The following is a 262,398-nucleotide window of genomic DNA, read 5'->3' as shown; positions in this document are numbered from 1 at the left end:
TATTCTGCATAGAAATGATGTGGGGATTTTTTGAGTAAAAAAATGACTTCCATTACTAGAAATAGAACATAAGAATCACAAAAAAGTTTTTCTCCAAAATTAGAGAAATTAGGTTAAGCAAAATTCTGATAGGGTAAAATTTGTTGAGCATGTTCATGTTAATCTGTTAAGCCATGTTGGAGTTGTTGCCCTTTTTTAGTATGACGTCTTCATATCGTTAAACAGTATATGTCGGTACAACCTCACCTCATTCAGAATTGTCAACTTTTCTTTCATCTGTGGCAACATCCCTTCGGCTCCTGCGTATGGAGTTTTCATATCACAACTCATACGTTATGCCAGATCTTACCGAAACTACGCAGACTTTTTGTATCGCGCTAGAACTCTAACAAATAGGCTTCTGGAACAGGGTTATGTTGCTACAAGATTGAAGTCATCACTACAGAAGTTTTATGGTCGTCATCATGAACTCGTGGATCGTTATGGTGTATCCATCAGCACCATGAAAACTGATTTATTCAACGGGTCATAGTTTTCCTTTCCTCGTTTGTCTACCCCGGACTTTTATGAGGAACTCAGCGGGTGTTTCTAGAAAAGCAGAGGACGCTTATCCTACCGATGCACCTGGTCCATGCTCCCAGTTTTTAGTGGAGTCCGAGTTGCTCATTTGCTTTTGTTACTTTGTATGTATGATTTTAGTTACTTTATGTTCTTTGTTGCATATGTCTGTTTTCCATGCCTGGTCTTTGTCCCTGGATTACATTCTTTTGATTACCTCTGTAACCTTGGTTCCCTTGATTACTCTTTCTTTCGCTGTCGCTTCGAGACAAAACACTCATTGAAAAACGTTTACGCGTTGATTTAACGGCTGAGAGGTTATCTAATTGAAATCTATCACATAAATACTCACATTTAACACATACGATGACATAAATATACAACTTTACTCCAACTTCCGTAAGGGGGAGTATAAACGGAACAGCCGTTATTTTGGCTACGCCTAGGGAATTTTTTTGACAAAAATTACCGTATTTGTCATATTAGAAAAGAAGTAATTCCTTCCGGGGGTAGATTTGTACTCATTTAAAACATGGGTTTGGCATTTATATTCTCATTTAACACTTCGCTGTCGCTCGGTGTTTAATAATCAAATATAAATGCCGTACCCATGTTAAAATGAGTACAAATCTACCCCTCCACGAATTATTTCTTAATTATAACGTCTTTCAAAAAAAAAATCTCATCAGAAACTAATGGACACAATTCAATGAAATTTGATATGTTTGTTTTTCAGGTATTAGCATTAGGCATTTTTTCCAATTGTTGTTGTCGCCTGTTAAGTTTTGTTTATTTCGGTAACGGGAGTAAACCTGATTTGATATTTTTTCTGAAATTTTAACACGCAGTCTCTAGGAACATGATGAAGTGCCCTATAGTTAATGCAGATTTTTGCTCACTTCTTTTGAAAATAAGAGTCTTATAGGAGGAATCTTGATATTATCATTAGAATGAATGGAGAAAGTTTATTGCTAATCCAATTTTGATGACTCGGATGTTAAGTTTTTTTACAAGGTAGACTAATCTTGAACCGTTTTGAAGTTAAAGCAGTAAATAATTTGACTACTACATTTTTTATGCCCGTCTTTTGAAACAGAACATAATATGGTATACTTTGTCCGTCTGTCAGTCACATTTTGCACAATAATTCAAAAATGCTGCCACCAATGATGCTTAAAAGGCCATGAGAGCTTTTGTTATCTCTGGCCTTCCATCGTCGTTGTCGTCCGTCTTTTACTTTTCATTAAAAGTCTTCTACTCTGAAAAACTATTGAATTATTATCAAACTTGGTCACCGAAATACTTAGATTATCTACTTAAATAAATGTTATATCAAAGGTATAAAACATGGCCGCCACTATTTATTAAAGACGAAAATCGACATAGTCGGAAAAAAAACGACAACCACTGAACTACAGGTTCCTGGCTTGGAACAGAAACATAATATGTGGCGGGGTTAAACATATTTGTTAAAAATCTGTCGAATTCGGATTTAACTCTTGAGATCGATACAGGTTATTAACACTTTAACGAATAGGACAGAATCCAAAAAGCTAAAGTACTCACAGTTTCTGTAAGCTAGTTCAAAACCCAAAAGCAACTGATAAGGTCACCTTCTTTTCTCAGAGAAATTTTATTACGTCATAACTTACGACTTATTTTACACTTACGATTTTTTGTGAAAAGGATTAAACACAAAAAAGCCCGCACCGAATGGCGAAGAACTTTCCTTTCGATTCTTTCTTGTTATATTTTTTTCATTTTTGAAGGAGGACCTTTCGGAACCTTTCGGAAGACATCAGAAAATATACAATACTGTCGTTAACTTGTATGGGGATATTAGTGGTTACCATTGAAGGGATACAATATACTATAGCCAAAGCCTTATGGGAAATGGAATAGGGAACCCCTCCACAATCCTATTATAGATTACAGTGCCACCCATGTGCGAAAAATAGTCGTGTCTGTACAATGAAATTAATCATTCTGGCTTATTTAACTTTCCCGCACTCATATGAGGTTGAATTTATAGTTGATCTTATCCAAAAAGAAAGAACATCGTTTCGCCAGATCTTTGTTCTCATTTCCCGCTATAAAGATGACATTTCTCTTTAATAAATTCTACATTCAACATTTTATACATCGTATCTGGCGTCGATTTCACAAAAAAATCGTAAGTATGAAATTAATCGTAAATTATGACGTCACAATGCTATTTTAGATTGTGATGTTATTACTTACAATCAACTTTTTACTTACGACGTTTTGTGAAATCGACGCCTCAGACCCTAAGAACTTGAGCTAATGGACCATATAGGTCACATAAAGTCAACCTCAAATCTTAACTTACACTTAATTACAGGTCGATGGAAAGAGAAAACTTATGACCAGACTATACAAGCGCGATGACCCTCTTATGGCCTACTTTCCTTTTATCTGAGGCAACATGCCTACTGTTCCTGCTTATATATGGAGTTTTCATACCACAATGCGTGCTTTATAGTAGTAGTAGTAGTAGAAGTAGTGATAAACAGCTCTGGTGACAATGGATAACCCCTGGCTCCTTTAGCGTTTCAGGGTCATCATTAAGTGCAAAAGCCTTCAAAAATACTAGAATTATTAATGATAGGAGGTGCTCGAGTGTACGGTTTGTGCACTGTATGTTGGAGCACTTATCTAGGTAGTGTTCCAGTGTAGGTTGGTGCACTTAAATATAACTAAATTGTGCTCCAGTAAAGGTTGGTGCACCTATCTAGATGGCTCACCAGTGTTTAGGTATAGTTGTTTGGTATAATTGATTTGCATTTGTTCAGGATAGAGTCCCATATGTCATTCTCATTCATTAATAAGACAGTGCAAAGATGAAGACCTCACACTTACATTATTTTATCTTGGGTACGAAGAAAAAGGGCGGTGCTCCAGCTACTGGAGGAAGATATACACAACATCAGATAATGACTTTTGTAAAAGGCTGACCCCTCTCAATATTTCTTTATCACTTTTATAATGGCGAACACCTAAATCATGTTTCAATATTTAGCATTGTTCATTATGAAAAACATGGATTTTACATGAGTGTAAAGCCAAGGCAGTGCTCCAGATTTTGGGGGAAGGCTTTCCTCAACTGGAAGCTATCAGGTTTAAGAGGACAGACACAAATTGTATGGATGATCGTCAATTGTTGAAAAACCCCAACCACTTCCAAGATGAAAAACATGAACAAGAAAAAACCTGTTATTTGGGAACTAATTAGTTTACCATGTTTTTTTTTTACAGAAGTGCTCTTGTCATATGTAAAGTTACTCTCTATGCCATTATTTTAAGTAAGAAACAACCTAACATTGATGTCTATTCCTAATAACACACATGCTTTCACCAATATAAATCAAATCAAGCGCAATTAATCTTAAAAAGTCAAGACTTTGTACTAGTATTTTTTCCTTATATATGTAACATCAAAATAACTTTTAACTTTTGAGGGTAAATGAAAAAGATTGGAAGAGTAATCAAAGGAATTAAGATTTTAACGAAAATCCAGGGATAAAGACAGATACATACAACAAAGAACATAAAATACAAAAAAAAAAACAAAACAAAACAAAACAAACAAACAAAAAAAACAAAACAAAACCTATAAAGAAACAAAAGTAAATGAGCAACTCGGACTCCACTAATACTGGGAGCATGGACCAGGTGCACCGGTAGGGTAAGCATCTTCTGTTTCGCTAAAGACACCGAATGAGTTGCTCATAAAGAGTCAAGTAGGGGGTGGACAGAAGAGGAAAAGAAAACTTGTCACTGTGAACAAATCGGTTCTCATGGTGCAGCGTAACGATCCACGAGTTCATGAAGAGTGAATATTATATCAAACATTGTAATTAATAACAATATACTTAAATGATGTACTGAGTGTAATGAGCATCAACCAATTAACTTAATAGATGTTTCAAATGCATGTAATTATGGAATGCGTAGAAAATCCATTGGTAACTATAATATCAAACAATATCATACATAACAATATACTAAAGAATAATGAATAACCCTTGAGTGAAACGAGCAACTATTCGACCTATTAACTTTATAAATGTTTCAAATGCCTATTATTATGTAGCACATAAAAAAAATCGTTGTACGTTCAACAATGGTGGTAATCTGCTAATATGATCAAATGTTTTTTTTATTTATTTTTGGAAATATTCAATAAAAATAATGTTTGTTTTATTTATTATTTGAAATATTTCATAAAAATAATGATTGCAAAGAATACAAATAAAGAAAAATGAAATATTCAGGCTTCAACTTTAATTTAAGTTAATCAAATGAAAATAAGATCTTGGTTGAATAAGTAGTTCCTGCTCAATGCAATTCAACTTTGAGTGTTACTAAAACCGACATACACAACAAAGAACATAAAGTACCTAAAATCACACATACAAAGTAACAAAAGCAAAAGTGCAACTCGTACTACACAAAAAACTGGGAGCATGGACCAGGTGCACCGGTAGTGTAAGCGCCCACTGCTTTTCTAGGAACACCCACCGAGTTCCTCAGAAAAAGTCAAGTCCGGGGTAGACGAAAGAGCAAATGAAAACTATCACACAATGAACAAATCAGTTTTCATGGCGCAGATGGATACACCACAACGATCCACGAATTCATGATGACGACCATAAAACTAGTGTAGTGATGACTTCAATTTTATAGCAAAATAACACGGCTCCAGAAGCCTATTTGTTAGAATTCTAGCGCGATACAAAAAGTCTGCGTAGTCTCGGCAAGCTCTGGCATAAAGTATGAATTCTGATATGAACACTCCATACGCAGGTGCTGAAGGGATGTCGCCACAAATGAAAGGAAAATTGACAATTTTTAATGAAAAGTCATCACGTTTGCTGCAAAGTTTGATCAGTAGTTTTCCTTTAACATCGATTTCTAAGTGTAGGTCAAGATATGAGGCTGTCCTAGCAGTGTCTGTAGTATCCTTTATCTCAAGTTCTTTGGGGTAGATGCGTTGTATCAAATCCCCAAAACTAGGAATGTTTAACGATAATACATCATCTATATAGCGGAAACTGAGATTAGAGGATCTAGATAAACGATATTCTTTCTTTCGGATCAGATCAGCTATAAAATCAGCCTCATAAGTGTAAAAGAATAGGACAGCAAGTAGAGGAGCACAATTTGTTCCCATTGGAATGCCTACCGTTTGCTGAAAAACGCGTCCACCACACTGGACGCATATGTTGTTGATTAAATTCCAGCATTTTGTAAACACCTTCTGTATATTTAGAAGATGATTTGGAATTATTTCTTACAAAATATGAGGAATCTCTACCAAGAACTATATATTTGTATGTAGGTATACCATCTTTTTCGGAAAAAAACAACGATGTACAATGTTTTGAAGTCGGGATTTTAACTGAGTACGTGGAATAGAAGTATATAGTGTTGAAAAATCATAGGTTTTAATGCTATTATATTCTGATAATAGTCTTGAACTGATTGTCTCCAAAAGTTCTTCTGAATTAATATCACTACCGGAGTAACAAGAGTTGTGGTAGGATTGCAAGCCCTCTTTGACAACTGTGAGTAACGAAGATAAAATTTTGAAAGAGGATTGGTGGTACATTTCGCAGATCCAGCTATGTAACGTTGTTTGTATGTATTCTTGTGTAGTTTAGGAATCCAGTACATAGACTGTAAATCATAGTCATCGTCCTTGGTAGAAAGAGGATAGCACAGATTTATGGTTTTCCACAATTTCTTCTTTGGAGAGTGCGGTAGCTGAATAGGTTTTATCACTGCTATTATTTTCTATGTCTACCTATGATAAAAAAACATTGGATGTGAAACGTTTTTCAGACAAAAACAAAGTTGTTTTGGGCTTTGTCTGCAGGTATGACAACATATTTGTCATGTATAGTATACGATATTTTGCTACATCGGGGTGTTTGAAAACTGATGTATCATTAATACTCACGGACCTACTTAAAACTATCATACCTTTCAAAATTAAAGACCTTAATATTAATAATGAAGACATCCTGGAAATGTTAAATTGTCATTATCTATAATAATATAAGAGAACCTGCGCCACAAACAGCTTGCATGTACATTGCCTAGTCATAAATAATAATTTACTCAAAATAATTTAATCTGTTTTAAGACTTAATTGAAGTAAACATTTGTTTCACTGTATCTCATAAATCAAGATTAATTAATTGATTGTTGGGGTTTAACGCCCGAGCAGCAATATTTCAGCTATATTGAGGCAATGAACATGAAAGGGATGATAAAATGAACATGAAATGATGAAATGAAAAAAAGGGTGGGACACAAGGATAATAGGGTCGACAAATTTTGATTGCCAAAAGATAAAAGGGAGGGGTGGGTAGGGTCGGGCAATTTAGCATCCTGTGGCGGAGCCCAAATGTTTCAGACCCTAAGAATACCACAGCAGGGTTCTTTAATGTCGAGGAACGTGGCAACTTTCCAAACACGGTGCACCGCTATGGTTTGGGTTAAGGTTTTACACAAATTTTGATTGCCACAAGATAAAAGGGAGATGTCGGTAGGGTCGGGCAATTTAGCCTCCTGTGGCGGAGCCCAAATGTTTCAGACCCTAAGAATACCACAGCAGGGTCTTTAATGTACGAGGAACGTGGCAAATTTCCAAACACGGTGCACCACTATGGTTTGGGTTAAGGTTTTACACAAATTTTGATTGCCACAAGATAAAAGGGAGGGGTCGGTAGGGTCGGGCAATTTAGCCTCCTGTGGCGGAGCCCAAATGTTTCAGACCATAAGAATACCACAGCAGGGTTCTTTAACGTACGAGGAACGTGACATCTTTCCCAGCACGGTGCACCACTATGGTTTGCGGTCAGGTTTTCCGTATTATAGGCTGACAACCCCAGCATGCAACACGCCAGGGGTACCCCATTCCACCACCTGGGGCACACATCCCAGTTGCTCTGTGGGTAGAGCGCCTAGCCCGTCGGCTAGGTTTCTGAGCACTATTTAGTCGCCTTTTACGATAATCTTAGCGCTGCTGCAGGCATATTCTAGTGCCACCCTGACCCGCACGGGTTCATGAATCAAGAGGTATTTCAATCTGTTTTATAACTTAAATGTTAATGTCGAGAAAAGAATCTATATAGTAGGTTAATGCTTAATTGAATAAAAAAATATATGCCACCATAAGAGAATGAGAACTCTTTCCTAAATACTATCTACTCACTCGAATAAGAGGATTAGATGTTACAAAGGAAAAAAAATATCCCCACTCCTGCCCTAAAATTTATCCATTTTAAATTTCATTATTTACCCTACCGGTGCACCTGGTCAATGCTCCCAGTTTTTAGTGGGGTCCGAGTTGCTCATTTGCTTTTGTTACTTTGTATGTGTGATTTAAGTTACTTTATGTTCTTTGTTGTGTATGTCTGTTTTCCATGTCTGGTCTTTGTCCCTGGATTCTTTTGATTACTGCTATAACCTTGGTTCCCCTGATTAATTTTTGAATTCTACAGTACATTCTATATAGTTTATATCTGTCATGAACATGGGTTCTATGAAAATTCAGAGGTGTTTTTTTTTTTCTATTTACTTAAGAATTTCCAACAAAATGTTAAAAAGAAAAATATGTAGCTTTCCAATCATGTATCACATTTTGCATGATTCGTAGCTGGAGTGCTACATAAATGCACAAGTAAAAACGGTATGATATTGCAATGAGTAACATCTCATCCGCAGCATTTCACTCAAGAACAAAGGAATCCGAAAAAAAAAATGACGGTGGCAATAAATGGTGATTTACACAGACGAAATAAAAATGATAACTGTGTAATAGTTGAAAAAACAGCTGCTAATTGCTTGGATCAGTTGAGATCTTAGAAATTACTCTTTTCTGTGAAATAATTTATTTTGAAATCTGACATTCAACTCACGTTCCCATGGAAAAAAGGATAATCATTAAGTTTTTTACTCGAAGTGCTTTTTTATTTACGTCATAAAATAAGACTGTCAAATTAACAATAATTATTGTTATTATTGAAAAGGATATGTTTAGTTTTATTATAATTTAAACATACAGTAGTCTGTACCCCCGGAGTAAAGTACACATTACCTAGATCTATGTATAATTCTGTATCCACTAATTGGATATTGTAATTATAGGTAACCGACAAAATGGTGATTTATATCTTGGAAACTATGCTATAAAATTATCAATAGTATATCATATTTTTTTTTAAGTGAGAATAATACGATTTTAGTGTTAATTCATAATTAAATGTTTGCAAAAATATACTCATCTGACGTCACTTCGCGGAATTAAAAATGGTATAGAATTAGGAAAGATATATATTTGACAAAAAAAAAAACAAGATCAAATGACACTAGGTAAAACAATCGTAGCTTTTTTCAATGTTTTTCTATACAAATCCACAGCAGCAAAGACCGGGTCCACTTATATAACTCAGCAGAAGCATTAAGACAATTACTTAACTCATCATCTGATATTTGAAACTATAATCAAGTTTATTTTTATGTAAAGTTAAAATGCATTCTTTGTTTATGTATATAATACTTTCTTGTCATACCTTATAGTATATGTTATTAAATGAAGTTACTTAATGAAATGTAAGTAACAATCAATATATAACTCGGATAATGCAAAAGGAACCGGTATTGCATGGTGCCGAAAAATAAACGATGAGTATTGTTACCGGTATTGCATGGTGCCGAAAAATAAACGATGAGTATTGTTTTTCATAACGATATTCTTTCTGTATTCAGATTTGCATTCTTAAAGAAAACCGTCTTCGATTCCTACATAAATAAATGAAACCAAGAACGATTTGACATAAACGTAATTAAAGAGAAAAGTTTTTGGTTAGCAGAAAATATAAAAAAGACTGATTACTATATATAAAGAGAAAAAACCTGATTCAAATCAATAAATGTTACTCATAAGCCTACATGACATTGGCACGAATGTAACTTGCTGCCAAATTTGCAGTTTTACAAATTTCAAAATACATAAAATACTGAGTCTTCATTTCTTGAATTGCACATTGTAGAACTCCTTGGTGATGGATTTGATTTTCCATGTCGATAGTTAAGGTTTTTAATACATTTAATCTTTCTATATTTTTTTTATTCTAATGCTACTGATAACTGGTAACTTACTGAAACAAGTGTACAGTATATCGAAATGTGTAATATATATAATTGGTGGTTTTTTTGTGCTCTTAAAGGTTATAATGTCTACATTATTTTCATTTTTTTTCGTGCACATTTTGGAGTGTTATCTGTTAAAATTCTCGATCAAATATCCTCTTTAAACAAAACCAATTTCAAAACGAAGTGCGAATAAGCTTTCCTACCTTTTGTTGGTAATTATTTGTTTTTGTTTTTGTTTTGTTGTTTGTTGTTTTTTTTTTTTTCATATATTTTTTTATTATTTAATTGCTTTTGTCTTGTGTTTTATGTTTTTGTTCTATTTGTATTAAAATTTGTTTGTATGTTTTTTTTTTACTTTTATGGTCGTCATCATGAACTTGTGTTGATCGTCAAGTTGTATTTATCAGTACCATGAGAACCGATTTGTTAAAAACGAATGTGACATTTTTGGAACAACTCAGCCGATGCTTCCGAAAAAACACAGGATGTATACTCTATCGGGATACCTGATCCATCGTTCCAGGTTTTTACGTCCCGGTTGATCTTTTACTTTTTTTGTTTTAAACGTGTTGTTTAGTTGTTTCGTGTTCTTTGTTGTGTCTATTTTCCCGTAGTCTTTATCTTTGGAATATGTACTTTTTGATTACCTCTCGAAGCTTGGTAACTTTTTTATTTTTTTATTCCAGTTTTCGTTTCCTTATCTTAATACGTATATCTTTTGATTTTTTTTGTTGAAGAATTTAGGGGTATACTTAATGATATTTGTATTAACATTTAAATACATAATAAGGGATCTGAACCAAAACCAAGACCGAGACACAATCAACAATCATATAGAAATCATAAAACAAACTAGCAAACCTCACAAATATCAAATTTTGTCTTTAGTAGAGCTATTTTTCCATAAGGATCTACATGGGTGTTTTGTCAAACGGAATTGTATACAATATGAAAAAAATTAAAATTTTCATATTTATTCACGTCTTATCAAAATTGTCCATATTCGTTGGTACAGTGCTTAAATACGTTATCAAGGGAACCAAGATTCTAGCGGAAATCAAAACAATGTAACCCAGGGACAAAGACCAGACAAACACAGTAAAGAACATAAAGTAACTAAAATACTACATACAAAGTAACAGAAGTAAAATGAGCAAATCGGACTTCACTAGAAACTGGAAGCATGTATTAGGTGCACCCGTAGGGTAAGCTTCCTATTCCTTTTAGAAACACCCGCCGAACTGCTCATAAATGTCAAGTCCGGGGTAGACGAAAGAGGAAAGGAAAACTATGACACGTTGAACAAATCCGTTTTCATTGTGAAGTGGATACACCGTAACAATTCACGAGGTCAAGATGACGACCATAAAACTTCTGTAGTGATGATTTCAATCTTGTAGCAACATAACCCTCTTCCAAAAGCCTAATTGTAAGAGGTATAGAACGATACAAAAAGTCTGCACATAACATATGAGTTGTGATATGACAACTCCATACGCAGGTGCTGAAGGGATGTTACCACAGATGAAAGGAAAGTTAACAATACTGAATGAAAAGTCATCACGTTTGACGTAATGTTTGGTCAAAAGTTTCCTTTACCATCGATCTCTAAGTGTAAGTCAAGACATGATGACTTTACAGTGCCTGCAATATCCTTTATTCCAAATTCTTTGGTGTAGATGCGATATATCAAATCCCCGAAACTAGGATTGTTTAACGACAAAAATCAAATATATATATATACAATTTTGTACCAGAACTGTTTGCCTATACATTTTCGTCTATAACCCTGGTAGAATAAAAATACTGTGATCAATTGAAACTCCAGCCTTTTTCTTAATTTTTTCCACTTATGGTTAGAATTGATGGTCTCATAACAAACCTATATTAAGTCAATTTGTGTAGCAGTTAGGCATAATAAAAAAATCCTTATACTATATCTATTTAAAGACATTTTATTAAATAGTCCATCATTAGATTTCCATTTTAAAATACTTTCTGAATAAATGTTTAGATTTTCAGATGTGTGTTATCAAAGCATGACATATAATCACATAAGGTCAAGACAGCACTTGTTATATAGAATAACCGAACACAGAAAGCAGGTAGTTTCAATAGATATGTCGTGACTTACAAAATCACGATCGAGTAAAAGCTCTTTACTACTTGCAAATGTAGTTCATTTTGGAAACGTGCTATATATTTTCGTTTTAGGGTTAAATGAATCATACAACTCTTATGAAAAACTCAAGAGGAAGCCTACATGAATAATATATGTCAGGTTGTAAATTTAGATGATTATCAGGTAAAATACGGCGGATGAAAATTTGTCCACTAAGAGTTCATATTTCTCGGTATTTATGGTGTTGGTTTTAGGTAGACACCAAAATATGCCACAATAAATAACCTCGACGATCAAGAGAGCTGTTATAGATATGATTTACGTTTTATGTTAGTTTTCTTTATAGAACTTTGGTTTGAATGGGAAAACATTAACATCTGTGTGTTCTGTTGAATAAATTGGTCTTTGATTTTCTTAATTATTTTAAGTATAAATCATTGGAAAAATCGAAACATTGTACAGAACTTGCAATCTGTATATATATATATATATATACTAGTGGTCGATTTATTTCATGAAAAAAAAAAAACAGAAAAAAAAACACTTGCACCTCTTTATTATTTCGTTATGTTCTTTTGGCAAGTTAGGCTTCTGGAAAAGATTGACATCATCACTATAATGTTTTACTAGGTCTATCTCCTTAAATGTATGCCTGGATAATACTCTTTTGATTGCTGCTCGAATCGTGGTCGCCTTGATTTCTCTTTCAAAATTAATTTTGCAGAATAAATTCTAATACATATTTAATTAGAAGACGTTTAAACAACTTATTCATTGAAATCTGCACAAACCAAACGCTTTAAAAACCGGAGACCTATGTAACCCAGGCATCGGACAAAAAATCCGAAATTGAAATCAGCTTCAATACTTCTGTATTTCAACGAACATCGGTCTTGTTTTCCATTAATTGCTACGAACCTTCTTTCCTTTATTCTACTTCCGGTTGGTCTGGTTCGTCGTTTGAGTAAGAACCAATGAAGGAACACAAGTATGTGGTCCAAGTGGGACGAACCGTATAATGGAAAGCGCCACTGCCTTAACCGAGGGAAACCTGTAGTCTTTAAAAAGCTTGGTTGCGAAAAGTTTAACTGTACTTTCATAACTTTTGTTCTTAGTATCATTGAATGTTTTACTGGTCAGAAATTCTATTTATCTCTTCCACAGAGAAAGTCACTGCTTGATACCGAGCATTACATGCGAAGCTTACGATATCCGTCCAGTCATCCGGAAAAAATATCAGAAATGTCCGCAAGTGAAAGTAGCTTTTAAATTTGATTAAAATTAAATTATGCACTTCATAAACAAAGAAAAATATAGTATCTTGATCTGGTACACTTGATTATTTTTTAATGGACAGCCATTTACCTAACATATCTCGCCCGTTTCAGCTTTTTAGTCATGAATTACATTTTGCATGATTCTTTGCTGGAGTGCTACTTTTTAGTTAAAAAAAGTTCAGTTACGAAATATTTCTCCGCATAACCACATACTTTATAAGTTTATACTTCCAATTTTAACATCCAGATTTATGAACGATACTGATATGACAAAATACGAAAATAACATCGGAAGTCATATTAACTTCTACATATATATATCTAGAAAGGTCTGAACAATTCCCCATGATGTTAGAACTGTCAAATTTGCGATGCAAATATTTGGTCGTTCCCTCCGCGGGACTCGAACTCGTACCGCTGTGACATGCATGGCAGCACCGCCTGCACTAAGTCCAGCGCCCTAGACCACTCGGCCAGCTAGGCTATATAAAAAATAGCTTTCGCTGGCCGGGTCATTCCTCCTCGTAGGATTTTAATTTCGACTTATTATTTCTAGAAATTAATGTAATCCAAGGACAAATACCAGACATGGAAAGCAGACTCCCACAACAAAGAACATAGAAAACAAATTAATACACACAAAGTAAGGAATGAGAAACTCGGAATTAAATAGCAATAATCATGAGAATATATCTAATATGATTAAGGCAATGGCAATAGGTGCGAGCGAAGTCCAAAGCAAAATTACCGTGTTCCTCTTTCAACAAATTAGACGTCATGCTATTTTTGTCCAGTTTTTTTTTTTTAGGAATTTTTATCAGTTATAAGTAAAAGACGGCAAAGGGCATTCCGAATATTCGTAAAATTATCGGAAGAATTTTTCCGGGTCGCGTAGATTTCAGGGTTTTATCAAGATACTTCCAGCCGGAGGTAGTTTTGAAGAAAAATAACATTAACGTCTCTTAAACGTTTTGTTTAGCCGGCATTTTTACTATTTCTGAAGCTTTAATGTACCCAGATGTAGTGTTTTTGCTTGGACGAAAGATTCTCAAGTGTAAGTATGATGTATTTTAGACGAATTTCGTTACATTAAACATCGAACTTTGCTGGCCTATTATAAAATATAATATTCAATTCGTTGTTGTGAATAACAAATATAATTATTAGTACCAAAAACGCTTGAAGTTTAAACTCGTGAAAGGAACAAATTCTGTACATTCGTTAAATTGTTGCGTTCTTCGGCACTCGTGATCAAATTGTGGTTATCCACTCTTTCTAATAATTATCCTGTTTTTCTCTCATAATAATTCTTTTAGCGAAAATACGGAAATGGATTTATCGAAAAAGAATAAATGAGATCCCTTAAATGCAGGAAAACATTGACTAAAAATAATCAAAGTTTCTAAAATCACGAAGGACGCCCAGACGGGCAGACAGCAATATACAATAATACGTCCGTCTTGTCAAATTCTCAGGAATAAGACTGATGAAAAAAGAACAAATGGCAACGGAGATTTAAAAAAAAATAATAATTTAAAGATTTATGAAAAAAAAAATGATATATAGTCTAAACATAAAAATGTTTTTCTTTCATAGCATTATTAATGCCGTACATGTAGTAGGAAGAAATATTCAAGATATCTACATGCTTGATATTGTTACTCCAGACATATAACAAGTTCAAAGTATGTATCAAGTACGACAAAACATTAAACTAGTAGGTTTAATATTCGAAAGAGTATATCAAATTAAAGACTAATCAAAATGGTTGTCACTACTTTTGTGTATAACAGTCAGTATATAGGAGGTGGATAAGACACAAAGAGTAATCACGGGAACCAAGATTCTAGAAAAAATCAAACGAATAATCAAGGGACAAATACTGGACATACACAACAAGAAAATAGAATAACCAAAATAATACATACAAAGTAACAGAATTAAATATGCAACTCGGACTCTAATAAAACTTAGACCATGGACAAGGTGCAATGGTAGGGTAAGCGTCCAAGCTAGGAACACTATGACACGTTGAACAAATCAGTTTTTATTGTGAAGATGGTTACATCGTAACGATCATAAAAATTCTGTAGTGATGATTTTAGTCTTGTCACAACATAACCTTGTTCCCGAAGCCAAGCGCGATACAAAAATTTTCGGAGTTATGGCAAGCTCTGGCATTACGTATGAGTTGAGATATGAAAACACCATACGCAGGTGCTGAAAGGATGTTGCCACAGGTGAAAGGAAAGTTGACATTACAGAATGAAAAGTCATTACGTTTGCCTTATAATTAGGTCAATAGTTTTCCTTTACGGTCAATCTCGATATGTAGGTCAATATATGAAGCTAATTTCACAGTGTCTGTCGTATACGTTATAAGTTGTTTTGGGTAGATACGATGTATCAAATCCCCGAAACTAGGATTTCTTAAAGGATAATAAGTCATCTATATAACGGAAAGTGAGATTATAATATCTAGCTAAACGTGTTCCTACTTTTGGATCAGATTAAAAGAATATGTCTGGGTGGGGAACATGTCTACCTACAAACTTATGCTTTTGGGAGTTACATGTAGCAGATAAAAGAGTAATCAAGGGAACCAAAGTTATAGCGGCAGTCAAAAGAATGTAATCCAGGGACAAAGACCAGACATGGAAACAGACATACACAACAAAGAACATAAAGTAACTAAAATAATACATACAAAGTAACAAAAGCAAATGAGCAACTCGGAATCCACTAAAACTGGAAGCATGGACCAGGTGCACCGGTAGGGTAAGCGTCCTCTGCTTTTCTAGAAACACCCGGCTCAGCATCTTGGATTACTACAAAATAATGTATATGCAATTGACTTTAATACAAGAAATACCTACACTAATTTTATCCTATTTTGGCTATATGGTGTATATTAAGGTGTTTCAGGACGAGTATTGGATGTATTATTCAGTGACTTTTTTTTGGTGTGTTTATTTGTTATTTAAGTACATATTTGATCATACAATAAACAGGGTGGTCTTTTAAAACTAATTTTAACCCTCGACAGTTTTTTTGTTTGTTTGTCTGCTTGTTTGTTTGTTTGTTGTTTTTTTTTTTGGGGGGGGGGAGGGCAATTTTGTACCCATTTCTGATAACACATTTCGTAACAGGAACACACTGGCATTTAATCATAAAAAAATTATTAAAATAAAATTTCACTTTTCGCCGCTTATTTGCAGTATGGATGGGGCAAACATCTAAAAACAATATGAGCCTTTACCATGTCTCCAGGAACAATATAGTAAAATTTCAAAAATATTAGAGAAGTTTTTATCAAGTTATTGTAATTAAACAAAAGTTAACGGACTCAAATTAAACGACAGCAGAGTGATATAATTATACAAAATCAATTGACATTCCATTTTTAACTTGAAGGGCACTACAAAAGTCTCTGCCTGGGGCTGAATGACGACTCCTTATAGGAGCTCTTGCCCTTGGTTTTGTTGGTAACAATAGTAACATGAATAGGCTAACTACTGGTATATGGTACTGTACTTTCATTTTAGAATGGTCATAACTACAATTTTAATTTATTAATTTCCGATGACATTTGTTTGTTTGTTTTTTTTTTTGTAGCAAAATGTACATGTACATGCATGACTCCTTCTACAAATCACATACAAAGTAATCTTTACATCATTTAAAATCAAATAATGTCTTTCTTTATTGTTCAAAAGCTTTATTTAACTTTCTAAAAATTCATGAAACCTTTGCACTCTGAAATTGCAGATCAAAATTAAAAAGGATTACAGTTATGAAAAATTAATAAATATTAAACGAAAAAAAAAACGTCATTTTTGTAGAGTTTTTCTACACCATGGATCACCTCTACAATAGGCAGTGTCGGAATATCATATTGACTGATACTTAAAGCATAAAAAGTATGTTTTTGTTGTTAAAATTAAAAACAAATAACGATGATTGTTTAAATGATTGTATAGAGTTTTATTTCAATTTCCTCATATGGCCGGCATTACACCAGTTTCTATTGACTTCAATATTTACATGTCATATTTGATTAGATATGCTAAACCTGCGATAATTATCTAGATTTTCAAAAGAATGACACCGTGATCTTGACATCCAGCTTATTATTAATCAAGAATGCATGAAAATGTGTTCTATCCACTATAATTAACTCCTCTTGCGATATCATTTTTTTTTCAATTAACAATTAATCTGTATCATCTGAATAAACAATACAGACGTGTACTTCCCCATACAAATCGTCAATCTAATCCTCAACTTTACTTACATATTTTGTATTTTGTCCGCACCACACAAATTTTACTGGACCTCCCATGACTACCATGGATTTTGAGGGGGTTGGCTAGCTATACAACCTGCTTCAAACCAAAATTTCAGTTTGAAATACTTGTATTATAAGTTCAGAACGTAGCCAATGTAGCTAATTTCATTTTCCAGTTTATCTTTTTTTGTCTTTTTTTTTAATTCATAAGAAAAGAAAATAAAAAGCGATGTTACGATAATTCATTAGTATAAAACTGTGGCTGATATTGTACAACATTTTACATAAATGAAAATTCTAATTTATTTTTATTTCTAATATCTTTAGAAATTGTTAATTGGAATTAAATGCAAAGAGCCGAGATTAATGCTTTATTAGTATTGGCGTAGCATACAAATAATAATAATAATAATAAAAATAACAATAATAATAATAATAATAATAATAATAATATCAATGAATCAGACTAATAAATATAATATTGAAATCGTTATTAAATGCACATATCAATGTAGTTACCTTCAATATGAATAAAATATGAGTCTTACCCACATACATGTATGCATGAGACAAGTATGATTTTTTAACATAAAAACATAAAAAAAACATATGAAGTACACGCCACAATTTTATTGAAATTTCAAACTAACCGATGTTAATGCTAATAATAGTTGAGCGATGTATTTCAGGGCAATGAACGGTAAGACGTGACTAAACTATCATCTTAAGTAGCACTCCAGCTAAGAATGATGCAATATGTGATTCATGGGTAAAAAGCCTACATATTTTTATTTTTGACATTTTATTTGAACTGCCATAGTAAACAGAAATTAACATTCAGTTTTTCATATAACCCGTGCTCTTAGGAGATAAAAATTGTATAGAATGCACTGTAGATTTCAAAATTAAGGGAGATAACTCTCAAATATGACGCTCAAATACAATAGAATCTACTGGATTTTCAATGTTGGTTATCTCCTAAGAGCAGGCAGATTTGAATGAATAATTACACATTCAATAGTATAGACCCATAAAACAACTTAGTTACAAAAATAAAAATATGTAGCCTTTTTTAGGGTGTATCACATTTTTTACAGATTTTGCATGATTCTTACAAAGACAGCTTCTTAACTGTTGGAAACCCCAATTTAAAAAAATACTTTGGTTTGTATAACCAAACATTTTTTTTAATATATGGCTCCATCGAAGGTCAATGAACAAGTTTGTAAAATCCAAGTTAATTTGCCAAATTTTATTTTTCCTGATTCTTAATTGGGGCTCTTATAGCTTTGTACTTCAATTAAATCGTGTTATATATAGACTTGGATAAATGGAAGCCGCGGCAGGATTTAAAATTGTAATTATTAAAAACAAAATACAAACACCATCCATTTGCTTTCACATCAAACTAATTATATTTATTTACACATGTTTATCATTGATTTCGTCTTCTTTGATACCGATTATAGAATTTTAGATTTAAGACCTTGACAAATAAAAACATTGTTCGTCGAATTTGTTGCGAGCGGTTAGAAGTGGAAGATAATATGTGTTTTCTCCCGTACTACCAATGAAGTGTAATTTAGAATTATGAGCTTAAAGTGGTTATTCGAGCTTTTAAAAATGGACTTATATACAGGGAAAATATTCTAGGAAAAACTACACCGGTCGGTCTAAACTATGGCACATTGAAGACAAAATGCGTTACCGTATTGAATGTTAAGATAAAATACGGCTATCATCGGTTTTACATTAAAAAAGTTTATTAACCCATATATTTACCGTGAAGATGATTGAAATGGAGCTTTTGTTGAAGTAAACCATGTTCATTTCTTTCAACGGACATGGAAAGATTAGTCTAAACGTATATATAAAGAATGGAAAAAACTGTTAACCCCAAAAAGGCATGGTGATGAGAAATATACAAAAGATTCAGACTAAAGACTTATCCATTGGTCTGCATGAAGGTAATTTTAAAGGAAATATTTATTCTCACATGATATATTTAGTGCATGGTATAATGGTGATGCCATTACCTATTTACTTTTTTTCGGTGTTAGTTGTTTAGTAATAAAGTATAAGTAGACTTAACATTTTTCTTTAATGTAGTCAAATATTTTCATTAATTTGCGTCTTTATATGTGTTATTTTGGTTGTTTCATGTTCACACGATGTGTGTCAATTTTCACTCTCTGGTTTTTATTCTTGAATAAATAATTTTGACATCTGCTAGAATCTTGGTTCCCGTTATTACCCTTTACTATCTTTTAAAGGTTAATTCATTTATTGTGTATGATAATTTTTTTTTGGTTTGAAGTAATAATTTCAACTGATTAGAACAAGCGTTTTATAAGATAAACACCTTTTATGTATTAATTGAGATTGCTTCTTACAACTTTTTTAAAAGAAACCTAACTTGTGACGGAAAAATATGTATATGAAACTCATAAGTATTAAGTTTGACAAGGCCAATGATCGAGTTTTCACTAATACTGTCGCAGATGAGTGCCATAACTCTGAATGAATCCATGTACAGTGATTGAAAAATATGTGCTTCAAATTACAATACTTACGATACACCGGCACACTAAAATTGACCCTTAGCGATTCACCATATACGATACACAATTTATAATAACATAATGAAAATGGAAATCTAAACCATATGAACACTGTACGTTTATTCACACATAACGTTTATTATACTTAAACAGAATAAAATATTGAGACAAAATCATCATGATCATATTTCACAGGTAGTTAACACATGTTTACTCTCTCTCTCTCTCTCTCTCTCTCTCTCTCTGACAGCAAATTGCCTTAATAGATGTGCATTATATAACTTTTTCAAAACTATCATGATTGTAGAAATATGTTTTCTACTATCAGAAGCACAACTAAATGTGTGTGTACTGACAATTGTTAAAAAAACATTTAAATGCAAATATCTCATGCTAAGTGGGGCTGAAGTTCACAGGAAGCAATTTTATTACATCAAAGCTTACTCTTAAAAAATGTGAATCAAAAATGTCAAAGCTCATTCACTTACCAAGCCATTGTGACGAGTTATTATATAAAGAAAGAAAAATAGCTTTGTCTGCGAAAGTGGTGTATTGTTAATCAGTTCACGTTCGGCAGTCTGTATTTTCTGTTATGATTGATCAATATATCACGCCATAAGAAATACTAAATAATAAAGTACCGCCCTAGATAAAAATCATGCAAAATGTAATTCATGGCTGGAAAGCCTACATATTTCTATTTTTGATATTTTGTTTAAAATGGTAAGCATATTCTGCTCTGCCAATTGCATATGTCAAATCGCAAGTGAGTATAATCAGATAGTAGTCTAGTAACAAACGTATGGCTCTCCGACACGAGTTTTAAGGGGTCCCATAAAACAACAGAGCGATTCGAATTTGACGAATATCATTTTATACATCAAAGTTGGAAATAATGGGGAAATTGCAGAACATTATCCCAAATAGACAAGTTAAATCAGGATAATAAGAAAAAATATCCATTGTAAAAAGCCCCAAAATAAATGATGTGAAAGAGTAATCAAGGGAACAGATTCTATCAAAAGAATGTAATCCAGGGACAAAGACCAGATATGGAATGCAGACAACCACAACAAAGAACATAAATCCGACAATACCAACTATATCGAATGTCTAAAAGGACATTTCCCATGCATAATGTGTTTGCATCCGATGAAGAATATCTAATAAAGCTCTCATCAAAAACATATGTTAAAAAGAAGGGTTAGGTCATAAGAGGGGTTGGACGTGACCAATCATGCATACAATCTTTTATACATGTAGCAACAATTTTTCTGTTATCATCGTTAAAGTTCTATATATATATATATATATATATTGTTTTACATGCCAACTATAACTGTGATGCTTGTTTAAGGTTTATGGTGATAAGGGGTATAATATTGTTACTTTGTGACAGCGATTTGAAGTAAAAGTTAACGGGATATAGGATATAGTTTATATACTCAATATTACATGTCAAAATCTGTATCACATGCTGTATCAACCCAAGGGCTACCACCCCACGGTGTGATATAGGTCGAGGGTTGATACAGAATGTGATACAGATTTTAACAATTATGTTAAATCATTATATCATATATTTTAGCCATACTTCAAGTATGGCATGAGGAGGGGTGCGATATAGGTCCATGATTGATTGATTGATTGATTGTTATGTTTTAATGCCGTTTCGGCGACTAGGGCCATATCACGGCAAGAACATTTAATGAAATGGAAATATTAAAAGCAAGATCAAAGTCTCTTCATTAAATAATGAAATTAAAACAAGCAGCTATTTACAAATAAAAAGGTACATAAAAGGTGAACCTAAGACATAAAATACATATAGAAACATAACTTCGATAAAACATTTAAAATATTGACAAACAAGGAAGGAATCCAATTTAGATTTTATTAAATAAACCGATGTCCCGCAAGAAATCGATAATGTTTTTAGATAAAACGGTCTCGAACAAATCAAACATATTGGCGCAGTCAAAATAACTTTGCCTGGTATTAGCAAAATCCACACAATCTAGAAGAACATGTTTGATAGAGAAAGGGCAATCACATGGGATATACTCAGGTCGAGAATCACCAACAAGCAAATGGCCATGTGTAAATCTAGAATGTCCAATGCGGCATCTAGTCATGTCCACTTGCTCTTTGCGATTGCTCGACCCGGATTGATGAACGCCTAGATCGGGTTTTATGGAATTGAGTTTGTTGTGTTCAAGACAGTCCCATCGGTCCTGCCACATCTTTAAAAGATATTTCCTTATTAAAGGTTTAAAATCGGTGTATGGCAAACTAACGTCCTTTATTATTTCATTTAATGCCTTCTTGGCGATATAGGTCCAAGGGTGTGATAAACAGCATGCGATATAGGATAGATAGATAAATCAAGGGAACCAAGGTTATAGCGGTAATCAAAAGAATGTAATCCAGGCACAAAGACCAGACATGGAAAACAGACATACACAACAAAGAACATAAAGTAACTAAAATCATACATACAAAGAAACAAAAGTAAATGAGCAACTCCGACTCCACTAAAAACTAGGAGCATGGACCAGGTGCACCGGTAAGGTAAGCGTCCTCTGCTTTTCTAGAAACACCCGCCAAGTTGCTCATAAAAAGTCAAGTCCGGGGTAGACAAACGAGGGAAGGAAAACTATGACCCGTTGAATAAATCAGTGCTCATGGTGCTGATGGATACACCATAACGATCCACGAGTTCATGATGACGACCATAAAACTTCTGTAGTGATGACTTCAATCTTGTAACAACATAACCCTGCACCAGAAGTCTATTTGTTAGAGTTCTAGCGCGATACAAAAAGTCTGCGTAGTTTCGGCAAGCTCTGGCATAACGTATGAGTTGTGATATGAACACTCTATACGCAGGAGCCGAAGGGATGTTGCCACAGATGAAAGGAAAGTTGACAATTCTGAATGAAAAGTCATCACGTTTATCGTAAAGTTTGGTCAATAGTTTTTCTTTACCATCGAATTCTAAGTTTAGGTCAAGATATAAGGCTGACTTCACAGTGTCTGTAGTATCCTTTATCTCAAGTTCTTTTGGGTAGATGCGATGTATCAAATCCCCGAAATTAGGATTGTTTAAAGACAATACGTCATCTATACAGCGGAAACTGAGATTGAAGGATCTAGCCAAACGATATTCTTTCTTTCTGATCAGATCAGCTATAAAGTCAGCCTCATAAGAGTGAAGGAATAGGTCAGCAAGTAGAGGAGCACAATTTATTCCCATTGGAATGCCGACCGTTTGTTGAAAGACACGTCCACCACACTGGACAAATATGTTGTCGATTAAAAATTCCAGCATTTTATAAATATCGTCCTCTATATATTTGGAAGATGATTTGGAATAATTTCTTACAAAGTATGAGGAATCTCTATCAAGAACTATATATTTGTATCTAGGTGTACCATCTTTTTTGGAAAAACAACGATGTATAATGTTTTTAAGTCGGGATTTTAACTGAGTATGGGGAATAGAAGTATACAGTGTTGAAAAATCATAGGTTTCAATGCTATTTTATTCAGACAATAGCCTTGAACTGATTGTCTCCAAAACATCTTTCGAATTTTTCAGGATCCACATTGAATTAATACCACTACGGGAGTAACAAGTATTGTGGTAGGACTGTAGACCCTCTTTGACAGTTGTGAGTATAGAAGCTTAAAGTTTTGAAAGAGGTTTGGTGGTTCATTTTGCAGATCCAGCTATGAAACGTTGTTTGTATGGATTCTTGTGAAGTTTAGGAATCCAGTACATAGACGGTAAATCACAATCATCGTCCTTGGTAGAGAGACCAAAAGAGGCTTGCACAGATTTATGGTTTTCCATAATCTCTTTTTCGGAGAGAGTGGTAGCAGTGTAGGTCTTATCACTGCTATTATTTTCTACGTATACCTCTGATAATAAAAATTGGATATAAAACGTTTTGCAGACAAAAACAATGTTGTTTTGGGCTTTGTCTGCTGATACGACAACATATTTGTCATGTATAGTAGACAATGTTTTTGCTACATCGGGGTCTTTGAAAACTGATGCAGTCTTGGCACTCATTGACCTACTTAAAACTTTCATTCGTTTCAAAATTAAAGACCTCACGGCCTTTAACCACTCTGACAAAAAATTAATGTCTTCTTGATCTCGTTTTATCCATTTTCTTGGATAGTCCTCAACGGCATCCATAAGAACTTTAAAGTTATAATTCCAATTTATGGAGCGTGGTTCACGGTACTTGGGACCTTAAGAAAGGATATTACGCAGAGATTCGTTTTCGATAATGGTTAAATCTCCCGTAACGACGTGACCAGAAGGACCATATTTGAATGGATAGATTTTGCAAGAACAGTCAGGTGGTTTAGCCTTGAAGTTCTCAATCTCGAGGTTCTGCAATAGCCTTTTATAATTGAAAATTTTGGATGCGATGGGTGAAGTATAGGAATATGAAATAATTGGTATGGATTTGTCTTTGAAATATGGGGGAATTTTGTTGGTAACATTTTTGTGATGGAGTATGTTAGCCAAATTAATTGCATCTATACCTTTGTTGACAAACAGTAGTGGAAGAAATGATCATTTTTCTTCATCTTGACTTTTCACATAAACTGGTTTAAAGAGTCTGTGGTAACCAACATCGAAAATGATGGCAACAAGTCTGTATAATAATGAGGTGGGGTCAGAAACAGGAGTGTCAAGACTTGTTTTGTAAAGGGAGTGTGGTAGAGTAAGAGGTATAGAATAATTCCAGTGATGCAGTCCAAGAGGTTTTTGTATGAAAGGAAGGAGACCATGTATGGAGACATCATGTAACTTAGGTGACGTATAGTGACGATGGCCATGACTCCTTTTCCGTCTTGGATTTTTGTCAAATAAATTCATCACATTTATGTTATTGTTATATTGGCTTGAAAGGTTTCCTATACTTTTGATGTTGTCATTGCATCCGTAAGGTATTACAGTACCTAGTCTGCGTATCCAGTACTCCTCTCTTTCCCTACGATAGTTTTCACTTAGAACGGGACTGTTCGTAGGATGGTAATTTTTTTTCTAAAATACGAACTTGCATGTTATAGGGTTTAATCAAACACTTATAATGCATATACAAACAATTATATTTCATTCTAAATGTATGATATATGAAACTGTTTAAAGGGTAAAGAAATTTGTGGTCAATTGCAAAAAAAAAACAACAAAAACTATAGAAAACAAAAACAAAAACAAAAAAAATAATCGTTATCATTAAGTTATGATGTCCCAATAGTTTGATCTTTATAAATTAATAGGAAATGTTTTATATTTGCCAATACGATACTCATCCACAAAATGCCAAGTAACAAAAACAACCTTCTATGAGTCACCAAACCTATACCATAAAGCAAACTGTAAAAAGCCCCAACCACAACAAAGAACATAAAGTAACTAAAATAATATATACAAAGTAGCAAAAGTAAATGAGCAACTTGGACACCACTAAAAACTGGGAGCATGGACCAAGTACATCGGTAGGGTAAGCGTACTATGCTTTTCTAGAAACACCCACCAAGATGCTTATAAAATGTCAAGTCCGGGATAGACGAAAGGAAAACTATGACACAAAATCAAAAATGAACAAATCAGTTTTCATGGTGCAGATGGATACACCGTAACGATCAAAGTTTAACACTATGGTCTGAGTTTGTCTTTATGTTGGGATTATTAAAGAAAATACATGTTTGTGTGTGAAAAGGTTGATTTTAGGATGATCAATGACTTTGCTATATGCATCCGATGGTAATCGATTATTAAAAAAATATTAATCGATTAATCACATCTGGGTGGTTTGAGACTTAAATCAATCATCGGCACACCACTATGTGGCGGACAAATACAACAGTAATACGAACAATAAAAATCTGTCAAATTCGGATTTAACTCTTGAGATCGATGCAATTATAAAGACTTTATTGAATAGGTCAGAAGACAATAAGCTGTAGTTTCTGTAAGCTAATTCTAAACCCAAAAGCAACTGATAAGCACATAAGATTATTTATGTCAAATGAAGTTTATTACAGTATTATACTTCCACATTTTAATTACTGTTGTACTGTATGGTGTAGCGCACGAAAAATAAATGTAATATTGACATAATTTTTAAGTAACAGAAGTGTTAATAATGATATTTACTCCAAGATCTTACACTGAATATTATAAACTTTCGCGAGCAGTATCTGGTACCAGTCCATGAAACAATTTACCTGAATACGCCAGGAGTTGTAATACGTTAGCGTCTTTTAAAACATCTTACTTTATAATTGAGTAAATATTTTCCTACATAATGTTATTGATGTCAATTTATATGTTTATATGAAAATCTGTGATATAATTGTTTTTACTGTATTTGTATGATATGTATATATATATATATATATATATATATATAACGTCTCAGAATGTGACGACTCTCTTCGCTACACTGCTCCATCGGATCAAATTGATACAAGGAAGATATGTAAACGTATAGAAAGGTCTCAAAAATTCCCAACGATGTTAGAACTGTCAAATTTGCGATGCAAATTTTTGGTCGTTCCCTCCGCGGGACTCGAACTCGTACCGATGTGACATCTATGGCAACACCGCCTGCACAAAATCCAGCGCCCTAGACCACTCGGCCAGCTAGGCTATAAAAATATGGTTTTCGCTGGCCGGGTCATTCCTCCTGGTAGGATTAACCTAGGGCTGTAACTTAGTACACGATGTATGGTAGTACGGGACAGTTCATTTAGGTGTTATTATGTAGGATAGAAGATCAAATTAATGATGCATGTCACAACAAATCAATATCATACAACGTCTCAGAATGTGACGACTCTATTCGCTACACTGCTCCATCGGATCAAATTGATACAGGGAAGATATGTAAACGTATAGAAAGGTCTGAAAAATTCCCAACCATGTTAGAACTGTCAAATTTACGATGCAAAGTTTTGGTTGTTCCCTCGGCGGGACTGACCCGGCCAGCGAAAGCTATATTTTTATGTAGCCTAGCTGGCCGAGTGGTCTAGGGCGCTGGACTGTGCAGGCGGTGTTGCCATAGATGTCACAGCGGAACGAGTTCGAGTTCCGCGGAGGGAACGACCAAAAAAAATTGCATCGCAAATTTGACAGTTCTAACATCGTTGGGAATTTTTCAGAACTTTATATATATATAAACTATGTAAACTAGTATAAGATATATATAATGATACAGGACCACTATGTAAGCTAGTATAAGATAATTATATGTATTTGTCCTGTCTAAATAAAGGCTATTAATAATAATAATATTTTTATTTTTTATTATTATTATTATTATTATTACATGTAGTTTTCATAGACAAACTTTTTGACGTCATAAAATACGACTATTTTTACACTTAAGTTTTTTTGAAAAGAATTTAACACACATAAAATTGCAATGAATGGCGAAGAACCTTCCTTCTGATTCTCTCTTTATATGTTTTTAATGTGAAAATGGCGGGGGTCCTTTTGGAAGACATCAGGGGACATATGAAGCTGTCGTAAATTTATATGGGATATTTGTATTCCATTTAAGAAATACAGTATACAATAGCCAAAGCCTGAGGGGAATGGGATAGTGGACCCCCTCCGCGGACCTCATATAAACTACAGTACCTCTCTAGTGCGTAAAATAGTCAAATCGGTAGAAATTAAAATTAATCATTCTGGCTTATTGAAGTTTTCCGCACTATTCTGAGGTTTACTTTATAGCTGACGCTTACCCTACCGGTGCACCTGGTCCATGCTCCCAGTTTTTAGTGGAGTCCGAGCTGCTCATTTACTTTTGTTACTTTGTATGTATGATTTTAGTTATTTTATGTTCTTTGTTGTGTCTGTTTTCCATGTCTGGTCTTTGTCCCTGGATTACATTCTTTTGATTACCGCTATAACCTTGGTTCCCTTGATTACTCTTATCCAAATAGAAAGAACAGCGTTTAAACGTAACATCAAAATAACTTTAACTTTTGAGGTAAATGTTGATTAGAAGAGTAACCAAGGAAATCAAGATTCTAACGAAAGTCCAGGGATAAAGACAGACACATACAACAAAGAACATAAAATAACAAAAAAATAACACGCTTAAAGAAACGAAAGGAAATGAGCAACTTGGACTCTACTAAAAGCTGAGAGCATGGACCAGATACACCGATAGGGTAAGCATATTCTGTTTTTCTAGACAGTTGCTCATAAAACGTCAAGTCGGGGTAGACGGAAGAGGAAAGGAAAACTTTGACACTGTAAACAAATCGGTTCTCATGGTGCACGATTCACGAGTTTATGAAAAGTGAATATTATATCAAGCATCATAATTAATAACAATATATACTACACAATAATACTACTATTATGTATTGAGTGTAATGAGCATCAGCCAATTAACTTAATAGATGTTTCAAATGCATATAATTATGGAGTGCGTAGAAAATCCGTTGGTGACTATTACTTCAAACAATATCATATATAACAATATACTCAAGAATAATGAATATCCCTTGAGTGAAACGAGCAACTATTCGACTAATTACCCTAATAAATGTTTCAAATGCCTATAATTATGTAGTATATAAAAATTCCTTGTACGTTCAACAATGGAGGTAATCTACTAATATGGTCAAATATTTTTTTTAATTTATTTTTGGAAATATTCAATAAAAATAATGATTGCACAATATAAAGAAAACTAAAATGTTCATGCTTCAACTTTGAGTGTGTCATAAAATACGTTATAATTTTCAATGATTTTATATGAAACACTAAACTTGCTCTGTATTACAGTGACTATCCTACAATCACGACACTTTTTTGTTACCAATCTGTTGAAAAATACAAAGGATTTACAAAACTATTGGGACATTTAAACTGACCAGTTGCTATTGAAAGAGTTGATGAATACTCACATATGAATCTTTTCATGGCGAGCTCCTAGTAATTTAAATCTAAGGCAGCTACCTGGGCTATTTTATTTTTCATTGGTGAGGGGGGAAGTTATAAATCATAATTTGTTTTGTATTTTGTTGACAAGGTTGGAAACCATGATTTAAAATAGTATATAAAAGTCTTTATTGTATCTTAATAGTTCTCTTAAATATTATCATAAAAATGACACCTCAATTAATATTTATTCCCTCCTTCATAGAACTGGAATATGCCTACCAATGTCCCCTTGAGTGGAAAGTATGTGATTCATACTATAGTTAAGGAACAACTGTTATACAAAATGCAAACAGTTTGAGGTACACCAGAATAACAACTTTTGAAATAGTGCTATGAGTTTGTTTTATTCAATTTTTAGTGTGAGTAAGCTTAAAAGTGAATGAAGTGTTTTACTAATTGTGAAGGATTTCCATTTGAATTATGATGTTCCTGATTTAATGCACTGGTCTTCATAGTAACATGTTAATAATAATTTTCATTTTCGTGTCTTGAGTTTGATAGAGATTATAAGTGCAATGATTTTCAATGAAATTTAAGATTTGGAATAAGTGTTATTTACATTGAAACTTCGTTGGATTAAGTGCATTTCATTGAATTTATAGCTTTGGATTTAAATGTTGTTTTCCTTGAAACTTTTGTGGATTATTAAAATGCAATGATTTTCATTCAAATAGTTTGGGATTTAGTGCATATTTTAAAGTGCAATGATTTTCAATACCGTAAAATGTAGTTTGGGATCTAGTGCAATGGCTATTTTTAAATTAAAGATTTGTATTATTGTTTTCATTGGAAGTACAGCTTTGGATTACGTGCAATGATATACACGTAACTGGAATTATATGGAGAATATTTCTTAGTTTTAATTTCATTATAATTGTTGTTCTGGATTAAGTGCTATGATTTACAGCTCTGATTTGCATGTTTTATGTGAAAAAAAACATTATTGGAATATACTTATGGCTGAAGTGCATTAAATTTCATCAGAACTATATATATTTATTGTACATGTATATTTTAAATAATATGAAAACGTGGGAGAAATTTATAAGAATCCGAACTTTTGTTAAAGTAGATACCTTGAAGGAGTATATTTCAATGCATATATTTAAAAAAAAGTATTTAATGGATTCAGCTTCGAGATGGGACAATTCAAATAAAGAGTGGCATAACTTCAGGTACGAGATCACAATTAATTTCCCTTGACTTTTCGTCATATATATATTTGACGAATATAGTTCCTTTTTTTAGTGTGTTTCTTCCTGATTTTTCTTCTTTGCTGTCAAAAACTTTATTGCTTAGTATTAACTGCAGAAATGTAGGGCAAGGATCAAATTTACACGGTTTCCTTTTTCATTCTGTAATTTTATGTGGAAGTTGTGATTTGGTCCTTTGAAAGAAGGTCAAAATTTAGGACATTTGGCAGTGGTCACTTTTCATGCCTACGGGGTCTCCGAAGCTAAGTTGCTAAAAATAAAATATGATGGTGAATTTTTCTGGTACTCTTATAGAAATCTGCTTTTATACATGTTTCCATATTGGTGAAGTTTGAATACGTTTGAAGAGGTGGATTTTTTTATATGTCAATATGGGTCTGTTGAAATTAATTGTGTCCTCGTACCTTCAAGTTATTGTTCATTCTATGAAAGTGTTACCATTTCACTTTAATTTGCCATTTCATATTTGCTATCCACTTGGGGACGTGTGGCCTTAAAGCTTTTTTTCTCTTGGAATTATATAAACAACCAATAGTTTTCCACATTAATACTTGTCCTGTGTTCGCAAGGACAAAAAAATACCAATTATGTAAAAAAAAAAAACAAAAACAAAAAAAACAAAAAAACAAAAAAAAAACACACACACACATTACATTCCGTCAAACCACGTTGTGAGTAATATTCACAAGCTGAGAAAATTCCATATAGCCGGTATTGGCTGCCTTTCACCTGACCAGGTAATTTTTCATGGGTGTGTGGCTACCTATTCATCAACTCTTACAATAGCAACTGATCCCAAAAGCTCTGTCAATCCTTTGCATTGTTCAGCAGATTGGTAACGAAAGCGTGTCATGGTTGTAGGAAAGTCACTGTAAAAAAATAAATAAGTGCTCAACTATTTTTGTGTGTTAATCAAATAAAAATAAGATCAATAATTAAATAATTAGTTCATGCTATATGCGTTTCAACTTTGAGTGTTACTAAAAATACTTAAAAAGTTTCAACGGTAATATATGAAATATTTATTATATGTCTTGTATAAACAAGATTAAGAGTATTTTTGTACATCAATCAAATACAGATGAGATCACTGATTGAATATAGATTGATTAGTTCATAATCCATACACATTTATGATAATAGATTTCAGAAATATGCTGAACAATAAAATGATTATTATAAACATATAATGCTTCATGCAACAAACTTTATCCATTTCACAATTATGAAAGCCGGAACTAAGCATTCAATCATTGATCTCATTGAAAATAGATATTGGTTCCTGAAACATAACTATAACATGAGAACACATTTTGATGATTTCATTGAGGACCTCTCATCATTGAAACAAGTAAAGGAATAAATGAACCAAACTATCACAGAACAGAAGAACAAAATCTATATCATATATCTAGATCAACAAAAAAATTGTTAGTGTTGGAGATATCATAGCAGTATTGGTTTTCAGTTCAGAGAGAAAAGAAAGAGCTATCAGAAGAGATGTTAAGTAAATATTATCGGATGTTAAAAACTTAACTTTATTTTCAGAGAGTTTTTTTTAAATATAAAATGGGACTTCATTATTACAAACTAATTAAAGTGTAAGTGTAATCCAGTGAACAAAAATTCCACTTGAAATAAAAAAAATGTAATCCAGGACCAGCCATGGAAAACAAACACACACAGCAAAGAACAGAAACTAACCAAAATAATACATACATAGTAACAAAAGTAAATAGGCAAATCGGACTCCACTAGAACCTGGGGGCATGGACCCTAGGGTAAACGTCCTGTTTAGTTGCTCATAAAAAGTCGAGTCCATGGTAGACGAAAGAGGAAAGAAAAACTATGACACGTTGCACAAATCACCGTTACAATCCAGCAGTTCATGATGACGACCTTAAATCTTCTATAGTAATGACTTCTTGTAGCAACACAACCCTGTTCCAAAAGCCTTATTGTAAGAAGTCTAGCGCGATACAAAAAGTCTGCGTATTTATGGCAAGCTTTGGCATAACGTTCGAGTTGTGATACGAAAACTCCATACGCAGGTGCTGAAGGGATGGTGCCACAGACAAAAGGAAAGTTGACTGTATGGAAAGAAAAGTCATCGCGTTTGTCCTATTGTAAGGTCAATAGTTTTTCCTTACCAACGATCTCTGAGTGTAGGTCAACATATGAGGCTGACTTACAGTGTCTGTAGTATCATTTATCTCAAATTTTTTGGATTTCATGCGATGTATCAAATCCCCAAAACTAGGATTATTTAACGATAATACGTCATATACATATTGGAAACTGACATTGGGTCTAGCTGAACGACGTTCCTCCTTTTGGATGATTAGATCAGCTGCAAAGTCAGCCTCAAAAGAGTGGAGGAATAGGTCAGCAAGTAAAGAAGCACAATAGGTTCCCATTGAAATGCCGACCGTTTTTTGAAAATCGCGTCCACCACACTAGACAAAAATTCTAGCATTTTGAAAGCAGTAGATATTTGTATCTGGGTGTACCGTCTTTGTTTGAGTAACAACGATGTATAATTTAGTGAGTCGAGATTTTAACTGAGAATGGGGAATAGAAATATAATGAGTTGAAAAATCATAGGTTTTAATGATATTGTATTCTGACAATAATCAGGAATTGAGGGTTTCTAGAAGATCTTTCGAATTTTTTAGGATCCCCAATGAAAATAATACCATCACGAATGTAACAAGTGTCGTGGTAGGACTGGAGACCCTCTTTGACAGCTGTGGGTATAGAAGTTAAAAGTGTAGAAAGAGGTTTGGTGGTATATTTTGCAGATCCAGCTATGTAGCGTTGTTTGTATGCATTTTTGTGGTGTTTAGGAATCCAGTACACAGACGGTGCTCAAAATCATCGTCTTTGGTATAGAGACGAAAAGAGGATGTCAAAGATTTATGGTTTTTGACTATCTTTTAATTGTAGAGTGTGGTAGCAGTATAAGTCTTATTAATGCTATTGTTTTCTACGTCCACCTCTGGATTGAAGACAAATACAATGATGTTTTGTGCTTCGTCAGCTGGTACGACAGCATATTTGTTATGTATAGTAGACAATCATTTTGCTACATCGGGTCTGTGAAAACTGGTGTAGCATTGACACTCATCGACCTACTTAAAACTTTCATACGTTTCAAAATTAAAGACTTTAAAATTAATAATGAAGACATCACGAAACACTGCGCCAAAACGGCTCGCATGTGCATTTACCAATCATAAGTAATACTTTACTCGAAATACTCTAATTTGTGTTAAGACTTAATTGAAGTAATCCTTGGTTTTAGTGTATCTCATAAATCAAGGGATATGTCCATCTGTTTTATAACTTAAATGTTTATCTCTAGAAAAGAGTCTATGGAGTAGGTTAATGCTTAATTAAGGGCATTGAATGTTACAAAAGAAAAAAATATCTCCACCCCTGCCCTAAAATTTATCCAATTTGTTTTGATGATTATAACAATCCAACCAAAGAATCACAAAACTTTCAGTTGTCTTTAACACCCTTTGGTTGTCGGGGATAATTACTCTCAGTTTTGCTTGATTTTGCTTTGTTCGATATAGATGTAAGTTTGGTTTTACTTGTATGAAAAGCAAATGGACCGGCAGGTGTAATTTTGTATCCGATAATCTGATAACATCATACTTAATTTTATATCGCGCCATAAACCACCGTTAACCAACTTCCTGTTTTCTGTCACTTCAATTTATTACTTAAAATATTGATGTCAGCAAATATTCATTATTAACGGTATGCTTTTAAGACCTTGATTATTATATGAATGAAATGGTAAAGCCATTCATAGTAGATAAAGGTCAAAAGGTCATTGAAACAAACTTTACATTCAAAATCTTTTATATTATATAATGGGGAACAACTACCTTATCAAGTAGTGACAAAAACACTTAGTCTATTGACTAAGCAGTAATAAGAACAAAACAAGTTAGCAGTATAAATTGGTTTTTTTTAAATAGTTATCCAAATCATCGATACAAAATTTGATAAAAAGGCTCTGAAATTCGTAATCAAAGTAATTTTCAAACGAAAAAAAAATTAAATGCATGCGTATTTGCGAGGAAAAGGGGTTATAATTTACGTTCACAATTTTATTACGTTTTGTATTCATTGTGTCTGTAGATTGCCTCTGTTACCTGTTTGTTTGTTTTGTTTTTGTTTATTTTTTGTTTTTGTTTTTGTTTGTTTTTGTTTTTTGTTGTTGTTTTGTTTAAGCCCTGTACCTTGATTATAATTTCTCTGAATTGTCCCATTTGTGCTTCGGAAAACAGAAAGGATATCTAAAAAGCGAACATAATTTGTCATACTCCAGTTAAGAATCATAAAGTCTATAATTTGTGATACACCTATTAAAGTGCTACACATTTTTATTTTTGTTAGTAAGTTGCTTTATAGGTCTACATTATAAAATGTATAATTATTCATTAAAATCTATCTGTTCATATTGAAAATCCAATGGATTGTACTGTACTGTATTGAAGTGTCATTTACAGGGTTATCTCCCTTTATTTTGAATTCTACAGTGCATTCTATGTAATTTATATCTCTCATGAACAAGAATCGATGAAAAATCGTTTTTTGTCTCTTTTTATTTCAATATTGAAATTTTGACATTTTGCACGATTCTTAGCTGGACTGCTACATAAACACTAAAGTACAAACGGTATAATATTGCAAATTTCGATATGCTGTACACGTATTTCAAAGTGTAACATTTCATCCGTAGATATTTTACTAAAAAAACCGAAGATCTTTAGGAGATAGACCTAGAAGTAACTCTTTAAATCTGTGAAATGTTTGTATCATATTCAATTTCTCCAAAGCTTCTCAATCTTTCATTTGAAATAGAATGATATCAGTCCAAGTAACTTTGATGCTTAAATGAAATTGATGGAAAAAAGTTGATAGCAACGTTCAAATGACTTTTAAGAGTTGTGTCATTTACACTAGTTCTACCTTCTTAATCCGAAAATATACACGACGATGGCAATAAATGATGATCTAGTTTTAGTGGCGTCCGAGTTGCTTACTTGCTTTTGTTACTTTGTGACTTTCGGAAAACACTTCCTTCAAAAAAGAAGCAACATAACACATTGTTTTTTTTTTTATTGTTTCTAAAATATCATATGAAAGCTATTACTTTGCAATGAGATAAATGGCGTTACTTCAATACCAACTTAGCGATACCTCACCACATTTCCGCTAACATATAGTTTTCAAATAGGGTATGTAAGTCTCGTCATGTGTCCCCGTTATTTCACGAGAATGGGTCCCAGTCTATCATTCAAAAGCCTAGAGATTTGTCCTTTAGAGAGCATTGAGTTCAGTGTTAAGGGTAAAAATCTTTCTGTGTAAAAAATACTGATAAAAATGACGAATAACTATTTCTACATCATAAATGTAGTAAAAAACATAACCTAGAAGAACTGCATTATTAGACAGCGTTTCGAGTATGCGGAAGTAAACAATAGCATACAGATCGGTCTGTGAAGAAAATGAAACTAGAACGAGAGTTACATACCCTATTAAAGACAAAAATATTTCACATTTCCGTTCAAAGTATATGTAATATGAGTTATCTCTACTTGTCTTTAGCAAACGAGTTTCTTTTTCTTTAAACCAGAGCATTTTCGTCCTGTTTACACATTTTTGAAATTAATTTTTTCATTTTTTATTTAAAAAGATGCAATTATTTTAGAATAATTGTATTTTGGTCTTTATTCAAAGTTAAAGATATGCAGAAAAAGTCCTTTGACGTCATATCGCCGCATTAAAACTGATACAGTATTCAGTGATTTAGCTAGCATTCACCATTTTCGCAATTGACGAATGATTTTCGAAAGTGGCGAATTTTTCTCGTGCACGATTCGTCACTTGATATTTCGCTCCCCCCCCCCAAAAAAAAAATATCGATAAAAAAGCCTTTGATGTTTCCATGACCCCATAATTGACAACTTTATTACCTTTCCCAAGCCAATTAGGGTTTTACAATAAACAATCATGACCAATGTTTTGATTGCATCACCTTTGATCACACCTTGCTTGATCACCTGGTTGAGGCTAATTATCCCGACAAACAAATTAATTAACGGTAATGATTTGTTTGTTCAACGCTGTGACACGTTCGCAAAGTACTCAATGTGTCATCGTATGTATTTAAAATGGAAAGATGTTTGGATTTTTCAATTACAGTTCGAATCGCAACTATGTTCGCCATTACGAACTATTTTAGTTCGTCGTCAAATGACAACGTACCTAAAGGTCAAAAGTCTAAAAATAAGTCAACTACTACTAATAGTCGCAGTGATCGACTGTTAAAGTCAAAATTTAAACCAGAGTGGTCACAGATATTTCCATGTATATACTACATAGATGGGCGATGTACTGCCGTGACTGCCAAGATGCTGGACTTCCCAATACATTTTCTATCGGAAGCAACGCATTCCTAACAGATAATATACAGAAGCACATCAACACTGCTGATCATAAACGGGCAGTTCAGTTCTGATATGGGTCCCTTTGATTTTAAGATAGCTTTCACTTTGTGGTGCATGACTAAGGACAGGAGGTTTATGCATTACTGATCAAGTAAACAGTGCTTTACATTCTTAGACACATGCCAACAATACTAGCTGATGTATATAATTTTTAGATTTTTACACAATGATATGTAAGACACAGTAACAAAGTATTTTTTTGCATTTTTTATTCATGAATAGTTGCTAATGTAGAAACTGTATGTTGTTATATATTTTTTATTAATATGAATTATCTTTATTTATATACCAGTGCTGACATAGAAATAGGGATAAATATATTTATTGTAACACTTTGAAACAAATGGAACCAAGCAACTGGAAGAGGATCGTGAGTAGTTTTTCAAAAGTCTTCACATACAAATCAACGACGGCAACGACCGGGTTAACGGGTATAGCTTAGCACAAAGAGTATCACATTTTATGAACAACTCTGCAGGTGTCAGGAGGACTGCTTGTCATATGATATATGTTGTTGTTTGACTTTATCAGAAACAACGACCTTAGCCTCGGCTGCAACCTCTAAGACTCAAAGAAGACCTACTTACCCTGGTTGCTGACGGTATTTCCGGTTGTCTTCACTTGATAAAAGCTATTGAAATGATAGTAAAGATAGACACTCACTCTATATCGGTTGAAATCCTTATGGTATTTAATGATTTTTTTGGTGTGATGAATACCTTGAAATATTATAATCATTTTCAAAAAGAGTTTGTAAGTAGGATTATTTCATTAAACGCTTAAATGACGTATTAGTTGCAAGCTAATAAAATTTCAGATGCGGCTTTAACCTTAAATAAAAACAAAATGCAATACAGCGGAAGGAAAAGTCATCACATATTAGTGTTATATAGTGTTTGTTTTTTTAGATATAAGTTGACAAGTGTTAAGTACTTAAAACAAAAGAAAACGTTTGTGGTGTAGTCCGAGTTGCTCATTTACTTATGTTATTTTGTATGTATATTTTTGGTTATTTTATGTTCTTTGTTGTGTGATCCTGTTTTTCATGTCTGTTGTTTGTCCCTTGATTAAATTCTATCGATTTCCGCTAAAATCTTGGTTCCTTTGGTTACACTTCCACGAAAGAAAATCACAGAAGGTCAAGGCATCACTAGTAATATAGAAGTTGTACTTTTACCTTTCTAAACGCAGGTAGTGTTAATCCATAAGTCGTGGCATACAAAATAAGGATCGAGTAAAAGTCAATAATTACTTGCAAATCCATTTTATTCTGCAACTGTGCCAAGTATCTATTGTTTTAGGCTAAATGATTTAAACAGCTCTTATGACTCACTGAAGGGGAAGCCGTCATATTTAATGTATGGCAGGTGGTCTTCAAGTTGGCGGCTGGTAATTTAGACGATTATGAGGTAAATTACAGTGGCATTTCATATTCTAGCGGATAAAAGTTTTTGCGCAAACGATTTAAACCAAAATATGTAGACTGCTAAAATATGCCCAATAAGCATAATTCGAAATTTATCATAGATATATGATTTGAGCTTTATTTTTTTAATGAAATTTTATGATTTATTACGATTGAATGGAGGAACAAAAATTTATATTTCAAACATGAATCAATTGATTTTTCAGTTTTCTAAGAATTAATTAAGGTGTAACACATTGAAACGATACCACTAAAGAAACACTGTAAAGAAAGGACAGTCAACCTGTTTTGTTTTTTTTTCTTTCAAAAACAGTAAGTGGTCGATTTATTTCAAAAACACATTTAAGCTTACTTCAAGTCAAAATATAAACTGTTAATTTCCCTGTCTCGTCGTTATTCTATGTATATATTTTTTTGATCAGCAAGGCTTCTGGAACAAGGTTATGTTTTTTTGGTCTTTATCGTGTACTCCTTGATCGTTACGGGGTAGCCATCTCCTCCATGAGAACCAATTTTGTTCACCGTTACATAGTTTTCCTTTCTTTATTGCCACGGAATTGTCATTTTATGAGCAATGCGGTGGGTGTTACTAGAAAAGCAGCTTCATACCGGTGTACCTGGTTCATACTTCTTGTCTGAGTTGCTTATTTACGTTCGTTTCTTTGTACGTGTTATTTTGTTTGTTTGTTTGTTTTTTTTTTTCATGTTCTTTATTGTGTGTGATGTTTTCCCTGTCTAGTCTTTAAATGTATCCATGACTTATATCAAATTCTCAGGAACAAATATCAGAATAATAAGACCTTTGAACACCTTATGCCGTGAAACGTGTACAAACCAAAACCTGTAATAACCGAAGGCCTATGTGAACTAGACATGAATAAAATACGTGAAATCAATTTCATTACTTATGTACCTGTATTTAAACAAACACCCGCCTTAACCGCACGAAACCTTACGTCTATAAATAGTTTGGTTGTGAAAAGTCTCACTGTATTTTTATTACAGAGTCAGTCAGTCACTGCCTGATGCCGATTATTGAATGAAAGGCTAATTACATACATCCAGCAAACCGGAATTGGTATCAGATACGTCCCCAGAAATGGATTAGGGAAACGAATTCAAAGTGAAAGTAGCCTTTAAATTGATTTAAAATTAAAATGTGTTGTTCATAAAAAAAATATTTACAGTATCTTGATCTGGTACGCTATATCATTTTTTAAAGGACAACCGTTTACCTATCCTATCTCGCCCATTTCAGCTATTGTCCTTTTTTCAGTGACTTAACAAGATTTAGAAAAATGTAAAAGTGCGATGCTCGGTTGTTGGCTGTGCCATATTTACTCGTGTGATACTTCGTCAATGTTTTTATTCTTCAAAAAAGTATACAATAAAACCTTTCGAAATCGTACTCTGAATAATAGTCAAGCCTCTGTAACCTGGACACTTTTTAGGTATCCGTTATATCAATTTAAATGTATTTTGTCCCTTGATATATGGAACATCTGCTTTAGCCGAAGTTAAGTAAATTGATACAGGGACGATATGTAAACGTATACAAAGGTCTGAAAATTCCTAACAATGTTAGAACTGTTAAATTTGCGATGCGAATTTTTGGTTGTTCCCTCCGCGGGACTCTAACTTGTACCGCTGTGACATCTATGGCAACACCGCCTGCACAAAGTCCAGCACCCTAGACCACTCGGCCAGCTAGGCTATATGAAAAATCAAATTCAAAATTCAAATCAAAATGGTATCAAATCCCCGAAAATAGGATTGTTTAAAGATATACTTTCTTTCGGATCTAATTAGCTATAAAGTCAGCCTCATAAGAGTGAAGGAAGAAATCAGTAAGTAGAGGAGCACAATTTGTATCTTATACCTGGTCAGTGCTCTCAGTATTTAATGGAGTCCGGGAGAATGGTACAATTTTTTTTTTGTTGTACGTGATATTTTGGTTATTTCATTTTTTATGTTGTATGTGTCTATTTACCCCGTCTTTTCGTTATCCTTTAATTATATTTTTTGGATTGCCGTTCACTTTTATTATGCGTGGGAGTGTAATCAAGGGAACCAAGATTCTAGCGAATGAATATGAAAAGAATGTAATCCAGGGACAAAGACCAGACATGGACAACAGACACACACAACAACAACAACAAAAAACAAAAACGAAAATGACCAAAATAATTCAAACAAAGTACCAAAGAAAAATGATTAACTCGGAGTCCATTATAAAACTGAGATCATGGACGAGGTTCACCGTTAAAGTCTAATTTTAACTGGAAGTGCATTTGTCGAACAAAGCTGATTTTTAAAATGGTGTAGAAAACTGTTTTGAGATTAAAAAATCCTTGGAACCGAAATAATCTTTAATTACAAAATCAGAAACTGTTTATGTAAAGAGAACATATCCTCAGGTCATGCTTAATATAAATATAAAAGACCTCCTTGAAAATTATGACACTATTCTCCTGTCCAAATAAATTTTTAGATAATAACGAATTGTTAAAATATTTGAATGCTGTATTTAAAAAGTAGGTCGATTCGAAAAAAAATGTATTGTTTAATATGGAAAACGAGTACCGTTTATTTCTTAAATCATATTTTTACAATACCGTGCTGGTTATTCATTATGAGAGATTAGATTCGTGGTGTAATTTTAAGAACTTCGTCTTCTAATGATCAGGTCAAATATGTGTAATGTGTAGCACATGAATTAAAAAAAGATTATATTGCATGTATACGTATGTACACATCACAACCTCCAGAAATAACCATCAAATGGTCTCTAATTTTAACAGTTTTAAGTTATTGAAATGTCAAATTTAGTTATAATCCACAATAGCAAAATGACGGCGAAAATTTCCTGCATACATCCCCATATAACTAGTTAACAAATAGTTACGTCACCGATGCTTCAGGGTGAATTCAAATAGTTTTTCGGTTGTTTTCCAGATGTGTTAAACAACTTATTTTAAGGAATGACAATAATATTATTCTCTGTTTGGTATAGACATTAAATACATATGAAAAAGAAAAGAGTTGTTTTAATAAAAAAATAAAGCTAAGCAATCAAAGCTTATTGTAAAAACTAATTAAAACAATGAAAAATAACAACGGAAATCACAAACCTAAGAACAAAAACAAAAAAAGTAAAATAAAAAACAAGAATATAAAAATAACAACAACAAAAAAACAAAAATAAATAAATAAATAAATAAATAAACTTAATACAGACGTTGCAGTGTAAAGGGAATAGAATACAATGGCCTTTGCTGAGATCAAATGCAAAGTGCATGTTAATCTATAACGAAGCAGACGTACATTTCAAGAGCATATAAGTCATGTCCAGTTTTATTTTAAATACGAAAGAAGAAAACTTTTGCAAAAATATTAACCGCATGCTTAGAAAACCTTTGAAGACCAAACTGATATTGTGTATTTCTCGGCATGTTTAATATGCTAAGGACACGATATACATGTATATTAAAAAAAACATTATATGGCGATTGTATGAAAGATCCACTGTCGATACAAATTTACATTGAAACATCCAATCACATTTATTGGCATGGAATGTTAATAAGGACGCAAATGGAGTTCATCTATCAGTTTAATAACAAACAAAGAACAAGTGTTTGGTTTTTTAACTTCATTTTTCATGCATACTGACCTTTGGGTAACAATCGATTTGTGGAGGGTACATCAAATGCTTGGCCATTCAGCAAAATACATGAGACATTTAGGATGGTCCCTGTTTAATTTCTATTGTGTCATAGAAAATTATTCATTTGTACACTCATAGATATATAACACGATGGAACATGCCATAAGGACTAAAAACAGACGATGCTAATTATTTAAGAATTGAATGTTTTAATTTTGATGTTTCATCGGCGTGTGAAAGCGTTGACTGTAGCACAGTTTCAATAAAGCGCGCTCAAGACACATTTTAATTTCAGAATTATATTTCATGTTTTTCTTATGTAATGTCTATCATATTTAAGATGGACATTGAAAATAGACAATATACAAAGTAATCAATAAAATTAGTTCACTTCAATGTGAGCGTGACCTAATTGAATAGCTCGAAGATGTGTATCATCGTCTCGATAAACATTATGCACGTGTAAAGTCGATTATCCAATGAGATAAACGTACATTAATTATATGTAAGAGTAATCAAGGGAGCCAAGCTTTTAGCGGAAATAAAAAGGGACAAAGATCAGACATGGAAAACAGACAAACACAACAAAGAACATAACCAAAAAAAAAAAGTACATAAAAAGTAACAAAAGTAAATGAGCAACTCGGACTCCACCATGGATCGTTGTAGCTATTACAAAATAAAAACAAAACACTAACAAAAAACATTATAAGACAGAAACAACACAAGCAAAGCATAACTGAATTCCTTGAAAAAGTAAAAATTTAATTAAATTGTTTTATTTAATCTAAAAGAAGTCACATTGTTTATAACTACGCAAACCAGACTGGGAAAACAGACACACATAACAAAAAACTTGCAATAAGTACAATGACGCCTGCAAAGGAACAAAAAGTAAATGAGCAAACCGGATTCTACTTAAAACTGGGAGCGTAGACCAGGTGCACCTTTGGCTTTCTAGAAACACCAGCCGAGTTGCTTATAAAATCTTACATCCGGGATGGCCGAAAGAGGAAAAAAAAACTATGTCGCGGTGGACAAATCGGTTCTCAATGTGCAGATGGGTGCATTATAACGATCTACGAATCCATGATGACAACCATAAAATTTCTGTAGTGACGACTTCAATAATTTCAGAGCACTCAAATTAGTCTATTTTCCATTTCCAGTATTAATTGTTGAACGATAGAAAGAAAGTTTGACAACGCTAAAAGCCTTAGACTAAGCAAAACGTTTAAGAAAGATTTATTACTGAGACGCAAGATTGTTGCTCTTCTTAATCAATCTATTCAAAGATATGTTTAAAGTACATCTAGATGAAGATAGTTAGAATAGCCGATATGCATTGTAAACATACAATACAGGAACAGATATACTTGTGTAAAAGTGTACCTCAACCTCAACGTTATTGTCCTGAAGTAGTAGTCTTCATAAAACTCATATAGGAGGTGATTTATACATGTCAAATCCACAAATACATTTATTTCTTCTCCAGTCTTAATTTTTTCATTTGGTTATTACGCTTATGAGATACAAATTATATAAATTGTGTATGAAATTGAAACTTCACAGGAGTTATCATTCTTGATTTGGTTTGATCTGGTTGATTTTAGTGGGAGATGAAGGTATGGTTTTCCTAAAAGGGCATATCAAAATAAAAGAAAGGATTATAGTTATATACAAATAGAGCATGTATAGACCAAAAAACATCATATGTGTTTAGAGTTTTTCTACACCTCTACTATAGGCAGTGTCGGAATATTATATGGACTGGTACTTAAAGCATGAAAAGTAGGTTGTTGCCGTTAAGATGAACAACAAACAACGTTGATTGTTGAAATGCTTGTATATATTTTTATTTCAACACTAGTAAATTTCCTCATATGTGCATTAATGCAACCGTTTATATTCAATACAGTGTTTGTAAGAATCAGACATCATGGTAGAAATCAGAAACATGCATGCCAATACCCCACCAATCTGAAAATATCACTCAAGAATACTTTATCTATTTAAAAAGACCATCATTTGATCCCTTCATCACTGGCTTTGCTCAGAAAATTTTCAATAGAATGTTAGAAAAATGAGGTTTTGACAGAGTTATCTACCCCAGAAATGTTTATTTTCAGTGAATTTCAATAAAATTATTACTCAATGGTACAGCATAATATGAAAATTTTTGTCTGTTTTCTTGAATTCTGATAGTGCAAATACTCCAATTACACTATCAAAATACCATGTTTCACCCACTGCCTGATTCTTACAGAGACTGGCGCTTAAATGTCATAGTTGATTAGATATGATAGAGCTTACAATAATTATGTAGATTTAAAAAAAAAAAAAAAGGAAAAAAAAAGGAAAAAAAAACGCCATCGTGATTTTCTTATCCGGTTGCATGAAAATGCGTCTTTTCCGCTCCTTATAGCTTTTCTGACAATAAGAAAATCTTTTTCACAACATCTGAATAAACAATTACGGACGAACGTGCTCTTCCCTACACGAGTCGTCGGAACTCACATGACCACTATGGATTCGGAGGGGTTGTCTAGCTATACAACCTGGTTCAACTTTGATATACATGCATTATAATTTAAGATCGTAGTGGCTAATTTGATTTTCCTGTTTATGTTTGGTATTTCTTGTTCATAAAAACAAAACATACAAGGACCATTCTGATATGCAAAAAAACTAATATGGAGTAGGCATTGCCTATAAAAGTGTGCACTGCGAGTTCACCATACTTGAAATTTGATTTTTCTCTCACGAGCAGCTTCAGAAATTAACTTTTGAAGTGTAATAATTAGTACATTTCCGCACCTGTATAATTTCCCGATCGAAGGCTAAGATATTTTACACATAACCTATGACGAAAACAAATGCAAATCAAAGTTTTTGCAGCGAACTGACCGTTAATTTCAAGAAATAATACGTGTTGTTTTTTTCTATCTTAGAGAAGATATATATATATATATATAACAAAGCTGTATTTTGTCTATCCTGGTTCCGGGACTACGTTCCAGATATTAGCTACTAGCCATACACTGTCACATGTATATGTGTAATATACTGAATTTTGCGATCGGGATCCAGTCTATATTTGTCCCATTTGGGTGAGGTTCTTGAACAGTCTTCCGAACTGAGCAGCAGAGAAATATACCAACGTCTATTTCCCGAACTTTTTTCAAATATCTTCATTTCTTTTGATTAGAAAAAATAGGAAAGATCTCAAGATTACTTTAAAAATATTTTTTAATTGAGACGTTATCCTTAATCAAACTTTCGAGTTTTCTCCGTAAGAACAGTCACTTTTTATTACTTTTAAGAAATTTTAGATGCATATGATATTAACCGTAGAGCTAGCAACGCTACGAGGTGCTCGCAAATGTATACAATATTCAATCTGACACGCCCCTGAAGAAGAAAAAAGTTTTAGAAACTGTTAGAGCTGTTCATAATACGGTAAGACTTTTTATGAGCAACTCGGCGGGTGTTTCTAGAAAAAAGAGGACGCTTACCCTACCGGTGTACCTGGTCCGAGTTGCTCATTTGCTTTTGTTACTTTGTGTGTATTATTTTAGTTACTCGAAGTTCTTTGTTGTGTATGTCTGTTTTCCATGTCTGATCTTTGTCCCTGGATTACATTCTTTTGATAACCGCTATAACATTGGATGCCTTGATTACTCTTTCAACTTTACAGTAATCCGTTCTATATTCAGATATGTTATTTTGCGAAAACTATACATTACATCTCGAAATGGTAACTGGTTATATAGTCATAACAGTTTCTCAATTCGACAAATGTGAATTCGGTGAGTCTTTATTATGCATGAGTCATCTTTGCTGATTTTTATTGATTACTCTTTGACAATCCAATAGTAAAATCAAATGTAAAGAAGTAAAATCCGCGAGATTGTTCATTTCGGAATAAATGTATAATACTGTAATTTGAGAAAAATATTGCGATTATTTATTAGTACAAAACTGCGACTGACCGACTGATATTGCACAAATTGCAAAAACTGAAATTACAATTTCGACTTTAAAGACAAAATTGCAACATTTAAAGCAAGCAATAATTTCTAAATTACAGTAGGCAATTCACAATTAAGACTTAAAGAAGTCTCTATGCAAAGTTTAATTATCAATTCACTTTTCAAACTAGTCTTTACTGTTTTCAAAATAGTTTCAAAATGATATAATAACATATATAAAAATTTTCTCTTAGTATTTCTGAAATTCGTTATAAAAAGGTTTGAAAGAATGTTACAGAAAAATATTATAATTACATTTTACTGAATGGTTGTTAAATACGTTATCATAACATTTTATTTAAGTTTTTTTTGTGCTAGCAGCAATCTGATATATAGGTAATTGAGATATTCGAGAACAAGAAGACATTGATTCTCTGTCAGAGTGGCTAAAGGCCGTGAGGTGTTTAATTTTGAAACGAATGAAAATTTTAAGTAGGACACTGAGTGCCAAATGCTACATCAGTTTCCAAAGACCCCGATGTGGCAAAACATTGTCTACTATACATGACAAATATGTTGTCGTACCAGCAGAGAAAGCCCAAAACAACGTTTTACATGCAATGTTTATTATCAGAGATAGACGTAGAAAATAATAGCAGTAATAAGACCTATACTGCTACCACACTCTCCAAAGAAGCAATTGTGGAAACCATAAATCTGTGCTATCCTCTTTTGGTCCCTCTACCAAGACGATGACTGTGATTTACCATCTATGTACTGGATTCCTAAACTCCATAGGTATCCATACAAACAACGTTCCATAGCTGGATCTAAAAAATGTAGCACCAAACCTCTTTCAAAACTTTTAACTTCCATACTCACAACTGTCAAAGAATGTTTGCAGTCATACCACAACACCTGTTACTCCCGTAGTGGTATTATTTCAATGTGGATCCTGAAAAATTCGAAAGATCATTTGGAGATAATCAGTTCAAGACTATTATCACAATTTAATAGCATTAAAACCTATGATTCACCACTGTATACTTCTATTCCACATACTCAGTTTAAATCCCGATTTAAAAACTTAATGGATCGTTTTTTTTTCCCAAGAAAGATGGTACACCTAGATACAAATATATAGTTCTTGGCATATATTCCTCATACTTTGTAAGAAATAATTCCAAATCATCTTCAAAATATACAGAACAAGATATTTACCAATGCTGGAATTTTTAATCGACAACAAATTTGTCTAGTGTAGTGGACGCGTTTTTCGACAAACGGTCGGCATTCCAATGAGAAAAAATTGTGTTCCTCCACTTGTTGACCTATTCCGTCACTCTTATGAGGCTGACTTTATAGCTGATCTGATCTGAAAGAAAGAATGTCGGTTAATTAGATCCTTTGATCTCAGTTTCTGCTATATAGATGACGTATTATCATTAATTATCCTAATTTTGTAGATTTGATACATCGCTTCTACCCCCAAAGAATGTGAGATAAAGGATACTACAGACACTGTGAAGTCAGCCTCATATCTTGACCTACACTTAGAAATCGATGGTAAAGGAAAATTATTGACCAACCTTTACGACAAACGTGATGACTTTTCATTCAAAATTGCCTTTCCTTTAATTTGTGGCAACATCCCTTCAGTACCTGCGTATGGAGTGTTCATATCACAACTCATACCTTATGCCAGAGCTTGCCGAAACTACGCTGACTTTTTGTATCGCGCGAGAATTTTAACAAATATGCTTCTGGAACAGGGTTATGTTGCTACAAGATTGAAGTCATCACTACAAACTTTTTATGGTCGTCATCATGAACTCATGGATCATTATGGTGTATCCATCTGCGTCACAAAAACTGATTTCTTCAACGGCTCCCAGTTTTAGAGGAGTCCGAGTTGCTCATTTGCTTTTGTTACTTTATATGTATGATTTTAGTTACTTTATGTTCTTGTTGTGTATGTCTTTTTTCCATATTTGGTCCTTGTCCCTGGATTACATTCTTTTGATTACCGCTGTAACCTTGATACTCTTCATTACTCTTACATAACGTTATCAAACAATGAACTGCTATATATATAATATTGATATATCATTTTAAACAGAACAAAGACATATTACAAAAGTGACCTTTCATGTCACAGGAGGAGTTATCATCAGTATAATTAAACTATCTTTTACCGTTCTATATCATATATAACGATAATTAGAATTCAACATATCTGTGGAAGGACGCATGTAAAAGCCTCTATCTTGTAAAAAAGAGCTTCTGGCGATAATTGTCGTTTTCACAATCTAATATAAAAAATGCAAAACCACAAATGATGTGTATGTCACATGTTTTGTTTTTCATCTTTTATTTAGAATATCATTTTTCTCTTATTTTAGGATTCGTATCTATCAAATGACATGACTAAAAGCATAGGTTTTACTTCAAATATGTAGGCTTTGTTCGGTATTATGACAAATAATGCCGTTCTGGTAAATGAAACAATATACAAAAGATGCATATTGCTATTTTAAAGTTTCAAGGGGTGCGGAATTTAAATTGTGGAATTCTTCATAAATAACAAGGTTGGATAATTGATTGAGTGATTAAACCTTTTTCATATTCTAGACTATGGCTTCAGTTTTTTTGTTAATTCTTAAAATAATGACTCGGTGTAATTCAGATCATTATAGAGTAAAACGGAATTGAAATATCATTTTCATAGGTGGTTACCCCCTATTATTAAAACCAATTTAGTTTGTGTAAGCAAACATCATTAATATATGGCTCGATCGTCTGTCAATGAACAATTTTGAAAGTACAAATTAATTTGCCAAACTTTCATGTTTTCCTGACTCTTAAGTGAAGCTCTAAATAGCTTTGTATTTCAAAGTCGTGTTATATATAGACATGGATAAACAGGAAGCCGCGGCAGGATTTTATTACTGTCATAACAAAAAGAATCCATTTGTTTTAACATTAACCGGTCCTCATTATATTTATTTAGATAGTATGTGCTATCAACTAAACCATTTATTCCATCATCTTTAATACGAATCATAGTGTTTTGATTAAAGACCTTGACCCACGAGCGGTGGGGAGTGGAAGATAATATGGTTTTTTTTCGCCGTTAAACCATTTTAGTCAATTTACCATTAAGAGCTTAAAGTGGTTATTTAAAAATGGTCAAAATATACGATGATAAACTATAGCGGTAGGCCTAAATTATAACACATTGAGACGAAATGTGTTACCGTATTGAATGTTCAGGTAGAATACGGCTATCCTCGGATTATTGACCCTTATATTTACCGTGAAGATGATTAAAGTGCTGAATTAAAAGATGTTTATTTCTTTCAACGGACATGGAATGATTAGTCTAAACATATATGTAAAGAATCGAGTTAAAAAAACTGTTTTACCCACAAAAGGCATGGTGATGAGAAATGTACCAAAGATTCAGACTAAAGACTTATCCATTGGTCTGCATGGAGGTATTTTTAAAGGAGACATTTATTCCCACTTAATAGATCTAGTGCTTGGAAGATTGGTGATGCATCATGACCTATTTGCTTTCTTTTTCGGTGTTCAAAGTTGTTTAGTAATAAAGTATAAGTACACTTAACATTGAATTTTCCGTTTTGTTTCCGTCATATATTCTTTAAATGTAGTAAAATATTTTCGTGATATATTTACCTTTATTTCGGGTTGGCACTTTTATCCGACTAATGCACTTAGTCCATGCAAGTCTTTTAGTGGTGTCCAAATTGCTAATATGCCTCTGCGTCTTCACACGTGTAATTTTGGTTGTTTCATTTTCTTGGTACTTTGTGTCTGTTTTCACTGTCTTGCCTTTATTCTTCAATTAAATTATTGTTCTATCTGCTCGAATCTTGGTTCCTTTATTACTTTTTACTATCTTCTATAGGTTTATTCATTAGTTGGTGTATAATGAAAAAAAAAACCCAAAAAATATTTGGTTGAAAGTATTAATTTCAATTAATTGCATTATACACGTTTGATGCTAAAAATTGTTAGAACTTTGTTAAAGGATAACTAACTTGTGATGGAAAAATATGTGTTGTAAAACTAACAAGCAGTAACTTTGACATTGCCAGGTATCGAGATTTCAATAGGGCTGTTGCAGCTGAGAGCCATAACTCTGAAGGTACTGCGATTGAAAGGTGTGCACTTATCATTACAATATTTACGATACACCGACACATTGTAACCAGTAGCGAACCACTACGATACACTATTTATAATAATATAACTAAAAAGGAAGACTCAACCATGTTAACACTTTTAACACTGTCCGTTTATTAACACATAACATTAATACACGTAAACAAATTTAAATTTGAGACAAAATCACCTAAGTATACGTTTGAAGTCATAGATAAGAACATTAACCCCCACTATTACATGATAAAAAGTTAATCAGTATAGGTATACAGGTAAACTCAGGTATGGATTTGAAACGGTGTGAAATTTGTGTTTTGTTTTTCTTGTCACATTCCACGGTCTGTTTTTTTGTTTTTGTTTTTGTTTTTTTTTTAATTATTGATCACCGCGAATTTTAAACTGTGCGAAAGTTAATTGATAGCAAAAACAACGACATAAGAAGACGCGAACTTTTTCCAGTTCAGAATACATCATCTTTAGGCAGTATTTCCCTTCCAGTTTCCCAATGCTTATAATCAATAATCTCCGTCTGTGTGAAAATGTTGCATAAGAACAAAAAAGTAACCTTTACCTGTAGAAAGAAAAAAATAATTCTACAGATAGAAGATAATCAGACAATTTATTGATCTCTAAAGGAGTGTCTTCAGGTTGAAATAAGGTTGTAAAGAAAAAAGCGTGTTTTAAGGTAAAACAAAGTAGGAAAACTGGGTAATTAATACAAGAGGATATGTTAAAATAAAAAAAAATTAAAAGTCGATAGAGTGAAAATTTAAAAGTTTCCCTTGTAAGAATGTGGTAAATATCTTTGTAAATTCAAAAAAAAAAAATATATGTGAAATCTGAAACAGGCAATTAACTGAATCCACCAATCTGACAATATACATTTTTTTGGAAATTTTTCATCTCTTTAATTGCCCACAAAACAAAAATAGAAATATATAAATAATAAAAAACAATATGAATTATATTTGTTTTGCCTGACTCGAACAATAATATATGGTTTTAAAATTTACATTGAATTCCAAAAAGAGCATTCTACCCGACAAAATTGATAAGACTAATAATAGATATGGCATCGAGTCTTTTTGAAACAAAGCTGGCTAACGAAAAAGTATTAATTTATGAAATCGATCCTCTACGAAGTTGAAGGTCATTACTGTAGATATATAGACTTATTGCGCAAATTTATCGATATGTAAAATAGAATCGGCTATATTAATTAATTTTCTTAAAAAAAAAAAAAAAAAAAAAAATGCATTTTATTTTCAGTGAACTAGTTCTTAATAAGATTGTTCAAACCTACAATGATTATACACTGGAATGTGTCTCAATCGAACTTTTTCCGGGTTAAATTTAAAATGTGTTAAAGTTAGACAAATGAACGGTTTACCAAGGTTCAGAATACATTTAAATTGAAAAATAGGTCTTTGAGTAACTGTCTTTGTAAGAATCATGCAAATTCTGTAATATGTAATACACCTAAAAAGGCTACACATTTTTATTTTTGTTTTTAAGTTCTTTTGTGGGTATATATGATGAAATGTATTATCATGCATTCCATTCTGTCTGCTCATGGGAGATTATCCAAAAAGTTTCTATTGTATTTTTTTAGAGTCATTTAGAGAGTTATCTCCATTAATTTTGAATTCTATCGTACATTCTATACATTTTTTTTATCTCCTATGAACATGGATTATATGAAAAAGTATGTTTTAATTTCTGTCTTTGACAATTCAAAACAAAATATCAAAAATAAAAATATGTAGCCTCTCCAACCATGAATCACATTTTACATGATTCTTACCTAGTGTGCAACTTAAAAAGTGTCTGATTAAGACAGTTTTTCGGATTATTCAGGGATAGGTTAAGACGACCATACACTTAGTTTTAATAATTGTTCTCAAGATATCGGCTTACCATGTTCACGTACTTACACATAGTTCATGGAAACAATTGAAGTCCTCTTCAAAATTCGTTTCATTACCAATCGTGAGCAAATTTTCAGTAATGTTACTACAGAGTATACCAAAGAGTAATCAAAGGAATCAAGATTCTAAGGGGAATCAGACGAATGTAATCCAAGGACAACGACCAGACATGGACAATATTCAAACATAACAAAGAACAAAAATTAACCAAAACAATACTTGCATAGTTACATAAGTAAACGAGCAACTCGGACTCCACTAAAAACTTGGAGCATGGACCAGATGTACCGGTAGAGTTGCTCATAAAAAATCAAGGCCTGGGTAGATGAAAAAGAAAAGGAAATCTATGACACGTTGAGCAAATCAGTATTCACGGTGCAGATGGATACACAGTAACGATCCATAATTATCTTATGTACTATTCATAGCACTGATGTTTGAATCGTCTCTGAGTGTCCCTCAATCGTAAGCGAGTTTTCCTTCAATCTAATTGAATTCGTATTGTCGTTGTTTGTAATAAGTCCGGAACTTTGTTCGTTAGAATCAGACAATGCGTTATTAGAGTTTCTAATAATCTGAAAACACGCCAATGATTGGAGGTATGCTTTCCTCATATTCCGGTTGAAAACGCCATACAAAAGACTGTTGATACAACTATTCAGAAAACACGTGTACATTGCAATGGCATGAAACTCATCTGCATAGTCGTCAATCGTGGCCCCAAATTGTGCAGACATTGCGGTTATCCCGAATGGGAGGTATAACACCATGTAGGCCACAAAAACTGCAAACTGTGCTCGAGTCTGTGAAAGCTCGTTCATTAGTCTTTTCCTGGCTAAGGGGTTAGTCCAATGTTGGTATAGCATCAATTTCGATTTTCGAACATGACAGTATATTTTCACATAACAGAAAGTTGTTATAGATATAGGTAGTACCAGACAGACTCCCATATATAAAAACGAATAAACTGCTTGACCATACCTATTAAATATACATAAATGCAGAGTCCGATCAAACTTTAACAGATTGTCGTAAGGGAGTATTGGAATTCCAAATAGCAAACCTATAACAAAGGACGATATAGCTAGAAGCAATATATGTCGAGTAGTAAATATTTGGTTAAATCTGCTACCATAGCATATCTTACAAAATCTTGTCAAGGCAATATACATGATGTACTGAACACTGCAAGCGAACAAAATGTGGCATATTAAAGCGTTGAATTTACATAAGAATGTGTTATAAATTCCGTCATTTACGAACATTACGTACATGTTAAACGGCAGAAGGTACCCAATGATAAGTAAATCCACAATAGATAAGAAAGCTACAAACATATTTTGACGAGTTCGTAAATGTTTGATTTTAATATACGTCCAAAGGATCAACGTATTTCCAGTAATTCCAGATATGTATAACAAAAAGCAAAACACCAGGGTCGTGACCCTGGTCACAGTGTTGTAAGTCTGAAAGTTCATTGTCGTCAAGTTCTGCATATTTGACCGGTCTGTGAATGATATATTGGCAATCAAAGTCATCATTTTTAGTTCCTCTAGCTTCCTGTTAAATTAATAGTATACTGCTCAGTATATTCGTTTTTTTTAATTTCCTCTTCGTCTTAAATAGCCAATTGAAATCAAACATGTCTTGTTGATACAGTAGTAAAAATATAATAGCCAGAGTTTCGCAATATTAACTATGAAAATCGATCCTATTTTGGATATTTTAATAATTAAAGCATTTGGTTAAATCTTAAAGAAAGTGGAATGAATCCTGCCTATTCGTCGATGTCCACATTGATTAAACATGATTCTCATTAGCAAGGTAGTAGTTTCATTAATATATCCATCAAACAAATATTCCAATATTTTATCTGTAGCAAAATATTTATAACATTGATGTAATAATACCTATTACGCCTATACAAACCGAGAATAAACAGTTTATATTAACTGTTGCTCATACAAATAAGCTCGAGTAAAAACATTATTGTAAGAAGTCTAACACGGTACAAAAAGGCCGCATAGTTTCAGTTAGCTCTGGCATGAGTTATGATATGAAAACTCCATACGCAGTTTTTTTTCTTTTCATGGATCATTAAGATATAAGGCTGTTAAAGCTTCTATATTGTTCTATATCTCAAGTTTATCGGGGTAGATGCGATGTATAAAATCCCAGAAACCAAGATTATTTAAAGACAATACACGATATATTTTGCGGAAACTGATATCGAAGCATCTGGCCAGAAAACGTTCCATTTTTGAGTCAGATAATCTTTGAAATCAGTTCAGCAAGTAGCAGGCCACAATTATTTCCTATGGAATGGCGACTGTCTGCTGGAAAACACGTCCACTACGATGGACGATTATGTTTTGAGATCAAGTATCAGCTTTTGACATTTCGGTTCATTCATGAATAGATGATTTTGAGTTGTTTATAACAAAATAATTGGAATATCTACCAAGTACTACGTCTTATTATCTGATTTATGTGGAGCTTATTTGTAATACATACGTATATTGAATGGGAGAAAACAAATTGTTTCATAACAAAAGATAAGGGCCTACAACTGTGAGTTGCAATCTGACCTGTGATATTAATGTTTCTCATTGCTCATTGAAGACCCATGGTTGACTTTGACCTGACGTAGTTCATCCCTGTGTGGTTATTGTCTCTTTTCCCTATTCACTACATTCATTACTATAAAAAAATAATTATTTTCTGTGTTTTCAAGTTACATATATTTTTTTCTTAACTTGTAATTGCATTTTGTCTGCAGAAAAACCAAGGAATTTGTTTGTAATTTTAAAACCCAAGATTAAGTTTTTATATTCTCATCATCTCTGTTACAAAAACACATTGTTGCGATCTGGTTCGAGCATAGTCAGACTTATAAAGTGCTGTGTTTGTTTACAAAATACTCTCCACTCTCCATCAACATATATTGTATTGTTGTTAGATGTGTGTTTTTACATATCTTTTTCATACATACATCCCCATATTCACATACTGTTCCCACAATTCTTTTTATAAACAGGAGACACAAAAATACTTGACCAAGTCTACTTATAGTATAGATGTTTTTTATCTTGTGCATGTGTACTCTCACATTTGCAACTTAAGTACCAGACCGCATAAGATTGTCTGGCAAGCTTTTTTTCTGACTTGGCTTGGGGTATGAAGGAACGGAATTCCAACCTCTTACATTGTTGGATTAGTCTATATATATATATATATATATATATATATATATATACAAAGATTCTAAAGAGAAGTTAGTGACAGTGTTGTGAAGTGTTGAATGTACATACACATTATGTTGGCTCTGAAACCAATTGACACTGGCGGTGCCTCTGGATATATTCTATACAGCTGCAAAACAAGTATACAGTTATATACCGGTATTGTATTTTTTTTCATTAGAATTTCGAAATTTTTTTTGAGTAAATGACTGTAAATGGGAAATTTCCATTATGCAGATTTATTTTCCTTTGCCAGAGAAGTGTTTAACTAGGACTAAAACAGAGACCTTACATATGTAAATTCTTAGCGAATCACACACTACTAATTTGGTCGTAAGCAAGAGTAAGACAGTCTTTTTAGCAATGTTATCGTCGGCAGCGTCCTGTATATTCATTCGGTTTTCGTGCAATGAGTTATGGTTATGGTTAATCAATTGTTATGAAATATTGATATGATTTTACAAACTACTAATTAAGGATTGCTCCTATTTGATTATGACTTTATGGTCCTTACCATTGAAAAATTAGGGCCATCTATGTAACTGACAGATACCACACTATTGGTTTCTCTTAATCTAAAAAAACTGAGAGTCCAGAATTTTACCAAGCTAACCTACATAATATGAAATGTTCAATCCTTATTGACATAGCAAGTACACTTTCAAGAACGAAACATTGTAATATGTATAAGTCATTGTGGATTTGTTACCCATTTATTGGTATCAGTAGATATTGAGTAACACATTATATTAGATATTTATCAACATGTGCAGAATTCAATTATTGATTTAAGTAAATGAGTTTTTTAGTCGATGCAAACACGTTCACCCTACCGGTGCACCTGGTCCATGCTCCAAGTTTTATGTAGAGTCCGAGTTTCTGATTTATTTTTGTTACTTTGTATGTATTATTTTAGTTACTTTATGTTCATTGCTGTGTTTCTCTGTTTTTCATGTTCGGTCTTTGTACCTGAATTACATTCCTTTGATTTCCTCTAGAATCTTGGATCCATTGGTTACTCTTTCAAGACAAAACGTATGTATGTTCAAATTTGCTCTTTGGGTCTGCCTCCATACTTGCCCCTCGGGCAATACCAGTCTGTGTCCACACTTGTACTTGGTATGAAAATTTAGATTCACATGATATATTACATGTCAGACATAATACATGAAGAAAAAATATTCAAGTATAGTTCAGACATAAAGCTTAGTAGACCCTCGCAGATTTGTAACCCGAGTGGTAGAAAATTTACATGCAGGGGCGTCAATATTGGCATAGAAACAAAAAAGAATCGGTTATTTTTTACTATTGGTCAAGAAAACTGACATCATACCTTGGATCAGAACTGGCAATTCTGCTGTTGTATTGAGTTTCTCTGTAATTTGGCATAACACGATGAGGTTATTGGGAGTTTAAAATTCTCAGCTACTGTATGAAAGTGATTATGTTACTTCAGTTAAAAAAGGTGCATATAAAAAAGTTTCCGATTAAATTAATGAGAATCTGAACAATTCTTATTTGAGTAAAAGCGGAAAAGTAGGAGTATCATGAATGAGTTATTTGCTGCAACTTTACATACACAATTTTTAATTATCAAATCCCAATTTAAAAGCAACTGAACATATTCCCTTTATAGTCACTCACATTAGCAAAAATTAACACAATCCAGGACATGTTGAGGTTATGCCGAGTTAGTGGGCAAGAAAGAGAACGTTTATGCTTGAAGGGTGAGGATTAATGGGATAATTAATTTGAAGGAGTGAATAACCCAGATCACGAGTGCCGAAGAACGCCAAGATTTAACGAGTATGCGAAACTTGCTCCGCGCAGAAGTTAAATCTTACTGCGTTCTTAACATGAGTGATCAGATTTTGGTTATTCACGATAACCGATTAATTATCCTATTTATTATACAGATTAACTTGATTATTCGTTGTTATTTTCAACATAATATTCAAATTTTGTGAACGGCGGATTGATTTCAAAGTTGTGACATTTTGGCTGGAGATAGTCCGAGAATGAAATTACCGAATTTATTTCACAGTGTGAATTATAGAAATTTATTACACTTGGAACATTTGGTAAAACACTGATAATAATAAATAATAAATAATAAAGAATTTTCTTCCACCTGAGATTCTCCCGAGTGAAAGATTCAATGATATTTATACAGGATGTTATGATTTCTCTCTTCTGCTTAATGTCTACTGACCACTTCTAACGTATTAATTATCTTACTTGCTAAAAGTAATTTTCAAATTTTCACTGTTGATTCAACTGACGTCTACGAGTTGCATACAATTGCGACACCGGGAAATAAGGCTTTATACACAAAAGATATAGGTAACTGCTACCGCTTAAGTACCTACCTTGTTTCTATTACAAAAGTGCATGTGTTACACGTTTGTTTTATTTTTTTATCATTGACAAACTTTTATGCATTAAGATTTATTTGACATAACAATCATCAACCTGGTGAAATAAGAGATAAATTATAACATTTGCGTATTCGCGAAATCGCAGTGCTGTATTTCATTTAGCATGTCCGTGAGTTAATTTATTTCTATCTATATGCATGAGTGGAGGGAAACGGTGCCACGCCGATGCTGAGGACCTAAATCATTGGTCAAAGGATATATTATCGAGAAAATTAAAGGATATGGGTATTGGGATTCACCACTGACGCATGGAAAGTAGAAACCCTTAGACTACTAAGACAACCATATATGGCTAACAAATCAATCGGGAACAGATTTCAAGCTGATAATACACTTCTGCCACGACACACAATGATGAATTGCATTGTTCGGCATCAATGGATACCGGCCTTAGGAGAGAATGCAAACTGTTACATTCATGTTGCAAATGTCTCAATAAAACTTACAGTTATAAGTAGCACTCCAGCTAAAGATCATGCAAAATGTGATTCATGGGTAACAAGCCTACATATTTTTATTTTTGATATTTTGTTTGAAATGCCATAGTAAACAGAAATAAACATTCGATTTTTCATATAACCTGTGCTCTTAGAAGATAAAAATTGTATAGAATGCACTGTAGATTTCAAAATTAAGGGAGAGAACTCAAATACAATAGAATTTATTGGATTTTCAATGTTGATTATCTCCTAGGAGCAGGCAGATTTCAATGAATAATTACACAATCAATAGTGTAGACCCATAAAACAACTTAGTTACAAAAATTAAAATATGTAGCCTTTTCCAGATTTTGCATGATTCTTACAAAGACAGCTACAAAAACCTGCAATATCAAACAGGGAAATGAACTCCCTCTAGACGCTCCTCCTACTTATTCAAAACCAGTAAATAATCAACCATAACAACATCAGAAAAAGTCACATTTATGACTCATTGATCAACCTTTGACAAATATTAATGTAGATGAATTAGAATAAGATATAGTCAATCATGTAGATAGATTGTTTTGTCGACAATGCGGTATTTTCCTTTTTCGTCTTATAGAGTGAGTCCAACATGAGTAGCGGAAAGGAAGTACTCCCGTTTGGAATCGTCTCATTGTAGACACGTCATCTCCTCATGATAATGATGACATTCGAGTGTGAATTATCTCAAAGAAAAAGGGTTATGCTCGCTGCCTTATGTTAAAATTGACGACGCTATAAATAAAATAAAACACTCCGAATGTGCTATACTGAACAATACAGATATTACAGGCACAGTCAAACGTACATACATTTCAAAAGATCAACGCCACTTGTTTTGTTTGAAATGACAAAATTCCTATAAACAATGATGTGAAGCTTTTTTTCGGTTCACGTAGTTCATCACGTATATTTGAATCGTTATCTTGAAGGATCAGTTGGAAAGCAAAGGAAAATTATGACATATCAATTATCATGCATCAATTTCCTAACCTGGAAATTCTTGTAGCTTTAGGGCAATGTCACTTTTATCATTAAATTTCAATAGATTAAACAGTCCTATCTCAAAGACACAAAACAGTAGAACACATGACTTCCCTTGAATTTCCCTGTATAGTTTTAGATATTGATCTCGCATTTTATTTTTATTTGAGGACGAATCAAAACTAGCTAGCCACATGAGCCTCAATACAGATGCAACGTCTACATACGGTGGATTTTCCGGATATTTCAACAGTTAACTGTATAGTAATGTCTGGTCAGAGGAGTTACCTCAATCATGTTTCCTTTCGATAGTCAAACAACAATTAATATTGTCAATTCAGGGAGATAAAAAATACCCGCCATGTTAAAATTGGTGGTTGTCTGTTCAAAATAACTTAACCACACAGTGTATACACATAATGGGTTGAAGATATATTACTACTGACTCGCTCTCTCGCATTAATTTTCAGAGGTCCCGCAAAGCAGCTTCTCTCGCTTCAAGCAGAGGCCCAGCAAACGCCGCGCTCACAGTTCAGGCAAAAAATGTGGAACTAACAAATTTTGTAAATGAACTACTTAATACATCATTAGCGGACAGTACAATCAGCCTCTACGAGCGAGGATACACTTCATACAAAAACTTCCTTTCGGTGGAATAATAGAGATTCTTGATCATTATGTTTTTTTTCTGTCACAAAACTTTTCAAATTACAGCAGTACAATCAAACTATACATATGGGTGAAATATATAAATTTCTTCCATCTGGAAAATCTATTAAATTCAATCACAGTTTATAGTCAATATTACTTATATCCCTATAAAATGATGTTATTGTGTCGCCATGTGGCAGTACAGAAAAGCGAGAAATCTGTGGTACTTACCGTCTTTTCTTCTGTCTCCAGTTCAAATCAACAACTCCGCTCAACTGCAGTGTGAAATATTATAAATCCTTCACACGGTCTCTATCTCATAATATCATACTGTACCTCATTGATACATTTTTTAAACGAAATCTTAACTAAAGTTTACCTTAAATAAGTTTAAATATATTATGCGAATAAGATTCCAATTTTTAGTTTAAATCAACTAATGTAATTTTTTTAATTCTAAACAAATAAAAACAATATTTAAAATCCTTGTTTTTTTAATTCCAACTGGATACTGACGTAAAAATATATTTGGAACATCAAAAGTGACTTTTCTGCACAAAGAAGTATTGCCACAGTTTTCTTCAAAACTTATCTATTGATCCATCCATTCATTATGTTTGTTTATAGATTGTTTTGCTTGCTTTTTTCAAGGGGTTCTATATTGGCTTGTGTTTTGACGTGTTTTATCATATCTAAAATGATAATCCTATTTTTACTGGTATCTATATCTTTGAAACTGAAAAAAAAACCAGGAATATTGTATTCCAGATATTTTGCTCTGTTTGAAGGGAAGGGAGAAGGCCGTGAATTCGAAATGCGCTGATAATATCTCAAATGTATCATTCTATAGAAATTACATACATGCAATTCAAACAAGAAAAAAAGATTTGTCATATTTTGTTTTGGTAAATTGCGTTGTGTTTTCATTGCAATGGACTGTCAATGTTTCAAGGGCAGACAATGATGTCAAAGACTTCATTTTTCTTGCATTCTTTAAAAAAAATCCAGTGATCAAATAATGGTATAGCATCATTGAGTGCAATTGAGTTTGACAGGAATGTTTCTGATTGTTCCCATTTTTCCTGATTGTTACAAAAACATACACTTAAAATATTAATATACTTTATTTATGTCTACATAGTAGTTAAAGGTGCCGATTTCGGTAGGGGGGGTTGCTCATTTAGAGTGTGTTATACATATATAATGAACCAGTCTGTTATATCATAACACAACATGTTACAATAAATGTCTTGTTTGACAGTATGAACCTGCACCTATATTTGAAATGCATATTGTCTCGCTAAAATCTGTCTTTTGTTCAACGTATTCCTAAATCTAAGTAAATGTGAATTGTTATCATTATTAAACCAAATTGTGGACTACATAGGCTTAAGGTTAAATTTCATAGCTCAAAGCATCCAAACCTTTGACTATTTGTAACACTAAAAGTTTTAATAATGTTGATATTAGCACTTAAGAGTAAATTTATGAGAACAATAATGAAAATATGTCACTTAATTTTAAGCGTGTCGACGACCAGTAATGCAATTAAATTCTGGGGTGAATGTACGAAATTGATACTTAAATATGAATCAAGAATGTAGGACCAATAGTAAAGGTGTGTTGAAAATTTATGTTCTTAATTGAGGCTTCATTCCTTGTATTCCACATGGTATAAATTCTTGGTGATTGATTTGGCGTCCTATTGTATACAATTAATTTTGTATTTATAACCTTTTTATATATTTAATTCTCATGCTGCTGATGAGAGTTACTGCTTGAAATACGTACATAGAATATCAAAATTTACAATGTATATGATTACTATTTTGGTATTGATACGTTTTCAGTTCATGAGATATCGGAAAATATGAATGGATACATGTTATATGCACTGCATGCATTTCAATTAGCAGTGTTTCTCTGCTTTATGGTGGGGTTATACTTCCGATTAAATAAAGTCTGTTAACAAGTCAACTTCCGGCTTGCTCAAGCAAGCAAACGACGTGAAAACCGACATGTTAGTTTCTGCCAACTATAACATTTTAAACAAATTATGAAAAATAAAAATAGGCAGGCTTTCAAACCATCCAATAAATTTTGCATGATTCTAAGCTAGAGTGTTTCTTAAATATTCAAACAATTAAAGCTGCTTTATGGTATATATTTTACCAAACCCATAGAGAACAATCTTGTAAACTTTGTCGCAACTTTTTTGCTAGGTTAAATACAAAAGGAGGACACAAGCTTTTCGAACTCATCGGTTTACCTTAGTCATATGCACGAAAAGCTTGTTTGCAATTGTTGTTGTATTGTAATGTTGCCTTATAACTCATAAAACACAATGTAGGATTAATATTCAGATTCATATAGTGTGCCTCTATATAATACATCAAGTTTCACTCAATATTTTGCTTGAAAAAAACTAAAATTAAAAGAGACCTTAAAAGAATCACAGCAGCTCAGTGTGTATAGATCTAAATGGTATTATCCATAAGGAAATGGTAATACATGTATTAGCGTACACCATAGCTATAACATTAAAAACATTAAATCATATATGTGATATACATTTATGTATATTTATGAGTGACTTCAATATTTACTCTTTTACGAAAACAATCCAAAACTCGACCAAAACAAAAAAAAAGGTTTAAGAGTTTATTCAGCGTTCGATTTTGACATGCTTCACTGTAATATACTCGTCGGGTTTATTGAACCTTAAAACAAACTTTGCCAACAATCCTAAATAGTTCTAATGTAGTATTGATAGAACGTTCTTTTTCTGGAGTAACAACTCTTGACTGACTCGACAACACGTGATTATTAATGATCCCACAAACAGTGTTCAGACATGCTTCACATCCATTTATCATAGTAATGCCCATGAACGTTTACTGATTACAGGTTAAGAATTCAATTCTTCCTTTTTGATGCAAACAAAACGTCAAAAACGGACTATTCTCAACTATCTGGTGAAATGGGGAGGGGGGTCCGTTTTATTGTTATTATCCTTTTGATCATTAATATTATAAGTGTGTGTGTATGTGTGTGGTTAACATCAGTCTGATTTTTATCCATGAAGAAACAAGCAAAACTTGAATGTAAATCAGTAATGGAAGCTTTATTGTCGCGTTATAAAAAGATATCAACGTTTAACTGAGACTGGCTTTATCAACTTCGGGTGGGAAATAGTCCTAAATGTAAAGTGCTCTGACCAAGAAAAATCGACTTAAGTATTAAAATTTGTATCACATAACACTTACATTCCATTAGTTGTTTTCTTTTAGTTTGTGAATTATAGCCTTTATTTTGAATACTAAAGCAGACAGGCAAGTCGGTAAAAAAATTGTGTCGTACGTTGACCTTTTTCGTCTCTGTATTAAAAATTAAAACAGTTAAGATAAATGTTTACTTAGTGTTTACTAAGTAAATACATAGAGCATTAAATATCAACCGATTCGCTTTTCACCAAACGCACCAAATGAACATTATAAGCACCAGAGCACTACTTACTTGAGCTCTGCTATATGATATAATTATTATTCATGATTTCAGGAGACGTATTGATATAAGACTTTATCTTGTTTCTGAATCCTGTGATTGATATGCTATTATTCGTTTCATTCTATTGTTTTGGTTTGATGTTAAAATATGCACATTACTTAAAAAATATGTTTGAACTAAATGTTTACTTAAATCTAATAAATATTTATGTTACATGTTTACAATGGGATACAGTAGCGGATCAAGGAATTCCAGACATGGTATTTCTGAAGATTACTCAAATGATTTCGGATATTTTCATGCAATTTGCCACTATTATCATCTAACAAATGTGGAGAGCCCAACCCCTTCCAGTATATTGGATCCGCCTTCGGGTGCCTGTAACATATAAATTTAAAACACTTGTATCTATACAAATTTGTTCTGTTCTAGGTCAATCAGATTGAAACAACAGCGATAAATGTATATGTGATTATCAAAATAATATTACTACAAATATTGTAATTGTTTAATTTCCCAGATATACCTTGCAAAATCTTCTGATTATATCAAAAATGGATTCAATGCAACGACGAAAAATAAAATGAATACAACAATGTTTAGAACGACATCGTGAGTAAACAGATCCAAAAAGAGTAGACTTTATATCATGATATGATATATACGCTAAATTGATGTCATCACTAGGTTAAAAAAAATACGTTAATTTTAGTTGTTGATACGATACTGTTATTGATAGTATTGAATTAGTATTGAATTACTATGACAACGAAAGAGAAAACATATAACTGAAATATAACCCAATTTCCCGAGAAAACAAATAGCATTTCCGCTAATCATGATGATTACATGATCTAATTGTTAATAAATTAATAACTGCTTTTATTGATATCCAGGATATGATGCATACTTAAATGCAAATGTCATGTCTACTCAATATTAATATGGTAAACACGTCTTTATGTCATTTCCATGTGTGTTCAAAATCAGTTTTAAACAAACGGTATACAATGCTATTGTTTTGTGGTTGTTGTGTTATAAGTGCATTAAAAATAAAAAGAGGCGGCAATAAGGCCTTTGGTGTAAAGTTCTCATTCTCTTTATAGTTAACCTTGATGCAATATAAATATTGTTAATCAAAATGATTTATAGGTTTTAGGTGAATGTGGTAGGTCATTTTTGAAATGATTTACCACCTCGCAAGCTTTTCGAAAGAACACAGCAACCCTAGTTGTTCTGCTTTAAGTGCGATTTAGACTACCCTTTTATATCTCAGCCTTAACCATATTTTCTAAATTTTAGCAAGAGTTATATCACGACGATACCTTAAAGGTGACTATCTGCCACTTTAAGTCAGCCTCATCCAAAATATCTGCCATTATGATTTAACGGTGACCGTATCGTAATTACCTGCGGACACGTTTTAAATTGCGATGAAATATATGCGCTGTCAGTTAAACTTACATTATACGTAACGTCGAGACATAACCACATTTGAATAACACGCCGGGATTAATAAATCTAAATTCATAGGGTCTATTTTTACTGTCTTTCATGTCCTAATTCGTACATTTATTTACCTCTAATGACCCCAAAAAACACTATTACTCATTCATTTTCTTTTCGATTAAATTATATGTTCTGCTTAAATATCTTACTCTTTACTATTTTCTATCATTAACTTGTAGGGTGTTTGAGAAGCTTTATAGAATTGAATTTGAAGAACGTTATGGGTTACCAAAGCAATGTTTTATATATTTTAGTACTTTTAGGATTACTGGTACAGAGTATACAAGGTAAATATTTTTTTTTCTATTTTCAATATTCATGATGGGATGATATGATAATTCAAAGTTCACTTCATTTTCTACAGACGTTTATTGTAATAAGCGCGATACGAAATTGCTTTTTCATATGTTCATGATTTTATTTTAATCATATATCATGACAATATCCTTACAATTTCATACTATACAAAACAAAGACCTTTTTTGTAAATCTGCACTTTAGTCTCAAGGGATTCATTTGCTATTGATAAAACATGTATTTGTCAAATATTGTCTATAAAATATTATCTTGTTCTATATTTATTGGAGGACATATTTTAAAATTTGTATAGATTATTTTGTGAAATTTAAGAACAAGAATTAATTGCTTTATTGAATTGGGTAATGTTAGAATAATATCAATGCTAACGAAACCGGGATAAGGTAACGGTACTTTATGCATGATTTGACTAACAAATGTACAGATTGCAAATAAAATATTATATCAATTTAAATATATATATATCGTCTCAGAATGTAACGACTCTATTCGCTACACTGCTACATCGGATCAAATTGATACAGGGAAGATAACGTAAACTTATAGAAGGGTCTGAAAAATTCCCAACGATGTTTGTTTGTTTGTTGGGGTTTAACGTCCGAGTAGCAATATTTCAGCTATATTCAGACAATGAACATGAAATGGATGATAAAATGAACATGAAATGAAACAAAAGGATGGGTCACAAGGATAATAGGGTCGACAAATGTTGATTGCCACTGGAAAAAGGGGGGATAGGTAAGGTCGGGCTATTTAGCCTCCTGTGGCGGAGCGCAAAGGTTCCTACTCCTATCGAATACCACAGCAGGGTTCTTTAACGTGCGAGGAACGTGGCATCTTTCCCAACACGGTGCACCACTATGGTTTGCGGTCAGGTTTTCCGTATCATAGCCTGACAACCCCAGCATGTAACACGCCAGGGGTACCCCATTCCACCACCTAGGCTATATAAAAATATAGCTTTCGGTAGGATAGAGGATCCTACATAATAACACCTAGATGAACTGTCCCGTACTACCATTCATCGTGTACTAAGTTACAGCCCTAGATTAATCCTACGAGGAGGAATGACCCGGCCAGCGAAAGCTATATTTTTATATAGCCTAGCTGGCCGAGTGGTCTAGGGCGCTGGATTTAGTGCAGGCGGTGTTGCCATAGATGTCACAGCGGTACGAGTTCGAGTCCCGCGGAGGGAACGACCAAAAATTTGCATCGCAAATTTGACAGTTCTAACATCGTTGGGAATTTTTCAGACCCTGCTATAAGTTTGCGTTATCTTCCCTGTATCAATTTGATCCGATGTAGCAGTGTAGCGAATAGAGTCGTTACATTCTGAGACGATATATATATATTTAAATTGATATAATATTTTATTTGCAATCTGTACATTTGTTAGTCAAAATATGCATAAAGTACCGTTACCTTATCCCGGTTTCGTTAGGCTAAATGGTATAGTTCATGTTGAAGTGTAGTCTAATTAGCATAGTTCATGTTGCAGTATAGGCTTAATGGTATAGTTCAAGTTACAGTGTAGTCTAAATAGTATAGTTTGTGTTGCAGTATAGTCTAAAGAGTATAGTTCATGTTGCAGTATAGGCTTAATGGTATAGTTCATGTTGAAGTGTAGTCTCATTAGTATAGTTTATTTTGCAGTTTAGGCAAACTGGTATAGTTCAAATTACAGTGTAGTCTAAATAGTATAGTTTGTGTTGCAGTATAATCTAAAGAGTATAGTTCATGTTGAAGTGTAGTCTCATTAGTATAGTTCATTTTGCAGTTTAGGCTAAATCGTAGAGTTCAAGTTACAGTGTAGACTAATTAGAAAAGTTCATGTTGCAGTGTAGTTTAAATAGTAATAGTTCATGTTACACTGTAAGCTAGATAGTGTAATTCATGTCGCAATGTAGGTTAATTCGTATAATTCATGTTGCAGTGTAGGTTAATTCGTATAGTTCATGTTGCAGTGCAAAACCTTACAAGTCCAATTCATATTACAGTATAGGCTAAGGAGAAGGCTCTCATTGGGCATACAATACAGCTGAAAATAAATCATTAAGTTTTGAAAGATTTAAATGTGAATAAGGAGACTTGAATTCTTAACATATCAAAAACACAAAGACTTCTAGTGTCAGTTTCACAAAAAGTCGTAAGTGTAAAATTGATCGTAAGTAATGAAGTCATAACCTAAAATAGCATTGTGACGTCATGATTTACAATCAAGATCACACTTACGACTTTCTGTGAAACCGACGCCTGATGACCATTGCATTAGGAGGACAAAACATTACTTGAAGTTTACCAAAAGTAAGATATTCTGCCACTAAGTACTATTTGCTGACTTTCTTGTCTTATTTCTGACAAGAAAATGGTGTCCACACCATAGAAACCAATTTATATTTAACGAATACATTCATTATTACATAGTATATTATATGTGAAAATATGAAAGTGTTTCTTGGGTGTAGATACGTCCGAAAAAAAAAATTATAATTTTCAGTATTTTTTGTTAAATCACGTTTACTTGTGGCACCATTTTGACGTTAAGACTATGAAGAAATGCCGCAAACCTTAATATGTGTTATGTTCAAATGTTTTACTACGTTATGAATAATTTTTAAATTTTGTAACAAAGCTAATATTTTAGGCAATATTTAAAGCTTAATTTCACTACACCTTTATTTGAAATGTCTAATTTATATCACATAACAGATAAATAGTCTAATTAAGGTTCAGACTGATATCTAACAGTTTTTAGTGAAGTCCGAGTTGCTCATTTGCTTTTGTTGCTTTGTGTGTATGGTTTAAGCTACTTTATGTTCTTTGTTGTGTATTTCTGTTTTCCATGCCTGGTCTTTGTCCCTGGATTACATTCCTTTGATTACCCTATAACCTTGGTTCCTTTGATTGCTCTTCCATGTCTGGTCTTTGTCTCTGGATTACATTCTTTTGATTACCGTTATAACCTTGGTTCCCTTGATTACTCATTCCAACCCAGACCAATTGTTATGCAGTGTAAACTGTTCTATACTTGTATTTAAGTCCTAGTTTTATTTAAATTGTGGCATATTTTTATTACCCTTAAGGTTTTTTGCGGTATAGATAAATTCGTCTTATCAATATTGCGATACAGACTTATTCTTTTCATCGAAATTTGTATATTATATAGATATTAATAAAGTAAAAAAATATTTGTAAGTCGAATCTAACAAATACCAAACAACAAAAGAAACGATGCAACATTTTTATGTAAAGCAATATTTTACCATTTTGTAGAAAACACTAACAAAGAAAATAATTATTAAGTTTGTAACAATTTATGTGGCATAGTAATGGTAATATCCCGAAATTACACCTCAGAAAGTTTCGACCGACTACGGATGAACTAAATCAAATATCCGAAACTTCTGTTTTTTTGGAATTGAATAGCGCAAATTTTGCATCTTTTATCAAATCCGAAATTCTTTTGTTATGACTATCCAGTTTGCCCAGATAAATATCCGTCCTGATATTGTTACATTTACCACACGAAAATTATTCTCGAGTTAGGTGTGCCTCATCAAATGCCGAACGATTTGTACTCCTGTTAACGCACTTTTTGCAGTAACAGTGCTTACAGGTGGCATCCAAGTCTAGTTTTTTTTTTCGACTATGGAATTGGAAATTGTTAACCTGATGATTTTTGATATTGTTACTAGATGTTTTGAAAACTTTATTGCTTCATGGCGATTTCGATGACTGGACGGAAAAGTACCAATCTGGATTTCATCATATCCGTTCCGGAATATATTTGAAAAAGAATTATCAGATTCATTATATGTTTTATTTGCAGAATAAAATGGTAATAGAAGTTAATGAAACATATGTATATAGATTGATAATTTTAAGTCAGTATCTTTTTTATGCCTAGTATATAATATAAATCTGATTGCAATCCATAATCTGTACTGCACTAAAGAGGTTACAAATTTAGCTTTCTACAACCACCTTTAAATGCATTTATGCATTATATATGTATAAACTAATTTTACTGCACTTTACTCTTATCCATACAGCAACATTTTTGCTTTTTATTTGTACATCTCACTCACTACATTGTCATTTTTGAACCAGGACGTTATGACGAATCGATAACATTAAGTTATTATGTCAGTTATGATGTTACGGGGACCGTGACATGCAGGTTCGGGATTATAAAAATGTTTTAAGTTGAAAGACATCACAACCTTGTTATTTATAAATGTACAAACCTTTAGGCACATCATGATATAACGTTTGTTTTTTACATAAACATGCGTCTGGAAATTTTGTATTAATTTGAAAGATATCATTAAATATATTAAGGTACAAGTTACAAAACAAATGTTACACTCTGAATGCCTGTTTTGCGACAATCTCTTAGAGAAAATGAAAATTGATGAGAACAGTTTAAATTTAGATAAGCACATTATTGACACAAACTGAAATAGAAGGTTTTATTTAACGGAGCTTCATCACTTTCCTATAAGTGTCATTGAATTGGAAAAAAAAATATCTGCTCAACTGAATATTATAAAAACCTTGCAGAGATTCTACTGAATCCAGTTGAATTTTTTTTCCCGTTTTGTCCGTAGGACTTAATGCCTTAATTTAATATTTTACCAAAATTCAGTGTTTTATTTAATTATGTATAGTCAGTTTCGTGTATTTTTCCTTCAGGCCAGGCTTTAACAACCCGATATCAACCGTATGGGATTGGAGGACAAGTAGCCAGTAAGAATCCAATTTGCAGATTTGGACCAAATATATTGTGCAAGTGTATGAGAGACTGTGATGATCTCATTCCAGTAGCAATATGTAAATTAGGTTTTGGATTTATGCAGAGAATTGGCATGAGATGTTGTCCGCCATTTTTTATTTTTATGTGCAATTTGATATGAGAAAGTTATATGTAGCAATAAAACTGTTTTAACTAAGACACTTTTCGAAAGAAAGTGTGCTGTTTCGTTGTACTGCAAAATGACTTTAGAGCCTGAATCAATTTATTCAATTGTTTCGACTACTAAGGATTTTTAAAAGGCGGATGAGATGTGTTACGTCATACTCTTTCAGTGGTGTACCCTTTGAAAATGATGATAACCGTTGAGGAACGTAATAATTAAATTTATGTTTCTATCTGTTTTGTGCACCTAAAGTCAATTTTAATTCTTCAGTATTTGTTCCATTTGTACTAATGTTGGTGGTTTTCTCGTTCTATGCACCTAGAATATGAAAAAGTACTTAACTAACTTGCTGCATTTATTAATATTCGAAAGAAGCATTTGGTTTATTTTATTTTCCTTAGAAGCTTATAAAGAGTAGAGTTTCAAGCACAGAACAAAAGGTGTGACCTCCGAATTAATCAAAATAATAGGATGTCGCGACACAATTGAATGAAAGGTATTTACAAAATTACCGTACTGAGCAATGTAGGCAATAGTAAATAATAATAATATCCGCATAAAAACTGACAACATCCAATAGGAAACCACCGCAGGATAGCTTCCCTTGAATTATTTCAAAACATGATTTAGTTAACCGATGGCAGTGTTACATTCGTCTAAGACCTATTAAGTTTTTGTTTATAGAATAACATTTACGTTATATAGAGCTTAATGTGCTTTATATTTTATGTTTGTGTTTGTTTTTCAAGTCTAGTCCTTGGATTTCCGTTAGAATCTTGATTTCATTGTTTACCCATTCAAAGAAACAACAATTAAAATAATGGCATATGCTACTAATTGAATGTCTAACTTGTACGTGATACCCAAGAGAACATGGATCTTTCTTTGTCAAAATTGTATGACCCATAATAAATAAATTCCCACATAAATCAACTTAATTATCAAGAGGTCATGAGACTTGTATTCCTTTTTTTTTGTAAATTATGTGATTCATTACATTCTCAACAATCACTAATATTGTTTAGGAAAACATAAGTAAATCATCTTACCGACTTCTTTAAAATATTTTGTTTTGGTCTTTAATGGACATGCTCTTAAAACGTTTGCGAGCTTAATTTCGAACATCGATAGATAAAGATTGAAACAGATTAAAATACTTGTAATTATAACATTGTAATTTTAGAAAAACAACTATGTTAATTTATAAATTTATTATTATGATAGTAGATCCTCCAGGTTAGCATTTATTTATCTATTTATGTAGTAGTCTTTATAAAAATTAGACAGAGGGTGATTCGAATTATTCTTTTTTTATTCCTTGTTCACAAGCTGCTACTGATAACATACCAATCGAAGTTTTTCATTTGGAGGTTGCGCTTTTTGGTATTATATAGATTGTACAAGAATATAGATTGTACATGACATTGTTTTCTGTTGTTGGTTGGATAATAGGATTAATCTAACCAACAATTGAAAACAATCTTTATACTTTGATTATAAATGAAAAAAAAAACAACGACAAAACACAAGAAATTGTCTTTTTTTATATGAAATCAACACTTTTAACATGGACTAACATTGTCAACGTCATAGCGCAAATGACTACAATACCAAGTTAGATGATACGGAATAGACAATGATGCTCGATAAAGCTGAACTATTCACAATTATGTAGAAATGAAAACTTTCATAGATACATTAGACCAAAACTATTGACCAAACTTTCCGACAAACGTGATGACTTTTCATTCAGAATTGTCAACTTTCCTTTCATCTGTGGCAACATTCCTTCGGCTCCTGCGTATGGAGTGTTCATATCACAACTCATACGTTATGCCAGAGCTTGCCGAAGCTACGCAGACGTTTTGTATCGCGCTAGAACTCTAACAAGTAGGCTTCTGGAACAGAATGATGTTGCTACAAGATTGAAGTCATCACTACAGAAGTTTTATGGCCGTTATCATGAACTCGTGGATCGTTATGGTGTATCCAACAGCACCATGAAAACTGATTTATTCAACGGGTCATAGTTTTCCTTCCCTCGTTTGTCTACCCCGGACTTGACTTTTTATGAGCAACTCGGTGGGTGTTTCTAGAAAAGCAGAGGACGCTTACCCTACCGGTGCACCTGGTCCATGCTCCCAGGTTTTAGTGGAGTCCTAGTTGCTCATTTACTTATGTTACTTTGTATTATGATTTTAGTTACTTTATGTTCTTTGTTGTATGTCTGTTTTCCATGTCTGATCTTTGTCCCTGGATTACATTTTTTTGATTACCGCTATATCCTTGGTTCCCTTGATTACTCGTAGATAAAGGCGTTTACGTAACAATGAAACATGCCAATATCGTGCGTTTTAAATTAACCTTTATGTTAATGCGTTTTCTGACAGTTCCGAACTCTCTCTATTGTTCGCAATCTTTTGTCATTTTATCACTTGTGATCTGAACATTATTCAAAATTAGAATCTACAAAATTGACATCTCATGTCCCGAAGTTCAGAAAACCGCAACAAGTTAACTGGAACGATAACTTTACAACCAAAAATGGACGCAGTTTAGGATTATGCAAGAGCATGAATATAAAGAGGGGGCAAAAAAAGGAGCCAGAACTAGATTCACTGTCAGATGGGTTAAATCAGTGATGTCTTTGGTGCAACGTCGCATTCGCAACATCAAACACTGCATTAATGATCGACCTAAATCTGTATTCAAAGACAAAGATGCTGTAAAATGTCTTACATAACTTGTTGAAAAATATGATAGTGTCCCTGCAGACAACACTTCTAACAACACTTTTTATGTGAGACGCATTACTACAAATAGTAAATAATGCTTAATAAAAACACTAAAAATCAACTATAATTCGAGTAATCCTATGTACAAGAACAGTGCGTAAGTTACAGTGTAAGACAAGAATAAAATCCTAACTTACAACACGTCATTGAAGGATTCGGTGAATATTTCTTGTAGCATTCATACTTATAATGTATCGGGTTAAAAAGCCCTCAGTATTATTTTAATAATTTATTCTACGTATAAGAAATCATATGAAATAAACTACAAATTTTGAGATTTGCATATCCTTTCGGGGACATTTATAGTGCAATATTACCGATGGTAGATTTTATACTGAAAACAGAGTATGCATATGCAAAAAAAAAAATAATAATAATTTCACATAACAAATAAAGCTATAGATTTTAGATAGCACCCCCATCAATTAACCCAACAGCAATCACTACATGGCATTTACAGATTTGTTCATCACAGCACCTCTTTACACATCTTTATATGAAGTAAAGTCGTTTATCAAAAGAGGTAACGCATGCTTCAAAAAAGCTCTTCAATACTTCGTTTTAATATTTAAATAAATAAATATGACCAAAGACAAAAACTTTATTCTCTCAGACAGTTTACACTGTAACAAGGGGCAGATAGCTAAAACATTAACATGATGAACGATAGTAGATGTTTAAGTTTAACGGAGTGTAATGCTTGAATAACATTTTTTTATTTGGCTGTCCATTGGGAATCGAGATTACTATATCAGCTTCTATATAATAAGCACATATCAACCAGTACACACGTGACGTAAATCAATCAAGGGAACCAAGCTTCGAACGTTAATCAAAAAGACCATGACCATGGAATGACAAAGAAAAACATCTACATAGAAACTTAAGTATATGACCAACCCGGGTCCACTAAAACACTGTGGTTATGGCACAGATGCGGCGTTAGTGTCAGCAAAACTTGCACAGCTGTCAAGTTTAAATGGGACTAGATAACCAATTCAGTTTTTAATAAATCTTGAAAAAATTGACCGATGGACAATGCACAAATTGCATGCATTAATTACATGTACATCAAAATATGTAAATGTAGTAATGTTAAAAATTAGAGTCTATCACATTAGATAGGGTTTTTTTTTATCTAAAGCTTGGTTGTATACTTTTATTTCAGAGGTGCAACGTCAGAGTTTTCACATTGGTGGATAAAGAAACAAGTTCTTACACAAGAACTCTATTTACAGAACTCATGAAAAATGTTTTCGATATAAGTTGAATGGTATATTTCAAATAATATATATATATATATATATATATATATAATTCCCAACGATGTTAGAACTGTCAAATTTGCGAAGCAAATTTTTGTCGTTCCCTCCGCGGGACTCGAACTCGTACCGCTTTGACATCTAAGGCAACACCGCCTGCACTACGTCCAGCGCCCTAGACCACTCGGCCAGCTAGGCTATAAAAATATAGCTTTCGCTGGCCGGGTGATTCCTCCTCGTATGATTAATCTAGGGCTGTAACTTAGTACACAATGTATGGTAGTACGGGACAGTTCATCTAGGTGTTATTATGTAGGATAGAGGATCAAATTAATAATGCATGTCACAACAAATCAATATTATACAACGTCTCAGAATGTGACGACTCTATTCCCTGCACTGCTCCATCGGATCAAATTGATACAGGGAAGATAACGATGGTACCATACATATATTTTTATAGCCTAGCTGGCCGAGTGGTCTAGGGCGCTGTACTTAGTGCAGGCGGTGTTGCCATAGATGTCACAGCGGTACGAGTTCGAGTCCCGCGGAGGGAACGACAAAAAATTGCTTCGCAAATTTGACAGTTCTAACATCGTTGGGAATTTTTAAGACCCTTCTATAAGTTTACGTTATCTTCCCTGTATCAATTTGATCCGATGGAGCAGTGTAGGGAATAGAGTCGTCACATTCTGAGACTTTGTATATATATATATATATATATATATATACATATATATATATATATATATATATATATATATATATATATATATATATATATATATATATATATATATATATATATATAAAGTCTAAAGGAATCTGCCAACCAGCAAACTTAATGGGTATCGGATCGTTCAGTCATGACGATGCAGCACAAACAAAAATAATTATATAAGTTTAAAGGATTGTACAACGATACCGATAAAGATGTTAACACACTATAATAAAGTATATAATGGGCAAAATTTTCAGTCAACAAATGACCTTCTTCAGTGCCTTAAATAAACTGAGTGTGTATGAAAGTAAATGGTCTGTAAACACAACTCACTACCTAATCAGGTGAAGACGTATACAATTTTTTTGCCGACAGTAACAAGGATCTTGAACATTGTGCTTTAGACACACGTTGTGTGTTGATCTTGAATACCAAACTATAAAAATAAAAATATTTACAAACACTGTTATAAGAAACTATGCAAAATAGGAAGAACTTAACGTTTTTTATTAATTCCGTGTGGGTGTAAAACACGGATTTCTTTTATCCAAAATCCCTCCCGCTTCACTCTCTGTAGATCGCTCCAGATCGTGTTTTGTTCCACGATGAAGATTTTCATTTTGTTGAAATCATCGAGGCAGTGGTTAGGTAATCTGAAGTGTTGACTGACTGGGAGTAAAGGCTTTTTTGTTAGGTCGCTTCCTTGTTCCGTTCAAGCGCTTGTGAAAAGGCTGTTTAGATTCACCAACAAATTGAAGGCCACAAATGGGACAGTGGAGCAAATATATTACATTAACACTCTTGCAGTGCACGTTGCAAAATAATTTGTAGCGTTTCCCCGTGACTGTGCTGGTGAATCATGACGAGTGGTGCATTTGGTTGCAACATTTACACCTTTTGTCACCACAGGAGCGACTCTCGCCTGGAGTCAAGTTGGGCTTAGATATTTCAGCCCTCACAAGTAGACTACGCAAACTGTCTGGCTGTCTGAAAGCAATCATAGGTGGTTCGGGAAAGACTTTGGATAATGTTGAGTTTTCTCGACAGAGGCCCAGTGCTCACGAATGGTGTTGTGGCTGTTTTTAAGGCAGGGGTGGTATATTAGAACACATGAGGTTCTTTTACATTTTTTCTTTGCCTTGTATTGTAACAGACTACTTCTTGTGATATTGTGAATTTTTTGGAACCCTTCTTTGATGGTCTTGTATCTATATCCCCTTCTTCTTAAATTGTTCTTCAGTTGACCTAGAGGTTTCTTTAAGGATTCGTCATTTGAACAAATGCGTCGTAGCCTAAGAGCTTGACTGAATGGTATACTCTTAGTCAGGTGAGATGGATGACAGCTCTTAGGCATAAGATATTGATGTGTGTCAGTTGGTTTTGAGTATAGGTCCGTGGAGAGCTCTCCCCCCCCCGATAAGGTGCTGGAGGTATCGAGGAACGAGATGCTAGTAGCAGATGTTTCGTGAGTGAACTTAATTGAAAGATGTTGATTGTTGGCACGAGCGATAAAATTGTTTAGTTCTTCTTCGTCATGTGTCCACTTCATATCCACGTCGTTAATAAACCTATACCAGGACAGAGGCTTTTCTATAGAGGATTCAAGTAGTTCTTTTTCAAATTTTCCCATGAAAACGTTGGCATAAGACGGAGCCATTTTGGTACCCATAGCTGTGCCATTTATTTGTAAGTAATGGTCTCCATTAAAAGTAAAATTGTTCTTCTTTAAAACCATTGTGAGCAAAGTGACTAGGCAGTCAGTAGGGGGAACTTTGACCTCCCGAGAGTCCCATACTTCTCTGCAAGCCTCGATACCATCAGAGTGAGGAATGTTGGTATAGAGAGATGTAACGTCCATAGTGACCAGAGTGGTGTTTGGTGGAAGGGGATTCAGAGCCTGCATCTTCTGTAAGTAATCAGTCGTATCTTTTATAAATGATGAAAGTTTTTCAACATGTGGACGTAGATGAAAGTCCACGAATTCCGAAATTTTCTCTGTTGGATGGCCGTTAGCAGAGACTATAGGTCTACCTGGGTTGTTAAGTTTGTGAATTTTGGGGAGTAGGTAGAATCGACCAGGTTTAGGATTTTCAGGTTTCAGATATTCAAGAGTTTTAATGTCAATGTGGTTATTGTCGTACATTTTGTTTAACTCAGTGTATAATATATATATAAGAGAGTTGTTTCGAAAAGTATCCAAGAATGAACATGAAATAATGGTCCATAAAAGATGCTGAGTAAGCTGTTTCTGTATTCTCCTTTATTTCGGGCTGATGTGGATATATTTTCTAAAACAAGGTTTGTTAATGAACAATATCTACATGAAATTAAACGATTTACCATCGTTTATAATAATACTTTACGATATTCTGAAGAAATTCATTCTCACATGAATGCAAGAACAAGTCGGCTAGGAGAGAAGCACAATCACTGCCAACTTGTTGCTGAAAAATAGCTCCTCCTAATGTGACAAATATGCTATCAAATAGGAAATCAAGCATGCTTCGCAAATCTACTTTTCTGTGTATCATATTTTAACCTCCTGAGATGATTGACAAAAATATGTGAACAACATAATTCTCAAATCAGCACAAAAAATAATTACGAATATGTCCTATGAAACGAGATTTCAATTTAAACCGTGGCAACACAGTGTAAGAAGTCAGAAGTTTAAAAAGAACTAATTTTCGTAAAAACTACGAGACGTAAGTTTTCAAGTCAATCTTTAAACTTCTAAAGTTTCCAATTTAATTAATGATACCGAGAGTGGGTGGTACTAGAACCAGCTGCCTGTCCATTTTTCACGGCGGAAATTTTTTCTTATTGTCCGATAAAAATTTTATCAAGAATCGCTGTGCTATATATATTTACGTTCTTTGCCCTGTACACATATAATCAAAAAAATCAAAGGAAGCCAAATATCAAACTAAGAGACAAATTATTTTTTTTCATAAGTTCGTACATGTTAGGGATCCTTTATTACTATAATAAATAAATTTATAATAGTGTTTGCATCCAATTGCAAACGAACATATTCTTTGATTTGTCCTTTGTTACCAGAACTAAAAAAGTAAATTGATAATTGGTTGATTTCAATTCATGGAAGGAACGAGCATGATTCTCCGCTTAATCCTTTTTTACTAAAATTACAAAGATAATTTATAACTGTTAGATTCCAAGAGATTCTGCTGGACACTATCAAGAACCTAATTACCTCGCTATTCACATTCCGGTTACATTATGAAAATGTAATGTTGTATAGACTATTGGCTATTCTAACAAAAAAGTTAAAACGAGTACAAAAAACATCAGCCTAGTTGATATCAATAATTAAGAACTAAACATATAAAGTTCTTATATGAACTCATGAAAAATGTTTTCGATATAAGTTGAATGGTATATTTCAAATAATATATATATATATATATATATATATATATAATTCCCAACGATGTTAGAACTGTCAAATTTGCGAAGCAAATTTTTGTCGTTCCCTCCGCGGGACTCGAACTCGTACCGCTTTGACATCTAAGGCAACACCGCCTGCACTACGTCCAGCGCCCTAGACCACTCGGCCAGCTAGGCTATAAAAATATAGCTTTCGCTGGCCGGGTGATTCCTCCTCGTATGATTAATCTAGGGCTGTAACTTAGTACACAATGTATGGTAGTACGGGACAGTTCATCTAGGTGTTATTATGTAGGATAGAGGATCAAATTAATAATGCATGTCACAACAAATCAATATTATACAACGTCTCAGAATGTGACGACTCTATTCCCTGCACTGCTCCATCGGATCAAATTGATACAGGGAAGATAACGATGGTACCATACATATATTTTTATAGCCTAGCTGGCCGAGTGGTCTAGGGCGCTGTACTTAGTGCAGGCGGTGTTGCCATAGATGTCACAGCGGTACGAGTTCGAGTCCCGCGGAGGGAACGACAAAAAATTGCTTCGCAAGTTCTAACATCGTTGGGAATTTTTAAGACCCTTCTATAAGTTTACGTTATCTTCCCTGTATCAATTTGATCCGATGGAGCAGTGTAGGGAATAGAGTCGTCACATTCTGAGACTTTGTATATATATATATATATATATATATATACATATATATATATATATATATATATATATATATATATATATATATATATATATATATATATATATATATATATATATATAAAGTCTAAAGGAATCTGCCAACCAGCAAACTTAATGGGTATCGGATCGTTCAGTCATGACGATGCAGCACAAACAAAAATAATTATATAAGTTTAAAGGATTGTACAACGATACCGATAAAGATGTTAACACACTATAATAAAGTATATAATGGGCAAAATTTTCAGTCAACAAATGACCTTCTTCAGTGCCTTAAATAAACTGAGTGTGTATGAAAGTAAATGGTCTGTAAACACAACTCACTACCTAATCAGGTGAAGACGTATACAATTTTTTTGCCGACAGTAACAAGGATCTTGAACATTGTGCTTTAGACACACGTTGTGTGTTGATCTTGAATACCAAACTATAAAAATAAAAATATTTACAAACACTGTTATAAGAAACTATGCAAAATAGGAAGAACTTAACGTTTTTTATTAATTCCGTGTGGGTGTAAAACACGGATTTCTTTTATCCAAAATCCCTCCCGCTTCACTCTCTGTAGATCGCTCCAGATCGTGTTTTGTTCCACGATGAAGATTTTCATTTTGTTGAAATCATCGAGGCAGTGGTTAGGTAATCTGAAGTGTTGACTGACTGGGAGTAAAGGCTTTTTTGTTAGGTCGCTTCCTTGTTCCGTTCAAGCGCTTGTGAAAAGGCTGTTTAGATTCACCAACAAATTGAAGGCCACAAATGGGACAGTGGAGCAAATATATTACATTAACACTCTTGCAGTGCACGTTGCAAAATAATTTGTAGCGTTTCCCCGTGACTGTGCTGGTGAATCATGACGAGTGGTGCATTTGGTTGCAACATTTACACCTTTTGTCACCACAGGAGCGACTCTCGCCTGGAGTCAAGTTGGGCTTAGATATTTCAGCCCTCACAAGTAGACTACGCAAACTGTCTGGCTGTCTGAAAGCAATCATAGGTGGTTCGGGAAAGACTTTGGATAATGTTGAGTTTTCTCGACAGAGGCCCAGTGCTCACGAATGGTGTTGTGGCTGTTTTTAAGGCAGGGGTGGTATATTAGAACACATGAGGTTCTTTTACATTTTTTCTTTGCCTTGTATTGTAACAGACTACTTCTTGTGATATTGTGAATTTTTTGGAACCCTTCTTTGATGGTCTTGTATCTATATCCCCTTCTTCTTAAATTGTTCTTCAGTTGACCTAGAGGTTTCTTTAAGGATTCGTCATTTGAACAAATGCGTCGTAGCCTAAGAGCTTGACTGAATGGTATACTCTTAGTCAGGTGAGATGGATGACAGCTCTTAGGCATAAGATATTGATGTGTGTCAGTTGGTTTTGAGTATAGGTCCGTGGAGAGCTCTCCCCCCCCCCGATAAGGTGCTGGAGGTATCGAGGAACGAGATGCTAGTAGCAGATGTTTCGTGAGTGAACTTAATTGAAAGATGTTGATTGTTGGCACGAGCGATAAAATTGTTTAGTTCTTCTTCGTCATGTGTCCACTTCATATCCACGTCGTTAATAAACCTATACCAGGACAGAGGCTTTTCTATAGAGGATTCAAGTAGTTCTTTTTCAAATTTTCCCATGAAAACGTTGGCATAAGACGGAGCCATTTTGGTACCCATAGCTGTGCCATTTATTTGTAAGTAATGGTCTCCATTAAAAGTAAAATTGTTCTTCTTTAAAACCATTGTGAGCAAAGTGACTAGGCAGTCAGTAGGGGGAACTTTGACCTCCCGAGAGTCCCATACTTCTCTGCAAGCCTCGATACCATCAGAGTGAGGAATGTTGGTATAGAGAGATGTAACGTCCATAGTGACCAGAGTGGTGTTTGGTGGAAGGGGATTCAGAGCCTGCATCTTCTGTAAGTAATCAGTCGTATCTTTTATAAATGATGAAAGTTTTTCAACATGTGGACGTAGATGAAAGTCCACGAATTCCGAAATTTTCTCTGTTGGATGGCCGTTAGCAGAGACTATAGGTCTACCTGGGTTGTTAAGTTTGTGAATTTTGGGGAGTAGGTAGAATCGACCAGGTTTAGGATTTTCAGGTTTCAGATATTCAAGAGTTTTAATGTCAATGTGGTTATTGTCGTACATTTTGTTTAACTCAGTGTATAATATATATATAAGAGAGTTGTTTCGAAAAGTATCCAAGAATGAACATGAAATAATGGTCCATAAAAGATGCTGAGTAAGCTGTTTCTGTATTCTCCTTTATTTCGGGCTGATGTGGATATATTTTCTAAAACAAGGTTTGTTAATGAACAATATCTACATGAAATTAAACGATTTACCATCGTTTATAATAATACTTTACGATATTCTGAAGAAATTCATTCTCACATGAATGCAAGAACAAGTCGGCTAGGAGAGAAGCACAATCACTGCCAACTTGTTGCTGAAAAATAGCTCCTCCTAATGTGACAAATATGCTATCAAATAGGAAATCAAGCATGCTTCGCAAATCTACTTTTCTGTGTATCATATTTTAACCTCCTGAGATGATTGACAAAAATATGTGAACAACATAATTCTCAAATCAGCACAAAAAATAATTACGAATATGTCCTATGAAACGAGATTTCAATTTAAACCGTGGCAACACAGTGTAAGAAGTCAGAAGTTTAAAAAGAACTAATTTTCGTAAAAACTACGAGACGTAAGTTTTCAAGTCAATCTTTAAACTTCTAAAGTTTCCAATTTAATTAATGATACCGAGAGTGGGTGGTACTAGAACCAGCTGCCTGTCCATTTTTCACGGCGGAAATTTTTTCTTATTGTCCGATAAAAATTTTATCAAGAATCGCTGTGCTATATATATTTACGTTCTTTGCCCTGTACACATATAATCAAAAAAATCAAAGGAAGCCAAATATCAAACTAAGAGACAAATTATTTTTTTTCATAAGTTCGTACATGTTAGGGATCCTTTATTACTATAATAAATAAATTTATAATAGTGTTTGCATCCAATTGCAAACGAACATATTCTTTGATTTGTCCTTTGTTACCAGAACTAAAAAAGTAAATTGATAATTGGTTGATTTCAATTCATGGAAGGAACGAGCATGATTCTCCGCTTAATCCTTTTTTACTAAAATTACAAAGATAATTTATAACTGTTAGATTCCAAGAGATTCTGCTGGACACTATCAAGAACCTAATTACCTCGCTATTCACATTCCGGTTACATTATGAAAATGTAATGTTGTATAGACTATTGGCTATTCTAACAAAAAAGTTAAAACGAGTACAAAAAACATCAGCCTAGTTGATATCAATAATTAAGAACTAAACATATAAAGTTCTTATATGAACTCATGAAAAATGTTTTCGATATAAGTTGAATGGTATATTTCAAATAATATATATATATATATATATATATATATATAATTCCCAACGATGTTAGAACTGTCAAATTTGCGAAGCAAATTTTTGTCGTTCCCTCCGCGGGACTCGAACTCGTACCGCTTTGACATCTAAGGCAACACCGCCTGCACTACGTCCAGCGCCCTAGACCACTCGGCCAGCTAGGCTATAAAAATATAGCTTTCGCTGGCCGGGTGATTCCTCCTCGTATGATTAATCTAGGGCTGTAACTTAGTACACAATGTATGGTAGTACGGGACAGTTCATCTAGGTGTTATTATGTAGGATAGAGGATCAAATTAATAATGCATGTCACAACAAATCAATATTATACAACGTCTCAGAATGTGACGACTCTATTCCCTGCACTGCTCCATCGGATCAAATTGATACAGGGAAGATAACGATGGTACCATACATATATTTTTATAGCCTAGCTGGCCGAGTGGTCTAGGGCGCTGTACTTAGTGCAGGCGGTGTTGCCATAGATGTCACAGCGGTACGAGTTCGAGTCCCGCGGAGGGAACGACAAAAAATTGCTTCGCAAATTTGACAGTTCTAACATCGTTGGGAATTTTTAAGACCCTTCTATAAGTTTACGTTATCTTCCCTGTATCAATTTGATCCGATGGAGCAGTGTAGGGAATAGAGTCGTCACATTCTGAGACTTTGTATATATATATATATATATATATATATACATATATATATATATATATATATATATATATATATATATATATATATATATATATATATATAAAGTCTAAAGGAATCTGCCAACCAGCAAACTTAATGGGTATCGGATCGTTCAGTCATGACGATGCAGCACAAACAAAAATAATTATATAAGTTTAAAGGATTGTACAACGATACCGATAAAGATGTTAACACACTATAATAAAGTATATAATGGGCAAAATTTTCAGTCAACAAATGACCTTCTTCAGTGCCTTAAATAAACTGAGTGTGTATGAAAGTAAATGGTCTGTAAACACAACTCACTACCTAATCAGGTGAAGACGTATACAATTTTTTTGCCGACAGTAACAAGGATCTTGAACATTGTGCTTTAGACACACGTTGTGTGTTGATCTTGAATACCAAACTATAAAAATAAAAATATTTACAAACACTGTTATAAGAAACTATGCAAAATAGGAAGAACTTAACGTTTTTTATTAATTCCGTGTGGGTGTAAAACACGGATTTCTTTTATCCAAAATCCCTCCCGCTTCACTCTCTGTAGATCGCTCCAGATCGTGTTTTGTTCCACGATGAAGATTTTCATTTTGTTGAAATCATCGAGGCAGTGGTTAGGTAATCTGAAGTGTTGACTGACTGGGAGTAAAGGCTTTTTTGTTAGGTCGCTTCCTTGTTCCGTTCAAGCGCTTGTGAAAAGGCTGTTTAGATTCACCAACAAATTGAAGGCCACAAATGGGACAGTGGAGCAAATATATTACATTAACACTCTTGCAGTGCACGTTGCAAAATAATTTGTAGCGTTTCCCCGTGACTGTGCTGGTGAATCATGACGAGTGGTGCATTTGGTTGCAACATTTACACCTTTTGTCACCACAGGAGCGACTCTCGCCTGGAGTCAAGTTGGGCTTAGATATTTCAGCCCTCACAAGTAGACTACGCAAACTGTCTGGCTGTCTGAAAGCAATCATAGGTGGTTCGGGAAAGACTTTGGATAATGTTGAGTTTTCTCGACAGAGGCCCAGTGCTCACGAATGGTGTTGTGGCTGTTTTTAAGGCAGGGGTGGTATATTAGAACACATGAGGTTCTTTTACATTTTTTCTTTGCCTTGTATTGTAACAGACTACTTCTTGTGATATTGTGAATTTTTTGGAACCCTTCTTTGATGGTCTTGTATCTATATCCCCTTCTTCTTAAATTGTTCTTCAGTTGACCTAGAGGTTTCTTTAAGGATTCGTCATTTGAACAAATGCGTCGTAGCCTAAGAGCTTGACTGAATGGTATACTCTTAGTCAGGTGAGATGGATGACAGCTCTTAGGCATAAGATATTGATGTGTGTCAGTTGGTTTTGAGTATAGGTCCGTGGAGAGCTCTCCCCCCCCCCGATAAGGTGCTGGAGGTATCGAGGAACGAGATGCTAGTAGCAGATGTTTCGTGAGTGAACTTAATTGAAAGATGTTGATTGTTGGCACGAGCGATAAAATTGTTTAGTTCTTCTTCGTCATGTGTCCACTTCATATCCACGTCGTTAATAAACCTATACCAGGACAGAGGCTTTTCTATAGAGGATTCAAGTAGTTCTTTTTCAAATTTTCCCATGAAAACGTTGGCATAAGACGGAGCCATTTTGGTACCCATAGCTGTGCCATTTATTTGTAAGTAATGGTCTCCATTAAAAGTAAAATTGTTCTTCTTTAAAACCATTGTGAGCAAAGTGACTAGGCAGTCAGTAGGGGGAACTTTGACCTCCCGAGAGTCCCATACTTCTCTGCAAGCCTCGATACCATCAGAGTGAGGAATGTTGGTATAGAGAGATGTAACGTCCATAGTGACCAGAGTGGTGTTTGGTGGAAGGGGATTCAGAGCCTGCATCTTCTGTAAGTAATCAGTCGTATCTTTTATAAATGATGAAAGTTTTTCAACATGTGGACGTAGATGAAAGTCCACGAATTCCGAAATTTTCTCTGTTGGATGGCCGTTAGCAGAGACTATAGGTCTACCTGGGTTGTTAAGTTTGTGAATTTTGGGGAGTAGGTAGAATCGACCAGGTTTAGGATTTTCAGGTTTCAGATATTCAAGAGTTTTAATGTCAATGTGGTTATTGTCGTACATTTTGTTTAACTCAGTGTATAATATATATATAAGAGAGTTGTTTCGAAAAGTATCCAAGAATGAACATGAAATAATGGTCCATAAAAGATGCTGAGTAAGCTGTTTCTGTATTCTCCTTTATTTCGGGCTGATGTGGATATATTTTCTAAAACAAGGTTTGTTAATGAACAATATCTACATGAAATTAAACGATTTACCATCGTTTATAATAATACTTTACGATATTCTGAAGAAATTCATTCTCACATGAATGCAAGAACAAGTCGGCTAGGAGAGAAGCACAATCACTGCCAACTTGTTGCTGAAAAATAGCTCCTCCTAATGTGACAAATATGCTATCAAATAGGAAATCAAGCATGCTTCGCAAATCTACTTTTCTGTGTATCATATTTTAACCTCCTGAGATGATTGACAAAAATATGTGAACAACATAATTCTCAAATCAGCACAAAAAATAATTACGAATATGTCCTATGAAACGAGATTTCAATTTAAACCGTGGCAACACAGTGTAAGAAGTCAGAAGTTTAAAAAGAACTAATTTTCGTAAAAACTACGAGACGTAAGTTTTCAAGTCAATCTTTAAACTTCTAAAGTTTCCAATTTAATTAATGATACCGAGAGTGGGTGGTACTAGAACCAGCTGCCTGTCCATTTTTCACGGCGGAAATTTTTTCTTATTGTCCGATAAAAATTTTATCAAGAATCGCTGTGCTATATATATTTACGTTCTTTGCCCTGTACACATATAATCAAAAAAATCAAAGGAAGCCAAATATCAAACTAAGAGACAAATTATTTTTTTTCATAAGTTCGTACATGTTAGGGATCCTTTATTACTATAATAAATAAATTTATAATAGTGTTTGCATCCAATTGCAAACGAACATATTCTTTGATTTGTCCTTTGTTACCAGAACTAAAAAAGTAAATTGATAATTGGTTGATTTCAATTCATGGAAGGAACGAGCATGATTCTCCGCTTAATCCTTTTTTACTAAAATTACAAAGATAATTTATAACTGTTAGATTCCAAGAGATTCTGCTGGACACTATCAAGAACCTAATTACCTCGCTATTCACATTCCGGTTACATTATGAAAATGTAATGTTGTATAGACTATTGGCTATTCTAACAAAAAAGTTAAAACGAGTACAAAAAACATCAGCCTAGTTGATATCAATAATTAAGAACTAAACATATAAAGTTCTTATATGAACTCATGAAAAATGTTTTCGATATAAGTTGAATGGTATATTTCAAATAATATATATATATATATATATATATATATATATATAATTCCCAACGATGTTAGAACTGTCAAATTTGCGAAGCAAATTTTTGTCGTTCCCTCCGCGGGACTCGAACTCGTACCGCTTTGACATCTAAGGCAACACCGCCTGCACTACGTCCAGCGCCCTAGACCACTCGGCCAGCTAGGCTATAAAAATATAGCTTTCGCTGGCCGGGTGATTCCTCCTCGTATGATTAATCTAGGGCTGTAACTTAGTACACAATGTATGGTAGTACGGGACAGTTCATCTAGGTGTTATTATGTAGGATAGAGGATCAAATTAATAATGCATGTCACAACAAATCAATATTATACAACGTCTCAGAATGTGACGACTCTATTCCCTGCACTGCTCCATCGGATCAAATTGATACAGGGAAGATAACGATGGTACCATACATATATTTTTATAGCCTAGCTGGCCGAGTGGTCTAGGGCGCTGTACTTAGTGCAGGCGGTGTTGCCATAGATGTCACAGCGGTACGAGTTCGAGTCCCGCGGAGGGAACGACAAAAAATTGCTTCGCAAATTTGACAGTTCTAACATCGTTGGGAATTTTTAAGACCCTTCTATAAGTTTACGTTATCTTCCCTGTATCAATTTGATCCGATGGAGCAGTGTAGGGAATAGAGTCGTCACATTCTGAGACTTTGTATATATATATATATATATATATATATATATACATATATATATATATATATATATATATATATATATATATATATATATATATATATATATATATATAAAGTCTAAAGGAATCTGCCAACCAGCAAACTTAATGGGTATCGGATCGTTCAGTCATGACGATGCAGCACAAACAAAAATAATTATATAAGTTTAAAGGATTGTACAACGATACCGATAAAGATGTTAACACACTATAATAAAGTATATAATGGGCAAAATTTTCAGTCAACAAATGACCTTCTTCAGTGCCTTAAATAAACTGAGTGTGTATGAAAGTAAATGGTCTGTAAACACAACTCACTACCTAATCAGGTGAAGACGTATACAATTTTTTTGCCGACAGTAACAAGGATCTTGAACATTGTGCTTTAGACACACGTTGTGTGTTGATCTTGAATACCAAACTATAAAAATAAAAATATTTACAAACACTGTTATAAGAAACTATGCAAAATAGGAAGAACTTAACGTTTTTTATTAATTCCGTGTGGGTGTAAAACACGGATTTCTTTTATCCAAAATCCCTCCCGCTTCACTCTCTGTAGATCGCTCCAGATCGTGTTTTGTTCCACGATGAAGATTTTCATTTTGTTGAAATCATCGAGGCAGTGGTTAGGTAATCTGAAGTGTTGACTGACTGGGAGTAAAGGCTTTTTTGTTAGGTCGCTTCCTTGTTCCGTTCAAGCGCTTGTGAAAAGGCTGTTTAGATTCACCAACAAATTGAAGGCCACAAATGGGACAGTGGAGCAAATATATTACATTAACACTCTTGCAGTGCACGTTGCAAAATAATTTGTAGCGTTTCCCCGTGACTGTGCTGGTGAATCATGACGAGTGGTGCATTTGGTTGCAACATTTACACCTTTTGTCACCACAGGAGCGACTCTCGCCTGGAGTCAAGTTGGGCTTAGATATTTCAGCCCTCACAAGTAGACTACGCAAACTGTCTGGCTGTCTGAAAGCAATCATAGGTGGTTCGGGAAAGACTTTGGATAATGTTGAGTTTTCTCGACAGAGGCCCAGTGCTCACGAATGGTGTTGTGGCTGTTTTTAAGGCAGGGGTGGTATATTAGAACACATGAGGTTCTTTTACATTTTTTCTTTGCCTTGTATTGTAACAGACTACTTCTTGTGATATTGTGAATTTTTTGGAACCCTTCTTTGATGGTCTTGTATCTATATCCCCTTCTTCTTAAATTGTTCTTCAGTTGACCTAGAGGTTTCTTTAAGGATTCGTCATTTGAACAAATGCGTCGTAGCCTAAGAGCTTGACTGAATGGTATACTCTTAGTCAGGTGAGATGGATGACAGCTCTTAGGCATAAGATATTGATGTGTGTCAGTTGGTTTTGAGTATAGGTCCGTGGAGAGCTCTCCCCCCCCCCCCCCCGATAAGGTGCTGGAGGTATCGAGGAACGAGATGCTAGTAGCAGATGTTTCGTGAGTGAACTTAATTGAAAGATGTTGATTGTTGGCACGAGCGATAAAATTGTTTAGTTCTTCTTCGTCATGTGTCCACTTCATATCCACGTCGTTAATAAACCTATACCAGGACAGAGGCTTTTCTATAGAGGATTCAAGTAGTTCTTTTTCAAATTTTCCCATGAAAACGTTGGCATAAGACGGAGCCATTTTGGTACCCATAGCTGTGCCATTTATTTGTAAGTAATGGTCTCCATTAAAAGTAAAATTGTTCTTCTTTAAAACCATTGTGAGCAAAGTGACTAGGCAGTCAGTAGGGGGAACTTTGACCTCCCGAGAGTCCCATACTTCTCTGCAAGCCTCGATACCATCAGAGTGAGGAATGTTGGTATAGAGAGATGTAACGTCCATAGTGACCAGAGTGGTGTTTGGTGGAAGGGGATTCAGAGCCTGCATCTTCTGTAAGTAATCAGTCGTATCTTTTATAAATGATGAAAGTTTTTCAACATGTGGACGTAGATGAAAGTCCACGAATTCCGAAATTTTCTCTGTTGGATGGCCGTTAGCAGAGACTATAGGTCTACCTGGGTTGTTAAGTTTGTGAATTTTGGGGAGTAGGTAGAATCGACCAGGTTTAGGATTTTCAGGTTTCAGATATTCAAGAGTTTTAATGTCAATGTGGTTATTGTCGTACATTTTGTTTAACTCAGTGTATAATATATATATAAGAGAGTTGTTTCGAAAAGTATCCAAGAATGAACATGAAATAATGGTCCATAAAAGATGCTGAGTAAGCTGTTTCTGTATTCTCCTTTATTTCGGGCTGATGTGGATATATTTTCTAAAACAAGGTTTGTTAATGAACAATATCTACATGAAATTAAACGATTTACCATCGTTTATAATAATACTTTACGATATTCTGAAGAAATTCATTCTCACATGAATGCAAGAACAAGTCGGCTAGGAGAGAAGCACAATCACTGCCAACTTGTTGCTGAAAAATAGCTCCTCCTAATGTGACAAATATGCTATCAAATAGGAAATCAAGCATGCTTCGCAAATCTACTTTTCTGTGTATCACATTTTAACCTCCTGAGATGATTGACAAAAATATGTGAACAACATAATTCTCAAATCAGCACAAAAAATAATTACGAATATGTCCTATGAAACGAGATTTCAATTTAAACCGTGGCAACACAGTGTAAGAAGTCAGAAGTTTAAAAAGAACTAATTTTCGTAAAAACTACGAGACGTAAGTTTTCAAGTCAATCTTTAAACTTCTAAAGTTTCCAATTTAATTAATGATACCGAGAGTGGGTGGTACTAGAACCAGCTGCCTGTCCATTTTTCACGGCGGAAATTTTTTCTTATTGTCCGATAAAAATTTTATCAAGAATCGCTGTGCTATATATATTTACGTTCTTTGCCCTGTACACATATAATCAAAAAAATCAAAGGAAGCCAAATATCAAACTAAGAGACAAATTATTTTTTTTCATAAGTTCGTACATGTTAGGGATCCTTTATTACTATAATAAATAAATTTATAATAGTGTTTGCATCCAATTGCAAACGAACATATTCTTTGATTTGTCCTTTGTTACCAGAACTAAAAAAGTAAATTGATAATTGGTTGATTTCAATTCATGGAAGGAACGAGCATGATTCTCCGCTTAATCCTTTTTTACTAAAATTACAAAGATAATTTATAACTGTTAGATTCCAAGAGATTCTGCTGGACACTATCAAGAACCTAATTACCTCGCTATTCACATTCCGGTTACATTATGAAAATGTAATGTTGTATAGACTATTGGCTATTCTAACAAAAAAGTTAAAACGAGTACAAAAAACATCAGCCTAGTTGATATCAATAATTAAGAACTAAACATATAAAGTTTACTCCAACTTTTATTCTTTGCATTGGCGTCCAGTGAACAACCGCTGCCGATATAAGATTGTAATGTATGTTTACAAAACCCTTCAAGGAAGCGCACCTGCATATTTACATGAGTTAGTATTTACCAGGTGTCCCGTTTTCTACGATCTGAGAACAGTGTTATTATCAAACTACCACGTCTTAGAACCAAGATTTACGGCGAGAGACGGTTTAAAAAGGCTACCGCTACGATAACAGAAATGATCCATCACTTTTATGTTTTAAAAGATCTTATTTTAGACTTGCATATTCAGATTGTTTACTGTTTGCGTTTTGTTTTCCATTTATTGACTATTTAGATTCTTATTATTATAACGGGAATAGGTATGGTGAATGTGTCAAAGAGAAAAGAACCCAACGGGATGAAATATGTCCGACAAAGGCCACCCAGTGGTTTATAATGAACAACGAGGAAACACTCACACCACAGGACAAGCTGCAGCTGGCCCCAAAACATTATTATACACAAGTATAGCAAAACAAATTGTCCCTATATACTCAAGTTACATACAGATAAATTAAAGATGAAAACGAAACAAGGCGTAGAGGCCAGCAATTGCTGAATTGGAACAGGCGCAAAAGATGAGGCGAAGTTAAGTTTTTGGCGCTATCACAACCCTCTTTCTTTAAAATCTGGTCTCTGTGGAAAAAAATACTACAGTTAAATACACCTTAAATTAGTTAAAAAGATTTGAGTCCCGTGTTACAATGTAAATGAAATGATTGAATTCAAATGACACAAATGTACAAACTAATAATTACTAGCCAGTTCTCATTTTATTTCATTGTTTTCGGTATTGATATCCTTATCATGATCCTGTGTTGTTATTATTCTTTACCGTGTATTCTGTATGCAATTTTTTAAAATTGGTCGAAAAATGTTATCATGGGAAGACGATTAAGTGAACATTTTTTTCGACATTACAAAGATTATGTAATCCAGCTAGGTAAGGGATTCGTCACCTACTGAAAAACTGACTGATGTCATGTTAAAGGGTCTTGGTATCCACGGAGGTTTTACACCAAGTGATCACATTAAAAATCTGCTGAAATTGACCAGCAAAGAAATATATGTAAAAGGTTCAAATTACTTATTTTGATACTTCTATTATATTGATAATACTGGTAATTGTAAACATGGAGTATTAGATATACATTTTTTAAAAGAAAATATAGTATCCATTTGCTTGAATTACTACTTTTTGGGGGAAAAACATATGAAACGTATGCTAAGTAAACAACAGATAAATAACAAGGAAGACAACCCTGACGTGAAAACCATAGGAAAATGTTAATTGTTTCAATATCGGAAATAAACAAACATCGAGTTTAAATGTTTAAATGTTTTTAACTAAATATAGGTTTCTTTAAATGAGAACAAAGACCTTATTTGATAATATATATAACAAAGAGTGATTGTTTTACCCCTTATACATATCAATTTAATCAAAAGTTCACATGATAAAATACCAGTTATAAGATCTCAAAATGTCCATACACTCTTCTCCCTTTCTCAAAGACTAACATTCTTTAATCAAGAATGTCTAACCACTGTCCTATCACAGATGACACGTTGAACAAATCAGTTTTCATGGCGCAGATGGATACACCGTAACGATCCACAAATTCATGATGACGACCATAAAACTTCTATAGTCTACAATCTTGTAGAAACATAACCCTGTTCCAGAAGCCTATTTGTTAGAATTCTACCGCGATACAAAACGTCTGCGTAGTTTCGGCAAGCTCTGGCATAACGTATGAGTTGTGATATGAATACTCCATACGTAGGTGTTTAAGGGATGTTGCCACAGATGAAGGGAAAGTTGACAATTCTAAATGAAAAGTCATCACGTTTGTCGTAAAGTTTGGTCAATAGTTTTCCTTTACCGTCGATTTCTAAATGTAGATCAAGATGTGAGGCTGACTTCACAGTGTCTGTGGTATCCTTTATCTCAAGTTCTTTGGGGGTAGATGCAATGTATCAAATCCCCAAAATTAGGATTGTTTAAAGATAATACGTCATCTATACAGTGGAAACTGAGATTAAAGGATCTAGCTAAACGATATTTTTTTCTTTCGGATCAGATCAGGTATAAAACCAGCTTCATAAGAGTGAAGGAATAGGTCAGCAAGTAGAGGAGCACAATTTGTTCCCATTGGAATGCCGATCGTTTGTTGAAAAACGCGTCCACCACACTGAACAAATATGTTGTCGATTAAAAATTCCAGCATTTTGTAAACATCTTCTGTATATTTGGAAGATGATTTGGAATTATTTCTTACGAAGTATGAGGAATTTCTACCAAAAACAGCATATTTGTATCTAGGTGTACCATCTGTTTTTTTGAAAAAAACGATGTATTTAATGTTTTTAAGTCGGGGTTTTAACTGAGTATGGAGAATAGAATTATACAGAGTTGAAAAAAACATAGGTTTTAATGCTATTATATTCTGATAATAGTCCTGAACTGATTTTCTCCAAAAGATCTTTCGAATTTGTTAGGATCCACATTGAAATAATACCATTACGGGACAATGTTTTTGCTACATCGTGGTCTTTGAAAACTGATGTAGCATTGGCACTCATTGGCCCACTTAAAACTTTCGTTCGTTTCAAAATTAAAAAACCTCACAGCCTTTGACCACTTCGACAGAGTATCAATGTAATCTTGTTCTCGTTGTATCCGTTTTCTTGCGTAGTCCTCCACGGCATCCATAAGAACTTTAAAATATTTTCTGTGCTTGATATTTATCAATTGTATAAAACTCCTGCATAGTTATCAAAAACAATGGGTTTAAACTCATAGGTTACCAAATTTCACGTGGTCCGTGTATACCCTATCATGTATTGTGGTAATTCATTTACCAGTACGCATTGTCAGAAAATTCACTTTTATGTTACGTTTTGCTAATGAAATACTGTGTACTTTTTATTTTACTTTGTTAGGTGTCCTTTATTTAGCTTGCAAGAAATCTTCGATATAATTTTGTATTTTTGCTTTATTTTGTTACCCACTTCATTATTTCAAGTGTAGTTTATAAGACATGGACCATTCTGAACTGAATGATACGTTTTAAATCCGGATTATAATAGCTAATGTCTATCGTCTTTCAAGACTTTCTACCTATATCACTAAGACAAGTAGATTTAAGAGATGATCTTAAAGGGAAAGACCACCATTGCATTAAGTTAGCCTCATATGATAAATCATACCTATGGTAAACAAAAATTAAATAACCTTAAACGCAAAATGCATTTTTGTAAAATGCACAAGGCTATGCTAAATTTGAAATCTTTGAAATATTTGTGGACAGTCATTTTGCAGATCTCCTCTATCTGTAGGAAGATCATAAGCAGACTTTATTGATTTTTACCGATAGCTTCAGATTAGCTCGTGACGTCATTAAGTAGGTTTGGTGCTGATAAAAGTACAAGTGTAATATTCCGTAAATATTTCTACTAACCTGTTTTTTGTATCACCAAAACATGCTGTCCAACTTTCTTTGAGTAGCCTGACCTAAAATTAAGATTTATCCCAGTGTGATGCACAAAAATAGCTTTTTATGCTTGTAAAAAGTAAACCGTTTTAAAAACATAAGTTTTAGATTTCGAAATAGTTATTTTAAAAAAAATATTATAAGTTTTAGAATGCAATATTTGGACGAATACTACCATCAGAAAACTAACTAAGGGGAAAATTAAAATAGCACTTTAAAAAAACGAATCATTGATGTCTCCAAATTATTTTTGAGATATTGGTAATTCGACAAATGAAATCATGGACGGACGAAAGGATCTTTCAACAGCATAATCATATTATGTCAATCAAAATATTAGATTTTTTCATTATACATGCTGGGAAATCGACATAAAGATATTCACACTTTGCACCCAGAGAAAAAGAGTTTCATTTAAGGAGGGAGACCTAAGGTAAGGGACAAAACTCTTACAAATCATTGGAACGTTTGTATTCAGCATTTGACACCAATCTCGTGTAAGCATCAAAGTAACTTGGATTGATTTCATTCTGTTTCAAATTAAAGTTTGATAGGCTTTGGCAAAATTGAATATGATACAAACATATTGCTGATTTCAATAGTTACGTCCATTACCCTAGGTCTATCTCCTTCAAACAATCATTATCTTTCTTCTCAAACCAGTGAAATATTAATCTGTCTAGGGAATCAAACATTTAAATCATGAAAGTGTTAAGAAAAAGATAAAAATATGTATTTGTTTGTGAAAGAGAAAAACAATTATAGTGAATACAACGCAATACAGAGAAACCTGTCTAAACTGATCCGAACCCATTTGAACTCTAAATTTGGTTTAGTTTAATACAGATGCTCAATTTTCGAAGGTTCAAAATCTATTTAAATTGATATCAAAGGACTTTTAACATTAAAAGTGTACAATTCAGATAGGTTTTCACATTTTTCAGTATTTTGGTATAGACAGGCATCACTGATTTCTAAAAAAAAAACAACAGAATAAAAGCAATGACCCTTTTGGAATACGAGATAATAACCTTCCAGGTTCAACCAGGTTTTTCTGAATGGGGAGGGTTGTGTTCCAGAAATTTATAAAAACGGGAGTTACTGGGTACCAATTGACCATTTTGGCCAAACATCTGCACAAAATAAAAAAAATCAAAAATGGCCAAAAATAAAAGGGTTTCCAACCCTGGAACCCTATCTTGAACTTGCCACTGTGCTTTTCACTTGAATTGATGAAACAATTGATTAACTACATATTTTTTTGTAGTTTTTGAAAATTTCTTTCAGGAAGATTAAATGTGGACCATATGCCTGGATATAACAAATGATACATTATTTTTCACCATAATATGAAAATATTTTTTTTTTTTACTTTAATGCCACTTTTTTGTTATAAAAAATAAAGCTATTAAGAAACTGACCATGCCAATTGACAAGGCTCTCTAACACATCAACTTAATTATGAACAGATCAAAGAGTTATTTCCCTTCATTATAATGTTTCTAGTGATTTCATGTAATTCATTTTATTCTTCCTTTTCAGTTAATTAAAAAACAATGTTCATTTTTTTAAGAAAACACAATATTTAATGGATATAAATTTGTCGAAAAAAATGGCACATGCCATCCTGCATGGACATTGTTTTGAGCAATTATCCATTTATCCAATCTGAGAAGTCTTTGAATGATAAAGTCTCCTTTGGTTGACAATTAATATCCTACTGGTTATCAACACTGAATGTTTTGAGTCTTGGTTTTCATTTTTAATGGTTGAAATGACTCTTTCATATTATCTCTTGAAGATACTGAGTTTAAGAGAGATTTGTTCTTCTGTTTTCGTCTCTTTTTTGATGATTTTTTGTTCATGTCTTCACTTTCATTTTGAATCTTTTTCTTCTCTTTCTTTCCGGGGTAAGAAGCTAGAAGTGCTCTTAGAGAATTTCTTGATTGAAGTTTATCCAAATTATTTTCAACCTTTGCAGTTGAATCCTGTTTCTCAGTTGATTCTAATGAATTTTTTTGATAAGCTGAATTATCATCAAATTTTGACCCTGAAATCTCCAGGTTACTTAACACATAATCATTCCCTGGACCACTGTCCTGAATCTTTGACCCAAACTTTTGACCGTTTCTATTTTGTTGCCTACCAACTCCATGTTGCTTGGGAGGGACCCAAATGTTTCTTTTTAACGTATCTTCAGGCAGATTTGAAGAATGGCAGGATTGTAAAACCCACTGGTTGTGAGGGCTTGTAAAAGAGTGTCTGAATTCACATTCATCTCCATGGCAACAATGTCCATAAATATATTGCCTACAGTAATGGAGAAATGGGCAGTACACATTATCAGAATCAGTGTCAAAGTTCTCTTCATATGTAAACTCTTTTAATTTACAACCACTCTCAAGATACATGTAGTCATGGCACATTCCTGGAAATTTCCAATTTAATAGCATTATAATCTCTTTATCAGAAAAATCATCCAAACCATATTCTTTTTTTAATCTACAATTGTGAGGTGAGTTAAAGGCATGAGGATGGTGGCAGTTTCTACGTTTACAGTTTCCTTTAACAAACTTTACACAAACATGAAAATGTTTGCAACTTTCATCATCACAATATGTACGTTTTGAACGATCACGATACAGTTTGCAGATCTCAAGATCTTTGAAAAATACAGCAACATACTGTATTTTAGAGCCAGCTCTGTAGATATGAAAAATATCATTCCTTTCATTGAACCAGTTCTCCACACTTTGACTTCCAAAAAACTCATCTGTTGACTCTTCTTGGAGCAAACTTACATGGCATATACCATCATGTTTCTGTATCAGGAATTTAATGACTACTGAACCATTGAATCCTCCATTCAATCCATTGAAAACTTTTTTGACAGTGACCTCAGTCTCACTAATTCCTAAAGTACTACCATACAAATGTGTATCCAATAACAACTCTTTTTGGGTATAATTAGGGGAGATAACCTCATCAGTCAAGGATGTTTGAGAACTTGGACAGTCTACTTTCTTGATGTCTTGTGCCCTAGGCTGCATAGCTTGTTCAATATAACTATTAAGGCAACTTTCAGTAGCATTTGTTTTTGGTAATTTTAAAAGTCCACAGGCTGTCTCAAAACTTTTTTCCTTCTTTTTCATTTGACCTTTGACCCTCTCCTTTTCTAGGTCAAAATCAGATTGATGAGAAGCCACTGGCACTACCTTTAATGAAGGTTCACAGTTAACTTGAGGCAGATTGAAATTTACTGAATGTAATCTTTCAAGTTCATCTTGAAACTTTTCTCTCTTTGTCACCTTAATTTGACCATAGTTATGTCTTGCTTTTGGCTTGCCACCCCTAAATTTTGGCACTTCAACAGATTTAGGTTTGGATTCTGTAGACCCATGTCTTTGCCGATGTAAGAATATTATTGAGTCGTCACTATCACTGTCATTTTCAGAATTTGCTGCTTTTAAATAAATCAATGAAAGTTCATTCTCTAATGTTTGGACACATTTGTTACGTGAAGGCCCTTTCCTTGGTTTTTCCTAAAAGAAAAAAAATATTATTTTACATATTATACTATATTTTAATTTGATGAGAATGCTGCCATTTGATTGGTTTGTTGACAAAAATAAACTAACTTGCTATTTAGGCCAGGCCCACCTTTTACTGAACTACTTTTTGTTTGTCAACATCCGAAACAACGTTTTCAGTCACACTGTAACGTTGAAACGTTTTTGTGACAATAAATTATTAACTAACTTTATGTCCGCCGGGTTTATGTCAAATTCCTGTTTTAATAAATGTGTCTTCAATTTTGGAAAATAACTGAACATTTCCCAGTGAAGAAATGACAGCGTCTTGCTGCTGATTTTAAAATGGCGGCCAATTTGTTTACTAGAATCACTACATGGCGGGAAAATTAAAGTTGCTGTTTACTCAGTGTTAATAAAAGTAATGGATATATCATTTTTTTTTATTTTTAATTAAAATATAATGAATGTATTCAATTTCTGATTAGTTTATACTCTATAACCTAATTTGGGTCCGTTTACGCTGAAACATAATCCGTGAATTTCAAACCTATGAGACTATTAAAATTATGTGTTGAAACAATAAAATTTGAAATACATGTAAAACAAACTGCTGGTAAATTAGACAAAAATTAATATGCAATGATGAAATATACCCTTTTAACCAAATTTTATCATTTTATAACCATCCACACAAAGTGGCCAGGTATTATATGATAACCTTTGAAAATTTAGGTGTCTGTTCGTCTGTCTGTCACACGACAGTTTCCAGATGACAACTTGAGAATAAGTTACAGTTGTAAAGTACCATAAATTATAGGTCAAGTTCAATTTTCAGCAAAATCAATGACGTAGTTTTCTATTTTGAACATTTTATCATCCCCATTTTTCACCATTTTATGGTAGGGTTTCACTTAAAGAAGTAGACCTTGGGGCGAGGGACACAACTCTTGAAATCAGGGATATGTTTGTATCATATTCAATTTCACCAAAGCCTCTCAAGCTTTCATTTGAAACAGAATGAAATCAATATAAATTACTTTGATGCTTACATAAGATTGATGTCAAGTGCTGAATACAAACGTTCCAGTCATTTGTAAGATTTGTGTCCCTTACCCTGGGTCTACCTCCTTAAGGACCTAGAAAAATTATAATGAAGTCAGTGATTAGGATGCATAGTGGACTCATCTGCACATAGACGTTGTTTGAACAAGAAAATGTTACCCCAACATTTTTTTCAAGACTTCTTTCTACTAAATAAATGAAATTCTGTTTCATAAATACGAACCTGTATTTTGTTATTCAATAATGACATGGCTACTTCTATTCTTTCTGGAGCACCAATAATTTGTAGTTTAACTCCCTGCAAGAAAAGTATAATACTATTTCATCTGCGCTTGAGATATAAAATATAGAAATAGAAACATTAATAAATACTGTAAATGGAAAACTTTTGGACTATCTTTTTGTGGTTTCTGTGATCAATCTATTTTTGCACAGTTTTAAATTCGGGATCTTTCCCCAAATTATAATAAAATGTATTATTTTAGCATTAGAGGTACAAAATGTATTACCATGAAAGTAGCACAAATAAAAGTGCTGCAAATATTTCTCAGTTTAGAGTAAAGAGAACTTTGCTATAACTAATCATTCAAGATATAATATATTGTTTTTCAAACTTGTTTTATTTTGTCTGAATTTTCAAAAAAGGGTTTAAATAGTTACATTTTGTACATTTCTTCAATTTATGCAAATTATTTTGTTATTCTTTTTTAGTCTTTTTCATCTTGCTTTTTCTCTGTTATCATTTCTCTTTTTAAACTTTTCCTGTTTTTTCAGGATTTTTTTTCGGTATTCTCTCTGAAACTTGTTTTATCTGTTTCCTCTATCATTGTATTCTTTCCATTACTTTTTCTAGTTTCTTCTTTTTCCTATTAAATTTTAATACCAGTTTTTTTTTCTCCATAATTCTCAGATTTATGAATAATTCAGGAAGCAATTCCTGTATATTATATGTACTTTTTTCTGTATTCTCTCAGTTATCCATTTTTGAAGACTCTTCATTAAATTCCTGTATTTTTTTCTTGTTGTTTCGAAAGCATCTGTGATATCTTTTCAACAAACTTGTTTATTACATATAGTTTATACGATCTTCTCGCTATTACATATTTCTATATGCCATCTGCTTTCTGTATTATCAATTTCTCTGTCTTTTACATGTATTTGCTGTTTACCCCGGACTTGACTTTTTATGAGCAACTTGACGGTTGTTTCTGGAAAAGCAGAGGTGCACCTGGTCCATGCTCCCAATTTTTAGTGGAGTCCGAGTTGCTCATTTACTTTTGTTACTTTGTATGTATGATTTTAGTTACTTTATGTTCTTTGTTGTGTATGTCTGTTTTCCATGTCTGGTCTTTGTCCCTGGATTGCATTCTTTTGATTACCGCTATAACCTTGGTTCCCTTGATTACTCTTTCATTCTGATTGAAATTGTCCATTTCATTTGTTTTCCCTTGTATTCCACTTAGACTTACTGTCTCACAATCTTCCTGCCTTATCCGATGAACCAACGACCTAGTCATGATGTCTTCTAAAAACTGACCATATCTTCCTAAAACTCTTTCTAAAAACAGTATACACATGCTAACATGTAATATCATATTAACTATAGTTATTAAGTGGCAGTTTCCATAAACTGTGAAAGTACTTTTAATCGCTGGCACCAATTTCCAATAACTTGTCTTTTTCTTGACACCCTCTATTCTATAAAATTAATCATTTTTACTACAAATGCAAGGTTTTGTATGATTCCTTCCAAATTTCTTAATTTAAAAAAATGAGGTAGTTTTGAAAAAGGGCAGCAATATCACTGCCAATATTTTTGAATTTATGGGTTTGCCAACTCCAACAGACAAATGAATGAGAATTTTTGTTTTCATCGGAACCATATCTTGTGGTTTTCTAAACCCACGAAAACCATGAAAATTGGTACCATATGAACAAAAATACTTTCACAGTGGTCCCCTTTATCAGCCTAAGACTTGAAAATATCATGACCAAGACAAAACAAGAGGCTTATATAGATAGAGGGCTGATACAGAGCCATATGAATTGAGGACTGATACAGGGTGATATGAATAGAGGGCCGATACAGGGCAATATGGACAGAGGACTGATAGATGGCAATATGGAAAATGTCATGTAATAAAATATTTATCACATTTTTATGGCCTTGAATAGAAATTCATAATAACAATTAAATAAATATAAAAATGTAATTATCAACAAAAATAACTAATTCATATCTTTTTTTTTAGAATTTCAGTAATGGTAAACAATCACTTCAAAGATATCTGCTATTGTATTATTGTGGTTCTTAATGTGGAATCAATTAAGTACCCTAGTCTGCATTTGATTTATCATTATCAACATGCTTGTTTGTGGTAAAATAGTTTCATTAGAGTAAAAATGTAATTTTGCATTTCAGCTTGAGTTAATACATTAACTGTGGCACAGCTTGGGTTATTGTTCAAGTTGTTCCATAAATTATCTTTAATGTTGTTTCTTAAAATATAATTGTATTGCCTCTGTGGTTTTAAACAATTATTAGTAATTTGTTTATGTTAATCAAAGACATGAATGGTAACTAATCAACAATTCTTTATTTATCTTTTTTTCCACTAATGACAAATGCTTTTTAAAATCAATTATTATCATATTTTTAATATGCTTACCAAAATCATCCATATTTATTTTACTTAAATACAAATTTATGTAAAATTTATAACCGTATACAATATTTCAGAAAGGTATGGAAGAAATGTACTGGGGTAATGGTAACCATGGCTGAAGGTGGTAGTGAGGAACTGTATCACCAGCTTTACCTTTGTGTAACTTAATTTGTATTTGCAATTATATAACAATGCACATGCCATTCAACAACCAAAACTAAAAAATGAGTTATCAGCCAGACTGATAACTTGTTTTTGCCCTCAACTGATAACTACCAGTACATGTAGGTATAACCCTAGCTGATAACTTACTTCCACTTGCGGTAAATGTTTTGTATTATTAAGTGTACATGTTTGTAAGAATCAGGAAAAAGGGAAACAATCAGAACCATGCATGGCCGAACCCCACCGATCTGACAATATAATATCACTCTAGGATGCTTTCTCTATTTGAAAAGACTATCATTTGACCTCTGCATAATTCGATTTGATCAAATTTTTCAGCAGAATCTTAGAAAAAATGAGGTTTCTGACAGAGTTATCTGCCCTTGAAATGTTCATTTTCAGTGCATTACAATAAAATTGTAACTCAATGGTCCATCATGATATGGAAAATCTTGTCTGTTTTCTTCGATTCTGATGGTGAAAATAGTCAATTAAAATATCAAAGTGGTGGTTTTTTCATATCATGTTTCACCCACTGCCCGAATCTTAGAGATACTGACTCTTAAATACACAAATATGCACACATCATGTTTGAATCTGTGATAATGTAAACATATCAATCATTCAATATGTCAGACTCAATTTTGCCAACACAGTCAGTATAGTTTCGCTTTTTACACTTTGACCTTAAGGACACTCTTCTATGGAAACACAAGTCACCTGATTGCAATTCTGTTTCCCGACTGGCCACATACTGATAACTTTGTGGCGTTCGAAAAAAAATTGCATCAAAACTTTGTCATTGTGTGCCATGTATTATTTTCTTGAAAGAAATGTAGAAAGTTAGAAATAAAAAGAAGACAATTTTACTGCGTTGGCCATCTTTTTTCAATGACAGGAAATGACAGATACAGCAAATCATAAAAAAAATTAAATACAACAAACATAGGTAAAAAAACCCACTGGTATAGTGAATTGGGGAATTTTAAAAAACTAGTTATATAAAGTCCTTAAGAGAATTCACCATTTAAAGAAAAAAATGGTTATACTGCAGCATGATATTTTGTAGCAATTTTAAAACAGCAAACATAGTGAAAACTAGAAAAACTGTGAGCAATGCTCATAAACTTGTCACCCCACACTCCCCCATTTGAGAATGTACCATTTGACCTCCACATTTATTTTTATCAAAATCTAAATTGGGAGGTGCACAGTGGGAATATGGATAAGTCCATGTTTTGCTATGGGAAACCCCCATATTCTTTCTGATCAAAGTCTAATATAGGAGGTACACAATAAGAACATGTAATAAAGATTCTGCGACAGTTCATATAATTCCATTTAGTGGTGTAGTAGGATTAGAGAATAATAGATGGGTACCCCATGTGTAAAAGAAAGAAGGATGGAAGGAAGAATGGACGGAATGACAGAAGGACACTCTCATCACTATATACCTCACATGTGGGGATTATAACTAACACAAACTATCCTACAGAATTCATCAAAGTTCAAACAAAAGTCTAAGAGGTTTTAAATCAACTACAAGTAGGAATTTGTGAGTCAGATGGATTACAGTACCTGAACAGATCCGTGCAACAAAAATTGTGATCGGTCATCTGTCAAACCGATCCACAAAACCGGTGATCGCATCACATGACCAAAAAGCGGTCACTGTATTTTACGGTTTTTATTGTTTTCTTTCTCAATTTTACACATATTTACATAATGTTATAGATTTAAACATAACTTTATACTTTTATTTTACATTTCGTTAATTTCAAACAGATCTTACGCCATTTTACATAACAGAACTGCAATCAGATCAGTCACCAGTCATCGGTCACCGATCCGTCAGCGATCAACCAGTCAACGGTAATCAATCCGTCAAATCGTTGCACGGATTGGTTCAAGGACTGTTCTATGATCATAACACTTACTGAAGCTGCAGTTTAATTGAGCAAATATAATTAGTTTTATCAAGTTAGATTGAAGATCAGAGTTGAAATAGCAGTTGCCAGAGACTATTGATTTGTAAAGCCTGTTAGCATATGAACATTTCTCCTACACTGCTGCAGGAAAATAGTTCCATTGACATACTTTGTTAATGTTCAAATGCAAACATTTAGGTCCTCTTTACAGGTAATTCTAAAATATGAAGTATAATTCCATAAATCTATTTATGTCTACAAATGTAAGATGCATAATAAGCCATTTAAAGAGGGATGCTGAGAATTAACTAAAAGAAATGTTAAGACATTTAATGTGGGCTGGATAAAAGCTATTATTCACTCATTTTTGGCCAGTTCTACACAAACTTATAAAAGAAAAAAGTTACCAAACCCTAAACATCAACATGATGTATCAGTCACTGTTTTGTTAACTATATGTTATTTCAAAACTAGATGTTTCTGGGATTATATGAGATACAGAGCAGCTGTAGGTGTTCAAGGGACTTATAAGTGCATGGCCAGTATTTCCTACATCAGTCTTTATTGTTGAAATTAAATTCTAAGGCTACTGTGTTTATGTTATATATGTGTCTCTGGGACAAACTGCCAAGAAACTAAGAGTTTTTGCAGGACACACAAGTGTCTCTACGGTTATTTGTAGCACTTAGCTATGGCTTATCAACTGAGAAATAGTTGTAGCTAGATGAAATGTACATACATCTAAGGGCAGGATTAATTTTGTTTGTGGCTCAAGGATGAATAATTTGACAGACAGTTTAGACCTGAAGTTTACTCAATTTAATTTGACTTGGAAATTTAGAAACTGGAAAAGGCTAAATAGTAGTTTGTAGTTCAACTTTACAGGATATCAGAGTTTACTATGTAAATTCTTCTAGGTGTAAACCTACAACAAACCTGAATATAACAAAAACTGGCACACTGCTACAATGTCAAAAGAATTTTTGTGTGATATTTCAGAGATAAATTGAATTTCATTGGTAATCAGAATAATGAATTTCAGACAGAGTTTAAAGTAAACAATTTATATCAACATTTTTTTGTTTAGATATGTTTGAAGTTGATCCTTTTCCTTCTATTTACAATTATTTGGGCTGTAAAAATTAAAACAATTGATATGAATTGATTCAGTACATGAGTACTTTGACTGTTTTTATTTAGTCAAATTACCTCCCTTTACCTGCTAAATTGTGTGGAACAAAAAACACTTCCTGTCTTAATTGAAGCATGTTCCGAGCTTTCCTCACAACATCTTCATTCTGAAATTCATGTTGAAACAAAACAGAGTTATATATGTTATGTTGTGGTTATTACCGGTTACACTTAATAACATCTACCTAAGAAATCAAATTTAATTAATTCAAATAATTTTTTTAAAACTCAATCAAAGTTTGTGTCTGTGAAACCAGTTCTTCCTTTTCTTAGAAGCCTTAACAATGATTTTTAAAAAAATTATTGTTTCAAAGCTCAAATGATTATTAACAATATGAACTTTTATCTTGAAAACATTGCTTTCCTTTACAAATACAAGGTGTTGAATAGAGCCGTGTAGTATTTTCTTTACATATTCATTTTTGTCTGTATTCTGTAGGACACATATATAATTATCTAAGATTATTATGGAGACATGGATGCACCAAATATTTGGTGAAACAATATGAAATAAATTCAGTGGTACACGATAGAGATCAATTGTAATTTAACTAATTCTTCCTGTATTCAAAATTTTATTGCTTTATTCATTGCAGTGTAAAATATGCAAAAAAAATTTATTGGTGAATAATGGTAGGAATTCCAGATTTTTAATATCATATTCAAGATGAATATATTTTGCTTGAATTCTGTACATTTCAACAGTTAAACAAAATTTAAATAAAAAAGAAAATCTTACCAGCATGATCTTTATGATAAATTTGCCATTTTCAAGAGTTTTATGTTTTATAGCATATAAAGCCATGATACAAAAGTTACAAACACATGACCACATGCAACATATAGGCTGCATCAATTGAAAAATATGAAGAAACTGGTCTTATTAGAATCAAAATAAATCATGGAAACACCATTTTATCATTGTTTTACCACAGGCTGGCAATTCATGTCTTTATTTAACCCCTTGCAATCGCACAGGGTAAAACAATGTTACATAAAAGGCCAGCCCGTGGTAAAACAATGATAGAATGGAGATTCTGTGATTTATTTCTTAAATTATCTCCCCTTGAAATATGTTTGAGAATGTTGAACTGTTAAATCAATAGATCAATGGTGAACTTGCAAAAAACATTAGTCTTTTTATCACTTTTTCTCAATAACAAACCTTTCAGTGCCACAAAACATGAAAAACTTAGTACTAGTATTTATACATGTATCGGAGAATATTCTTAAACTTTCTGATATTTTAAAACTTTTACTGGAGTTGCCAAGTAAATGCCACAAAAGTTAAGAATACTGAAGGATTTAAGTATTGGGCAGAAGGGATGCTAATAACAGCAATCTCACACTCTACAGCCAATTTCTAATAAGATGCCCTATAAACATCTAACAATACATTACTCAATATATGTATCTGTGGAAGATTCAGATGCAGAAATAATATTTTTTGTCATATTAGATTAAGGATAATTTACCATAGGTATAGTGTTGTATTGATTTGCACACCAGTTGACCTATTGCTCAGTACAAAACAATCAAATGTAAAGAATCAGGCTATGTGTAAATGAGTACCCCCCCCCAACAATGAATAATTTCTTAATTAGACTACATACCTCACCAATAACAGTAAAAAGGTAGTCACTACTGTGTTTATATTTGGCATTATAGATTCTATGGATTCCTTCCAGATCCCTGGCTTTATTTATATTGGAGCCTTTTGTACCAATAACTAACCCCATTAGGTCATGTGGTACCATGAAGCTCTCCCTATATGTTGTCATGATGCTAAAAAATAACCAGTAAAAGCAACAAAAGATAAAAATTGCAGAAGTATGGTACCAATGAAAGTTCGTGTTTTAAGAGAGGGTAAATCAATGGGCAAAAACATGCTCAGTAATGTATAAACAGACAAGAACAAACAGTGAACAAGAAAGGCAAAAAATAAAATTACACACAATGTGTAGCCCAACAACACCAAAAAAACCAATGTGTCCATGAAAAGGTACATAAGAAATTAATGAATTTTGCAAGACACCTGCCCGAGACAACTCATATCAAATATCAAAAAGCATCAAAGACAAGTTTTTTTTAACTTAGAATTCTTAAATATACAATAGTTTTCCTGTAAATATAACTAAATTACATGCAATAATGTAAGAGAACTCATTTGTGCCAATAATTATTGTATTTGATTGCGCCACTTGTATAATGAAGTATAGATTATTGGTCTAAAAAACGCACCCCTACCCCCTCGCCTCCCCCCCCCCCAAAAGAAAAAAAAAATAAAAATAACCCAGTTAAATTTGTATCCAAATCACTTTCAGTCTATAATTCATCAGACTGAAGAAAAAAAAATTATTTAGAGCTATAATGGAGTAATAAATGTACTGTTTATCTTATGAAAGATAATTAACTGTGTCTTGTGATATGTGGGAAATGCCAAACTCTTACTTGTGTATCACATCTACATGTATTTTACATCATTTGGAAAGAAAATAGTATTGGCACGAGTAAATTGTGGTGGTTTTGAGGAAAAAAAGTATGCCAACAATTTTAATGATTCTGATTTTAGCTATGCTGAGTTGTGCTCTAAGTTCCTAAGCTCAGTGTAAATATTTCCCAGAATTAATTTTGGTTTTTTAAACAGACAGGTAAAATAAGCCAAAATTAGCACCCAGTGAATATTTTTCACTATACTGTATTAGCTCTCGACTCAAAACTGACAGTAGCACCCATATAAGGTCATATAAGTTTGAGACAAATAATTTCATAACATTCCTGGAAAACAGATAATTTGTGAAGTTCTTATTTTTGACCACTGGATAACTAACTCAGTGTTATATATTGGCATATTTCAAACCAAGGATAAAATACAGAATCTTACATAAAATACTGACCCTGGCATTACTCTTAACATAAACCCCCTCATAATATTGTACCCTCAACCCATGTAGGGGAAGATTTATGATAAAGGGGAGGTTAGTTATAAGCAACAAAGGAAGTTAAATGTTACACCTCCCTCTTATGATAAATCTACCCCATCTTATTTTATTGGTATAGGAGGTCAAAATATTGTGGGGTTAAAATATCATCCAGTGAGATGTAAAATTATCATAATGGGGAGATCAAATTATCACTATGCCACCAGTAAGCTCTTGCTACATTTCATTGATTATATTGTAAAATACATGTACATGTATTTGATTCAGCAAAAAAAATCTGTTTCCACAAACTAGGGTAGGTAGGTAAGCAAGAATAGTTCTTGTCAAAAAATTGCCCTCCCCCCCCCAAAAAAAAAAGAAAAAAAAACTTCAGGGTGGGCACAAAACATTAATGTCTGTAGGAATAGCAGAACACAGGTAACCCTCCAACTTTAGTGGGAGACAGCAGAACACAGGTAATCCTCGAACATTAGGGGGAGACTCTCACAAAAATCAATGAAAAAATAGAAATCTTCCACATAAAAAGGACAGATTTTTGGAAGGTTTATAGTTACAATTACTATATAGTTAAAATTACTACATAGTTAAAATTACTATATATTCTGTGGAAGGTACTAAAAAGTTTAATTTTTACATAAAAAATTTGCTTTTATATAAAAATCTCTCACATGAGACAGTGTCAATTGAGGGAGTACATGTATCTCCCATGTGAACTTTTTAAAAGACTAATAGGAATAGGCAATTTGTTTTTAGGTCTTAACAAGAAGTTTCCAATAAACTTCCTTATTTATTATACCAGTATTACCTCAGTGTTCACTGTTTTGAAGATATCCTGCTTTCATAACAGCTTTTAAAACTTTATCTCTTAAAATCATTCTATAAACTTCCTTTAAAACAAAATAAACTTTTTTACTGCTTGAAAGATATATACTTCCTGAAACATGTATATTACAAAACATTCTCAAAACTAATAGGCCAATTTTTTTTAGTTCTACAGATGGAGAAAAAAAGATGAACCAATCACAGTTCTTCTGATAAATCTACTTTAGAAGAAGTCTTTTTAAACATCAGACAGGAGTTACACGCCACCAAATTCTTTTTTATTCCTTCTTGTCCTTTCGAGATAAAATTTCATACATATAGATTGTGTATGAATATTTGCGTTTTGAAAAAGTTACTTTTCTTGATTTTGTTGATTATGAGTAATCAAGGGAATAAAGTTATAGCGGTAGTCAAAGACTAATCAAGGGAACCAAGGTTACAGTGGTAATCAAAGATTAATCAAGGGAACCAAGGTTATAGCAGTAATCAACGAGTAATCAAGAGAACCAAGGTTATAGCAGTAATCAAAAGAGTAATTAAGGGGACCAAGGTTATAGCGGTAATCAAAGAGTAATCAAGGGAACCAAGGTTATAGCGATAATCAAAGAGTAATCAAGAGAACCAAAGTTACAGCGGTAATCAAAGAGTAATCATGGGAACCAAGGTTATAGCGGTTATCAAAGAGTAATCAAGGGAATCAAGTTTATAGCGGTAATAAAAAAAATGTGTAATCCAGGGGCAAAGACCATACATGGAAAACAGACATACACAACAGAGAACATAAAGTAACAAAAATTATACATACAAAGTAACAAAAGCAAATGAGCAACTCATACTCCACTAAAAACTGGGGGTATGGAACAGGTGCACCGGTAGGGTAAGCATCCTCTGCTTTTCTAGAAACACATGCCGATTAAAAAAAGGAGACGAATGAATGCTTTTCTCCAAAATACAGATCTAAATATGTAATTATTTTCACTGTTGCTATTAAATTTTCACAGATTCTGTTAAAACGTAAGTGCTGGTGTGGATTTTTGAGGTTCCAAAAAAAAAAAAGATAAGCGTTATATAGTATTTAAAAGCAATTTCGCATATACTGTTATTCAGGATTTTCTGTCCGCTGCAAAACAGGGAAAATTAATACTCCATGAAAATTAGTATGTTTACAGTACATAAAACACCAAACAAGAACTATACATTCAGTACTTTTCTGCACTTTGTAGAAGGTATGGATTTCACAAAATAGTGCAGTGTCATTAGTATTTTCACTGAAACATGCAATATTTTGACTTAAAAAACATCAATTCAACTAAAATTAAAGAAACATATATATAGATATAAATCACATGACATAAAATGATTATATAAATGATAGAGAACGGATTTATGATTAATATTTTGAACCATGGTATATAGGGTTAAAGTAATAGTCTGGCAAAAGCAGAAAAATGAAAAAAAAAACAATTAGGTGTGGCCTAAATTTAGTATGTTAAGTGTCAGTATCTGTAAGAATCAGGCAGTGGATGAAACATGGTATAAAAAAACCACCAAATTTTGACTACACAGCCAAATGTATTGTCAGATTGATGGGTTTTGACATGCATATTTCTGATTTTTCCCATTTTGCCTGATACTTATAAATACTGACATTTAACAAGTAAACCAAGACTGGATAACACACCTCATGTTCTATAGAATGTTGCAACAAATGGAGATAAGGTTAGTGAAAATTATTTGTCTGAAACAATTTTTTCTCAGTTGCTGAAAGTTTATGAAAATACAAAACAAATATATATGATAACAATATATTGTTTTACAAAATTGCAGGTGATTCAAAGGTACAAATCAATATTCATTTATTTTGATAGGTAGATTTTGAATTTGAGTTTGAAAAAAATACTTATGGATACTTTTCAATAACCATCCCTTGTCATGTCTTCATTTTTTTCTTGAATGTTTACCATAGCTGTGTAAGCAAAGAATTTCAGGTAAAGGAAGGCATGTTTAAAAATAAAGGCTAAAGAAAGTGAGGCAAGAATATATTTGGGGTTAAAATTTGTGAATATAGAGCTCTGCTGAATGCAGCATGATACCAATGCAAAATGCTGACACCTGATTTCTGGGTGCAAGTTTTTGACACACTTAAACATAGGGACTTAGTTATGGATGCAACAACTGATTAAGACACAATATTGCACACAATTTGTATATAAATTAAAATTGACAGAAGTTCACTTTATGAGTGTTTTGTTAAACATCCTGTCTTAATACCTAAAATTTGAAAACCTAATTCTGTTTGAAAAACACTAACACAGATTTTAATGAGGAATCTAATAAAAAACAATATCAAAATTGGACCAAACATTTTAAAAAAAATATTTTGGGCTTGGCTCCATTTGGTACCTGCTAACTCGAAAAATGTTAGAAATAACTGAAATCTGATTGAAAAACGCAGGCAAGGATTTTCATAAGGAATCTGTTTAAAAGTTATTTTTAAAATCAGAAAAAAATATGTGCTTAAATGCTGCATTCTTTAGGCTAAAGTTCACAGCATTACAAAGTTTTATAAATTATTTCAAGGGTTTATTTAGTGTTATTAAAAACATTATTTTTACGAAATAGACATAATCTCTCTATAGTTAATCTTAAAACCTAACGCTTAATTCTAAGCTGAGTGACATTTTATTGTTTTATTACATTCCCCACAGTGAATGGTAATAGAACAAATGTCACTTATTGTGCAGTGACAAATCCAGGGATATATTCCATTAGTTGGATCCCCCTTTTTCGGAAAACTATGCTCACTTCATGCAATATTTCAAATAATTTAAGCCTGGAACCCCTTTTTTAGCCCACCTGGCCAAAAGGCAAAGTGATATTACCATCACTATGTGTCCATCATCTGTTGTCATCCATACACTTTGATCTGACGATAAACATGGCTGTCATTACAAAAAATAGACCACTGGGGTCAAAATGCAGAATTTTACAAATAACTTAAAAATAGTTGGGTTAAGGTCAAATCAGGCAGGAATAAAATTGTTCAGCATGATGGGATGGGCCTATGCTGAAATTTTCAGAAAGATCCGTTGACAGATATTTTAAGTTATGGGTTCTGAAATGGATTTTTTTCCAAGAATTTTGCATTTCAAACTTTGCAAATCATCTCCTCTGAAACTACCGGATGGATTGAAACAAAACTAAGTAGGAATGTTCTCTAGAATATATTTAACAATCTGTGAGTGTAGGGATTTTTAATCTGTCAAAAAACATTGCCCGTTACTTAAAAAAGACCATATTACAGAATAATGAAAATTGTGCAAATAACTCAAAAACAGTTGGGTTAAGCTACAATCTGGCAGGGCTCCAAATTGTTCAGCATGATGGGATGGACCTATGCTGAAATTTTCTGAAAGACACAATAGCAGATGAATATGTTATTTGTCCTGAAATGGATTTTTTTCCAACTTTGAAAACAATTTCCTCTGAGACTACTTGTTGAATGTATACAATGTAACCAAATATAGCTTTAATGCTTGTTAGGATATTTTTACGATCTGTGTGTGAAGATTTTTTATCTGTCAAAAAACATGGCCACCTTCACTAAAAATTGAGGATTTGTGAAATATTTCGAAAACCAATTGGTTTCATCAAAATTTTCACTGGGTAAAAATTGATCAGCATGGTGAGACTAACCTATGCAGAAATTTTCATAATAATGTGCAGATCAATGTGAGAGTAATTCCTTTGAAGTTTGAGAAATTTATTTTATAATATGAAAAATGGGTGGATAACTACTTTTAAAAAAAATGCTCTCTATAGATTAAATGATTCTAGTTGTGACAGTAGTACAGGAAGGAAAGGACATTTCAAAGTCATGAAATCTTTGACATCTTGTTCATCTAATAAAGGTTTCTAATCAAAATTTGAATAATGATAGTACTACAAAAGAATTGGTTTTTTTTATTGTTTCCCAATTAATGTAACATAAACATCATATTTATATCAATTTAATAAGCCATTTAGAACATAATGTGTGCAATATTTCTACTAGGAGGGAGATCTGGAGGGGGAAATTGTGAAAGAGGAAGATTTGTGTCTCCCACATGGAAAACTTTCTCAAAATGGATGACTGACCCAAAATTGCAAAAAGAGGGAGGAATAACAACAGGTATGCGAATGTTGTTTGCTTTTTATTAATTTTTTATGGGATTTTCTATATAGTGATAATGTCGTGAAAACCTGCAGGTTTTTTTATATTCCAATGAGCTTCCATGTGTTTTAGGAGGGCAACATTTCAAGAAAACACCTTTCAGTTGCTACTTTCACTTCGTATCTATATATATATCTACTTTCACTTTCCAAAAATATAAGTATATGGCTGTGTTTGCTTTTCCAATTAACGTCAATTACATTGTTAGCCCCACTTTCTCTTTGATTGCCAATACTATTATACACATTCTATCGTCATTGATTTATGTTGAGACAAATATTGATGTTTACTTCTAAAGAGTAATCTTTCAAAGTATTAACCACTATTTTGTTTGTTTTTTTTTTTTTTCTGATTGACAATATCATCACATAAGCAAACCCGCCTATGGTTTTCGGGAAATCTATAATTTTTAAGTTGCACATAATGGACTTTGGCAGGCCTGTCCTATAGATTTCAGTTTTCGGTAAATGATTTTAGCCGGTGAAAGGTTCCCTGATTTATCTTGGTATGTGAAATAACTGACATTAATTGCATTTAGACCTTATTTTTATTTTCACTTTCGCTTTAAATTTGAAAGAAGTTTTTTTAAATTTTTACATTCAGAGTAACACGTCTGATACACGTATGCATTCTGTACACTGCATCATTCATTGGACTGGTACACGACAAATACTGTAACGTACACCTGTATTACTCAGGTCTCCGCATTCACTGAGGTACATGTAAGAAGGTAAACAAGGTTTTCAATATACTGTACTGATCAACGAACAAAAACATTAGCTCATATCAAAATATCGTTATATACTGTCTGTGCCAGACTGTGGTTTCTGTGCCATGGGTCCATTTTTGGGCCAATATAATGTATCCAATGTGACAATCAATATTGTGATATCCGATAATGTTTTGGTCTTCCGACAACTTGTAGAAAAACCTTTGCCGTAAAGTTATTTTCATTATTAAAATAATAAAAGACAAGCCATGTCGATGTGAATAATGTGACACAATATACTTAATCCCTTTTGGGATTCAGTGTCCAGGGCTGTATTTTGATTTGGCAAAATCAGAAATATTGCTCCGGACACTGAATCCCAAATGGGATTAACAATATACTATCCTTGATGTTAAATGAAAACTATTATTTTATTATATCTCTGATTTTTAGTTATAAACAATTCACTCAGTAGCAATTTATTTGAGCTAAGAAATTAAAAAGTTTACTCCTAAACTCTGTTATTGAAAAAGGTACAGATATGGTGAAACGCGACAAATGCATCATCGTATAACCAGAGTTAGCAGTAGCGTGGCCGCCAGCCCAAGACCTTTTTTCAGTTACAGGATTTAATATTTAAACTAATACAGTGCCTGAAGAAAAATGTCAGATTATAGTAAATTGGTGGAAGCTGGGGTTAATACCAAAGTTGCTGCTGAATTGTGTACTACATTTCATACAGGTACATATACAGTTTGAAAAGCTACAACATGTATTTTTGTTCTCTGCTTCAGGTTTTGATTCATGTATGTTGGAGTTCTATCCATACTTACACATGCATGAAGTCTGTAAGCTTTTAAAAGTATATTTTCACAACCAATTTCTTCTATGCAAACTTAACAGATTCTTTCAGAAGTTTTCTACCTGTTAATATTAAGATGAAACCTTACAGTATTAAAGAGTTGTCCCTGGTTAAAACTTCACTACCCATGGATGTTAGAATAATAGAATAACTTACACTTGTCCTGAGCTTTATTGACTTCGTATTGTAAAAGAGTAATCAAGGGAACCAAGGTTATAGCGGTAATCAAAAGAATGTAATCCAGGGACAAAGACCAGACATGGAAAACAGACATACACAACAAAGAACATAAAGTAACTAAAATCATACATACAAAGTAACAAAAGTAAATGAGCAACTCGGACTCCACTAAAAACTGGGAGCATTGATCAGGTGCACTGGTAGGGTAAGCGTCCTCTGCTTTTCTAGAAACAGCCGCCGAGTTGCTCATAAAAAGTCAAGTGCGGGGTAGACAAACGAGGAAAACCATGACCCGTTGAATACATCAGTTTTCATGGTGCTGATGGATACACCATAACGATCCATGAGTTCATGATGACAACCATAAAACTTCTGTAGTGATGACTTCAATCTTGTAGCAACATAACCCTGTTCCAGAAGCCTATTTGTTAGAGTAAAGTATATCCAATAATGGCAATTGAATAACTTAATATATACTAGCTAGCATTGAACTACATAATGGTTAAACCTTGACTGATGTTTGACATCATATTTTAATTTCTTTTCGGAAAAAATGTATTTCAATTCCTTACTTATTTTTGGATATCCTACCTTCCAGTGGTAGGAGAATTTCTTAGATAGGGGGAAAAAAACAGATATGGTGAAATACAACAAATGCACCAGTGTATCATCTCAATCAAAAATAATAAATACTTTCAGAGATCACTAAAAGTTCTTCAATAAGTGTAAACACACCTTTTAATAACATGCGTAAGCTTTGGAAAACCTGACAACAAATGTACAAATGTATTAAAATCTGTTATTCCTATTAATTAGGAAAGTTGCAATATGAAGATTTGGACTTGAGGGCAATAGATGCATTTTGTGAGTGTCCAGTAAATGATGCCATTGAAATATTGAAGGAATTTTCAACTACCATGAATTTAGATCATGTGAAGAATAAAAGTGCTTATCTGTGTGGAATGATGAAAACACAGCATCAGAAAAGCCGACAGCAAGGTGGACCTAAAGGAGGGAAACAACAGGTAATTTTGTAGCTATGTTTTAGATTTAATGGTAATATAGTATTACTGCGTAAGCTTTTCCATATTGGCTTATTGGTCCGAGGCTAGTCATATTGGACTGAGGCGTAGCAATTTAATTATACCTTCATTGACTAAATAGTCCAATACGCTAGGCCAATATGGATTTTAACCAGTCCAATATGACGTATTGGACGGGTAAAAGCCATGTTGGACCGCTGAATTCTGTATTGGACGGCTATATCCCGTATTGGCACACTTTTGCATTTTGTATCATATAGGCAGTTTTGATCATATTTAGGCCAATATTTGAAAGTTAGTCAATAATAATGATAACAACTTTTAAACTAAATTGCAGAATTTACTGTGCAGATAAAAGTAATTTTCATATTGTTTGCAGGGGTTTGAATTAGTGCTGGTCTGAGGTCAGGAACCTTCAATTTCTGACCCTATGACCTTTGAAATTTTATTAACCTAGTTTCTGGATATTCAATCATATTTAGTGACACTATATTGAGGATTGTTGGTTTTCCTCAAGTTGACCATTGATTTTACAATCTCAGACCTTCCACTTTTGAAAGTAAATTTTAACCCGATTTGCCAGAATTTGATCAGTCCAGAAATTTAAACAATCTATCCTAACTATGAAGGTTGAATTAATGAAATTTAATTGGGATTTAACTAAAATTCTCCCAAAAGATAAGGTCTCAGAGAAGAAGTTGAACAAAACTTGTTAAAAAAAAAGAAGAAAAAAATGAAAATTTTATCAAAAAGAAATGATGTACATTTGTATACCATCAGTTTCAGTTAAGTTCTGTTTGTACCAGAGTAGCCATTTTCCAGTTTATTTCTAATTGTACAAGAGTTGCCATTTTCAAATTTAGCTCCGATTGAAAAAGAAGTCTTTTTCCAGTTAGGTTTTGATTGTACAACAATTATCACTTTCCAATTTAGTTCTGATTGTACAAGTGTAGCCACTATCCAGCTTTGTTCTGATTGTATAAGTGTAGCCACTATCCAGCTTTGTTCTGATTGTACAAGTGTAGCCACTATCCTGCTTTGTCCTGATTGTACAAGTGTAGCCACTATCCAGCTTTATCCAGCTTTGTCCTGATTGTACAAGTGTAGCCACTATTCAGTTTAGTTCTGATTGTACAAGTGTAGCCTCTATCCAGCTTTGCTCTGATTGTACATTAATTTAATTGTTTTATTTCTTGAGGTCCAGGAGCTCTTTAAATATGAATGGCAGTACAGATATTTGAGGATGTTCTGAAATGAAATTGTGGTGATCCAGGAATTATTGAGGAGGTCCTGAAATTGAATTTTGGATGTCCAGAAATAATTAAGGAGGTTCTCAAATCAAACTGTCTAACTCCTTAAATATATATGGAGGTCCAGAAATATTTGAGGTCAGGAACTCCTGAAAGGGCATTGTGGACGTCCTGAAATATTTGAGGACCATTTGAAATAAAATAATTATTTATGGAGGTCTTGAAATAATTTGGAAGGTCCTAAAACCAAATTGAAATATTTAAGGAGCTCCTGAAATCAAATGATTGTCAAGAAATAATTGAGGTCCTAAAATTAAAATGTGGAGGTCTATTAACATTCAAAGAACTCAAACATTATTTAAGAACCTCCTTAAATAATGATAATTTTGTCTAATTCCACACTTAATAAGTGTAACCATTATCCAGTTTAGTTATGATTGTACAAGAGTAGTAACTTTCCATGACAAAAGAAATGTTTTATGTATTGATTCACTTGCTTATAAATGTCATATACTTTGCTTGTTTGACATCATTCGATGGCATACTTTGTATTTTTTAGCGTGGAGTTTCACCAGGAAGACAAGTTAAGAATAAAGGGGGCCCCAGACCCAATATGGGTCCTCCGCCACAAGGGAACCAAATGCCTAGAATGCGTCCACTTCTTATGCCACAATTGGATCAGGGATGTAAGTATTCAAGTTATTGATCTATATTTACAATGCTTTGTTCCTGTGGAAAGATTGTTGATACTGAAGATCGTCCACCAAACATGCATACAATCATCTGTGCAACAATCAGAAATTTGGTCTGTATAGTTTTAGACAGATTTATGGAAGAAAATGTGAACTATAAGATAGTACTAAAAATGTCATCATAGGTCACATACAAATTACAGTGTTTTGCCATGTAACTCTGACTAACAATTTATCTGGTTATATGCTAATCAGTTCATGTAAAATCTTATTTTAAATATGTTTCTAGATACAATGTCCCCACCCCAAATACAACAGCAACTCAATCCTGGACCTGGCCTGTTGCAATGGCATCTTGGAAACCAATCTTTTATGCAGCCTGGTAACCCAACAAGGTATGGCCAACAAGGCAACCAAGGATATGGCCAACAAGGTAATCGAGGATATGGCCAACAAGGCAACCAAGGATTTGGTGGACCTGGCAACCAACAATTTGGAGGACCTGGAAACCAAGGATATGGTGTACCTGGCAACCAAGGATATGGTGGACCTGGCAACCAAGGATATGGTGGACCTGGCAACCCAGGGTATGGTGGACCTGGTAACCAAGGATATGGAGGACCTGGCAATATGGGCAACCAAGGATTCGGAGGACAAGGTAACCAAGGATATGGTGGACCTGGCAACCCAGGGTATGGTGGACCTGGTAACCAAGGATATGGAGGACCTGGCAATATGGGCAACCAAGGATTCGGAGGACAAGGTAACCAAGGATATGGAGGACCTGGTTACCAAGGACTTGGACCTGGCAACCGAGGTTTTGGTGGACCTCCTAACAATGGAGGCTTTAGGCAACCAGACAGTCAGGAAGGCAGTCAAGGTAATGTATTGAGATGATATTCAAATGAATTTATATTTTTTTTTTTTCATACTGGTAAATTTTTAAGATTGTTACTACATATTATTCAGTCCTACTTGTTGATTTTTGCATTTTTCGATGTCTGTGAGTAAGGTTATTCTTATTTTACCAGATAAAAAAATTTTCAGTCATTTTAATGTATAGTTGTTATCATCCAAAGTAGCCTCAATTTACTTGTCGTTGTCCATAGACACAAGAAATCAAAAAGAAGATGTTTATTGATTTTGTGGGATTTTCCTAGGAATAAGGGTTCACACTAAGAGCAAAAAAAAACAGCATCTCATAAACTAACTAGATGCACCAGTGGTAACACAATGTTGTGTTGCTTAAGTGTCAGTAAAAAAAATCCTTCATGTGCAGGGGCATCATTTGTCTCTATGACACATAGATATTTCTAGGTAGTCCTACTTTGGGTTTTTTGGCTAAGCAATTGTGCTCAAGTGGATTGTTGGGGCATCACTTTGTCTGAGTAGTCTAGTAAATCACTATTGCTGAATTGTCAGATTCGACACTTCTGTATTTCTTATCTAGTACTTCTTTACATGTAAGATCAAATGGTCTTGAATGGCAAAATCCGTTATTTCCAACCTTTATATTTGAATTTATATGTGATCAGAATACCTGCTGTTTAATGTATAGAAATTAGGTTATCCTTATCTTTTTAGGAATAAAAGGCAAAAAGGGGTCAGATGTAAGCATTCTTTAACTTTGTATGAAAGTCAATTTGCAAATTATTAAGATCTCTAACCACTTTCATTCAAGTCAGCCATATGCTGTGACTGACATTATCACAATCAAAAATTCAGAATTTTATCAAGTTTAAATTTTTGTCCATACTTACAATAGTGTGACATCAGTCTGTCCATTCACCTGTCTGTCACACTTTTGTTAATCTTAAGCATCAGTCCCTGTAAGAATCAGGTAGTGGATAAAACATAGTATGAAAAAAAAACATCATTTTGATAATGTAATTTGACTATGTACCATCAGAATCAAGGAAAACAGACAAGATTTTATCATGCTGGACCATTGAGTTACAATTTCAATGAAATGCACTGAAAATGAACATTTCAAGGGCAAATAATGGTCTAAAACTTCATTTTTCTAACATTCTATCAAAAGATTTCTGAGCAAAGCCAGTGATGCAGAGATTAAATAATGATCTTTTCAAACAGAGAAAGTATTCTTGAGTGATATTAAATTGTCTGATCGGTGGGGTTTTGACATGAATGTTTCTGATTTATTTTCAAATAGAGAACATATCCTTGATTGATATTATATTGTCAGATTAATGGGTTTTGACATGCATGTTTCTGATTTTTCCCATTTTGCCTTGTTCTTACAAACACTTACACTTAACTCCTAATTTCTGCACCAAATTCCAGGAAACTTGATATGTAGTTAGGATATGATATGTAGTTGTGTATTTGAATTTATGATCTAATGAAATTTGTGAGAGTTACAGAACTTACACCCCACTGAACTTTTAAACAAAGGAAGACATACATTTTATAAACAGAAACAAACTTTAATTTTATTATACCCCACCACTTGCAAAGGGGTGTCAGTACATCCTTCCGTACATCCTTCAACTACACAGGGAGACCCATATCTTATAAATTGCTCCTCCCACACCACTGAATGGTATGGAATGAAACTTGTACAGAATCTTGATTACATGTTCTCATTATGCAACTCCCATTTTAGAATTTGAGCTAAATCAATTTTGGGGGTGTCACAAAGCAAAACATGGACTTTTGTCATTTTACGCTCACCTGACCAAAGTCTATTGCCATCACTTGCCGTCCGTCCGTCGTCATTGTCGTCGTTGTCCATTGTCGTCTTGAACAATTATACAAAACCCTTTTCCTCTGAAACTACTTGACTGATTAGAACCAATCTTGGTGTAAATGTTCCTTGGGGTATCCTGCATAGAACTGATATGGGGATTTTTGATTCGTCAAAAAAACATGGCCGCCATTACTAAAAATAGAACATAGGGGTCAGACAGTAGTTTTTCTCCAAAACTGTTAAGTTTTGCTAAATTCTGACGGGGCAAAATTGTTAAGCATGATGAGATCTATCTCTTATCGTATTTTAGTTTTAATCCGTTAAGCCATGTTGGAGTTATTGCCCTTTTTAAACGATTTTTGCTATTATTAAAGTTATTTCTTTCAAAAATCTTTTCTTCTGACATACTTGACCAATTGAAACCAAATTTGTTATGAATGTTCTTTGGGGTATCCTATATAGAACTGTTGTGGGGATTTTTGATTTGTCGAAAAAAAACATGGCAGCCATTACTAAAAATAGAATATAGAGGTCAGACAGCAGATTTTTGCATATATCTCCAAAACCATTAGGTTTTGGTAAATTTTGACAGGGTAAAAGTGTTCAACATGATGTGATCTATAACTGGTCAGATTTTGGTTTTAATCCATTAAGCCATGTTGGAGTTATTTTCAATGATTTTTGCTATTTTTAATGTTGTTTCTTTCAAAGATCTTCTCTTCTTACACTACTTGACCAATTAAAACTAAACTTGAAATGAATGTTCCTTGGGGTATCCTACATAGAACTGTTGTGGGGATTTTTGATTCGTCGAAAAAACATGACCGCCGTTACTAAAAATAGAACATAGGGGTCAGACAGCAGATTTTTGCATATATCTCCAAAACCGTTAGGTTTAGCTAAATTCTGACAGAAGTAAAAGTGTTTAGCATGATGAGATCTATTTCTTGTCAAATTTTGGTTTTAATCCGTTAAGCCATGTTGGAATTATTGCCCTTTTTCAATGATTTTTGCTATTTTTAATATTATTTCTTTTCAAAAATCTTCTCCTCTGATACTACTTAACCAATTGAAACCAACTTATTATGAATGTTCCTTGGAGTATCCTATATAGAGCTATCGTAGGGATTTTTGATTCATCAAGAAACATGGCCATTGTTACTAAAAATAGAACATAGCAGTCAGGCAGCAGTTTTTCGCATATATCTCCAAAACCGTTAGGTTTAGGCAAATTCTTTCAATTGCTGAAACGATCCTTATTATTAGGAATACAAAAGTCTTCAGGGATAAAAGGATTAAAAGAAATGATCATTATGATAAGCTCTACGAAAGACTTCTTGAGTCAAACTTGTTGGACAACTTCTTGTTAAATTAATTGCCATTGAAAAGCAAAATTCAACCAGGTGTGCGATTGAGGCTCCTGGGAGCCTCTTGTTTTAAAAAGGGGACAGGGGAGACCTATCTCGTATCCATGGAATTGAATGAAACTTTCACAAAATCTTTATTGCATGTGCCCATTAAGCACCTCATATTTTAGATTTTTATCAGAATCTGTTTGGGGGTTCCGCATAGCAAGTTATGGACTTTGTCATTTGTTGATATGGGGGCAAGGGGGGTCCATCTTTTATCTGTTACTCCTCCTATACCATTGAATGAAATTGAATGAAATGTTCACAGAATTGTTATTACATCTTCCAATTGTGCACTTCCTGTATTAGATTTTCATCCAAATCCAAATGGAAGTTAAAAGGTGCTTGATATCAAATGGGGGAGTGGTGGGGGGTATCAAGTAAGTGAACATTGCTCATAGTTTTTTCTAGTTTTACATTTGTAGTCAGTCGGAAAAATAATGTTTCATTTTTATTTATATTTTGTAGAAGGTATTTGTGATTCACATGATCAACAAAAATCAAAAGAAAAAGCAAAGAAAAGACAAAGAAAAAAACAAAATCAGGGTAACAGTGATCAGAGAAATAATGATGATTCTAAAGAAGAAGTTGACGATGGGTTTGCTAAACTGAAGTCACTACTTTCAGAGGAACCTGGTCATCCAGACCATGATACAGAAGACAACCCTCAGAATCACAGTAGAGGTAGAGGAAGAGGTGGAAGAGGTCGTGGGAGGGGTAAAGGTCGTGATGGACAAAGAAGTCAGTGTCAAGAACAGGATAATTCCCATCAGCAACAGTCTGATGACAGTGAGACCAGTGGATATGATGATGAAGGGAGTCAGTATGGCAGTAAAGCAAACCTTAGTAATGATAACAGAGGCAGAGGAAGAAGAAGGAAAGCTGGTAACAGAGGGCGTGGAAACAGAGGTCGGGGAGGTCAAAATGGAAAGAATTCAGAGAAAGGGAAAACTTGGATGCCAGAATCTGAAAAAGGTGGAAAGAAGCAAAACGAGGAAAAAAGAGTTCATGAAATTGAAGATGGTAACATTCCAGATGTAGATGATGGAATTGTTTTCAAATTTATGATTAAAACCTTTGGAGGAGGTTGCTCTTATGAGGACTTTTGGAAGAAATGTGACCTTTTCCCCCTAGACTCAAACATACCAGCGTGGTTTAGGAAACATAGTCGTAGATTCCATGTATTCTGGGAGCCTAAAGAAGGTCAGAAGAAAATTGTATACCTTATACCATTCTATCGTGATGTAAAAATATGTACAAAATACAACAATAGAAAAAGTCCAGGAAATTGTGGTGAGTCATGTGAATTTTTCCATGTCTGCCGACGATTTGTACGAGGCAACTGTAGGAATAAGGATTGTCCCTTGTCACATAGCTTCAAAAACCATCACAACAACAAATTGAAACATAAGCTTGGAATTGATGACTTCACTGATGCAGACATTAAAGTCGTTCTTAACTGCAACACACCATCTGTTTGTACTGATTATATATATGGCAATGCCTGCAAGGTCCCTGATTCTGAAAAGAGATGTCCATATTTACATCTGTGCCGTGACCATGTCTTTGGTAAGTGCACTGAGAAATGCAAATACAAGAAAATCCACAGTATAGAGCAGTTCCACAACAAATGGGTTTTAGTTTCATGCCATATGAAAGGCTGGCAACAGCAAAGAGTCTTTAAGAACATCTATGTGCCACCAAGGCCTATCCATGAGATGGATGATTCTACGGACGATTCTGACTTGAGTCAAGACGAGGATGATAAATATGATGGTGGCACTGTTATATATGATAGCGACCTTTGCAACAGCTATGAGAGTTTGTCAAGCACAATTTCAGATCGCTCTAGAAGTATGCGTAATCTGGGAGACTCAATGAATAGCCTTGAAATTGATACAGGAAGTAAAAAAGGTCCTCCTCCTAGCCGCAAAAATAGGTTTAAATCAACTGGCAATATAATAGGTGGAATTGTTGGAAAGGATGACAAAAACTTGTCTTCATCGAAACATTACGATGATGATGATGAAAATACTAAGGAGCGAGAACAACTCATGATGGAGAAATGGAAGCTGGACAAATATTCAGGGAAAAGTTATGATGAGGATGATAATATCATTGACATGGAAAACATGGCAATGGAAGAATGGCTGAGGAGTCAGCAAAGGTCAAGGTCATCATCAAATGATATTCCTGTAAAGCTTAAAGCACCACCTAAACCATCCAAATTTAACCCTTCTGATCCAAACTATGAGGAACGAGATCAATCATTACTGAAGGAGGATTCTGATAGTACCAACATTTGTTTTTATTTGACAAAAGAGAAGTGTAAAGTTGGAACTTGTAAGAATTACCATTTACTGAGTGGAGTACCCTACCTGTGGCAATTAAAGATGTTCGGCAAGTGGATGTCCTTCACATCATCAGAGAATGAGAAGATAGAGGAGGCTTTTTGTAAATTACAGGATGTGGTATCTACTGAGGTAAGTTGTTGAAGGATATATGCTTTTATTTGTAATGTTATCTTTTACAAAACTGGACTAATGACAGTATGACCCTTTTTTTGGTTCCATTTTAAGGCCATGTGAGCAATTGCCATTACTTGATATCTGTCGTTGTCATTGTTTACAATTTTTCAAAAATCTTCTCCTCTGACATAAAGTCTCATTGTCGATGTAGATCCATGTACATGTAATAACTGGATATTGTAAGTCATTTAAGTTATTTTAATTAACATAATTCATGAAGATTTGGTGGGCCCACACTGGAGCAAAATTAACAAAACAATGTATTTTTTTTATTAAAATGTAGCTAGCCTTTTATTGCTGGTTCAGTTTATGGGAACCAAACACATCTCTACTTTGTACTTTGTCCTTTTATAATGTAGTTGAGTAGGTTTTTTTTAACCCCTCCACATTTTTACACTTTTTCTGGCCTCTGTATGTCTTGTTTTCTTTTCACTTTCAGCTTACTTTATGTAGCTGGAGTATATAAAGCCATTAAAGGGAAACTTTTTGGCTGTATCTGTGTATAATGTTGTTTTGGGGCCAGTTGTGTAAGGGTTTCCTTGTCATTCATTGAGGATGCATGGGTAGCCTTGAGCTGACATTTTTCTAGAAAAACAGAGGACGCTTACCCTACTGGTGCACCTGGTGGGGTTGTTTTCACCATATCCATTCACTTTATACTCACATGCTTCATTTGATCATCTTTTTTGAATGCTTGGTTAATGAGCATTGCCCCAGGTTTATAATTTTCATGGTTTAATCCACTAATGAAAGAAATGGAATATTCATATTATCCTATTCTTAGTTCTTTCACAGTGAATGCTGTAAAGGTTTATTTGTTTCGCAAAATAGATAATATTTTTGATTCTGGATATCTGACCAATCCTAGTTTGTACTGCCCATGCAAGACAAAGTGAAAAAAATATATATAAAATATGATAAAATAAAAATGACAGACCAACCTTAATTTTTTATTCCCTTCAATTTTTTTTGAAAGCTCAGGGCTATCTTCAGTCATTATGCATTAAGGTTTTCAAACACATAACTTGAGTTAAATGTGCTACATTGTATTATTTAAGTGTCAGTCTCTATAAGAATCAGGCAGTAGTTGAAACATGGTTATAAAAAAAAAAAAAAACATCGTTTTGATTGTGTAATTTGACTTCTTGCAATCAAGATTTTCCATATCATGCTGGGACATTGAGTTTAAATTTCATTGAAATGCACTGAAACCGAACATTTCAAGGGCATATTACTCTGTCAAAAACCTCATTTTTCTTACATTCTGAAAAATTTCTGCACAGTCAGAAGTGCAGAAATCAAATAATGGTCTTTTCAAATGGAAAAGGTATCCTTGAGTGATATTACATTGTCAGGTCGGTGGGGTTTTGACGTGCATGTTTCTGATTTTTTCCTATTTTGCCTGATTCTTACAAACACTTACAATTATTGAAAATGATAACAAACTAAACCCTGAAAAATATTTAAAAATAAACTGTCTTAACCTGCTTTGTGTAAAAGTCTTTTAAAATCAGTTTATTTATATATATTATGAACCTTGATTAACCAAATACTGTGAAAGTACTTTAATTTGTGCTTACCAATTTTCATGGATCAGGGAGGATACTTAGTTTGTGGATTCTTGAACTCATGGATTTGAGGTTTTCAGTAAACAAATCAATAAGAATCTCCTTTTCGTGGGGAATCAAATTTCATTGTCTGGCAGCACTCTGGATCACCTACAAAAACCACGAAAACCACAAATTTGATACCGCACGAACAATAGTACTTTCACAGTACCTGTCTGAAAGAAACACATTTTAAAGTTAAAAAAGGGCTCCTTTAGACAGGTTTCACTGTAAAAATTAAATATGTCACATAGATGCCTTACCAGAGAATGAGGTACAGCTGCCATATACATTTCCCTAATCAGAAAGCCATTATTTATGATGTTGATGGGCAGACGGCAAGTGATGGTGAATCTTCCCAGGGTTGCAACATTAGGAGACTGTCTACCCCCTCATTTGCTGAGAAGAAAATGACAGTGCCATGTTACCTGACCCAGTGGCGATGGTACTGGAGTGACGATAACAGAAAGTGGAATATTTATGACAAGGTTGATACATGTATAAACTTTATTTTTCAGAAGAATACATATGGTTTTTTATAATAAGTATTTATGAATTGAAACATTGATATTTTGTGAAGATAAATAATTTGGCATTAAACCCTCTTTCTACAATAAGGTTTCAAGCATTGTTCCTCCAAAAATTTTCAGTCAACCTGGATGAAAGTTGATATGAAAGTTCACTTTTATACATAGATGTGTGAGATGATTATTGATGTATAAAAGAGTCAATTTCAAACTTTAGGATATTACTTATTAAGACTCTGGGATATCACACAATAAGCTGATGAATGGTGCTGGTTACTGTAAATTCAGAATTTTTCGTGAAGTTTATATTGATGCGAAAAATGCAATGGTCCAACGATCGCATTAATAACAACTGCATTTTGAATGCCGGCCCAAGTGTCCTTTATTTATCTTTCTTGACATTACTTTGGGCACCACGAAAAAGGTATAATTTTACAACAGTGTCAAATACATCTTAAAGATGGGATTAATAAAGCCATGTTACAATTTTTACAGCTTGTTCCTATTTCGCTTTAGTAAAATTTGGAGTGAACTAAGGTGAAATGGGAACTTGTGTAAACATGTAATTAAGTGCTACTTTGTGTTTTTGTAGCAATTAAACCTTATAGACACATATAACAAGAACGCATATGTAGATCTTTATATTGTGTGTTGGTATTTTTGGTTATTTCATTTATTATTTATTCTGTGAATGATTAAGTGGAATTTGTTGTTCTTGTTGGTCATTTTTTTTTAAGAATTTCCTTTTTTCCCTGATTTTAATCACCTGTTTCTTTTTTATGCCCCCACAACAATAAGTTGGGGGGCATATTGTTTTACCCCTGCCTGTCTGTCTGTAATTCCATCCGTAATTCTGTCCATCCCAGAAGTTTTCCACACTTTTTTTTAAAATCCTTGAAGATATTGATCTGATTTTTTGTATGTGAGTCTTTCATGATTAGTTACAGATCATGTTTAAGTTTCGTTCCGCTACACTGAGTTTTACCAAAATTATGGGTCCTGGACTTAAAAAATTCCATGGAAATAAGTTTTCTGCACTTTTTTTGTAAACCCTTGAAGATATTGAACTGCTTTTTTGTATGTGAGTCTGTCATGATTAGTTACAGAATGAGTTAAAGTTTCGTTGTGCTATGCTAAGTTTTACCAAAAATTTGGGCCCTGGACTTCAAAAATTTCATCGAAATAACAGTTTTCCACACTTTTTTTGTAAACCCTTGAAGATATTGAACTGCTTTTTGGTATGTGAGTCTGTCATGATTAGTTACAAATCGAGTATAAGTTTCATTCTTCTACGCTGAGTTTACCACAATAATGGGCCCTGCACTTTAAAAATTGTATTGAAATAATAGTTTTTTGCTTTTTTTTTTGTAAATGCTTGAAGATATTTGACTGGTTTTCAGTATGTGAGTCTGTCATGATTAGTTACAGATTGAGTTTAAATTTTGTTCAGCTATGCTCAGTTTTACTCAAAACCACATGCAGAGGCATCATTTGTGTCTAACAGACACAATAATACATCTGACAAAGTGCTTTTTACAATTATGAGTAATGATATAGCTGTATGAAGTGTAAATGCGGGGCATCACTTTATCTAGTTATTTGATAGATTCTATCATAATAACTGTGAATAACAAAATCCAAATTAAATATGAAAATATGATATGACTGAGCACTTTCATAATAGCTGGACACGTCCCTATTTTTTAAATATACAGAAATGAAGAGGCATATTAAATTCTTACTTAACATACTACAAAACTGAACAAAATTTTAATAAAGCATGATTCAAGCAGAACAAAATTAAAAGTAACGGTGGAAGACAGTTTCAGACTGAGCACAGCAGCACAATTGTGAAGGTTCAAGATCGTAGAAGTGGATATTTTTAATTGTTTTTATTCTTATAAGGGAAAGGCAATAAATTGTGCTTCACAGACTCTGGATTTTGAAAGCATCGTTATGAAATGCTAAGGACGTGCTTAATACCCTTTCGGAACACCTGTTTTCACTTCCCTTTTGATGGGTAGTTTTCATGGCAAGTACTTTAGTTTTTTTTTTAATTTTTTTTGTTTGTGTGTTTTCCTTTTCTTCTGTTTTAATATTGGATCGTCTCCGTTTTATCATGTTTCCGCGTATTGTAGCACATGGGCTGAGATAAACTGCCGTGCAGCCCCCTCCTCCCTCTCTACTGTAATGCTGTAATCTCCAATGTAGATGCAGTTCTTCTCACTGCAGTAGTAAGACTGGAGATGGCAAAAATATCTAGTTGTGACAATAGCATACATGTACCTCAATGGTTAGAATTGTTATAGGATTTTTAAGGACAAAATTGCAACAAGTTACAAAGCTTTATGTATAAGCAAGTTAACTTTCAGTGAAATGATGTGTAGCTTATTTCATTTAATTATCAATTATTTATGCTCCCAAATAAAAAATGTCAATTCATTGTTATTGAATTTGCAAATAAATAAAGAATATGAAGATTACATGTTCGTAATGATTACTTTTATAATAATTTCATTAGTTTAATCCAATACTGTGCATATACATTCATTAAATTTATTTTTTAAATATCATATTTCATTTTTGAACTTAATTTTTGTTTTTTTTGTTTTTTTGTTTTTGTTTTTTTCTTTATTGGTCCTCGAATTGTATATGTAGTCATACATGAAAAATAAAATTACAAATATTTTAATAGTATTTTTTTTAAGTTTGAAAAGTATTCAAAGACTTTAAATTTATAGCTCAAGAAGAAGAAAAAAACTGATAAAAATTAATTTTTTTAATTATTTTGTCTTAATCATTGTTTACAACAGAAAAATATATAAATTCCCATTATGCCTTAGTACTTTTTTACCTTTTTTCACCTGTAACTCACATGGGAATACACCATTTTTAGCTCGCCTGGCTAAAGGCCATGTGAGCTATTGCCATCACTTGGTGTCCGTTGTCGTCATCCGTCGTTGTCGTCATCCGTCATCGTCGTTAACAATTTTTCAAAACTCTGTTTTTCAGAAACTACTTGACCAATTTGAACCAAACTTGGTATGAATGTTCCGTGGGGTATCATGCATAGAACTAAAGTGGGGATTTTTGATCTGTTGAAAAACATGGCAGCTGTTACTAAAAATAGAACATAGGGGACAGACAGTAGTTTTTCGCATGTATCTCCTAAACTGTTAGGTTTAGATCAATTCTGACAGGATAAGATAAAAGTGTTCAGCATGATAAGATCTATCTGTGGTCAAATGTTCATTTTGATATGTTAAGCCATGTTGGAGTTATTATTTTTTATCAACATTTTTTGCTATTTTGAATGTTATTTCTTTCAAAACTCTTCTCCTCTGACACCACTTGACCAATTGGAACCAAACTTACTTTGAATGTTTCTTGGGGTATTGTGCATAGAACTAATGTGGGGATTTTTGATTCGTCAGAAAACATGGCAACCATTACTAAAAATAGAACATAGGGGTCAGACAGTAGCTTTTTGCATATATCTCCTAAACCATTAGGTTGAGCCAAATTCTGACTGGGCTAAAAGTGTTCAGCATGATGAGATCTATCTGTGATCAAATGTTCATTTTGATATGTTAAGCCATGTTGGAGTTATTGCCCTTTTTCTATGTTTTTTGCTATTTTGAATGTTATTTCATTAAAAAATCTTCTCCTCTGACACCACCTGACCCATTGGAACCAAAGTTGGTATGAATGTTTCTTGGGGTATCATGCATAGAACTATTGGGAGGATTTTTGATCTGTTGAAAAACATGACTGCCGTTACAAAAAATAAAACATAGGGGTCAGACAGTAGTTTTTCGCATTTATCTTCAAAATCTTTAGGTTTAGCTAATTCTGACATAGGCAAAAGTGTTCAGCATGATGAGGTCTGTCGGTGGTCAAATTTTGGTGAAAATCTGTTGACCCATGTTGGTGTTATTGCCCTTTGTGGACGTTTTTTTGCTGTTTTAATGCTATTATTTTAAAAAATCTTCTCAGAAACTACTTTACAGAATTCAATGAAAGTTGGTATTTTTGTTTTAATGGGCATCCTTAACAAAATGACCGTTTTGATTTTCAATCTGTTATAAAGCATGTTAGGTTTAGCCAATAGCTTTCAATTGCTGATATGATCCTTATTATAAGGCTTACAAATGTGTCCAAGGAATCAAATAGAGTCAAAATTGTCTGACAACTCCTTGTTAGAGTTATTGCCTTAAAAGGCAAAGATTTAACCAGGTGAGTGATTCAGGCTCCTGGAAGCCTCTTGTTAATGAAGCCATGTTACATTTTTTACCATCAGGATAATTAAGATAATTTTATAGTCCATTACATAACACTACTGTTTTCCAATTAAAGGAGTTTTAATATAAACACTCAGTTCTTACTCGTGTTTCAATTGTACATTAAGCATTTTTATATCAAGTTAAAAAAAAAAGCTCATATTTTGATTTTATTCATTTCATTTTCTTCTTTCTTTTCAAGTAGACAATACCCAACAAGCTAATGGTTAAAAATTGAGATATTTTTCACTGACTCAGCTTGTGTACATTAAACTTTAAAGCATTAAACTGTGTAGCGTTATTTTTTTTAAACGATATGATTGATCTTCTGTAGAAGCTATTTAAGGAGGTAGACCTTGTGTAAGGGAAACAACTCTTAAATATCATTGGAATGTTTGTATTCACCATTTTACAACAGTCTCATGTAAGCATCAAAGTTACTTGGACTGATTTCATTCTGTTTCAAATGAAAGCTTGAAAGACTTTAGTGAAATTGAATGTGATACAAACATATCACTGATTTCATGAGTTATGTCCCTTACCCTAGGTCTACCTCCTTAAATCACCCAAGCTGACCCCCTAGAACTCACACTGTATTATACAATCAGTCTAAACATTTGGCATTGTTTTCTTTAGTTTAGACTTCAGTTTCATGATCCCCGTTAATCACATTAACTATAACTACAGGTACATGTCTATTTATCCTTGGGTAGATCCTCCACTATAAGGCATACATGTTATCGTTTTAAATGCTCAAAGAGGGAGATCTCCCTCTTTACAGATTTTTTAAGAGGAAGATTTAACATAACAACCTTTTTCGCAGAAAAAAAAGGATAATTTTGCAAGAAATCAAACACAAAGACATAAAATCTATAAAAATCATGGTAAACTACTAAGGGTTTCTAATAAAAATTTGAGTAATTAGTACAACAAATGTATTAATTATTTGGTGATTGTTTCCTGTTGATTATTATGCCACATAAACATTTTATTTCAATCAATTTAATAAGTCATTTAGAACATAATTTGTGCAAATATTTCTGCTAAAAGGGAAACTTTGGGGAAGAAACTTGTGAAAGAGGGAGATTGACCCAAAAAGAGGAAGTTTCTCTCCTATAAAAGAGGGAGGGTTAACAGGTTAAGAGGTATGAATAAGTTGTAGAATCCATTGAAGGTGATTATAATAATTGACCGGTTGATTGACTTTTCTTTGTCTGTAAGGGAATCTTGGTCACTAGATAAATATTAACTGCATACATGGAAAATGTTTCATTTTATTTCTTTCATTTAAGTGGTGAATACATGTATATATAATGAAAATTTAGCAAGAAGTTAAAATGATACATTGATTCAATGTTGCCTCATTGTTTCTCTCTTCTAGGATGTGTTCCAGTTCACTATGGAGAAGAAATTCTTAACTAAACAGAAGGCATACTTGTTTTCAAGGGACAACTTTTATTTCATGTACAAAATGGATTTCCAGGACTTTACTCAGACAAATCTTGACACTAAAAAAATCAGGAAAATTCTCCGTAGACCATCCTTTGTTTCCAGGGATGATATTAAAAATCAAAAATGGTAAGTTAGAGGTTAGGTTAGAGTGAAGGGTTGAGGGCATTAGAAATCTACACACAAACACATTCACAGAAATTATTACATTTATCAAGTACGGTAAATTTGAACAGTTCTTGTGTAGAATTTCCTCATTGTAAAATTAGAACTCACAATTTGGTAAAATGGAGATAAAAACATGAAATATATAGGTCTACTATAAATCAGGTGGATGAGAGAGTAATCAAGGGACCAAGATTATAGCAGTAATCAAAAGAATGCAATCCAGGGACAAAGACCAGACATGGAAAACAGACATCCACAACAAAGAACATGAAGTAACTAAAATCATACATACAAAGTAACAAATGCAAATGAGCAACTTGGACTCCACTAAAAACTTGGAGCATGGACCAGGTGTACTGGTAGGGTAAGCGTCCTCTGGATATTACCAATTAAAAGTACTAGTAATATTTTCATAAAATTTGGGAGTAAGTTTAGTAAGAGAAAGGCCTAATTATTGATGACTATTTTACAGCCCTGAGACCATACCATTCCCCACTGCCACAACAGCAGCTAAACCAATGCATTTCAATACATGGGACTGTGCACATGATTTTGAACTTGTTGACCTGGACCAGAGTGGTAGAGAATACAAAGACGTGTTGAAATCTTTCCATAATTCAATGGACCAGGGACGATTCCAGGTCAAATATGTCTACCGAATACAGAACAGAAAGTTATGGAGTGAATATGATACGTAAGTTATTTTTGCCACAAGGGCCTTTGATGTAATTGTAAACTGATCTCTTATCTTGCCGAAGTTTCTGCTTTACCATTAAATAGAAAATTGAGGTCTAAAAGTCAAGGTTTTCGTTATTAACAATTTTTTTAAAAACTTTTATCCTCTGAAACTACTTGACTAAAAATAGAACATAGGGATCAGACAGAAGTTTTCGCATATATCACCAAAACCATGAGGTTAAGCAAAATTCTGACATGGGTTAATATGTGCAGTATGATAAAATCTGTCTCTGGTCAAATTTTTGTGTAAATTTGTTATGCCATGTTGGAGTTGTTGCTCTTTTTTCAATATTTTTCAGCTATTTTTAATGTTATTACTTTAAAAATCTTCTCCTCTGACATTACTTGACCAATTAAAACCAAATTGTGTATGAATGTAACTTAGGATATCATGAATAGAACTTTTGGGATTTCTTATCCTTCTAAAGGCACGGCCACTGTTACTAAAAATAGAACCCTTAAGTTCAGCCAAATTCTTACTTTTATAACAGTGTTGATGCATGACGAGATTATTTGTAGTCAAACGTTCATTTTAATCTTTTAAAAAGCCATGTTGGTGTTCTTGCCCTTTTTCAATGTTATTACTTAAAAAATCTAACCAATTTGAACCAAACTTGGTTTGAATGTTCATAAGGTATTCTGCATAGAACAGATGTGGGGATTTTGATCTGTTGAGGAAAATGGCTACTGTTACTAAAAATAATCCACAGGGGTCAGACAAGTTTTTTTCACATATATCTCCAAGACTGTTTGGCCAAATTCTTTAAATTGCAGAAATATCCTAATTATAAGGCCTATAAAACTCTGCATTGGATGTCAGGTGTTATTGCCCTTGAAGGTGAAAAATGATGTTTATCTTCATTGGAGAATTTTTGTAACATAGCTAGACAGTTTTAGATAGTAGTGACACGGAGGTATATGTATATTGTTTCAATCTCTGATAATTTACAATAAGCTTTGCATCGGTTTTATTTTTCAGCAAAAAGAAACATATGATAGCAGACGCAGAGCAGGAAGGTCAAGGACAGAATGTCGATGAGAGGGATTTGTTCCATGGTACGGATTCATTGAACACCTGTCGTGGAATCTGTACTAACAATTTTGATTTTCGAATTAGCGGACGGAATGCTACACTGTATGGAGAGGGATCATACTTTGCTGTAAGAGCTAAGATTGGTCACAGCTATACTGAGGCAAGTTCCCCAAGAGAGGTACGATTTTTATTCCGAGCTAAAGTTCTAGTTGGCCAATACACAAAAGGACATCCATCATTTAAGAGGCCTCCTACCATACCTGGTAAAAGTCATAAGTTGTTCGATTCCTGTGTCAATGAAGAACTTGATCCAACTATTTTCGTAGTTTTTGATAGAAACCAGTGCTATCCTGATTATCTGTTTATGTACACGGATAACGAGACGATTCCTCCTGCACAGACATCACATGATTTAATAGATTTTGGGTCACATGATTTGCAGTCTTTGATTAACCAGCAATCTAGCCCATTAGTTTATCCTCAACATACAGCAGCTTCTACAGAACAGAATCCTCCGGGAAGTTTAAACCCAACAGGAACATCTTCTGTGAGGAACCCTTCTACTGCAATCCCTTTGAAGTACAAAGAAGCTGATTCAGAGAAGAGGGATGAAAGTTGCTCCATACAGTAATGATAGCTCTAAATAACTTATATTAATCCATTCAAAGGAGACTATGGTTTAATTTTGGCATTAGTTGGTGCTTGTGATATTAATGTTAAGGATATATTGGTATGTTAAGAGGGTGTGAATATGGAGTTAGCTTGTGTTTCAATTTGTCAATGTATATATTTAAGAAATCCCATTAGAGTTAATAACTGTAATTTTATTTATATCAGAAAATATGAAATGCCTTAGTACTTGTTTCAGTTAGAGTAAGTTGATGTAGAAATTTACATTAGGAAACAAAGATTTCTGCTACAGTGAAACCTGTATAAACCAAACCTTTCAAAAACTGGCGACCTGTTTAAACAAGATTTCTTTGTCACAAATGGGTTCAGTTCAGACATTTTTCACTGTAAATATGAATATTGTGATTTGTGGTGAGTAAAAAAAGCTATTTTGTGTAACAGTATGTAGCTTAAATAGTTAGACATGTATGTAAATATTGCCTTGATACAGAGGCAATTGACCAACAGGATTTCTTCTGAATTCTCTTTATATCAAATTCAATATATTTTGAACTTGTATAATTCCTTCACTCACAAGTAGGTTCAATAGGGTATGTAAGTCTCGTCACGTGACTCCATGGTTTCGTAAGCATGGGTCCTAGTCTACCATTCAAATGTATGGAGATTCGTCATTAACATAGCATTGAGTTCAATATTAAAAGCGTAGTATCATTTTTGGGTAAAAATACTGATTAAAAAATGACAATTATCAAGTTCTAAGAGATAAAAATGTTTAGAATAGCATAAAATAGAAGATTTTGCATTGTGAAGCAGTGTTTGAATTTCCAGGAAGTACACACTAAAATTCATATCGGTCTTCGGATTTCAATATGTTCTACACCGGAAATTCTGGAAGGGAAACTGAAACTAGAACGAGACGTACAAACCCTATTCAGGCATGTTTCACTGTAGATACGAACATTGTGATTTTTGATTAGTAAAACAATGCTATTTTTTATAACAATATTTAGCTGAAAGTATAGTTACTACATATATTAGAACAAAAGTTTAGTTTGACTTGTATGTAAAGGTCACCTTGGTACAACTGACTTATTAAGACAAATGACCTTGAAGACTAATCATTTTGGCATGATATGAGAAAAATCACTTGTTTGAAAGAAGCACTGGCCTGGCACCAATAAACCAAAAAAGTAAATTCTGAAGTCTGAGATTAAATTTCTTTGTGATGTCATTAAAATTCCTAGACTTTGATTACAGTAGGATAGGATATTCTCTGAATTTTGGCACTAGGGCCAAGTGTAAATCTGGATAGCAGGTTTGACTGTTTTTTTTTTTTTTACAAAAACATTTTCCCAATTTTTTTCCAGACATATAAAATGAAAAGCATTTTAATGCTGTGCCAATATAAAAAACTCAAGTTGGGTATGATTTGTGTCATATACCACTGAAGATGAATTTCATGTATGTTTTATTTTCAACTTTATTGTTTTATCATTGCTCATACTACCTGAAATTTTCTACTTCAGGCTACCCCAATGACACTAGAATTATCACCAATTATCAAGAGCATTACATCATATCCACCGTGACATTGCTGATAAAATATTGCCAGTTTTGAATGTCTTGACTGAAGATAACATCTCTCCCCATCTTTCTCAGTATGATATTTTCTGTCTGTAGTTCATAACTGCCATTTTTCTGTATATGAAGTCTTTGTTTGCTCTTTAGCAGTAAAAGCTGGGTATACTTTCTGTTAAAAGTAAACTGTTCCAGTCCCTGTAAGAATCAGGCAGTCGGTGAAACATGGTATGAAAAAACCCATTATTTTGAAAGTGTAATTTGACTATTTGTACCATCAGATTCAAGGAAAACAGACAAAATTTTCCATATCATGATGGACCATTGAGTCGTAATTTCATTGAAATGCACTGACAATGAACATTTCAAGGACAGATAACTCTGTCAAAAACCTCATTTTTCTAAGATTCTATTGAAAAATTTCTGCACAAAGCCAGTGATGTAGAGATCAAATAATGATCTTTTCAAACAGAGAAAGTATCCTTGAGTGATATTAAATTGTCTGATTGGTGGGGTTTTGACATGAATGTTTCTGATTTTCCTCATTTTGCCTGATTCTTACAAACACTTACACTAAAATATCGAAAAGTCATGTTCAAGGATTTATTTCCAGTTTGCAATCAAATTGACTGTAAAATGTCATGTTTGTATCCATTTTCTTTGGGTTTTGTGCTTGGTTAAACTTTTTAGAAGTTTTTTTTTTTAATTCAATATTGTATGTTCCTGTTCAGGTCAATATTTGTTATGCAAGAGAAATGTTTTCTCTGTCCCTGTAATTCAAACTAAGTTGTATCCCCAACTGAAGCTGTACAGTAATGTACATGATGTTACAGCAGGTAAAATAGTTAACTTTATAGAATAGTGATGGTCTTCCGATAATAGACCTTTTTCTGATAAACAGCCTTAGATGGTAATAATTGGACAATTGAGATTCAAATGTATGAGGAAAGTTTAAACCTCCATGTTAATTGTCCAGTTTAAATTACCCAAGACATTTCATCTGGTAATAGTCAATTAATCAAGGGAGGATCAACTTTATCTCCTGAAGTGAGCTATTTTACTTGCTGTAAATAAAAGATTACAGTGCTATATCATCCTATTAGCAAGAGTAAATATGTTTGCTTATTGTCTGTAGAAATGATTTTACAAAATGTAAGATTATCACCAATTTACTTGTACATGTATTCCCAGGGTGAGTTCTAAGGAAAGAAGCTGAATAAAGGAATGAGCATTGATTAAGAATTGCAATTGGTAAATGAAAGTCTAAGTCAACTTGTCATTAGTAATACTGAAAACTGTGAACTTTTGCTGCAGTTTTATTTTTTCCCAATTTTTTTGACAAGACCTTTCATTATTTTCTTTGAGGAACATTTTTATACATTTGTATTTTTTAGGAGTGCTTGCAAAATTATAACTGCACAAAAGTAGATTGATTGCGGAAGGAGGAAAAAAAAGAAGGCATAAAATTTATGGGTTTAAAGTTGTCTTGAAACCCAATCAGATGTTATGAGTGAAAATTATATTTTTCTATTGTTAAGGATTTTGTTATATTATTCTAATCAGAAGCCATTACTAAATGTAGATGTTAAAATGTAACTGAAATAAGATTACGTCGTCATTTTTATTTATTTTCGTCAAGTTTTGATTCAATGAAATCTATCAGATACCATCAGTGAACACACACTGTACATATGACATAACCAGTACATGTCTCTGAAATAATTCTATTGTCAATGTCTTAGAATAAAAACACTAAATTTATTAACCACACACAGGAATGAGCGAGTGGTTTAACATGTACTAGTATGTGTATTATGATTCAAAATATAATTAGATCTTGATAGAATTTAAGAATTTTATTCATGATGATTATTACCTTATAAATATTGATGTAAACTTTTGATTAATGTAATACATGTAATATTCATATACTTTTGATTACTATAAAATTTGTGGTATACTTTTTTTTCACTGTAAATATTACTGATTACTGTAACATTTCTGATGTAAACATTACTGATTACTGTAATCTGATGTAAACATTTTGATTACTGTATATGTTTTATGTAAAAGTTCTGTTTGCTGTTACTTGATGTAAAACTTTTGATTACTGTAATATCAGTAATGTTACAGCAACGTTTTGGACTACTGTAAAATTAGAGGTGTAACTTTTAATTACAGTAATATTGCTGATGTAACTTTTGATTACAGTAGTATTACTGATGTAATTTTTTTTTATTACTACAAAATTACTGATTTTTAATTACCGAATATAGAATGTGAAGTTTTTGTTGCCTGAACTGTGCTGTATATTAATAATGCTTAATAGTGACTGAGAGTATATGCTTCATGAGATCATCACAAATTTATACCACTACTTAATTAATTGGTAGTATTTTGGGTGTGTTCCCATTTCATCTTAGCTAATTACAGGTAAAAAAAGTACTAAGGAAAAATGGGAATTTTTATATTTATCTGTTGCCATTGTAAAAACAAAACTGTAAATTAATGAGTTGTTGTTACATTGATTAAGGCAATATAATTATAAAATCAATTTTTATGTTTTTTTTTTCTTTTTTAGCTACAAATTTAAAAATACTTGAATACTTTTCAAGTTATGATTTTTCTTGATAAAAAATCATTAATAAAGATATTATAAAAAAAATACATAAAATACATATATTTTTTCGTATATTAGTACATATACAGTTCTGGAATATTAAAAAAAAACACACGCAAAATTTAGTTCATAAATTAAATATGATTTTTATTTAAATAAATTTAATGAGTGTATATGTATAGGATTGAATAACAGTAATGAAGTATTTAGTAAAGTAGTAATTATAAGCATGTAATCTTCATTTTTGCAAATTCAATATCAATAAACTGACATTTTTTTTATTTGGGAACATAAATAATTGATAATTAGATAAAATATCTAAACCGAAACAAACAGTATTTTGGAATCACATTGTTTGTCCAACTGTCCATCTGTTGTTCTTTATTTTGCTGCAATTATCACAGCCAATATACCCCCAATATGGATGGGTTGATTTCATACTTGATATTTAGCTTTGTGAAGATTATGTGCCATAAATTGTAAGCAATTTTTGTTGCTTTCTGATATCAAATTCTGTTTTGTAGTACATGTATTTGTTTAATTTTCACTACATGTAAAAATAGAGAAAATGCTACTACAGAAAAAGGATCAGATATTGTGAAAAGCAACAAATGCAATATTGTATAACCCTTATAAAAATAGTAAATACTTACAGAGATCACCAGAAGGTTTTCATTAAGTGTAAACACTCCTTCAAGTAAGCTGTGAAAGACCCCAACTACGAAAGTAATAAAATCCACTGTAACAGAAGTAAACTAATAAGTCAAACAATGACACATTAATGACCACCATTGACATTAGGGCAAAATCATTCATTTCTGACCAAGTATCATGCTGCAGGTGAAGCAGACGACATAGAAAAAATGGTCAAACATCAGAAATAGACATAAGGCAACAAGCATCATGCTGTAGATGTAGCAGACAATGTCGAAATAGTCCAAAATAGACAAAATTAGATTAAGGCAATGAAAAGTCACCATAAAACTGGAAGGATTGATATCAATTGTGATATTTGGCTATATAGACATAAATAGGTAGAGCTTGTATTGTGATTGATTTTGATTGCTGTGCCATATCATTTTCTTGTGTTGTATTATTTGGGTTATACCTAGGAGGACAATGTGTACAACTTTGTTTGTACAAATATTAATGTTGTTTACATGTATATAGTGCAGTAATTGTTGCTATTGTCTTCTATTGCAAATTGAGTTAGGGATTTATAGAAGTACTGTTCAATTTAGGAATTATTGTGATATTGTCATAGGCAGGTACAAAGTGAGTGCCCTTTATGCTTGATAAATGTAGTTGATTATATAAGACACTGGATATCACTGGATTTTGTATTTTAAATACAGTCTGAGATAGATTTGAATTGCATGTTTTAACATGTATTCAGTTACATTTTGTTTTATAAAATAGTTTGGATCATTATTTCTTAGTATGTAGTATGTTATATATGGCCTGAACTACCTACCCTTAAAATTGATTCCTTTCAAAAACCCACTTTAATTGGCTTATTGTTGTATTGTTGGCATAGAAAACAGAAATTTTCCAAGCAGTTTTATTTTCACTTTTTCAAGGTAAAACAGGCAATCCATATGCCAATATTATAAAAAATTATAACATGATTTGAATTTGATGATTCATCTATTAATTAAAAAAATTATTGAAAGTATATTTTAATTTGTAATATGAATAAAACACACAGCATAAATTTTCCAAATTTACATGTATATATATTTCCAATTTTATGTTCTATTTTATTCTAGATTTTTCAGTTTAATTTGTTTTCAAGTATTACCAGTAATCACTTTGAGAAAAAATGGGGTGGTTTTTTTGTGTTTTGATTAATGTAATACATGTAATATTCATATACTTTTGATTACTATAAAATTTGTGGTATACTTTTTTTTCACTGTAAATATTACTGATTACTGTAACATTTCTGATGTAAACATTACTGATTACTGTTATCTGATGTAAACATTTTGATTACTGTATATGTTTTATGTAAAAGTTCTGTTTGCTGTTACTTGATGTAAAACTTTTGATTACTGTAATATCAGTAATGTGACAGCAACGTTTTGGACTAAAAATGTGAAAAATAACCAATTAGTTTAACTGTTTATGTAATTCTTGTAATTGAAGCATTACTGTTGTTTTCATTGATTTTGTCTAGTATTATTTAATAAATTGTTTGCTTTTGAGAAAGAGCTAAGATTGGTCACAGCTATACTGAGGCAAGTTCCCCAAGAGAGGTACGATTTTTATTCCGAGCTAAAGTTCTAGTTGGCCAATACACAAAAGGACATCCATCATTTAAGAGGCCTCCTACCATACCTGGTAAAAGTCATAAGTTGTTCGATTCCTGTGTCAATGAAGAACTTGATCCAACTATTTTCGTAGTTTTTGATAGAAACCAGTGCTATCCTGATTATCTGTTTATGTACACGGATAACGAGACGATTCCTCCTGCACAGACATCACATGATTTAATAGATTTTGGGTCACATGATTTGCAGTCTTTGATTAACCAGCAATCTAGCCCATTAGTTTATCCTCAACATACAGCAGCTTCTACAGAACAGAATCCTCCGGGAAGTTTAAACCCAACAGGAACATCTTCTGTGAGGAACCCTTCTACTGCAATCCCTTTGAAGTACAAAGAAGCTGATTCAGAGAAGAGGGATGAAAGTTGCTCCATACAGTAATGATAGCTCTAAATAACTTATATTAATCCATTCAAAGGAGACTATGGTTTAATTTTGGCATTAGTTGGTGCTTGTGATATTAATGTTAAGGATATATTGGTATGTTAAGAGGGTGTGAATATGGAGTTAGCTTGTGTTTCAATTTGTCAATGTATATATTTAAGAAATCCCATTAGAGTTAATAACTGTAATTTTATTTATATCAGAAAATATGAAATGCCTTAGTACTTGTTTCAGTTAGAGTAAGTTGATGTAGAAATTTACATTAGGAAACAAAGATTTCTGCTACAGTGAAACCTGTATAAACCAAACCTTTCAAAAACTGGCGACCTGTTTAAACAAGATTTCTTTGTCACAAATGGGTTCAGTTCAGACATTTTTCACTGTAAATATGAATATTGTGATTTGTGGTGAGTAAAAAAAGCTATTTTGTGTAACAGTATGTAGCTTAAATAGTTAGACATGTATGTAAATATTGCCTTGATACAGAGGCAATTGACCAACAGGATTTCTTCTGAATTCTCTTTATATCAAATTCAATATATTTTGAACTTGTATAATTCCTTCACTCACAAGTAGGTTCAATAGGGTATGTAAGTCTCGTCACGTGACTCCATGGTTTCGTAAGCATGGGTCCTAGTCTACCATTCAAATGTATGGAGATTCGTCATTAACATAGCATTGAGTTCAATATTAAAAGCGTAGTATCATTTTTGGGTAAAAATACTGATTAAAAAATGACAATTATCAAGTTCTAAGAGATAAAAATGTTTAGAATAGCATAAAATAGAAGATTTTGCATTGTGAAGCAGTGTTTGAATTTCCAGGAAGTACACACTAAAATTCATATCGGTCTTCGGATTTCAATATGTTCTACACCGGAAATTCTGGAAGGGAAACTGAAACTAGAACGAGACGTACAAACCCTATTCAGGCATGTTTCACTGTAGATACGAACATTGTGATTTTTGATTAGTAAAACAATGCTATTTTTTATAACAATATTTAGCTGAAAGTATAGTTACTGCATATATTAGAACAAAAGTTTAGTTTGACTTGTATGTAAAGGTCACCTTGGTACAACTGACTTATTAAGACAAATGACCTTGAAGACTAATCATTTTGGCATGATATGAGAAAAATCACTTGTTTGAAAGAAGCACTGGCCTGGCACCAATAAACCAAAAAAGTAAATTCTGAAGTCTGAGATTAAATTTCTTTGTGATGTCATTAAAATTCCTAGACTTTGATTACAGTAGGATAGGATATTCTCTGAATTTTGGCACTAGGGCCAAGTGTAAATCTGGATAGCAGGTTTGACTGTTTTTTTTTTTTTTACAAAAACATTTTCCCAATTTTTTTCCAGACATATAAAATGAAAAGCATTTTTAATGCTGTGCCAATATAAAAAACTCAAGTTGGGTATGATTTGTGTCATATATCACTGAAGATGAATTTCATGTATGTTTTATTTTCAACTTTATTGTTTTATCATTGCTCATACTACCTGAAATTTTCTACTTCAGGCTACCCCAATGACACTAGAATTATCACCAATTATCAAGAGCATTACATCATATCCACCGTGACATTGCTGATAAAATATTGCCAGTTTTGAATGTCTTGACTGAAGATAACATCTCTCCCCATCTTTCTCAGTATGATATTTTCTGTCTGTAGTTCATAACTGCCATTTTTCTGTATATGAAGTCTTTGTTTGCTCTTTAGCAGTAAAAGCTGGGTATACTTTCTGTTAAAAGTAAACTGTTCCAGTCCCTGTAAGAATCAGGCAGTCGGTGAAACATGGTATGAAAAAACCCATTATTTTGAAAGTGTAATTTGACTATTTGTACCATCAGATTCAAGGAAAACAGACAAAATTTTCCATATCATGATGGACCATTGAGTCGTAATTTCATTGAAATGCACTGACAATGAACATTTCAAGGACAGATAACTCTGTCAAAAACCTCATTTTTCTAAGATTCTATTGAAAAATTTCTGCACAAAGCCAGTGATGTAGAGATCAAATAATGATCTTTTCAAACAGAGAAAGTATCCTTGAGTGATATTAAATTGTCTGATTGGTGGGGTTTTGACATGAATGTTTCTGATTTTCCTCATTTTGCCTGATTCTTACAAACACTTACACTAAAATATCGAAAAGTCATGTTCAAGGATTTATTTCCAGTTTGCAATCAAATTGACTGTAAAATGTCATGTTTGTATCCATTTTCTTTGGGTTTTGTGCTTGGTTAAACTTTTTAGAAGTTTTTTTTTTAATTCAATATTGTATGTTCCTGTTCAGGTCAATATTTGTTATGCAAGAGAAATGTTTTCTCTGTCCCTGTAATTCAAACTAAGTTGTATCCCCAACTGAAGCTGTACAGTAATGTACATGATGTTACAGCAGGTAAAATAGTTAACTTTATAGAATAGTGATGGTCTTCCGATAATAGACCTTTTTCTGATAAACAGCCTTAGATGGTAATAATTGGACAATTGAGATTCAAATGTATGAGGAAAGTTTAAACCTCCATGTTAATTGTCCAGTTTAAATTACCCAAGACATTTCATCTGGTAATAGTCAATTAATCAAGGGAGGATCAACTTTATCTCCTGAAGTTAGCTATTTTACTTGCTGTAAATAAAAGATTACAGTGCTATATCATCCTATTAGCAAGAGTAAATATGTTTGCTTATTGTCTGTAGAAATGATTTTACAAAATGTAAGATTATCACCAATTTACTTGTACATGTATTCCCAGGGTGAGTTCTAAGGAAAGAAGCTGAATAAAGGAATGAGCATTGATTAAGAATTGCAATTGGTAAATGAAAGTCTAAGTCAACTTGTCATTAGTAATACTGAAAACTGTGAACTTTTGCTGCAGTTTTATTTTTTCCCAATTTTTTTGACAAGACCTTTCATTATTTTCTTTGAGGAACATTTTTATACATTTGTATTTTTTAGGAGTGCTTGCAAAATTATAACTGCACAAAAGTAGATTGATTGCGGAAGGAGGAAAAAAAAGAAGGCATAAAATTTATGGGTTTAAAGTTGTCTTGAAACCCAATCAGATGTTATGAGTGAAAATTATATTTTTCTATTGTTAAGGATTTTGTTATATTATTCTAATCAGAAGCCATTACTAAATGTAGATGTTAAAATGTAACTGAAATAAGATTACGTCGTCATTTTTATTTATTTTCGTCAAGTTTTGATTCAATGAAATCTATCAGATACCATCAGTGAACACACACTGTACATATGACATAACCAGTACATGTCTCTGAAATAATTCTATTGTCAATGTCTTAGAATAAAAACACTAAATTTATTAACCACACACAGGAATGAGCGAGTGGTTTAACATGTACTAGTATGTGTATTATGATTCAAAATATAATTAGATCTTGATAGAATTTAAGAATTTTATTCATGATGATTATTACCTTATAAATATTGATGTAAACTTTTGATTAATGTAATACATGTAATATTCATATACTTTTGATTACTATAAAATTTGTGGTATACTTTTTTTTCACTGTAAATATTACTGATTACTGTAACATTTCTGATGTAAACATTACTGATTACTGTAATCTGATGTAAACATTTTGATTACTGTATATGTTTTATGTAAAAGTTCTGTTTGCTGTTACTTGATGTAAAACTTTTGATTACTGTAATATCAGTAATGTTACAGCAACGTTTTGGACTACTGTAAAATTAGAGGTGTAACTTTTAATTACAGTAATATTGCTGATGTAACTTTTGATTACAGTAGTATTACTGATGTAATTTTTTTTTATTACTACAAAATTACTGATTTTTAATTACCGAATATAGAATGTGAAGTTTTTGTTGCCTGAACTGTGCTGTATATTAATAATGCTTAATAGTGACTGAGAGTATATGCTTCATGAGATCATCACAAATTTATACCACTACTTAATTAATTGGTAGTATTTTGGGTGTGTTCCCATTTCATCTTAGCTAATTACAGGTAAAAAAAGTACTAAGGAAAAATGGGAATTTTTATATTTATCTGTTGCCATTGTAAAAACAAAACTGTAAATTAATGAGTTGTTGTTACATTGATTAAGGCAATATAATTATAAAATCAATTTTTATGTTTTTTTTTTCTTTTTTAGCTACAAATTTAAAAATACTTGAATACTTTTCAAGTTATGATTTTTCTTGATAAAAAATCATTAATAAAGATATTATAAAAAAAATACATAAAATACATATATTTTTTCGTATATTAGTACATATACAGTTCTGGAATATTAAAAAAAAACACACGCAAAATTTAGTTCATAAATTAAATATGATTTTTATTTAAATAAATTTAATGAGTGTATATGTATAGGATTGAATAACAGTAATGAAGTATTTAGTAAAGTAGTAATTATAAGCATGTAATCTTCATTTTTGCAAATTCAATATCAATAAACTGACATTTTTTTTATTTGGGAACATAAATAATTGATAATTAGATAAAATATCTAAACCGAAACAAACAGTATTTTGGAATCACATTGTTTGTCCAACTGTCCATCTGTTGTTCTTTATTTTGCTGCAATTATCACAGCCAATATACCCCCAATATGGATGGGTTGATTTCATACTTGATATTTAGCTTTGTGAAGATTATGTGCCATAAATTGTAAGCAATTTTTGTTGCTTTCTGATATCAAATTCTGTTTTGTAGTACATGTATTTGTTTAATTTTCACTACATGTAAAAATAGAGAAAATGCTACTACAGAAAAAGGATCAGATATTGTGAAAAGCAACAAATGCAATATTGTATAACCCTTATAAAAATAGTAAATACTTACAGAGATCACCAGAAGGTTTTCATTAAGTGTAAACACTCCTTCAAGTAAGCTGTGAAAGACCCCAACTACGAAAGTAATAAAATCCACTGTAACAGAAGTAAACTAATAAGTCAAACAATGACACATTAATGACCACCATTGACATTAGGGCAAAATCATTCATTTCTGACCAAGTATCATGCTGCAGGTGAAGCAGACGACATAGAAAAAATGGTCAAACATCAGAAATAGACATAAGGCAACAAGCATCATGCTGTAGATGTAGCAGACAATGTCGAAATAGTCCAAAATAGACAAAATTAGATTAAGGCAATGAAAAGTCACCATAAAACTGGAAGGATTGATATCAATTGTGATATTTGGCTATATAGACATAAATAGGTAGAGCTTGTATTGTGATTGATTTTGATTGCTGTGCCATATCATTTTCTTGTGTTGTATTATTTGGGTTATACCTAGGAGGACAATGTGTACAACTTTGTTTGTACAAATATTAATGTTGTTTACATGTATATAGTGCAGTAATTGTTGCTATTGTCTTCTATTGCAAATTGAGTTAGGGATTTATAGAAGTACTGTTCAATTTAGGAATTATTGTGATATTGTCATAGGCAGGTACAAAGTGAGTGCCCTTTATGCTTGATAAATGTAGTTGATTATATAAGACACTGGATATCACTGGATTTTGTATTTTAAATACAGTCTGAGATAGATTTGAATTGCATGTTTTAACATGTATTCAGTTACATTTTGTTTTATAAAATAGTTTGGATCATTATTTCTTAGTATGTAGTATGTTATATATGGCCTGAACTACCTACCCTTAAAATTGATTCCTTTCAAAAACCCACTTTAATTGGCTTATTGTTGTATTGTTGGCATAGAAAACAGAAATTTTCCAAGCAGTTTTATTTTCACTTTTTCAAGGTAAAACAGGCAATCCATATGCCAATATTATAAAAAATTATAACATGATTTGAATTTGATGATTCATCTATTAATTAAAAAAATTATTGAAAGTATATTTTAATTTGTAATATGAATAAAACACACAGCATAAATTTTCCAGATTTACATGTATATATATTTCCAATTTTATGTTCTATTTTATTCTAGATTTTTCAGTTTAATTTGTTTTCAAGTATTACCAGTAATCACTTTGAGAAAAAATGGGGTGGTTTTTTTGTGTTTTGATTAATGTAATACATGTAATATTCATATACTTTTGATTACTATAAAATTTGTGGTATACTTTTTTTTCACTGTAAATATTACTGATTACTGTAACATTTCTGATGTAAACATTACTGATTACTGTTATCTGATGTAAACATTTTGATTACTGTATATGTTTTATGTAAAAGTTCTGTTTGCTGTTACTTGATGTAAAACTTTTGATTACTGTAATATCAGTAATGTGACAGCAACGTTTTGGACTAAAAATGTGAAAAATAACCAATTAGTTTAACTGTTTATGTAATTCTTGTAATTGAAGCATTACTGTTGTTTTCATTGATTTTGTCTAGTATTATTTAATAAATTGTTTGCTTTTGAGAAAGAGCTAAGATTGGTCACAGCTATACTGAGGCAAGTTCCCCAAGAGAGGTACGATTTTTATTCCGAGCTAAAGTTCTAGTTGGCCAATACACAAAAGGACATCCATCATTTAAGAGGCCTCCTACCATACCTGGTAAAAGTCATAAGTTGTTCGATTCCTGTGTCAATGAAGAACTTGATCCAACTATTTTCGTAGTTTTTGATAGAAACCAGTGCTATCCTGATTATCTGTTTATGTACACGGATAACGAGACGATTCCTCCTGCACAGACATCACATGATTTAATAGATTTTGGGTCACATGATTTGCAGTCTTTGATTAACCAGCAATCTAGCCCATTAGTTTATCCTCAACATACAGCAGCTTCTACAGAACAGAATCCTCCGGGAAGTTTAAACCCAACAGGAACATCTTCTGTGAGGAACCCTTCTACTGCAATCCCTTTGAAGTACAAAGAAGCTGATTCAGAGAAGAGGGATGAAAGTTGCTCCATACAGTAATGATAGCTCTAAATAACTTATATTAATCCATTCAAAGGAGACTATGGTTTAATTTTGGCATTAGTTGGTGCTTGTGATATTAATGTTAAGGATATATTGGTATGTTAAGAGGGTGTGAATATGGAGTTAGCTTGTGTTTCAATTTGTCAATGTATATATTTAAGAAATCCCATTAGAGTTAATAACTGTAATTTTATTTATATCAGAAAATATGAAATGCCTTAGTACTTGTTTCAGTTAGAGTAAGTTGATGTAGAAATTTACATTAGGAAACAAAGATTTCTGCTACAGTGAAACCTGTATAAACCAAACCTTTCAAAAACTGGCGACCTGTTTAAACAAGATTTCTTTGTCACAAATGGGTTCAGTTCAGACATTTTTCACTGTAAATATGAATATTGTGATTTGTGGTGAGTAAAAAAAGCTATTTTGTGTAACAGTATGTAGCTTAAATAGTTAGACATGTATGTAAATATTGCCTTGATACAGAGGCAATTGACCAACAGGATTTCTTCTGAATTCTCTTTATATCAAATTCAATATATTTTGAACTTGTATAATTCCTTCACTCACAAGTAGGTTCAATAGGGTATGTAAGTCTCGTCACGTGACTCCATGGTTTCGTAAGCATGGGTCCTAGTCTACCATTCAAATGTATGGAGATTCGTCATTAACATAGCATTGAGTTCAATATTAAAAGCGTAGTATCATTTTTGGGTAAAAATACTGATTAAAAAATGACAATTATCAAGTTCTAAGAGATAAAAATGTTTAGAATAGCATAAAATAGAAGATTTTGCATTGTGAAGCAGTGTTTGAATTTCCAGGAAGTACACACTAAAATTCATATCGGTCTTCGGATTTCAATATGTTCTACACCGGAAATTCTGGAAGGGAAACTGAAACTAGAACGAGACGTACAAACCCTATTCAGGCATGTTTCACTGTAGATACGAACATTGTGATTTTTGATTAGTAAAACAATGCTATTTTTTATAACAATATTTAGCTGAAAGTATAGTTACTACATATATTAGAACAAAAGTTTAGTTTGACTTGTATGTAAAGGTCACCTTGGTACAACTGACTTATTAAGACAAATGACCTTGAAGACTAATCATTTTGGCATGATATGAGAAAAATCACTTGTTTGAAAGAAGCACTGGCCTGGCACCAATAAACCAAAAAAGTAAATTCTGAAGTCTGAGATTAAATTTCTTTGTGATGTCATTAAAATTCCTAGACTTTGATTACAGTAGGATAGGATATTCTCTGAATTTTGGCACTAGGGCCAAGTGTAAATCTGGATAGCAGGTTTGACTGTTTTTTTTTTTTTTACAAAAACATTTTCCCAATTTTTTTTCAGACATATAAAATGAAAAGCATTTTTAATGCTGTGCCAATATAAAAAACTCAAGTTGGGTATGATTTGTGTCATATATCACTGAAGATGAATTTCATGTATGTTTTATTTTCAACTTTATTGTTTTATCATTGCTCATACTACCTGAAATTTTCTACTTCAGGCTACCCCAATGACACTAGAATTATCACCAATTATCAAGAGCATTACATCATATCCACCGTGACATTGCTGATAAAATATTGCCAGTTTTGAATGTCTTGACTGAAGATAACATCTCTCCCCATCTTTCTCAGTATGATATTTTCTGTCTGTAGTTCATAACTGCCACTTTTCTGTATATGAAGTCTTTGTTTGCTCTTTAGCAGTAAAAGCTGGGTATACTTTCTGTTAAAAGTAAACTGTTCCAGTCCCTGTAAGAATCAGGCAGTCGGTGAAACATGGTATGAAAAAACCCATTATTTTGAAAGTGTAATTTGACTATTTGTACCATCAGATTCAAGGAAAACAGACAAAATTTTCCATATCATGATGGACCATTGAGTCGTAATTTCATTGAAATGCACTGACAATGAACATTTCAAGGACAGATAACTCTGTCAAAAACCTCATTTTTCTAAGATTCTATTGAAAAATTTCTGCACAAAGCCAGTGATGTAGAGATCAAATAATGATCTTTTCAAACAGAGAAAGTATCCTTGAGTGATATTAAATTGTCTGATTGGTGGGGTTTTGACATGAATGTTTCTGATTTTCCTCATTTTGCCTGATTCTTACAAACACTTACACTAAAATATCGAAAAGTCATGTTCAAGGATTTATTTCCAGTTTGCAATCAAATTGACTGTAAAATGTCATGTTTGTATCCATTTTCTTTGGGTTTTGTGCTTGGTTAAACTTTTTAGAAGTTTTTTTTTTAATTCAATATTGTATGTTCCTGTTCAGGTCAATATTTGTTATGCAAGAGAAATGTTTTCTCTGTCCCTGTAATTCAAACTAAGTTGTATCCCCAACTGAAGCTGTACAGTAATGTACATGATGTTACAGCAGGTAAAATAGTTAACTTTATAGAATAGTGATGGTCTTCCGATAATAGACCTTTTTCTGATAAACAGCCTTAGATGGTAATAATTGGACAATTGAGATTCAAATGTATGAGGAAAGTTTAAACCTCCATGTTAATTGTCCAGTTTAAATTACCCAAGACATTTCATCTGGTAATAGTCAATTAATCAAGGGAGGATCAACTTTATCTCCTGAAGTTAGCTATTTTACTTGCTGTAAATAAAAGATTACAGTGCTATATCATCCTATTAGCAAGAGTAAATATGTTTGCTTATTGTCTGTAGAAATGATTTTACAAAATGTAAGATTATCACCAATTTACTTGTACATGTATTCCCAGGGTGAGTTCTAAGGAAAGAAGCTGAATAAAGGAATGAGCATTGATTAAGAATTGCAATTGGTAAATGAAAGTCTAAGTCAACTTGTCATTAGTAATACTGAAAACTGTGAACTTTTGCTGCAGTTTTATTTTTTCCCAATTTTTTTGACAAGACCTTTCATTATTTTCTTTGAGGAACATTTTTATACATTTGTATTTTTTAGGAGTGCTTGCAAAATTATAACTGCACAAAAGTAGATTGATTGCGGAAGGAGGAAAAAAAAGAAGGCATAAAATTTATGGGTTTAAAGTTGTCTTGAAACCCAATCAGATGTTATGAGTGAAAATTATATTTTTCTATTGTTAAGGATTTTGTTATATTATTCTAATCAGAAGCCATTACTAAATGTAGATGTTAAAATGTAACTGAAATAAGATTACGTCGTCATTTTTATTTATTTTCGTCAAGTTTTGATTCAATGAAATCTATCAGATACCATCAGTGAACACACACTGTACATATGACATAACCAGTACATGTCTCTGAAATAATTCTATTGTCAATGTCTTAGAATAAAAACACTAAATTTATTAACCACACACAGGAATGAGCGAGTGGTTTAACATGTACTAGTATGTGTATTATGATTCAAAATATAATTAGATCTTGATAGAATTTAAGAATTTTATTCATGATGATTATTACCTTATAAATATTGATGTAAACTTTTGATTAATGTAATACATGTAATATTCATATACTTTTGATTACTATAAAATTTGTGGTATACTTTTTTTTCACTGTAAATATTACTGATTACTGTAACATTTCTGATGTAAACATTACTGATTACTGTAATCTGATGTAAACATTTTGATTACTGTATATGTTTTATGTAAAAGTTCTGTTTGCTGTTACTTGATGTAAAACTTTTGATTACTGTAATATCAGTAATGTTACAGCAACATTTTGGACTACTGTAAAATTAGAGGTGTAACTTTTAATTACAGTAATATTGCTGATGTAACTTTTGATTACAGTAGTATTACTGATGTAATTTTTTTTTATTACTACAAAATTACTGATTTTTAATTACCGAATATAGAATGTGAAGTTTTTGTTGCCTGAACTGTGCTGTATATTAATAATGCTTAATAGTGACTGAGAGTATATGCTTCATGAGATCATCACAAATTTATACCACTACTTAATTAATTGGTAGTATTTTGGGTGTGTTCCCATTTCATCTTAGCTAATTACAGGTAAAAAAAGTACTAAGGAAAAATGGGAATTTTTATATTTATCTGTTGCCATTGTAAAAACAAAACTGTAAATTAATGAGTTGTTGTTACATTGATTAAGGCAATATAATTATAAAATCAATTTTTATGTTTTTTTTTTCTTTTTTAGCTACAAATTTAAAAATACTTGAATACTTTTCAAGTTATGATTTTTCTTGATAAAAAATCATTAATAAAGATATTATAAAAAAAATACATAAAATACATATATTTTTTCGTATATTAGTACATATACAGTTCTGGAATATTAAAAAAAAACACACGCAAAATTTAGTTCATAAATTAAATATGATTTTTATTTAAATAAATTTAATGAGTGTATATGTATAGGATTGAATAACAGTAATGAAGTATTTAGTAAAGTAGTAATTATAAGCATGTAATCTTCATTTTTGCAAATTCAATATCAATAAACTGACATTTTTTTTATTTGGGAACATAAATAATTGATAATTAGATAAAATATCTAAACCGAAACAAACAGTATTTTGGAATCACATTGTTTGTCCAACTGTCCATCTGTTGTTCTTTATTTTGCTGCAATTATCACAGCCAATATACCCCCAATATGGATGGGTTGATTTCATACTTGATATTTAGCTTTGTGAAGATTATGTGCCATAAATTGTAAGCAATTTTTGTTGCTTTCTGATATCAAATTCTGTTTTGTAGTACATGTATTTGTTTAATTTTCACTACATGTAAAAATAGAGAAAATGCTACTACAGAAAAAGGATCAGATATTGTGAAAAGCAACAAATGCAATATTGTATAACCCTTATAAAAATAGTAAATACTTACAGAGATCACCAGAAGGTTTTCATTAAGTGTAAACACTCCTTCAAGTAAGCTGTGAAAGACCCCAACTACGAAAGTAATAAAATCCACTGTAACAGAAGTAAACTAATAAGTCAAACAATGACACATTAATGACCACCATTGACATTAGGGCAAAATCATTCATTTCTGACCAAGTATCATGCTGCAGGTGAAGCAGACGACATAGAAAAAATGGTCAAACATCAGAAATAGACATAAGGCAACAAGCATCATGCTGTAGATGTAGCAGACAATGTCGAAATAGTCCAAAATAGACAAAATTAGATTAAGGCAATGAAAAGTCACCATAAAACTGGAAGGATTGATATCAATTGTGATATTTGGCTATATAGACATAAATAGGTAGAGCTTGTATTGTGATTGATTTTGATTGCTGTGCCATATCATTTTCTTGTGTTGTATTATTTGGGTTATACCTAGGAGGACAATGTGTACAACTTTGTTTGTACAAATATTAATGTTGTTTACATGTATATAGTGCAGTAATTGTTGCTATTGTCTTCTATTGCAAATTGAGTTAGGGATTTATAGAAGTACTGTTCAATTTAGGAATTATTGTGATATTGTCATAGGCAGGTACAAAGTGAGTGCCCTTTATGCTTGATAAATGTAGTTGATTATATAAGACACTGGATATCACTGGATTTTGTATTTTAAATACAGTCTGAGATAGATTTGAATTGCATGTTTTAACATGTATTCAGTTACATTTTTTTTTATAAAATAGTTTGGATCATTATTTCTTAGTATGTAGTATGTTATATATGGCCTGAACTACCTACCCTTAAAATTGATTCCTTTCAAAAACCCACTTTAATTGGCTTATTGTTGTATTGTTGGCATAGAAAACAGAAATTTTCCAAGCAGTTTTATTTTCACTTTTTCAAGGTAAAACAGGCAATCCATATGCCAATATTATAAAAAATTATAACATGATTTGAATTTGATGATTCATCTATTAATTAAAAAAATTATTGAAAGTATATTTTAATTTGTAATATGAATAAAACACACAGCATAAATTTTCCAAATTTACATGTATATATATTTCCAATTTTATGTTCTATTTTATTCTAGATTTTTCAGTTTAATTTGTTTTCAAGTATTACCAGTAATCACTTTGAGAAAAAATGGGGTGGTTTTTTTGTGTTTTGATTAATGTAATACATGTAATATTCATATACTTTTGATTACTATAAAATTTGTGGTATACTTTTTTTTCACTGTAAATATTACTGATTACTGTAACATTTCTGATGTAAACATTACTGATTACTGTTATCTGATGTAAACATTTTGATTACTGTATATGTTTTATGTAAAAGTTCTGTTTGCTGTTACTTGATGTAAAACTTTTGATTACTGTAATATCAGTAATGTGACAGCAACGTTTTGGACTAAAAATGTGAAAAATAACCAATTAGTTTAACTGTTTATGTAATTCTTGTAATTGAAGCATTACTGTTGTTTTCATTGATTTTGTCTAGTATTATTTAATAAATTGTTTGCTTTTGAGAAAGTTGTATTTAAATTTGAGTAAAAAAAATACCCATCAGACTAGGACTTCTCACATAACCTGTAGTAAAAGGGGCTTTTTAAAAAGCCCTGCTTACAGTGCTTAATTTCATTATATATCATATTTTTTAATTGAACTTAATGCCTACCACAAAAACAACCCTAAACAAGCATTATGAGAGTATTGCATGACAATACGAACTCCCCTGCAGGAAAAAAATATGTTGAAGAGAATATAATGCAAACTTCAAGCATAATTTGTTAACAAGAAAGTGTGGAAAACTCAGTCTGCATTAATTTTCAAAGTCCATTGACCGTAATTGCTTAGAAAGTCAACTGACCAAAACAAAATTTGAACTAACTTGATCTGTAATTTGTCATGGTAAAGCAATTTATCAAATGCATAACAACTATTTGCCAAAGGGATGGATTTACAGACAGCTTCTTGGGACTAGTAAACAAATAGAGACGAGACAATCACAGAAAAAAATTAAAACATGGGGCCAACGTAGCGCCATATTTTAATGCCAAACAAATACAAAAGAACAGACTACAAAAAAGAAACTGCAACACACAGCCATAACTAGGAAAAGGAGGTATGATACCCATTAAATAATAGTAAAAAGGGGTTGGCAAAATGGCCTATAGCTAACTAAAACATAAATTTTGTATTTTGCTGAAAATTGAACTTTACCTTTAATGGTACTAAACAACTGTGCAAAGTTACAAAAAAAATCATTTATGTTTTCTCAAGTTATTGCCTGGAAACTATCAGGGGACAGGCTGACAGACAGACCTCAGGGGTTTGCTCCCACTATCAAATATACAGCCCCACTAATATATAACTTGTAGGTTATAAATTAGTGAAGCTGCATATTTGAGAGTGGGAACAAGGCCGTGTGGACGGACACCCAACTTTTGGAGGGTATTATATAATACCCCACCACTTTGTTCACAGAATTGATATCTCCTCCTTCATGTTTGATAACATGCTAATACTGACCAATGGCCTTGAAAATCATTTTTTACAAATGTTGATAAACACTCTCAAAATGTGATCAAAAGCAAAGTCAGTTCTATAGTGTTCACAACACAGTCTAAAAAAAAACACTAATCCTAACTTAATTGATGGTAACCTATTAAATTCCATTCATTGGTGTAGGACGAGTTGCGGATAAGAGATGGGTGCCTCATATTCATCAATGGTAAAATCCATGTTTTGCTATGAGCCCCAATAAAAACATTTGGATCAAAATCTGAAATAGATGGTGTATATCTTCAATAGTTTGTTATTATTGTGAAAGTCTCGTTAATTTCCATCAGTGGTTTAAGAGGAGTTGCAGATAACAGATGAGTACCCTTCTGAGTAACAAAAGGACAGGTAGCCCTACCACTCTGCAAGCAGGAGTATAATAATGTCTCCAGTCATAGTTAAACTTGAAGTTGTCAAAGTCAAATTATTCTGTTTAAAGTTGTCAAATCATAGTGGTAAAAATAGTATAGAATGCCAAATATATAGGAGGTCAAACATTCCTAAAAAAAATTCAGCATTTTTCAATCGCCAGTCTCGGACGCCTTATGCTGACAAAGTTACTTGTGACGCAGACAGACAGACATTAACACAACATCTGCATACAACTGAGAAAAATATAGCAGCAACACACACATGTACCTGGTACATGTATTTAGGTGAAGGAATACCTGTATACAGGGGATTCCTGTTAATCACATAGCCTATTTGTCAGAAAAAAAAGTAATTAACAGGAATATGCAATTAACAGAAAATAAGGAAAATATCTAATATTATCAATGTTTGAGTGGGACATTCTTTTATCATTAGATTCCTGCTATAGTGTGTAGTAAGAGAAAATATTGTAAGTTTTGTTGAAAACTGAGGTATTGCACTAACAATGTATTGTTGCTTAACCCATTTTTGAGTAAATTTTGAATAAATATTTATGCAATTAAGAGGAATTTTCTAATTTTTGGTCAAATTTTAATACATGTAACAGTTATTCAAATTAGAGGATGTTTTACATGGATAAGATGGGAAATATTTTTTGTTCTCTGAGCTTCTATGCAATCAACAGGTATGCGATTAAGTGGAATGCACTATACCAAAGAATAAAACACAAATATCTAACAATGTATGTTACAGTTTAATAAAGTTTTTTTTATTCTTTACATCTCTTAAAATATACAATAATAATAACTTTAACAACTACATGTATAAACATGATTTAGCCTTTAATAACACCTACAAAATTCAAGAATGTGTACAGAACTCCGATGTCCAGCCATCAACTAAAATTTTGGAATATAACGAGTCATGCATTCATGAAAACAATTTTCTTAAAATGACATTCAGATCTATAACATATCTGACCAATGTTTCATAATCTTGTTCGCTAAAAAACTTTCATCACAAACCCTTTCTAAAGATGACTGGCACTTATAGAGGCACAAACTTAAAACCTTATTTCAACATAAATGTATCACTTATAAATAACTAGATTGGAAACAATTACATTGAATCTAAGATTGTTTACATAGTTGTATTTCTTACACAAACAGGAAACAAAAAATCAAAACTCAAGGTAAATAAACAGTAATAAAAAACTTACAGTAAAAAAATATTAAATCAAAAGGGTATTTAATTCCGCTTTAATGTGGTAGACCTAATGTACAGGACACAACTCTTAAGAATCACTGGAAAGTTTTTCTTCAGCATTTTACATAAATCTCATGTAAGATTCAAAGTAACTTAGATTAATTTCATTCTGTTTCAAATGAAAGCTTAATTGGCTTTGGTGAAATTGAATATGATACAAACATATCACTGATTTCAAGAGTTATGTCCCTTACCCTAGTTCTATCACCTTAAAGTCACATAAAACCAGGTCTCCTCTTAGAAAATAAAAGTTTGACTTATACACCAAATGATAATATGAAATTCCAATCTTTTAATCCATGCTAATGGGCATGTTATTTCTCTATTATTTTTAAATAACAATATAACTAATTGTTTACCCTTTGTCCAAACTACATAATAAAGTACAATATTTCCTGCAATTTTTATCTACACTACCATCAACCTGAATTTCTATTTCTCCACTCTCCACTATTTACCTCAACTGTACCTCCACCAAAATGAAAATTGTGATAAAATTGCTTTATTTTGATATTTTACATTTTTTTACATTTCTGAAATCTTATAACACTTGAGGAATCATTTAATATCTCTGGTATGAAGGCAGAAATGAACTATAGACATATTTTGAAAAAGTGACCTCATTGTGTTGGGTGGAGACACTTCAACTCAACTCCAATCATCTCCACTGAGAAGAGTGGAGAAACTAAAACTGATATTGACAACAGTGTGGATAGCAAAAATTCAATCACATTGAAAAATTTAATGTATTTGGTAAAGATTTGCTGTCTAAACAGATGTCATAGGAAATGTTTAATATATCACATACAATGGAGTGAAAAAAAAGGCAATTTACAACATTATGATGGTAGTTATATTTGATGGTGCCGCATCATGGTTAGCTGAAATTTTCTTAATCCATATAGATTTGATTTGTGGATTAGAGTGCAGTCTTTATCTTTTCCACAATAAATTTTATATTTTAATGAGAATTCAAATTTCTGGTTCAATGAAACCACAAAACCATTTAATTGACACCCGAAGTCCTTCCATAATAATTTAATATTGAATGATTCAGTTCTTCTGATTAGTTGACATTTTTAATTTTCTTATCTCATAGGTATACTTTTACCATATGACATAGACAGTGATTCTTAGGTGATTCACCTCGGGGGGTTCAAATTACATGTAGTCCTGGTCCAGTTCTGGGACTAAACTTCTCCTCTAGGACCTTTGAAATCATGGAAGGACTTTTTTCTTAGGGTGTCAATTAATTTAAAAAAATACAAAAAGCCAAGGACCTTCTACTCTTGACAGTAAATTTGAACCCCTGTACTTGAATTAAATTACAAAGATTGACCTTTACATGCAATATTACTGTCAATTTGAAATAACCTTAATGCTTGTGCTGTACAGTTGAAAATAAAATCACTACATGATTAAGGTTGCTGTGAAAGTATGTGGATACCAATTTTCGTGGATAAAGGAAGAAAAAAAAAAAAAAAGAAACACAAGTTTTTGGATTCATGGTTTTGAGGTTTTCTGGATACACAACAATGGAAATCTCCATTTCGCTGGGAACCAAATTCTCAGGTTTTGCATACCCATGAAAACCACGACAACTGGTACCCGACGAACTGTAGTACTTAAACAGTATTTCAAAAGAGGGCGACATCTGATTCTGAGAGAGGGTTCTGGCAGTTTTGGTCAGGACAGAAAATATATATTCAAAAATTTGCCCATCAAAAAATTCATTTTCAAATGCTATCTACTAGATTATTTACTTTCATTTACATGTATACTGTACAATAGAATATGGAGGCCAAATAATTCATTATTAAAACTGTCTAAGTAGTGGAATTTTTATTTCCCAATTTTTCCAGGTCAAGATATTTTTTTACAAAAACTGCCAGCACTATTCTCCCAGAATCAAATGGTTGTTCCCTAGAGAAATTTACAACCATTCTTTAATTTTTGCATATTTGATTTACTTGTAGTTTAATGGTTTAAGAACCAGATTTTTTTGCAGTGTAAAAAATTGCATTTCAGCTTAAAATGGCAAAATTGGATTTATATTTTGAAACTACAATAATTTATAAAGTTCTTTTTAAATGTTCCCTTATTTTTTCTGCCCAATATTAAAATAAAAATCAAAATATCAGCAATCGCCAATAAAAATGTTCCCTTAATTTTTCTGCCCAATATTTTTAAAAAATCCAAACATAGCAATCACCAATAAGAATGCCTATTATGACATAGCATCACAGATAAAATCTGTATGTCAAGAGTTTACGTCTAGAGAGAAAGTCTCAACAACATCAATCCATACCTGTTGACCCTCCCACATAATGGGGGAAGACTCACACAAAATCAATGAATCCTTCCAATTGGGTTTTTAAACACATTTATCACTTTCTTCTTGACTGTTTCATGGTAATACTTTGTCTTGAGGTCAGTTTGACATTCTAGTACATAAGGTATGATTTACTTTAATATCAGTGGTACATTTCACAAAAAGTTTTTTTAAGTGTAAAACTGTTAGTGATGATATCTTTCTATCATTTTTTATAAAGGCATCACTATTTATTTTCGATTTTACAGTTACGACTTTTTATATTTTAAATCTCACAGTCACAATCATGTTAATAACATTAGTAATAAATTTTCATTTCTATTCAACAATGTTCCGTAAAACATATTTTACTGTATAGGCAAAAGCTGCTAATCCTAATACAACGAAAATATTGGCAAGAGCACTTCCTATTATGCCTTGGTTATTTCCGTTTGTGTTTTGTCCATTAAGCAGTGGAGATTGTGTGTTTCCGTTTCTTGTTGACTCAGCAAGCTCTCGTTCTCTTCTGGCTTGTTCTTCTCTTATTTTCTAAAAAAAAAAAAAGATGCTATTTCAAGAATGACTGTTATATTTTTTGGAGTATAAGGAAATAACCTTGCACATTGAAAATAACCTGCTACACATCAAGGTTATTTCAAATAGACCGAAAAAATATAACAGCCTTTCCTTATAATTTAGTTTTAGTTTCCAAATTAGCAAAAAACGGTTAATGATGTCACAGTCTCATGACAAAATCAAGTCCATGAGAAGATGGACAAAATTTTGTATCCCATCAGAAAGCATGTTATATCTGATATTCAATCATTCATTAATATTTTGCCAGCTTATATTGTAATGATGTCAATTTGATATACCTTGTGCTGTTTAAACAATTCTGCTGATAATGTGATAACTAGATTTCTCGATGGTCACATGATCACAATGGAACAATGGGTCACATTAAATCTTGACACAACAACAATAAAGACTTTATATTATGACCTGACTATCAATCGCTACACATATAAAATCTTCTCAGTCTATACTTTAAAACAATAAAATAAGGATGTTCAAAAGATTGAACTTAACCATTAGCACTAGTATATACTATCTACATGTATGTGTTTTTTAAAAACGTTCATTAAATCAATGACGCATATATATTTATCTACAATTTTAGTTCTTGAAAGCTTTACATATGTAATAAAGATGTTTAGTTTTTTTTTTTTATAGAATTGTAATTCATCTTTAAATTCTTAAGTATATTCTTCTCATACATACATCAGCATCTTCAGGAAAAAGCTCACAAAATATTTTATCTTTCAAGTTAAATGGGCCACTCTGTGCTGCTAACTGTCTTTTCTGAAATTAAATGTTATAATGACAATATGAAAAATCAAAACTCCAAACTAGTTTAGACCTAAAAAAATTAAATGAAATTAGTTATTTTTATAACAATATAAAGCACAATAAGCAATCCTGAGGTCAATTTCACAAAAAGTCTTAAGAGTATAAAACTCGTACCTTATGATGTGTATACTGGTTTGAATAAAAAGTAGCAATGTGGCAAGTTAGCATACATTTACTCCTTATGTAAGCACTGTTTTTTTTTTCAAAGTACAGTTCTGTGTAAGAATCAAGCTATGAGTGGCATATTATATTTTCTCAATTTGGTCTCAAATAAATTCAATACATCTGCAAAAAAACCTAAAAGCTATTTAAATTTAACCTAATGCATCTGTGTTGTAGATATTTTTGACTGCTTATATAGGAAAAAAGTGCAGGAAATTTTTGAATGGTTATTTATTGAGTTTATGATGTATAAATACTTGAGTAATGTATTAAAATCTCATATACCAAACCTTATACACATTTTGCCTGATTCTTAGATAGAGAAGTATTTAAGTATCTGTTAATTCAGTTATGTATCCATTTTTTACAAGGTAGTCAATGATATAGAAAACTGAACTAATACAGACTTACATGTATCCCTGTTCACTAGTGAATGTGCCAACCTCAATAAAATTTGTTTATGTTTATCAAATTATTTCATCACTCTCAGATAAAAAAATCTGTTAGAAACACATTAATAATTCATGAATTTGCTTCAAAGAGTCTTTTCTTAAAATAATCTGTACAAGCTCCAAATGAAAAAAGATGGAATATGGTGAAATGCAACAGATGCCCTAACTTAAATCCAAAATAGAAAAGACAATTTTTGATAAATACTAATACCAAACTTACTGTATAGTCAGAAGTCTCAATACTCCCTAAAGTTGCACTCTTCTCTAACTAAAAACAACATTAAAAATATTTTTTCAAATTAAAATTCTTATAAAATTCATTGTAGCATGAATCTTATTTCAAGGGGATATAAAGCTAAAGGTCAATCCAAGTGAATATTAAAGTCTATAGAATGCATCTGTATATTCGACAAAAATCCTAAACCTGGGTACATTGGTGTAATTCCTTTTTTCTAGATAGTTCAAAGTCGTCAGATAATCTCTAATTTGAACTCCTACTATAAAAATGTAACTTGTTTCATAAGTTCAATATTAACCTGAATGATCAGAGCTACATTATGTAAGAAGAAAATTATTTTTAAAGGACTGAAAAATGTACCAAAACCATTATCTCTGAACAAATGTAAGCAATTTTTCTAAGAACATTAAAAGCTGTCTAAACCAAACCTTGAATAATCTAAAAACCTGTCTAAACCAAGCCCAGAACAAACTGAAAATCTGTCTACACCAAACCCTAAATAATCTAAAAACCTGTCTGAACTAAGCCCCAAATGAACTGAAAACCTGTCTAAACAAAGCCCTGAATGAACTGAAAATCTGTCTACACCAAACCCTAAATAATCTAAAAACCTGTCTAAACCAACCCTGAATAATCTAAAAAATCTGTCTTAACCAAACCCCAAATAAACTGAAAATATGTCTAAACCACACACTTTTTAAAGTCCTTTTATATTAATTTAAATGTATTTTGAACCTTAATAAACCAAACACCTGTCCAAACCAAACCAATTTTAAGGAGGTAGAACTAGGGTAAGGGACATCAGTGATACATTTGTATCATATTCAATTTTACCATAGCCAATCAGGCTTTCATTTGAAACAGAATAAAATCAGTCCAAGTTACTTTGATGCTTACATGAGATTGATATAGAATGCTGAATACAAACGTTCCAATGATTAGTAAGAGTTATGTCCCTTCCGCTAGGTCTACCTCCTTAAGCCTAATAGGGGTTTAATTAAGACAGGTTTCACTGTACATGTATTTAGAAATATTTAATATCATTCAAATAAAATACTAAACCGACTCTCTCAAGTTTTCTAGTACATGCATAACATTAAGACAGTTGATCTAAATATCAAAGATAACCCGACATTCATATTTTCAGAGGGAAAAATGATCAATACTTCTAAATACTTTTTGCAATATACATGTACACAGTGTAGCACCATATCAAATCAAACTTTTATCATTTTATCATCTTAAGCATTGTGTTAAAATTTTAAAAATTTATTCGAGTGATTCTTATATTATCAACTGAAATATAACAGGCTATGACACATGTAAACCACTGCACAAAGGAGGCATAATAAGGCTCATTAAGTATTTTTTTTCTTTGCTTTTTCTACAAGACATTTTTACAGGAATGGATGTTTGTGGTGAACAGGTCCATAAAGACTGAGGTAAACTCTAGAAAGTAAGGGATTGTAGTGAAAAACAGTAAAGTCTACAAAAGTTCAAAAGATACATAAAGGCAACCACTGCCATGCAATCAGTTATAGATGCACCTTAATACTAATTGTAGAAATTTCAAGTAGTCTGTTATACATGTACTTACCATGAAGCTTAGTAAGCCAGTAAGAATGGTAGACACAGACCATGCTGGGTTCCATGTGTCAGGATGAAAATCACTTATTGAAAGACATAACCTGAAATCAATGATGAAATACTAGTATTTTGATAGATAAAACTGTTTTGAAACCAGGGGTCGTGCTGGGCTTCGCCAATGTCGCAAATTACGATTTTTTATTTGATCTGGCGACAAAAATAACCAGTTGGTGATTTTCTTGGCGTCTAAGTTTTGTATATTAAAATTGATAGGAAGTTTATCAGCAAGGGATATTTTCTCAAATTATCAAATTATGTTGACACCTGGTCAGAGTTAACTGACCATGACCAATTTACGACTGAAGGCAATTAACGGTAATTAAACCAGACGACCGTGAGTGACAATATAATCATGGGAGGTGTCAATCAAATGTAAATAAATTATTGAGCCAATCAAAACTGGTCAAAGGTAAACACAATTATGGTCATTTGCATGTGGCTACATACAAGCTTCACAGCCCTGTTTCACCATGTGATACATTCAGAAACAGACTTACCTAATAACAGAATAAATAAAATCCATTTAACAATGATTATCCCATCAGAAAATGTCTAAACACTTAGAAATGAAAGAATTGATGAAAGAATATGGATGACATTTGTTCACACTTTTGCCATGTGACTTTTTGGCGGAAAAATCAGTAAACAAATAGAATGAGGATTCCCAAAATCTAATTAAGGAAATACTATTCAGATATCAAGATAATTAAACAGGGACACAATTAATGGTCCATGGTACAAAATGTAGTTTGCTAGAAATTTTATCAATTGAAAAAAAAAGAATCAAGTTTGTTATATTAAAAAAAAATAAAATTACATTGTAAGATGAATTAGACCATAAAGGACAGGAACTATGTGAGAATAGTAATATAAAGTCCTTGATAGAAATAAAATACCTGTTTTTGGAGTAGTACTTTATTATTTTATGAAAGTGACAGACTAGAGCTAAAAACCTACTTCATACATGCATCAGGAGTGAATCTTGTGTACATGTATGTCATGAATGGAGAGGTTAAATTAATTTTTTGCATTATTCTATAATACAAGACAGGTGAAACCTAAAGGGCTATGGAAAAAGCATGACTTAATACCTCTACTTAGTCTCTGAGCTGGGTACAACTTTTTGCATACTCTGTTATGACGTCATGATATCAAAGGAGTTGGAAAAAAATTCATGTACTAGAAACCCTTTTTCCACCATTTTTTAGAATCTTTACCGGCCCATAATATATCAGATTTTACTTATTCATTTTAACCAGTTTTGAACTAATCTACCATATAGTGTCGTTATGTGTCTTAGGTGATATAAATGACTTTACTTTGTGTGGTTTCTGACTGTTTCTCAGGTGATATATTTATATTTTGTAATTTGTGTGGTATTTGACTGCTTATAAAATGATACAATGTATATGCATTTTTGTGTGGTACATATGTATTTATTGTGTCTTAAGTGATATATTTAATTTGTGCATTATTTCAGTATAACATCCTCCACTACAGGCAATTTATGAAAATATCAATTTAAATCTTAATGTGTGCCTACCATTTTAAATTAATGTGTGGTTTAATTTTCCTTGTATGAATGAAAAAACATCCATAAAGGTTTACATAAGTGTTACAAATGTATTTTCACCCAAATCAATATCTTGCAATAGTATCAAGATCACTTACCCTACCAGTGCACCTGGTCCATGCTCCCAGTTTTTAGTGCAGTCTGGGTTGCTCACTTACTTTGTTTCTTTATACTTGCTTTTGTTTTGTTATTTCATGTTTTTTGTTGTGTGTGTCTATTTCCCTGTCCAGTCTATATCTTTTGATTTTCAAATCTTGGTTCTCTCAATTACTGAAGTTTTGGCTATATATATATATACACATATTTCTACTTACCTTGTATTGCATTTAAATCGTCCATTTGGTGTAATCATGTAGATAGATGGTGGTTTGAAAGGAAACTCTCTCGGAAATATCAATTTTCCATGAAAAATTCCACCTGAAATTATCAATTCTCAATGATAAAGGGGTAAATATCCATCATGACTTATTTCATTCAACTTATTTTAATTGTCAAGTCTCTGCAAGAATCAGGAGAGAGAAAAGGAAACAAGAATCAAGATGAAAGAAATAAACCAAAAACTGTTTAAAACACACAAAGCTTTAAGTACTTCTCCGTCAAAGAATTGGGCAAAATGTATATAAGGTGGAGGAAAAAAACTCTTAGAGACTTTATTGCATTAACCAATTAATTATACCTGGTAACCATCAGAAATAACCATCAAAGAGTTTGTAAAATTTGCCTTTTTACGATATTGATAGTTCAAATTTACTTAAAATGCATTATGGAAAAATGGCAGGGAAATTTTTCCGCAGTTTTTCCTTATATAAGCAGTAAAAAAATATCTTCGTCCCAGATGCTTCAGGATAAATCTAAATAGCTTTTCAGCTGTTTTCTAGATATACTGAATATATTTATGGCAAAAATACCAAACTGAAAATTATGATGTGCCACCCATTGCCTGAATCTTACACAGAATAGCACTTAATGAGTTACAGTTAACCAGTTGATATTTGCCAGCCAATTATTTTCATTAATTTTGCTAGTAAGTAAAAAAGGCAAAAAGCTACCGCCACAATTAAGTCCCTTTATAAAGTACACGGTTGAAATAGTGAAAGTAGCAGCGATATTGAATTGACACCATAAAATACTAAAACTAGTGTCAGTGAAAATAAATAGGTTGATAACTTCATAAAATACGAAAGTCATTGATATTTATTGACTATGAAATATTTGAAGGACAATAAACATACGACCACTTTCCTTTTTTTTCATTAGAAAAATGTGATTTAACAGGAAAGACAGTGGTACAGCAACTGGGAATATAATAGTTATTCAGACAGAACAACTAAATCCTATAAGTTTTTTGGTGATATACAGTGTTTTCAATAAGTTTTTGAAAAAAAGGAAAATTTTAAGGTAAAGGTAGAAAAAAAAACATACGTGTACATGTAGCTCAGGGAAAATAAGAATCAGAACAGCCAGAAATTACGCCAAAAGCTGGTGATATTTGCCAGCTTCCAGCTCTTAAAGTAAACACTGATATAAAAAGAGATACCTTCATAGGGTGACTTCTCTGGGCCAGTAACAATGTAGTGCCTACAAAATAAAATGACATTTAATGTGCAAAATTTTTTTTACGACTTTACATTGTATGACTTCATTCCCTAACGAAACATATTGTTCATATAACATTTCACATAATTTAGCGTTCTTCTTAAATACATAGATATCTTCGGTTTTTATGTCAATCTATTTTATTTGGTTTACTACATTGTGTATGTAGATTGTCTTTATTTCATGTGTTCATGTTCAGGCCATGTTTTCGGATTTTGACGTATTTGAATTATCCCATTGCTGTTGCTTTGGTATTTTTTGTTGATATATAAGTGTTAAATGTGTATAAAAAGGTTGGTTTATGGAATTTATGAATTCAATACAAATTTCTACAAAAATATTTCAATAGCAAATCTGAATCATGTTTGTCTCATGTAAGTCACTCAATTAGAAGCCATCAATTGTCTTTTGGGCATCCCCGTTAGTTTACACTACAGTGTTCATTCATCTCCATGGAACTGTAGTCCAACAAAATATTGTTTTTGTTTACTGAATTGTTAATTTAAGTGTACATTTAAGCAATGCATTTTCCCCCTATTTGTATCCCTACAAATAGAACATTTACACTCACATTATACAGTAATGTGAGTGAAAAAGTTATCTATGTAGGGAGTAATTTACATGTACATGAATAGTTGTAAGACTATCCATGAAATCTTTTAAATAACTGTCAGGGATTTCAGTAGAAGCCATCAACCGGCAAAATTGGGAGAGGTACATTTGTACTGGTTCATCTTTTGACGGCTACTCTATTATTAAAAATGGATGAACTCTTGCAAAATTTTCATCAGTTTAGCTGCTACTTCTTCCTTTTTTTTCTGCAACTTAAAATACAAATGTACTATTGACATTCTTGATTGCAATGACTTGATATTAAGAGATGAAGCAGATGTACAAATTGAGCTTACAACTGTAGGGAAAATGCAAAGCTAAGCTGACATTTATACAGGTTCAAACCAAATTCGCATACATTGTACTTGTAACAAAGTTCATGTCAATTCAGTGGCTATGCACTGTTGTTGCCTTTGAAAAAAAAATTAGGTAACAATTTCAAAGGTACATGTATAACAAACAAAAACTTTGATCTGAAGTGGGAACACCCTTAATAACAGAATGTCATCCATATATAAATATGACTGCTTAAATACATGTACAATGTAAGTTGTCACCATATGAACTGTCTTATAAGAATTGCATACACTCCAATGGCATTCTGCAATTTTAATCCAAATCTTACCATTCCAAAATATTTGAGGGTAGAGGAGCAGCTTTGACATAAGGAACTGGATCTCTCATGATCCTAATATAATCCTGCTTTAGTCGGGCTGTGGCGGTATTGTTTACCCGCTTGGAACTCATTCTATAATTAAAACATGAAATTGACAGATAGTATGGTTTATACATAACTTTTACAAATAGACTGCTGATAATTTGTATACCGTTTTAAAGAATGCAACCAATCAGTGGATGAAAAGAAGTAGTAAATCTGTCGATAACTGATGTACATATATTTTTTGTATATATTGACAGGAGATTTAAGTGTCTGCCTGCATTACACAAAAACTGCTTCTGCCCTTACATACATGTACATGTATATCTGTGTCTAATGTTATGGTGAAACAGGCCTGATTGTAATTTAGCATAAGTGCTTTCAAACTTATGTTCTCAGGTATAGAGATATTCATGTACATGTACCTAAAGTAGAATCTTAATCCTTGAATACTTACATGCGAGACACTTAAGGTAGTAGACCTGGAATACCCCCAAAATTTTCCCATAATTCAATTTTCTTCAAATTTATACATGATATTACACTAACTGAGGTGCATAATTTGTCAAATTTTTAAGAAAATTCACGGTGCAGATTTTGAACAATGAAGACTAAAATATTGCTTTTTTTTTCATCTGAATCATTGGCCAAACTGAACCATATCTGGTATTTTAGGGTCATATTGACAATATATTTAAATAAATAACTGAATATGTCAAATACACTTTAAAAGAATTAATTTATCAGATTTAATATTTTATTCTTTCCATTTTGTAGAAGAGATACAAGGCTTTCAATTTACTAAAATAACAAAAAAAAGGGGGGGGTCATTTTCAGCGATAGGCTTATATAAAAACCTCTATTTTTTCCAAAAATCCATATTTAAATTTTCATACAAAACTGATATTATATGGACTATTCATATGCGAATCTATAAACAAATTTTCAGAAAAATTCACCATATAGTTTTTTAAAATATTTAAATGATAGTAAGGTAAGGCATTGAAATATTTTTTTTTGATAATTAATCATTATGGCTAAAATCAAGTTAATATTCATTAAGTTTAGCAAGTATCAAATTATGATGACATATTGATGAAAGAGCATTGCCAGGCACAGCTTGAGGCAAATACTGTTGCAAATTAATGTCACACAAATATATATACTTCTGCACGAAGAGAGAAACTTATAATATGCTAAACGTAGTTCAATGCTAAATACAGTCATATGCTGAACAAAGCAACAAAAATGAAAACAGAAAGCTTAAAGTCTTATAAGAAATTAAAGAAAATGTATATTTTCATTAACTCTAAAAAGTTAAGGGATTATAAAAACTGGCAATGTCATTGGTTAGCTGTACTTCACTCTTTAGTCTTCAGTCTTCACATAACAGAGATCATTTCATATTTCAATTTCAATATTATATCAAAAGAAATCTTGGTTTGCTGTAAAAGGTATCATTTCAAATGCTTTCCCACCTTATTAAATATATTCCTCAATGTATCCATTTGAAACATTTAATCAATACTTCAAAAGAACAGAGTTACTGGGGCTGGCATCTTTGTTCTAGAAGTTGAAGCCTTTCTTAGAGTTATTTCCCTTTAACATCAGTATCACTTTGAAGCTTGCATATTAGGAGTCATTCAAACACTCTAGTGACTTAAATCCTTTCAATTTGGATTACCTCCCTTACCCCAGGTCTACTGCTTTAATTTCAATTGATACATAATTTTTAAGCAATTACTTTATGCTAAGTTGGACAGGGTGTCCACACAGTTAAGTTTTCACACTAAATACAATAGTGTTGCAGTTAAAGGGTTTTACATGTATATTTAAAACGCAAATTTCAAGTTGAGATATGGTACTTTCATGTGGTTAGTTAGATAAATCTATGTATGAAACAGCGATGATAGTTTTTTTTATGGTTTACCAAACCATGACCTTGTTTAAACATCTTGAAAACTATCCAGTGATTCTAGGCATGCTGCAAAAAATTTGTACACATACCTACATGTACATGTGTATGTGTGCATGTACATGTATATTTTGTAGGTGTGAACAAAGATATTATTTCAATTCTTTATTTTTTTTAAATTGAAGATCAATGCATTTTGAGTATTTTTACTATCATTTTTATCAACAACTTTTTATCAATTAAATAATAGGAAAACATCTTCACGAGTTGATTTTTACTTAGTATTTTAATGAATTTTCTTTGAATTGAGTCTTGTCCTACTATCGTTATACAGTGTATGTGATGTTACACGAAAGCATAGTCTGTGCGTAGTAATTGGGAGTAAAATTTAGCCAATGGGACATTTGGAAAATCAATGCGCCAAATCCCAAATACAATGTAACAAAAATGTCATCGCATTGATTATTTTGATTATTTATATCAAAATACTAATTGGAATTTGAGTTTCATTTCATAATTCATTTCGTCATTTCATTCATCATGACATACTTTCATATATGACAAAGGACACTGCATGACGACATATAATAGATATGCCTATGATGATTGTTTCGCGCGATAATTGCACGAGCACTGCATGTCAATTTCACTGTTAGGGATATATAAACTTTCTTTTGTACAAACAAAATTTAGTCCACAAATTTATTCGGTCGATTAATGTCGCCATTCAGGTATGTTTTGATAAATAGTTCCTTTTCATAGGAATTTAGATAAATTTGGTATATTATTTCTAAAACACTTTTATTCTAAAAGTACAATTATAGAGAACAATATTTATTTCAATATTGATTTGAATAATATAATAAGAAGTAAATTTACATTTAAAAGTACATCTCTTTTAATAATGCAAGATATTTTGAATTGTGCCGAAATTTCATAATTATTCATTTAATTTCAAACGTGCTAATCTTTTATGAGATTTATAACGAAGATTTTATCAAAAACGTTTATTGCCCCATCTGTCAAGTAGGTGCTATTGCTATTGATTTTTACAGGTTAATGTGTCCTGTGTGTCACAAATTGTATTTGTAAATCATTATTTCTTTCAGATAAATAAATATATTTGTTATTATATGGACTCAGCAGTTATATGGCCATTATATAATAATTGTGGACTTGATTTACAGCGACAAAAAGAAAAATCTAGCAATGTTTTTTTTTTTTTTTTAATGAGGAATAAATTTTTTTTTTTTTTTGCATTTACTTCATTTTAGTAATAGAACTTCGTTGCAACACATATTATAACCTAACATGTTAAAAGCATTACAAAATGGTATAAAATACACACATGTAACTACAAATTTGAACAATGCATACATTTGTACATACAAACATAAACAGAGAAAAAAATACAATTAGGTTCCACAAACTGAAGCATTCTTATCCTTTCGACTATTGAATTAAGGTAGGTATAAAAAGCGAGTAATACAAAATATGTGTATGTGATGCAAAAATCTTTGTAGCATTGACCGATTTCATCAGCTGGATGGCAGCAATGGCCAGTGGCAATACGGTGTATAGGCTATTGCACTTGTAGTGTTAGAAAAGCCGGTTCCTGTAACTGTTTACTTGATTGTGGTATTTAAAAAATAAAATATACCTGAGATTTTATCAATTTGTTTTAAACCAGTATATTTTAGATTGATTTTACAACATTTTGTTTTGATGTCAGGTTTCTGTTTTAGTGTTTACGTCAAGACTCAAGAGTTCCCTGAAATTTGACAGTTGTACCTTTTCTCTATCTCCTGTGATAAACCCCGAGAAATCCGAATAGTCTAAGTATAATAAGGGAAAGATTGCAATAGTGGGGGGAGAATAAAAGCCTGATTTCAGATCGCACACCAACCAGATCAGATTGGATTCTCTAGAAAATCAAACTACGCTTTCTGAAAATTAGATAAAGTTTTGAAAGAGTTGAAATGGTTTAAAAGAAGTTTACCATGAATTCCGTATCGTATAACCAGCGTCATCCCCATATACTGTTAATTCTGACACAAATTTACAGAAAATTACATTTGTTTACTACACATTGCAAGTTTACAATCCACCGAGATTACTGATGCATGATAATCAGAATTTCCTTTTGAGCGATGTACGATTCATCCAAGAACCTACTCCTTTCCATATAAATCTCAGGTATAACATCTTTCCATTATCAAAGATTTAAATATAAAAAAGTTGATTTTGGGCTCACAATGAATTTCCAAAACAGTAATAATAAATATATATCTTCATATTTCAATCACCAACAGTATATGGTATGTATAGAGAAGCATAAGCATAATGCATATAATTACATACAGCTATAAAAATGGATAAATGAAGACTAAATCATAAATGAAAATATCATATCATTTGTTACCCTGGAGAGTTTAAACTATTATCAGTATTCTTTATGAAAATTACGTAAGTTTGTTAATTCTGAAAACCGATCACAGTTCATTAAACCTTTAAATTTAATAATGTCAGGTCTATTGTGGACTTGGTTTTGAGATACTGCTTTCTACTTGTGTTGAAATGGGTGTATTTGAACAAGAAATAAAGTTCGTCCTCGTGCGGATCTGGGTGTCAAAAGAATAGGCCCGCAGCATCGTTAAGCTTGCCTTTAAAGGCGACTAAATAGTGCTTAGAACCCTGGCCAGGGGCTAGGACGCTCTGCCCACAGAGCAACTGGGTTGTGTGCCCCAGGTGGTGGAATGGGGTACGCCTGGCGTGTTACAAAGGGAGCGATCGAAACCATCCGTGCCCAAAGTGTCTGTGTGGAAGTGAAGAAATCCATGTCGGTGAATAATAACCCCTGTTGCCTAGGATTTTTTCATACCTACACTTAAGAGATCGATGGAAAAGGAAAACTATTACCAAACTATATATACGACAAACATGATGACTTTTCATTCGGTATATATTGTCAACTTTCCTTTCATCTGTAGCAACGAGCTCATACGTTATGCCAGAGCTTAGCGGAACAGCTCAGACTTATTGACCCGCGCTAGACGTCTTACAATTAGGCTCCTGGGACAGGGTTTGGTTGCTAAGGATTGTCATCACTACAGTAATTTTGTGGTCGTCATCATGAACTCGTGGATCTGTACGGTATCTGTGTTTCCATCTGATCAATGAGAACCGATTTGTTCAACGTGTCATAAATTTCCTTTCCTCTTTCGTCTTCCCCGGGTTTAATTTTTTATGAATATATTCTAGAAAACAGAGGACGCTTACATAAAATCAAGCTATGAAAAAGGCCTGAATACGAGAAACAAAAATCAAATTTATTTTCCAATATGAAAACTACCATGCTGTGATTACTAACTTTGAGTATAGATCGAAGAAGTCTTACAAGACTGCGAGCCATAACCTTCATGTAGAAACGGGCAAGATCCATCCTCCAAATAAAAGACCGTGTTTGTAAAAAAAAATGTAACAAACACTATTGAAGATGGGGTCCACTGTATGATGGTATGTGAACAGTTTTATGCTCCTGGAAAATTATTTTTAGATAAAGTTTTAAAAAGAAATAGCTTACGTTATCCCTTGATATTGATGGCCAATCTATATTGACATGTTATTAATTAATCAAGATGATTTTTAAGGGAACTGGCCAAATTCATAAATGCTTGCTTTATGCATGTTCAATAATTTAAAAGTGTATTATTTAGCCTTACTACACGTGAAGTTGTCTCTCTATATTAATTCGATATTATGCAAGTTTTATATTTTATTCTTTTTTTATTGTACTTTCTCTTGATATAAATAATGTTGTCTTTTGAATATCTCATGCTCTGATTAAAGCTTCCTTTAACTGAATAAGTCTTTAAATCTTTTTTTCATGCGTAGTGTACAAGGAACGGTAGACATTTATTCCGGAAAAAATCAAAACCAAAACCGAGATATGATTTGACGTTTAGCATCGCCTTAAAATTAGATCACAGCAAAACAAATTTATTATGGTGTAATTTTTATCGAAATTGATAAGTATTGATAAGAAATTTATCAAAGGATACCTGCCACCAAGATAAAATATTCGACGAGGAACTGGTTTGAACATTGATTATTACCCTGCAATAATGCAAAGTTGAAAAAACCATAGAAAACATGAGTCGTTCATCATTTTGGCGCGTGTAAACAACGCAGTTCGGCATTAAACTCTTTATGAATTATCACGAAAATCAACCACTTCTTGCATGTCTTGCAAAGAAAACCCCCTAAGGCAGATATGGGTTCAGAAGAAGATTATGTATATCAGCTTCGAAGGACTGGAGCTTCAGCAACATACCCAAACATCAAAGATGTTATGAAGTGAGTTATGTGACATGTCTGCTGTCTTAATTATGCAAGATTTTGTTGTTATCAATACATTGTTTATTCATATTTGTAAGGATTTAAGGGGTTATTCTTATTTTTAATCAAATTTAAAGTTGTTTACTTCAGGACTAGGTCAATATGTGCCATGATGTGGAGAAACGTCTCTGAATCTTAAGACCAAAGATTTCAACTTACTGAAACTTTATTTATTGATTACATCAGCACTTCTCATCACTAAATACAAAAGGAAGAAAATTTGTATATGTTACACTATAGTTAACCATGATATATGAATGACCAACCCAAGAGGAATTCTTTTTCATACTATGAATACATGTACATGTCTATGATTAGCCATAGTAAAACCAATTTAGCCTCTACTTCTTTTTTGAGTGGTCTTTGATAATCAATGATTGGTGATTAAAAAGGGATTAACATTGACATGTTAAAATGGTTCGTTGTTGACAAAATTTATCTGAATGGGAAACATTTGTTGTGCATTTATTCTTGCATTGATTATGTAGTGTTATCAAATCAATATTTTTTTTATGGAAAAGATGGTTTAACTGAGGTGAATTTGATTTTGTATTTGTAAAAAAAAACTCCTTCCATTTCTAGAATGCTTTATTAGTGATAGATTAATTTACTGCATTTCGAAGTTGTTGGCAAATCAATATCGAAGTAGGGGTGGATACAGGATTTCAGGTTAGGGGCATGAATAAAATTAGAGGCCGAACAAAGTTAGGCAAGACAATCTTTGGATAAAATCTATGAAATATCACAATTTCATTTTTTTTTCTGAATAAGGGGTAGTGGCCCCTATGAATCCCCAATCACACAGGCAAATCCAGGGATTTAGAAAAGAAGGGAGTTCCATACTAATTCTAGCTGATAAAGCTGAATGATAACTTACATGTACATGTACAATTGTACTTGAGGACTTGTCCTCAGGAAAAATCAAATGTTAATCAATTTTTTCCTCAGCAACTAAAGTGGCATAGAGAAACTGTATACAACCAAACAAGTAAAACTGCAGCTAAATCTTCCAAAATTGATTTGCTGTAGTCAATTAAGAGTTTTGTCCGTTTCACTAAAAAGAACTTATTCAAGGGTTTCCCCGTTTTTATTTTGGCAGTAACTGCAATAATGTAGCTCTTGTGGTAATTCCAATATTGCGAATTTGCAAAAACGTATCAGTTATAACAATGAAGCTAACCTGTTTGCCCTGTTATGAGTTATGGGATCTTCTTGTAGTTAGGCAAAAGCAGATACAATGTACATGTATACAGGGAGGATCCAGAGATTTGAAAAGGAGGTCCAGATATGTTCAAGGCTGTGGTTTACACATCTATTTTTTATTTTACACAAATTAACACAATTTTTCAACAGAGGGATGCTGTGCCTGAACCCTCAGCATATGCCCCTGCAATGTGTCAAGGGAATTACTTGCACATCATTCTTATTACTAGGCCCTGAAACATCAGTTGTCATTTCCATATACCACCTGTTTATACCTTTAGGCACCAAATCTGAGGTATTTGATTTTTTTTCTTATTTAAGTATAATTACTTAAATGTACCTTCAGCACCTGTGTTTGGAGTTTTCATATCACAACTCACACGTTATGCCAGAGCTTGCCATAACTACGTAGACTTTTTGTATTATGCTAGACTTCTCACAATTAGGCTTCTGGAACAGGGTTATGTTGCTACAAGATTGACATCATCACTACAGAAGTTTTATGGTCGTCATCATGAACTCCTGGATCATTAGGGTATATCCATCTGTACCATGGAAACAGATTTGTTCAACGTATCATGGTTTTCCTTTCCTCTTTGGTCACCTCAGACTTGGCCGGGGCTAGGCACTCCGCCCACAGAGCAACTGGGATGTGTGCCCCAGGTGGTGGAATGGGATATCCCTGGTGTGTTACATGCTGGGTTTGTCAGGCTCTAATACGGAAAACCTGACCGCAAACCATAGTGGTGCACCGTGTTGGGAAAGATGCCACATTCCTTTCACATTAAAGAACTCTGCTATGGTATTCGATACAAGTAGGAACCTTTGCGCTCTGCCACAGGAGGCTAAATTACCCAACCCTGCCCATCCCTCCCTTTTTCTAGTAGCAATCAAGGTTTGTCGACCCTGTTATCCTTGTGTCCCATTCCTTTTCTCATTTCATCATCATTTCATGTTGATTTTATCATCCATTTCATGTTCATCGACTGAATATAGCTGAAATATTGCTGCTCGGACGTTAAACCCCAACAATCAATCAATCAATCATTTTCTTATTTCACAATTGTTACCCTAGGGACATTCAATAGTTATAATAATCATTCTTTCAACATCTTAAATGAACTACTAAGATAAAGCAAATATATTTTTTTTGTTAATGATCTGAATTCAATTTACTTCAATTGCAATTTACAATACACAGTAATACTGTCAGTATAGTAACATATTGCTCAGTTTAAGCATTTGTAAAATATATACATAATTCAATTCTTATACATTTTATTTATATGTAATCATAAAGTAATGAAAACGTAATCGTGATTACAGCCTTTTTTCCTTGAGCAGTCAATTACATTTGATTTCATCTAATCAAAAAGAGACATGATTACTGATTACATGTGATTATCGCTTTAAAAAAATGTAATCAATTACAGATGATTATGATTATCCCATCCCTGTTTCTAAACCACACTTTTAGGTTCCTAAAGGTATGAAAACTGGTATGTGAAATAATTCAATGGCTCTAGACAAAAGAAGTATAGGCTAAAAGACAATATTTTAAATTGCCTAACAGTGTGTCTGACAAACAATTTAGAAGCCTCAATGTAGCATTTGTACTGCGGTATGGTCTTGCAAATTTTCGTTTTGTACACTACACTAACGACCTAGTAGAGATGAATCAAGAGAATTTTAAAGTTGTCTTTACATAAAAAGGAGGGTCACAGGCTATTAATTGCTGCTATTTTTTTTTTGCCTTAATTATGTACATTTTTTTTTTATTTCAAGAAAACAAGACTGAATGCTTAGAATAACTGTTTCTTCCCCTTGGATCTGCTGCTGACCAAATGTCCAGTTGACAAGTTTCATCTCTCAAGTAGACTGCAAATTGTATTGGAACTTTTTTTGTCTTCATTTTAACAATTTATTTATACAATCTTTAATCAGTGTCATGTGTTGGAAAATCTCTCCAGACTGAAATAACTCTGGTCAATTTTATCATCTACATGTACAGTCTTTCTGAACGTTCGTCGGACCGTTGGATATCACCGGTAAAAAATCAGGAAAGCTGGACCGGAAGTCCAGAAAATTTCAGATATTAGTCATTCTTAATACAGGTCAAAATGGACAGTAAAACTTGGTTTGGTCCTAAACATAGTATGTCATCACAGGACTGAAAAAAAAAACTGAACCTTTCTAAAGACTGCATGTATATACATTGTATTTGCTTTCTTTTTTTTTAGATTAAAAATGGGTGTGACTAGGTTTGGCCGTAGTACAGATAATGACTATTACTTAGATTCTGCGAAGCTGAAAAATTTTATATCACGTTCCCATGCTGAAATCCATGCCAAGAAAAGTGAAGATGGCCAGTATGTTTTTGTTCTACACAACAAGGGACTAAATGGAACTTTTATCAATGATATTAAGGTATAAAGTATTCAATATGGAAGTGACATCAAGAAAGTGAATTATGTTTAAGTCTTCTTTGAAAATGGTACATTTGTGTATGGTATTTACAGTGTTCATGTATCATACTCAGACATGATTTTTTCTCGCTTTTTACCGGAAATCTGCTATTTCAAATCCGGATTTTACCGTTACAATTCTTTATTTACTGTATATTTACTTACGATTTTGCCAATTTCCAGTTTGTAGACCTCGTCAGATCATCTCTGCATACTATTTTGATCAACAACATTCTTTATTATTTGTAGATGAACCAATTTATTCTGCTCCAAGAAGGAGATAAGATTACTTTTGGTCATACCAATGGGTTTAAACTTGAGCCGGGGCAGCGAGCAAATCAACCTAATTCAGAGTTCGAATTTGTGGTTTGTATCACTACTACATTTAGATAGTATTAAACTGGTTAATACATGTACTTTGTATTTTGAATTATGAACAGGTGCACCAAAAGTCATCATACGCATGTCCCATTTCTTGCTTTGAATTTTTCACATTTTTTTTATGTTGAATATAATGTAAAGAAAAAGAATATTTCTTCAAGAAAAACATTTTACTACAAAATAATTAAATAACTCAAAAGCTTTTTGAGAGTCCATTCACCTTATGTTTTTATGGACAGCAGTATTCAACTTTCCAGGTACTAAAATGTGCCCATAATTAGCTGGATTTAATGTGTAATGTGTTGTCACAGAAGGAACTTATAATAATAAACAAAATATGTCAGTAATAGGAGTATATACTTGCACTTGCAAATTGCTAGTTAATTATATCTAGTATCAGCATCTAAGATTAGTTTAATGATAATTAATGATATTTTTTTTCTAGTTTGAGAAAGTTCCTGCTAGGTTTGCTGAGGCAGACTCTACATCAGGGGAAGTAAGAGATGGTAAAATACTCAGTTCACCTGAATCCGAACATAAAAAATCTCCCAAATCACCGAAATCCCCATCAAAATTAAAAAGACAAAGTGATATCAATTCATATTTAAGTAAACATTCAAAAGACCCTGATAAAGTGGATATAAAGTCACATGATTCATCAGTGTCACCTGATCACAGGTCATATGACCTTTCATCTCCAGAAGCAAAATACTCAGAGCGTAGCATGTCCCCTCTGATTGCCCAGCCACCGAGGGAATCCTCAACCCTAGTCATGAGTGAAGAAGACTTCGAAGACCAAGATGAAAAAACTGACATGCAAAGTTATTCAAGTTTATCTGGAAGTGTTCGAGAATCCAAGAAAAAGACTAGAGAATCAAAATCATTAAGCTATGTCGAGGATTCAGATGATGACGATGATGAAATTAATGACAATGATTACCTAAAAACCGTGACCAGAACTGCAAAACCAAAAGGAACACGTGGGCGAAAGAAATCCACTCCACAACCACCAAAGTCTAGAAGTCCTCCATCCAAAAGAAAAATGGTCATTCCTCCAGTACAACATCCTGAAAATAGCAGGTTAGTATGATTCTGAAGGATATTTTAACATTACGTTTTACATCCAACAAATAATCTTTATTCTTCCATAATTTAGCATTTACAACCAATGTAGAATGAGGCCATTATTTGTCATTTTGTCATTACTTGAGGTATTTTCCAATCAAAATAAGAATATTGTTTACTTCACAGGAATTCAGTTTTTACAAAATATGCCAGACTTGTCAAGCAATATTTACGTCAAACCAGTAGTTTGGTATTTTTATCTGATCAACAGACAGGTTAATAAATTTTCTTATTCTGCATGCAGACATTAGCATACCCTGTTTGTCAATTTCCCTACAAAAAATTGGTCCAGCACAAATAAGCTCAGTCAGGCAGGCAGTTTTTGGGTGCCAGCCCATTTGCCTGGCAAGAATTTTCAACTTCCGGGAAGACAAATAATTGTGATTTTGCAGTGTATTGTCACAATGACAGTTGGATGGAAGAGTTCTCCCGAACAATAGGTGGATGTACTGTAGGTTGCATTTAAAATGCAGCATACATTATACAATGTACTTACTTCCAGTTGAACCAAATGAAACTTGCTTGTGTGTGCAATACATCATCTTTTCACTTATTTAAGAAATCCCAGAAAATCATACTTGACAAAAAATATTTTCATTTGAAGTCAAGACTGATTAACATGTGTGTGTAAAATTGTTACCTTTTTACAAATGACTATTGAAATGCATGTAAATATTTAACATTAATATTAGTGAATCATAATGAAGCATATAGTATACTTGAAAATTCTCACCAACATTTAGATAAATTCTTTAATGTATTATTACGTGTACATGTATCTATAACTTCAGTCATGGCCTACTGTGAATTTGTGAGTGATGGCAATGTCAGACAGCATTTCAATCAGTCTGGCAGAAGTTTTCAAATTTATGTGTTGAACATACAGAAGTACATTATGTAAAGGGGAAAACTTAAAAATTATGCCATTTGATCTGACTTATCAAAAATCTATTTTTCCAAGTCTAAATGAAAACTTCAATATTTAATTCATTTTCTCCTTTGTATGTTTCATACCTTTTTTGCAGTTCTGATGAGGATGAATTACCTTCCCCTGGAAGTGCTGACAGTGTGTCCCATCACAGCGAAGAAAACCCATATCGTTTCTCCGATGACAGTGATAGTGATTCTCAAAAGAGTATGTCCATGTGTACTTGACAATTGACCTTTGTATTGTTCAAAATTTTATTTTTTTCTTTTTCCTGTGACATTTATAGCTTCATGTACAGAACCTGTAAGAACCATGATGGAGTTAATAAGTTCAAATTTTTTGTCAATTTACGTACAATTGTGTATATGCACCAATGACGGCCACAACCTAGTTATGAAACAAATTCAGATAAGGTATATAGCAATATAATTATATTTGATTTTTTAAGCCTTTTCATTGGTTGATTCTCTTCTGGGCAAGATATGTTAATTTCCATAGACAAACTTGGTACTGTGGTACCATTGACATCGAGTAGTCTGTAGTCCACAGTTCAAGTAATTCTAAACTAAGTAAAGTTGATTTTGACTGAATTTGGTTAAAAGTTAAATTGTAAGGATTGTTTTTAATTTTTGACCAAGTTATGCTTATATAACCACTTTTGTACAGCTTATGCTTGTTCATTAACCACTTCTCAGTTATGAAGCGTAAACTGTCCCAAAGTTGGTTATTTAGCAAAACTTGGTCCAAAATTCAAAACAACCCTTAAATGTTATAAAAACACCGGCAAGATATTCTTCTCAATAGACTTCATTGAAATTAATCTGACTAAATTCATCACTTTACAAACCATAGAAAAAGGTTGATTAGAAAGTTTATTTGGCCTTTTACATAAAATAAGCAAATTGATAATGTTAGTCCTTATCGCTATTTTGTTTAAAATCTCTTTGATCTTGCTATACGATAATTTTCAATCTCACGCCAGTCTAGTGAGAATGAAAATTATCGCTAGTTTCTATATCCTCGTGTGACATACAAGCAACAGCGTTGGAATAGTTGATGACCCAAATACCATCTTTTTGTTTACTACATATGAAATAATGGCTAATTTGTGGCAATACTTTCTAGTCTACATTGGAAAATGATTAAATACAGTAACTTCCCCGATTAGAATGAATAAATCCCAAAATTATTTAACAAATTTTAAACGCGGTCGTCTTGGTTAACCGATTTTTTCAAAAAATGTATATCACAGCTGCACAACATGCGTGACGTCATGTAGCACGTCGCTGAAAAATAGTCCCGAAAAGAAATTTTGCAGTGCTTATAAAACTTACAAATTTAGGTCAAGAAAACTTATACCTTACAATTCAGCAAAACAGCGATAAACAGATTATTAAATATTTTTTCAACTTGCAGGAGTTTCTCATGCTCATGTCATCTCGCGGTAAAGCCGCTTGAAAATATAGTAAATAATCTAATATTCATGTATGATTGTCATCCTCCGTAGCCATGCGCTACATTCCCATCATCCCTTTCATCTACCAAGGGTGACAGGACCGTAACAATTGGCTGGGAGAAGATGGTTTGATTGTCTGTACAATAATTGTTAGTGTACATTATACAGTGGTTGGATTGTTATGATCTTAAAAGGAAAATGCCTTCTAATTTATCAACAATGGGTCATAGAGCTAATAACTTGAAAAAATGCTTTCGAACTCCCATTGTAAGTCACAGATTTTACTCCGTCATTTTAATTGATTCATGTACATTTCAGTGATTTTTTTTTCTTTTTTGTACTTTGTACTTTCACCCTGGTCAATGACAGAAGTCTTTTCAGAAATTTTCCTTGCCTGAAGTCTATGATCAAGTGTGGCCATTTTAATGGTTCATTTTCAATTTGACAGTGAATTTGACACATGGCTCCTATTAAAATGATCCCTGATCATACTTAGAATTCTAACTGATAAGAAAGCTTTAGGTTATATCAAATCTGCCATGCCTGGTAGGAGGTCACATTTGTGAGTTCAAATTTATTTGCAAGATTGGAAGATCCTGGACTTTTCCAAGTTCGAAATTAATGGTCCACTTGAGGAAAACCAAAGTCCTCGATAGAGTGTCAATGAAAATGGTTGATGGTCCAGGACCTAGAAAAAGGAAATTTCAATGGTCCTAGGTCAGAAACTGAGGGTCCTGGACTTCAGAACACCATTGATTTGAACCTCAGATTTGTCACTAATGTGAAATTTGAAAAACAAAGGTCTTATCATTACAGGTATACGAAATACATGTAGGTATAAAAAAAATGCAAATTTTATTTTCAGAAAAAGCAAAGCCGAAAGGGCGACCACCAGGAAGTAAGAATAAGGTTCCACCAAGTGGTCTGGGTCGGGGAACAGGGCCAAAACCAGGTGCAGGGGTAGGACGGGGACGTGGCAGGAAGGCAAAAAATGCAAATCCACCTCCACAAATAGAATTAGATTTTGGTGATGAAGACTTTTCAGGGAAGAAAAAGAGGAAACCACAGCAAAAACCACCCGAACAAGGTACTGGTAAATAAACAAAAGAAAATAATTCTTCCACAAAAATAAAAATTCATAATTAAAATTATGAGTATTTTGAGAATGTTTGAATGAAAGATTACAAGTAATCATCTAAAAGGGGTGAAATGTTACTCTGTGGTACTGAAAATGATGGTATTTTCAACATTTTCAGTATAGGGTGTAAGTGATTCTGTTTCCGATGCGATACGCGCTTGATGCCAGTGGTACATATTTTGGTAGTTTCATTAAGAAATCTTTAACACAGAGGTAAAATTAACAAAACTGTTAACTAGAACAGCCTTGCCCCGGAGTGAGGACTGGTTTCAGATCAAATTAAACTGTAAGCTTTAGATCTCATGGAAGTCAATATCTTAAAAATATGGAAGAGTAATAAAGGGAACCAAGGTTCTAGTGGAAATCAAAAGAATGCAATCCAAGGACAAAGACCAAACATGGAAAACAGACAAACACAACAAAGAGCATTAAGTAACTAAAATAATACATACAAAGTAACAAAAGCAAATGAGCAACTTGGACTTTACTAAAAACTGGGAGCATGGACCAGGTGCACCAGTAAGGTAAGAAAACACCCGCCGAGTTGCTCATAAATGTATTTTGAAAGTACAGTCGACTCCACTTAATCGCATATCGCTTTATTGCATATTTCGGTTATTAGCAAAATTTTCTCCTGCACAAAACCATTTCCTATTATTCTGTTAGGGAAAAAATCGCTTATTTGCATAGGCCTTGCAGGTGCATTTCAGTTTATTGCATAGAGAATTTTGCCTCATCGAGGTAAAGACAGGGTCATAAATATGTCCATCATATTTATTGTTGTAAAAACTAGGTTATCATCAATCAGGAGGTGTTAATAATGGATTAAAAACATAATGGACATAAAAGACAATTTAAATGATTTCTAATTGCATTAAAATAAACAAGCACCTAGGTCAACAATGACTTCTGACGACATGCCAAACATCACCTTATGATGCGACTTGGGGTATTTTTTGTCTATATTTAAATTCTTCCAACTACAAATGATTATCAATGTAAATTTAATTTTCTTTAATGAGCTGAACAGTTTTTAGTGAGCTTGGGTTACTAGGCATAAATATCAACTGAAAATTAAAAGTCATCATTCATTCAGTACAATGTCTAATGAAATTCAACTACCCTAAGGTGCCCCATATTATCCACACTTCATAGGAATATATTGAGGTCAATGACACGTATAATACACAACTATCAGTGTACAATGGTGATTGAACAGAGGAATAAAAACGCACAGACCATTTCAAAAGCCCAGAAACTGCAAACATAGATGAATATTACACTGAATCCTGGCTGAAATATGAAATATGGGATTTTCTTTCATAGAAAGGTCAGGAAATTACTTGACTATTTATAGATGAGAAACACGTGGTTTTACTTATAAATACACACGACATAAAGAAGGTCAACAAACAAGATAAACACAATATATATTATTATTTATTGATAAAAGAACAATACAATGTGAAGGTCTATAACAATTAAATACCAGATCAGAAATGTTGAACAGTGATTGATTGATTGATTGTTGGGGTTTAACATCCGAGCAGCAATATTTCAGCTATATTCAGACGATGAACATGAAACGGATGATAAAATGAACATGAAATGATGATGAAATGAAAAACGGGATGGGACACAAGGACAGTAGAGTCGACAAATTTTGATTGCCACTAGAAAAAGGGAGGGATGGGTAACGTCGGGCAATTTAGCCTCCTGTGGCGGAGCGCAAAGGTTCCTATTCCTATCGAATACCACAGCATGGTTCTTTAACGTGCGAGGAACGTGGCATCTTTCCCAACACGGTGCACCACTATGGTTTGCGGTCAGGTTTTCCATATTATAGCCTGACAACCCCAGCATGTAACATGCCAGGGGTACCCCATTCCACCACCTGGGGCACACATCCCAGTTGCTCTGTGGGCAGAGCGCCTAGCCCCCGGCTAGGTTTCTGAGCACTATTTAGTCGCCTTTTACGACAAGCTTAGCGCTGCTGCAGGCCTATTCTTTTGACACCCGGACCTGCTCGAGGCTGTTGAACAGTGATATCCCTGGTTGATCCACAGTATTGTCGTCTTACCTGAACTCACACTTCCGGTAAAATTGTAATTTCGGTTATAAGAATAGCCCGGTTATTTGCATAATTTTTACTGGCAAATAGGCTATGCAATTAAGCGGAATCTACTGTAATAGTATTATTGAGAAATAACAACATATCCAGAGATGGGGTAATTGTAATCGTTAATCAGCCAAAAATCTGATGACATGTAATTTGATTTAATCAATTACTTTTCAAAATACCCTGTAATTCTGAAATAGTTATATTGAACTTGTATATATTTTATAGATCTATATGGTTTTATAAATTGGTGAAAGTTGATGTTATACTTTGAAAAATGATATCACCTGTTAAATTCAATGAATTTAAGGCCTTATCAAAAATACAAATAACATAAACAAAATGTCCCAAACCTTTCAATTAATTCATAGTTACTTGCAAATTAATTGTAATCAGATGTAATCATGATTACTTGCCAATGTAATCAAGTGTATCCTATATAAAATTCTTTTCACATTAAGGGTAGGAGCTTCTATCTGAAATTTAGATGGCAAAGACTGGACAACTAAAACCAAAAAGTAACAAAGTCCTTTTTTGTCAAACTCCTTATCAAATGCTTTTGCAACTGAAAATTATTATTTTGAAACTTATTTTGATTGCTTCTTACAATTTTCTTCCTTTTAAAAATATGTTTTAAAATGAAAAATTCTGAAATTTTAGTTACATTAAAAACTGGAAAGTCCGATTTTCCCGTCTTTTAATTTTGTTTATTTATAGCCATTTCTAACATCTTGTGTCAATTTTACCATGCTTTGAAATTTAAATTGTCTAATTAATGTAGCTACTGATCTTTACATGATGTTTTAGTCTAAATATAAATTTCTTTCCTTCACATTTTTGTAAGAAATACCACTTCAAGGTAAATGAATTGACCCATTAAGTGCAAAATATCGATCTTTTGTCTTACTAAATTTTTTTGCAGTCTAAGTCTAAAAAACTTTTGTCACACATTTAGTCCTTCAAAATTGCTTTGCATACAATACATAAATGCATAGAATACACACCAAATTAAGGTACATGTATGCAGCTCAATTGTTATAGTACTTTTTTTACCCTTAAAACTAAGTTTGATATTAAAGTAAGTCTGTATTCCAGTAGTTGATGTTAACTTGATAGGAACATAGCATCAGCGATGTCTTATAGTGTAAGGTGTCTGAAACACAAATGGTTCAAAATCTTTTCGGGAAATGCAGTAATTTGGAATTAATTGATGAACTTTTAACACAGGTGCAGATTGGGTGTTCTAGGAAGTCTCACAAATTTCTGTTGGTTTAGATATCACCGATATAGTCTTCATTTGAGTATAGATAGATCTGTTTATCACAGACAAAGTCTTGAATCATATTAGCATTTATAAACATCTTTGAGATCAATGAAATTTTCTGAATTTTGAACCTCAAAAACCATCATATGATCAATAATCTCATATGTATTTTTTGTGTTACAGTAAAAAAGAAGCGTGGGCGTCAGCCTTCTTCAACAGCAGAAAGTTATTCAGAGTTGGAAGAAGGAGTGGAATGGTACGAGGAAGAAAAATGTGCAGCAGATAAATGTAAACGGCCAAAAAATAAACGTGTTAAATGGGTAAGTTCTAAAAATAAATGTGTTAATAGGTAAGTTCTGAAAATAAATGTTTGTAATGAGTAAGTTGATAAATAAATGAGTTAAATGGGTAAGTTTCTAAAATTAACGTGTGTAATGGGTAAGTTGATAAGTAAATGAGTTTAATGGACAAGTACAAATGTACTAAATAGATAGGCTTAGAATAGTGTATGTAAATCTCGTCATGTGACCCCATGATTTCACGAGAATTGTCTACCATTCAAAAGCATGGAGATAAGTCATTTAGAGAGCATTGAGTTCAGTGTTAAAGGCAAAACATCTTTTTGTGTAAAAATTATTGATAAAAATGACAAATATCTATTCTACATGATAGAGGTATTAAGAAAAAACATAAAATAGTAAATTTTACAATGTTATACAGCGTTTCGAGTACCTGGAAGTAAACAATTTTATGTAGACCAGTCTTCGGTTTTCAATATGTTCTACGTCGGAAATCCTGGTGAAGAAAAGGAAACCAGAACGAGACTTACATACCCTGTATAAATTTGTTAATGCATAAGTTTATATATAAAAACGTTATTAGGGATAAGTTCTGTGAATAGACTCTTTAGTGTTAAGTGGAATAGAATGCATGACATATACTTTCGTGAGGTAGGGCTTTGGTAGAACAAAAGAATTTTCCTTGCGGAGGTGTATATTGAGCATATTCCACATATGCTCATGGACTATCCCACAGTTAACATGAAAGTGTTTATCCAGATAACTGCATAACAATAATAAACTACTCAGATAACTGCATGACAAAAATGAACAACTCAGATAACTGCATCACAAAAATAAACTACTCAGATCACTGCATCACAAAAATACACAACTCAGATCACTGCATGACAAAAACGAACAACTCAGATAACTGCATGACAAAAACGAACTACTCAGATAACTGCATGACAAAAACAAACTACTCAGATCACTGCATCACAAAAATAAACTACTCAGATTACTGCATGACAAAAACAAACTAATCAGATTACTGCATCACAAAAATAAACTAATCAGACTACTTCATCACAAAAATAAACTAATCAGATTACTGCATCACAAAAATAAACTACTCGTACCACTGCATGACAAAAACAAACTAATCAGATCACTTCATGACAAAAATACACTACTCGGATCACTGCATGACAAAAATACACTACTCGGATCACTGCATGACAAAAATAAACTACTCAGATAACTGCATGAAAAAAAGAAACTACTCAGGTCACTGCATGACAAAAATAAACTATTTCAATGGGTCTATTCTATAAAGTATTGGGTAAAGCTTCTAAAACAATGATTTAATTATTTAGGAAAGAGAGGTATATTCATTTTTAAACCAATTATGATGATTCTTTTCAAAATATCCCTGAGGTATGTAAAGAGGTGGTCAAATATAAAATTTAATTTGTATTAGATTTCATCAAAACTGCTTAGAAATGCATTTTACTTGACATTTTAAGTAGACAAGGTCTGACAATTATTCTGTAGGAATTAGTTTTTGAAATAGCATTGTAAGGAGAATATTCAGGAAAGTATAAGCCAAAAGAAAAAAGACTGACACTATAAATGTGTATATTGTTACAAGTATAATGTACATGTAAATAAACTACATTTATATTGAATACTTTCTTAAAAAAATCATTTAACAGAATAATCATTCTTAAGGAAGGGAATGGTCTCTTTTAACAATAAGGGTAATTAGGTCAGCATTTCAGAAGGCATGTGCCTGCTTAAGGCTAGTGAAAGCTACATGTACATTGACAGTAATTTTAGTGCAGGGTTAATTGTTAAGTTAGTGGGTTTTGCTGTACTCTCCCCCCCCCCCAAAAAAAAAAAAAATGAACAGTGAACAGTAAATAATTGGTTTTGGATTTTTATTTTTCAGGTACAGTGTGATCTGTGTGATGAATGGTACCATACGGTGTGTGTTGGATGTCAGTATGAAACAGTCAAAGACAATAACATTGAATTTAGTTGTGGATACTGTCAATGATAAAGACTGTCTATTACTGAATGCATTTTAAAGCAGTACTGCCCGATTCCATAGTCAATTTTTCATTTTTTTTTCCAGGGAAGATAACCATGGCCAGCTTTACATTTACATAGTGAGGTAACTAGCTCTTAAATCTGGTATGATAGACAAGGTTGTCAAAGAAGTTAGCTAGAAGTTGAGAAGCTTTAATAATTTTAAGAAAACTCTTTTTAGATGTACTGTCCTGAAGTGACATTTTGCAATGTAGATTGTGTTTGAATATACAAGTATACTGTTACAAGTCATCTTAGTTCTGTTCAGTGTATTGAATTGTATAAGTTGTACAATTATATTTTCATAGTCATAGATCTGTTGAAATGCATTTATTAAGCATAATACATTCATAAAACCAGAGACAAGTTGAGAAAACTGTTTGTTGTGTTTTTGAGCAGAGTTAGGTACATGTTTTGTAATATATTTTCTTAGAAACGCAGTGACAAGTTAAAGCTGTTGCACATCAATATCACCCTTAGTAACTAGAATATTATACTGCATGTTTTAAGATAATGTATGGAAAGTAATTAATTACAGAGGGTAATGTAGTTATTTTTAGGGAATAGAGTTAATTTTTCCTTGATTTAATGACAATCATCAATAAAAAAAATTCTTCTCAACTTGGATTAGAATCTCTGAAATAAAAGAAAGGATAAATCTCCTTGTTAAATGTCTAGTTAACTATGTAAGGCATTTCATAAGGTAATGGTCATTCAGTCATAGGAAGACCTACTCTATTCCCTGAAGCTAAATATATTACCTGTGTTACCAAATAAAAATGAAAAATTTATATACAGTGAAACCTGTGTATACCAAACCACTTTTGGACTTGAATATTGATTAAAGATTAAGTAGTAGTCTTTGTAAGAATCATGCAAAATCTGAAAAAGTGATACACCCCAAAAAAGGCTACATATTTTTATTTTTGTAATTAAGTTGCCTTAAGGGTTTATATTATGAAATGTGTAATTATTCATTCCAAACTGTCTGCTCGTAGGAGAAAATTTACATTGAAAATCCAATATATTATATTGTATTTGAGTGTCATTTACAGGGTTATATCCCTTAATTTTGAAATCACAGTGCATTCTATATAATATTTATCTCCTAAGAATATGGGTTATATAAAAAACCGAATGTTAATTTGTGTTTACTATGGCAATTTAAACAAAATATCAAAAATAAAAATATGTAGGTTTTTCACCCATGAATCAAATTTTACATGATTCCTAGCTGGACTGCTACTTAAAAACACATTAAGTCTGATATAAAGGACCTTAAAAGAGTCTGATTTAGACAGGGTTTCATATTAATCAGGGTTTGTTTCGAAAGGTTTCACTGTATATATATATAATTTGGACAAATGATGCATGTGATTAAAAAAATGAATGTAGGGATAGGAAGATATTTTTGTTGGAGAGGTTCTAATTTCATTTTTAACATCATTGAAATTTAGACTTAAATCATGGTTTTGATGCATCATATTTCATGTTAATTATCTTCAAATAGTGTTTTTCATATAAAAAAAATGCTATCACGACTTTGCCATTTTTGTAGAAAAAAATCTTCATTTATTCTTCAATAATTTAATATGTAACACGCTTTATGATTGGACAAAAAAGTGTCAATCATCTCGTAGAGACTGAGACAACATCTGTTTTTGATGTTCTGGTTGTTAGATTTAGATAATAATAAAAATAAGATTATAGGGAATTACTGATATAGTTTGTCTGTCTATTTGAAATAACCCCAATGCCAGTTGTGAACACTTGAAAATAACCAGTGTAGGTCATTTTTTTGGTAAGAACCAATTAGGGAGAGATGCATTTCTTTGTACCATTTCATTGCTCCAAAGAAATGAGGGTACTTAAACATTGTTTGAAGATGTAAAATATGATAAGAGGGGTGCTTCTTAGGGGTTTTTGATTGATATAGCAATAAGAAATGGTAAATGAGGCACTCTCAGAGGAAATGAGTGTCTGAGAAGCACATAATTAACATTATGTGGCCTATTTCATGTATTTGTTATTTCAACCATTTTGGAATTGTGTAATAACAAAACCATTTTTTTTTTTACTATTTTTTTACATTTTTATTCCTCTACCCTGGAAAAGAAAAGTTCTGCTTCTTTGGGTGTTAAAATAACATTGGATTAGGAGAGGAAAATATAATCTGAAAGTTACATTATGTGACAGACCCTATCAAAACATTTTAATGGCAGCTTAACAGTTCATTTTTGTCAAGTATTTCATTTCTTATACATTTCTCTCCCCATCAAGCTGAGACGTAATTATTAGTTGAATATGCAATGGAATTAATGTCAGTCAGTTACAAATGTTATCTAAACAGTCAGAGCAATTTAAAAATTATGTGAATATATTATTTTTCATACTTTGTATTTTTCTGAACTACTTAAAATTATATTTTTTTTTCATTTTCTTATGCAAGTATTGTTTTACAATTTTCCAATTTATAAAAATAGTGCTATAGTTTTTTTGTTTTTTTTTTTACAGTTTTAGGATACTAATGTGTTCAGTGCTGTAATTAAATACCTTTTCATTCTACGATTAATCATTCGTGTTAGTTACTTTTTTTCTAAAGGTTGCTTATGACCAATTTATTTGATAACATTGTTTTACTCGCTGCCTGATTTTTACAAAGTCTCGTTTTTTTTTATATTCTGAAACATTCAGTAATAGCTAAAGATACTGTATCATACTGTGATATCTGCCTGAACCAAATCATTTTGGACTGTAGAATTTATTTGATTTAGACACCAAGTCACATCTATACTTATATGAAGAGTCTGGTTTAGTCAGGTTTTGCTGTATTTAATGCTTAACTTCTATAGAAATGAGAGAAAATCGACAAACCTTAGAATATCGGATTTTAAATTGAAAAATATACTGTTTTTATGTTGTTAGAGGTTGATTATTAATGAGATTTCAGAAATTGTAAATGTATAACTCTCTCTTTAAATTTTCTTGAACTGAAGTACTGTTAAATTACTATTGTTAGTGGTGTACCTGTTTTCGAGGTTTTTGTGAGTTGGCCAAACCACAAAATTTGGTTACCAGCAAAAAAGAAATTACCATTGATGTGTTCACTGAAAACCTCAAAACCATGAATTTAAGAATCCATGAACTTGTGTTTCTTCCCTAATCCAAGAAATAGGTATCCACCAATATAAGTACTTTCACGGTATGTTATACTATAAAAGTACTTAAAGTCTTTATTCATTTGAACCAATTGTATTTTAAGGAAAAAATATTAGTTTATTGATTTGAGAATTAGTGGTAAACCAACTCTCTATCATTACATGGTTTGTCAAACCCACGTAACTTTGAAAATTATTACCCCCAAGAAGAATGATACTTTTACAGTATGTTGTTTTTTTTTTAATATTCTAAGGCCAAATAATATATATATATCTGTTTAAAGTTACATTGGATGATAAAATAGGGTAGGTAGGTACGTAAAATCAATTTATTTTTTAAAAATTATTTTCTGTAGATACTCATGGGAGGATTTCATGACTTCAATCTTCAATAGTGCTGGACTAAAAAATGAAAGTTTAGTGGCATTTTAACAAAAAAAAATACAAATAAAATGTCCTAGGGTAGGTAAAGGAACCTTAAACAGGCGTGTCTTTTTTTTTTTTTTTTTTGGCTTAAGGAGTGAATCCTGGATTTTTTAACAGGTTTTTCAATGAAAACCTGAGATTGTGTTGGACATTTTTCATAAATTCAATTTTGTGTTGCTGCATTGTTTATTTTTTTTAAATCATAGCAAAATGGTTTCTTTTTTCATTTATTAATTTCTAGAAAATCAATATTTTACTCATACCATACTTTTTGTTTGGGAAAATGAAAAAGAAAATCCAATTGACTTTACTTGACTTTTATGTTTATTCTTTCTGAATTTGTTAATTAGATATTTTTTTTTAAGCAGTTTTATTTTCTTTATTTTTTTTCACACTAAGATCTGTAAATAGAAAGTAAAACACTGGAGTTAGAATTTATTCAGCAAAAAAGGGTCATACATGTAGTACGATTTAGCCAATGATGGTGAATTTAACATTGCATGAAGTTACATGCATACTGTAGCAGACTGCAGAAAGTGGAGGAAAATGATGTCATGAAATTTCCCATTTTTCTATGCCTGTTGTTTCACATAGTTCTACCTCTTGTTCAAGTTGCCATTATATAATCTTTAGTTAAAGGAGGGACCAGGTCTTGTTAAAAAGCTGTATTTTAAAGTTTATATCACACTTGCATGAGGAAGAATTTAGAAAATCTAAACTTGCACATTTTCATGGGAAGAATCAAATAGCCATTTTAAGAGGATAAAATTTCACAGATAGGAGGGCCAGTCATTCAGAATTTATTATGTTTTTTTTTTTTTTCAAATTCTTCCTGACCAATTTTGTTCTATGTTTCTTGCATACAATAATCATTGCAGTCATTAATCAAAATATTTGAGAAGTCCTGATTACCACCTACAAAATTCAGTTCTTGACCAGACTTGCTCTAAAGGGAGATAACTCACTATATTATAGGTGACCTACTTCAACTGTTACCATGTTATCTATGCAAGTACTGCATCCTCAAATAGACAATGCAAGTATTTGTTAAGTTAGCTGCACTTTCTTTAAATGTATCATAAAGTTAATCAGCTGTGTCTGTATATAAAGATGTTTGGTTTTTGATAGAGCTAGAGTTGTGTCCCTTTAGAAATATTATCAGTACTGGTATATTTTACGACCTGTCTATGTTTAGTGTTGACTTTCATTGCCATATATATAGTACTAAATGACACCACATCTTACCATGTCCTATGATTACTGAAAAGAAAATCATGGAAGCCTTAAAAAATAACACAGATCAAAATTTTTCTAAACTTCCAGATTACTTATCATCTTGTCCGTTACTATATCACATTTATTACTACTTGCAATTGACAATGATTAAAGAACTTTCTTGACAAAAATGCCTTGTACATTTGAAAACATGTCTGTTTCCTCTATGATAATTTACATATACAGTACTGGAGTTATGGCCCTTTTTTCAATTAAAAAAATAAATGAGGAAACTTTCTCTAGGTTTCCTGTTCATGTTTTTTAGATCACAAATTGCAGTTAAAGAAGTGTCTGTTACATGCACTGAAAATCCATACTCAATTTGGACAGGTTGTATTGAAAATTTCTTCTATTATGTATACTTTAATCAGTTGAATTTCTGTTAATGTTTGTTAAGAGTCTATAAAGTATGTAAATAGTGTTCAATATGTGTTAATAGCTGTCTACAGAACTGCATTTAAAATATACACTGCTGTAGAATATTATGTGCTTAGACTTTGTTATGCATGGTTGTTGCCAAATTATGTGCATTTTACTTTTTAAATATTTTTTTTTCATACAAAAAGAAATTTTGTGCTTTTAAACCTGGAAATTTGAGTGTCAATTGATTTTGCTTGGGGTGGGGGAGCTTTTTTATGCAAAATACTTACTGTGAAAGTACTATTGTTTGTGGGGTACCAATTGTTGTAGTTTTCGTGTGTAGGCCAGACCACGAAATTTGGTCTTCAACTAAAAGGAGAATCCTATTGATGTGTAAAATGAAAACTTCAAAACCATGAATTCAAGAATCCACAAGCTTGTGTTTCTTCCCTTATCAGCAAAAATTGGTATCCATGAATTAAAATACAAAAATGTACTTTCACAGTACCTAATATCTAAATTATGGAGTATTATTTTTGCTTACAATTTAAAATATCATGACAACTTAAGTAGCCCTACAGCTAAGAATCATGCAAAATCAGTGTGATACATGGTTTTAAAGCCTACTTATTTTTATTTTTGATATTTTGTTGAAAATGTTATAGTAAACAGAAATTAACATGTGACTTTTCACATAACCGTTGGTCTTAGGAGATATAAATTATATAGAATGCATTGGAATGAATAATTGTACTTTTCATTACATAGACCCATGAAGCTTAACAACAGTAATAACAAAAATAAAAATGTGTAACTTTTTATGGTGTGTATCACATATTACAGAAATTGCATGATTCTTACACAGACTACTACTCCAACATGCAAAGTTTGTTGGGTAGTAATTTTTGCAATAAAATATCAAAGTGGAATAGAAGGTTATTTCTATGATGGGCAAAATTTCATTTTGGAAACCCAGTATACAGTGGTTGGTCTATTTCTTGGGTCCAGTTTCATCTGAGTGGTTTCGTTACTGTTTTTTGGTTATTGGTATCAATATACTGTCTAAATTAAGAGTCAATTTCACATATTTTGGTGTTCTGCCAATACATACCTGACTGTTTAAACAAAGGAGAAGGGGCAATAATGGGGTCTTATTGGCCTAAAATTCTTTTGAAAATTAATCATAAAGTGTTGAATAATTTAATTGAGGATTTAGAGACTTGAATCCATCACAAATGAGAAGACTTCAAGACTTCTGATAATTCTTGCATTGAAAGGACAGTAATATTGCTTGAAGTTTACAAAGATTCAGATATTACATTTATTATTATATAGTTTATCATATGTGAAAATATTTAATTGTTTCTTGACTGAGGACATAATTTTCTGAATGTAAATATGTCCAAAAAAACATCAAATTTTGCAATTCTCAGCAGTTTTTACTAAATGACATAAAAATTATGACACCACTATGACACAATGAACTAATGCCACAATTTTTCATTATATTTATTATTTTACTTTGTAATGAAAAACTTTTATCTTATAACAACAAAGTTGATATTTTTAGACAATATTTAAAACCAAATGCTCCTACACCTTTGATTTTTAATAAGCCGTCTATTGGATCTCTGTGGATAGTATGAGTTATTTTGTATAAACTACGGGTAATTAGGTACTGTGACTTTGCTATCATAAATTGGTCCAAGTTAGATTGGTTTCATGATTATGACAGAACAGAATTGAATTTTTAACATACTAATTCTTTCTAGTACTCGAAAACAGAAACTGATCCAAGAATTTAGACTACCTCATGCAGAGAGCAAACCTTACACTTTCTTTTTTTGCATTAAAATGTACTTATAATTCATAAAATATACTTAACTGTTATTAAAACCAAGCAAAAAATTGACCCAAAATTTTAATTATTAATTATATTCATGTTAAGCAGTAATTTTTGGCCTCCAATTAAAGATTCTTTATATTTATATGTAGGGATCCCTGTATATGTATTTAGCTATGTAGTTTCTTAGTACTATTTTGATACAAGCCGTAGTTCATAGATTATGTAAATTTATAGATCTTACTTAAATGTGAATTTGTCATTTAAATTATTACTTTGTTAATCATCTTGAATTAGTAGGCATTTTTTCATAGATTTTTTTTATCATGTACACACTGATCAATACCATATAATATGATAACTTCGATTATATTTGTTCAGTCATTTTTGTTTTGTTTTGTTTTGTTTTTTTTTAATGCTTACCCGATCATGAATGCTATAATGTTCCCAGAAATTACTTTTTTATTTAGTACATGGTACTATAAAACATATATTGTGTTTGTCTATATAGGGGAGTATGAAAATAACCCTTAATTAAATATTATCATGAAGACATATAAACAAAGTGGTCAGTATTTTATGCTTAAAACCATCACAACCAGCATCTTTGGATTCAATCTTTCCATTATAAACATGGTCCTTTAGATCTTGGTACAGTGATATTTTATTACATGTGAAAAACAACGGAAGCAATTTAATTTTTTTTAAAAATCATGTTTTGGCTAAAGTTGACCATTGGGAAGAATACAGATCCAGTGATCCAAATAAGAATGGTTAAATGCCTCATTGATCTGGATATAGAAAAATTGTGTAGCAAATATTTTGACCCGTTTGAACTTCCTTGAACCATGAAATGCCAAAATTTTATGGAATTTTATGCGCCCACTGAGCAAAGTTCGAAAATTGCTGGAAAAATGAAAGAACATAGCTGAACTATCTCCATATCACAGCCCTGGCATGTTTTCTTTTTTTATTTTATTATGTCAGGTTCCAGTATAGAACATCTAAGACTCCATACTTAATATGTTAAACAGACATTTAACAAATTTGCATTAATGACTTTGTAGCGGTAAGTATTTATCGTAAGTTTGTTGTTGTGTGTGACTGATCTCATTTAAAATATACATAGCAGATTATAATTATAATGTAAACATACCAAACAACAATCATTATACATTAGTAGTCATATTTGCACATTAATTGTTGTACCGTATAGCAGAATAATTTAATTTTAGATGTAACAAGCTTTCTGATTGGATGAAAATCTTTCGTCCATCATCTCATAGACCAAATTTTGTTCAGTGACTGTGACTGACTGTGACATCATCAACCTTTTGTGGTACTTAAATTAAATTATTGATAAGGAATGACTGTTATATTTTTTCATCTACTTGTAATACCAGGGTAACCTCTATGCAGGTTATTTAATGTGTACCACGTGGTTGAGGTTGTTTCCTCATAGACCGAAAAATATAATAGTCATTCCTTAAATATTTTGGTATTTTGAATAGAATAGAAGATAATTTTATGGTAATAATATTTTCTCCTCAGAAATTTTGTGTATATATGTTTCTTAACTTGATCAAAATGGCTGAAAATGATTTTGATAGAATGAGGAGAGAATGGGATTTTCATCTCAGTTCAGATTTTAATAGAATCAGTCAATCAAAATGTATTTTAGTATTTCCATGGTCTATGTTGAACATTTGGTTACGCCTTCCTTGGGAAGGGGGTGGTCAAGAAACTTTATGTAGATTATGCAATAACTGCTGCACGGTACCCCATTCTTTTTACATTACAAAGGCCTAACTGACAGTATGACTAAAATAATATGTGAAGTTACTTTTTTTCAATATATATTTACTGTGAATAAATTTTTATAGAGAAATCTATTTGCAGTTTTCACTATTTATGGGTATAGGAGTCTCAAAAGATATTGTCACGAGTGTTTGCTGTTTTATAATGATATAATGATAATAAACATGCTGTTACGCCTATTTGGTAGTCATTAAAATCAGTGGCTGCAAATGTAACCAATGTTCTTAAAATAGTGGCAGTGGCTAATCAGAGAGGGTTTCTGGGTTGGAACTTCCCTTTTGCTGGAAAATTTTGTTCAAATTGTGCAAAAATGGGTTATCAGTACTGGAACCCCCCTTTTATTTTATTTATTTTCTTTTTTTATGATTAAATTTCTGGATCAATACTTTTTTTTCACAATCTTTTGACTGGATCCCCTTCTGCATAGTGCACGTAAAAAAAGATAACTGGAGTTATTTAGTACTGTAAAATAAAACTTTTTTCATTGGATACCTTTTTTATGGTTTTCAGTCAAACTAAGATTTAAAAATCAAGATGATAGGTAAACTTTCCATTAAAAACTTACAAAACCCTCAAATTTAAAAACCAACAATTAATTCACCTCTCAAATACTATGAAAATTGATATACATGAAGAAAACTGTATTCATGGTCATCTTCAGTCTTACTTTCAAGCATTTCTTCTTCAGTTTTAATTCAACAAGGAAGCATTTTCACATTTATAAATAACTTTCTAAGACATTTTGTGTACCAATGTCAGTCAGGCCTTGAACCTTTGTAGTTTATCGTGTTTGAAGTATATTCTATGTTTAAAAATTCTATGTTGAGAATTGGTTGTAATAAATGTTATGAAGTGTTATCAGAAAATACACAATTTAAAAAAGATGTATTTTTGTAACTTGATTGTATCATGATGACCTAATTATATTTTTACATGACTAAATTATGGCCATTTTGGTCAAGCTCTTAGGCCAAAAAAGTGCTATTGTAGTTTTAACAGGATATTTCTGGGTCTGTATTTTTGTAAACTTTTTTTTTTGACAACAGAATTATCTTTTTCAGGAGTAAAAGATATCTTTTAACACAATTCATGGTTTGGAACAATTCAAGATTGAGCTTGAACTGAAACTTTCAAATCTTTTAAAGTAATCATAGTACAATCATAGAGTATTACATTGATAAAATAAGTAACAAAATTTAAGACAGCATTTATAAGGATCTTATAATTTTTTTTTTAAACTCATAAATTTGTCTACTTCATTAGAGTTCAGCAATATTTCATACAGTCCACATAGATGCACTGTCAAAACAACCATGAACTTGTATTCTCATTACATAAAAGTAACCTTTCATTTATGACCAAGATATGCCCCATATTATGATTATCTCTCCTGTTATTCAAGAGTTATGTCCCTTGCATCATTTTTTAGGATAAGATTGTTACCTATAGTGTAGTCACCAGTGTGTTTATACTTTGTTAGTTTTATCACCAGACATGTACAACATGTTTTACCAGAGAAATTTTAGAACATACATTGTATTTGTTACTATATTCATGTTAACATGTCAAGGAGTGGATGTGTTTTCCATGCAATATTTGAATAAATTTGTTGTAAACATTTAACCTTGAATTTTCATATCTCCAGCTTTGTCAAATCTACAGTGAAACCTGTCTAATAATTCAAACCCCACGTGAACTGAGAGATTTGTTCAGTTAAGGTACATGTAGGTGTATGGTTTACATTGGTTCAAAAAGTACTGAAACTGATAAGTAGGGACTTTAGAAAACATCTGGTTTACACAGGTTGTTGGTTTATCTAGGACTTGGTTTAGACAGGTTTCACTGTATTATGATTTACCATTCACAAGTTTTTCATTGTACTCTTCCTTTTAATGGATGCATTGTCATTAAAAAAAATAGATAAAACAGCAAGACACTTTGGAATAAGATATGACATTATTATGTTATCAAGTACAGGGCCTAGTCTAGACATCGATGACAAGAAGTTTGAGTAAATTCTGAATGAAAAATAACGAAATTGACATTTTTGTCTTTGTTATCTCCCATGACTGTAAAAGACAAATGGGAGAAGTGAGCATAAAGTTTTTGCTCATTTCCTCCTCTAGATTAGGCCCTGCAAGTAAAGATGGAATAACAAATCCATTATCAATTCTTTCAAAAAACCACAATACTGCTACTTAAAATTATATGGAATTCAACTCAGTCCTACATGTGTTCCCATATATTAATGTATTGAAACTGAAAGAGGAAATTTGCTTTTTATCGTCATGTTCCCTCCTGTCCTATTTTGCTCCACAGGGTAATATGGGCTGTATGCATTATTTTGCACAGTGAAATGTATTGCCTTGAGGTAATACATGTATATGTTTTCATTGCATTTTAAAACGACACATGAAATACACCAAAATATATACATACAAAATGGAATGAAGCAAGAGTAGATTTGTGTCATCATTTTTCAATACCTCTTAAAAACAATAAATATTATGAGATTTATTTACAAAAGATTTATCTATTAACAATAACAATATACATAAAACATTCTTTCTTCATGTTGAAAAATTTTATACACTACAATCAAATCTGATTTTTCCAGTTTATTCCTATAACTTATCCTGTTATTTCATGACATGTACATACCCAATAGCACTCTCAATCCTATTTTCTTGCCAGCAAGTACATTAAAATGTTATGATATTTTTAGCAGATCATAATAAGGACTTCTCATAATTCATGAGTTATCTCTCACTTTCTGTATAAATTGCAATTCAACAGGACACTTAGATAAAAGGAGGAACACTACCCATCTTAAAGCATGTGTTATTCTCTCCAATATAATAGTGCTTTAAGCTTCAGTTAAATCGTCATTAAAATACAAATGTATGGATTGCAGGAATGTATCATCGTTCATGCTCAGTTTGTAAAATTCTTCATCCTCATCAGCAATTCCGTTTTCTTCCAATGTACTATTCATAACAAGATTTCTGCTATCATATTTCCAAGTATAGCTGGCCGCATGTGCATTATATTTCAAGTAGCGTTCTAAAATTTCTGTCATTATCTCTTCTGAGCACACCTACAGAAAAAGTAAATAAACAACATTACAAATCAAGTGTTACAAATATTTGTAGGTACCTTTTAAAAGTTTTTTAATTACTTTTTCAAGTACATCTAACTGCATGATTTCAAAATTCAAGTCCTTACTTAGTTTCTTATTGGGATGCACGAGTATAAGGTTAGAGTGTGGTCCTTCCTTCATGTTTTAGGTTCATGTGTTAAAAAGGTTATAATGTTCCAATTTTGTGTTACTTTGAGTTGTTCATTACTTTTATTATCTACCCTACATTACTGTTAAGTTCTTGGTGTAGGAATAAAAAACTTCCACCTTAAATTTTAAATACAAACCTCAATTACATGTTCCTGTGAAGTCAGTGTGTTAATAATTTTGATTTTTCTGGTCTTTTGTGACAATATTCCTACTAAGTAACTTTCATCCTTCCACCATGGACGACCAAAATCATTAGCCCAATTAGAATCTGGGTAAGGGGGTGGAATGTGTACAAATCGACCATTTGGACAATATGGTATTTCACAACCTGTCTGAGGATCAACATGGGTGCGGATCTGAAATTAACAAAACTGGTAAAAATTGCATTCACTTTCACAAATCTGTAGAGTTTTTGGAGAGATTAAAAGATACAAAAAAAAAAAGGACACTACATGTATATGCTTATTGTTTAGTAAGAAATTATAAATTGAATGTAATATAACAAAATATAAATTACAAGGGAAGAACAACAAACCCACAGATTAAATTTTGACAAAAACCATAACTTGATATAAGACAAAAAGAAAATCTTGCACAGCATTTTTCTTTATACATACATGTTTAGATTTTAAAATTGTATAAACTTACATCTTTTGTCTTTGGGTTGAACCAGTGTGAAATATCTCCTCCAGCTGCTTGTATTATAGGTTTTAAGAGTACATCACCTGTTCAAAACCAAAGGATAATTGTTATAAAGGAAAAGATCTCATCTACTTAAACAAATATGTAATTGTCATCACCACATCACATACTCATATGATATATATGACATACATACTAAAGAGAGTATACCTTGCCATTTTCATGACAGGAGCAGATTTTGATAAACTGTTTTCTCAGTGAAAATTGATGTAATATGCATGTAAATGTAGTTTATTTTAGAGAAAAATGTTGGCAATCTGATGAAAGAATATTAAAAAACTGTTTTAAATATTGACATGAACTTGTCTGAGATGAGATGACAGAATATCTAGTAGTGTGAATTATTTGCCAGTGAGAATTTCTCCTCAACAGGTAAATACACTGCCAATAGTGCCATGCCCAAATGCATACAAGAGCTTTTTCAGCAAACCTCAACAGACAGGCACATTTGCAGGTAGTTTTTTACATTAATTAATCAAAGATAATTTTTTTAGGGGACAGAGTGTCAAATTTTTCAGTTGGAAGTGACATATGCAGTTAGGATGCGATTGTTTGAACAAACACACATTATGAAGACCCATCGAAGTATTCCCGTTTCAGTGTTTGTTGAGACACCAGCAATATAACAACATTACAGTGCATTATCAACAAATACAATTTGAGTACAAGTATGCAAAGCCTTAAAATTATATTATTTAAGTTTATGAGAAACAAATGTTATAAGGTAAATAAATTCACAATCACACATTTCAGAGATAGAGAAATGTCGTATGTGACAAGATACAGTACCTTTGTATCTCTCGCATAATGGAGTTAGATTGTAAACTTTTCCTAAGAATGAAACCCATAAATCATCTGCTGTATTATGGACTGCAACTTCTTTGGGTGTGAAATACTTTGGTCGACCCATTTCTGTCGAAAATCAATGTGAGAAACTGGGTTGCCAATGTCAACAACAAACCGGAAGTCATTGACAGAACTCTTACAAAACGAAACACAAACATTTTATTAGCAATATTGATATAATATCTCCGATTTTATTAAGTATAGAACTATAGATTGCTGTATTTTATACAATAACAATTATGTATGATTACATTCCAATAAAATTATAATTTTATAAAACAAAATAGTTCGTTCCATTTAACTTTTGAAAATTTCAAAATGGCAGGCGAAGTGCAGGTTATTTTATTTTTATTTTTCATTTTCACGAATTTTTTTCGCGGGAGGTTATAGAATTTTTATGAAAAGATTGATACATAGATTGACAAACACTGTGCTTAATAGGTCGTATAACATAACGCAAAATAATGTTCTAGCCCTTGCAAAATGAAACATAATCCATTTTGGGATTAGATCATCGATATCTTCATGTCTTGGGAGGCGATTTTTTAAACTAAAGTATACTACAATAAAAAAAATCCATGGTTGCTTCCATCAGGCATACACGTCAAAATAAAAGAAATTATTTTTATTTTAACTATAATTAACATACCCTTCAGCTGCCCTATGCTTTATTTTCTGAGCATTCATCAATTAAAGATGAAAAACATTTTTGATACAATGCAGGGATCTCCATGGATCAAAATGAACACATGGCTCACTCTTCAGTTGGAGAAATGTTCATCATGGCGCTTGTCCTTTCACACAGAAAATAAATTGCCAAAGAAAATATGATGGGGTTGAATGATACATTTTTAATAGCACAAGCTTCAACCAGGGATAGTGCTAGGCTTCGCCAATGTCGCAAATTGTGACTTTTTATTTGATCTGGCGACAAAAATAACTAGTTTTTCTTGCGATTTTCTTGGTACCTAGGTTTTGTGTATTAAAATTGACAAAGTTTGTCAGCAATGGATATTCGCTCCAATTAAACAATTGTGTTGACACCTGGTCAAAGTAAATTGACCATGACCAATTTAAGACTGAAGCCAATCAAAAGTAATTTGACCGTGACTCACCATTATCCTCCTTGGAGGTGTCAATTATACTCGGCGTCACATAAATAACATACTGTTAAAATTTGAATAAAAATATTTTCTACGACTTTATTGACACCTACCATCGTTTAAATTGTCTTAAATGACTTGCTCATTCGTTTAGCCAAACATTGAATCGTTAAATTCCGGTCAGATTTTAATTCTTGGTGCCAATATTACATTGTAAAAAGTCGGCCATGTTTACAGTGATCGGGTTGCTAGGAGATGTTGTTTACATTTAAATGGTTTGTCTAAAAACCGAAGAACCCAAAATGCATTTTGGCGTTATTTCAGATATCTCGGATTTATTTTATGCGAACAACGTACAATACCGAGAAGTTGATCAAGCAGACGATTGTCACCGGAGTTCAACGGGAACTTACGAACTTCGTTATTAAACAAATCGTCCCGTAGAAACCAACATGGCAGAAATTAGTATGGGATTTTCCCGTAAGGATTTGTTACGCATGATTTAAGCTAATAAGCGACTTGTTTAGGGAGAAGCCGTTTGGCTAAACGAATGAGCAAGTCATTTAAGACAATTTAAACGACGGTAGGTGTCAATAAAGTTGTAGAAAATATTTTTATTCAAATTTTAACAGTATATTATTTATGTGACACCAAGCATAGATGTAATTATACATGTGTTATCGAGCCAATCAAAAATCTTATCATCTGGTCAAAGGTAAACACAATCATGACTATGTGCACATGGCTACATACAAGCTTCACAGCCCTGTTAAACCATATGATACATTCAGAAACAGATTTACCTTATAACAGAATAAATTAAATCCAATAAAGAATGATTATCCCATCAGGAAGTGTCTAAAACACTTTGAAAAGCATGAATTGATAAAAGAAAATGGATGACATTTGTTTACACTTTTGTCATATGCCTTTTTTGGTGGGAAAATCGGTAAACAAATAGATGGGGATTCCCAAATTCTAATTATATTCAGATAAATAGAATTCAAGATAATTGAAAAGGGACAAAATTAATAGTCAATGATTGTTTGCTAGAAATTTTATCACTTGAAAAAAGAATTAAGTTTGTTGAAAATTTATAAATGAAAAACAAAATTATATTTTAAGATAAACTTAATTAGACCACAAAGGACAAAGGTCAACAATAAAATTAGGGACTATATGAGCTTAGTAATATGAAGTCCTTAAAATATAAAATAAAACACCTTTTTTTCTGGAGTAGTACTTTATTATTTTGCCTATAAAAAGTGACTAATGGTATTATATCCTGACTGAGACTAGAGCTAAAAACCTGCTTTATACGTGCATCAAGAGTGAATCTTGGATACATGTATGTCATGAATGAAGGGGTTATTTTGATGAATTGAGAACTCATCACTGGACTTATTACTGTCATATTTAAAAATTAGAAAAAAAAAGATTTTGGCACCCATTTTGGCTCAAATTTCTGAAAATTGGCGGAAAAAATTGGCAGCTGGCGATTTTTCTGGCGACAGAATTTTGAAAGCCAGAGCAGCCCCTGCTTCAACATAGAAATTTATAATCAACAACTATGGTAAATCTTTCTATCTGTGCTGTCTAACCATTTATACGAAAGTGAAATTTTCCCTTCCCTTTACGCTCAACCATAGGTTCACAGCTCTAAAGAAATTAAAATGACTAGTAGGTGTGGTCATTTTGTTGATGCCATGAAAATTTTTTTTATAATTTAAGCACAAGAATGTAGACAGTCAAATGTCGTTTTCGTCCGAATCTATCATTAAACAAATTTTAGAGCTTTTGGGGGTCGATCCATCACCCATTTAAAAAAGAACAGCAAATTGGATTGCTTTTCTGTGTCAGATAAATGCAGAGATCATTGAGACATTGTTATATAAATTCAATATCGTCTTCCCCTCTCTCCCATCTTTCTCAAGTTTATTTCAACTCTTGATACTTTCTATTATCTTTCTTAATACTTACTATTAAATGAAGTTTTCAAATTTTATTCATTAAAAAACAGTAGAAATCATTCAGCTTATTTTAATCTTATTGATTTTGCTGACAGTGACATTCACGAATTTGACAGATTGGAGATTTGATTACACACGTTTTCACTCCCTGACACATTAAACCCCCAGGAAATTGCCAATCAAAACATTGTATTACCGTTATAATAAGCACACAAGCCAATCATATTGATTTATGACAGATATAGGTGATTAATAAGCACACGTAATTGGGAAATACATTGCTAATTTGTAATGTGTGATGCAAATTTGAATACTTGGCGCACATAAAATGAACACATGATACAAGGACAGTAATACATGGCGCAGCCCCATGCGAAAAGAGGTCATGGAGAACCCTGACAATGTAAACGGTATCAATAAAAATGCTTAACTCTACTCGTAAAAATTAAGTACTATTAAATAAACAAAAACAACAATTTCAACTTCACTGTACAAACCATGTTAAATAATAAGTTAGTACAAAAACTGACTTCTGTACATGTACAACATGTACATATATATTAGAATGTCTCGAAATAAGAAAAAAATTGATTTGATTTCATGCAGTTCATCATTATTTTAACATCTTTAATATTTGTAACATGTTATGCCATGTTGTTTACATACCATGATATATATGTATATGTTGTAGCTGGGTCATAACCATATTGCCTTTATGAGTTTGTGCCAATAAAGAATTTGTACCTGTATTAAAAATAGGAGTTTTAACTTTGTTCATCCAAACTTGGTAAGGTGTTATGTTTACCCTGCAGAACTGTCTGAGCCTGCTAAGAAATTAACACAAAAGGGTCGATCACTCCAATGTCTTGAGTGCTGCAAATTTAAATTAATATTAGTTTATTGGGTAAAGCATAGTCAAATACAATATACAGAGAACATGATATTTGCGTAACAATACTTACAGACATTTTACATACATGTATATTGACATTAAGACCACATATTTATCATTATGAGATAGTGTGTCTTAACATGCTAAGTAAATATATTACAGCTCACCCGTCACATGGAAAAATATGAATGTTATTGTTTAAAGTCACAATAGCAAAATAAATAGATACCATCATTTGTCATTTACTTATAAAAAAGTATTCTAGAGTCAGTAGATGACAAGTAGTTTTGCATGGATAAAACAGTAAAATGGTAATAATGAAATACATGTACAATTGTAGAACCTTTGAACATTCGGCCCATGTTTTCATGCAATGTCACATACCCCATATAATGAAAGTAGAATTAGGCTCATTCACAGAAAATTTGCTGAAATGTTAAGTGAAAAATAAATATTGAAGACAATTTCCTATAACTTTTTTGATAAAAAAGGTTTTAATAAAAAGTTATTGTAAGAATACTCAAAGAGTAATCAAGGGAACCAAGATTCAACAGAAATCAAAAGAATGTAATCCAGGGACAAAGACCAGACATGGAAAACAGTCAAACACAACAAAGTATATAAATTAACCAAAATAATACATACAAAGTAACAAAAGTAAATGAGCAACTCGGACTCCACTAAAAAACTGGGAGCATGGACCAGATGTACCGGTTAGGTAAGTGTCCTCTGCTTTTCTAGAAACACCTGTTGGGTTGCTCATAAAATGTAAAGTCCGGGGTAGACAAAAGAGGAAAGGAAAACTATGATACATTTCCCAAATCAGTTTTCATAGTGCAGGTGGATACACCGTAACAATCCACTAGTTCATTATGACAACCATAAAACTTCAATCTGTAGTTATGCGTAATGAAAACATTGATCTTTAAATTGAAAAAAATTAACGATTGAAACAATTCTTTTATTCCCACTTACATACGATTTATAGCAGAATCATTGGATATTTCGCAAGTTGACAAAATTAGGTTGTGGTTTAGTTTACAATAAAAAGCAAATTATCATTGCTGTTTCATAGATTTATTGAACTAAGCACATGAAAGTACTATACATGTATCTCAACTTTGATTTGGCATTTTAAATATTAAATTCTTAACTTTGCTGACATCTGTTCAAGCTCTGCAGTCCTTTAATTTACTGGTTTATGGTTCTGTTGACACTAGACCATTAAAGAATTTTGGAAATCATGATTACAAGACCAGTTAAGATTTTGTTGAAAATAAGCCTCCAAACAAGATACATGTGTACATGTGGATGTATTGAATTCTTTGATACATACATACATGTACATTTGTATATCAGTGTCTTATTTAGAAGTTTTTGAAAATAGTTAATTTAGCTCCTTGATTAACCCTTTCCAGTTAATTAATAAATGATTTTTGCAATAATTGAAAAACCTTCATCTTTTTTTATTTCGATCTAGGATAAAGGAAAGGAGGAAGAAGAAGAAAAGTCACCCGGAAAAATTAAGCTAGAAAAATGGTTAAATAAAAGCATGAAAATTAAAATGACAGACGGCAGAACTTTAATTGGTAAGTGATTAATGGAAGGAATTATTGAAAGCTTGAATATCAATTTATTATAAACATTAAACATCAACTGACTACATGATTTTTTTGTTGTTGTATTTTTGTATGAACTGATATTTTCCTTGAAAGTATGGTATAAATTTTATAAAACATAGTAATGTGAAAATGATACATGTAGGTTCTTGCAGACTTACACAAGTTTAGATGATTAATTTGCATGAGTTTAGATGAATTCTGTCTTTTGTAAGAGTGAATAGACAAGACAACACATTTCTCTCAAGAGTGGAAGAAATAAGTTTATTTAGAGACAAGTATATAAATGATAAATACCAATTTCCTTCAAAAAAGCTGCATTTTATCTTCAATCTACCTACGTGCAGGAAGAATATCATCATTATTTCCTACAACTGGTATTGTGACAACTGATTGAGCAAAATCATAAAATGTCTTTGATGCTGTAAATGTCTTTGTTTCAATTGATTTTACAACTTATACTGTAATGACAAACTTGTCTTGACTAACATGGGTCTTAACTCATAAATGCCTATGTACAGCAGTGATATTTTCATATACGAGATAGACCTGAAAAAGGCTGTTTCCTAATGCCAGAGATATGAAAGACTAAGTTTCCCCAAATTTTTTCAAGAAAATTCCCTAAATTCTGCTGTTGAATTTTCAATTTGACATGTACAGTCAGGGCTTGCCAAAGAAGGCGAAAATTTTCAAACTTCAAAATGTACTTTTCCCTTACCTTTCAATTTTAGTAAAGAGAGCTGTCAATTGAGGAACTGTTGTAGCAAGCTGTGTGATGAAATATACTGGTAGTCATATTATGAATTTCTGAGTTTGTTACATACATGTATTTCCATACTTTTCCCTAAATTGAAAGGCACAGGCACCTTTTGAAAAAGCAGAAAAATCACTGTACAGTATAATTTGTTTTTTTTTTTTTTTAGGTATTTTTGTGTGTACAGACAAGGACAGAAATGTCATACTTGGATCATGTGAAGAATATCTAAAATCTCCAGGTAACTATAAATGATGATAGGATGAAAAAAATTACAGGAGATCAAATTAAGTGTAGGTCATAGGTCCAGGAACCTCCTATTTTCACCCAGGACTTTTTATTATTCTACCCCTCAAGAAGTGCATGGAGTGGGTGGTATATTGGAATCACCTTGACTGTTCAACCGAATTATCACCGTAATTATCCCATCTCCCAATGTATAGATTGATTTCAAATTTTGTGTACTGCTTCATATAGACAAGGCATATGTTGTAAGCAATTTAGGTTGTTCTACGATATCAACTTTCTATATACAAATGTACTAGTGGGGGTATGCATAGCACGACAATGCATGCAGCTTCGTGTTTCAATAGCTTAGATGCTGAATCTTCAATACGTTATAATCTCTAATATGGACCTATGGTTTACAGCAAGAGGACTTTTTATTTGAAGTCTACAAAGGTTCTGGTCCTTCTATACTCAGAGGTAAATTTGAACCTCTGCCTAATGAAAACAGAAGGATCCTAATCTTTCTTGTTTTTGTGTAGTAAAGTGTATTGTTCATGTTGTTCAAATTTTAGTTTGGTATAATTTTGTTTGTTTTTCATCCATGTGTAAACTTTATTGTTGTGAGTTATTTTTTGGACTCAAAATTCAAGGCGAGGAGGTGCGTTCTTGTTTACCTTTAGTTTTTATACTCAGACATGAGTGGTGCGGTATTATGCGATACCCTCCGAAAAAAGTGCATGTCCTTTGTCCGCGAGTGTTTCCAGAGATAACTTTAGAAGATATTGAAGTACCTTTTTTAAACTTTATATATTTATCGAGTATCACAAAATTCAGAGCAAGTTTAAATTTTAGCATGATTGGATCATTTATACAAAAGTTATGGCCATTTTAAGTTGTTCTTACCCCAAAAAAAACTTTTGCAACATGGTGGGCAGTAAGTGGGGTATCGTTCATTGTCCCATTAGATGCCCTATTTGTTTTCATTTCCTCACCATTTTTTATTATTTTTATTAAAATATACATTTTACAAGCCATGATCTTTAAGCTAGCATGAAGTTATATTGGAAAATCAAATGAAGGTCATTTAATTAAGTTCCTTCTTCACTTGTTTTACCTTTTGATTGATTTTAGAATAAACACAAACAGATGTTGGGTTTGATTAATTGAGGGGTAATGGCGTTAATCATGAAAGAGTTAGGAGCCAAAAGGGACAAAATACATTTTGGGGTAATCACAGGTGAATGCGCCACACATGAGAATCATATGGTTTGCATTATATGATTATCATATGAATTGAGCACCATATGATTATCATATTTATCATGTTTTTCACAAACATATGATAGTCATATGTTTTCAAGCCAAAAATAACTCAAATATCATATGATTGTCATATGATTACCATATGATTGTCATATGATTACCATATGATTATCATATGAATCGAGCACCATATGATTATCATATGTGGCTCATTTGGCTGTGTTTACTTTGGTAGAAACATATTTTATTCCTAGGTTCCATACCCCTGCTACATCACTGAATGGAATTTAATGAAATTTTTACAGAATCTTTATTACATTTTCCTGTTGTGTACCTCCCTTTTTTAGATTTTGATTCAAATTAATTTGGAGGTAAAAAGGTGCATCTTACCAAATGGAGGTATCAAGTTAGTGAGCATTGCTGACAGTTTTCCTAGTTTGGTATTCACTGTTATGAGGTTGTAATCCATACTCAACAATTACTTCATTTCAGTTATGTTTACATTGCATTTCTAGATGCTGAAGACAAAGAAGAGCCTAGAATTCTTGGACTGGCAATGATACCTGGACATCAGATTGTTACTGTGCACATTGATGAAAATGACAATGTTTGTAAAGAGCCAAATATTATGTGACAAACCATTCTATCATGTCACCAACTGTGTTGGTGGCATGTATGAACACTTGTGCCATGAATGATGGTGTTGAGTAAGACCATCCAATAATCGCAGGTGTAACTGTAATACTAGATCTTATATGTATGTGGATGAAATGCCTGCAATTAATTGTTTATATTTATATTCAGTTGTTTATGAAAGAGTAACCAAGGGAACCAAGGTTATAGCGGTAATCAAAAGAATGTAATCCAGGGACAAAGACCAGACATGGAAAATAGACATACACAACAAAGAACATAGAAAATAGATCCAAAACAATAAAACATGTTTTTTTATACATCTATACATCAGTTAACACAGTTACACTTGTCTAAACTGTATTATTTTCTGACTAGGTCTTGTCCATTCAGAAAGGTGTTTCGTTTACTTTGGTCCAAAACGCTGTGGACCTGGTATTATGAATTTCAGGTGATGTCTGGTTTGACAGGTTGATCTAGGGTTCACTTTAGACTGATTTCCAGGCATGTAGCTGCCGTTAGGTAAAAAAGCTTTTGCCTGCACTTAATTTTGCCAATTTTTTTTTTTTTTTTTTTTTTTGAGAAAAAATACATCCAGGAGAGGCATAAATGATGCTCTAAAACGCTATCTCCGCGGAGCTTTGATGGGGGGGGCTTCGCCCCTCTGGACCCACTACCACTACCACTACTCTGCCCTGGACCTGCTGGGGGCCTTAAGCGTAATTATACCCACACTACAATTTGGCCTCGGCTACGCGCCTGATTTCAATGTACTTATTAACAATAGAACATTTTACATAAGAGCCACTGTTATTTGTTTTGGGCAGGTTTCCAGTTTATTCAGGTTTTGTTTGTTTTTTGTTTTTTTCAGAGTGTGCCCATGCACAAACCAGGCAATGGGTTGCACATGAAAAATTATAATTTAAAAAATTGTCATCCATTTCATATTGTAATTGCATCTTTTCTCAAAGTTTAATGTTGGTTTTTGATTAATTGGTATAGGTAAAGAGAAAAAAAATACATAGAAAGCATGGACATTATTTGAAAAATGGATATAACTTGTTTTTTTTTCAACAAAATTTGTTTGCTTTGTACAAGATCTTTAAAATTTGTCTTCCAAGTCATCCATTGTCACAACAGAAAAAAAATCCTTATTCTATTTTACATACATATGATATAAACATTACATTGGAACAAAAAAAATCTGTGGAATAAAATTTACCATGTGCCAACATATTATAGGATCTGCCTGATTTTTACAAGGATAGCCTCTTAACAGGTTCTACTGTTTACATTTATTTTATGTTGGGTCTGCCCTGTACCTCAATTCATGCATCACATCTCAGCTTCATATCACCATGATCCTCTGAATATATAAAATGTTTTAAAATTGCTCTGTCAATCTGTGGTCATCATGGGTATTGTTAAAATACTAGACAAATAACCAAGACATATTGAGGAGAATTTTATTTGTTGGAGTGATTTGGTGAAAACTTTTCATGTCATCTTTTACTGATTCTGTACTACGATATTATTTCAGGATTGCTATACATATATGCATGTAAGGTTGAATACTTTTGTCACCAAGCATTTCAATCTATAATTTGTAATTGTTACAAATTGGTTTCTCCTTTAATATGTAATTTCATGTTGGTCATTCTTAGGAAAAGGCCAATTTGGTGTATTCATGAATTGCACCCAAGAATCATGCATGGGTTAGAATATTTATAGTGTAAAAGCATCCAGTATGTTATATTAGTAATTCTGAGAACAATTTTGAGAAATGAGGGAGGTTTGTTAATTAGGGGGGGAAATTGAATTATCTACAGTGAAAAAAAAATGTATTTTTCAGCAGAATTCATCTAATTTTTTTTTGACAATTTAAATCACTTTTCCAACCTTGACACACATATAACTTGTAATTGTATTGTGTATGTGACTATTGCAAAGTTAAACTTTTTTTAAGAAATTGAAAAAAAGATTGCCTATTACTTTTTTTATCTTTATTTGCATGATTCTTAGGTGAGCTTGTACTTTCAACACCACCAATGATAACCAAGCTATATAACTGAACAAATAGGTACTGTGTAAAGTATATAGAATTATGAAGCTGTATTGGGAGTGGTAGACTTAGAGAAAATGAGACACCCCCAATTTGATATCTTTATCTCGGCCCATAGAAATACCCAAGAATACCTCAGAAAACCTATATGTTGCATGTAATCTTTTTTTTTTCATATATTTTACCACAACATTTGTGCCTCATGCTCTTTGAATATTAGTTAAATTTGTCCCCTTCCAACCTGATATCTTTGATCTACTCCAGGTTGGTTTAGTTTTACATGTTGTAGTACACACAGGCACTTGGGCAGGGATGGTTCCAACTACCCTCTTTAGTCTTTTTACCTGGTTTGTTAATCTGATAAAAATCGTATTTTGCAATTTTCTAGGGCCGTTCATTGAAAATATTAGAAGTGAAATGCACTGTCTAATAGTAAATTTACTTGAAAATTAATATAACAGATTAACAAAACCAACACACAATATAGTGCTTCTCAAGAAAAAAGGGGGAGTGATTGGAACCATCCTTGCCCCTGGTGTCTGCGGTACTACTTAAGATATCAACCTCTGTACTAAGACTCTTCAGTGGTTGTTGCTGCCTTGGTTTTGTGATTGATACAGAAAGTTTCTTTAGGGGGGTTGACTTTTGTTGTAAACCTATCCAAATTACATGGGTTTAGCATTGAAGACGATAATTGGCTTTAATATTGGGATCAAATTATTTTAAAGTCATTTTATTTGTTTTTGTATAATATATCATTGACCTGCAATGAAATTACCTAATTTAGACAAAAAGTACAATGATAACATCTGATACAGGTACATAACCTGTGTATAACATCTGATACAGTCCAAAAACCTGTCTAATCCAACTACATGTATTTTGAATCCAGTATAATGGGGTATTCCAAAAATTGTAGAACTGGGCAATGGCTAGCGTAAGAGGGGACCTGCTCCAGTAGTTTCCTATATAATCAACCAAAATGATTCAGCATAAGGAGGTTTGTCCTTTAATATGTAATTTCATGTTGGTCATTCTTAGGAAAAGGCCAATTTGGTGTATTCATGAATTGCACCCAAGAATCATGCATGGGTTAGAATATTTATAGTGTAAAAGCATCCAGTATGTTATATTAGTAATTCTGAGAACAATTTTGAGAAATGAGGGAGGTTTGTTAATTAGGGGGGGGGAAATTGAATTATCTACAGTGAAAAAAAAATGTATTTTTCAGCAGAATTCATCTAATTTTTTTTGACAATTTAAATCACTTTTCCAACCTTGACACACATATAACTTGTAATTGTATTGTGTATGTGACTATTGCAAAGTTAAACTTTTTTTAAGAAATTGAAAAAAAGATTGCCTATTACTTTTTTTATCTTTATTTGCATGATTCTTAGGTGAGCTTGTACTTTCAACACCACCAATGATAACCAAGCTATATAACTGAACAAATAGGTACTGTGTAAAGTATATAGAATTATGAAGCTGTATTGGGAGTGGTAGACTTAGAGAAAATGAGACACCCCCAATTTGATATCTTTATCTCGGCCCATAGAAATACCCAAGAATACCTCAGAAAACCTATATGTTGCATGTAATCTTTTTTTTTTCATATATTTTACCACAACATTTGTGCCTCATGCTCTTTGAATATTAGTTAAATTTGTCCCCTTCCAACCTGATATCTTTGATCTACTCCAGGTTGGTTTAGTTTTACATGTTGTAGTACACACAGGCACTTGGGCAGGGATGGTTCCAACTACCCTCTTTAGTCTTTTTACCTGGTTTGTTAATCTGATAAAAATCGTATTTTGCAATTTTCTAGGGCCGTTCATTGAAAATATTAGAAGTGAAATGCACTGTCTAATAGTAAATTTACTTGAAAATTAATATAACAGATTAACAAAACCAACACACAATATAGTGCTTCTCAAGAAAAAAGGGGGCGTGATTGGAACCATCCTTGCCCCTGGTGTCTGCGGTACTACATAAGATATCAACCTCTGTACTAAGACTCTTCAGTGGTTGTTGCTGCCTTGGTTTTGTGATTGATACAGAAAGTTTCTTTAGGGGGGTTGACTTTTGTTGTAAACCTATTCAAATTACATGGGTTTAGCATTGAAGACGATAATTGGCTTTAATATTGGGATCAAATTATTTTAAAGTCATTTTATTTGTTTTTGTATAATATATCATTGACCTGCAATGAAATTACCTAATTTAGACAAAAAGTACAATGATAACATCTGATACAGGTACATAACCTGTGTATAACATCTGATACAGTCCAAAAACCTGTCTAATCCAACTACATGTATTTTGAATCCAGTATAATGGGGTATTCCAAAAATTGTAGAACTGGGCAATGGCTAGTGTAAGAGGGGACCTGCTCCAGTAGTTTCCTATATAATCAACCAAAATGATTCAGCATAAGGAGGTTTGTCCTTTAATATGTAATTTCATGTTGGTCATTCTTAGGAAAAGGCCAATTTGGTGTATTCATGAATTGCACCCAAGAATCATGCATGGGTTAGAATATTTATAGTGTAAAAGCATCCAGTATGTTATATTAGTAATTCTGAGAACAATTTTGAGAAATGAGGGAGGTTTGTTAATTAGGGGGGGGGGGAAATTGAATTATCTACAGTGAAAAAAAAATGTATTTTTCAGCAGAATTCATCTAATTTTTTTTGGACAATTTAAATCACTTTTCCAACCTTGACACACATATAACTTGTAATTGTATTGTGTATGTGACTATTGCAAAGTTAAACTTTTTTTAAGAAATTGAAAAAAAGATTGCCTATTACTTTTTTTATCTTTATTTGCATGATTCTTAGGTGAGCTTGTACTTTCAACACCACCAATGATAACCAAGCTATATAACTGAACAAATAGGTACTGTGTAAAGTATATAGAATTATGAAGCTGTATTGGGAGTGGTAGACTTAGAGAAAATGAGACGCCCCCAATTTGATATCTTTATCTCGGCCCATAGAAATACCCAAGAATACCTCAGAAAACCTATATGTTGCATGTAATCTTTTTTTTTTTCATATATTTTACCACAACATTTGTGCCTCATGCTCTTTGAATATTAGTTAAATTTGTCCCCTTCCAACCTGATATCTTTGATCTACTCCAGGTTGGTTTAGTTTTACATGTTGTAGTACACACAGGCACTTGGGCAGGGATGGTTCCAACTACCCTCTTTAGTCTTTTTACCTGGTTTGTTAATCTGATAAAAATCGTATTTTGCAATTTTCTAGGGCCGTTCATTGAAAATATTAGAAGTGAAATGCACTGTCTAATAGTAAATTTACTTGAAAATTAATATAACAGATTAACAAAACCAACACACAATATAGTGCTTCTCAAGAAAAAAGGGGGAGTGATTGGTACCATCCTTGCCCCTGGTGTCTGCGGTACTACATAAGATATCAACCTCTGTACTAAGACTCTTCAGTGGTTGTTGCTGCCTTGGTTTTGTGATTGATACAGAAAGTTTCTTTAGGGGGGTTGACTTTTGTTGTAAACCTATTCAAATTACATGGGTTTAGCATTGAAGACGATAATTGGCTTTAATATTGGGATCAAATTATTTTAAAGTCATTTTATTTGTTTTTGTATAATATATCATTGACCTGCAATGAAATTACCTAATTTAGACAAAAAGTACAATGATAACATCTGATACAGGTACATAACCTGTGTATAACATCTGATACAGTCCAAAAACCTGTCTAATCCAACTACATGTATTTTGAATCCAGTATAATGGGGTATTCCAAAAATTGTAGAACTGGGCAATGGCTAGCGTGAGAGGGGACCTGCTCCAGTAGTTTCCTATATAATCAACCAAAATGATTCAGCATAAGGAGGAGGGACTGACTACCCAAAGAGGGATCCCACTGTAGTTATTTCCTTTCTATTCCATAAGCAACCAAAATTTTTCAGCATTTGGACTGACTGGACTAAGAGGAGCCAGTTTTAGTGATTTCATATGTATTAAATTAAATAAAATTTCTCTGGATGGCATGCCCAATTTTGAACTGCCTATGCTGCATAATATGATATGTTTGGTTAGAAAATGTAGCACTTCAGATCCTATGTACATTTAATTATGATCATATTGTTGGCAGGCAAACCTGTGTATTCCAATCACCTGTCTCATTTATAATTTTTGTGTTCATAGTTTGTTGGATTTGACAGGTTTCACTGTATTTACAATAAATTATTTATTTTTATGTACATTATTGTTTTAGTGAGGTAATACGTTGACCCTCATATTCTATATATCAACCATTTATACAACTCATAAATGGAATTGGCTTATCAAAATAGTGCTTCAGTTATCGATTTTCATCATCAATTTAGAGCCTCCTCACTATGATAATTATTATTTTAGATCATTGAGAATAGTTAGTTAATTAAAAAACACAATTTAATAGCTTTTTAAGAAAACGTATTTTTAGATAAATCAAAACAATTGTCAACACGTATATTTGTAAGAATCATGCAAAATCTGAAAAAGTGATACACCCCAAAAAAGGCTACATATTTTATTTTTGCAATCAAGTTGTTTTATGGGTCTATATTATGAAATGAGTAATTATTCATTCAAATCTGCCTGCTCTTAGGAGATTATCAACATTGAAAATTCAATAGATTCTATTGTATTTGAGTGTCATTCACAGTTATCTCCCTTAATTTTGAATTATACAGTGCATTCTATACATTTTTTATCTCCTATGAGCCCAGGTTTTATGAAAAACCAAATGTCAATTTTTGTTTACTAAAGCATTTTAAACAAAATATCAAAAATAAAAATAAGTAGGCTTCCCAACCATGTATCACATTTTGCATGATTCTTAGCTGGAGTGCTACTTAAGTTGTAAACCCCGGGGTTCCTATGTTAAGATAGGAATCGTGTTTTGCCTAAAGTTAACCATAAGTAAGTGTTTACAAAGGGGTATAATATTCATTAAAAATAGAATTTTCCCCTGACACCCCCACCGCAATTCAAAAGTGGGTGAGTAGGACTTTGTTCCTTTCCAATTAAGGGTCGGATGCAGACACTTTGAAAAGGAGGGTGCTTGCACATTATTAGCTTCTTTTGGGTCAAATTTACACGTGCATGAAATTGACAAATTTTCCAATGAAAAGGGGGTGCCAACTCCATGCACGCCCTCTGAATCCGCCACTGAACCTCTGTTAAAACGAACATATTAATGACATTATTTATGAATTTTCTGTGGTATTTTTTCAGGGTTTGCTAAAAAAAGGAAAACACCCTTCCTGCTAGATAAAAATGACACGATTTATGGATCAATTGAGATATTTTCCAACCTTCACTATTAACACTAGATGGGGTTATGACATGCTCTTGATCAAATCAGAAATAACAGGTGCAACTTTGACTGGGAAACAGGAAGTTGACATGTATATTGAACATGTCGCATATTTTCCTTTTTTGCCAAAGGGAATAGTTACTACGTTCGATGTTACAGACTTCAACTGGCTGAATTAACACGATTTTATCATAGAATACAAAAGCTGCATTGCAGTTTAAACGAGTAATTTTTTGCGGTTGTTGGAAATTTTAACTAGGGCAGAGGGGTGGACCCCTTTTTGAAAATTATTAATTTTGTGCAAAGTTTGGACAAAACCGAGCCTGTAACCTCTGGACTCATCCCTGTATTTTCGCATATTTGTTTGATAAAAAAACAGCATGAAACCTCTTTTTCTGGATCCACTACAGTCTCAATAAATACATAAATATTCACTTAGTGTTAACTCGTATCATGCACCAAAGATACACTTCTTTTCATAAATATCGCCTCTTAGAAATGAGTTATTTAAACTCAAACCTTCAACGTTTGGTGAAATAGTGAGCGAATGGCACATAAAACATTTCTATAAATCTAAATAGACATAGTTGTATTTTTAGAATATTTTACTTTTTATCACGCACTAGTAATAATTTCATTCGAAATGGAGTCTCTTGTGCCTCACTAAGAACTCTAACCTAGCATGGACATTATTCCACCGAGACCCCCACCTCCGCCCCCTAATAAACCTGCTAGTCCTCCTCCTTGACCACTCATCAATCCTTTTGCCATATTTTTTATTTGATCGCCTTGTGGTCCATTCAGTATGCTAGATAGGGGGTTGCTATCGTCAACCTTTCCTCCTGACATCAAGGCGGACGCGGCGCTCATTAAATCACCCCCTTGTGGTCCGCTAAGTAAATCTGTAATTGACCCCTTCAGATCATCCCCTCCCATTCCACCAAGCATCCCAGATATTTGACTCATGTCGACATTTTCTATCATTTTTGATAGGTCCTTAGCTGCATCCCCTTTGTCTTTTCCACCACCCATTAGGCTACTAAGATCTGGCATTCCACCGCTGCCTCCAAATATACTTCCAAGACCTGATCCTGAATTTTGTGGAGATTGTTGACTACCAGCGCCTACCATCTTGGTAAAATCTGGCATGTTCATGAAATCAAAACTACTTGCACCTGTATTATCGTTATTTCCTGTGGTTAAGTCGTCATCTGGTGGGGGGTTAATATTTGGGTCGGGCCCGGAACCTGCACCTGTATGAATCGTAGACATGTGATTGTTTCCAGTTGGATTCACAGGTTGCATGTGAACTGGGTTTTGTGGGTTGAAACCTGTCTGTCCGTTCATATTTTGCTGCCCACCGCCATTATTCACACTTCCCTGCATAAACTGATTGTTCATTCCATTATTTGGTTGACCTGCGTTTATCATTCCATTGTTCATGTTCCCATGACTCATCCCCTTACTAAATCCTCCAGTTGGGTTGCTAAATCCGTTTTGACCATTGTTGAATCTGGCACCTTGTCCATTGTTGAACCCGTTTTGCGGGTTTCTATTGTTGAGACCACCTTGTGGGTTTCCACCGTTGAACCCGCCTTGTGGATTTCCGCTCATGAATCCACCTTGGCTTTGACCATTGTTAAATCCATTTTGTCCATTGTTCATTCCATTGTTCTGACCGAAAGATCCCATGCCATTTGTATTCATTCCATGAGTTCCACCGTTTGGATGTGAGTTTACAAGTTGCATGACTTGCGCAGCAGTTTTTCGACCTGCCATCATATCTTGCATGGCACTCTTAATCACGTCGCCATTTGGGCCGTTCATCATACTCTGAATTTTATTCATGTCGACTACGGTCGTTGATTGCTGATTTTGTTGGGGTTGTCCTTGACCTTGAGGAAATCCAGTTTGTCCTTGCCCTTGAGGAAAACCAGCCTGTCCTTGGCCTTGGGGAAAACCGGATTGTCTATTCATTCCCCCTTGATTAAAACCATTTATCATTCCGGTTTGAGGCTGTTGTTGCTGAAATCTATTTTGGTTCAGTGGAAATTGGCCAGAAGACCCCGGTCTACCATTCATTTGTGGTTGACCTCCAAACATTCCCTGTTGATTAGATGGAAACCTTCCCATCTGGTTATTCATGCCAGGAAATTGTCCTTGCATCCCGGTCATTCTATTGCCACCTTGGAAGCCATTCATTCCTCCTGGGAATCCTCCCATTTGGTTTCGATTTCCCGTGTTTCCGATCATTTGTGGCAGCGGCTGTGCCTTTGTTCCGGATGTATTTTCAGCCAATTCCGTTTTTGGTGTTCCAGCATTAGGGTCAACTCCCAAGAGATCAGCTAGACTTCCACCTCCTAAACCACTAGACGGTAGAGGTCTAGATCCCCCCGTGCCTCCTCCACCGGTCATAGATTTCAGCATGGAAGTAATAGCAGGATTTGACATTAGTGAATTGAGAGGATTACCACCTGCAGCTTGACCTGGTGGTGCACCACCGCCAAGAAGAGCAGACATTGGATTTTGCTGACCCCTACCACCTCCACCACCCATTAGTGCAGCAAGGGGGTTTCCTCCACCAGGTGGTGCATTACCGCCTCCCATGAGGCTTGCCAAGGGGTTTCCTCCTCCTCCACCCCCTCCGCCCATTAATGCCGACAGTGGATTTGAGGCGCCTCCACCACCCAACATTGCTGCTAATGGATTACTGGATTGTTTTGGTTTACCACCCCCGAGAAGCGATGACATGAGACCTCCAGCACCTCCGCCGCCACCCATCATGCTAGTTATCATAGAGAGTGGATTTGCACCACCCCCTTTTCCTCCTCCCATCAAAGATGATAATATTCCTCCTCCGCCTCCACCAGATAGCATAGGCATTAACATGGGTAGCATGCCCATTAGTCCACTTCCGCCGCCTAACAACCCTGACAGAAGTCCACCTGCTTTTCCCGCCGCTTTTCCAGCTCCTCCGCCAAATAAACTTTTAACTTTTCCCAAAATACCAGTATTTTTGGCAACTTCATCAATTTTCTTGGCTGTTTCTGGGTTATTTTTATTTTTCAAGTCCTTTATTTTCTCATCTGCAGTTTTAGTAACGGCAGTACCGGCATTACCGGCATTAGAAGGTGATGCCGTCGACGTTGTTGCAGGAACAGGATTAGATTTCTCGTCTACTTTCTGTTTTAATATTTCCAAAAGTTCTTTGGCACTTTCCGCACCTACTTCTTTTGCTAATGAATCTAATAGATCCTTTTTGGCCTTTTCCGAGTCCTCGCTCTTGGTGTCCACTGTTGTGTCAATGGTAATGGGGTCGGGTGGTCGGACAACAGTAATTACTTCTACAAATGGAATAAAAACGAACTGAAGTATACTGCAAATACTTCTACAAAATAGAATGTTAAAGGTTATTATGCGAAGAAGGAGCCGTGCAATGACGTTGCCCTCTAGTTTTTTTTTTTTCTAATTTTATTTTCTTTTTTTTTTTGAGAAAAAATATCCTCCTTGGATCATTGTTCATGTATTTCCTTTCAATACCTGGTCAGAATTGATTTACGAAGTCAGCAAATTCACACACACACACACACACATACATATATATATATATTTACTTGGATCTCCCTTCAAATTATCGTGTTTTTTTTGGGGGGGGGGATATAAATCCCCCTTTTGTTTTGCAATGTATTTTAAAGTTATTGCTTTGTCTATACAAGGAGTCTTTTCTGCATACTGCATTTTCCAATATTTGTCCCGTTTGAGTTTCTGGTGGCGAACCTACTTCTGAACTATTCACTTACTGTGAAAATATCCCTTTAAAAATTTAAATGAAATAAAACGAACGGACGGACACACCGGAAACCAATGCACCAGATTTTTGTTAAAAAAGAACAGAGGGAATGGCTTATAATTTCGATTGCCTACCTGTTGGATAAATAGTTGGTGACTCGATATCCTCCCAATAGTGTGTAAAGTTTCTGACAACTGTTGCCCTGGAATACATATAGTCAAAAATCATATACAGTAATAATTAGTGAAGCAAGCGGAGTGATACGCAGGCGCGGATCCAAGGACTGGCGTATCGGGCGTATGTCCCCCTCTAAATCGGTAAGAAAAATTTTTTTTACCATAACTTTCACCCCCATAATATTTTTGCCTTGCTTTGCACTGCATTCAATTCAATTAACGCCCACCCCCCCACCCCACCCCACCCCCCAACTCAAATCCTGGACCCGCCCATGATACGTAGTATCTGTGGAGGAGATCCCGATAAAAAGCGTGGAATATGAAGTGATCATGCTGCCCATCAGTTTGTCTGTCCCCAGTTCTAATATCCGCAATTCCCCTCAAACCGCTGAATGGAATTGATGAAACGTTCACACTTTCTTTATCACATGGTGCCATTGTGCACCTTGTATTTTGTGTTTCCATTTGAATTCATTTTGGGGTTTCCTGATGCAAATACATGTAGTTGTTCATTGGCCGAATAGTTGTGTATCTCCTCTAAAACCGGTGAATGGAATTTAATTGATGAAACTTTACACATTCTTTATTATATGATGCCATTGTGCACTTCCTATTTTGTATTTTCCATCTGAATGACTATGGATTTTGTATATGGTTTCTAGAGAGGGATCAAGGGTATCACAGATAATTCATGCAAACAAATATGTACTTTGCTTAAATAAGGATAGATATGAACAAATATGGCTGTAATGTAAGTGCATCGACATACTTATATTTAATTACATTTTCGTAACAAAATGTGTTTTATTAAAGTAATAATGACATATAATATGTTTGACAACGTTTGCGTGAAATCTGAATTATGCAACTATAGTTTGAAAAAAAAATAGACATGAAAGAAAGAAAACATCGCACTCGTTTTAACATGGATGAATTTGACCAATATGATTGTAAAGACTTTTCAAATTGTCCTTAATGTTTATCTGCATTTGACTGGATAAAGAGTAATCAAGGGAACCAACATTCGAGTGGTAATCAAAAATATATATTCGAAGGATAAAAAGTAGACAGGGAAATTAGACAAACACAACAAAGACATGAAATAAAAGTAAATTACTAATTCGAACTCTACTAAAAAATTCGAGCATGAACCAGGTGCACCACATCATCTGCCTTTCTAGAACAACCGCTCTTCAAGTCCACAAACACAAAACTCTTTAAGTTTGTTAGACAATTAATGATAAAAGACAGACCTGTTGTACCCTATACCTATTCTAACACAATGATGGTAAATATTACAGTCAATAATCAAACGTACACATTAGGTAGATCTAAAGGACAGAGCCCCCTGTTATGCTCGAAAAGTTCGGTTGATCATGAAGAAAAAAAATGGAAACCACTGGAGCTGTCCAGTTAGGTCAGTTTTTAGAATTTCTTCAACTAAAGCTTGGAGCATGATCAATTCCTGTCTTTGTCAAAATTCTCTTTGACTTAAAATGACTATATATGAACACGGGTTATTCACTTCTATTACGACACGGTGGCATGTAAACCGAACTAAGATACCGCAAGAGTCAGATGGTCATGTCACCATTTATCTTACGGCGAAGTCATAATAGTAAACTAAATTGACTTTGAAAGGATGTGATGTGGTATGAGGCCCCCCAAAGAAATGTTACACACGTCAACACCAGATCAGATGAGGGTTCCTTGCGGGAGTTTGAACCTCCCCTTTTTGTTCCAAAATATTTTTAAAAATATTTCAAGTTTGAATAAAAATGGAACCTCTCTCACTTTTAGGAAATCATGGTTAATTTTGTTCAAAGTTGAGCAAAATGACCCCCTTTTTTATTTTACAATTTGAGATCCGCCGTTGTATCTTATGAATGTTTACTTACTTGACTTTGAATGGATGTGTTGTGGCCTGAGGCGCCCTCCATAGCATCGTTACATTGCGCTTATATGAAGACTCTGTATGGCTAATACTATCTTCATAAATATGACATTTTAAAGTCCTTGATCTTCCAAGAGGTATCCAAGATCCCTGAGGAAATGGAATAATTTTACTAAAGAAACTTTTATCTTCAAACACTTGCATAAAATATCCTTTGAAAAAGTCGTATTTTCCTTTTGATGTCAATACCACTGAAAAAAGAGAAGCAAATATTTACACGTGCACGTTGTGCTAGCGTGACCGTTTTCTGTATCATGTTTAGCCATCAATATACTTGACAAATAAGTACAAAAACTAGAAGATAAGCAGGTTTGATCTGTTTTATTTTTTTTTGTTTTTATTTTATTTTTTGTTTTGTTTTGTTTTGTTGTTGTTTGTTTGTTTGTTTGTTTTTGTTTGTTTTGTTTTGTTTTTTTTAATTGGAGGAGGCTATTTTTGGGGGGTTTGTTTTTCTTGTTTTGTTTTTTTGTGTATGAATGCGTTGTTGTCTTTTATCAGCATTTTTTGCTTATAAATACAAAAAAAAATACCGTAAAGTTATTTATTTAATTTGTTAATTAATTCATGAACCCCGTGCAGGTCCGGGTGTCAAAAGAATAGGCCTGCAGCAGCGCTAAGCTTGTCGTAAAAGGCGACTAAATAGTGCTCAGAAACCTAGCCGGGGGCTAGGCGCTCTGCCCACAGAGCAACTGGGATGTGTGCCCCAGGTGGTGGAATGGGGTACCCCTGGCATGTTACATGCTGGGGTTGTCAGGCTATAATACGGAAAACCTGACCGCAAACCATAGTGTTGCACCGTGTTGGGAAAAATGCCATGTTCCTCGCACGTTAAAGAACCCTGCTGTGGTATTCGATAGGAGTAGGAACCTTTGCGCTCCGCCACAGGAGGCTAAATTGCCCGACTTTACCCATCCCCCCTTTTTCTAGTGGCAATCAAAATTTGTCGACCCTATTATCCTTGTGACCCATCCTTTTTTTTTATCATTTCATGTTCATTTTATCATCCATTTCATGTACATTGTCTGAATATAGCTGAAATATTGCTGCTCGGACGTTAAACCCCAACAAACATAATTAATTCATGAAAACTTATAACAACAGCCAAATCACTGTCGAGTACTCGACATTTATTCATTGTTATACTTTAGTCAACCAAAAAATGGCAATTAATGCACATAGAGTCGTGTGAACAACAACAACAACAACAACAACAAAACAAATAGCTATACATTTATGAAAGAGAATCCCGCAAAATAATAAATCTAAGTGAATGGAAATATTTACCTTCTACAAATTCTCCTGGTTTCACTCTTGTTGTATTTAGTTTTATTTCAAAGGGTGGATTGTTCGTAAATTGTGGTGCATATTCCCAATTTGTGTTCGGCCTCTTGTGTTCCGGTCGCATACTAGTACACGATTGTCTTGTAACTCCACTTTTAAAGCTTGATACACAACATATGATAACAAACAACAAAAACAATTGTAAACTTTTGGAAAACATTGCACAAATAGTCCTCTTTTGGTTACTCCTGGATTAATTTTGTCCGGATCTTTTTGTAACTCTACTTTTTGATATTGTGTATTGCCTTACATGTCTATTACTAATCCATCTCACTTCCTCTGACGATGTTCCAGGAATGGAATGACATCAGTGTATGAAAAATCCGAAAGAGGTGCGACCGAGGGAATTTCACAAAAACAAAAGTGCGGGAAGCTGGAGCAACCAACTGAAGGTTAAGTTAAAGTAGTTTTCTGATTGTCTTCTAAACCATTCTTAATTAGAGAAAAGGCTATGAATTGCCTCAGATTGGTTGAATTTCCGATTACCAAATCGTTATGCAAAAACAAGTTGAATAGTGTGATAGATATTGGTGTTTGAAGGTCTAACTTCCGCCTCTAATATAACAATATTACCCGAGGGCAATTCGCGATGAAATCTATTACAAGTAAAAGAGACATAGACCTTTGAAATCGTTTTAACATGTTAAGAGTGTTCAATACTTTAAAAAAAAAAAAAAAAAAAAAAAAAGAATGGGTCAACAGCATAGACCTTTTAAGATAGGTACAAAGCAAGACACAGCGGTGAAAAATATAGCGCTTCTGAAGAATGAGGTGTTTATAAGCAATATAAACTAAATTGCTAGTTTTTAAATACGGTATTTAAGCATACAAAATTTGGTTAAAAAACAAAATTATAGATTTAAATTCACAAAAAGTTATCTAATTGTAGCTGATACTAAGTGGGTATTTGAGTCACAATTTGAAAAAACCGCTTAATTGACCCTTTTGCACAGGATGTGATTTCATTAATTTAATTTTTGGGGGTAATATTTAAACAAAGCATATGATAGAGTGGAATCTATGGACCTGATGCGTAAATGTCTTCTAAATGAAGTAGCACTCAAATGGAAATATGTTCTCCGGGCAAAACGTTGGCAAATCAAGCATACTGGACTACTAACAAAAGACCATTTTATTCAAATACATGTACTACATAGTCAACAAATTAGCAGCTACGAGTTCATTTGTTCCTGTTGTGACGATACAAGTCCGGTGATTTGACAATCTGCTACGGAATGGAATATCTTAATTATTCTACCAAAATACGCATCATGTCATGTTTTGCTTTTGGCAACTTGTTTTCTTACTAACATTTCTAAAACGAAGTAATAATTTGTGTCAACATCCCGTCCAAGTGAAAACATTAGGAATCCGGAATGCGATTTTTGTTTTTTAGTGCAGTTTTTGTGCTCAACATAGTCATCGTCCTGTCGTACTCATCTGGTGCACCAAGGTCACCGTTTGTATGTAGGAGACGACAGCCTCATCACGGAGTGAAACCACAAAGCGATAACAACCCCTACATCATCACCGTGAACACAACAAAACCTGGATATGGTGGCTTCATTGGAGGTGAGCTATAAATTAGTACGATTTTTTTGTTGTTGCTTTTGTCTTGTATAGGAAATTTAAATCACGTACTTCGTTATATTGTAACTGATAACTCGTGATTCACTTTGCTATGAAAACGCCAAAAGCCGCTCATGCAATCAGTGACGTCTGGTTTCCGTGGTTAAAACAGTACATACCAGTACATGCCCTGTAATTAAAAAATGCCCACGAAAAAGGACAATAAAACATTTATTTATAACAGACAAAACAAAACAAAACATAACATAACATAACAAAATAACCAAACAAACAGTCTAAGCCAAATAGAACAAAGAGAGGCAACACTGTGGATACATTATTGGAGAATTCGAAACTGCCTGAAAATACTAGAACCGTCTATTGCGACACTTAGTCATTGACATGGTGACAGTAATGTAGAACTAAAAGATTTATAAAATTCATCGAGATCAAGTTCGGAGACTGATAGATTAATTATTATATTTCGAGCTCTAGAACCGGCACCAGAGTCTCAGTAAAACAAAAATGAATTTCGATATTGACAAAAAAACAAAACAAAAACAAATCAAAACAAACAAACAAACAAACAAACAAACAAAAAACAAAAACAAAACAAAACAAAACACACAAATCTATTCAGTTTTTTTCTATATGTTTGATATGTTATTTTTGTGGTAACGTTTTTAAATAGCAAAAAAAAAAAAAAAAAAAAAAAAAAAAAAAAAAAAAAACAGTTCATTTTATCGGTAGATATTCCAATATAAAAGCTATCCTTAAACCGCTAGTTCTGAAGTAAAATTCTTTGGTGTTTTTTTAGTCACCATCACAGCTAGAGACAAAACCAGAAGTATTAAAGGATACCTTATCCATGCAATAGAAGATACACACAAAAAGTCTAAACCTATAGGAACATTTATAAGAGCGGACAAGATACAAAGATGTTTCCATGACAACGACACAGCTACGCATTCCGACAACAAAGATAAAACATCAGTGAACTTGGTTTTTAAGATGCCAAATACAGTAATGTACAATCTGTTTCGTTTTCAGTGAGTATCTTGGAGTTCGTAAGGAAATTGTGACTTGTTGAGTAGTCGAACCAGGCGTTTGGAAGTCCGCCTCTTTTTGGAACATTTTGTTAATTTCGTGAAAATTTTGGGTCAAAATGAGTGAACAATATCCTGAAACTCGGTCCCTTTTGCACCCTTTCCCAAGTGGAAATAAAACCAGTCATCTTGTATTATAAGGTAAAATTTTATGTGTGCTAAAATTTCATACCAACATGGCCGAATAAAGCTAATAAGACACACCCTAAAGTCCTTCGTCCAGACATATCAAAATAAGAAGCTGTTAATAGGTTTCATTGCATCTAGAAGAAATCGTATTGTTTTGCCAAAACAAGTTAACGGCTTGATTCTAGGGGCAAACGTAGATGGACAAACAGTTACTTTATGTTTTTAATTCAATTTTAGGTCAGTTTTTAATGAACATATACATGTATGCCGTTGTTGTATTTCAGTGGAACAGTAGTTACAAACTTCAAAACATTTTGGACCAATGTCGTTTCAGAGCCTCTTACTCCCCCAGGTAAGTTGTAAAATACAATATCGTTGGTAACTTTAACTTTTCTTATATTCCACTTTTTAATGATTAATCAAGGAACTGAACATCATAAATTACTCCACTATAACTAGTCCACTGGAGTAAAGCCTCTACCATGGAAAGCTAAGCTTAAGATTGAGTAGTCCTTTTTAAAGCTGGTCTTCCATCTCAATAGATGGTTATAACTCCACCTATTGAGGGGTTGTAGGTGTCAGATTAAAATAAAAAAGATATTATGGTCAAAAAGGGGTTTTGATTTAGACAGATTTTACTCAAAAGTACTCCTTTCTATTCTAGATGAAGGAATCTCCCCACCAAGTGACTGGAGAAAGACAGTTATAGAGACTGCTAAGAGTCTTTCTCGAGGGAAGCAACTCTGGCAACAGAACATAAAACAGAGACTAAGTGAAGGATATTCTGGTATGTTTACATCACAGGGGCAGTTTAATACTCCAAAGATATTCACAGAGTTACCATTTACCAAGAAAGATAGATCCAGAGACCACAAAGACACCTACAGCTTAAATAAGAGTAAAAACGCCTTAGAAGAATTGTCTGTAAATGAGTTGACAAAACAGATGTTACAAGGACATATACAATCAGCATTAGTTCTTTCTGATAAATGGAATGGACATTGAAAATATTTCCAATTGTGGCTAGCAAGGTCAAAAAGAAATGAGCATGTTGAAGCATCTTATTTTGTTAAATTATTTACACGAATGAAGCATATGGAAAATGGACAGACTGACAGACATTGTACTAAACCATGATACCAAGCTTTTAATAGAGGCACTGAAGATTAAAGACATACTGTTTCCCTGTTGATTCTCAGACTGTTTACACAAAGCTTGAATCTCCACAAAGCACCAGCAAAAGGAGGTCAGTTCAGTTCAAACACATGATTATCATAGCCATGACTAATTTGCATAAAGATCACTACACACTGTTGCAAAAAGTCAAATAATAAAATGAATTGTTAAAATCTTTTTATTTTAATTTCTATAAATGTAGAATTATATTCTGATTATCACAAATATATGGTTTAAATGACAAAAAAAGGTATTGGCAAAATACTGCATTAAATGTTAACTGATAAACATTATAACAAGCATTCAATAACAATAATAGAAAAATTATAAAAGGCATATAACATCAAAGCAGTTAATATAAAAGAAAGAAGAAGTATCACAGTGTATGCCAGGTTCTTTAGAAAAAGTTATTCAAAAATCTTGGTTCATGTATAGAATTTCAATTACAAACAAAAGTTGTTTTTATGTAAGTAATTTTATCACGTAGGTAATTTTTTATGTGGGTATTTTTATGTAGGTAATCTTAAAAAGTAATCTAAAAAATATAAGCCATATAATCATAACAAATCTAAAGAAATTTATTTCTTTTTAAAACGGAAAAGACATGCTGTAAATAAACTACTACTTTCTCGAAATAAAAAATCTTGAAAACCAATTCAACAACTTATCTTAGAACAAATGTGATGGTACAAGCAAAATAAAAGCAATGTAAAGTAAACTGTAATAACATATTTAAAGTAATGTAAAGTAAACTGTAATAACATATTTAAAGTAATGTAAAGTAAAATGTATTTGTAGAAATACAAAAGTTTAGGAATTCAAACTAAAATCTTTGAGCAACTTTAAACAATAAAATATTATAATTGGATGCAAATTTAAAAAGATGTCCATTTAAACATTGATGTCCCACTCTGCATTGTCTTATTTGTTATATCCAAGTGACCAAAAAATGAAGTAAAGAGTTTGTAAATACCATTTTAGAAAAGTACATATTTTGTAGTATTTAAAAGTGCTCAATCTTAAATGTATAGCTAAATTTTAGGAGTGTGACAACAAAGACAGACAGACAGACAATATGTGTGTATATGTACCAAACGCTGTTGGAAGCACATTATTAAAACAAAAATGATGTTTATAAAAAAAATTGGATTTCAAAAAATAAAGAAATGTAAAAATTAAACATTCCAACAAACAAATATTAAAGGCACCTTTTTAAACATGGCATAATATCATCAAAATAAATTTAATAATGTTATGTATTTCACATAAATCCATCAAAACTGGCTCAAAACATGTTTTAGAAATTAAAGTGAGACAAAAGGGCTTGTAAGTCTTGTCATGTGACACTGCAAATTTACAGGAAGGATTCCCTAACACTTTGCAAATATCGGAAAAATTAAAACCTTGCAAAATTTCCCGCTGCATGAATATGGTTTCACATGGATCAAGTGCGATATGATTACTGTGAGATGCTTTAATTTATGGATACCAATTTTCGTGGATTAGGGAAGAAACACAAGCCCGAGGATTCTCGAAGAACAGGACTTAAAAATCTGAAATACTACCATGTAAAAATGTAGTTTTTATCATCACGTAATTTTTGCAGCAAGCAAAGGGTCCCGCCATGTATGTCTATTTTGTTAGTGGCTGTCTTGACTTTCTGGTTTATATGGTGATGGACAAGGAGGAATAACGTTATTTCTCATTACAGCAGTCGGCATGTTTTAGTGACAGGATGTGATTCTGGGTTTGGCAATATGCTAGTAAAGAGAATTCATGGTTTTGGGGTGTTTATTACATACATCAATGGACATCTCCTTTCCATTGGGAACCAAATTTTATGGTTCGGCCTTATTCCCACGAAAACCACGAAAACTGGTACCCCATGAACAATAGTACTTTAACAGATGCAGGCCATTATTATATATGATAATCAATTGAATCAAGCAGCATATGATTGTCATATGTGGCACTTTGTATACATTCATTGCAATTCAATTCATTAAACAAAGAAAACAAAGAATTCAACACGACTAAAATGACTGACTGATACATATTGAGAATTTCATAAATTAACAATTGCCATTAACAGAATATGCAGTTGAGGTTAGTTGGTTTAACAAATAATAATAATTCTCTATTTACTACTGGAATATATTTAAAGCCACACTTCAGTGTCAGTCCCAGTAAGAATCAGGCAGTGGGTGAAACATGGTATGAAAAAAATAAAAACCACTAGTTTGAATGTTTAATTTGACAGAATCAAGGAAACCAGAACTTTCCATATCATTTTGGTAAATTGAGTTATAATTTCACTGAAATGCACTGAAAATGAACATTTCAAGGGCAGATAATTTTGTCAAAAACCTTATTTTTCTAACATTCTATTAAAAAATTTCTGAGCAAATTGAGTGATGCAGTGCTTAATTTTTTTTTCAAATAGAGAAAGCATCCTTGAGTGAAATTATATTTTCAGATGGGTGGGGTTTTGACATGCATGTTCCTGATTTTTTATTTTGCCTGATTCTTAAACAAACTTACACTTAAGTCCACGCAAGGACAACCTAACAATCACAATAAAAATCAAAAATACTTAGAATGCAAAAACAAAAGATGAATGCCAATAAGTAACTGTGCAGGTCTCCATTCCTGAGTATCAATTAACATGGTTTGTCCAACTTTTGTTATTTTGTGGAATTTTAAATTAACGAATTTCATTTGAATACATATATGTTTTCAAAAGCTTTACATTTTTATGGATACTAAAGATTGTATTTTGACCCAGCCAAATAAACCATAAAGATTGGTACCTGAACAAAAGGAACACAGGTAACGCTACACCTGTTCACCCTCCCACATGTGGGGGGAGATTAAAAAAAAATCAATGAAACATTTAGAATTTCCCATATAAAAGTGTAAGATTTGTAAGAAATTTTTGGTTAAAATTACTGTACTTTCTAAAGATACTGTATCATTGAATCTTTATGTAAAAAAAATTGCTTTATGTAAAAAATCTCCCACATGAACTTTTCCTAAAGTTTACAGGTATGATTACAAAGTAACAAACATTGGATCACAATACAAATACTGATAAAAATAACAAGAATGTTTCCATACTTCAGTACAATAGTATCACTCTAATATTGAACATGTTTAATACACTGTATTAAGTATGAAAGATTGTACAAGTGCCACAACATTGCATTCACATACATTTATGTAAAAACCAAAAAAAAAAAAAAAAAAAAAAAATCTCAAATGATAAATTTTAAAAACATTATACAAAGTAAGTACCAAGAAATACACAAAGCAGGGGTATGAAAAACATGTAAAAGCAAAAATACAAGTCAAAAACAAAATCAAAAGAAATTAAAGTAATTTAGGACAACCAAAAAATCACAAACAATCAATGATAAATGATAAAATACGGTTTAATTGCAAAATCAATAAAAATGCAGAATACAAAAACAAAACCATGGGCAACAAAATGCTGTCTTGACAAATTTAAAAATCACATTGAAGACCTAGTTTACTTATATTCACTCTTCAAACACTGACTAATTTCCTCAGATTTAAACCTATATGGCAAGTTTCATTAAATTGTTACAAACATTTTGGAATCATTGTCTAACTACCTATCATATTACAAAGTTGCATGAAATTAGGTGAAGTAGTTTCCCTGGAGTGGAAGATAAATAGTAAGATGGACAGACAGGTCAAAAATAATTTGTTGGAGGAGGGGGAGACATAATTTCAGGTCATGAAAAAACTGTTTGGATTTGCTGAAAGAAGAGAATATTTACATCTCAATTTAAACCTTTCCAAAGTTGTAAAATAATTGAGCAAGATAAGACAAATATATATCTCTTATGAGATTAAGTGGTAAAATATCTACATTAATCTATACAATCTTTAACAGGTATAAAAAATACAATACTGCAATTAAAAATATGCTATAAATATAATACATGATCAAACACACATACACAATAAGAATCTAAATGGATTTCATAGAATAAAAGTGTTTAAAAATATATGCATTTTTAATATGATCATTGCACATGCAAATTGACTTAACAATTATGAACATATAAACGACATATACAAATGTACACTAACTTATATCTTCTACAAGAACAACTTTCAAAGTTTAACGTCCTTTTCAGCAATTCAAAGTGAGAACCAAAATTCTTCTCAGAAAATTATCTTTTCATATGGTCATTCAACCATTATACATTCATTTCAGCAAAAATGCACCTTTCGAAATAGGTAATATTTCCAAATTCATAAATTTGTATAAAATTTAAATCAATAGGCAAATTCAAAGGGGAACCCCCTTAATGATAGAAAAATGGATTTTATTGAAAACCATTGGGGTGGGATTCCCTCTAAAACCAATCAGCACGTCCCCCTATCCTGATTTCTGGATTTGCCACTGTATTGCTAAAGTGAAACCCCTTTTCTAAAGAGAGAAACTATTGTAACTTTAGATGTAACTGGTATACAGACAGACAGACTCTAGATTTATAAGCTCATCAATTTTCATGGCAAGGCACAACATTTTCAAATGCTAAAACTAAATCTCACTCATCACCAGTATTTATGATCTTAAGAAAGTGATCTGTGATAGTCATTAGGTATTTAACATAGAGCTGTATTTGGTTATTTTGGCAATATGTGATACACTCACATTATGGAATTTCTAACATTCTAAAATGAAAATTTTTCTCTTTTTTTTTAATGGCAAAAATTAGAAAATTGCAATAACTTCTATTTAACAGTATATGATTGCACCTGTCGATCTTGAACTTCTTTTTTTGTAAAAACCAATAGAATACTTTCCTGTACTATACATCTTTAAACTCCACTGTTTTTTTAATGCTTGTCAAACTACCATGATTCCTCGAATCTCCACCATGATCTGTTTTAAGGATTGAAGAAGATTCTGAATCTCTGTGGATACGATTAGGCTGAAATCTCTGTAAAGATGGACTATTTTGGCCTTGCTCTGGCCTCGGATTGGACATTTCAGAATCTCTATGAACACGATTTGCATGAAATCTCTGTAAAGTAGGACTATAATCACTATCCATTCTCATTATAGAACTACTTTCTGAGTCTAGGTGATTGCGTGTGGGTTTATATTGTGTAATACTATCAGTGTCGCCATCTAGTTCACTATTACGATTCTGCATCTTTTGTAATTTGAGTTTGTTTGAAATATTTTTCTGGAAAGTTCTAGCAGGAGAAACCAGTTCCTTGAGTTTGGTTGCTACCTAGAAATTAGGAATGTATATTACAAATTAAAAATTACATGTAAAATAAATTTTTTAAATGTTAGGCAGAACAATGGATCATTTTGGACAAACCAGAACCCTAAATGAGTTACAACAATAAAAACTTTTGAAGTCTAAATATCTAAAACCCTTTCAAAACATCCAACAATTTATATTGTGTAGCTTACTGTAAAGTCACATAAGAAGCATAACTTTCATATGTTTTTTCATCAGAATCCATTGAGCAGTCTTTAGGTGTTGTGTTTGCAAGTAATTATTAAGTTGGATTTTCTCCCTTTCAATTTATCCTACTCCAGTCCAAGCACATCTGTCTACAATGGTTGACTTTTTTATAGCAGTCTTTATAAAATTCAGACAGGAGGTGAATCATGCATGTCAAAAACCCACCAAATTCAGTTTTATTTCTCGTTCAGAAACAATTACTGATCACATGACCAGTCTTAGTTTTTCATTTCGTTGTTGTGCTTTTGAGATAAAAATTATATAGATTGTACATGAAATTGGCATTTTGAAAGAGTTATTGTTCTTGATCTGGTTGATTTTAGTGGGAGATAAATATATGATTTTCTCAAAAGGACAGATCTGAATGCAGAAACGATTATAGTTATGTGAAAATAAAGCATATGTAGGCTGAAAAAAGCATCATTTATTGGGTGGGTTTTTCTACACCAAGAATCACTTTACCATTGGCAGTGTCTGAATTTTATATTGACTGTTACTGAATAAACAAGGAGTTTGATATACATCCCCAAACATAGTTTGTTGAGGGAGGGTATGATATTAAGGCTCAATACAGCTAAAAACCAAATTTTAATGAAAAGAAGTATTTACAATCTTTCTTAATAATACATAAATTATTTTTTAAATGTAGTTTTATTTACCTGTTTAAATGAGGGTCTGTTTTCAGGCTGGTCATTCCAGCATTGGTTCATCAGAGCTCTGTACTGTGGAAGGACATCTACTATTGCTGGTATAGCAGGGCGGATACCCTCCTTAACTAACTCTAGCACCTTGTATCAAAAACATTAACTTTTATACAGATAACAATGTTTTATGGAATGTTCCCAGTGTAATAAATTTTGAAAATTCACACTGAAATAAATTCGGTAATTTCACTCTTGGACTTTCTCCCACCAAAACTTCACAACTTTGATATCAAACCGCCAATCACAGAATTTAAAATTCATATTGAAAATATCGATAAATTATAAATAAAATATATATAATAAATAGGATAATCAATTAGTTGTCATGAATAACCAAAATATGATCACTCGTGCCAAGAACGGTTGAGGATTTAACTTGTGAAATCTAGGTGTTTTTCGGCACTCGTGGTACATGTAATATTTTGGTTATTCACTCTGTCCAATTAATTATCCCATTATTATTAAGCAGTGGCAGATTCAGGGGGTGGTTCTGGAGATCACAATCACACTTTTCATGAAAAAAATTGTCAATTTTATTCAAAATTTTGGCAAAATGATTAAAATGATAGCCTGTACTAACCCTTCCCTTTTTTAAATTAATTTCTGGATCTACATATATATATTTTAAGACTTTTAACCCTTTCTAGTGAGTACTATATAAATACCTCAATTACCTGATGACAAAAAAATTAGAAACTGCACATCATAATTGTGCTAAAAATACCCATACTCAAGCATTTTCTGTCAAATTGAGTCGTACCACAAACAGGAAATAGAAAACGATGCACATGGAAAGGGAAGACATGGTACAAGTCATCATGTAAACGCAATATACCAAATATCTTACTTAAGCATCCCCTAAAATAGAGGCTAAAATAGACAAACATATGGTAAAATTAAGTAATTGTAATATAAGATATCAGTAATACAGAAAGTTCAGAAATTAATTTGAAAATTGCAGATGGACTTTTATCACAATGAAATGTACTCAACGAGTATAGGTAGGGTGTACATGTCAAAGAGACAAAAACCACATTGGGATGAAAATATCAGCACAACGCCACTGGTTGGTCTTTGAATACATGTGTTTTGCATTACAGTAAAGTACAATGTATGATTTTTCTCAACATTGAAAAGAAGTCCCTGCTTTCGTCCAAATAGCCAGAAGTCATGAGAGCACTGCGCCTCTTTGAAACCCTCAATGCTTAAAATGATGCATAAAGCATTGTTTCACAATTACAGTAAAATCTATTTTAACCTGTAACCCTATTCAAATGTCAAGGTTTGGGATAGACAGGTGTTCAGTTTATCCATTTTCAAAATACAATTTAAATGAAAGGTTTAAAAAAAGGCCAGCTTTCACTGTATATCAACATGTTTCTGGCAATGTAACAAGTCAAGTATATGCAGTTTAAAACAAAAAATTCTTTGGAAACAGCACCAAATATCTACCTTATAGAGGGTAATTTTTGCAGGATGTTAATTTTGGCACATTATAGCAGTCTGTCTAAAAATTCCAAAATAAATCCTGTGATATATTTACTCTGGGCTCCAGTAAATTGAATACCACTAAGCATTGACTGAAGTAAGAAATGCCAAAATTTTTCTAATTTATTTATAAGAGTTTTCAGTTTTTCCAACCTTATTTATATAAACCCTACCTCTTGTTCAGTATTGACCTCATCAAAAGGATCCTCACATGTGACAACTTCCCACATACACACACCAAATGAGTATGTATCAGATTTAAGGGAGATAAATCCATCTGATTCCTCTGAATTTGGGTTTTTCAGGATCTCTGGAGCAGTCCATCTGATGGAGGATGGACAAGCACAGTAATGACCCTGACCTGATGATAAAAAAGGCACGATGAATGTAATTACTGATAAAAAATACACATAACCAAAATCATTTTCTGAAAGACTCCCTATCTTTTTAACCACATTATTAGGGCTTTGAATAATATATTTAACATCTATAAAATATTGAGCTATTTCTAAAATAGGCCAGCAAACTGCACAAAAGCAAAAAAGCAGGGAATTTTATAAAAGCAGACTCTGTTTACTAAAAGCCATTACTGGAAAATACAGAAAAATTTCAGAAATCATAAAAAAAGTTTTGCATCTGCCAATCCATTCCACTTTATGAATAAAAAACAAACTGTTGCACGCTAGATTGTGCAAAGAATACCCCAACCTGAAAAGAAGAGACAAGGTACAAGTCATAATGCAAAAGCAATAATACAAAAAATAAGAATTCCCTCCAATGGATGCTGAGAAATCTGTAACCAAAATTTCCATTATGTACCACCAGATAAAGTAGTAAGTCGATCGGTAAACAAGTAGATGAGTGGGGAACCTGAAAAGAGGAGACATGATACAAGTCCTTGTGCAAATCAATACACCAAATATTTAAGCATTCCCTCCAGTAATAGCTGAGAAATCTATTACAAAAAGTATAAAGAATGGACAGACAAGGTGATTGCAATATAGCCCCCAAATGAGTAGGAGTATATGGGGCTTCATTTAAATGGTAAAAAACACAAATAAAATGTAAAGAAAGGGAAGCTCATATTTTTACCATGAGGCCTTCAAGTATATAGCACCGGACAAGAGGACTTTATGCAAACTTCTAATGATATTGTATGATTAGATACTTAGGACTTGACTGAGCAAGAAAAATTAAATCTTCAGTACAATGTAATAAAAAAAAAATACTAACAAGAACAATCTTCTTGACGACAAAGGCTTCTCAAAGGCTGAATAAGTTTTATCAATCCAAAATCTCCAACCTGAAACATGAAATACAAATGTAAAAAGCAATTAAGATATAAAGTCATTAATGTGATTAACAAGATGATATTCCTGTACTTCATGATCAGAACACATAAATAGCCTAACTCCATACAGTAAATGATCAGAACACATAGATAGCCTAACTCCAAACAGAAGATGATCAGAACACATAGATAGCCTAACTCCAAACAGAAGATGATCAGAACACATAGATAGGCAACTGTACCTGAACCGATCTGTGCAATAAAAATTATGATCGGTCATCAATCACCGATCAGTTTCCGGTCAGTCATTGATCCGTCAAACCGATCCATTAAACCGGTGATCACATCACCTGACTACAGAGCAGTCACTGTATTTTGCGGTTTTTATAGTTTTCTTTGTCAATTTTACACATATTGACATAATTTAATATTTTTAAACATCAATTTACACTTTTATTTTACATTTATTTTATTTTAAACACATCTTACATCATTTTATATAACAAAACTGCGATCAGATCCGTCACCGGTTACTGATCCGTCAGCTACCAATCAGTTAACGGTCATCAATCCGTCAAATTGTTGCACGGATCGGTTCAAGGACTGTATCTCCACACAGAAGATGATCAGAACACATAGATAGCCTAACACCACACAGTAGCTGATCAGAACAAATAAAGAGTTGAACTCCACACAGCGGCTGATCAAACACATAGACAGCCTAATTCCACACAGCAGCTGATGTTCATTTCCTCTCTCACTAACCACTGCAGACCATGTTGTTGGAAAGTCTTCAACAGTACTGTGAAAGTACTTTATTTGTGGAAAACAATTTTCATTATTTTGGGAAAAAACATCAAATCTTAAGATTCTTGAATTCATGGACTTTCTAAACTCCAACAGACAAATGAATGGGAAAGTTTTTTTTTTGTTTGGAACCCCCAAAAAAAACCCATGAAAATTGGTGCCCAACAAACAATAATATTTTTTCACTGTATTCAAATCAGATGTTGTATATTCCTTAGGTCTCACTAACCACTTCTAACGTTTCCATTACTTTACATGTTAAAAAAGTAATTTTCAAAGTCTCACTGTGAATTCCCAGGACAAATGACATCTTAAAGCTGCATACCGTTGCGAAGCTTGGAAAATAAGGCTTCCAAAATCATTATGCTAATGGTACGATCATAGTAGAAATTCTTCACAAAATTTACTTGAATAAATAATACTGAAAATCCACATTTTTACCTGTTCTGCTAACTGACAGCATGGAGGCAAATTACTCACACATGTAAACAATATTCATACACTTTTGTAGTTAATTACATATATGATTTTAAAGTACACATTCTCAGCTTTATTTTGACTACTTTTAATCATAATACACACAAATAATGCACTTACAATGCATATGTCTAGGTTCAGTGTGTTTTTGGTACTACATAGGGGGGGTGGCCATTTGACCCGGAAGTGGTTAATGAGACCTTAGGATTGGTTACATCCCTTTGCATGCAATCAACATAATTATCTTCCGTCATGCATACCTAAATTATTATTATGCTCATCTTAAGTGATTTTGGAGAGATTATAATATAAACAGATCAGAAAAATATTTTTCTCACAGAGGTTGTGAATTATATGTTTCCTGGTCTGATATAAATAGATTGGCAAATGTGACATTGCTAAAAATATTTTTTTTTTCATAGAAAGGTTGGTGCAACTGATATGTACTTATCATGACTATTTCACGGTCTAATACACATTTGTAAATAGATAGGCACACCCAAGGCCTCTATGTATGATTGTACTGGGTAACGTGGGTACATCTGATATGCACTTACCCTGACTATTTCATGGTCTGATATAAACAGATTGGCACATGGATGATTGTTCTGGGTAAGGTGGGTGTGTCTGATACGTACTTACTTTGACTACTAAATGATCTGATATAAATAGATTGGCACACCTGAGGCCACTATTGATGATTGTTCTGGGTAAGGTGGATGTGTCTGAAATGTACTTACCTTGACTATTTCATGGTCTGATATAAATAGATTGGCACACCTGAGGTCTCTATGGATGATTGGAGGTTTAGTGGAGTGGAGATAGGCAACACCATCAGCTGCTTGTAAACACTGAAAGAAAAAGAATCTTTATTATATCTTGATAAAAGCATTTATCTAGGAATCTTTGCCATCGCATGCAAATACAAGGTGGTGATTACAGTTATTTGTGTACATGTACATAAGATTATCAATAAGATGGGTATTCTTAATACATTCAATGTAAAGATGCAGCACAACTGGTACAAGTTATGATTTAACAAATTATGTTGATCATTATAAACAATTTCATTGCTACTTTTTAATTGCAGAATAAAATTGAAGAAAAATACAGCCTGAATGTGAACTCATTAAAGTGTAAAATAACCACAAAAAAACTGTACAAATAATGAGCTGCAAACATCAGTGTATGACAATACATTTCCTGAAGTCATTTATACTTTAAATGAATATATAATATCAGATAGATGATACCTGTAAGAAGACGAAATTGAATATAGATTTATTTTCAAAAAATCTTTATGCGGTATGTTTCAAGATGTGAACAATGGACTGAATTTTTTTTTCATTATTGTTCAAAGAGTGAAAAACAGACAGACAGACAGACAGACAGACAGACAGACAGACAGACTGATAGACAATGATATACTAAAAAAAGTTTCATCTAGAAAGACAGATGTATAAAAAGCAACATTTGGTATTTTTCAATGCGAGATCAATACAAAATGTTTTACTATATCAAACCAGTAGATATAGTTTTTAAGTAGCACTCCAACTAAGAATCATGCAAAATGTGACACATGGTTGAAAAGCCTACATATTTTTATATTTTGATATTTTGTTTGAATTGCCATAGTAAACAGAAATCAACTTTGTTTTTTCATATAATATGTGTTCTTAGGAGATAAAAATTATATAGAATGCACTCTAGATCTCAAACTCTGTAAATGACACTAAAATAAAATAGAATCTATTAGATTTTCAATGTTGATTATCTCTTAAGAGCAGGTAGATTTGAATGAATAATTACTCATTTCATAATATAGACCCATAAAACAACTCAATTACAAAAATAAAAATATGTAGCCTTTTTTGGGTGTATCACACATTACAGAAATTGCATTATTCTTACAAAGACTACTACTTAAAACTTTAATTTCTATGCGTGCACTTTCATCATGACAAATTTACTAGAAGATCAAATTTGAGAGATTTTTTTAAAGTAATTTTAAAATGATGTTCTGTTAATCAGTATTCAAAACATGTTTTACACAGAATATATTATACCTGATCTATGCAAACACCCTAAATTTGTAGGATTGTAATTCAGTTTCTTTAAAAAATAATCAATATCATGTGCTGTAAAATGTATTAATTCAGAGGTATAATTCACTATTAAAAATTGTGCTCATACCTAACCCCAAACAGCACATTTTTTAACTGTAGATGAAGTAAATATGTCAATAATACATGTAGCATGTAAGATAACTGTACATGTTGCACTATACATATGTTTACTGTACATGTTGTACTGTACATATGTTTACTGTACATCTTCACTGTGTACATATGTATATGTACTGCTTACATAACTTCACAGGATAATGTAGTATTTATGGAAGAATTTTTACATTTTAATTAACTCCTTTTCCAAGATATTTTGATACAAAATTATTCCTTTTTTAAAGATAAATGTGAAACAATTATAAAATAAATTTCTTACTTACTATTTTGACCCTAAGTGGCCAGGACACAAGTTCTCCCTTATTTTGAATGTAGTTTTTAACTGTAAACCCCTGTATAAACTCAGACATGATGTAAGGCAGTTTGCTGTCTATGCATATTCCTAACATAGGTACGATATTTCTGTGCCTCTGGCGACTACAAAGAAAAGTAATCAGATTTGGGTCCAAGACAGAGGTTCCAGGACTATAACCATGTTCCTTTTCATTGAAATCCTTGTTCTTTTTTAATAAAAATGAGCAAATTATAGCACTAAATAACTCTATCATTAATTCCTAAATCAGAACTCCTCTTTTTTTAAAACAAATTTTCTGCACTGGAATTGTCTACCCCCACCCGTTTTCAAATTAAATGATCCATCCCTGAACACTACTGACATAAGATCAGAATAGTGCTAACCCTGTGTTCCAATCAAAGTTCAGGCATTTTTTTATCCCGAGGGGTTGTTGTCTCTTTGACATTCTCACCATATCCGTTCTTATTAATGAATTGACAAAAAGATGAATATGTTATTTGGTATTTTGTGGAAGGATAGTTTTGGCTTTCTTTTTCATTTATTTGCAGCAAAAATCCTGTAAAACTATCATGAGACCTCATGAAAGAAACATTTCAAGCAAGGTATTAAGATGAAATATTCAATACATATATTTTCTAAATTCATCAAATACATTTTGTAATTACATGAACATGAACATGCATATGATAACTATCATTAAAATGTCAACATTAAATGAGATTTTTAAGGCATAGACTGTATTTACATAACTGGGTACTTACCTAAGAAACCAGACCTCATCTTTAAGCCATTCTAGCATTTCTGGAGTTTTCTGTTCCTTATGTAGATTAAGCGTAATTCTTGTCACTGCAACCTTTAAACCCTTTACATCTCCAACATAAGTGTCACCAAAAAAGCCACCTCCTAATCTATTACATAAAAAAAATACCTAAAATATTGTGAACAATCTCCCAAAACGAATACTCTCCACTTCAAATGACATTAATTGTTAAATGTATAACCCTTAATTTCAGTATGTCAATTTGGAATCATCTCGAAGAAATTGTATTCCTTTGTGTACATCTATATATAGAGCAAAACCTTCCTATGAACTTTCAACTAAATCCCTTGTGTAGTTTAGAAAAAGTTGTGGTTACAAGATTTTAACATACCCTTTGAAGTCCTATTCTTTCATGCACATCTAAATAAGAAGCCCTCCTCTTCATAAAATTTCCTCAAAATCCCTTGAGGGATGTAGGAAAAGTTAAATAGGTTTAAATGTAAAACCCTCAAGTTCAATTATCTCATATTGGAGTCATCTGACAGTAAGTACATTCCTTCATGCACATCTGCATAGGATATGCTTAACCATGCTATAAAATTTTATTGGAACTGTAAAATCGAACTATATACTAACAAACCTGACATATAAAGCCTTCAAGAATACTGTATATGTGTGTATAATACAAATTTATGTATTGTAGGTACTGTGTTTTTGAATGTCAAAACATGTGAAAAAAAGTTTTTCTATACTTAGATTGCAGTAGAATTGGTAGTGTTAATCTTATAGTAAAAGTACTTCCACAGTCTCCATACAGAATCTATGAACATTTACCTCTGAGCCAGCTCAACACTATCATTAAGTATGACACAATCATCAAACACAGGCATCATAACCTGTTTCTTCCTCTGTGACCACGGCTCATAATCCCGTACCGATGTACGACCACTGGCTGGCATCTCTAATGTGTCCTTCTCTAAATCGATATTGCTGAAGTTAAGCTGGTTTGAAGGCAATGAATGGACACCTACAAATATGATAATGATTAAAAAAATAAATAGAAACATGAAGTTGCACCTGTTGTCATGCTAGGTGGAGTCTTAATACAATTAACAAATTAATTTACAAACAAGATTGCATATCATATTTTGTAAAATCAATCTTGGTTTAATAATATATTTGATGGCCATAGATTTAAAGTCTTCTATAGTTTACCAGTCCTTCATAATCATTTTTATTCTTTCAGAGAAAATTGCTTTTTAAAATATACATTACATGTACTGTTTAATCTTCAATAAAACAATATACATTATTACTAATTCCATGTGCAACTTGGAGGAGACAGTCATAATGCATTGATCCATATACTTAATGGATGCAAGAGTGTCTTTATTCACAATGCTATTTCCGTACAGGGGGTTCCAACATCTACTAAAATCTACTGATAGATCTGGGTGAAATTTATCTATTTAACAAATGTTGCTAAAATACACCCTTATAGCTTTTAATTTTTTTCATGAAAATGTCTTTTTTATTATCCACCAATCGTAAACATTACTGTATTTTCTCCTGGGCTGCATGTTGGGGTAAAGATCTGGCTGAATACCAAAGAGACAAAATTACTCTACTGTTACCTTTAATAGCACATTCCTTCCAATATAAGCTAAGAAATCTGTTACTGGAACAAGATGGATGGACGGACTATGTGATTGAGATGGATGGAAGGACTATGTGATTGCAATAAGGTTTAATATTTTATTATTAAAAGGTACAGTATGCTGAGATTACTTAAAGGTAACCATGGTAACCTAGAGTTTGTAACAGTTCTGTAACCATGGTAACTTAGTTCCATAACAAAAAATCACACATTTCATGTTTATCTTTCATGTTTTCATCAGATATTTTCATTTTTTGTTTATAGCATTTTGACTATAAACAAAAAATGAAAATATCTGATGAAAACATGAAAGATAAATAAAAAATGTGTGGTTTTATGTTATAGAACTACATGGTAACTAAGAGTTTGTTACCGTTCTGTAACCATGGTAACATAGAGTTTGTTACAATTCCATGTTCCATTTTTTTATTTCTTCATTACATAAAGAGTATTATTTTTTTGCATTGAAGGAGTAATCAAGGGAACCAAGATTATAGAGGTAATCAAAAGAATGTAATCCAGGAACAAAGACAAGACATGGAAAACAGACATACACAACAAAGAACAAAAAGTAACTAAAATCATACATACAAAGTAACAAAAGCAAATGAGCAACTCAGACTCCTCTAAAAACTGGGAGCAGGTCATTTCAGCAATAAAATGGCAAAACAAATATTCTGATTCAGAATACACTATATTAACATGATTAACTGAAATATATCTCACATAAAAAACACTTAAATAGCCTAATATAATTTTGAGGTACATTTGTATCATAAAATCTACAAACAAGACAGTATAACATGTACATGTATGTACATGTAAATTACTGAGTGAACTTTCATGTTGATAGTAACCGTAAGACTTTAAAGATTAAAATAGACTACATGCAGCTCATACAATCCACCTGGCCATAAAAAATTCTATACCATGAGTACTGAACCTTTTGTTGTAACAGAGGACCTAAATTTTGCAAAAAAAAAAACATACCTACAAAAATGAGGGTTACAGGCATGAGGGGACATAATTCAAACAGAGACTTACCTGGGAGTTTGTCATTTGTTCTGGGATTATTAGCATGTACATCTAAAGGGCCCCAATAACACCAGTGACTTACCAGAGATTTTGGAATATATTCTTGGTCTACAGGAATGGGACATCTTGTTGAAATTAATGGTCCAGACAACATCAGCATAACTACCTGGGAGTTTGTGATATATTCTAGGACTAATAGCATGGACCCCTTGCTATAAATGAAGGGCCCAATCACATCCGCAAACTTACCAGGGAGTTTGGAATATATTCTTGGACTACTAGGACTGGACCTCTTGCTGTAACAAAGAGCCCCAATCACACCAGCAAACAACAATAGTCCAACATTTAGTCCAACAATTAATAGTAGAGTTGTACTGTCTGTTTTCTTCTTGTTTTTGCCTATTACTTCTGAAAATTAACAGTAAAATATTAAAGAGAATAAAAAGGAGCAAAAAATGGAAGTCATTCAACACTTAAACCGTGAAACTAATGAAGAATTTTTAAAGCAAGGGTCTATTGGTCATTTACTGTGAAGAGTCAAATGAAGGTCATATTTGACTATTTTTATTTTCTTTTGATTGTACCTCTCTCAAATGAAAACTAAAATGCTTTTATGAACCCATAAATTTAATATAATATTGTGTGATCAACCAGTAGCTAACACTGAAAATAGTCCCTTTCAAATGGACAAAATTCATGTATAAATATAATAATAATAATAATAATAACAATAATAATACTAATAATAAAATCTTTATTTCAAGAGGGTTACACAGTTAGTTTACAAGCTAATCTTCCCTAAGGCCCTCACACACAAAAACTATATCTACTAGAAATTAAAAATAAACAACATGACACAAAAACAAAAGCTAATCTGACAATACCAAATCATTTTAAGATAATACAATATAGAACATTTAAAAAAAACAGTATAAGCAGCAGCATTTTTCTCTTTTAAGATACTCTATTCAAAAGTGTTAAGGTACTTCTTTAGATTGATTTTGAATGAGTTGCCAGTGGCTTGATTACGTTAATGTTTGGTTAACTTATTCCACAAGACAGACCCAGAATATATGAATGAATGTCTGAAAAGTTCAGTTTTAATTTTTGGGATTATCAAATTTCCTTGTTCAGCATTTCCTAGTGAATAAGGTTTGTTTCTTGGAACATAGTTAAACTTTTCTGATATGTAACTTGGTGCTTCCACATTGAGAGATTTATAGATTAATAGGTATTTGTGATATTTAATCCTTGTTTCTACTTTCATGATTCCTAATTTTTTGAAAAAGGGTTCTGATGGAGAAAATGATTCAGCATCTTGAATGAGGCGGATAGCCCGTTTTTGGAGTTCAAGAATTTTGTCTAATCCTTCAGAGCCACAGCCACTCCATACAATACATCAGTTGTCAATAATTGGAAGAATGTACCCATTATAGAAAGTTTTTCTCGTTTCAACGTTCAGATATTTCTTAATCTTTGCTAGGAGATATAATCTTGATGAAATATTAGAGCATATATGATCAACATGACATTTCCAGCTTAGAGTATCATCAATTTTTACACCAAGTAGTTTTTTACATGATGAAAATTTTTAAGCTTTATCATTAACTATTAAGGAGGGTATATCAACATTTGACAGTTTTTGTCTTGTTCCAATAATCATACACTTTGTTTTATTAGGATTGATAAACATAGTTATTTCTACACCAGTTTTCAACTTTTCTTAGATGATCTTGCACATCCTGCTGTAATTAATGAATATTTTCCCTAGATTTGTGTATGGTTGTATCATCAGCATACATATCAACATTAGTATTATGCATGTCAAGAGGAAGATCATTAATAAATATAACAAATAAAGGTGGCCCAAGTATGGAACCCTGAAGAACGCCAAAGCTATTAGGTTTTTTTGACGAGAAAGTGTTTAAAATATTTACTTGCTGCTTTCTATTCTTTAAGTAGGACTTAAAGAATTGCACAGTACTGTCATTTAAAACACAGATCATTAGTTTAGTTTTTTAGAAAGTATATCATGATCAACAACATCAAAAGCTTCTTTTTAAGTCCAAAAATATAGCCAGATTTATGTTTCCATTACTCATCTTGCATAGCCATTTACCCACAATATTCACAAGAGCAGCTTGGCAGGATTGTTTAGGTCTAAATCCAGACTGAGCTGCATGAAAAATTCCCATTGAGATAAATATTCATATAAGTGATTAGATATATGTCTTTATTTTTAACAATGAAGTATTGAAATAGGTCTGTAATATGATACTAAATCTTTCTGACCACTCTTGTAAACAGGAGTTACTTTCGCAATCTTTAGTGAATGTGGAAATATGCCTGAATCAATCATACTATTATATACATAAGTAAGACATGGTGCAATAATATGAGACGTTAATTGCAGCACCTTAGGCCCAATATTATCATATCCAGATGACTTAGTCTTATCTAAATTTAATAGTGCTTCATAACTTTCACTACATTTTACTGGAGGTATCATAAACTGTTTATGATCACAGTTTCTAACCTTTTCCTTAACATAGTTATGTAGTTTATGAAAATCATGGTTTGGCACAATCATCTGGTTTCTTAAATTCTCAATACAAGAAGTGAAGTAATCATTGAAAACATTAGTTCTTTGCTCTTTGTCTACTACTTTTTCCCCACTTTCAAGTTTCAGTTCTTTGGTGTAGATTTGACTTTAGAATTTAAACTATGAATGCACTATCCTTTACAAGATTTAAATATAAATCATATTATAAATATTGAACTGGATATTTCCTGCTTGCAGTAACCTGATATTATTCATCATTCGTCATGCACAACAACAAATGATGTCTAATCTTTCAACAAGACTTCTTCAAAACCCATTACTCATGCACAGTGCAGAAGGAGTTGACGTGACCATATTTTAACTTGGATTATACACTTTGCAAGCATTGGACAACACTTAAATTTCGTGGATACCATATTTCGTGGATAAGGGAAGAAATACAATTTCGTGGATTCTTGAATTCGTGATTGCCTTTTTAACTTGTCTTTATGCTTTTAATGAATTTATATGATCAACTAGAAATACTGTGACCCTGTCCAATACCCCCCCCCTACAAAAAAAAAATAAAAAATAAAAAATGCACAAAAAATAAGGTCAACTAAGTTCGTTGACTTGATTTTTCACCCATACATTTCTATCTTGTTTAAAACACACTTTTCTGACAAGGTTACCAAGTACCTTTTATATTTATTAGTCGATCATCATAACAAATAGTCTGTTTTAAACGATTTTTCACAAAATTTCCTTGGCCGTTTCCGGCTTTTTTTAAAGAGAAAAATTTCATAACATGGAAACTTAAATTTGACATTTATACAAATCGGAAGGGAGCATACTTTTATAGATATGAACAATTCACCAAAGTTTCATATAAGTTAGTGAAAGTGTTTTTGAGTAATTGTGCAAAAACTTGAAAATCTCCTTTTTTAACTACAAAAATTCATAACACAGAAACAAAAAATCTGAAATTCATAAAAATCGAAAGGGAACTAACATCAATAGATATGAACAATTCACCAAAGTTTCATTTAAGTTGGTGAAAGCATTATTGAGTTATTGTCCAAAAACTTGAAAATCCCCCCTTTTTCAAGGAAAAAAATTCATAACACAGAAACGAAAAAATCTGACATTTGTAAAAACTGAAAGGGAGCTTACGTCAATAGATATGAACAATTCACCAAAGTTTCATTAAAGTTGGTAAAAACATTTTTGAGTTATTGTCTGAAGTGTGGATGACGGACAACGGTATACCACAATATGTCCCGTCTTAGACGGACATATAAAAATTAAGAAATCGGACCAAAAATAAAAAAATAAATTTTTTGGGTTGTGGCCAGTTGAACCTGTATAACTCCAAAAACATAAGAGATATCTGAAATCTGACTGAAATTTGCTGGCAGGAACTTTTATTATGAATCCAATAGAACAAAATTTTGAATTTGGGCCAAAAAAAAAAAAAAGGTTGATTTTTTGGTGATTTTTTGGTGATGTGACCCTTTGACCCCTTATAACTTGAAAACGGTACAAAATGCATCATGATAACCAAGTGTCTACAGACAACAACAAGGACAATGACAACAGAGTCCAACCAATATAACTTTTTTTGCAATCATATAAAACAACTGTTTTAATTTTTTTTCATAAGTTTGAGACAGACAGTGTGAAATAAAAAAAAAATGGATGAAAACTGATACCCACATTTCTATATACCTTGAAGGTAACTGATCCAAGCCTTCTAACATTAAGAAATATTTTATGTTTTCATCATTATCATCAAATTTAAGCTTTAAGCTTTAGTTACAGTAACAAGTATCTTACATGTTCTACTACAAATTTATTTCTGTTGCACTACTATAGAAATAACATCACACAGAATGTGACTTGAAATTCTGTTCATGTTACCTCTGCATATGTAAATTAGAAGAAACAATGAGTTATATTTCTGCTACACAACAAGAAAAATGACATCAATAAAGTCTAGTCTAAATTTCCTCTGATCCTGCAACCTTCCTCTTTTTCATCTAGATATTGACCCAACCTGACATATCAAAATACAAAAATAAAAAAGAAGAGGGTTGCAGGGTCATAGGAAATTTGGACTACAGTAAAGTCATGACCTAAAATTCACCTGTGCCAAATAAACTTCTTGTACTATCAAATACATCCACATATTTAAATAAACAATTTTCATTCTTCATCATGCACCTTTATTATTTAGTACATGTTTATCAAACATCAACCAATAAACATATAAGGTACCAGCATATACAATGTACATGTGTGTACACTTGTTTTAAAGTCTGCTGTAGCATAGTATTAAAAATACATGTTGCAAATACAAGTACATCAAATGCATATACAGCTCCAAGTGCTGAAACATAATACACCTAAACAAATTATATGTATATATAATATTCACATAATATATACCAAGATTCTAGCGGAAAACAAAATAATGTAATCCAGGGACAAAGACCAGACATGGAAAACAAACACACATGACAAAGAACATAAAATAACCAATGATACATACAGAGAAACAAAATGAAATGAGCAACTTGGACTCCACTAAAAAAACTGGGAGCATGGATCGGGTGCACTGGTAGGGTAAGAAAAGAAGACTCAGAGAATAGTGTTCCCTGAATGGGAGTGCCCTTTCTTGAAAACAAACATTCTACTATGAAATCAATAAAATATCTTTAAGCATTTATGAGTTATAATAATAATAAGATCTGTGGATGGACAGACAGACATATAGACTTGGACAGCAGCCAAAAAAAAACAGCACATCAAAATACATAGATTGTCATTTTACAATATGAGACACATGTTTAACCTTGATAAATCTAATAAATTTCTCTAGAGTCAATATTTACACAGTCTTACTAAGATCTTCACAATCAAAGGTTAAAGGTTAAGTATTTCTCAATACTCTTGACTCTAAAAATGTCTTAATATCATGTAACTATGAAATAAAAAAAATACTGTTTCTAACACATGTACATACATGATACCCATGAACTTGTTGAGGGTTCATAGTTTCCATTGGTCATAGTTCTCATTATTTTAAGATCAGAAGTACAAGTATAACTCCATAATAAAGAATTTATTGCAGTTTTTAAATTATTTGTTTTGTATTAACTATGCCTTTCTTGTCGAAAACATATAAGTTACAGAAGAGGTTTAATAAATATTTATTACATTTGCTGAGATAAAGAATAAGTTTGACCCGAAACTGACCTTTAATAGATATCAACTTGTGAATATACCCTGTATCTGTAACTTCTAAATGCTCAAAATGTAAATAAAAACCTTACTGTAACTAAATATCTGATGAATAATAATTGCTACTATTACCTAATTATAAGGTTTTACCTTGTTTATTATATATACACATATTTTTCTCTATTTTCAAAATTTATTCAGGACGGGGCGATCTATTGCACTGTTGATGTACTATTGCACGGTGCAATAGTCTCCTTGAGGAGTCTATTGCACTGACCCCATAATGACCTTTATCTAAGCCTTTTGATTGGTTGAGCTTTTTTTTAAGCGCTTCATTGAATTGGAATTTACACACAAAAAACTCGTGTGTAAAAACATAGATGTGACTCTCGTCTGCCAATTCGTAAACATGAAGCGGTCAATTTCATATTCCTGGTCGAAGGGTTGTCTCTTTGACATATTCCCCATTCCCATTCTTTATTATATCTCATAGACAAATTAGGTAATAAAACAGTTATTAAATGGGTTGGTCTATTGCATCCAACCCATTTAATAACTGTATACTATTAATTGAGAGGTACTGGTTTTCATGGCAGGGCTTCAAATAGCACTAGTCAGAGCTCTGGGACCCTCAATTTCTAATGCAGAACCACTGATATTACATTTACATTGTACCTAGATCCTGAACTTAACACACTTTACATTTACTCTTAATGTTATTGGATGTTTTTTACTGTACAAATGTACATAAAAATCTTGCAGGAGTTTGACAGAGACAGGATCAACTATACATTAAATTTAAAGGTTTCATATAAGGCAGGTTTACTGTACATAAAAGTCTTGAAAGAGTTTGGTTCAGACAGATTTTATTGTACTTACCAAGCGTGGTTGTACTGTTGTCTGAAGGAAGCCCATTTATACAAGCATCTGGACAACAGCAAACATGCCTTAACTCAGATATCTGAAATAATATTAAGAGATGCATTATTATTGCATATGTTAAAAAATATAGGAAAAACCAATACACATACAAAAAGACAGCTACATCTAGCCAATGTCCCTTGCCATCGCAAAACTAATCGTTCAATTTAGACGGGTTTCTAGTTTGTTCTAAGTACAATTTAGGCAGGTTTCCAGTTAGTTCAAGGTACAATTTAGACAGGTTTCTGGTTTGTTCATGGTGCAATTTAGATAGGTGTTTAGTTTGTTCAAGGTTCTGTTTAGACAGGTTTCTAGTTTGTTCAATATTCAGTTTACACAGGTTTCTAGTTTGTTCAATATTCAGTTTAGACAGGTTTCTTGTTTGTACAAGGTTCAGTTTAGACAGGTTTCAAATTTGTTCATGGGTCAGTCTAGACAGGTTTCTAGTTTATTCAAGGTTCAATTTAGACAGGTTTCTATTTTGTTCAAGGTACAATGTAGACAGGCTTCTAACTTGTTCAGGGTTCAGTTTAGACAGGTTTCTAGTTTGTTCAGAGTTCACTTTAGACAAGTTTCTAGTTTGTTCAAGGTTCAGTTTAGACAGGTTTCTGTTTTGTACAAGGTTCAGTTTAGACAGGTTCCTGGTTTGTACAAGGTACAATTTAGACAGGTTTCTAGTTTGTTCAAGGTACAATTTAGACAGGTTTCTAGTTTGTTCAAGGTTCAGTTTAAAAAGTTAGCTAGTTTGTTCAAGGATCAGTTTAAAAAGTTAGCTAGTTTGTTTACGGTTCAGTCTAGACAGGTTTTTTGTTTGTTCAGGGTTCAGTTTAGACAGGTTTTGTGTTGATAGATAATATCACTAAATAAATAATTCCCCAACCTGCCCTACTTATAAACACATGTACATATACTTACAATACCAGATCTAAGGAAGTCATGTTTGATTGTAAACACAGCATCTTCAGGTTTGAGCAGACTTCTGTCACATATCAAACGAATTTCTGTTTTCTTTTTATCGTTTCCTCTGGGAAATAAAGTAACTTACAGATTGTATATCAATGACTTAATCATCATGGACATCTGAAGTATGGTTGAACCAATTTAAAAAATAATGACTGAATATTCTCAATTTCAATTGCATGTTGGTAAAAAAAATAACGCCAATACTTCTTGAATGAACATGTACATTATGCCCCTTTAACAAGCTGATACTAGTGGTTTTGACTTTTATAAAAGTTACAAACATGTACATTCATAGCTCCCTTATAGAGATTTAACACACCTTCAGCACCCTCTTCACCCTATGAATAGGCCCAAGAACTAATTTTGGTAATTCAGGTTTTAATCAAATATCCACAAATATAAATCAGGGCCTAATCTAGAGGAAGAAGTGAGCAAAAACTTCTCGTTGTTTGTGCTCACTTGTCTGATATGTCTTTGACAGGCAGATATTTTTTGTATTTGTGTAATACATTACCAAGACAAAATATCAATACTGTTATTTTTAAACAGAATTTACTCAAAATTCTCTTTGTCATCAATGTCAGGATAAGGCCCTGATAAAAATATAGATACACGCACATTTTCACCTTATAGTACACCTGAACTGTTTAGTTTATATACTGGTAGTATTGATTTGACTTACCCAGTGCCATTGAAAGAAAGAGTAACAACTGGTGACTGGTCTGAACTTTGTGCACTAACAGTAAAATTTGCTGACTCATGCCTACCATATGTATAGTAGAAATGTTTTCCACTACTTTTTCCGAACTTGCATACCTGTAATGTGAGATTAAACAATTAACTTTGTAATTTATTCATAAAAAAATGACAGAGCTCAAGGTTTATTCGATAATTATATTACAAACACATGATCTTTCATTAAAACTGTGACAAATATTACACATGTATATTGTACATGTAGTTAAATATACACAAGTGTACTTGGGTAAGCTATGCTTAATTAACCTTAAAAGACACAAGTCAAGTTTCATTAATTATACTGAAATATGTAAAAAAAAAACATCAATATAATGAGCAGTGCTTTTGTTGGGATACTGTATCATTATCCCCCCTTCAAAATGCCTAACAATTACTATTTCCTTTCTTGCAAACATAAATACATGTACATGTATGAGTTAATGATATCCAATGTTAAAAGCATTTATAAAGTTACATTATCATTCATTGAAAACTTTAAAGGGTAGGACATTTCATTCAAGCTCTAAACATGAAATAGAACTGAAGTTATATAGTATTCAATAAGAGAACATTTTATAAATATCCATTGAATGCTTAAGAAGAATATGTTATTTCAAGTATGTAAAGCTACCGGTACATGTTCATGGACAGACACGATATTATACACCACAAGATAATGTTGGGTTTAAGACTGTGTGGAAAACAAATGTACATGTATAATAAAAAATTTAGATAAATGAAGTATGGCTTACATGTACATGTATATTGTATACAATCATGTATACCAGTATACATGTACATGTAAATATAAAGAAGACTGGTTTCTAGTAGTAAAAAAACTTGCAGTTGCACATGTTGTCATGGAACATGTACATGTACAAAATGGAGGTACATGTACATCCCATTCATTCTACATAGTAAAAAATGAGAAAGTTGACATCGGAAAGCAATCAAAATTGTTTACAAAATGTGCCCCATCTATATAAGCCACATACACGTACATGGTCCAAAATCAGAAATCAATCTATCAATAGGGAGGCAAGATACATGTTACTACAACAGAACTGGACAGACAGAATGATGGACAAATCAGTAATATATGGTGATCGACTGAATATATCTCTCTGTTGTGAAGTCACAAACGTCACATTGTTTTGAAGTTGCCATGATGTCACATTGCTTTTTGTTGCTTGAAACATCAGTTTTCTTTTACATTTTCTTGTGGTATAAAGATAATAACAGAGTACTGACTTGACAGAAACTTTGATACATTTACAAGAAATAGACTAAAACCACTGAAAATGCTCAGCACAGCCTCACATATTCCCACAGTTCAAAGCTTCATCAGTACATCGTTTTACGTCAAGTCAGTGCACTGTTACTTTCTATATTAACCACACAGTTTCATAGAATCCATTGGCATGTACATGTACTAACATTGTAGCATTGAAAATATACTTACAGAAACAGACATACACTTGTCTCCAAAGATATTTTTTGAATTAAACTGGTCATAAGGTTCATTAAATGAGTAACATGGATTAAAGCTGTAATTCCATACTGCTGTCAGGGGTGTATGGATGTTCTTGTACAATGTAGCAAATCTGTGAAAAGAGCATACCTTTCTTAGTTTTCAATGGTAAGATTGATACTGAATTTAAAACATAGGATGAACAATTGGGAATTTTACTATTCAGAACACACATGTGTACATGTACATGCACATGTTGTATGATCACTGCAATTACATGTACAGGTAATATATATGTAATAAAACAATTGACTTTTGTTACTTGCCCTAGATGTATAATTTACATGTACATACATATGTATGTACTTTTGTTGAATTAATGTGAAATGAGAGTTTCAAAAAGCATGTGCATGTACAAATGATGTATGTTCATGTTCATTAACATAAAGGTACATGTAATGTTGGTTATGTGGTTATGTGACCATCTTCTGGCACGACGGTAAACTCACATGTAAAAATGTACAAATGTAGCTGCACAGTTCTGGTCAAAGTTGAACTTAAAATGTCCTTTTAAATTTAGGTAGTAAATTCCCTGTAATTAGATTATGGGTAGGTGAACAACTTTATAAATCCATTCATCAGGTTTCCTTTTTTTGTGACATGATACTCTAGCTCGTTAATATACAGGCAATAATATTAACTTGTGCCTATCATTCATTTACAGTGTAGTCAGTACATCACAGCATAGCTACACATGTACATTTCTTTTTGTAGAATTACATGGACAGGTGTTGTGAAATAGACTCAGAATGTGGGGCAAAGATGCAATATAACAAATACATGTACTTTTTTATCTATATATACCATATTTACAATTACATGTACATGAATGTACAAAAATGTACATGTACAAAATGTACAAACTCATGACATACATGTAACCTCAAAATATATTTTTGACGGAAACTTTGGCTGTTGGTATGTATTTATGTTGCACATGTACTTGTTGTACATTTGTACTTATCAGATCTAAAACTAGAGGCTCAAAAGAGCCTAAATCACTCACCAGGTTAACCATTTACTTATTTGAAAAACTTGAAGAATGAGACAGGTTTACAGTTAAAATTAACTGAATTGTAAAATGCAGCAAATGCTTTAAATAGCATTTTTATGACCTGAACCAGAATTTGCTAAAGGCAACAGTTTTTTTTATTATTTTCAAAAAACTGTCTTCTGACCCCTATGATCCATTTTTTGTATAGGCAGCCATATTTATTCATGGATTAAAATCAGCAGTCATTTCTAGCACAATACACTAAAGAACCAAAATGCTTATTTTCATTGAATGATATTAAATGGTTTTCGAGAACAAGATTTACAAAGTTGTACATGTGGAAAAAAAAGTTAAGAATTGTTTCAGAATCCCAAACTCATACATCAGCAGACAAATCATTTTGAAAATTTTGGCATTGGCCTGTCTCAGTATGCTGAAAAATAGGGTTTGTAAGTCTCGTCATTTGACTCTGCAGTTTAACGAGAATGGGTCCTAGTCGTCTACCATTCAAATGCATAGAGACTTGTCATTTTCAGAACATTGGGTTCAGTAAATAAAAAAAAAAATATTTTCGTGTAAAAATACCAACAAAAATGACAAATACATGTATCTATTTCCACATAATAAAAGTGTAATAAAATGCGAAAATAGTATTTTAAGATTTTGCATTGTAATACAGTGTTTCAAGATCCTGGAAGTAAACAATAAAATACAGACTGGTCTAAGGACTTCAATATGCTCTACATTAGTAATTCAGGTAACGAAAATGAAACTATAACAATACTTAGAAACCCTAAAATACCCCTGCAAAAATTTTGCTAAAGGCAACGGTTTTTGAGTTATTTGCAAGATTTTTACAAGTAATAACATCAAAAACAGCAAAAAAACGTCCCAAAAGGGCAATAACTCCAACATGGGTCAACAGCTTTTCACCAAAACTACATAACTGATAGATCTCATCATGCTGAACACCTCTTACTCATGTCAATTACAGATTACTTTCAATTACTCATTTTGTTGTAATGGATTACAATTGATTACGATCAGTGATTAAGATTACCTCAGCCCTGGTTGCTATTACTGAAGCTACATGTACATTTGGAAGAAAAAATGTACAGTGAGATGATGAATGGACGATTTTTAATCCAATTACTCTTTTTTTGCAAAAAAGGGTGACATACATGTACAAAAATTGAACATGTACATATGTACAGCTATAAATTGTTTCTAAAATCTTCCTAACCAACCATTGTTTACCATAATTTGCTATTTGTACTTCTGGATCAATCCACATGTTAAATATCAAAAGCCCACATGAAAAGATAAAAAAATTATAGCCTGGACACAAATTTGTCACAAAAAACAGCTGAAGTTGTCAAAGCTGAAGTTCATACACCACTATTCCAATTAGGGAACACATCATCCTTATGAGATCTACCAACATGCCATATATCAAAAGCCTATGTCGAAAGAAAAAAAGTAACAGCCTGGACATGAGTTTGTCACTGAAAAACAGGATTTTGACCTTAAGATCAAAGTTCAAGGTCATAGGACATTTTTCTTGGTATGTCACACATTGTCTTTAGGTGATCTACCCACATGCCATATATCAAAAGCCTACATCAGAAAACAAAAAAGTTACACTTCGAACACGAGTTTGTCACTGAAAAACAGGACTTTGATCTTGAGGTCAAAGTTTAAAAGTCACACATAAGGGCCATTATCTATGTTATCAGACACATCGTCTTTATGTGATCTACAAACATGTAAAATATCAAAAGCCTATATGTACATCACAAGACAAAAAATTACAGTCTGCACACAAGTTTGTAACGGATGGACTGACAGAGTGATCACTATAGGGTAACCGCCGTATTTCGTGGTGGGGTTAAGGTTAAGGTTGATGGTACTATAGAAATTCACATGTACATGTATTATATACATTGTACATTCAACAAAATTTTAATTTCTCAACTCTCCTATGGAGCCAAGTAACGATTTCAATATACATTTTGTGCATGAACATGTACAGTATATATGTACAAATATACATGCAACTAAACCTTTCTTTAAAAAAAAAAAAAAAAACACGCATTGTTCATTGTTTTACATGTATGCAAAAAAATTCTGAAAATTTGGGAAACATTTTTTTTACATTTAAGACAGACAAAAAATTTGCAGCAATTTCTTGTAAAACTTTAAGTGGAGAATAATCTACATATATATATATATATATATATATATATTCTTCCTCATCAAGTTCATAGTAATGTACAAGTAAATGTACATGTAGGAGTATGTATACATGCACATTTGAATAGTAAAAACACAAAAAAAATGTTACATGTATTTAACCATTTTTAGAATCCAGTCTAAATGTTTGTCTTATCAGTGAATGCCCAAAAACAACTAATATATATACTTTGTATAACTTACAAATTAGACTGGGTAAAAATATCAAGCTGTCAAACAGATACAAACAAATACATTGTACATGTACATGCATACATTAGTAATAGACCAATACACTAAATGTACATGTACATTGTATCTTCACTGAAGATTGCAAAAAGAATCCAATAGACGTTCATGTACATTTTGTGGCTCAGCATATTGTTTGTTGTACATTGTACATGTACTTCAGCCTAGGGAAACCCAGTTGGCAAATGATAGCATCCAGTGGTAATAAATTTATGTACATGTACATGTAGATTGTTGAAAAAAGTTTTACATTTGTATCAAAATCAAAAAAAAGTGGAGGGTTAAAGGGTCAGATGAAATTATGCCCAAGTGAGGAACAAAAATTCATTAGTCTTCATAATGAAATGAATCAGCCACACTGTAAAATGTACACATACATGTACATACATGTAATGTGTACATGTACAAATGTCCATGTATTATTTGACATGTTGACAAAATACACATATACAAAGTATCCATATAAATAAAATGATTAAGAACATCTTTTTCAAGGAAAAACTACATGAATTTATACATGTACATGAACATTGTTACATGTATGTACATATATACATTTGTACAAAAATGTGCTGGTACACTAGAAAACCTGACGACTAAAGACATGACTACATGGCCATAGGACTGTCTGTGGTCTACAGGCATCGTTGACCCATGGACATCAAGATTAGAGGCCAATATTGTTGCATATACATGTACATTTATACAGGTACAGTGCAACATTCTATGTCGTGACTTACAACTTAACACTGTTACATGTAGCAATTTACATGTACATGTAACTTAGTGCTGGATTTACAGTATATGTACCTTGGAAAACCGTCTTTCCTTGCAATTGGACTGAGATCAATCGTTCCATAATTTCCAATTTTAGCAGAACATGTAGAAAGTCTTTTAACTGAATATTCAATAGCTCCATCTTTTACGTTGGACTTAGAATCCAAGCCGAACACCGTAACATAGAGAACACAAAAACAGAATCCTGCAAAACAAAACACCATTTTCCCAATTGCTCGCGTTTCATGTCACATTGATTGAAGTTAGAGAGAAAAAAATTCTCCTTTATTCTATATATTGCCGATTGTTATTCAGCGGTACAGATCTCATAAATTGTAAAATTGGGTCAAGAGCCCTAAAATCACTCACAATCACAGCTGACAAGTCTAGGTAAACATATGTTCCGAACGGGGTGCCGACCTTGTCCATTCGGAAAAAAGCGCGCCAAAAAATAAAAGTTTGTTCGACAGGTCACAAAATATTCATAGAGGTTACAGACCACCAATTCAACCAATGAGCATTTGGAACGTACGCAAAAATAGTCCTACGCAGAAATTACCCCTGTTCCTCTTAGTGCTGTGAAAAAAGTTCTCATCTTATTTTAAAAATTTAAAGAGTTTCTGAAAGGAAAAACATTTCTGTACATTTTATAGGTGCATTTTGCTTCTTGTGATGTGAAGCCTAATCTCCATAATGATTTTTAAATATACCCCTATCTTGTGAAAACACTGGGATTTCCCATGCTATTTATAGACCCTTCACTTCCGGTGACCAGTACTGCACTGCAAGTCTGCTAACCCCACATGCCATTCTGAGGATTGTGAGCTGACATATCTAGAATCATGCTGATATATAGTCATCTGCAGGTTAAAGTTAAGGTAAAGTCCAGAGAAGCCATTGAATATTGTGAAATTAGCATAGAAGCCTATGGGAAGTGGAATTAGTGGTTTTTAGCCTTAAGATGAAGCCATGGCAAAATGAAAAGTTTCTTGAAATAGCTTTAAACTACTTGAAGATCTTGTTAACTTTGCCATGAGAGGAATACACTACAAAAATCCTTCAAAATATGCATTTTTTTAAGTTATAGGTCCAAATTATGGAAAATTGGTCTTTTTGGCTGATTTTTATGTCCTATCTTGTAAAAAGTGTAGAAAATTTAGTAAAAATATCAAATATTAAACTTTGAGGGCTATATTTACCTAAATATGGTAGTAATAAGCACTTGAAATCAAGTTTTGTGTAGATTTGAGCAAAAATTAGGTTAGAAATGAGGAAAAACTCACTTTCATTACTGCGGTTAAGGCCATATAAGCATTCCCCTATGGCAACATGGAAAATCCATTATTGAGCCCTTTTTTTGCTTTAGGTGCCCTTTACTGGTCATGTTTTAATGTGAAAACACTGTATTTACAAATTTAATGCCAAATATATCACCTTTTGTGAAAATTTAAAGATTTAGGATTTTTGACATGTGATCAAGAAAAAGGGGGAGGCATGTCAGAAATAAATTTTTAAAAATAGACCAATTTCTCAGAAAATGATTACTTTTAAAACTATTTCTTCATTAATATTGTTAAAAAACAAGTTGTGATTGATATTTTTTATTTGAAAAGTCAGAAAAAGTTCTTTGCAAATATTTAATGCATTTCAGTATGGTAGAATATTTTCACTTTTTTGCTCGCACAACTTGGTTACCCTATATTTAAAAATCAAATATTTAAAAAAGTGCTTGTCACATTTCACTGAAACTTTGCAAATGCATTCAGTATGTGTGTAGGAAGATACCTGTATAGTTATTTATTTTTTCTAAGACAAAAAGTGACACTTTAGGTTACAGACCACCAATTCAACCAATGAGCATTTGGAACGTACGCAAAAATAGTCCTACGCAGAAATTACCCCTGTTCCTCTTAGTGCTGTGAAAAAAGTTCTCATCTTATTTTAAAAATTTAAAGAGTTTCTGAAAGGAAAAACATTTCTGTACATTTTATAGGTGCATTTTGCTTCTTGTGATGTGAAGCCTAATCTCCATAATGATTTTTAAATATACCCCTATCTTGTGAAAACACTGGGATTTCCCATGCTATTTATAGACCCTTCACTTCCGGTGACCAGTACTGCACTGCAAGTCTGCTAACCCCACATGCCATTCTGAGGATTGTGAGCTGACATATCTAGAATCATGCTGATATATAGTCATCTGCAGGTTAAAGTTAAGGTAAAGTCCAGAGAAGCCATTGAATATTGTGAAATTAGCATAGAAGCCTATGGGAAGTGGAATTAGTGGTTTTTAGCCTTAAGATGAAGCCATGGCAAAATGAAAAGTTTCTTGAAATAGCTTTAAACTACTTGAAGATCTTGTTAACTTTGCCATGAGAGGAATACACTACAAAAATCCTTCAAAATATGCATTTTTTTAAGTTATAGGTCCAAATTATGGAAAATTGGTCTTTTTGGCTGATTTTTATGTCCTATCTTGTAAAAAGTGTAGAAAATTTAGTAAAAATATCAAATATTAAACTTTGAGGGCTAT

At 32.7% G+C, this 262,398-nt stretch overlaps 9 protein-coding genes across 17 annotated transcripts; 4 read left to right on the top strand and 5 right to left on the bottom strand.

Annotated features, from left to right (window-relative positions):
* Positions 1–95,446: 95,446 nt before the first annotated feature.
* On the bottom strand, positions 95,447–112,585 carry LOC148601521 (uncharacterized). Of its 6 annotated transcripts, XM_088554816.1 has the most exons (7): positions 112,463–112,585; positions 108,204–108,285; positions 106,070–106,241; positions 104,485–104,563; positions 99,976–100,064; positions 98,730–98,804; positions 95,447–97,453 (listed from the first exon to the last, which is right to left on the bottom strand). In XM_088554816.1, exons 3-7 carry the CDS (start codon positions 106,235–106,237, stop codon positions 95,639–95,641), a joined length of 2,226 nt encoding a protein of 741 aa, XP_088410942.1. In that variant the 5' UTR covers positions 106,238–106,241; positions 108,204–108,285; positions 112,463–112,585; the 3' UTR covers positions 95,447–95,638. The 6 variants fall into 6 exon arrangements, with proteins under 6 accessions (XP_088410942.1, XP_088410944.1, XP_088410943.1 ...); XM_088554818.1 differs by lacking the exon at positions 108,204–108,285 and having other exon boundaries at positions 112,463–112,575; XM_088554817.1 differs by lacking the exon at positions 112,463–112,585 and having other exon boundaries at positions 108,204–111,080.
* A 128-nt stretch (positions 112,586–112,713) lies between these two features.
* On the top strand, positions 112,714–154,473 carry LOC148601520 (uncharacterized). Of its 4 annotated transcripts, none has more exons than XM_088554813.1 (10): positions 112,714–112,896; positions 113,676–113,884; positions 115,001–115,209; positions 117,037–117,163; positions 117,459–118,049; positions 121,757–123,771; positions 125,678–125,911; positions 131,612–131,808; positions 132,320–132,541; positions 133,565–154,473. In XM_088554813.1, the coding sequence occupies exons 2-10, from the start codon at positions 113,806–113,808 to the stop codon at positions 134,247–134,249; spliced, it is 4,359 nt and encodes a 1,452-aa protein (XP_088410939.1). In that variant the 5' UTR covers positions 112,714–112,896; positions 113,676–113,805; the 3' UTR covers positions 134,250–154,473. The 4 variants fall into 4 exon arrangements, with proteins under 4 accessions (XP_088410939.1, XP_088410937.1, XP_088410940.1 ...); XM_088554811.1 differs by having other exon boundaries at positions 112,714–112,938; XM_088554812.1 differs by lacking the exon at positions 112,714–112,896 and adding an exon at positions 113,019–113,163.
* A 2,134-nt stretch (positions 154,474–156,607) lies between these two features.
* On the bottom strand, positions 156,608–171,518 carry LOC148601519 (ubiquitin-conjugating enzyme E2 J2-like). Its single transcript, XM_088554951.1, has 8 exons — positions 171,375–171,518; positions 167,767–167,889; positions 166,471–166,511; positions 165,248–165,350; positions 163,311–163,401; positions 161,696–161,743; positions 160,733–160,813; positions 156,608–160,000 (listed from the first exon to the last, which is right to left on the bottom strand). The coding sequence occupies exons 2-8, from the start codon at positions 167,886–167,888 to the stop codon at positions 159,791–159,793; spliced, it is 696 nt and encodes a 231-aa protein (XP_088411077.1). The 5' UTR covers position 167,889; positions 171,375–171,518; the 3' UTR covers positions 156,608–159,790.
* A 2,155-nt stretch (positions 171,519–173,673) lies between these two features.
* Positions 173,674–199,066, top strand: LOC148601518 (uncharacterized). The gene is made up of 8 exons (XM_088554396.1): positions 173,674–174,070; positions 177,556–177,742; positions 178,030–178,146; positions 178,607–179,241; positions 180,312–180,421; positions 182,536–182,757; positions 186,375–186,511; positions 188,424–199,066. Exons 1-8 carry the CDS (start codon positions 173,988–173,990, stop codon positions 188,529–188,531), a joined length of 1,599 nt encoding a protein of 532 aa, XP_088410522.1. The 5' UTR covers positions 173,674–173,987; the 3' UTR covers positions 188,532–199,066.
* An 871-nt stretch (positions 199,067–199,937) lies between these two features.
* On the bottom strand, positions 199,938–202,407 carry LOC148601517 (cytochrome b5 domain-containing protein 1-like). The gene is made up of 4 exons (XM_088554397.1): positions 202,224–202,407; positions 201,381–201,457; positions 200,870–201,088; positions 199,938–200,540 (listed from the first exon to the last, which is right to left on the bottom strand). Exons 1-4 carry the CDS (start codon positions 202,342–202,344, stop codon positions 200,310–200,312), a joined length of 648 nt encoding a protein of 215 aa, XP_088410523.1. The 5' UTR covers positions 202,345–202,407; the 3' UTR covers positions 199,938–200,309.
* A 181-nt stretch (positions 202,408–202,588) lies between these two features.
* On the top strand, positions 202,589–210,908 carry LOC148601516 (N-alpha-acetyltransferase 38, NatC auxiliary subunit-like). The gene is made up of 4 exons (XM_088556641.1): positions 202,589–202,616; positions 207,726–207,834; positions 208,788–208,859; positions 210,625–210,908. Exons 1-4 carry the CDS (start codon positions 202,599–202,601, stop codon positions 210,741–210,743), a joined length of 318 nt encoding a protein of 105 aa, XP_088412767.1. The 5' UTR covers positions 202,589–202,598; the 3' UTR covers positions 210,744–210,908.
* Positions 210,909–218,695: 7,787 nt separating this feature from the next.
* LOC148601515 (uncharacterized) lies at positions 218,696–225,772 on the bottom strand. Its single transcript, XM_088556638.1, has 4 exons — positions 225,363–225,772; positions 224,023–224,269; positions 222,083–222,150; positions 218,696–221,502 (listed from the first exon to the last, which is right to left on the bottom strand). Exons 1-4 carry the CDS (start codon positions 225,577–225,579, stop codon positions 218,831–218,833), a joined length of 3,204 nt encoding a protein of 1,067 aa, XP_088412764.1. The 5' UTR covers positions 225,580–225,772; the 3' UTR covers positions 218,696–218,830.
* Positions 225,764–229,572, top strand: LOC148601514 (putative defense protein 2). Its single transcript, XM_088556640.1, has 4 exons — positions 225,764–226,991; positions 227,806–228,037; positions 228,508–228,575; positions 228,888–229,572. The coding sequence occupies exons 1-4, from the start codon at positions 226,796–226,798 to the stop codon at positions 229,226–229,228; spliced, it is 837 nt and encodes a 278-aa protein (XP_088412766.1). The 5' UTR covers positions 225,764–226,795; the 3' UTR covers positions 229,229–229,572.
* Positions 229,573–234,121: 4,549 nt separating this feature from the next.
* On the bottom strand, positions 234,122–260,290 carry LOC148601513 (uncharacterized). The gene is made up of 14 exons (XM_088556639.1): positions 259,899–260,290; positions 255,545–255,686; positions 254,027–254,160; positions 253,297–253,405; positions 252,340–252,421; positions 245,925–246,083; positions 243,818–244,010; positions 242,985–243,131; positions 242,192–242,345; positions 240,426–240,536; positions 238,344–238,413; positions 237,284–237,471; positions 235,578–235,706; positions 234,122–234,675 (listed from the first exon to the last, which is right to left on the bottom strand). The coding sequence occupies exons 1-14, from the start codon at positions 260,087–260,089 to the stop codon at positions 234,247–234,249; spliced, it is 2,238 nt and encodes a 745-aa protein (XP_088412765.1). The 5' UTR covers positions 260,090–260,290; the 3' UTR covers positions 234,122–234,246.
* Positions 260,291–262,398: the final 2,108 nt, after the last annotated feature.

Source organism: Perna viridis, chromosome 12 (assembly GCF_037379345.1).
Source record: "Perna viridis isolate PV_CMFRI_1.1 ecotype Kerala chromosome 12, ASM3737934v1, whole genome shotgun sequence".
Taxonomy (NCBI): Eukaryota; Metazoa; Mollusca; class Bivalvia; order Mytilida; family Mytilidae; genus Perna; species Perna viridis.
Note: the sequence above shows the minus strand (reverse complement) of the source record. Positions and strands in the feature narration are given on the sequence as shown.

What these genes read in the sequence shown, in the direction of transcription:
- LOC148601521 (XM_088554816.1), bottom strand. Translation starts at nt 106,237, where the DNA reads ATGACAACATATAGGGAGAGCTTCATGGTACCACATGACCTAATGGGG. An exon ending in TTTTTACTGTTATTGGTGAG is followed by an intron (nt 104,564 to 106,069) that starts GTATGTAGTCTA and finishes CATGAATTTCAG; the next exon opens with AATGAAGATGTTGTGAGGAA. An exon ending in TATTGAATAACAAAATACAG is followed by an intron (nt 97,454 to 98,729) that starts GTTCGTATTTAT and finishes TTTTTCTTTTAG; the next exon opens with GAAAAACCAAGGAAAGGGCC.
- LOC148601520 (XM_088554813.1), top strand. Translation starts at nt 113,806, where the DNA reads ATGTCAGATTATAGTAAATTGGTGGAAGCTGGGGTTAATACCAAAGTT. An exon ending in CAGTCAGGAAGGCAGTCAAG is followed by an intron (nt 118,050 to 121,756) that starts GTAATGTATTGA and finishes TATATTTTGTAG; the next exon opens with AAGGTATTTGTGATTCACAT. An exon ending in AGGATGTGGTATCTACTGAG is followed by an intron (nt 123,772 to 125,677) that starts GTAAGTTGTTGA and finishes TATGTCACATAG; the next exon opens with ATGCCTTACCAGAGAATGAG.
- LOC148601519 (XM_088554951.1), bottom strand. Translation starts at nt 167,888, where the DNA reads ATGAGTTCCAAGCGGGTAAACAATACCGCCACAGCCCGACTAAAGCAG. An exon ending in TTGAGACTTCTGACTATACA is followed by an intron (nt 160,814 to 161,695) that starts GTAAGTTTGGTA and finishes ATTTAATTTCAG; the next exon opens with AAAAGACAGTTAGCAGCACA. An exon ending in TTTTTCCTGAAGATGCTGAT is followed by an intron (nt 160,001 to 160,732) that starts GTATGTATGAGA and finishes TTTTTTTTTTAG; the next exon opens with AAAATAAGAGAAGAACAAGC.
- LOC148601518 (XM_088554396.1), top strand. Translation starts at nt 173,988, where the DNA reads ATGGGTTCAGAAGAAGATTATGTATATCAGCTTCGAAGGACTGGAGCT. An exon ending in CTTTTATCAATGATATTAAG is followed by an intron (nt 177,743 to 178,029) that starts GTATAAAGTATT and finishes TATTATTTGTAG; the next exon opens with ATGAACCAATTTATTCTGCT. An exon ending in AAAATAAACGTGTTAAATGG is followed by an intron (nt 186,512 to 188,423) that starts GTAAGTTCTAAA and finishes TTTATTTTTCAG; the next exon opens with GTACAGTGTGATCTGTGTGA.
- LOC148601517 (XM_088554397.1), bottom strand. Translation starts at nt 202,344, where the DNA reads ATGGGTCGACCAAAGTATTTCACACCCAAAGAAGTTGCAGTCCATAAT. An exon ending in TCAACCCAAAGACAAAAGAT is followed by an intron (nt 201,089 to 201,380) that starts GTAAGTTTATAC and finishes TGTTAATTTCAG; the next exon opens with ATCCGCACCCATGTTGATCC. An exon ending in CACAGGAACATGTAATTGAG is followed by an intron (nt 200,541 to 200,869) that starts GTTTGTATTTAA and finishes CTTTTTCTGTAG; the next exon opens with GTGTGCTCAGAAGAGATAAT.
- LOC148601516 (XM_088556641.1), top strand. An exon ending in AGACGGCAGAACTTTAATTG is followed by an intron (nt 207,835 to 208,787) that starts GTAAGTGATTAA and finishes TTTTTTTTTTAG; the next exon opens with GTATTTTTGTGTGTACAGAC. An exon ending in AGAATATCTAAAATCTCCAG is followed by an intron (nt 208,860 to 210,624) that starts GTAACTATAAAT and finishes TTGCATTTCTAG; the next exon opens with ATGCTGAAGACAAAGAAGAG.
- LOC148601515 (XM_088556638.1), bottom strand. Translation starts at nt 225,579, where the DNA reads ATGTTTTCCAAAAGTTTACAATTGTTTTTGTTGTTTGTTATCATATGT. An exon ending in ACCAGGAGAATTTGTAGAAG is followed by an intron (nt 224,270 to 225,362) that starts GTAAATATTTCC and finishes CTCTTTTTTCAG; the next exon opens with TGGTATTGACATCAAAAGGA. An exon ending in ACCAACTATTTATCCAACAG is followed by an intron (nt 221,503 to 222,082) that starts GTAGGCAATCGA and finishes TTCCATTTGTAG; the next exon opens with AAGTAATTACTGTTGTCCGA.
- LOC148601514 (XM_088556640.1), top strand. Translation starts at nt 226,796, where the DNA reads ATGCGATTTTTGTTTTTTAGTGCAGTTTTTGTGCTCAACATAGTCATC. An exon ending in TACAATCTGTTTCGTTTTCA is followed by an intron (nt 228,038 to 228,507) that starts GTGAGTATCTTG and finishes GTTGTATTTCAG; the next exon opens with TGGAACAGTAGTTACAAACT. An exon ending in AGAGCCTCTTACTCCCCCAG is followed by an intron (nt 228,576 to 228,887) that starts GTAAGTTGTAAA and finishes TTTCTATTCTAG; the next exon opens with ATGAAGGAATCTCCCCACCA.
- LOC148601513 (XM_088556639.1), bottom strand. Translation starts at nt 260,089, where the DNA reads ATGGTGTTTTGTTTTGCAGGATTCTGTTTTTGTGTTCTCTATGTTACG. An exon ending in GATGAGGTCTGGTTTCTTAG is followed by an intron (nt 242,346 to 242,984) that starts GTAAGTACCCAG and finishes TTTTCTTTGTAG; the next exon opens with TCGCCAGAGGCACAGAAATA. An exon ending in GGCCACTTAGGGTCAAAATA is followed by an intron (nt 240,537 to 242,191) that starts GTAAGTAAGAAA and finishes TTTTTCTTTCAG; the next exon opens with TGTTTACAAGCAGCTGATGG.